Source organism: Monodelphis domestica, chromosome 6 (genome assembly GCF_027887165.1).
Source record: "Monodelphis domestica isolate mMonDom1 chromosome 6, mMonDom1.pri, whole genome shotgun sequence".
NCBI classification, from domain to species: Eukaryota; Metazoa; Chordata; class Mammalia; order Didelphimorphia; family Didelphidae; genus Monodelphis; species Monodelphis domestica.
In genome coordinates, this window is record NC_077232.1 from 100,102,852 (window position 1) to 100,391,209 (window position 288,358).

The following is a 288,358-nucleotide window of genomic DNA, read 5'->3' on the forward strand; positions in this document are numbered from 1 at the left end:
GAGGGGTAAGCTAGGAAATTCTGGAGGAGAAAGCCCCACCTATAAGCTGGAAGAGTGGGAAACAAAGACTCTTAATGGTGAAATGACTTATCAAAGGCCATACTGCTATTAAGAAATAGATTTGAATCTCAATCTTGTAAATCCAGTGTTTCTTCCATTATGCTGCTTCCCCTCAAAATGGCTCTTAGGAAGAATGACCAAAAAAAGGAGGCATATATGTTAAAGACTACATTCTCTTCAGAAAACCGGAACATATGCTCTGCTTTAATCCTACTATACTCCTTTCAAAGAACACAGAAGAATGACTTAGTATTTGCACCTGCCCATTTTTCAGCACCCTAAAATGTAGTTCACCTAGGCCAAGTGATTTGAACTCATCAAGGATAGCTATTTCCCTAGTCATTTTGGGTTGCAATTGCCTAATAGCCATTTTTATTCTATCTTTTCAAAGATTTCCAAATGTCAATTTTTTTCTTGGCAGAAAAAATAAAGATTAAATAAAATTTAAATATCCATGAATTCTCCCCCCAGCCCTCATTAGCTATCATTCTCACATCTGGCTGGAGATGTGAAACTCTGTCCTATTTAAATTCTCCTCTTTTCCATAAAAGGGGGGGGGGGAGTGAAAGCCAGAAAAGAAAAAAAATTGTTATCCTTAGATTTCCTTCCTACTGCTCTCTCGATTCTTTCAGAAACATGCCATGCTTTTATCCTTATCCTCCCATGTTTCCCTTTGCTTCCATCTTCTGTAAATATTCGAAAATCTAAGTTGATTGATGTCCCATATTTATTTCTTTTTGACTAGTCCCTTTTCTTTCTCATCAGAATTATTTCTTTCACTGTCTTTATAATTTCATTATTTAGATTTCATCCCTTTTTCTTTGATTGCCCTGTAGAATTTTGTTCATGAGGCCCTCCCTACCTGTTGTTCCTCTGAACAATTTGAAATCTGATCTCTCAAAATATTAGGTCAATGTCAGATTTGGATTTCCTATACTCATAGAAGATGTAGTAAACCCAGAGGATGCCAGTAGTCCTACTTCAGCAGCCAGTGTGTTGGTGAGAATCAGGTCCAAGAAAGAAGTTCATGATCTTTTGAAAGACATAACTGTCATTAAAGCAAGTCAAGAAAGTATAAATTGGGCAGGTAGAGAGAGTACTGGAGGAAGTCTAAGCAACAAGATCCCCATCACAACTATGTTCTACACCAGACTTAGAATCTCTTTTTGCCTAATTCTTCATCTATTTCCCTTTTCTGTCCAGGTGGTCTGGTGTATACTTGAATGATAATATTGGTTCTGTTTTTCTTACATTGATCCCCATTGAAAATCCAAATGTTCTCTCCCACCACTTACTAATAATAAGTACAATAACAGTATTTACCTAGCACCTTAAGTTTTGTTGAGCTCTTTGCATCATCTCTTTTCATCACAACAACCTTCTGAAATAGGTGCTCCATTTTGCAGATGAGGAAATAGAGTCTGAGATAGTTTAAATGTCTTACTCAGGGCTACACAGCTAGTAAGTGACTAAAGTAGAATTTGAAACCAGGTTATTCCTAACTCCAAATTCAGTCCTTTATCTCCTGTGCCACTTAGACGTCATGACATCATTTACTGAATTTCCTCACATTCATTGCTATCTATATCTTCTGAACATAAAATTGTATTCTACCATAGGAGGAATCAGTTCACCCCTTGCCCCCAATCCATCACCTTTTTAAAAACCCTTACTTTCTGCCTTAGTAATAACTTAAGGCAGAAGACCAATGGCTAGCAAATGGGGTTAAATGACTTGCCTATGGTCACACAGCTAGAAAGCATCTGAAACCATATTTAAACCCAGATCCTTCTGACTACAGGCCAGGTGCTCTATCCACTGTACCGGCTAGCTGAACCCTGTGTTTTCCTTTTTTTTCTTCACCCATCACATTATATCTCTCCTGTTCCTTTGGAATGAAAAAATACTTTCTGCATCAAATTCTAGTCATGGGTCTCATTCCATCAAGTTTCATTAGTGCCTATAAAGCCATATTTGCCTCCTTATGTTAGGATCTCAAGTTCAACCTTGTTTATAAGCCATACTTTATGCATTGGTGTAGTTCATGAGTTTTATTGCTGACTGCTTTCTTTCATTATTTCCTATGAGAGTTGGGGTCTCTCTTACTCTTGTTCTTCCATTGCAGTTACTCTTTGTGGTATTTAGCTTTTGACCGTCTTGATCGTAGTCCAAAATTTATACCTTCATGGAATTGAAATGCCATCTATCCTAACTCCCTGGTTTTAGAAATGAAGAAACTGAGACCTAGAAGGAGAGGAAGAAATTTACCCACCATGAAAAATGCAGTGAGAGAGCCAGGATTTGAGACCAAACCCCCTAACTTTGCCCCAAGTACCCTTTTTGCACCATTCCACACTGCCTCTCCCTCCCTAATTACCTTTGGAAATTTACCAGTTAATCAAAGCCCTTCCCTAAATGTCATTCCTGGGGCTGATGGACCCTCCATGGACACAGAAAACAGATCTTCAGCTGTATAAAAGCCTACACAAACCTGAACACAGTCACTGAGTCAAGGAAATGGTTAAGTCATTTTATGTGTGCCTAAGGTTTTATTTTGGGATATCTCTGTGGGAAAGGACGTTTGGGATTAATTGAGCTTTCTGGGTATCTGCACATGAGCTCAATAGTTTTATATATAGAATAAGAGCACCTGATCACAGCACCTGCAAAGAGAAACTACTCATTTAACATCCTGAACTCAAACCAAAGAAAAAAACGCAGGGTTAAAGAGTGGGAGGCTGAAGGAGTTGGATCAGCTGGAGGCCAGTGTAACTAGAGGGCCAGGCTCTCCGTCTGTCTACCCCCTGCCAGCTAAAAGAATATACTTCTCCTAAGATGCTGGGATATAACCACACTAGGGTATGTGGAGATATTGAGCCTTTTAGGGATCCCAAGGCCCCATTTGGAAGCTATCTCAGGCTTCCTATTATTTGCATTTTGCTTACCCCATAATTATTGCTGAAGTCCTATGTGTACAACATTCCTATCTGTGGTTCCTGCTTGGATTCGGTCAGTCTCTCTCATGTCCAAAATGCCCTACTCATAGGCCTTTGTGAAGTGGTAGCAAAATCCTTTCAGGTCCACCATTTTGAATGCCACATAAAGAATTTCACTCCAAGAATGAGAATTTACAAAGGTACAAATAAATATATGGACAGGCTTCACCAGTACACGACTCATTCTACTCTAAGAATGCTGCTTAGAATTCCCTTAGATCTATTACATAATTTTGTTGCATCCTTAATTCTAATTTGTTAGATTGGAAAAAAACGCTGGATGGAGAGTCAAAACGGCTTTGGTTCTAATTGAGGCTATAACTTGGTACTTGGGTAACCCTTCTAAAACTCTATTTTCTGACCTACCTCTCCAGATTTATAGAGACTACATCAAATGAGACAATGCATACAATGTATTCTACAGCCAGAGCTGTTCTTTAAACATCATCTGTCACTGTAGCATCACACTGTGACAAGAGCACCACATCTGGAGGCAGGAGAAATGTTCAATCCCACTTGGGTACTACTTAGCTCTATGACTGAGGGTAACTCACTTTCCCCCCATAGAGCCCCAGTTTCTTCATCTGCAAAATGAGAATAATAATATTGAATTCACACTTACTGCTTTGCAAACTTCAAAGTACTGTGGTAAGGACTTCCCACCAAGTAAATATTTACATATTAATTAATTAATTAATATGTAAATATTTATATTTATAGCTGCGATCTTGGTGGTGGCAAAAATTTGGAAAATGAGGGGATGCTCTTCAATTGGGGAATGGCTAAACAAACTGTGGTATATATTGGTGATGGAATATTATTGTGCTAAAAGGAATAATAAACTGGAGGAATTCCATGGAGACTGGAATGACCTCCAGGAATTGATGCAGAGTGAGAGGAAAAGAACCAGGAGAACAATGTACACAGTGAATGACACATTATGCCACTGCAAAGAGAACTGCTATAAATATTTTTGTACAGTTCTTTTTCCTTATTATCTCTTTGTGGTATAAACTCAGCAGTGGTATGGCTGGATCAAAGGACAGACAGTCTTTTTAATTTTAATTTTATTTAGTCAATTTATAACATTATTTCTTGCTTACAAAATCACATTATTTCCCGCCCTCCCCTAACCCCACCCTCCCCATAGGCGATTCCACTGGATTTTACATGTGTCCTTGATCAGAACCTATTTCCAATGTTGTTGGTGTTTGCATTAGGATATTCATTTAGAGTCTCCATCCCCAATCATATCCCCTCGACCCATGTATTTAAGCAATTGTTTTCCTTCGGTGTTTTTACTCCCACCATTTTTCCTCTGGATGTGGATAGTGTTCTTTCTCATAGATCCCTCTGGTTTTTTCAGATCACTGCATTGCCACTAATAGAGAAGTCCATTACATTCAACTGTGCCACAGTGTATCAGTCTCTATGTACAATGTTCTCCTGGTTCTGCTCCTCTCGCTCTGCATCAATTTCTGGAGGTTGTTCCAGTCTCCATGGAATTCCTCCACTTTATTATTCCTTTTAGCACAATAGTATTCCATCACCAACAGATACCACAATTTGTTCAGCCATTCTCCAATTGAAGGAAATCCCCTCATTTTCCTATTTTTTGCCACCACAAAGAGCACAGCTATGAATATTCTTGTACAAGTCTTTTTCCTTATTATCTCTTTGGGGTACAAACCCAGCAGTGCTATCGCTGGATCAAAGGGCAGACTATGCCCTTTGGGCATAGTTGCAAATTGCCCTCCAGAATGGTTGGATCAGTTCACAACTCCACCAGCAATGCATTAATGTCCTGACTTTGCCACATCCCCTCCAGCATTCATTACTTTGCTGTCATGTTAGCTAATCTGCTAGCTATGAGGTGGTACCTCAGAGTTGTTTTAATTTGCATTTCCCTGATTATAAGAGATTTAGAGCACTTTTTCATGTGTTTATTAATAGTTTTTATTTCTTTAACTGAAAATTGTCTTTCATGCCCCTTGCCCATTTATCAAGTGGAGAATGGCTTGATTTTTTCTACAATGGATATAGCTCTTTATAAATATGAGTAATTAGACCTTTGTCAGAGGTTTTTGTTATGAAGATTGTTTCCCAATTTGTTGCTTCCCTCCTGATTTTGGTTACATTGGTTTTGTTTCTACCAAAAATATTTTAATTTGATGTAATAAAAATAATTTATTTTACATTTTGTGATTTTTTTTCTAACTCTTGCTTGGTCTTAAAGTCTTTCCTTTCCCAAAGATTTGAAATGTATACTGTTCTATGTTCACCTAATTTACTTATAGTTTCCTTATTTATATTCAAGTCATTCACCCATTCTGAGTTTATCTTGGTGTAGGGTGTGAGATATTGATCCAAACCTAATCTCTCCCATACTATCTTCCAACTTTCCCAGCAGTTTTTATCAAATAGTGTATTTTGGTCCCAAAAGCTGGTATCTTTGGGCTTATCATAGACTGTCTTGTTGAGGTCACTTACCCCAAGTCTATTCCACTGATCCTCTTTTCTGTCTCTTAGCCAGTACCAAATTGTTTTGATGACCACTGCTTTGTAGTATAGTTTGAGATCTGGGACTGCAAGGCCACCTTCCTTTACATTTTTTTTCATGATTTCCCTAGATACCCTTGATCTTTTGCTCTTCCAAATGAACTTTGTTATGGTTTTTTTCTAATTCAGTAAAAGTTTTTTAGTAGTTCAATGGGTATGGCACTAAATAAGTAAATTAATTGGGTAGAATCATCATTTTTATTATGTTAGCTCATCCTATCCATGAGCAATTGATGTTTTTTCAATTGTTTAGATCTAGTTTTAATTGTGTGGAGAGTGTTTTGTAGTTTTGTTCATATAGTTCCTCTGTTTGTCTCCACAGATAGATTCATGAGTATTTTATATTGTCAAGGGTGATTTTTAAATGGAATTTCACTTTCTAATTCTTGCTGCTGAGATGTTTTGGAAATATATTGAAATGTTGATGACTTAAATGAGTTTATTTTGTATCCTGCAACTTTGCTAAAGTTGTTGATTATTTCTACTAGCTTTTTAGTTGATTCTCTAGGATTCTTTAATTACACCATCAAATCATCTGCAAAGAGTGCTTGCTTGGTCTTCTCGTTGCCTATTTTAATACTTTCAATTTCTTTTTCTTCTCCAATTGCTACTGCTAGTGTTTCTAGTACAATATTAAATAATAGAGGTAATAATGGGCATCCTTGTTTCCCTTCTGATCTCATTGGGAAGGCTTCAAGTTTGTCCCCATTGCAGATGATGCTTGCTGATGGTTTTATGTATATATTATTATTTTTAGGAAAGGCTATTCTATTCCTATGCTTTCTGATGTTTTCAATAGGAATAGGTGTATTTTATCAAAGGCTTTTTTCTGCATCTATTGAGATAATCATGTGATTTTTGTCAGTTTGCTTGTTAATATCGTCAATTATGTGAATGGTTTTCCTAATATTGAACCATCCTAGCATTCTTGGTATAAATCCTACCTGGACATAATGAATAACCCTCGTGATAACTTGCTGGAGGGTTTTTGCTAGTATCCTATTTAAGATTTTTGTATCTATGTTCATTAATGAGATTTGTCTGTAGTTTTCTTTCTCTGTTTTTGACCTGCCTGGCTTTGGAATCAGTACCATATTTGTGTTAATTTGATAGAACCCCCTCTTTGCTTATTATATCAAATAGTTTGTATAACATTGGGATTAGTTGTTCTTTGAATGTTTGATAGAATTCATTTGTGAATCCATCTGGTCCTGGGGATTTTTTCTTAGGGACTTCTTTTAGGGTTTGTTCAATTCCTTTTTCTGATATGGGGTTGTTTAGGTAGTCTATTTCTTCCTCTATTAGTCTAGGCAATTTATATTTTTGTAAATATTCATCCATATCACCTAAATTGCCATATCATATTTATTGCCATATAATTGGGCATAATGATTTTTAATGTCTTAATTTCCTCTTCATTAGAGGTGAGGTCTTCCTTTTCATCTTGGATACTATCAATTTGGTTTTGTTCTTTCCTTTTTTTAATTAGATTGACCAGTACTTTGTCTATTTTATTTGTTTTTTCAAAGTACCAGTTTCTAGTCTTATTTATTAAATCAATAGTTCTTTGACTTTAAATTTTATTAATTTCTCCTTTGATTTTTAGGATCTCTAATTTATTCATCTGAGGATTTTTAATTTGTTCACTTTCTAGTTGTTTTTTTTTTTAATTTGCATGCCCAATTCATTGACCTCTGCCCTCCCTAACTGTTAGTAGATGAACTCAAGGATATAAATTTCCCCCTGAGTACTGCTTTGACTGCATCCCATAGATTTTGAAAGGATGTCTCATCATTGTCATTTTCTTCAATGAAATTATTGTTTCTATGAAGTGTTCTATGAAGAACACTTTAACGGATTTTGGAGAATTGTATTGTTTAATTTCCAATTAATTTTTTATTTGCCTTTTCATGTATCCTGTAAAGATTAAAATTTAGGGGAGATGGGGAGACTGAGGCATCTGAGGCAGAAATTAGTTTCTCTCTGCAAGGAGTATTATATTTTTTAGAGGTTTATTAAAGGTTAAAGATTAAGAATATACAAGTAAGAAACATGTGCCTAGGCCAGAGGCCTAGACAAAATAACCTCACATCATGGAAGAGGCGCCTCTGCTCCAAAACGGAAGTCCAAAAGACCCCTTCCAAAGCCTTTTCCTCAGTTTCAATCCCTTCTCGATCTCGGCCCAGGTGAGATTACAAGGCATTCTGGGGAAGTGGAGCAAAGGCTCATGGGGATTGTAGTCCTGTATTCGAGTCTATTTTTTACATTCCCCCGTGTGATCATTTGCAAAAAAATTAATTTTTTTCCAAAGGATCATGAAAACAAAATCAACTTAAAAGATTACAATAGTGTGAGGATAAGAGAAAAAAGAATAAAACCAATAATTTCTGAACACATTGACAAAAAGCCGTTAGGGGGCAGTCCCCTTTGGCATAAAAGTATACATACAAATAAATGTTCAATCAACCACACCCAAAGTTCAATTTTGTGCAACTTGTGGTCTGGAGGCTTCTTCATGGTGGCTTCTCCAACAGTTCAGTTCTGGATTCAGAGAGGTAGCATCTTCTTTACCTAAAATTCTTCTCAAAAGGAATTTAAACTTGCAATTTAAATAATGATTTTTTTTTTACATTCCCCCGTGTTGTGGGTGATTGAAAGATTCAGAATCAGTTAGGGATGCATGGCTGAGGTATGAGGTATATGAATCAATTGGCAAGAGATATTAAAAAGACATCAGAAAATCCAAAAGAAAAGAAAAATTTCTGGATGAAAATATAGACTATCAAAGTCTTATATGTAAAAATTCCAAGTAGAAGAAAAATAAATCTATAACAGGTCCTTCAATCAGGGCCCAATCAAAATGATCTAAGTAATGATGCATTTACCCAATCAGTGCCAGGACTACAGAAAGGTACCACACTATGAGAGGCAGAAAAGGGGACCAGATTATAGAAGCCAAGTAGGAGCCAAGGTTTTTGGGGATACTCATCTGTGAGTATCTTCAGAGTGAGTGTAGATACAAGGAAAGCCTATGTCTTAACACATGTTAAACATAGTAACCTCGAATCTTCACACTAGGTTCAAGACCTTTGTATTGGCCTAGAAGTGCATCAATCCATCCTAGATTGGCCTTTCTTTGGCCCTATGAAACGGCTCTTGTGTGTATCTCTTGTCCTGGAATCAGACAGAATCATTAAGCAAAGTCCCATAATTTATTTAAATAATTAGTGGCATCATTTTTATAGTCACAAGCTTTTTAGGGCATGCATTAGCAAATGTATCTTAAACTTGTAGCACTGAAAATCAAAAGGTTAAAGAAAATCTTAATACTGGTGACATGTGCTTCAAATATAAAAAGGAGAGAAAAAATAATAAAAAAACTGAAAAAGTATATTGCACATGCAAGAAATATATATTAATAAAAGAGCTTTTAAAAATTCAAAAATATAGCTTATAACCATTGACACTCTGTGTCAGTTAAGAAAATATAAAATGCAAGGCTTTCTCACCAAAAAATGAGATCCATTTCCTCTTTGTATCTGGCCATGATCACTGTGAGTAGAAGGCAAATGAATTGAACAAGGTTAACAATTTTTCATTTTTAAAAATACAGTAGTACAAATATGTAGATATCAAAATCCCCAAAATTCTCAATAGCCCAATTAATACAATAGCAAACAAACACACTTTCATATTTCACATAAGTTGCTGTATGACATTTTTAAAACCTATGAATTGATGGACATTTGTCACAATTTTTACAAACATAGCAATCCTTCAACTTTGGTATTTAAACATATTTTTTAAACAAAGTAAAACTCATCTTGGGTTAAGAACATAATCAAGAAATCTATATATCATTCTGGTAGAAGTAAAATAGTGAGCTGAAGAGCATAAATAAAGGGGTGCTCCTTTTACTTGGAGGCTTATAGGGATACAAATGCCCTGAGATTAACTGCCCAACTTCCATTCACATGTGGGAAGGTTGGGGGTTATAAAATACATTTCACTTCAGCTACTAGAATGGGCCTTACCTCGTGGTAGGGGCAGGCAAAAATAACCAGACTGTTAAAAAAAAATTCCAAAAATCATATTTAAAAAACCCTTAAAATCAAATCATTTGAGGTATTTAGCACATTAAAATCCCAAAGGTTGTTAATACAATTATAACCAGTTCTGAAGTCCATCTATCCTCAGCAAAATAGAAAAAGGCTGTTTTTTCATATATGGGCTTATTCACAATAATATTTGTTCAATAGTTACAGGGGAAAAACAACAGAATTTTAAAACTCAGTACATTCAAAATAAATTCAATCAACCTTCAGTTCACAGAATAATATTGAATCCAGTAATATATGAACTTAAAATCACAAAGTTATATCTTAAACAAAACAATGCAATAGAATACAGAGATTTTTTTATAAACCATTGGAGTCTGAAATGCCTTAGAATATAGCCTTTAGTCTCTTCAAAGTTCCTAGGGTTTTTTTTTTGTTTGTTTGTTTGTTTTTAATTATCCATTTAAATGTCTATTGTCCGAAGGTAGAGTAGTAAAGGCTAGGCTATGGGGTTCAAGTGATCCGTCCAGGGCCCCATAGCTGGGAAGCGTTGGAGGCCAGATTTTAACTAGAGACCTCCCTTCTCTGGGCCTGGCTTCCAGTTCGCTGGGCCACCCATTTTCCTCCCCAAAGTTAAAGTTGAATCTTTTGGCTGAGTCTGCTCCCTGACAGGCAGGCAAAATCAATGAAATTGCCAGAAGAGTCAAAAATCCTTTTAAACAGCCCATTGCTGTTAAGTTTCTGTTTGAAAAGATCTATTTCTTCTCTCTAGTCTTTTCTGTCTTTCCCCTCTCTGATACCCCTGTGGCCAATACCCCCAGCCACGTGGAGGCTTAGCCTAAGGGAAAATTACCCGGTCTCCTTTCCCTCTAGTCTCTCCCCTCCGCCCACGTGGCCAATACTGTTACCAGCTGGTCGCAATGAGTCCTGAGAGATCTGCTCCAAGGATCTGGGTGATGAGCCGGCTGGGTCAGGCTCCTGGGTCTGGGGCGCAGAAATAGGCAGGCAGCGGGCCGGTGAAAGGCCAGGAGCAGGAGCGGCTGCGGGGGTGGGCAAGGCCGGGACCAGGTACCAGGTGAGGACGATCAGGGCTGCAGGTTGCAGGCAGGAAGCAGCGGGGCAGGTCCGGAGCCTGTAGCAGCTTTGCGAGGGTAGAAAACCTTGGCCAGAGAGATATGGCTCAAAAAAAAATTTTTTTTTCTAGGTACTAGATATTAAAACTGAATTTAAGATCAGAAAAGAAATCAGAAGACTGAAAGTTCTTTTTTCCATTAGGTCGCCAACTGTAAAGATTAAAATTTAGGGGAGATGGGGAGACTGAGGCATCTGAGGCAGAAATTAGTTTCTCTCTGCAAGGAGTACTATATTTTTTAGAGGTTTATTAAAGGTTAAAGATTAAGAATATACAAGTAAGAAACATGTGCCTAGGCCAGAGGCCTAGACAAAATAACCTCACATCATGGAAGAGGCGCCTCTGCTCCAAAACGGAAGTCCAAAAGACCCCTTCCAAAGCCTTTTCCTCAGTTTCAATCCCTTCTCAATCTCGGCCCAGGTGAGATTACAAGGCATTCTGGGGAAGTGGAGCAAAGGCTCATGGGGATTGTAGTCCTGTATTCGAGTCTATTTTTTACAATCCTTACCAATTATTTTCATTGCATTGTGGTCTGAGAAGGTTGCATTTATTATTTCTGGTCTTTTGAACTTGTTTGCAATGTTTTTATGCCCTAGTACATAGTATATTTTTGTGAATGTACCATGTGCTGCTGAAAAGGTGAATTCCTTTTTGTCCCTATTCATTTTTCTCCACCTATCTACTATTTCTTCTAAATTTCATTCACTTCTCTTACCTCTTTTATTATTTTTTTTGGTTTGATTTATCTAGTTCTAATAGAGAAAGGTTCAGGTCTCCCACTGGTATAGTTTTCCTATCTCTTTCATCCTTGAGCTCCACTAGTTTCTCCTTTAGAAATTTGGATGCTTTGTCATTTGGTGCATACATGTTGAGTACTGATATTTCTTCATTGTCTATTCTGTCTTTTATCAGGATCTATTTACCTTCCCCATCTCTTTTGACTAGATCTATTTTTACTTTGACTTTGTCAGTTATCATAATTGCAACTCCTGCCTTCTTTTTATCAGTTGATGCCCAATAGATTTGGCTCCATTCTCTTACTTTTACAATATATGTCTACTTTCCTCATTTGTGTTTCTTGTAGATAGCACATGGTAGGATTTTGGTTTCTAATCCACTCTGCTATTTGCTTGCATTTTATGGGTGAGTTCATTCCATTCATACCAGCTGTGTATTTCCCAGCATTTTGATTTCCACTCCTATGTCTGCCCTTTCTTCTTTCACTATTTCCTTCTACACCAGTGTTTTGTTTTTAATAGGTCCTCCTAATTCCCACCCTTATTTTACTTCCCTTTATACTCTCCCTCCCTTCTTATTCCCCTCTTATTTTCATTACAGTCTTTTTAAACTACCCCCATCTTCTCCCTCCTTTTTATTGCTTCCTTCCCCACCAGTTCATATGTTACCTTTCTACTTCCCTATAGGGCTCGAATCAATTCTCTGCCCCAATGGATTGGATTGTTCTTCCCTCTTTGAGTTCATTTCAATGCACATAATAATTGAGTATTTCCTATCTCCAACCTCTTTATCCTTCCAGTGTATTGATGTTCTCCCCCCTCCCACCATGTGCTTTTTTGTGACATATAAATTTACTCCTCTTGTTTTTTTTCCATTTCTCTTAATATTAACCTCTTTTAATCTCTCGTTGTGTGTATATATATATATATGCATATATATTTATTCAAACATATATCAATTACATATTTATGTCTTGGTATTTCATCTTAGTTTGTCACTGTTCCCTCTAAGTATAATTCTTCTAACTACCCAGATGATAACAATTTTTAAGAGTTACCAATATCCTCTTTTCTTGTAGGGATACATTTCATTTTAACTTATTGGGTCCCTTAAGAAAAGTTTGTTTTTTGTTTTTGCTCCCCCCCCCCTTTCTTAAATTACCTTTTGATGATTCTCTTGAGTTTTATGTTTGGGCATCAAATTTTCTGTTCAGGTCTGGTCTTTATAAATGCTTGGAATTCTTTTATTTTATTCAATGACCACACTTTCCCCTATAAGAATATAGTCAGTTTTGCTAGGTAGTTGACTCTTGGTTAAAGACCTAGTTCCCTTGCCTTCTGAAATATCATGTTTGGAGCCCCGAGCCTGGCACAGCTTTGTCTGTAAGTTACTACTTCCAGACTAGTACCCTTGCCTGCCCAGAGATTCTAGCCACTGCTGGAGGCTTAGTACTGTGAGTGGGGTAGAGGTCCTGGGACCTTCTTTCTTCCTTCCCTTTACACTTGAGTGTTCCCAAATTCATGATTTTGGGGGTCGTGCCTTTTAAGTTGAGTCCAGCAGGAGGCTTCCTTAGCTCTGTCCTTTTGTTAGATTTGGTTTTCAGTCCTCTAGGAGCATTTGGTTTTTAATTGATGAGGAAGGGTTTTCGGAGATCTGAATTTTCGCTGCCTCTAAGCTGCCTTCTTGACTCCACCTCTCCAGGCAGTCTTTTAAAGCCCTTTGGGCATAGTTCCAAATGCAAAGCACTTTAAATTTCTTCTCCTTTAGGATTTCTCATAGAAATTACCCCCATACCCCCATTTTACAGTTGAGAATACTAAGAATAAAAGTGGTTAAGTGACTTGCCATGAGTGCAAAACTACTAAATATTAGTGCTAAGATTTAAGTCCATGACTCTTCTGACTCCTGCATTAGCCCCTATTTCACACTGTTTCCCATTAATAAATACTTTGATGATTTTCCAATCCCAATAATATCAGCTGAGAAAGTAATTACCCCTTTAAATGCAGTCTGGGAGAGATTATTCATTTGCTTCCTGTCCACAACCACAAAAGATATTTTTACATTGGGTTTCCCCTTTGCTGGAGAGTCCCATGGCACTGTGAGGACCTGGCACCAGCCTGTCCTTTGGGACTTAGCCTGAGAGAGCATCATGAGTTGAATATCAAAGGCCCATTCCCTTCCCACTTGTATCCTATGGAGTAACTAAGAGATAGGCTCAGCTCCATTTTCCCTTGTTTGGCTTGTTTACATGCTACATCAGAGAGAGAGAGAGAGAACAGATGTGATTGATTAGCCAGTAATCAATCAGATGGCAGGGAACACACAGTACAATCAACTCAATAGCAGCATAAGTATTTGAGTACTGCAGCAGTAGCAGCCTTTTCTAACTCCCTAAGTCAAGCACTGCACTCACTCGACATTGTTGATATCGCCTCTTTTGTGACAAGAGATGCAATGGGCTGAGCTATAGCAAACTTCTCATGGGTTTGGGACACACAGACCTTTTAAACTGCAAGGAATCATAGTGCTCCTTCAGGATGCATCTTTCATTCTACAGCTAAAGAAACTGAAGTCCATACAGGGGTAATGTCTTGTCCAGGGTTCTGCATGTCAGGGTCCTAGAACTACTAATTTATAGAAAGAGTATGTTAACTTTGAATGTGTGTTCCCAAGAGAAATGGGGGCAAAGGGGAGGGAACTAGGTAAAATGGTGGATAGAGTACCAAGCCTGAAGCCATAAAGACTCATGTTCCTGAGTTGAGTTCAAATGTGGCCTGGGACACTAGCTGGGTGACCTTGGACAAGTCATTTAACTGTTTGGCTCAGTTTCAGTGTTTTGCCACTTCTGTGAGCTAGAGAAGGAAGTGGCAAACTACTCCAGTATCTTTGCCAATCAAACCTAAAATGGGTTAAGAGTCATGACGCATGACTAAACAAAAAATAAACAGCAATGAAAGAGAAATGAGAAGACTCATAAGATGGAATTGCCTACAGATGATCCTATACACTGTGCTCAACACCTTGGGCAGTTTGCTGGAAGATCCGATACATAGGAAGCCCCCTAGGAACATATAAACTAAGAAAATCCTCCTGGTAACCAGTCTCCCCATAGCTTCACCATTCTATTAAAAATGTGTTCCTACAGGTGCTCTTACTTTCTTTCTTTCCTTCCTTCTTACACAATAAAATTGGGTTCACAACCACGGTAAAAAAAAAAAAGGAATACCAGCCAAGAGACCTGAATGATTTCTGGTTGTATTGGTTGACTGTGGGGAAGATGAGAATAGAAAAAAACATTGATATCTTTATTAGGGTTACTGCTGCTGACCTGGGTCCTAAGATGAATTTCCCTGCTTTCCTGATGGGGGTACTGATGAAAAATAGAAGAGCTTCAAGATGAATATAGCAAACGTCATTATTTCCAAGTTTATCAAGGTCGTTTGAAGGCAATCAATTATGCAGTTCATAGCCCAAGCAACCATCTATACCCTTCTCTATTGTTGGACATGCCAAAGATACATATATCTAATAGCCAAAGCTTTTAATTAAAGCATTAAACAACATAAATAACAAGCAGAGGCATCACGTAACAAAATCATTATTGGAACATAGACAAATGGAAGTAATCTCCCATACTTCCATAGGACCTCTCATCTGATTCTTGTTTAAATCCTGTGATTTCCCAACAAAGTAGGAGAGTATTAACTTTAGAACTCATACCCCTAGGATCAAATATAAACCCAAATTCAATCCTAGGGAGCTTTTCTTCAAACCCAGGGGACCAGATTTTTCTTGTACGCTCTGGATCATGGCTCCTACCCAGTAATTTCAGAAGAAAATCTCTAAAACAAGACTTAGGCATGGATCATCTTAAGCATTCCCCCTAAAAGAGATTGACAGATTGAAAGAAAGCTACTCAAAATAAAGATGAGATTTTGGTATAGGAAAACTACCTCTTCCCTAATAAAGACTTAAAGAGCAAAGAGTCAAAAATGCACATTGATAAATACTTAAAAGCATGAAACAGTAATCCATTACTCTTATACTCAAGAAATAAAGAAAACTGTAGAACTGCTCAATAGATATTTTAACTTCACTTTGTATCTCACAAATCTAGATATGATTGTTTAGTTCTCTCAGACATAGAATCCTTTGGGTAGTGATGTTCTGCTCTGAGGAATTGTGGCAATCACCTCCTGCTGTTGCGACCAGCTCCTAACCTCTCCAACTTGAAAGGTTATTGACAGGCCTGGAAATGTCCATTTATTTGTTTGGTGACCTTGGCCCAAGGAAAGAAACACAATACAGAAGAGTCAGCCAGGCGTTTGACATCCGGTCTGAGCCTCACCTAAGCAAATGTGTTATTGCCTTGTGAATCTTCTTGTCATTACTGCCAGAGTGAGGAAGAAAGAAAAGAAATCTTCTTCCTCCTCACTGGAAATCCAAGGGAGAACTACCTATGGGTTTGTCCTAATTGCAACCATTGAAAGAATCTGGAAGTCAACTCTATTTTCTACTGGAGTTAATTCTTCCTGCCTCATTTGTCAATAGGGCAGTTAGTTGGCACAGTGTGAGAGAGCACCAGACCTGGAGTCAGGACTCCTAGGTTCAAATTTGGCCTCTGACACTTCCTAACTGTGTGATTCTGAACAAGTCACTTAACCCTGTTTGCCTAGCCTTTGTCCTTCTGTCTTAAGAGTTGTTACTGAGAAAGTAATGGTTTAAAAAAATGTATTGCTCCCAGTCAGAGAGAAACAGGAAAACCAATCAGGAGCTGCTAATTGTGCAAGGGCCAGAGCACATGTATCTCCCCATGGACTCAAAGTGTGCGTGCCCAGCCCCATCATCCCTGAAGAGTAGGATCTCATCTGCCTTATAAAACTCCTTTCCTGGAAATTTCAGAACAGGCTAAAAGATGGCTAAAACTTTTAACTTCATACCTAGAATCAAAAGGGTCTAGCTATTATCCCAATGTTTGGAGATCTCATGACTATCTCATTCCATATGAATCTCTTCTGTCTTCTCTACCAGCTGTAGAATCAGTCTTGACTCTCATATGTCTACTCCCATCATAGCTATTTTCTTTTCCTTTCCTCACTTGCACTTTTCTGGTTTTTAACCTTCTTCCTCAAAGAGAATTCTTCACCAATCAGTCTTTGGTATTAGTTTCCTTTCCCCAACTCAGTTCCCACCAGTTTGCAGGATGCCCACTAGATAGCTGAATGCTAACCCCTGCATCACTAGATCTTCTAGAAGTATTCTAGAACCTTAAGTCAATCTAATATTTTGATCCACCATCATCTACTTTACCACCATTCTCCAAGATCCTCTGGACCTTGCCCTCTGCCCTCCCACTTTCTCTGCCTTAGTACAACCTGGCTTTTCCATTTGCTTTAACTGAGCAGTAACATGAAATCACCTATATGTGTTTGTTGCCTCCCCCAGTGAGTGTCGAGTTCCTTGAAAGCATGTTCTCCATTTTCTATTTGTTTCCCCAGCCTTTAGCATAGTGCTTTGCCAGTAGTAAGACATGAATAATTTTCCTTTTTCATTCCATTTCCATTCTCTCTTTGTGATGAAATGTACAGCCTTCTCAAAAATACAGTCCAGTGAATTTCTCCCAATGAGCAATGCTCTCTCAGCTCCAAGTATTGTGGGAAAATGAAGTCCTAAAGTCATGCTCACTACATAGACTGGCATGATTTGATTTGAAAAGAGGTTACCAGGAAGAACCATCATTGGTTGCTAATATAACTCCTCGGGGAAAAAAACAAAACAAAACAAAACAAAAACAACTGTCTCTCTGCCTTGCAAATAGGCAAGCTAATTTTCTTAGAGAAAGTTCCTCAAATATATTTTCTATCAGCTTTTACATGAAACAGTAACCCATTATTCCTATTATCCTCTCCCGGGAGGTAGGGATGACTTTATAGGACAGCTCAAAGCTTTTTTCCCCCATGCACATTGGACCTATAGTCTACTTTAAGAGATATTTTCCTTGAGGTCACCAGGCTTCCCTTTTAAAAATGCACATACCACAGGGAGAGTCCATATGTTAAGACATATCAGTCATTCATATCTTACTGCAACTACAATCCATGCATAATCTCTCCTCCTCACTCCAAGCTGAGAGCCTTCTACTGAATGTATGCTAATGTATGAAGACATTCTTGAAGTTTGGGGCAAGGTTTGGGTGATAGAAATGGGACTCTGGGAAGTAAGGGAGATGGAAGGCAAGCATACGTTACCTAAACTAGTGGGATAAAGGAGAGAGGAAATTCCAGGAGGTCAAAACTGAGGTATGAAAGGAGAAATCAAGGGTACTAGAATTAGAAGTCAGCATCCAAGAGAACCAGGGTGTAGTGCTAAAACTGCTACCTTAATTAGACATAGGTAAGGCTGTCGGGAAGTCCTATCTCCATCTGGGCTTTAGTTTCTTCCTTTATAAAATGAAGGAATTAGATGAAAAGATCTCTAAGCTTGCCCATTTTTTTTTATGAAAACAGTTTACAATTTTTGTCTTGGGATGGTCCTGTCTCTCTTCCATAAGCATAGAGACAATTCCACAAGTGTTGAAAACAAAAACACCCCATACCCAAACTAAATTCTAGTTTAGTGGGTCCCGCCTGCGGGAGTACTAATGCTTCCCAGAGCATCCATTTGGACAACAGAATGCTGACTCCTACAAGCTTCTACTGGGAATCTGGGAGTCATTCGGCATCCCTCATTAGCATTAGAGAGCCATATGGTGGCTATTAGAACATAAACATTACATATAATACATTAGCCCCTGAAAACAATTTAATTAACATCAAGGTCCAGCTGAAACCAACCAAATAAAGGAGATGCTGAGCAAAGGTGAATAGTCTGCATCTCCCTTTTAACCTGCTTGGCTTATAAAGACTGTAATAATCTGGGGCATAAGCAGGCTAGAATTTTTACATACATCATCATGTCATGGGTGGATTCCATCTGATTGAATTAGGATGAAGGAATGACTTGCTTATTTGTGTTTCCCTTAGGATTATGTGGGATTTATTGGTTGGGTTGGATTTTTGCCCTTCTTGTTACAAAGTGAATTGGAAAAAGAAGTCAATGGAACAAACCTAGGGCTACTGATGGAGACAATACAACACCCTGGAACGGTGAATATATGGGACATGGGAAAAGCTGCACAATCTTTAAAACAATGTCTTATTAATGTTCTTTTTTCTTTTTCTTTTTTTTAAATATCATTGTCATTTCCCAGGAACCCTCCTCTTCTGCTGATGGCCTTCTTTTGTAATAATTAAGTCCATTCAGGCAAAACAAATCAGAAGTCTGGTGCCGTAGTAAGGAAGATCTGAGTTCAAATCTGGATTCAGTTACTTACTAGTTGTGGGACCCTGTACAAGTCATTGAACCTCTGTCTCTTCTTTCCTCATCTGTAAAAGGGGGATAATAGCACTTACCTCCAATTGTTTGTTTGAATATCAAATGAAATCATAATTGTAAAGTGCTTAACACAGTGCCTGGTACATAATAAGCACTATATAAATCTTAGCTATAATGATGACAATGTCCAAAAACATGCTTTATTTTGTATTTGTTGTTTATCACACTTTTCCTCAAATGGAGAAGAAATCACCACATTCTGTTTCACATATTCTCTTTTACTGCACTGGGATAAAATACAGAAGTTAGAGAAATACAAATACCATTTAGATTTACAGTACAGACTCCTTAATATAGATACACACCTGAGTTCTTTAGAAGTTCTTTGCAAAAAATTAATGTGAATAAAAATTAGAGATAACATAATGTAGTGGAATGAATATTGGACTTGGAATCTCAAGATTTGAATTCTAGTACTAATTTTGTCACTATCTCCATCACTTTGGGTAAGTCAGTTTGGGCCCAAGTTTGATCCTCTGTAAAATGAGGGAGTTGGAATAGCTAATATCAAAAGGTCTCTTACAACTAAAAAAATCATATGATCTTGTGTTGCTTCATCAAGGGGTCATTGTAATCAAACATCATTTATCCCATTTCCCAATTCATATTATTATACACTTTCAGAGTTTTAAAGGTCCTCGAATGTCCACTTAGTTCAACTCATGCCTAAAAACAAATTCCCAGAACAATACCTCTATCATATAGTGATATAACCATTACTTGAAGACCATCAGTGAAAGAGAACCCATTGCCTCTCAAGGGAGCCTACTCCACTTTGAAATAACCCTAATTGTTGTGAAATTTTCCCTTAAATTTATTTAAATTATGTTCTTTTCCAAAATCTGTCCATTGCATCTAGTTGTCTTCTGAGAATAGTCAGAGCAAGACAAAGCCCTCTTCAACTTAAAAGTCCTGTGACTATTTGAAAGCCACTTCCATACCTCTCTGGTGGTCTTCCCAAGTTTCCTTTTCTCCAAGCAAACAATCCTCAGTTCCTTTGAGTGAACCTCGTTGCATGAGTAAGACCCTTCATTGACCTGTTTGCCCTCCTCTTGATATTCTCCAGCTTAGCAATGTCCTTCCTGAACTGAAGTATGCAAAACTAAACACAATTCTCCAAATGTGCTTTCTCCAAAACTGAACAGCAATGAATTTTCACCTTTTTTATTCTTGAAAAGTTTACCTGTCTTGCTACAAACTCAAGACTGAATTAGTATTTACATATGTCCAATCATCATGTTTACTCATATTGAACTATCTGCCAAAATCCTCATATAATTAATAATGATATTAATTATTATTATTATTCATGTACATAGTACTTTAAGGTTAGCAAAGCACCTTACAAATATTGCCTCACTTACTCTTCATAACCACTCTGGGAGGTAGATGCTATCATTATCCCCATTTTAGTGGTGAGGAAACAAACAGATAGAAGAGTTCTTTTCCAGAGGAACTCCTGTCTAGACACCCAACCTGAGGGTAAAACTTTCCATTTATTCCTATTACATTTCACCTTGTTAGATTTAGCCTAATGGTCTGACATTTCAAGATCCTCTTAGAACATGATTCTGACACATAGTGTTAGCTTTGTGTCATCTGAAAATGCCACTGAGGGTTGGGGCAGGCAGGGGGAGCAGGGCCAGACCTCTGATTTCAGTTGCTCTATAATAATTCCAGATAAGGAAGTTCGTCTTCCAATGCAAATTGGCACTTTCTCTATAACTTAAGTCTCAGTAAATTGCCTGAGCAGCATAAGGTTTGAACTTGCCCAGGGTTACTCAGCCAAACAATAAATACATACACAACATAGTAAATGCTTATTGCTGACTGATAATCAGTATGGATAAGAGGAAGTTCTAGAACCCAAGTCTCTCTGATTCTAAGGCTAGCTCTCTATTACATCATGTTGCCTCTCTAACTCATGCCTTTCATGCCATTATCTAAATCACTGACAAAAATTATTCAGTATTTACCAAAAAGGGATCAATTGGGAAATGTTGAAGCAAATTGTAATGGAATATTTTTATGCTATAAGAAATGAGCAGGATGGTGTCAGAAAAAAAAACATAGCAAGGCTTATATGAATTGATGCAAAGTAAAATGAAAAGAACCAAGAAATCATTGCAAACAGTAAAAGAGCAATGCTGTAATGGTGATCAGTTGTGGAAGACTTGGCTACTCTGATTAGTATGGTGAGCCAAGACAAAAAATGCCATTCACCTGCAGAGAGAGAACTGATGGACACTGAATTCTAATCAGTCTTCCTTCCTTCCTTCCTTCCTTCCTTCCTTCCTTTCTTCCTTCCTCCTTTCCTTATTTCCTTCTTTCCTTCTTTCTTTCTTTCCTTCTTTCTTTCTCTCTTTTTCTTTTCATTCTTTCTTTCTCTCTTTCTTTCTTTTCATTCATTCTTTCTTTCTCTTTTTTGTGATACTAGTATAGAAATACGTTTTGCATGCATGTGTAAATGACATTGTTTGCCTTTGTGTGCAAGAGATGGGAGAGAGGAAAAGAATCTTGAACTCAAAATTTAAAAAGAAAAGAATGTTTAAAAATAATAAAATTTTAAACAAGAAAAATAAATAAATCATTGACAAAAATATTAAATGGCACAAGATAATAGGCAATTCTACTGGAAACCTACTTCCAAAATCACATTGAACCATTAATGGGTCCTATGCCAGTCCAGTCAATCAACCAATTCTAAATCCATCAAATCATGCTGTCATCTAGCCTATAACTGTCCATTCCCCAGCCCCTACAGAATCGGCCTGAGAAATTTCATCAAATGCTTTGCTAAAACCATTTAATCACATAATACCTGACATCCTGACTTACCTATCTTATATCTGTGTATGGACTTTGTCTCCATTACTATTTTATAAGTGCCTGCAAAGACAGGATTAACATTGCATTTCATCTCCTCATCAGTACCTAGCACAAGACTACACATAGTGGGTATTCAATAAATAACTCACTGAATAAATGAGTCTGAAAACTTCAAAAGCTACATTTTCAATGTTTTCCTTCTCTCAGAGTCCAAAAGAAAAAAACCCATAAAGTCTCCCAATTTTCTTCAGATTTCAAAGGAAGGGGGTAGTGAAGAAAAGGATTCATCCAGCCAAGTTTTAGTTCAGAATACTTTACATAATCAGTTGGAAACCCTTTGTTAGCAGACCAGATGGCTGCTGTACCCCAAAAGGAAATTAAAAATGCAGGCAAAGGCAGTTGGAGAGAGGAATTAAACATCCTTTCTAAATAAAAATGACTTGCTTGAGAACTGCCCTCTAGGTGTGGTTAAGATCTACCACTGGTCTCCTAGCAACCCAGCACTCTGTCCTTTGAAGGAGCATTTTAGTACTTCAGCCTTAGATTTCTTCCATGGACACACAAGGGGAAACCACCTACCAGCAATGTTATGGGACTACTGAGCTTTTAGGGGTGGTCCAGTGTTTAAACCAGTGAGGTCTGAGGGCCAGGAGTCCAGGAGAACAAGACAATCTGCCTCTACTTTTCTTCCAATACCAATAATCCAATATACCAATAATCAGGAAGGGGAGTAGAGAACATGGGGGAGCAATGAGGGGGATTGGCCTCATCACTTCTGAGTGCATGTCAAACAACCAACAGAATATGGTGGTCCTGGGGACTCTGGTCAAGTCCTAGGTCTAAATATACCCCTCTTAATGTTTACTTGAGTCTTTACTGACACACTGGACATCTCTAGGATTGGAACTGCCTCTTCTACTTCAGACCTTAGCCAAAATGGATAGTTTGATAATCCGAAGTCAGAGTTAACTATGACAATTGAAGTCAATTTAATTCAACAAGCATTGTTTGGGCTCCTACCTTCTGCAAAGTACTGAAGATACCAAGTTAGGGAAAAACATGGTTCATGACTTTGCTGTGGGTATTAGGGAATCTTTCACATGCTTGGGGTAGAGTAGACTGCTCCCTAACTCACCAGTGTGGTTGAGTCTTATTCGTTATCATCAATCTGATTTGGGGCATATAAGACATACAAGTCAAAAAGACTAGCACCTCTGGTGTAAAGGCTTTGCTGAGCCCCTTTCATGACTGCTCATCCACTTTTGGAGTTCACCTTTCATCCAACTCGCACCTGTGGCTCCAAGAATCTGTAGCATCTGCAGTAGCCACATCTATCTATCTATTTATCTATCTAGCTATCTTTCTAGCTATCTATCTACCTTTCTTCTGTCTTTCCTTCTACCTATTTATCTAGCTTTCCTTCTAGCTTTCTAGTTATCTAGCTATCTTTCTACTATCTATCTACCTTTCTTCTGTCTTTCCTTCTACCAATTTATCTAGCTTTCCTTCTTTCTTTCTAGCTATGTAGCTACCTTTCTTCTATCTTTCCTTCTACCTATTTAGCTTTCCTTCTAGCTTTCTAGCTATCTATCTTTCTAGTTATCTATCTACCTTTTCTTCTGTCTTTCCTTCTACCTATTTATCTACCTTTCCTTCTATCTTTCTAGCTATTTTAGCTATCTATTGATCTTGCCTTCTAGTTCTCTAGATATATATCTATATCTAGACAGATATAGCTATATACTAACTACTATTTATATAAAAATTTAAGGTTTGCGCAAAATACCTCACATTTCAACTCATTTTGCCTTCACCACAATCTTGAGAGGTTGGCACAATTATTTCCTCCATTTTATAAATAAATACAGCAAGGCAGAGGCTAAGTTACTTGCCATGGTTACACAGCTAGTAAGTCTGAGTAATGATACGTCTAAGCTCTCTTCTGACTTCTAGGGCTAGCACCAGACTTAACAGCATTCTTCATTCTTTCAGCATCTATTTGTAGGATATGGTTTCTAGACCCTCTCCTCACCCCTCCAATGACTTTATTCTCATTTGTGAATCTGATTAGGATCACCTCTATATGTATTTTTTGTGTGCCCACTTTATGCCCAAGCAATCAAAGAAAGAAACAGTTCTATGCAAGTGATGGCTCAGGACTATTCTAAGAGGCAGAACTGCAAGAGCACCAAGCTCTGGAAACAGTTGCCATGGACACAATACAAGTACAGGCTTCAGGTACACACAAGAGTACATAGACATTGTGCCACATTCATTACTCTGTCTGGCCAAAGCTAGAAACATGGCAAATAACCACAATTGGTGCCATCATTGGGAGGGAGAATGGTATAGTTAAAAAAATATATCAAACTGCATTTAAATCAGGAGATCCTGGATTTGATTCCTGACTCTGCCGCATATGAGCTGTGAGAGTTTAGGGAAGTCATCCAGCCTCTCTAAACCTCAGCTTCCTCATCTGCAGATTGGAGATAATAATACTTGTATTCCTCTTAGGTCTTTTCTCCTGGGCTCCATTTGGGGATGTAGGCTATCTGGCCTCTCAAAAGCCACACTCATGGGAAAACCAGCTCTGGCAAATCCCTCCAATTCAACAAATTCAATTCATCCAATAATTATTAACCGTTTTTATGTGAGAACCCTTTCTGGGTTCTAGGAATATAAAATGAAAACAAAACAAAACTACTGCCCTCAAGAAGTTAACAACATGTAAATAGAGAAGTATGTTTAAATCACTTCAGAAAAGAGAGAACACTAACAATCATGGAGATCTGAGAAAGGCATCCTGTAGGAGGTAGCATTTTGGCAGAGGAGTCTGTTATCTAAGGACCACTCTACCTAAATTCAGAGAGCATGATTGCCAGCTTGGCCACAGGGTGAAGAATTATGCAGCCACAGCAACTCAGCAAGCCTATCTCTTTGGTTTGCAATGCATAGTTTTGAAGAGAATAACCACCCACACTGGCAAAATCATAAATTCTTATAGGGGTGAAGACTCAATTCCTTACCCCAACCCACCTGCCGTCAGATCATATGCAGTAATGACATAATATATGTAAATGCCTTGAAACTCTAAAGCACAATACAGATGTAAGTTATTAGTATTATCCTCGACAGTAATTGGTCTATATGTTCTATCCCAGGTGGATGAAGCACATATTTTTCATTTATTATTGATAGACCATCTCCCTTTCGCCATTTCAGTGTGGATTAGCTAAACTGGGTTAAAAAGCATGGAATTCCCTTAAGAATGAACTCTTGGTCCCCTGTGGAGGATGGCATTTTTATTTATAACTTTAATTATGCTTATTGTAACCACCACCATTGGGCTTAAGGGGGAAAAAAAGGCAGTCACGTCCTTGAAAAATTGGTTTACGATGGAAATTAAAAGTGACCTTCTGTGAACATAATGCTTGATTGTATAGGCCAGCTTAAACCTAGGAAAACAATTATAGCAAGAAGATGAGTACTTTCCTAGACTCCCATATCCAGAAATGCTTTTCCTAAAAAATAAAAATAACTTCCATTTATGAAGTGTTTTAACATTGGCAAACTGCCATGCTGCATACATTAATGCACACTGGAAACTCATAACAACCCTGTAAGGCAACTACAACTGGTTTTTATCCTCATTTTGCAGATGAAGAGACTGAGGCAGGCAAAGATCAAGAGCCTGGCCCATGTCACACATCTGGTAGGTATCAGAGATGAAATTTAAACTCAAGTATTTCTGACTAAAAGTCCAATGCTCTCTCCACTATGCCATATGCAAAACCACTTTAGGTAGGAAGTACTATTATGATCCCCATCTTGCAGATGAGGAGAATGAGGCAGAGGTTAAGCAACTTGCCCAGAGTCACCCAGATAGCAAGTACTCATTGGAGTTAAACTAAGCATAAAAGTGTACCGAGGCTAGATTTGGACTCCAGGTCTGATGATGATCCACTAAACCACCCAACTCAGCTGTTCCTGGACATAAAGCTCTGTAGAAAAACAAATGCATTTGGACATGTGGGCATCAAAATCAGCCCCAGATTTCTTCTAGCCTATCATCTCTTAAATGTTTTTAGAAAATAAATGTTTTACATACTTGTAACACTTTTTTTCTTTTGAGGAAAGAAAATAAATGCTTATTATATGAAAGAAAAGAAATTTTAAGTAACAAATAAGAAGACCTGAATTCCAGGCCTGGGTAATCTCTTGGGTGGCCTTAGGCCAATTACCTCATTTCTCTGAACCTCTGCTTCTTACTTTATAAAATGGGAGGGTTGCATTCTACTATCTGTAAGGTCATGTCTAGTTCTGACATTCGAAGTTCTATACTCCTCAATTTCCTTCTAATTCTGGCTTTCTTTGTTCTGTGTTCTATGGTTTCACCCAGTTCTAAGATTCCATAAAATCTGTAGAGGGGATGATTCACAACTGTCCAACAGAATGGAAAATTGCACTTCTCAGTTCTGGGCACTTTTTGGCTTTAAGCTGCCAGAAATTAATGTGTGCGTGAGAGAGAGAGAGAGAGAGAGAGAGAGAGAGAGAGAGAGAGAGAGAGAGAGAGAGAGAGAACCCCTTCGTATGAAGAGAAATGGAAGGCTCTTCCCAGAGCTCCAAATTCAAAGTGCTTTCTAGTAAATTTTAGAAAGGTGAGAGAAGGTGCAGCAAAATTCCAAAACTGGACTCATTCATATTCTTCCTATTCAACACCCTTTTGTGGCTTTTGCAATATTCTGATTGCTAATTTGGGATGTTTCTTTGAAACTGTTTGGAAATATAGCTCTAGACTTTCAAGTCGTGACTGCAAGCCCCGAATGTACCTAAACCTAGGTTGTTAGAGGCAACTATGTGGTGCTGTGGATGGAGTATGGGGCCTGGAGGCAGAAATCTGTCAGTACAAATATGACCTCAGATCCTTTTCCTCAGCAGGTCACCACACCTCTGTCTGCCTCAGTTTCTTCCACTCTAAAATGGAAATAAAAATAACACATACCTCTCAGGGTTTTTTTTTATAAGGTTCAAATGAGATTAATATCTGTGAAACCTTTAGCTCAATTCCTGGAGCGTGGTAGGAGCTTAAGGATTGTTTCCTTCTATAGAGCTGATAGGGCTTTTAGTGTCTAATCCCAATTCATTATTTTAAAGATGAGACAATCAAAACTGCCTCTTTTGGGTGGGTGGGGGGTCTGTGGTGGGATCTATGAGCCTGGATTTTGCATTGGGATTGCAGCATTCCACTTCACTCTAGACACTTGAGCATTACAGAGATTAGAAACATCTCTTAGTTGGCAAAGGGAGCTCTCCTCCTCCATAACATGTCATATCTATAGCCTCAGTTTCCCCTGGACACCTTGTGCATGATGACCCCCAGAACAAAGAGAATCTCTGTTAAGCCTTGATGAGCTTCGAGTGGGACCTCTGGAAGCATCAAAAAGGGATAATGTAGATTCAGGGTTCTAGGACTATCTTATTTTGTTATTCTTCTGTAGAATTTGACCCAGCAACAGAGTGCTATGGATCAATTAAACACTGCAGCCCTGAAATTACCTTTCTCATAATAAACCCTGCCGCATTTAGGCAGAATGAGAAAAATGACTTTTGTTCAATATACATTGTTTGTTCTCTGAATATTCCACATACAACTTCATTATTGTGATGTAGGAACTATACCTGCATCAGTTTTGTCTACTTCGTACCACCCTCATCTTGTTTTTCTACATACTCAAAAAGTTATAAGCTTTTATTATTTACAGTGGGGAAGTAATGGGCTTTCTCTCAATAAATATAAGCAAAGCAAAGATGCCCTGTTTAAAATTAAATTAAAAAAAACCTTTACCTTTCTGTCTTAGTAAGATATAAAGGCAAGGGCTAGGTAATTGGGGTTAAGTGACTTGCCCAAGGTGACACAGCTAGGAAGTATCTAAGGCCAGACTGAAACCCAGGATCTCCTAACTCCAAGCCTGGCTCTATATCCACTGTGCTACCTAGTTTCCTTTTGGATATCCTCTTTTCCCATTGTTATGTAATGTAGTTCTAGAAATGTTAGTAATGGCAACAAGAGAAAGGAATTAAAGTCATAAACATGGGAAAAATAGAAACAAAACTGCCCCTGTTTTCTGGTGACATGATCTTTTACTTCAGGAAGGCTGGAGAATCAACAAAGAAACTAATTAAGACAATAGCTTCAGCAAAGCTGTAGTGTATAAAATGAACCCACAAAAATTCAACAGCATCTTTATATGGTAACAAAATCCAGGAGAAAATAATAAAAAGGAAAGTCCTATTCAAAATATCTAGTAAAAAAAATCCCTATAAAATGCCTAGGAGTCAAGACCACACAGATAAGAAAATGCCAGATCCAAGTCTAGGAGCAGAGTCTTCCTTTGTTGTTTGGTTGTGTCCCACTCATGACCCCATTTGAGGTTTTCTTGGCAAAGATACTAGCCATTTCCTTCTCCATCTCACTTTTACAGATGAGGAACAGAGGCAAATAGAATTAAGTAACTTGCCCAGGACACATAGCTAATAATGGATTGAGGCCAGATTTGAACTCAGGAAAATGAGTCTTTCCAACAGGCCCATTGTTCTATGCATCACTGTGCTGCCTTACTGCCCTTCCTGATCCTATTCCTACTCTTCCTACTTCTTAGTCCAACATACTTTCCACCATACCATCATACCTCTACCCTTTACAAAGGAAGGAAGCCTGACCTATAGGCAGAGCTCACCTGGAAGGTCCTACCACTTCCCCAAGTATTTTTACAGTTCTGCCACAGTGCAAGAAATTCTGTGAAATTTCTACCATTCAATTTACTGATTTAGATAAAGGTGGCATCTCTAGAACATCCTTATTAAAATGTATGTGTGACCTGGAAATTACTTATATTAACACCAATTCCTGAGTTACCATTTAGACTTTTAAAAATCAGCTACCCAAGTAGATGGGGCTAGGCAATTATCTCTGTGATATATATATATGGAGGGGGAGGGAGAGAGAGACAGAGAGACAGAGAGACAGAGAGACAGAGACAGAGAGACAGAGAGACAGAGACAGAGAGACAGAGAAAGAGAGAGACAGAGAGAGAGAGAGAGAGAGAGAGAGAGAGAGAGAGAGAGACAGAGAGAGAGAGAGAGAGAGAGAGAGAGAGAGAGAGAGAGACTTCAGTGTATCACAAGCTCAATATGAGATGTCTGTGTGATGTGGCAGCCAAAAATCTAACATGATGTTTGGCCAGTCTTAGAAAGGCACAATGCTCAGGAAGAGGGGGGTGAGAGCCCTTTGTCAGACCACATCCAGAATACCATGGTCAGAGATGCGAATTGAAAAATGAAGCACGTCGGGAGGAAGGCAACCAAGAGGGTGAGAGAACTGGCTATCGTGCAATATGAAGCCTAGTCAGAGGAATTGGGGAGATCTAGGAGGCTGGAGAAGAAACAACTGGGACAACATGACAGCTGTCTATAAGTATTTAAAGGGCTGTCATGTGCAAGAGGGGTTAGACTTGTTGGCTTGACCTCCAGACGGCAGAAAAAGGAGCAACATGTGGAAATTTCAGAGAGGGAGATTCAGTTCTGTGTAAGGAAAAACTTTCTTGGAATTAGTGCTATCCCAAAGCAGAACAGGTTCTGTTGGAAAGCCCTATGTTGTAGAATATGGCAGACTGGATCCAGGCTGAGGGACACACTGGTCTAGATGGTCTCTAAGGTCCCTTCCAACTCAGAAAATCCGTAATACTAAATAAATAGGAACTGACTAGATTAGCTAGCCACATCACCTACCTCTGGGAATGAGACAAGGGGGCTCATTCATTATGAATGAAGGGGTGGATTTGGGAAAGGTCCAGAGAATGGATCCTGCAATCCTGGTAAAAGCAAAAATGCACTGTAGAAAGAAGGGGCCACAGAAAACCTTTGTACATTACAGTTCTGCCTGTCAGGAAAACAAAGGCAGATTCCTCTCCTCTAAACCTCATGACAAGGGACTGCACATAAACAAATTATGGTACCTGTCTGTAATGGAATATTACTAAGCTGGAAGAGACAATGAATATGGAGAATTTACAGAAGCATAGGAAAACTTCTCTGAATTATTGCAAAGCGACATAAACAGAACCGAGAAAATAATATACATGGTGATAACATCAATCAATAACAACGAAGAAAGGAAAAAGAACAGTATATTTATAATAGCCCTGGCTTGGCTTGGAAGAAGTGGTTTAAGAACATACTTCTATTCCTTCTTTTCAGAGGATGGGTAAAGATTATTGTAGAAAATATCAGATTTTGTGCATTTCTTACTTGGTTTTGCTGAGCTCTTTTTTGCCCTCTTTTTCATTCTTTGTCTTCAGGAATGGATCTCTGGTTGGGAAGGGGAGATATGGTAGAGTAATGAAGGTGATGGATTAACAAAAGATTAAATAAAGACAATGATAGCCAACTCCCTGAGCAGAAAATACTATATATATAAGGTAAAAAATGGCTTGAATATTCAAAAAGACAGGGACCTATAGCAGCAGTTTGACTTGTCTAAGCCCCATTACAAGTTTATAGAAGAGTCAAGATTAGAAATCAGGGAGGAGAATGTGATTCCTACCCTGCTCAGAACTCCAAGTCATCATTTGAAAAAAATGGGAAATTTCCTAGGGTTCATATTGGTAAAGGCTGCAAATAAGAACTACATTACTGTAGCTAAAATAGTAGTTGGTAAACAAACTAATATCTCTGACATATTCTCTGACATATGACATAATTCAGATTATATACGCTAACTGACTTTTGTTACTTCTGTATGTGTAGGAGGACCTCACCTTGTTTGAGATCTTTAAATATTTCCTTTTTCCTTTTCATCCTAAGAACAAAACCTCCAAGGAAGTTAAAGCTGGAAGAAATATGAGATATCTAGTTCAGCCTGAGTAAACTGAGACAAAAAGAGAAGAGATTTGCCTACAGATACATAGCTAGTTACCTGCAAAATCAGGACCAGAATATAATTTTTCTGAGTCCTAATCCACTTCTCTTTAAAATATATCCTGTTGTTTTCTAAGAAGGAGAGTAGTCCTAGAAATAAGAGAGAGGGAAGTTGGCCTGGAGGAGACAAGGGGATAGAAGATCCTCTTTATCAAAATTTCCTCTCCCAGTGGAATTAACTTGCAATAAAAAGTTCCCATTTTATATACAAATAACTACTGAGAGATTAAGCCTCATTAATACTTTAATGTAAATTATTTTCATTAGACATCTTGATGGGATACAGAGCATTAAGGTAAATAGAAACTGCATTGAAAAAGAAAGGAGAAGCAGCTAGATGGCTCAGTGGATAGAGAGCTAGACCCTGGAGATGGGAGATTCTAGGTTCAAATCTGGCCTCAAACATTTCCTATAAGCTGTGAGACGCTAGGCAAGTCACTTAACCCCAAATGCCAAGCCCTTACTGCTGCTCTGCCTTGGAACTAATACACAGTATTGATTCTAAGGTGGAAGGTAAAGGTTAAAAAGAAAAAAAAGAAGGAGCAATAGGGAAACTAGAGTAGAATGGGAGGACTTTGGACAATCAAAGAACTGCAGCACCAAAATGTCTGAGGACACAAAGCAAAGGAAGCAGGAGATAAGAGTTTCAGAAAGGGAGATGAGAAGGCAAAGACAAGCTTTTCTATTTTGCAGTTTTACCCAGAATCTTGATCATTATCAACTACCTGTGGAATTTATTACCTTTTATAGATGGTTCAAATTCTGAAATAAGATATCAGGACTAGTTTGAAAGGGGACTAACTTCCAAATTTCCCCAATTTAGTTCAGTTTCCCAAGCTATTTTACCCTTGATAGTTGTAGCAGTCCACCCCTAGCTATGGGCAAGGGAAACAGTTGGTATGTACAGATTGTCTTAGAAGAGAGCATGCTCAGTCTTGAGCATGCTCAGTATTGCAGGTGGCTGGGAGAGCCTCTGACCCTTGACCCCAGCTTCCCCCAGGTTAGGCGGGAACACAGGTTTCTTTGTGCTCACCTGATTAAGAGAAACCACACCTATACCTTGTCATTAACCAATGATGATCATCCCTGTGTACTGTGTATATTTGTATATCAAAGAGATTAAATAGGCCTCAGCCAGTTCTGCCTTTCTCTCTTCTGCTCTTCCTCCCTTCCAGCTCGCACTGATGCCTGTCCTTGCTGGAGCCTGGCCTTTGGCCAGGCTCCATCTTTAATCTTTCTCTATCATCTCTCCAACCTGTGTGGTATTGAATCTGGATATCTGGACTGGTAAAAGCCTTTGGAAGGGTCCTTTGATCAGAGCTTGGCTGTGGCTCATTGGTAATTAATAAAGACTCATTCCTGCCACCTCATATCTCTAATTCGACTCCGTCATCCCCCTCATGGTATCTAAAACTTCTATCCTTTCTCTATCTTCCTACCTTAAAGCTTCTCTCTCCACTCTGAGGAAGCTTTAATAGTTTGATGTGAAGTCTCTTTATCTATTCATCCATCTCCCCAGATTGGGAGCAGGAGAGATGAAGACGAAGAAGATTAAGAAGATTAAAAGAAATGGACATGGGCTCTCCCTTCCCTTACCTTTCCTTCATTCTCCTTCTCTATTTTTGATTGATCCCTCAACTGATTGAATCTTGCCTCATCTCACCCAGACTGGAAGTACAGTGGCAACGAATGATAGATCATAATACTGGCCAGAACAAAAGCTTGGAATCACTCCAGTTCCTACCTGGACCAATTTGCCCATCCTTGGGCAGCCTGACAGGTCTTCCCATTCCCTCTCTACTTCCAGGAGTTTACCCTATCAAGAAGAGATTTAGTGGTGCTGTAGCTAAGAACTTTCAAACTCTACCAGCTTCCATCTCCCCCAGTAGCAGGTATTACAAACCTGCACTACCAGGCTGCCCTTCTTTTTTATTAATCACCAGATTCATCTGTTTTTTATCTTTGTACAGAAAAAGACTCTTTTCTCATCTCTTTCTCCTAACATTCCTGACCTTCTCTAGGTCCCAGCTGAAATCTAATTTTCCTCAAAAAAGTCTTTCCTGTCAGTGTTGTTACTGTTGAGTCTCTTCAGTAGTATCCAACTCTTCATGACCCCATTTTGGAGTTTCTTGGCAAAGATACCGAAATGGTTGACCATTTTCTTCTCCACCTCTCATTTTAAAGATGAAGAAACTGAGGGAAACAGGGTGAAGTGACCTGCCCAAGACCATGCAACTAATTAGTGTCTGAAGTTACATTAATTAGAACTGTTTTTTTAATCTATTTAGGTTTTGAGTTTTGCTTAAATTTTATTGCATTTCTTTCTACCTCCATGCTTAGCCCAATGCCTACTATAGACTATGATTGATTACCTCTTTATCCTAATTTCTAACCCAAGAGAAATACATCACCTCCCTTTGGGCAAGATCATCAATTATGTTGTCATTTAGTCACTTTTCAGTTGTGGCAACTCTTTGTGACCCCTTTTGGAGTTTCCTTGGCAAAGACACTGTAGTGGTTTGCCATTTTCTTCAACAGCTTATTTTATATATGGGGAAACCAAGGCAAACAGGGTTCACTGACTTTTCCAGAATCACGCAGATTGTGTCTGAGGTCAGATTTGGACTCAGGAGATAGTCTTCCTGACTCCACTCTGGTATTCTATCCACTGAGCAACCTTGCTGTTTTATCAGGTATATCATGTCTCTTATAGTCTCCTCACAATGAGCTTCAAAATATAAGAACTGTGTGTTTTCTATATTTAAGAAAGGTAACTATTTGCAAGATAGAATTCATTTACACAGACAATTCTCATGACTCTTTTACATTTCCTTTAAAAAAATCTATTCTTAAAAAAAAAGACAATTAAAAAAAATAAATGCCCCCAAAGATGGAAATGAAATTGCAGCTATGTGCTACAAAATTCAACTGAGGATAAAAGTGAGAAAACCAGCTCCAACTGGCTTCATCTGGTCAAGGTCAGTCCAGTGTCAACAGAATTACTTGTCCCTAGATGTCAAAAAATGAAATTAAGGGGCAGTTGGGTAGCTCAGTAGATTGAGAGCCAGGCCTAGAGATAGGAGGTCCTAGGTTCAAATCTAGCCTCAGACACTTCCCACCTGTGTGACCCTGGACAAGTCACTTGACCCCCATTGCCTAGCCCTTACCACTCTTCTGCCTTGGAGCCAATACACAGTATTGACTCCAAGATAGAAGGTAAGGGTTTTAATTTTAAAAAATGAAATTAGATCAAAATTAGTGGTCACACAAGACTGTAATAGTACTAAAACCTAATCACTATTTTTCTTTCTTATCTAGCATTTCAGCATCTTAGCCATAAAGGTAAATGGTGCCTTTTGATTAGCAGCTCTGCATTCCCCTAAGTTTAGACCAAAAATGGAATTGAATTGAGTTTAGCAGAGCTTGCTAGGAAATTCATGCTAATTCCTAATGACCAATGCATTCTTTCTAAATACTCACAAACTATCTGTTTTAAAAGCTGTTCTCAATGTTTGTCAGAGATGCATCTCAAGTTTACCAGGTTGCAGTTTCCAAACTCTATTTTTTTCTCCATTTTGGAAATCAGCACATTTGGTAGAGTTAATATAGTTCTTTGTAACCCCAGCCAGGGCCTAACACAAATTTTGCACATGGTGAAGTTTCCATAAATCCTGGTGGATGTTGCCTTACAATGATGATGAGAAGAAGAAAATAACCTTTATGGAAATGTTTTGTACATAGCTGTTTGCTAATCAACAAAAATTAAGCTATAGAGGTTGCAAGAAAGGTAAGGGAATATAAGGTGACTTTACATGGATTTCCAAGGCTATGCAAGTTCTTCCAGCTTTCCCTCTATGTATCTCCTTCTTTGTAGGACTAATTTATAAGAAAGACACTAAGTCTGATTTATACAACAGAAGCAGGGTCAATGACCTACTTCTTAGGGACATTGAGAGGATTAATCAATTGACACTTAAAAAAAAAAGATTGATGGGTAAAAAATACTCCCAAACTCTTTCTTTAGGATTTGCCCTTATTTTCTTCCTTTCCCACTTAATATCTTTTGAAATTACTTCACCAAGACTCCAGTTCCTTTTTTAGCTGATGGCTTAGAATCAGGAATATTGTACAGTATCCAAGACCCTGAAATCTAATAAAACAGAGCAAGCTTTTTTTCCCCTCTTCACAGGAACATAGGGAAGTTAATCTGGTGGAATGCTATGGGCAACTGACAAGGTGTGCTCCCTTTTTGTTTTTGTAAGAATTTCCTATAGTGGGTGACACTGATATTGGTTTTTAATTGAAGGCCTGGGCTCTGGCTGCACAGACTGAGAATGGAAGGGAGAACTGACTGACTCTGGAAAGCCAAAGAGAAACCACTGAAATATAGGTAGGAGTAAGCCCAGATTTATCCTTCTCCCTAAGGTGACTCCATTATCATTGTAAACAGTCATTAGTGGAAAACCTACTAGGTACCACTGGAGAAAGGAGGGTAGGACTCAAAATGCTGCATTTTCATAGAATTGGGAGATTTAGAACTAGAGGAGAATTAAAATTTCTTATTCCTGTTTACTATCTTAGAGAGGAAGAAGTGATGGAAAGGAGGGAAAGAATTTGAAACTCAACATTTTTTAAATGAATGTTAAAAAATGTTTTTAAATATAATTGGGGAAAAGTAAAATATCATTTAAAAATAATAAAATATTTTAATTCTGTTAAATTTGTTTAAAAGAATGTTTTTTTAAAAAGCCTTATTCTTCTCTATTTTATAAATAGGGGTATTGAGGCCTATGGTAGAGAAAGGATTTGTCGAAAGGCATATGATTAATAAGTAGCAGTATCAAGAGTTGAATACAAATCTGTTCATTCAAAATCCAGTTTTTCTTCCCCACTCTACTGCCCTTTCTTTTAAGGAAAAATCTTTCTTTTTACCCTACGTTGTTAGCCAGTTACCTGTGCTCCCAAAGGATAAGAGTTCTATTATTATTTGGTCATTCCAGTCATATCTGACTCTTAGTGACCCCATTTGGGATTTTCTTGGCAAAAATACTAGAGTAATTTGCCATTTCCTTCTCCAGCTCATTTTACAGATGTGGAAACTGAAGCAAACAGGCTAAGTGACTTGCCCACAGTCATATAGTTACTAAGTGTCAGAGGCTACATTTAAGCTCAAGTCTTCTTGACTCCAGATCTGACATTCTCACCATTGCACACCTGCCTTAAAGAATGAAATATTATTCCTTCAAAAAATCCAAATCAGCATTCCAGTTTGGTATCTTAGAATACTGAATTACAGACAAGGGGGTGAGGCTAGAGAAGAAAAGTGAGAAGAAAAATTATTGTATAATATGGGTTATGGAGTAAATTTCCTATCCTTCCATCATCCTTCATGAAAGAAAGTCTGCAGCTCTTTGATTCCTAGATGCTTCCCCTCCTACAGGGTGCTTATAAAGCCTCAATTTCTTTTGGGATAAGGGAAGGGGGAATTACAAATTTGAATTCACTATCTAGGCAAGCTAAGATTATTCAAGGATACCCAGGCATGCTTTGGAATGGGGGTTCTTACCCTTTTTTATGTTGTGGATCTCTTAGAAAGTATGTTATAGTGTATCAACCCCCTTTCACAATAATATTTTAAATGCATAAAATTAAAAAATAGGATTCTAAAGGAAAAAAATTATACTGCAATATAGTTAATGACATATCAAAAGCACATGTTCAGGGACCCCAGATTAAGGAATTTTTCATTGGATTAACTTAAAATTCTCAAAATAGTTCCATTCGCAAATTCATTGTGTTAGAGTTTCTATACTAGGTGGCCTGGGATATACTTGGTGTGAAGATTGGATTTAGCTATCTCCTGATTGTAACAATGAAGGTACTTAGCTCTTACTTTATAGTGAAGATAGAATTTTAAGCTACAATCTATTTTTAGATCTTAACTACAAAAAGGTGTTAAGTAACTACAAAAGGTGAATTAACCACAAAAAGGTGTTAAGTAACTACAAAAGGTAAACTACAAAAAGGTGTTAAGTAACCCAAAAAGATATAATCTAACCAAAGAAGGTGAGAACTAAAGAACGGGCAGTCCTGGAGAAAAGTATCTGCTGTGATTGGTAGACTTGAAAATTTAGAGGAGGTGACACAAGAGAAAAAGGTCTTTAAATAGAGGGGAAAAAGACTGGAGAGGGATTTCAGATTCAGACATTCAGATGAGTTCAGAAACAGTCACTTGGGCTTGGAGTAAGGATCAGTCACTCAGAGCTGAAGGGAAGATGGACATTCAGAGGTTCGGCGATTCGGACATTTGGGCATGCAGAGATTTGGGCACTGACTGGGAAGAGCGACTGGCTTCTTTTAGGCTTCTTTTAGATTGTTACCATTGGTGAGTGAAAAGCTGGACTTAGTGACTCTGTCTTTCTGGAGGCACGAAGCCTCCAGGTAAGGCCCATCTTCTTGAGATTCTCTTCCCCTGGCTGGGGCTTAGAGATTCCAACTGGTATCAGAAGAAGCCAGAATTTTCTCTCTCTCATTCCTTAATATCTTCCTTCTATTGTAAATATTCTAAATAAACTACCATAAATTCCATTTACTTTAGCAATTCATTTGGGGATTTAGAAATTAAATCCCTGATGACCACATACTTAATATATTATCAGTCTAACCATGATTAATTTTAACATTGGGAAAATCACTCTAAAACTAAGTAACTTCTCCACTCCACCAACACACACACACACACATATGTACAACTCTGTGTGTGTGTGTCTCTGAATCTCAGATTTGCTCCTCAACATCTGTGACCTTAAGCAAATCTTTGAAATTTTCTGGCTTTCAGTTTAGATGATGGTGTTGGATGAGATGGTCCCTGGAACATATTTCCTAGCTCTAACAGTCCATGGTTCCATAATTCTATTAAGCACTTGATGATGACAAGATTCCTGTCTTCATTAAGTCTTTTCTCATCCAGCCTAAACATCTTTCAACAGCTCATCAGATGACATGGCTTCAAGTTTTCTCACCATTTTGGTCACCCTTATTCATATAGACATATTCCAGTTTCTTATGTCATGCTACCCAGACCTGAACCCAATTCTGGGGCCTTAACATTCCAGTCCAAGTTCAGAAGGTCTTCTCATGTTTTCACTGTGACTAAAAGATAGCATAAAAAATTCAGCTTGTAGTCATTTAATCATCAGCCTTATTTGTTAGTACCTTTTGACTCCCTGATCAGGAACTTATCAGTAAAAACTAGAAGTGTGTAACAGCACACTCATTCAGATTGCTTTCTTTGTTAAAATGTATTCAGGGTATTTTCTTGAAGGCCCACCTACCATCATTCCAGCATCTACCCCTTTAGGCATGTGGGATGGTCATTCAGAAGGAACCTTGATGTGGTATTGGAGGACCAAGCTTTGTATCTTAGTTCTGCCATTTACCACCTTGTGACTCTGAAAAAAATTATTTGAATTGCTCATTTGCTTCAAGCTATAAAATGAAGAGATTGGAAAAGGTGGCCTCTAAGGACTTTTTAACTTTGAAGCTACAATTTAATGACTCTATGAGCTCAGAGCTGTGGAAATCTTTACTGGGGGTTCATTGTTTTGTTTTGACAAAGAAAACACCAAAATGAAACAAGAATTACACAAGATAAAAAGGCTTGTATGGCTTGCCATCTACCCTGATAGGGAATGAGTACTTCCATGAATGAGGAGATAAATCCATGGAAGTGCCACAGAAGAATCATAGATTAAGAGCCAAAAAAGACTTTGTTGTTGGTAGTCCTTTTTCAGTCGTGTTTGATCACATTTGGGGTTTTCTTGGCAAAGGTATTAGAGTGGTTTGCCATTTCCTTCTCCAGCTCATTTAATAGATGAGGAAATTAAAGCAAAAATCATTATGCCCAGTTGCAGAGCAAGTAAGTTTCTGAGACTGGCTTTGAACTCAAGAAGATGAATCTTTCTGACCCCAGACTGGGTACTCTATCCACTATGCCACATAACATGACTGCCCCAAAAAGAGCTAGAGGTCATCTAATGCATCCCCTTCACAAAATGAAGTGATCAAGGTAACAAGATGATTAATAACAAAGGTAAAATGAGAACTGGACATCTGTCTCTAAAGCTAGCTTACTTTCCACAATAGCACTACCATCATCATCATCCTACCAAGGGAACTCTTCTTCGTGTCATTTCTATAAGCCACAAGCACTCAGGTCTTGAGCAAAGAAGTGTACAATGAGTAGCCATTATAAGTTTGTGCTTCAGTTTGTTTTTGCATTTTACTCACTATTTTATAATCCACCATGTGAGGAAGCCTGACTTCTTCAGCTGCTAAGTTAATTTAAAATAAAGTAATTCAAAATTTTCAAAATTGCCAAGGGCCTTTTTTTCTTGCTCCTTTTTCTTCACATTAGACTCACAAAAAAACCAGCTTTTTTCAAGAAAATAATACTGATAGGAATAGGAATCTGACAGATTTACACAGGATAGTGAAGAGTACTGGATTTGGTGTCAGAGGGCTTGGATCCAAATATTGCTTCTACTCACTATTCATACTACAACAGGAAAGTTTTACCTCAGGTATTTTTCAGTACCTCAGTGTTATCATCTGGAAAATGTAGGGCTTGCACTAGTTGACCTAGAAGATCCTTTCCAACTGCTAATATGTGGTTCTAGGGTCTTGGGTTTTTTGGTTCACTTTCTATTTGTTCTTTTCCGGTGTTTAAAAAAATTCTATTTTAAAATTAAGAAGCACAGAAACATAATCCAGTCCATGGTCACCATTTTTAAAGCATCTGAGATAACAAAATGAAAATCCTGAAAATTTCCTTCTAGTGTCTAATATTAGAAGAGTTAATAGAGTACAATCAAAACTGAGGATTTGATATCTCTTATCCTTGGAAACAAATTACTCTAAAATGATTCTATAAAAGTCCCCACAACCTAATCTGGGTCTTATTAGGGAAATCAATAAAATGGGAGTATTAACCAAATAGTCCCCAGTATTAAGCTAATAAATGTGAAAGGGGTGGAATTCCCCATAAAAAAAATCTCCAGAAAGAATAAATAGGTGGAACCAGGAGAGATGAGAAATCTGTCTTCTCTCTCTTTTTCTTTCTTTCTTTCTCTCTTTCTCTGTCTATGTTTTTGTCTCTCTCTCTCTCACACACACACACACACACACACACACACACACATCTCAAGGCTTAAATATGGAACCTTGGTGGAAGGAGAAAAGGTGAAACTTTTTTTAGATCCTGTATTATCAGCTGAGCAGGAAGATTGCCAAAGGAATAGAATCAAAGGTTACTAAAACTGTAAGAGACTTCAGAGGCCATTTATCCAACTCCCATATTATATTGGAAATAGAAAAGGGGTGATAGATTCAAGAGATGTTTCAGAAGTGAGCAAGGTTGATTAGATGGAGGACTGAGAGATAAAATGAAGTCAAACATAATTCTACAGTAGTCTGGCTATATGGGAGGATGCTGATGGCAGCCACGAACAAAAATAAAGACAACAGAAGAAGCTAGTATTGAAAGATCACATGTTAGATCTGGGAAGAAGGGGTTAAGTGGAACCTCTAAATGGAGATGACCAGCAAGTAGACGAAAAGATAGACCCTGTTTTAAAGGAGCTTATATTCTAATGGGTAAAAACAACAAGTAAAAGGAAGCTGAAAAGGGGTGGGGGGATGATATCCTAAGTCAAGGCAAAGAGAAAGTTCTGAGTGTAGCCTGGAGAAGAATGGAAAATGGCTATCCTTGGCACCCTCTTTAAATAGAGGAACTATCTAATTAGGAGGAGAAGCTGCAGGATCTGAGGGTACCTGTAATGTGTGGATACCAGAGCTGGAATGAGACCTCAGGATACAGAGCAGGGGGGTGTTAGAAGAAGTCTAGAATGTAGCCTAACGTGGAATTAGAGCCCAGTGGTGGAATCTGAAGATAAGTTTTGGAATCCAGTATCCACCACTAGCTTCAATGTCCTCATCCATAAAATGGGAAATATAATGCTAGCACTATTTAACTTGTTCTACTTTGGGAATCAAATGAGATAACATGTGAAAGTGCTCTGTGACTACAATATATCCTACAAAAGTCACCTATTCTTATTGTGGCAGATCTTCAAAAGTGGACACTGATAGGTAACAAACATTTGTTGTTTGTTATCCAATTGTTATGATCTAAATAATAATACAATTCCATTGCTACACTTGCCTTCCAAAACTACTAAATGTGTCACAGGATCATAGATGCAGAGCTTGAAGGGAACTTTATCTAAACTAATATTTTTATTTTACAGTCAAGGAAACTGAGACCCAGTAAGTTAAGTGATTTGCTCAAGATCACACAGGTCATATCAGAGATAGGATATGACCTGGGGCTCTCTGACTTGAGAATCAGACTTTTTTTTTCCCCCAGTCACATGATGGTTCCCTATTATCTACTGAAACCGGTCTAAAGGTCTCTCACTGGTTCCAAGGCCCTCCATCTTCTGGTCGCAGACTCCTTATATGTATCCATTTGCCACTATTTCCCAACATGCACCTCTATCATAGTTGAACTTTTCTCCTCCTGCCCATCTCTCAGCAACACGCTTAGTATTGCTTCTGTGTTTTTGCTCTCCTTCCCAGTCTACCCTACCCAATCCCTATTTTATCTATCTTTTAAGACCTCTGTCCTCTCTAAAATCTGACTCCAGCCTATCCAACTCTCCATGCTCTGAATTTCTAAATGAACATTTACCTTTCAGTCCTGCACAATGATGTCTATAAGCATCTTTTACCATTGGTAATAAGGCCATTGCTTCTCTACAATTAGAACATAAGTTCATGCAAGTAAGAACTATGTCCAATCCAAAATAGAATCTAGTATAACACCTTGCGCCTACTTCAGTACTCAATGGTCAATTTTAGTGCTCATGTCAATTCATTTTTTTTCAGAAATAGGGAAGCAAAACAGGGACAATGTCCTGACACCTTTAGGAAACACAAGCTTGTATACTCCTCTGCAAAATGGAGGTACTGGTGAGAATACTTAGAGGAGATAACAGTCTGGTGGGAAAGTTCAAATGATATAACATATTTAAAGAAACTTATAACAAGAAAGTAATATGTAAATGAGTAATTACTAGGAGCAATAATTAGAAGAAACATCAAATATTCAAAAGTATCTTTTCCACAAGAAAAGTATATGAATGTTGGCTTTTTAAATTTCAGATATCTTGGCTGAATAAAATGGAACCCGATTTCAGTGTACGCATCTCAAAATGCCTTTGGCTGTTGTGGATGGATGGAGGAAGGACAAAGGTGACCTTTGTGGCAGAGGTTCAGAGCCAAAGGTCCTACCTTAAGTTTTATTCTTGGCCATCGCTTAGCTCTCATTTGAATCCCTTTAGCCCCATAACTGCTTTCATTAAGCCCCAAAGACTCTAACTTGCTAAGAGTTATGTTATTTTAATCACAATTAAATAATGTGGGTTGGAAGAGGATCCGAACTGAAGACTATAATCCTCGAATTGAAAGTTAACAGCAATTTCTGCTGCTCAAGTACCTGAGCAAAGTAGTAAGGAAATAATTAAGAGGTAAAAATGTCCAAGGGCAACATTTAAATAACTTCCGAAATGAAGAACAATAATGGCTTCAAAGAGAATTATGGAGAGGGCACGGTAGTGAATGGAGGACTTGAGAGTCAGGCAGACATAGGTGCCCATCCTGCCTCTGAAACTTACTAGCTACATGATTCTGGGTAAGTCATTCAATGTCTCTTGTCCTCTTTCCACATCTGTAAAATATAGCTAAAGTGGCACTGCAGAGAGAATGCTGAACCTAGAGGCTGGAAAACCTCAAAGTAAATCTGGACTCAAGCACTTACTAGCTTCACAGCCCTGGGCAAGTCACTTAGCCTTTATTTACTTAAGTTTTCTCATCTGTAAAATGGGAATAAAAATAGCATCAAGCCATTCCTCAATTGATGGACATCCTCTCAATAGGATTGCTGTGAAGATCAAATAAAATAATGTATCTGAATAGGCTTTCTATATACTTCTCAAATAAAACAAAAAAAAGTTGTCCAATAGATGTAGGAATGTGCTAATATAAATACACAGACATATGAATATATGTATAAGTACATATGGATAGCTGACTTGGAGTCAAGAAGACTCCTTTTTCTGAGTTCAAATCTGGCCTCAGACATTTCCTAGCTGTGTGACCCTGAGCAAGTCACTTGATCTTATTTGCCTCAGTTTCCTCATCTGTAAAATGAATTATAAAAGGAAATGGCAAATCACTTCAATATCTTTGCCAAAAAGAAATCAAATGGGGTCACTAGAAAACAATTCCCTCATTTTATAGAGGAAGAATCCAAGAATCTGAGTGGCAAAAAAGGGACAGGTTTAAGATTATACAGTTAGTTAGAGGTAGAGCTGGGGAAAAGAGGTTCTGAAGAAGAAGAAAAAAAAATTCCCTGCAAATCCAGCTTCTCTTGTGTCCTTCTTTGGGCACATAGAAATGTTACAGGATGCAAAGAACTGAAAGCACTCTAAGAACTTAAGATCCTTTAAGAGAAGAACTGTACATCATTGTGTTATTAATGACACTTTACTTATAGTCAGAAATCCCTGAGTTTTATAGACTAGTATACCTGTCAGATCTATAGGAAAGAAAAGAAAAGAGACCACGAACTTGTACATAAGGATATCTACAAGCTAGATAGCAACTTAGTTTTAAAATATAATCTTATATGTATTTTCTTGTATTTTTATTTATTTTGTTAAAAATTTCCAAATTACATTTTAAAAAATAAATCTGTTGGGGGGGGCAGCTGGGTGGCTCATTGGATTGTGAGCCAGACCTAGAGATGGGAGGTCCTGGGTTCAAATTTGACCTTAGACACTTCCCAGCTGGGTGACCCTGGGCAAGTCACTTAACCCCCACTGCCTAGCCTTTACCACTCTTCTGCCTTGGAACCAAACCACAGTATTAATTCTAAGACAGAAATTAAGGGTTTTAATTTAAAAAAAATTAATAATCTGTTTTTGGCTACATTAAAATTCCCAGATTTCTCCCTCCCTCCTCACAGTAGAGAATGCATCACTTGACAAAGAAATATATGTATATATAAACTATATCTTTCATATTTCTATTTATCGGTTCTTACACTGGAGGTAGACATACACAAGCTAGTCTTCAAATGTTAATTCTGTAGCTGGATATAATGTTCTCTTGGTTCTACTTGTCCTGCTTTTCATAATTTCATGGAAGTCTTCCATCTGTATCCAGGCTTCATCAGTTCCCTCTAAGGCAGGGAATTATCTTTTTTCATGAGGAATCCCTTGGAGTTCTCTTGGATCCTTACGTTGCCGATAATAATCTTTACCTGCTAGTTTTTGTTTTTGTTATTAAGCTGCTCATCAGGAGTATTCCATCACAATCATACGCTACAACATGTTCAAGCCATTCCCCAATTGATGGACATCCTCTCAATTTCTAGTTCTTTACCACCACAATGACAGCTGCTGTAAATAAATATTTTAGAACCTACAGGGTTTTCTTTTTTTCCTTTCTTCCTGATCTTAGGATATAGACCCAACAGGGGTATTGTTAGGTCTGCGGGTATACATAGTTTTATAACTCTCTGAGCATTGCCCAGTTACACTTCAACCAAGTTTGGATCTCACTTGGGAGTGTCTCGGGTCACATGCAGAAAACGGGTCACAAGCCTGATACTTCTGGTCTAGATGACTCAGTCCCATGAAAATCTAATCAAGTCCTTTAGGAGGATAAGAAATGTTGGGCTGATCCAAAAACTCCTTAACTAGATTGCTTCAGTTCTAAAGTCATATGAAAGTGTGACACATAAACATGAGAAAGCAAGACCCAATGTAGGACTTCTGGTGAGGCAGACTAGTAAAAAGGCTAGCAGCAGAAAATATGGGCTTGAGCCTGCAATCTTATGTTTTCTGGTTTTGCGAGTCTGGGCAAATTATTCTCAATTCTCTGAGCCTCCATTTCCTTACATGAGCATGATAACACCCAACCCACCGCACAGGCCTAGAGTGAAGAAAATGTTTTGAGGATGATAATGCAAAAGAGAAATGAAAGCTGCTATTGAATTAATCTACTCACTATTTTTTACAAGTTTGATCAATCAATCAACAAATACTTACAAAGTACATATTATGTGTTAGGCACCATGTCTGGTGCAAGGGACAGAAACAGAAAATGAAATTCATGCCTTCAAGAAGCTTACATTGTAGGGGCAGCTGGGTGGCTCGGTGGATTGAGAGCCAGGCCCAGAGATGGGAGGTCCTGGGTTCAAATGTGGCCTTAGACATTTCCCCTCTGTCACTTAACCCCCATTGCTTGGCCCTTACCACTCTTTTGCCTTGGAACCAATACCCAGTATTGATTCTAAGGTGGAAGGTAAGAGTTTAAAAAAAAAAAAGAAGCTTAAATTGTATTAATTCATTAATTGGTCAATCCACAAATAAATGTGCTTGTTTTTCTGTATGTTTATATATATATATATATGTAAGTCTCTATATGAATATATGCAGAATAATAAGGCAATTTGGAGGAGTGCACAGAGAGGCAGAAGGTTTGGCAAAAAGCTTCCTGTAGAGCTTGAGCTAAGTATGAGAAGAATTGCAAAATAAGTAAGAGATTCCATCTGTAGAAGAGAGGTGGTAATATATCTCAGCATTGGGAAGAACCAATGAATGGCATGCAGGAGGAAGATGAACTGGCATGTGTGAAGACCATCATGAAGGAAAATTTTGATAGACTGTAGAATGAGGAAAAGAGAGTAATATTGGAGGCTAGAAAGTTCTATGGGGACAGTCTGTAAAGAAAGACTTTAAAAGGTAAACTAAGAAATGTGTTGTTTGTTTGGGGGGATTTTTTTTTACTAGGAGCAGTATAGAATTACTAGATTTTCTTGAGTACTGAGGCGACAATCAGATCTCCGTTAATGAAAAATCACTGTGGCCCCAGAATGGAGGAGAGATTTGAAGGAGGTGTGGGGCTTGAGGGAGGGAGCCTAATTAAGAAGCCATTGTATAGTCCAGGGGAAAGCTAATAGAGACCTGAATTAAAGTGATGGGTACAACATTAAAACGTCACAGAAGTAGAAATGTGTAAGGATTTGGCAACTGATAGAATATGTGGGATCAATGAGAGTGAAAAGAATATTCTCAGATGTAGGCAAGACAAGAAGCATAAAGGACTTAAATAATAATATTATAATAATAATATAGTAATATAAATGGGATGAAGACCAACTAATCATAAGATCACATATTTAGAATTAGAAGAGACTTAGATACCACCTAGTTCAATCCCCTCATTTTAAAAAGGACAAAACTAAGGCCTAAAAGGGCAAAGTGGCCCATCCAAGGTCAGTCAGTAAATGGAAATTTAGGGCTTGAATATTGGGCTTTTGATTCCAACTCCAATGATTTTTCCACATTAAAAAGAGTCATTTTTCCTCATACCTGACTCTTCATAACATCATTTGTAATTTTTCTTGGCAAAGATACTGGAGGGGTTAGCTATTTCCTTCCTTAGCTCATTGGACAGATGAGGAAACTGAGAGAAATAGGGCTAAGAGACTAGTCCAGAGTCACATAGATCAGCCTGTCTAATTTCAACTGTGGCACTCTATCCACTGTCATCTAGCTGCCCCTTTGCATTAAAAACAAGCTCCTTTTCACAGACATAGGATGAGATTCCTAAGAGTATTATAAATGAAATCTTATGGACAAAATTATAAATGAAATCTTGGCAGTGTTGCCCCCAACGAGTCTCTGATTTTTTATCTGTCAAATTATTTCTAAAATCACTTCTAGTTCTAATATTGTGTATTATTTTCAGGAACCTAAGCAATACAATGTTTAGGAAATTCTTTCTGTCTTTCTTTTATTTTCCTATAATGCTCAATTAAAATAGCTAACCAGCTACCATTTTGTACCCTGTTCTTAATTCTAGGCATTCTTCAACCTTTTTTGGATGCAATATTACTTTTAATAATAAAACTGTTTTGTGATCATTTCTCAATGTCATGGAGCCTCAGTTTCCTCACCTGGAAAATTAAGAAGACTAGGATAAATGCTCTCTATGCAGAAAGTAATCAAGCATTTTAAAAATGACTACTCTGTGCCTGGCCCAATGCTAAGCAATTTACAAAGATTTTCTCAGTTGATCTTTGCAATAACCCTGAGGGATAGGTGCTGTTATCATCCCAATCTAACAGCTGAAGAAAGGCAGAAGCAGATCAGATGTAAATTACTTTCCAGCCAGAAAGTGCTTGAGGCCAGACTTAGTCTCAATTCTTCCTAACCCCAGGCCGAGCATACTATTTACTGGGCTACCTGGCTGCCTTTCAGTCCTTTCAGTTCTAAATACATGACTCTACACTCCATCACATGAATTCTGATTCTATGATCATTAGAATGGAGGAGAAGGAATTACAGAGCCTATAAGGAAGACATTGGTATTTGGGATGGGACTGGTAGAGTACCCACAAGAACTGAAGAGAGAGAGCCGTAGATGTGGGTTCCATAGCGATAGCCAATTGGCAGGCCCAACCAATTAAGGATTCAAAGAAGATTGTATATGATGATCATTCTAGAACAAGACTTCCATTGGTAGAAAGGGCAGGTGAGAGCAATTAGTTCCAATAGCCATGGAGACCATGGAAGTGGGCCCTGTGGAATGCATAGAGCTTGGTTAGTCATCGAAGAAACCAAGGTCATCCATTGCCTCCCAAATCATTGCCAGTCATTTTGATCTCTGTCTTGCCACTGGATGACTTGAATGAGAGATGTCTTGGATGACTCTGGAAGAGAGAACAAAGCCAATGATTTTTATGCAATTCTGACTCACTTAAATCCAACTTATGCATGAATTAAAAGACATCACCAGTGATATCATTAGAGCCTTTTTAGATAGAGTATGTGGGACAACAACCAACTAGATGGCTGAAATAGCCTCCTTATTGAGCTTGCTCCTCCAGTGTCTCTCCCTTCTGATTTATCCTTCATAAAAATAAAATTTAAAAACCTCACATAAAGACATACTCACTTCCATGTATCCTATTCTTTTTTTTTCAAACTGCTTATATCCATACTTTTTTGGCCACCCAGCTTTTGCTCAGGTAGTTTCCTATGCTTGGGAATGCCTTCTCAATCCTGTTCCCTATCCTTTAAAGTCCAACTGAAATGGCCCTCTTTCCAGGAAACCTACCTCATGCCCCATATTGCCCTTTGGTTCATAACCCTAAAGTGCATTTATTTAATAACTCATGTTCTAGGATTTTGTGTTTAGAACCTTTTCCTTCCAATAAGCCCATTAAGACCTTCTGGGCAAGTGTCTCATCTTATCTAAACTTTAGTTCTCTCCTACTATGCAGTTAGTCAACCAATAAATATTTATTAAGCACCTGCTATGTGCCAGCTCTGAGGATATGGAGAGAGATACATGTCAGTCTTTGCTCTCAAAATGCTTACAATGTTATGGGAGAGAGAACAGGCAAACAACTTTGGGCGAATTATAACTGCACTCAGGATAAATAATCAACAAAGGGAAATATTGGTATGGAACAGAAAGGCTTCCTCTATACAGTAGAAGCTTAAAAATCTTTTTAGTATAGTTGCTAATGAACCATCTTGTCCTATTCTCTCAAATGTGATGGCACTTGCTAATCTTTCTGCAATATCTGTCTAAAAATTCTGGGTATATGCCTTTAGACAAAAATAAAGGTCTTTAGAGCATTGAAGATCTCAGACTAACATTGATAAATGAGGTTGAAAATCTCAGTGAATACTAGAAGTAAAGTAGATGGCCATATATTATGGGATGGCTAAGCAAATTCTGGTACATGTTTAGTAGAATATTATTGCGTAGTAAGAAATGGCCAATATGATGAATACAGAGAAACACAGAAAGAGCTACATGGAACGAAGCAGAATGAAGAGAGCAAAACCAGAAAAGTATGCACAGTGACTACAACGTATAAAGAAAGAACAATCAAAATATTAAAAATGAATGTTGTAAGATCATAAAGAACAATTTGGGGTCTAAAAATATGAGAATAAAAAAGAGAGGATAGGCTTATAGGTATAAAATGCTATGTTAAGGGTTTTTTTTCAGTGTATTGATTGCTTTTATTTTTTTCTTTTATCCTTAAAAAATTCTTCTTATAAAGGATGGCTCTCTGGGAGGGAAGAATATAGGGGGAAATCTAGGAGACATAAAAAAGAAAAGATGTCAATGAGAAACATTTTTTAAGAAATCTTGATGACCTTTGAGAGTTGAGACTTAACCTTAGAAAATGACCCTAAGACTAAAACAGGAAAGTTATGTTTCCTGTACCATAATAGGCCTTACTGATGGGGAGGGAAAAGGGGCTTCCTCTCAGTTGGCACCTTTCTCAAGATGGCAATATTCCCAAAAGCTAATAGAGCTAAAAAGTTTGGACAGTTTTTAGGTTTCGGTCTTTTGCCTCCAAAAATGACTTACACTCAACATTTTGTGAAGTTTTACATAGAGTAATGTTTGCCATGAAACAAGACAACAGTATGAAATATGATGTGAAAAGTAACATCTGGATTTTAGTCAAGCTTTAGAAGCATAAAATAAAGTTGTGTTTTATGGTAGCTAGTTCCATAGCAGTCCCAGTTATTGGATGTCACTTTTTCATATTTACTTTTAATAACACTCATAAAATTATCCATCAGCAATAGGGAATGCTTTATAAACAGTCGTGGGAAAGCCAAAAGTTTAATTTATACTCATTTTTTTCTGAACTTAAAAAAAAACCTCATCAACAAATAAAATTTTAACATCTGTATCTAGCCTATTAAAGACCCAAACAAATGCCAAAGAAGTTGGTTCTTCAAGAACACCCTAAATAAGAACTAAATGGCCTTGATTGGTTTTTAGACTACTGGGATTACAAAGGATCTGAGAATCTGTAAATGGTCAGAGGGAAAGAGACCATCAAGGCCATTCTTGATTATAGAGAGGAGAAAACTGAAGGTCAGAGAAGTTCTGATTTGTTCACAGTCATAAGGGGACAGTTTGGATTTGAACCCAGATTTTCTGATTGCATTCTTGTACTCTTTCTGGATCTCAGGTTGCCTCATTCTATAATATCAGAGATTTTCAAAATAGCCATAATAATAAAGAGAAATGAACACACTTTTTCTGTGCCATCTATTTCTCTAATTGGGGGAATAATATCACTGATGGGAATAGAAAAAAAAACAGACTGCATGCTAGAAATCATTTCAAAGCATCTATGAGACGTTTGCAAGAGGCAAAACCAAAAAATCACATGATCTCGTATTAAGAATATTAATTTTACCTGGGTCATGTAGAAACAGCGATACTTTCTTTAATGAAATGCTCTTAAACTAATTTCTATTTGTATGCGAATGACATCATCAGGTTTAGCACATTCAGACAATCACGAACACACTTCCCCCATATCTGCTGAATAAAAAAGGGAAAGGGCTGTTGATTTATTACACATAAACAAAATGAATAAGATAACATTTTATTAGTTGGAAACCATTATAAAAACAGCAATAAAGAGAGGGAACACAAGTGGTCTACACCCTTATCAATAAATCCTCTGTATTTTAGGGCTCTGGCGCATGTTGTAATAATACAAGAAATAATTAAAAGGCCTGAATTACAGAATTGTATCATTATATCAGGAAACAGCATTCGAACAATAAGCCATGCGTCAGAATGATGGTATGTTATCACTACTCTCGTTGGTGGGGGGATGGAAGTGACACAGAGAGAGGAAAGAAAAGTAGAGAATTTGATTTGGCTTTTGAATCTACAGCACGTAGGGCAGAGCTTTTGCAAATAGTAGGTGCTTAATGAATGTTTATTGAATTGGATTGGTTTGCTTTAGCAAATTTCTCAAGAAGCCACATTTGCATTATGTCAAACTGTAAATATGCCAACCTAAGCCAAATCACATTTTTTTCCCCTATAAAATCAGGCTTAAAAAAACCAACATTCTATTTCAAGAAACAAAGAGTAGAATGTAATTCCTTAGTCCATTTTGATGGATACAGAGATGACTGTGAGCTTTGTTAACTTTTTCTAAAAGATGCTCTGAGATTCACCCTCCTTGCCCTGGAAGACTCGCCATATAGGATATAGAGTTGGGAGTGGCTCTAGAGATTCCCTTATCCAACACTATTTTATAAACAAGGAAATTGAAGATTGGAGAAGTGAAATGACTCACCTAAATTCACATATAGTAGAGTCAGGATTTGAATACAGATCTTTGGACTCCAAATGCAATACTTTTTTCTATTCCTATGTTGATTCTGATTCAGTTTAGTTCACCAAACTTGCATCAAATATCTATTATGGGAAGGACTTAGGCCAGATGCTAGGGGATATAACAATGAAAAACAGCATAGTTCCTGCCCGTAAGGACTTTACAATCTAATGGGGGGAATACAACATATTCACTCATAAGTATGATACGTATTCATGTGACAATTAGGTTCCGAGAGACTAAGTTCCTTGTATGAAAAACAATTTATTGATTAGGCTAGCAATAATTAATAAATTAATTGGCTATTTATCTCTCTTGGTGATCAGAGACAAAGGCATTGGGCATCTTGAGCCATTAAGCACAATTTTGGAACTCATTATTCAGCCCTTTCCTACATATCTCTAATTGGTGAATATCTAAAGAGGTGGAAGACTGAATTTTTTACTATCTCTCCTCTCTGACTCCTTCATAGTGGTAGGTAGAGTCATACCTGATCATAAGATTCTAATAGCCCACTTAACCCCCACTGCCTAACCAATACACAGAATTGATTCTAAGGGAAGGGAAGGGTTTTTTAAAAGGCCCTAGTAGCCCTTGGTGATCTAGATAGGGAGACAAGTTGGGTCTACTTAAGGTTAGGATACCATGGCTCATTTCAATGGGGGCCCCAAAGAAACTGACCTGCTGCCCAACCACCTACTTGGCTCAAGCCAGTTATTGTTTATCAAACAAAATGGATCTCATGATCTCTATCCCAGGTTAGAAAATGCTCTGAGGCAATGATTGTAAGAGAATATCAGGAGAAAGGAATGAAGTGAGAGGCTTAGAGAACATACCAAGTCTCAATTGGAAAATTATACAGATGGAGGCAATGAAGTAGCTGTGAGATCCTGGGTTCAATTCTGGTTTCAGATATTTCCTAGCTGTATGACCCTGAGAAAATCACTTAACTCCTATTGCCTAGCCCTTACCACTCATCTGCCTTGGAACCAACACACAATATTTATTTTAATATGGAAAAGGAAGGGAAGGGAACGGAACGGAACGGAAGGGAAGGGAAGGGAAGGGAAGGGAGGGAGAGGGGAAGGGGAAAGGGGAGGGAAGGGAAGGGAAGGGAAGGGAAGGGAAGGGAAGGGAAGGGAAGGGAAGGGAAGGGAAGGGAAAGGGGAAGGAAAGGGGAAGGAAAGGGGAGGGGAAGGGGCAGGGAAGGGAAAGGGGAGGGGAAGGGGCAGGGCAGGGAAGAGAAGGGAAGAGAAGGGAAGGGAAGGGAAGGGAAGGGAGAAGGGAAGGGAAGGGAAGGGAAGGGAAGGGAAGGGAAGGGAAGGGAAGGGAAGGGAGGGGAAGGGAAGGGAAGGAAAGGAAGGGAAGGGAAGGGAAGGGAAGGGAAGGGAAGGGAAGGGAAGGGAAGGGAAGGGAAGGGAAGGGAAGGGAAGGGAAGAAGGGAAGAAGGGAAGAAGGAAAGAAAGAGAAACAAAGGAAGGAAGGAAATTTAAAAGCATCACTTAAAAATAGAAATACTACAATATTAGAGGTAAAGTACAGAGTGGCCTCAAGACAGTCTAGATTTAAGTCTGGCCTCACAGTGACACACACTGACTATAGAGCCTAGAAAGGTCACTTAATCTGTTAGTGCCCCCAGGTAGCTCTCTAAGATAATGTAGAACAGGCATCTATCTACATTAGCGGGGGTCTTCACCAAGAGTTCCTTATACCCCTGAAGTAAAAGCTGTCCTCCACCACCCCAAAAAAAGTTAGAGTAGGATGGCAAAAACTTATTTAAAATGCCAAAAGAAAATTGGAGTTGGGGGTGGGGAATGTAGGAGGAGGGAAAGGAGGCCAAGTATAGCTCACAAATCCCAATCAGTTACCTGAAACACATAACAAATGCTTTAAATGCTAAAATCCTTTTTTTTTTAATGCATCTATTTCTAAAGTTTTCCATTTACCAAACAGCAGTAGTCAGTTTTTAGAAAGTAAACTGTATAATTTATTTTTCTGGTCAACCCTTCCCTTCCCCCTTTCCTGGTCAGTTCAATCTGAGTTGCTGCCTCAGCCTTGCTTTATAGGAGAAGCACACATTTTCTCCTGGGAGTTGGTTCATGCAAAACACTCCCTGCTGAGAGAGTGGAAATTTACCCAGAAGACATTTTTCCAGCAGCAAGACTCCGGAGGAAACCTGATCAGAATTTTTAAAAGATGTGTCTTGATTTTCCTCCATAATTCCTTCAAAGTTTCTCAAGGGGTAAAAAATAAAAAATAAATAAACCAAATATTTAAGGTTCCTTACACCTGGTCACGATAGATGCGATGAGATATGGCCTAATTTAGGAACAAAGCTGAAAAGGAGCAGATGATTTCCAATAGCTTTTGAGCTACTATATCTTCTGAGCTGATTTTGCTCTTCAGTTCGATCCTTGAGATTTTAGTTTATAGTCACTCTGAAATCATTCAATTGATCAATTCATCACCTTTTTTTAAAAACTACTGCTATGATCTCAATAAGTTACATTCAGCCAAGTAGCTATTATTTTGCAACATTTTTATAAACTCGGACATATCTTTACTCGCCTTACATCCATAGTTCGAGTGCAATCGATTTGCTGTTGAAGTAACACGAGTTTCTAAAAGGTATATGCAGCACAAGAAAGTTTCCCTGATTATTTCTTGCTGGGACTTCTTGTCGAAAACTCTTGAAAAGAGTTGAGATTGTATGTTTGTGGTATTTTTGGAGAGTGAAGTTAATGAGCATGCCAAAGTCCGAATCTCAACCCATCCCAGGACCTTTCTTTTTCCTCAGTCAGAAGTTCAAATTTTTGTGCCAAAAGATGGGAAGATATTAAAGATACACTGACAGGAACTACCACTTTCAAGAGAATTATGCAAAACTGATGTGAAGCAGCTGGCTGAGAAGGTCATCATCAAAGATACCTGGATGATAGCCCAGGGACAGGGGCTCAAACCCCTGTTACATGTCATTCCTTACTCTTTTTTATGAGAACATGAAGTTATAGCTTTTTAAAAATCCATTTTAGAGACACATTTTACCAAATAGAATGTTAGTTCCACAATGTGTGCTGTTATATAAAGACCCTGTTAAAATTTCAAAGTTTGCAAACTAAGGGAATGAGTGAGTGGTTCATTTAATTTATTTTAATCAGTTAGATCAGGGTAAAAAAATGCAATTCTATTGAAAGAAAACCTTTGCAGAAGGAGAGAGCAATTATGTTTTGCACACAGAGAACGCCTTAAAAAAAGACCACATGTTCAGCATAAAAAAAGCTTAGTAATGTCAATCATTTTGAATCCAAGTTCTTTTCACGCAGTCCTTAAACAATGTAAAAATCACCCAATACAAGAGTTGAACCTACAAAATTGCTTTTGGAAACTCTACACCCACCTGGTGTGAAGCTCTCTCCAAAGGTGCTTGTTTTTCAATGTGAAAACGCTTTGTATTTACTTACACTAATTTAAGAAATACCACCAGACATCATCTGTGGGACAACTCACCCAACAGATCCCCTGAGAAATTTAGACACAATAAATGAGAGTAATGGGATTTCCCCCACTCATTAACAGCCTATTGGGCAAAAAGAATCGTTTAACAATTTAAAAGTAGGTAACTAAACCAAAGTGCCAACTGGCAGCTTAATTAGAATAATAATAATAGGTTATATTTGTATGGCTTTGTTTCACTGAAAACAACGTACATACTTTTCTTATTGGCATTTTTCATATTTGATCTTCCCAGGAATCTCATGATACAAGCACTATTATTTTACCCATTTGATAGATAAGGAAATTGAGGCTCAGAATGATTATAATGCATTTGTACTGGCATAAGTAATTTTGTAAATGGAGCTAGAAGCCCATACCATTCATGTCATTATTAGGAGACACATGAAAAGATTTTGAAAAAGTAACACTCCTGGACTGCTACCCTGAGGGAAGGAAGGGAGGGATGGGGAGAGAGATGGAGAGACACAGAGAGAGAGAGACAGAGACAGAGACAGAGACAGAGGGACAGAGACAGAGACAGAGGGACAGAGAGAGAGAGAGAGAGAGAGAGAGAGAGAGAGAGAGAGAGAGAGAGAGAGAGAGAGAGAGAGAGAGAGAGAGAACACATAAGGATTTGGCTTGGTAGGTTTTTCCTCTCTTTGAGAAGCTTTCAGAAGAATTCAGCGTCAGTTAATATATTTCAAATGTTTAAATAATTTTGTTTCCTTCCCTTCTGATAGCAAAAAAAAAATAAATTTGAGTTAAAGTAATACTGAAACTCATATCTAGTGGTTTAAATCTTGTTCATATAAGTCTGATTAACCCCAACTTTGGTTAAAGATGGTGATGGAGACAGCTGGTGACAGGTAACTCCCTTGAGTTGTTGATGTCAGTTTCCATCTAGATAACAGGAATTCCTACATATATAGTCAGATCAAGATCTTTTTTTTCCTGTGCTATAACATAAGAACTCATGTAAATTCCATATCACAATAAATTCAACCAACAGGTTGAACTTTGAATAAGAACTTTAAGCCTCTCAGAAATGAGCTACTGAAAAGTATATTATTTGATATCATAACACAGGTTGAACCTTTCCCTGCCCCTACCCCTAACTTAAGAATGGATTTCATGCTGAAAATAAATGTATTTGCTAGGTTAGTTGCTTGGAACTGGGAAAACCTATTTCCGCACAGAAATCGCATTATAAGTGATGGTTAGGGTCCCAGGGTAGACCACAAAAAGCCGTTTAGCCTAGAACGTAGTTGAGGTATAGCAGTCCTTCTCTACTAGTACCATTTGCACTGTATGTAACCACCATTTATAACATTCTTTTTGTGAGAAAATACATTCTAAATTCTAACAAAGGATACTAAGAACTCCTTACTCAGGGGTTCTTTGTCTACAGGAGTGTATTTTTCTATTGGTAATTTCTAGAGACGGAACGTTTATTGTTCTTCCACCAATACACATCTGATAGCAATTCACAAATGCTGATGCCACCACACTCTTAATGTACTCAACATTTCATCTGATGGAATGCCGTTTATAAAGAATAGAAAGATCAGGAAGGCCTGAATTCTAAATACAATTGCCCCTTTCTTTACTTTCAGTTTCAGAGTATCAAGAAACCTACATCCTGAATGAAAAGAAGGAAAATTAATGCAAGGTTTCTAACAAAATAGCATATCAAAAGAATCTCAGGGGTGTCTCTACAAGCAAGATTGATCGTGTAAAATATCAAGCTATTTTTGGAAATACAAAAACAATACTATTTTTATGCCATGGTCAAAGTGTCAAATCAAAAACTTTAGAGGAGAAAGTACTTTGGAGATTGAGTAATTATCTCCCTTATCTGAAGAGATTCACAGAACTGAAGTGACCAATGCAAAATCACAGCTAGTCAGGAGTAGAGATGGAACTAGAAGCCCAAATATCTTGGTTCCCAGATTAGTAATCTTTTCACCATGCTCTGGATACTCAAAACTAAAATGATGGGAAATTAGAGATCCCTGTTTGTTTTGTTTTTGATTTTTGGGTTTTTTGTTTGTTTGTTTGCATTTCATCACATCCAAAAGTTCATCATAGTGTATTGGAAAAAGCAAAAACTTTGTAGTTCAATTTTTTTTTTCAAATCTGTTATTTATTGTGTATCCTCAAGCAAATCACTTTACCTTTCTGAAACTTAGTCTACAAAAATGTAGAGATTAAATTAAATATCTCCAGTGGTCTCCTATCTCCAAATCTTAGGGTGCTAAATAGAAATGACAGATGGAAAAGACCATAGAAATCATTTAATTCAACCCTCTCATTATTTAAATGGGGAAACTGAGGTCCAAAGAAAGTGTCTTGTGACTGTGGCTTGCCAAGGTCACCCAGGGAGTTAATTTATCATAGATAATACATTTGAAATGTTGGAACTCCATAGTGGTTTGCTGATTTTGTAATTTCACCCGCAATGAATTTCAGACTGTTTTTTTCTTCCTCTCTTAACAGTTTTTGAATTTTCATTTCTCTGTAAGATATGAATATATTATACTAAGAGATATTATATAAATGAGACCATTATTCACAATGAGAACCTTCTCTACTAACAGCATCACTATTTGTAGAGTATAAGACTAAATAAATGTCTCCCATGAGTGACTAAATGCAAAATAAAAAGTAACCACTCAACTTTAATAGTTTAAAAAATGCTATTAAACATAATGGCTCCTTGACATTCAAGCAGCACTCACTATGTTTTAAGTGATCTTCATTTTAAAAGAACTATTTTATTTACATTTTAAATATTGATGGCAATTCAATCTATGCATCTAAAAATTATAGGCAAAAGTATTTCTTTTAACCAACTGGGGTCAGAGTAGGAAAAAAATCCTCTCACCAGGTATAGTATCATCCTGAAAAACTGATAGAGTTATCTGATTGAACTGCAAATATTTTCTTCTATTAGACAGGCAAATACCCAAATGGAGCTGTGATCTGCTCCAACATTCCTAGAAAACAATCTGGAATTACATGAGAAAAACAATTTGGAATGACATGAGAAAATTACTTTTCATATCCTTTGATCCAATGATCTGGCTTTCATAGCACATATCCCAACAGGATAAGAAAACAGAAAGTATGTGTACCAAAATATTCATAGCAACAATTTTTGTTATAATAAAAATAGGAAATCAAAAGGGTATTAATATTATTATTCAGTTGGAAAATGGTTTAATAAACTGAGATATGTGAATATAATGTTATTATACTGTAAGAAATGATGACTATGAGGAATTCAAAGACACTTTAGAGGGTCTGTTTCCCAAAGAGGTAATTTAAAAAGGAGGGAAGGACCTACTTATACAAAAATATTTATAGTTGCTCTTTTTGTGGTGGCAAAGAATTGGAAATTGAGGAGGTGTCTATCAATTGAGGAATGGCTGAATAAATTGTGGTACATGTTGGTGATGGAATAATATTGTGCTATAAGAAATGATAAGCAAGATAATTTCAGAAAAAGCTTGAAAGATTTGCAGGAACTGATGCAGAATGAAATAAGCAGAACTGGGGAATATTGTATACAATAACAGCAATATTGGTTGTTGATTGACTGCAAAAACTTGCCTACTCTCAGCAATGCAATGATCTGGGACAATCCCAAAAGATTTATGATATGAAATGCTATCTAGTGTCTTTCACATCAGTGTATTTTTTGTTTTATTTGAATTTTTGCTTATGTGTGACTTTGCTATTACAACAGTGACCAATATGGAAGTATGTTTTGCATGACAATAAAAAATAAAATTAGAAAATTAGAAAAAGGAAATATTGGAAAACTTGAATGAATGGAGCATTTTATTATGTGCTTACTGAGTGCCAGGCATAATAAGAACCAAAGCAGAGCTAAAAAAAAGAACCAGGAAAACAACAAATACAAATAATGATATAATGGAACAGAAAACAATACTAAAAGACATCAAAATTCAGATTAAATGCAAGGACTAATCTTGTTTTCTTGAGGTTGAAAGAGGAAAAACGAATTTCTCCTCTTTGTAGAGTAGTATTAGAATATGAGTAAAGAACATTGTATATACTGCTCAGTGTTATTGCTATTCTGTTCAAGCTTGCTTAACTATTTTTCCTTGTTACCAGAGTGTACTTCAAGTGGAATGGGAAGCGAAGAGAAGATAAAACAAAACAAAACAAAACAGCAATAATGAAATACTTAGGGAAAAAGATACTCAGCTGCTTACAAGATGGTGCCAAGAAGGAAGATGACCACAATTGATTAAGTGATCGACAAATCCACCAAAAACCCACAACTAAATTAATACCTTATACCATAACATTTATAAAAGTATGAACTGTGACCTGCTGCCCAAGCATACATTTCTCATATTTTCTGAGTTATGGCATGGTAGAAATTCAAGAAAATGAAGACCACGGCCAGACTACATACGTTTATCCCATCTGGGACATATAACAAGACCTACCATAACACTACCTGTAAAGAATGTTCCACTTATACTCCTGACAAGATGGGTTTATTTTCATCTCACTATTCCCCCAGAAACCATCAGTGTTATACTGAATTGCCAAAGATATCACAACCTACTTATTGAATGGTTTCATCAGTGTCACCCATGAGCCATCCTTGATGTTAAGTGGCAAGGCAGTATCACCAACCTCAAAGTCCATCAGCCAAAAGGTGGTGTTTACTCTAATGCTATTCCATCAGAGGTGACATGCACCCAGAGGAACAATTTAAAAGCTATCAAAACTGTCAGATGAATGGAAGTGGGAAGACAGGAAGTACTAGCAACCAAAGAAACATTAAGTGTACCCGCTAAAACCTCACTTTGATCTGTGGTATGTCTATGGAATGCCAAGAGGTAAGAAGTGGAAGACAGTCCACCATGGTACGACCTGGTCAGAGATGGAGTAACCAAGTCTTTAGCAAAGTCTCTCATGTAAACGATGCCAGAGGTGGCAGAGCTACCAACAGAGATGGGCATTGCCATGGCACAAGCCCACAGAGAGCTCCGTTTGTACACACTGTATTTCAGAAAGAAGTGATTAGCTTTTGTCGTCATGCTTGTCTACTGCCACCATCTTTGAAGACAATAAGACTTTCCATTTGGTAAGTCAAAATGTTTTACATTCAAAAATGTTCTCAAAGGAGAATGTCACTGTCAGGGGGAAAGGAAATAAAGTGTTAATAACAGAAGTGAATCAAGAAAACCTTGAAGCACCAAACTGAAGTATAACATAGAGGAAAACTGTAGCCTATGACTAGACCAAGTATATCAGTAGCCACAACTGATGTTAGTTATGAACCTGTCTTCCTAGAAGATATCAATACTGCCACAAAGGTTCCCAGAATCCACAAATCACCATTCAGAAACCAATCTCTACCAGGTTTGACAAATACTGCCATACCTAAGCAATAATGATGGAGACACGGGGCATTTTCTGGGGATGAATGACAAGCTAGAAGGAGTTGATAGGCCACCTGAGGGGCAGTGGAGGGCCATTAAGCTTGGCCAGTCATTAATCTCCAGGAATGCCCTGAGCCAAGGTCATTATTGCTATTATAAGCTGAAAAGGGAAAGAAAAAAAAATCCCACTTTTTTAATAGGTGATACAGTTTCAATTGGCACATATTGAACATTTCTAGAGACTTAATTAAGCAATCAGATTGCATGAATGGTCTCAACATCCCAAGCATTTTATAGAGTTCTTTAATGACTATGTATAGTATTATTCTGGATACTTTATGGACCATATCAAGTGAAGTTTCCCATAGTCCCAACAATAGATTGAACCTTTCTGGTGTTATTCTAGTTTAATGATTATTTTTCAGCAGGTTGGGAGAGAAAAGGGTATTTCTCCCTAAAATACAGAAATAAGACTCTAGAAAAAAATAATCTAAAGGAAAAATTTTAAACATGATTTGCTGATACTGATTTCTCATTCTACTTTTTCTTTGGGGGCGTTTCTTCCATAACTATTTGTGGTCATAAAAAGCAGCATGCTGGCCTTAGGCTAACTACTTGAATTCTGTGGACTAGAGTTTTCTAAACTAAAAAAATACAGCAGTCTAATTAAATGATCTCTGGGGTCTCGTTTGTCCCCAAAATTTTAATTCTACATATTTAATGGAAAAAATAATAAAATTTTATCAGAGAAGTTCAGTTGCATACATGTGATCTCTCTTGAATAGGTGGGGAGGCACCATGTTTACCATGAAGACTGCACAGGATTTAAGAGTCATCCATGCCTAGAACTGTCTACCTCCTAACCTTTGACTCTTGAAATCCCCTGCTACCTTCAGTGCTCAAATGACATCTCCAATAAAAAGACATTTTTTTCAATTCCCTTAGTTGTTAGGAATCCCCCAATTATTATTTATTATATATATTTTAATTTTATTAATGGATCATAAGTACTTTGAGGGCAGGGATTATTTTATAACAGTATTTATATCAGAAACATTGAGCAAAAAGCCTAGCATATAATAGATATTTAACAAAAACTTCTTGAATTAAATTAATTTGAAAAATATCATTCAAAGTTTGGCAGGATAAGTCCTTTGATACTTGTATAATTGAATTATTTGGTTAAAAATGAATTACTCAAACAATAGATTTTTTTTTACATTTTGGACAGAACTAAGTCTAAACTATTAATAAAGATATATAGAATATAATAAACATAATTTAAAACTTAACTTTTTTTCTTAAAGAAAAAAGTATCATCACACCGCCTTAACAGAATAATGACCTCAGAGCATTGTGCTTAGTGTTATCAACACCTAATCTAAATGACCCTAATTTACTGAACATCTTTGGAGTTCTTATGCCCTTTAAAAAATATTTTTGTCCTTCCTTTTGCCATGCCTTTATGTTTTGTCACTATTTCTATACTTTGATGACATAGACCCCATCATTGTCATGACATAGCCAATCAAATCATCAAACTTATAAGAATTGTGTATAAATTAAAATTGTTCATCCTTCATTTTGAAGAGAACCAAAGACATCCCAGGGTAATTCCATGACATCAAGACATAAATTAAATGAAATCTGAATTAAAAACCTTAAAGACTTTGGCCTCTTAGAGGCTTTTTTCTTAATTCCAGTTTCTTTTATTATTTTTGCTAAAAGCTGAGATAAGTGCCTGAAGCATCTCAGTTTCTTAACTTGTTAAATGGGATAATAATATGTATGGAACTTACCTCCCACAAATATGTCCAAATTATACAAGGTTCTAATAGAAGTGTTACCATAATTCATTTTCAAGATGTCAAATTAAACTTTTATTAATGAGGAAGTCATCTAGTTGTATAACCAGTTAAACAATATAACATAAATGTCACTAAAAATCTTATAATATATATGCATATATAAGCCCAAAATTATATTTAAAGAACATTCATAGGAGCCTCTTAACTTTCCTCCTAACCCTGCTCGCTCTTCCTTCTTTCTTCACTTTTCAGTGTCACTACAATTTACCTAGCCCCAGTGAATTTGTAATCTTGGGGTTACCTTTGACTCTTCTCTCTCTGTCACTGTTCATATTCAATCAATTACTGGGATCTGTCACTTCCATCTCCATAATATCTAATTGATCTCCTCCTATCTTTTTCCCCTCCTACCCTCATAAAGTGTTTGTATCACTTTCCTAAAACTACCAAAATACCTCCCACATAATGCTTTATTCCTCTACTGTGTTCCCCATTCAAATCTATTATTCATAACTTTGGGGCTAAAGTAGGGGGTTGGAATTCATTCCTTGCACAGATCTGGTCATGATCCTCCTCTCCTCAAAAATCTTCAATGGCACCTTATTGAATTCAGTTCATGACCTTTTCTCAGGCAAGGTTCTCCTCAAGTCTATTACCATCCTACCATCCTTGTCTTGTTTTATATTACATCTCTAAAAGGTCCCTGAACTATGGCAGCCAAATGAATTTAGATACTAATATTTATCCCCTATCCCCCAGAGGCAGTCACTTTGTATCCTTGATCCTCAAGTTCCTAAGATGTAAAAGGGAGTATTTAAACTAAATGGTTTTTTAAATCCTTTTAGTTCTAAAAATCAATAATCCTAAATTATTGAAGGTATTTGGTCAATAATTATATGACTTTGGACAAGTCATTTTCTGTCCTTGGGCCTAAGTTTTCCCATCTGTAAAATGGCCAGATAATCCCTGAAGTCCTTACCATTTTTTTTTACTTTTTGTGTTCTATGATTCAAGGGTATGGTATAGAATGGTATATGGTAGATAGAATGACAAACTTGGAGTCTGGAGACATGACTTTAAATTGTACCTCTGTCATTGGCTAAGTAGTCATTCAAGAGCAAGTCTTTTAATGAATCTGGATCTCAATTTCTTGACTTGTTAAATGGAGAAAATAATACTTACAGGACCTAACACCCATGAATATGTCAAAATTATACAAAAACAATACTACTACTACTAATAATGATAGCTACACTGCACATAGAGCTTTAAGGTTTGCAAGAGCTTTATAGATATTATCTTACTTTATCCTCACAACAATCCTAGAAGGTAGGTGCTATTATTAGACTTATTTTAGCGATGAGAAAAATGAAGCAGTGACTTGCCCAGGATCCCGGTTAGTAAATGGCTGAGGCTGAGCTCAAACCTTTCTGACCCCAAGCCAGTGAACTATCCATTACAACACCATGCTGCCTCCGTGACTGCGTAAATGATGGAGTTAATTTTGTTCAGTTACCTCCTGAACGTGAATGTTAGGTGAGGTATAAAACAAGGAGACGTATATTGGGCAAAAGTTATCTATCAAAAGATAAATCCAAGTTGAACAAAAACTCACTAATATACTATGAAATAAATCCTCCTATTGGAAGGCAATATTTGGGCTTATAATACAAGTCCAGGAACATTGTGGGGATTCCACTAAGAGATCTTTGTTTGTCCTGACAATCACCATAGGAAAAACCAAATGGATGATGGATGGCTATTGTTCATCTGATGATGTGAAGCTGGATGGACAACCATAAGGCTTGTGCAGAGATATGTGTGTATAAATGTAAACATGCACCTCCATATATACATGGGCACAAGGATATATATATAGATAGATATCTATGTCTATGTAATACATATAATATATACTTAATATTGTGACATATCTACGGAGATAGACATCCTAAAGTTCTACATAGGTATGCAGATATGAGTACATAGGTGGATACAGATGATATAGATATAGAGATGTATTTGAATAGTTAATGAGTTAGACCTAGAACTAATCAGAAGAGGGTGAAACTATATGGTCTCTAAGAAAGAACAGAGTTCTTTGAATGGCACCATACTTTGCTTGGGAACAAAAACCCATCTTTTTAATACCAACATTCTTCTGTTGTCATTGAGTGGTTAACAGTTTGAGAGTATTATAATTGATGAAGAATAGCTAGCAAGCATCACTCAAAAGCAATGAATATGTGGGGGGGGTTGGTGTATGGAGGTGGCAATACAGTATAAATAAGGAATGATGAAGGAAAAGAAGAAAGGATGCCATAAAGATACTTATTATTGAAAAATAAAGCAGAACTATTTCCCCCCAAGGCCTGAGTGAGAGATAATTGCTAAATATAGCATGTGCTCCACTAGTCCTCAGAGTCAAAAGAAAGTAAGATTACTTTGGGTACATTAGGTAGACTCCCTGTGGCAAATTTATGGAATAAAATGAACAAAAGTCATAAAAGATAGACGTGGTTATTGGAAAAAATACTCACATCAATGAGATAGTCAATGAGACAATTGGAATAATGACATATGGGAGTAGGATCTATGGCCAAATCAATGATTCTTTAAAATCGATATTAACCATCTGTTCCCCTTCACAAACATATCTTCAACTTCCCACTAAAAGTATTATGATAATGATGATTCCTAATCTTTTGCAAAAGGAGCTTGCAAAATTAATCCTATTGAACAAATAGATCATTTAGAGTAGTAAAGGTTGCTTCCAGAAATAATAGTTTTATGAAGATGTTCCGTTCCCTCTGCAAATTAAAAATGTAGTCTCGTTTCTTCCTTTACATGCTTAACAGAAGAATACTAAAGTAACTTATTAATAGCATCATTATTTTAGAATGGGCAGCATATATGAAACTTGGATCATAATGTACAGAAATAGATCCTCATCTTCTCTTGCCTCAATGTAATATTCTTAATGGAATAATCTATTCAGAATGAAAACTTGGCTCTTATGAAATTCTCCTTTTCCCCTGAAACAGGAAAAAGAGACAACAAAGTAAAGCCCTTTTAATGTGGCGCCATTTACAGGAATGATCTCACAGCCCCACCAGAGAAGTGTATTTAAACTTTTCAGTGATTGGTTGGATTAGATGTTACTTGCGTAATGCACATGGCTGTTGACATTTCAAACCAATAGGCATTTTGTTTTTAAATTTTTTGGAAGGGGAACTTATAAATATTTATTCTAAAGGGTCAGCAATGCAAGCTGTCTGTTGGCTAAGTAGTTTTACTATTATGCAGCAGGGTAAACTAGGTTTTTGGTTGTTGGGTTTTTTTGGATGGATTATTTGTGTCTTTAAATAAGGAAAGTTTAAACTAAAAAAACTTTGGGATGATCAGCTGAATTTCAGAACAGGCTCCCTATTTTCAAGAAATTGCAGTATTTCATTGCCCAGTGGACTACAACTGGATCAGTTATCTAGGGTTCCAAAGGATTATATTTGTAATGTGACCCAAAGGCTGTAGATCCATCCATGTGTCTCTAAGGTGTCATCACAGACTAAAATAAAATATGACAGAGAATTAATCAAAATCAGGTGAATAAACCAAGATGAAAAGGGGACAAGTAATTGACCAAGTCATGTAGCTATCAAATAAGATTTTAATTTTGGTTTGTTAGTTCCAAGATTAACACTCTTTCCATTATATTATAGTATATATTTATGTATTATTATATACTTATATATATGTTTATGTATACACACACACACACACACACACACACATATATATATATATATGGAGAGAGAGAGAGAGAGAGAGAGAGAGAGAGAGAGAGAGAGAGAGAGAAAGAGAGAGAGAGTCTACCTTGCCAGAAGGCAAACTTTTTTTACTTTGTATCCCAAGTATTTGTTTAGTATGGTAGCAGGCATGTAGTTGGCACTTAGTAAATGTTTATTGATTGATATTGGCACTTAGTAAGTGTTTATTGATTACCTCTCAATTAGAGAATGATACAAGATGGTAAGTATTCCTAGGGCTCCTGATCTAGCATTAGGATCATAGATTTAGAGCTGGAAGGAACCTCAAGAATTACCTATTCCAAGTTCATTTCACAGGTGAGAAACTGAGCTCATAGAAGTTAGATATCTTATATAAAGCCATAGAAGGAGTAAATGATAGAAGCACAATTTGCATTTGATTCCTCCATCTCAAAGAACAAAGTTCTTCTCACTATGCCATGATCCCTCTACAGAGTGATGTGTCATAGACACATAAAGTGACAAAGGAGAGAATCTACTCAATGTACTGGTAATCTTCCTTTCTTCTAACTCTTTAGAACATGTGCTCTATCCATTGGTTATCTTTTGCTTAGACCAAGTGGGTAGCTTGTTTCTTGTTAACATAGCCTCAGAGGAAGAGGAGATTGGTGAGAATTAGAGTAACCAAAGATAGCTTTATGAAAAAGGAAAATTTGAATAGGATCTTGAATAGATAGTGTACCTGGGTATGTCCTCTGGAGAAAACTGTCCTCCTTCTATTTCTTGAGCCAGATGTGAAATTTTCTGGACACATTAAAACATTGACAAAGCATAAATGTGCCTATTCCTAGGTAACTATTACCCCATTGTCACCACACTAATGAAATACATCATTGGTTCCTTTGCCAGGGATATATGTGTGTGTGAGTATGTGTAAATATATGTGTGTGTATATATATATGAGCTTGGAATTTTAAGAGCTACTACTTTTATAGATTCCAGGTGTGGGAGAGAGGGGCAGAAAAATTCAGCAAGAAAGCTACACACACACATATATACACCTCCATGCTGATGCAGTCAAGAAAGAGATTTTTGTCCAAGCAGAGGAATTCCTGGACTGACTCTTTTAGACATATCAGATAAGAACTGGAGAATCAGATTGTTCTCTGATGGTTTGCTAAAGAGATCTGTAGAGAGGATCTTATAGGGAGTCCAATGCATGTCTATTTCTATATCCATAGTCCAACAGATACCTGGTATACCTTGCCAAATAACTGACCCTGTCCAGGCCATTTTACATACTGTTCAGAAGAGAGAAAAGAAAAAAGGGAGACTCTACCTAAGGCACATTTAGGCAACAGAGAAGGGGAGATGGGAAGCTGTTCCAAGTCTGCGGAACACCCTGAGTCAGGACAGGGTAAAGAATAATGAGCATGGTATGCTCCTGGTGTTATAAGGACTAAAGAGGATGGTTTTTAGAGTTAGTGGGAAACAAAATCCTTTTAATCATGGTTTATTAAGCTTTAGCTAGTCCCTTTTAATGCTGGTGCCTTCTCTATGAAGTTATCTTTAACTTATCTTGTACATAGCATGTTTGTACATAGTTGTTTTCAGGTTGTCTTCCTCTCCAATAAATGTGAGCTCCTAGAAGTAGGGATTATTTTGGGCTTTTAATGCATCTCCAAAATTTAGCACATACTACATTGCACATTATATTTCCAGAGTAAATGTCTGTGCTTGTTGACTACTAACTGACTTAATGACCTACTATGTGCAAAACACTATGTTGGACTATTAAGCATGACCCTTACCCTTAGGGAATTTGCACACAAGAAATCTACTAGTAGAGTAATCAAAGAAGAAGAGTTCAAATCCTTAAAGTCCTTGAGGTCAAACAGAGGAGTTGAGATTTTAGCATTTCCTTTCAAAGCTTGAGAAATGTATGCATTTCTTTTGTTCATTAAATCAAAATAAAAAATTGTGAGTTCTTTGTATTCAGACAGGAGCTGAATAAACATCCTCTTATGAAAAAAAAATCTCTGGATTGGGATGACAGATTACCTCAAATCTTTTCCAGCTCTGAGATTATATTTAAAATAATAATATATGATGACTTAGCCTATTAAATATCTCTTGTGAACTTCAAGTAACTCTACATAGCAGTTTAAAACTAAATTTTATTTCTATAATAAATGCATTGTATATATTTGTCACTAAACAAATACTGAAAGAATGGATAGATGAATGAAATTAGAAATATATATAGTATACTAGAAAGAACTATACCAAGAGTAAGAAAATCTGGGCTTAAATGCTGGCTCCACCTTTTATTAGCTATGTGACCTTAGACAAGACAATTTGGCTTCCCTGAGACTTCTCTGAGACTCAGTTTTCACATCTGAAAAGTATAACTAACCATCAACTGGGGAGATGGCTAAACAAATTATGCTACCTGAACATGATGAAATATTTCTTTTCAATGAAAAATGACAGATAAAAGAACATTTGGAAACCCAGGAAGATGTACATGAATTGATACAATGAAATTGATTGAGAAAACTATATACGTGAATACAACAATGTTAATGGAAATAACAAAGAAATGAATTTTAAACTTGGCATAATTTTGACCATTAAGCTTAGTTCCAGAGAAGTAATTTTTTAAATCACCTTCCTCCCTTCCTTGCCAAGGTGGATGACTATGGATGTGCAACACTGTATACACTTTCTGATCTTGTTGATGTGTTCACTTGTTTTACTAAATTGGACTTTTTTGCTCTTTCTTTTTAAATCTTTATTATCAGGAATTGAGAGCACCCTTTGGAGGCATGAGGGGGGAAATATATATATATTATATATATACATATGTGTATATATATATATACACACAGAAACAAATGTAATACAAAAACAAAAGGTATCCATAAAAAATGTAATTAAAATTAAAATGCTATTAAGGAATCACTATCTTAATTGCCTCTTGGGGAATTTGTGAAAGTAAAAGAAACACAGTATAGAAAAGATGTTGATATCTCTAAAGTATCATCATCATCATCATCATCATCATTTCTGGGGTGGCCGCTCCTTTTACCATTTTGACAGTTTTAATGCAAAGCTGATGGTCCTGAGCAAGCTCAGGTAAACATGAACTACTCTGAAGCTCTTCTCCTCTCCCTCTCCCACAAACCCAAGGCCAATCTCCCAGCTATTCAAGCAGCAATCCCCAAACCACCACATCATCTAATTGAAATATTGATTCTGAGGCTAGAGCTACAACTTAAAATTCCAGAAGAGAGAATGACTCACAAAACACATGAATACACCCACACACATGCCCCATGAACACACACACACACACACACACACACACACATCCTCCTTTTTGCAAAAGAATACCACAAAGCATGTAGTTTCTCCTTACCATAAAGCGTTCTGGAGCTTATGTTTCAATTAGTCACTTTAAAAAAATAGAAGAGAAAAAAAAAATTTAAACCATCTTAGCTATAACAAGCATTGCCAGAAAAAGCTCCAGTCGATGTTTTATTGCTTGAAGTGGTTTTCAGGATTAACCATTTGAAAATGGACAGGGAATTTTTAAGAAAGCAGTTTACTTTTTAATTACCAGTAGGAAAAGGGTTTAGGGGAGGGAATGGGAGGGGAGACTGCTGCCATGTTTCCAATTATCTTATCTACCTAAAAAGGCTTGTAAGACTACAGATAGGACACTATTGTTTCTGTCAGTTTTTATTATTTTTTTAAAAAATTATTTAAACAAGTACCCAATTTACATGGAGATATTTTCACAACCTCGACTTTTGTCCTCTTTATATTTTCATTCATTGGGTGAGAGCAACAAACTCCCCTGACACTATTATCTCCTATGAATACTAATTATGTCACCACAACAGTGAGTCTACTAATCTTCTAGAAATAATGTGAGAATTACTGGGATGAGATAGGAGCAGAATGGAATTAGAAATATATTTTGTGCATTTGTCAAAACCAGTGGTTTTCCTACGAGTGGTAATACATTTAAGTGCACATCCAAAAATTCCTTCATAAAAGGACAAATTATGGCAACAGAGATAAATTATTCCTCTTAATGCCATACTTTCAACACAGACCAATTGCTGCAGCAGAACCAGCATTCTGTATGCTTAGAGATAGTGAGTTCTATTATACATGTTAGAAATTTAGTTCATAATAATGGGAAATTTTATCCCAGAACCCCGTAACCTCCAGATTAGACCTGTTTTTGATTGTGCTTAATGGACCTGGCCCATAGGTGAGTCTGAATGGGGTTGGGGAAGGGAATCTGGACACTAAAAATTCAGTGATGGTTATCTAGCTACCCAAAGAATATATCTATCATTGGACTTTTCTCATCCTATTCTATATATTATAGAATGTTAGGGCTAGGCTGGGCAATAGTTCTTCCATTTAAGTTGAGGAAAATAAGAGCCATACAAAGGAAGTGATTTGCCCAAGGTCACACAACTAAAGACTGACAGAACCAAGGCAAAAAGAGTCCAGTTATCTCAACACTCATTCCAGCAACTACAACTACATTGTCAAGTCTTAAACTTAGTTCAGTTTCATACTTAAAACCTCCTTCCTCTATCTGCCCTTTGATCTAGCCACGCCACTGCTGGATTTGTACCCCAAAGAGATAAAAGTTAGACTTAAAAATATTTATAGCCATGCTTTTGGTAGTGGCAAAAAATTGGAAAATGGGAGGATGGTCTTCGATTGGGGAATGGCTGAACAAACTGTGATCTCTGTTGGTGATGGAATACTATTGTGCTCAAAGGAATGATAAACTGGAGGAATTCCATGTAAACTGGGACAACCTCCAGGAACTGATGCAAAGTGAAAGGAGCAGAACCAGGAGAACATTGTACACAGAGACTGATAGACTGTGGTATAATCGAATGTAATAAACTTCTCTACTAGCAGCAATGCAATGATCCAGGACAATTCTGAGGGACTTATGAGAAAAAACACTATCCACATCCATAGGAAGAACTGTGGGAGGAGAAACACAGAAGAAAAACAACTGCTTGATCACATGGGTTGATGGGGATATGATTGGGGATGTAGATTCCAAATGATCACTCTATTGCAAACATTAATAATATGGAAATAGGTCTTGATCAATGACACATGTAAAATCCAGTGGAATTGTTCATTGGCTATGGGAGGGGGGAGCAAGGAGGGGAGGGAAAGAACATGAATCATGTAACCATGCGAAAATATTCTAAATTAATTAAATATTTTTTTTAAAACTTCCTTGGTTAATGCCTTCTCACTGTGATCTTTCCTTGTTTCTCTTTGACTATAGTCAAAATTGTACTTTGTTAAATGTTGCCTTGTAGTATATTCATTACTGGTAGAATCATAGACCTTTTTACAAGCTAGAAGCAACTTTAGAGAATGTCCAGTGAGAAAATGTTCTTAGTGTTTTTTCACTAGTTCAAGATGATAGTTAATAAAAATCATATTACCTTAGACTTTTTTAAAAAATAAAGTCCTTCTTGAGGTCTTCTTCACATCTATCCAAACCAGAATGGAAAATTGGTTTATATTGTCTTCAACAATACTGAACTTCTGGAAAGGGTCTCTGCCTGGAGAACTGAGCAGAGTTCACAGAATTGAACAATCACGGAATCTGAATTAGGCAGGAACCTCAAGAGTACACCTAGTTCAACCCATATCTGAACAACAATTCTCCTTATAATATTCCCAATAAATGTTCATCCAGTTTTCACTTGAGTTTTTAAATAAAAGAAAACCCCTATTCCCTTCCAAAGTAGCCTTTTCCAAAGGAAGTTTAGGAATGGAAATGTGTTAACTCTTTTGGGGGGCTACTGATTACTGTGCCCTTTAGCCCTAAGGAGTCCTCTCTGGTTAGAATATCCCTCCCTGCCCGTGACTTTCATATCTTGAGAATGAGCAGCCACACTGTTCCCTGTACCTGTTGCTTACCTTCAGGTCTGCTCTCCCTTCACACCTGTGCCCCATCAAGTGCCCTTCCAACCTTTCAGCCCCCCTCCCATTTTGTCTTCCCCTATTAAAATGCAAGTTTTCTGAGAGCAGAAATAGGGTCCTCAGTACTTACCAAAGTGCCTTACATAAAGTATGCACTTAATAAAAGATCTCTCCGTTTCTCTTCTCATACACCTCTCCCCATGACAATGACAAACACCTATGATGAAAAAGTAGTTACCTGTTTTCATTCACCTGATACTAATCATCAAAGGGTCACTGAACAAGCTATCACTGTTGTTTCATCTTTAAAAGATTATTTCATGACTTCATCATATGAAGGGGAGACGTCTTGCTAGAGCCTTTAAGGCGGCATTTTGCTCTACTGTAGCAAATGCTTTTTAAAAAAATAGTCAGTGAATAATCAGCACCATGGGATCTTGTATTCTCTATACCTCTCAGTCAACTGAGTGATTGTAAAGCTGAATTTTATGGTGGGAAACTTGCCTGATAACCTTCTCATGACTTTATCAAGGATGCCCTTGGCGAACCAACAGATTTTGAGGGGGGTAGTGTTTTTGGGATCTGTGATTTCATCAGTTTTGGAAACTTCCCAGTAAGGAAAGCATCTCTACCAATGCTGATAAAGCAGCCTTTCTGTAACTTATAGTCTTTGAGAGTTTTATGCTTTGAACCTAGGTCATGCTGACCTCAAGGCCAACTTGCTATCTTGTCCTCCATGCTGCCTCTCCCCATAAATAGATCATTCTCATAAAAATGTTTTATACATGGGGAAGTAGGCATATGGGTCAGTAGCTATTGATCTTCTCTCAATCATAGGGGCTTTTTTTCTATTGAAGTTGAGGGTCAACTAAACAGCAACCAAGAGGCACAGGGTTGGCATGAGTGAGCAGGCTGAGAGACATTACACATGAATAATTTAATCAGGGGAAGCATGGAAACAGATGTCATCAGAAAAATGTCTGAGCAGGAAAAATATGAACCATTCACACAGCAGGCTCAAGGAGTAACTGATAGGCAGCCTTCCTGTGCCATTGGTATTCACGCAATGTCAAGAGGGCAGAGGAAAGGTCATGAGAAGGATGGGTAGTGGGTAGGTGTGGGATGGATAGGAATGGGTAGGTTGTGACTCGCCTTGTTAAAGGGATGGTGCACAAAGACAAAATAACAGATCACTTTGGATTATTGAGCAGTCAGAGGGATTAGGTAATCCATTTAAAAACATGAGTTCTACTTTCTCAAAGCAACTCGCCTTCCTACCATGGATGAGCCTCGACTCAGAGAGAGAATCAGGCTTATTGGAACCCAGATCCAGAACTTTTTTAAAGGACTTTCAGAATCTAGCTTCAGTGATGTAGTATGGAATGATAAGAAGCACCCAGGATATGAATTCGGGACACCCAGGCTCTGCCTCTGTGGGTCACTAAGTAACTACGTGACTCTGACCAAGTCACTTCATGCTGCTGCCTCAGTTTCTTCTTCTATCAAAAGAGGGCAATGGTCTCCTACGTGTCTTGCAGCTTTGATGTTCTATAGTAAAATTACTAAAGCCCTCTTGACTCTAATATGCTTTCTTCTATTTTATGGGGTCCTTTGCAACTCTATCCTGCCACCAGTCTGTCTTCTGTCCTAACCCCTGGTGGCAGTTGTTTGTCTTTTGTTTTCTAAAAGGACTGATGACTCTCTAGTGAGCTGGATAGAAGTGAGACAGAGTTGCATGGATGTGTGCTTCACCCTCTCTTCCAGAGTCATCCATGTCTAGGAGCAAGACAAACGTCAGGACAGCTAGAGATGGACCAGGATGCAGTGGATGACACTGGCATCGTCTAAGCTCTGAGTGCTTCATAGTGCCTGCTTTCAGCCATTTTCACGGCTGTTGGAACAAATTGTTCTCATTCACCTCCTCCATGAGGTGAGTCTTTGCATGCTCCCCCTAACTCACCACTGTGCATGCTTCTTGAATCCACTGGTAAGAGTGAGGTGAAAGGTGGACGCCAAAAGTCAAAGACAGCCCTGAAAAGGGCTTGACAAGCCCTTACAGGAGAGGGGCTAATCTTCCCTATATACCTTCTAGGACATAGGGGCTATTTTTTTAGTAGTTTTTATTTTATATTTAATTTATATTTTTATGTTTAATTCTTAGAGTCCTTAACCACTTACTTAAATTATTCATCTTCTTGAATACTTATAAGCACTACAAACTAATAAGTTACCTAATGTCTTACTGAATGCATTTATAAAACAATTATAATAACATTTATGTAGTGCTTTAAGATCGAAGTGCTATTCCTATGTTATCTTGTTTGATCATTGCAACAACCCTGGTGAGCTAGGTGCTATCATTATCCTTATTTTATAGATGAAGAAACTGAGGCAGATTGAGATTAAGTCATTAAATTCAGGTCTTCCTGACTCCAAGTCCATTATGATACTTTAAAATCTATGTCTTTAGAGGGCAGCTGGGTAGCTCAATGGATTGAGAGCCAGGCCTAGAGATGGGAGGTCCTGGGTTCAAATATGGCCTCAGACACTTGCCTGGGTAAGTCACTTAACCCCCCCTTGCCTAGCCCTTACCACTTTTCTGCCTTGGAACCAATACACAGTACTGATCCCAAGACAGAAGGTAAAGGTTTAAAAAAACTATGTCTTTAAAAAGAATTTACTTTGGACTAAGAGCATTGAAACTCAAAATTATGAAAAGCCAGCTACATGAGTGATTCTTTCAATAGCACATAATACTTGGGTGTACAGCAAAGCCACCATCAGTATGAATAGCTTGTAAATTATACCAAACACATCAAAAACAATTCAAATCAAACCAACTAAATATTTGCCAAAAGCCAAAACTTAAACTAGCAAGTGTAGACCCTGGCAAAAGTAATGCTAAATGTCAGGGTAAGCAGTTTAAAACAGTTCCAAACAGAGAATATAAATGGTATTGGCAGACAAGTTTATAATTCATGATGTGAAAACAACACAAGAAGTAATTAAAATGAATTCAGTTGAGCAGGAGGGGTTATTAATTTACTATAGTAGTATGTACTGTGGAAGGAATCTTTGTGTTAAAGTTTTTGCACCTTCTAAGTTTCTGTGCCCTGAGGAAAAGCCCTGATTGTCCAACCTAGTTATGGTTCTGTCATGAACTTTCTAAGTACAAAACTCTAAGCAAGCTGTTAATATAAATACACATATAAAAGGAACAGTCCTCACCCTCAAGAGGCTAATAATCTACTCAGAAATATAAGGCTTGAAAAATTAAATATAAGAATGAATTCAGTCCTGAAAAAAAAAAATAGAAAAGATGAATGATATTACAGAAGTTGTCTTTCCAGAGGAAAGAGATCATTGTGGACCTGAGAGGACTGGGGAGACTCCTTGGAAGAATAGGGGTTTAAACAATGGGGACTAATTAGGCATAATTAGGATTGTTAAATAATTTTTTAAAAGGAAACAAAAGAGAAACGCTTCTAGACGGTCTTAAATTCACCTTTAAAAAAATCCAGGATAGAAAAGGGAATATTTACCTTATATAGAGAGAACAGAATGAATCCTGCAGAGAGAAAATATAGATCACATGTCCTTCTCCTATGATCTCCCATGATCTCCGGATGAAATAATGTCTCCCCATTGTCTCCTGTTCCTTGTGATAGGAGAGCAGTCTAGTGGTGTGGGAAGGTTATTATTTTTCTGAGAAATTTTTTTTCTTGATGTCTGACATGAAAAAAAAAAAAGATTGTTGCATTGTCAGGTGTGGTTTGTAAATGAGGCTTTGGAACCACTTCCTCTCTCTTATCTTGCTCCCCTGCCCCCACCAAAACTTTAATTTTGTATTAGATTTCAAAGTAAAAATATGATTCCATCTGTAAAAATTCACTTTAGACTCTTATTTCAGGCACATCCATTCTGGAAAGTAAGGCGCCCTTCAGTTTTATTTCACAAGGTTCAAATTGCTTTTCTCTTTCACACTCATAAATTAGATCATGATCATTATTTTATATTTATTCTAAACCACAACATGTTAGTAAAGAACCTAAGACTATCACAGGCCCCACTTGGAAGGCATGGTGAGGATATCCTATGAAAACTATTCAGAATGCCAACAGAATACTTACGAAAATTCTGCTCAAACTCAAACTCAATCCTTCTTCAAAATGACTTAGAATAAAAACTGACTATTATCGGCATTAATATCACTAAGAGATATATGGGCAAATGAAAGATTAAAAACTTAAATTTGGTTTTAATATTAGCTAATATTAATAGCTAATGATATATAATAATAAAATAATATGTTGATTTTATTTGAATTGGTGTCGTGTTTGGTAAAATTTATAAGCTATTCACAGTGACTGTGGCTATGCTACAGATCACAGTATTAGGTACTATTAGAATGGAATAATTAATAATAACTAAAATTTATATAGAACTTTAAGGCTTTCTAAACACTTTAACAATATCATCACATTTTATCCTCACAATCCTAGAAGGTAAGTGCTATTATCCTTATTGAAACTGAAGGAGACATTAAATAATTTGGCCAGCGTTCCATAGCTAGTAAATGTATTCAGCAAGATTTTAACTCCAGTCTTCCCAATTCCAGAATCGGCACTCTGTATACTATACCACCTAGTTGTTTGAGCTTAGATCATTCCCCTTCCACAGGTCTCAGTTGCCTTCTCTGGAAAATGAGAGGTTCAGACTTGATCAAGGGTTCTTAACTTATGTTATGCCATAGACATCTTTGGAAGTCTGGCAATGCCTATGAACCCCTTTTCAGAAGAAGGTTTAAAAATTCATAATTGAAGGAAATGCTACATTTTATTTATGAATTAGTTAAAATAAAGAAGTCCTTTTTGTTCTCATCCAGGTTCATGAATGCCCTGAAATCTATTCATGAAGCCTTTAGGAGTCATTAGAACCTAACTTAATCCTGGGCTGGATGACCTTTATGGTGACTTTTAGCTTTAACATTCCATTTTTCAGATTATAGACACAGGAAAAGCATCATTCATCATGATGTTTAAAAAACAGAAAAACAAGAAAATACCTATTTCTTTTTTGAATTAGGTTGCATACCACAATCAATCAACTAGTCTACATTTTTTTTGAGTACCTAGCGTGTGGTCAGCCCTGTGCTAGGCACTGGGAAGGACACAAAAGAAGTGTCAGACCCGGTAGCTATATTCAGGCAGCTGATGTTGCTGTAGAATGGAAAATAACCTGCACAGCAATCAGAAACCCAGTAAGTCCTGAGGCACTCAGGGTAAATGCTGTAGGAATTCAGAAGCGGGAGACATCCATGTGGGCTAGGAAGATTTTATAAAAAAGGTGGTACTTGAGCTGGGCCTTGAAAAATCATAATAGCTTCCCCTTATACAGAGCTTTATGGTCACAAAGCATTTTCCCTTTCAAATGAGATAATGATATATACAAAATGCTTGGTAAACGACTATATAAATGCGAGCTATTGTTGTGATTCCACATTTGTTATCTCGTTTGCTCCTTGGAACAAATGTGTGATGTCGGCGCAATTATTATTAACTCCCATTATACAGATGAGAAACTAAGCCTCAGAGGGGTGAAGCATTACTGTCAGAGTGAGGGCCTGAACCCAATTCTGCTGACTCGAAGTCAAGTGCTCTTTCCATTATGCCACACTGATGGGTAGGATTTAGATGAGCAGATTAGCTCTGTGATCTGCCATGGCCATCCATCAATTAAAGGCCACAATTTCTGCTGTCCCAATTTTCTAGATGGTTCCCCTGGCCCACAATCAATGTCTATCCCCTGAGAACTCTTATCTCAAGTGCTTATTGTCTAAACCACTCATTGGACACTTGGCATATGCTAAGTGCATTATTAGTGCTCACAGAGGACATTTACCCTTTTTGCCTCACACCTACTAAGTATTAAATAAATGCTGTATTGATTGAATGATTTATCTGGATTAAATCTCAGAAAGTTCCCATTTATTCAGACCTCCTCCTTGACCAAGACCCGGCACAAAACTGCATGATTCTGACTGTTTGGAAAGGACTTAGATCCCCAATAGATAAAAGGTCAAAGAATAGAAAGTTTCCCTAAGAAATATAAATGATTAAGGACCATATGAAAGGTGGCCCCAGGACACCAATAAGAGAAACACAAATTTATGCAACTCTTAAGGTTTTGTCTCATACCCACCAAGTTAACCAAGATGTTAAGACGTGGAAACAGTCAATGTCATAAAGGCAATGAGAAGCCAAGTCTACAAGTACACTCTAACTTGATCTAACCATTCTGCAAATGATTTGGAATCGTGCAAGAAAAGCCACTAAACTGCTTATACCCTTGATCCAGAGATCTCATTATTGTGCAAATAGCCTAAAGGTGTCAATGACTGAGAAATCTGTACAAACAAGATATCCATCACAGTACTCTTTGTGATCTCAAAAACCAAGAAAAAAGCATAAGCTCAGCAATTGAAGAAAGGCACAGAAAAATTACGGCACATGGGTGTAATGGAATTATTCATGGAAGCATAAGAGACTATAAAAGTGTGTAATTCAAAGAAGTATGTTAAGACTTATGAAGAAAACCAAGAAAGCCATATGCAAAATTATCCCAGAAACATAAATGATAACTCTAAAAACCAATCTTGGCTCTGGAAAATTGGGCAGTTGGATGGCTCAGTGGATTGAAAGTCAGACCTGAAGATGAAAGGTCCTAGATTCAAATCAGATACTGCCTAACTGTGTGACTTTGGGCAAGTCACTTAATCCCCATTGCTCAGTCCTTACTGATCTTCTGGCTTAGCACCATATTGATTGTAAGGCAGGAGGTAAGGGCTTAAAAGAAAAAATGAAAGAAAGTAAATATACCCCATTTCTCTTGGTAGAGAAGTGGGAACAATAGATATAGAATGTGTTATATACCGTCGAACTATGGTCATTGTGTCATTTGATTCTGCTTACTTATTTTTCTTTGTACAAGGAAGAGATCAGTGACTGAGTGATGGGATAGAGTGAGGGGAAATGATATGTATAAAAATAAAAGGCAATGATAAGCCTTTTCTTTAAAAGGTTTAGTAAAACATCTAGAATCATACTATCAGATGATACCTCCGAGATTATCTAGCCTGGCCTCTTACCTACTGCAGGAATCTCCTTGACAACATTTCTGATAGATGGCATTGCAGCCTGTCCAAGCGAGGAAAAGACTAACTCTCTCATAAGGCACCCCATTCTATTGCTGGACAGTTTCAATTGCTTTTTAAAATTTGTTTCTTATTTTATCAAGCCAAAATCTGTCCTCTAGAGCTTCACAAAATGTCTAATCTCTTTTTTTTTGTGACAGCTTTTCCAATACTTGAAAGTAGCTATCAGCTCTTTCCCCACGTCTTCTCCAAGCAAAATATCCCATTTTTTTTTCTACTATTCTCATATGACTTGATGCAGAGGTCCTTCACCATCCTGGACTTTAGGTCCTACAAGAAATAATGCTCAGGGAGAACAGAAGGGAGAGATGAGACCAAGATATACTCAGCAGATTGGGAAAATAAAAGTCTTGCTCTGCTGGGGAGAAACAGGAAGGAAAGTTCCCAAGGGTAATGGTTCAAGGAGGAAAAAGTTTGAATCCTTCAGGTAGTGATAATAATAGTCAATATACCACTGGTTCAAAATCTAGGGACAAGACTAGAAATGATATATATATCTATATAGTGTAAAATAAAGATCTCACTTCTACCCAAATGCATGTTTGTTTATATACAATTTTTAAAACCCAAATGATTCTCTAATTGGTGGTCTTCAAAGTGAGCTGACAAGTTAAAGATTTTTAGCCCTATGAGGGAAATTGTGTGTGTGTAAAAAATATTATATATATATATATATATATGCATATATATAATGCAGGAACAGTCCTTAAGTTATTCCTATCCTTTGACTCAATGTTCCTGAAAAGCTCCTTTTAAAATTGAAAAGACCTCTTTACGCTACATTGCATTACACTTTGGTATTGTGTAATTATCCTAAAATCCAAGGTTTAAAATCTTTTGAAGAAATTTCAGGAAAAGAAACTCTCCAACACCCTGAATCAAGAAAGTGGATCTTTTTGGAGAAGGTGCCATAAGGATGCCTGTGAAAACTATGCACTGCATCAAAAGATCCAGGATGAACTATGGGATTTAATGAACTGAACTGAAGGGGGTTGAACATAGTTATTTTGAAGGTAAACTCTTAAGCCAAAGGGCAATGTCCCCTACTTGGCATTTTGTCAATGTGTCTATCAATCATTTTTTTGTTTTCTTTCCCTCATCCCCAAATTGTTATAATTTCCCAAGTGCAATATGCTATGCATCTCTAGTCAGAAGGATCTTTAGAGGTATAAGCTGGTTATGTGAAATGTTTCATTCGGGAAACTAGGCATGTAAATCAGGGAGATTTCAACAAACTTGTCTCCCAATAGAATTACAGGGGGGATTGTATAGATAGAATCTGCCCCTCCCCCCAGCTTTTCCCCACCAGGATGTCACATGAAAGCTCCAAACAGGTCGCAGGCGAAGAGACCTAGGAACATGACCCAGAAGTAAAGGTTATGGGTCCAGGTTCAAGAGAAAGGATAAAAGTGTGGGACAAGACATGCCGGGGGGTCACTATTCCTTTGGAGGAGGTGGGGAAGGACCATGGCTGAGAAAGGCAGCCATGTGGAGAAACACTTGGTCAAATTTAGGTTAGATTAGGCTTAAATCTCTATCTGCTTTCTCTATTTCAAGTGATTATTAATAAACTTTATGGAAAATAAGAACCTGCAGTTATTCATTTTTATCTAACTATTTAAATTTATTTAATCAATTAACTTTCCTTCTTATACTAACCAAGATCAACTCTGAGGGAATGGATGTTTTGATTTTCTTGGTGGTAAAAGCAGCAGAGAAGACAAATTGAATGTAGTGAGCAAAATTGGCCTTCCCATTTCTGCCACTTAGAATCCCTTGGTCCCTTCAAGATTCAGCTCAATTGTCAATTCCTATATAAAGTCTCTCTTGTTATCCTTTAGCTCTTAGTGTTCTCCCTCCCCTCACCCCTAAATTTGTGTTGTTCTTCTTCAGTCGTTTTAGTTGTGTCCAACTCTCTTGTGACCCTACTTAAGCAAAGATGATGGCATGGCTCGCCATTTCCTTCTCCAGCTTATTTTGCAGATGAGGAAACCAAGGCAAACAGGGTTAAGTGACTTGCCCAGGGTCACACAGCTATTAAATATCTGAGACCAGATATTAAATATCTGAGACCAGAAAGATGAGTCTTCTTGATTCCAGGCCCAGCATTCTTGCCCTTCTCCAAATTACTCTATTATTTTTGCATATAAATATATACAAAACTTATGTGTCTGAATATAATATTTCTTCTTAATTGATTTCTAAGTCTCTTGAGAGAAAGTACTATCTTATTTTCTCTTGTACCCAGTAACAATCATATAGGAGGTATTTAATGCTTCTAAAACTGGACTGAATTTAATTGGCACTTTAAGGACAAAGAAGTGATATGTGGAAAGCCCGTAGAAAACCCAGGTAGAAAGGGAAGTAGAAATGTCCCCAAAACCAACTTTGAACATTTGTCTTCGGTTGGTTCTGGCCAAGTACTTGGATCTGGAGCCTGACCTCAACTTTATATTAATAACTATGAATTTTCCAACTCCTAGGCTTGAAGTAAGGAGGGGTTGGACTAGACAATCCTAACGATAACTTCCAGCTTTGACTATGAGTCTATGAAATCCATATCAGATTCTTCAAAGCTAGAAATCTCTTTTTTTCCCTCACCAAGAATGATCTAGATGGTCTTTTGTTCTAGGAAAATCAGACTGAGAAGGAAAATCCCATTGACATCTCAGAACAGAATCTGCCTTTGTGCCATATAGTAGCTCAAATCCTTCTAAGGTGTAGAAATGTACCCTCTATGCTAGGATATGTCCTGGCCTAAAAGGAAGAGTAAATTAGTTTAATAAGAAACTATAAATTTTGGCTTAATTCCTGACTATTGTATCACCCTTCAAAGAGAGCTAATGAAGACCTGAGGTAGGCACCAGATGATGTGAGAACTTCAGCACAAGGCTAATAGATATTACATTAATCTGTCTTCCTTAGTCCATAACCACCACTAATATGGATGTGTGTGGATATGCAAGATAATCAAGATTTTGGCTGAGTGTCATATCTTAATATTTGAATCCCTCCAAATAAAAGACTAGAAATATTGTAGCAATATAAGAAAAACCTCAAGAGACCTCTTCTGGGTACCTCTGGCCCATATCACTCCCTAACATGCTTTCTGGCACGGAGCTACCATAAGAAGAAAAGTGTCTCGTAAATGTAGTTAGCTCTGCAGAATCGACGAAATGGGACACGTCTTGAGGGATTCTAAAATTTGGTCAGTGACTACGTTTTGATGCAAAATGAAAATGTTAATATCAGCAAACAGTTAAGAACACATAAAAGTTTCTCCTGACTTATTTATAAGAGCAAAAGCCCATGGATCACAATATGGGAAGATTCCAAAGAGAAATTGGGTTCTTATGGCTATCACCTTACTAGTCTCCCAAATCAAGGACTTCAGCGCCTATGTTATGGAGAAGACTATCTGATAGCAATAAGTCCTTTGGGGAATACTGAAAACTGAGACATCTGGATGTGAAGTAAAAAATGGTCCCACCTTCCCATTCTATAGCCAACTGTACTATTTCAAGGTCTTTTACATAATGCTTGGCTGGGTCTTTATTTACTATTTAGATGTTTTCAAATTTTTGGAAGTCTGTTATATAGAAGAAAATTATTTTTTCTTAAATCTAGAGGGCAGAATTAGATGAACATGGGGAAGTTATAGAGAAACAGATTGTGGTTTCCTCTCAAAAAGTTGTGCTCTCATATCCACTAATAATTCCTAATTATTAAGTTCCTAATCATTGGAGCTGCTCAGAAACCTTAGATATCAGGTTCCCCATAACTGGAGTTATTCATGCAGGGATTTATTTATTGAGGTAATAAAGATGCAATTCAACCTTCAGGCCAGGGAGTATCCTAGATGATTTCTTAAAGTCTCTTTGCTTCTAAGCAGGTTTATCATTTAGTTCCTGATCTGTACCAAGAGAAAACATGATAGTGTCCATTATGAAAACAAACACACTAAGTGTGTTGCATGATAGAGCTTCAGGGTGACTCTAGTAAGATAAAATTCAATAAGTATAAAAGATATTTCAATAATCTTTTTTCTTTTCATATATATATATATATATAACTTTTTTTTCCTTTTCTGTTCTAGGTAACAGAGAATGGAGTCTATAACTCACAAATCCCTTTTACAGAAAGGATTAAACTACATGATTTCTTAGATTTTTTTATTAATAGAATTTTATTTCCAAGTATCTCAACCCATCCCTCTCCTCCCCCACACTCTAGAAAGCATCATCTGGCAAACAGATATGTATATGTATCTTTTGTGTTTCCATTTTTCAATTCATTCTCTAGAGGTTTTCATCTCCCTAATCAACAGTGATTTTAGAGCATTTTTTCAAATGTCTGATTTCTTCATCCAAAAACAGTTCATTCATATATTTTGCCCATTTATTAATTGGAGGATAGCTCTTATTCCCATAAACTTGACAATTTCTCTGTTTTAGATATAAAATTCAAGAGACTGTCTTTGAACATTTTTCAGGATTTTGTTTTCCTTTTAATCTTGGCAACATTTATTGTACAAAGACTTTTTAATTTAAAATACTCAAAATTATACACTTTATATCTCACAATAACCTCGGATAGGTAATATGCTCTCGCTTTCTATTCTTCTAATTTGCTTATAATATCTTTTTATGCCTATATCTTATATCCATTCTGATCTAATTTTAGTGAATGATGTAAGATATTGGTCAATACCTAGTTTCTGCCAAACTACTTTCCAGTTATCCCAGAAATTTTTACCAGATTGTGACTTGTTATCCCAATAGCCTCAATTGAGACTTTTGTCAAATATAATCTTTTATTACTGTTTGTTGCACATCTGTTCTGTTCCACTGATCAGATAGCTTTGATAATTACTGTTTTTATTAAAGTTTTAAATCTGATACTGCTAAAACTACATCCGTTGTGTTTTTAAATTAATTCTTTTGATATTCTTAATTTTTAAATCTTCCAAATGAATTTTATTATAATTTTTTCCAGTTCAGTAAGATAATTTTTGGTAAATTGATTGGGATGGCATTGAATAAGTAGATTAGTTAGGGTAGGACTGTCATTTTAATTATTCTGGCTGTGCCTATCCATGAACAATTAAAATTTCTCCAATTATTTAGATCTGACATTATTAGTAAAAAATGTTTTATAATTATGTTCATGTGGTTCCTGGCTTTGTTTTGATATTTGTATTCCTAGGAAATTTATTCTGCCTGCAGTTATATTACATGGAGTACCCCTTTCTATCTCTTCCTATAGGTCTTTGTTAGTAATAATTGAAAATGCTGATGATTTTGTGAAAATTTATTTTATATTCTATTTTGCTAAAATTATTGATATTTGAAACATTTTAGCTGATCTCTAAGATTTTCCACATATAGCAGCATATTCTCTCCACAAAAAAGAAAGTTTGATTTCCTCTTTGCCAATTCTGATTCTATCAATTTCTTTTTTCTTCTTTTATTGCTATTGCTAGGATTTTTAATTCTATGTTAAATTATATGATTATGATAAGTATTTTTGTTTTACTCCTTATCTTATTGGGAAGGCTTCTAGCTTGTTCCCATTACAAATAATACTTGCTAGTGGTTTTAGGTAGATGCTTCATATTATTTTAAGAAAAACTCTATTTATACCTTTGCTTACTAGTGTTTTTAACAGAAATAAGTATAATATTTTATCAAAGATTTTTCTGCACTTATTGATATAATCATGTGATTTTTAATTAATTTTGTTATTAATATGATCAATTATGTTGATAGTTTCCCTAATATTAAATCATCCCTACATTCCTGGCATAAATTCTGTTTAGTCACAGAATAAAATCTTTGTGATATATTTTCTCCTAACTAGTATTTTATTTAGGATTTTTGCATCCATATTCATTAATGAAATTGGTCTATAATTTTCTTTCTCTGTTTTTACTCTTCCTGTTTTAGATATTAGTACCATTTTTGTTTCATAAAAACTGCTTGTGGGGACTTCCGGGTAAACATGACTGCAATCTAGATGTGACTCGCTTCCTCTCCCTGGCACCGAACGAAATAGACTACCTCAAAAGAGCATAAAAATCACCTTTGGAAGAATGGAGGGACTCTCCAGTACCCCACAGAAATGAAGGTACGTGGGGTTTGAACATTTCCACATTATAAGGAGGAGGAAAAGCTTGCACAAAAAGGTGAACTGAACCGTCCTCCCTCCCCCCCTCCCCCCGCCAAACAAGAGTAAGCTATCAGAGCACTCACTGGGACAGTGAGTGAGTGAGGAGCATCTCTGTCTGGGGGGGGGGGGGGCGGAGCACACCAGGGTCCTTGGGATCTAAAGACTGCAAGGAAACAACCTCTCAGGCAGTTTCACCGGAGAATCCTGCCCTGAGCCCAGGGGGCTGCGGAGCTGAACTCCGGGGCGGTTGCGCTGAGCACCTGGGCGGAGCTGAACACCTGGGTGGGCCACGCTAAACACCTGGGTGGTTGGGTTGAACACAGGGGCCTGTGCTCTAAGAAACCTCAGAGGCTGGGAAGAACTAGTCTGAGGCAACCTAAATTCAGAGAAAACCCGCCCATATCACCCAGACCCCAGACCAAAAAGGAAAGTGGAATAAAACCACCAAAGGGATGGCTCACATGGCGCAAAATCAAGCCTCCAAGAAGAAAGGAGGGAAAAAAGTGACTATTGAAAACTTTTATGGTGGGAGTACCCAAGGAAAAGAAGAGAATGAGGATGAAATCCAAACAAAATCAGAACATGCCTCCCAAAATGGAAACTATCCACAAGCTCTGGAAGATCTCAAACGGGAGCTTACCCAAAAGATGGAAACCTTTTGAAAAAAAATGGAAGAAAAAAATAAGCAGTCTGATAGACAAGACTTCACAATTTGAGAAAGAGCTGGAAGCATCTAATAGAAGGGCAAACAAAGCTGAAAAGCAAACCCAGTCCCTAACGACCAGAATTAAGCAACTGAAAGACAGTGAGCATGCCCAAAAGATGGAAAACTTTTGGAAAGAAAAATGGGAGAAAAAGATCAGCAGTCTGATAGACAAGACTTCACAATTGGAGAAAGAGCTGGAAGCATCTAATAGAAGGGCAGACAAAGCTGAAAAGCAAAACCAGTCCCTAATGACCAGAATTAAGCAAATGGAAGACAGCGCGATTACAAAACAGCAAGAATCAATAAAGCAAAGCCAAAACATGAATGAATTAATGAATTAGAAGAAAACGTAAAATATCTCACTGAAAAGGTCACAGACTTGGAAAACAGAGGAAGAAGAGACAACCTCAGAATTATTGGTCTCCTCGAAAAACCAGAGATAAATAAAAACCTCGATGCTATTCTACAGGAGATTATAGAAGAAAATTGCCCAAATTTTCTGGAGCAAGGGGGCAAAATAGAAATAGAAAGGGTTCATAGAACACCCTCTATACTAAATCCCCAAAAGACAACCCCCAGGAATGTAATTGCCAAATTCAAGAGCTTCCAAGAAAAGGAGAAAATCCTACAAGAAGCCAAGAAGAGGAGCTTCAGATATAGGGGGGCTCCCATAAGGATCACACAGGACTTAGCGGCTAACACACTAAGAGACCGCAAAGCATGGAACACGATATTTAGAAAGGCAAGAGAGCTGAGTCTCCAACCAAGAATCAACTACCCAGCAAAACTGACTATATGCTTCCAGGGGAAAGTATGGGCATTCAACAAAATAGAAGATTTCCAAGCATTTGCTAAGAAAAGACCAGAACTTAGTGGAAATTTTGATATCCAATCACAGAAAGCAAGAGAAACATGAAAAGGTAAATATGAAAGAAAGGGAAAAGGATATAAATCTTATCTTTTTCTTTAAGTCAAACTCTCTTCTATAAGGACTACATTTACATGAAATTATATATATTAATATGTGGGGAAAATGTATTGTGTAACTCTCAAAAATTGTATGCATCATAAGAGTAGTTAGAAGAATCATGCATAGGGAAAGAATGGAGCATCAAGAAGATTTGGTGAAGGAGGGGAAAAGAAAGAAAAAGGGAGGGGGGAATTGTCGATAATACTAACATTTACTTCAAGAAACGGGGGTGGGGACTAAATAGAATAATCTTTCCCATAAAAAGATACACATGGGAAGGGGAGGGGAAGAACTCTCATATGAGGAGAGGAAGAGAGCATGAAGTGGAATTACTTAAACCTTACTCTCAGTGAAATCAAATCTGAGAGGGAAGAACATCTAGATCCAGTGGGATCCTGAATTCTATCTTATCCAACAGGGTAAGAAAGAAAGGAAAATCAATGAGGGGGAGGAGGAGGGGAGTATAAAAAGGGAGGGAAGGAGAGGGGGGAGGGGAAAGGAGCATAAAAAGGGAGGGGATAGAAAGGGAAGCATATCAAGGGAGGGGACTAAGGGGACTGACCTAAAGTAAATCACTGATTCAAAAGGATATAGCTAAAGAAGAAAGGTCAGAACTAGGGGAAGATATCAAAATGCCAGGGAATCCACAAGTGACAATCATAACTTTGAACGTGAATGGGATGAACTCATCCAGAAAACATAGATGAATAGCAAATTGGATTAGAACCCAAAACCCTACCATTTGTTGTCTTCAAGAAACACATATGAGGTGGGTTGATACTCACATGGTTAGAATTAAAGGTTGGAGTAAGACCTTTTGGGCCTCAACCGATAGAAAGAAGGCAGGAGTTGCAATCATGATATCTGACAAAGCCAAAGCAAAAATAGACCTGATCAAAAGGGATAGGGAAGGTAATTATATTCTGTTAAAAGGGAGTATAGACAATGAGGAAATATCACTAATCAACATGTATGCACCAAATGGTATAGCATCCAAATTTCTAATGGAGAAACTAGGAGAATTGAAGGAGGAAATAGACAGTAAAACCATATTAGTGGGAGACTTGAACCAACAACTATCAAATTTAGGTAAATCAAATAAAAAAATAAATAAGAAAGAGGAAAAAGAGGTGAATGAAATCTTAGAAAAATTAGAGTTAATAGACATATGGCGAAAAATAAATAGGGACAAAAAGGAATATACCTTCTTCTCAGCATTACATGGCACATTCACAAAAATAGATCATACACTAGGTCACAGAAACATGGCACTCAAATGCAGAAAAGCAGAAATAATAAATGTAACCTTTTCAGATCATAAAGCAATAAAAATATTGATCAGTAAGGTAATGGAGAGCCAAATAAAAAATTAATTGGAAATTAAATAATATGATACTCCAAAATCGGTTAGTTAGAGAAGAAATCATAGAAACAATTAATAATTTCATTGAGGAAAATGACAATGGTGAGACATCCTTTCAAACCTTATAGGATGCAGCCAAAGCAGTACTTAGAGGAAAATTCATATCCATGAGTGCATATATTAATAAATTAGGGAGGGCAGAGATCAATGAATTGGAAATGCAAATCAAAAAACTTGAGAACAAACAAATTAAAAAACCCCAGAAGAAAACCAAACTAGAGATCCTAAAAATTAAGGGAGAAATTAATAAAATCAAAAGTGATAGAACTATTGAGCTAATAAATAAGACTAGAAGCTGGTACTTTGAAAAAACAGAGAAAATAGACAAAGTACTGGTCAATCTAATTAAAAAAAGGAAAGAAGAAAGGCAAATTAACAGTATCAAGGATGAAAAGTGGGACCTCACCTCCAACGAAGAGGAAATTAAGGCAATCATTAAAAACTACTTTGCCCAACTATATGGCAATAAATATACCAACCTAGGTGATATGGATGAATATTTACAAAAATATAAATTGCCTAGACAACAGAAGAAGAAATAGATTTCGTAAATAATCCCATATCAGAAAAAGAAATCCAACAGGTCATCAAAGAACTTCCTAAGAAAAAATCCCCAGGGCTTTATGGATTCACCAGTGAATTCTATCAAACATTCAAAGAACAACTAACCCAATACTATACAAACTATCTGGCATAATAAGCAAAGAGGGAGTTCTACCAAATTCCTTTTACGACACAAACATGGTACTAATTCCAAAGCCAGGCAGATCAAAAACAGAGAAAGAAAATTATAGACCAATCTCCCTAATGAATATAGATGCAAAAATTTTAAATAGGATACTAGCAAAAAGACTCCAAGTGATCAGAAGAGTCATTCACCATGATCAAGTAGGATTTATACCAGGGATACAGGGCTGGTTCAATATTAGGAAAAACATCCACATAATTGACCACATCAACAAGCAAACCAACAAAAATCACATGATTATTTCAATAGACGCAGAAGAAGCCTTTGATAAAATACAACACCCATTCCTATTAAAAACACTAGAAAGCATAGGAATAGAAGGGTCGTTCCTAAAAATAATAAACAGTATATATCTAAAACCATCAACTAACATCATCTGCAATGGGGATAAACTAGATGCATTCCCAATAAGATCAGGAGTGAAACAAGGATGCCCATTATCACCTCTATTATTCGACATTGTACTAGAAACACTAGCAGTAGCAATTAGAGAAGAAAAAGAAATTGAAGGCATCAAAATAGTCAAGGAGGAGAACAAGTTATCACTCTTTGTGGATGACATGATGGTCTACTTAAAGAATCCCAGAGATTCAACCAAAAAGCTGATCGAAATAAGCAACAACTTTAGCAAAGTTGCAGGATACAAAATAAACCCACATAAGTCATCAGCATTTCTATATATTTTCAACACATCTCAGCAGCAAGAACTAGAAAGAGAAATCCCATTCAAAATTACCTTAGACAAAAAAGAAATACTTAGTAATCTATCTCCTGAGACAAACACAGGAACTTTATGAACACAACTACAAAACACTCTCCACACAACTAAAACTAGACTTGAACAATTGGAAAAACATTAATTGCTCATGGGTAGGACTAGCCAATATAATAAAAATGACCATCCTACCCAAACTCATCTATCTATTTAGTGCCATACCCATGGAACTTCCAAAAATATTTTTTTTCTGATCTAGAAAAAACCATAACAAAGTTCATTTGGAAGAATAAAGGATCAAGGATATCCAGGGAAATAATGAAAAAAAAATACAAAGGAAGGGGGCCTTGCAGTCCCAGATCTCAGACTATTATAAAGCAGCAGTCATCAAAACAATTTGGTACTGGCTAAGAGTCAGAAAGGAGGATCAGTGGGATAGACTCAGGGTAAGTGACCTCAGCAAGACAGTATATGACAAACCCAAAGATCCCAGCTTTGGGAACAAAAATCCACTATTTCATAAAAACTGCTGGGAAAATTAGAGGACAGTGTGGGAAAGATTAGGTTTAGATCAACACCTCACACCCTACACCAAGATAAATTCAAAATGGGTGAATGACTTGAACATAAAGAAGGAAACTATAAGAAAATTAGGCGAACACAGAATAGTATACATGTCAGACCTTTGGGAAGGGAGAGGCTTTAAAACCAAGCAAGACTTAGAGTCACAAAATGCAAAATAAATAATCTGGAATACATCAAATTAAAAAGTTTTTGTACAAACAAAACCAATGTAACTAAAATCAGAAGGGAAGCAAAAAATTGGGAAACAATCTTCATAAAAACCTCTGACAAAGTTTTAATTACTCTAATTTACAAAGAGCTAAATCAATTGTACAAAACATCAAGCCATTCTCCAATTGATAAATAGGCAAGGGACATGAACAGGCAGTTCTCAGCCAAAGAAATCAAAACTATTAATAAGCACATGAAAAAGTGTTCTACATCTCTTATAATCAGAGAGATGCAAATCAAAACATCTCTGAAGTATCACCTCACACCTAGCAGAATGGCTAATATGACAGCTATGGAAAGTAATGAATGCTGGAGGGGATGTGGCAAAGTAGGGACATTAATGCATTGCTGGTGGAGTTGTGAATTGATCCAACCATTCTGGAAGACTATTTGGAACTATGCCCAAAGGGCGCTAAAAGACTGTCTGTCCTTTGATCCAGCCATAGTACTGCTGGGTTTGTACCCCAAAGAGACAATAAGTAAAAAGACTTGTACAGGAATATTCATAGCTCCACTCTTTGTGGTGGCCAAAAAATTGGAAAATGATGGGATGCTCTTCAATTAGGGAATGGCTGAACAAATTTTGGTATCTGTTGGTGATGGAATAATATTGTGCTAAAAGGAATAATAAAGTAGAGGAATTCCATGGAGACTGGAACAACCTCCAAGAAGTGATGCAGAGTGAAAGGAGCAGAACCAGGAAAACATTGTATACAGAGACTGATACACTGTGGTACAATAGAAGGTAATGGACTTCTCCATTAGTGTCAATGAAATGTCCCTGAACAATCTGCAGCGATCTAAAAAACACTATCCATAAGAAGAGGATATACTATGGGAGTAAAAACACCGAGGAAAAGCAACTGCTTGACTATGGGGGTGAGGGGATACGACTGAGGAGAGACTTTAAATGAACACTCTAATACAAATAACAACATGGAAATGGGTTCGAACCAAGAACACATGTGATACCCAGTGGAATCGTGCATTGGCTACTATGGGAGAGGTGGTGGGAAGGGGGGGGGAGGAAAAGAAAATGATCTTTGTTTCCAATGAATAATGTTTGGAAAAGACCAAATAAAATAATGTTTAAGGTGAAAAAAAACTGCTTGGTAAAACTCCTTTATCTATAATTTCAAATAATTTGATATTGGATTTAGTTGATCTTTAAATGTTTGGTAAAATTTACTCATGAATCCATGTGATCCTGATGCTTTTTTTTTTAGGAAGTTCACTTATTATCTATTCAAATAATTTTTCCAAAATAGGTTCACTTAGACATTCTATTTCCTCCTCTGATAGGCTAGGTATTTTCTGTTTTTGTAAGTATTCTTTTATTGATATATAATTGAGCAAAACAATTTCTAATATATGCTTTAGATTTGGTATTCTTCTCTTTCTTTTTAATCAGATTAATCAATGGGTTATCAATGTTGTTGATTTTTCCATAAAACCAAATCCCACATTTGTTCATTAATTAAATGGTTTTTACATTTAATTTTATTGATCTCTTCTTTAATTTTTAGGATTTCTAATTTGGCATTTAGTGGGAGATTTTTAATTTGTTCCTTTTTTTCTAAATTGCATTTCTAAATTGATCTTTTCTTTCTCTATTTTATTAGACTCTTAGAGATTCAAATTTCCCTCTACTGATTTTGCAGCATCCCACAGGTTTTGGCAAGTTGCCTCATTATTATTTTTGTCTTTAAAAAAATTATTGTTTCTATAACTTCTTAACCCACTCATTCTTTAAGATTATTAATCATCAATTTTTACTTCATGCTTCCATAGTTCCTTTTGAAATGCAATTTTTATTGCCTTACAATCTGAAAAGGCTATATTTAATAGTTCTACATTTAACTATAATGGTTTTTGTGCCCTAATATATGGTCAGTTATATTCCTTTCTATTCCCATTCAATTCTCTCCAGATAGCTATCATTTTTAACTTATCTAAGAGTCTAGACATTTCCTTTACTTCTGTCTTATTTATTTTTTGGTTAGTTTTATCTAGGTCTGAGAGGGGGAAGTTGAAGTGCCCCATTATTGTTGTTCTATTATCTATTTCCATTTGTAAATCATTTAGCTTTTCTTTTTAAAATTTTGGATCCTATAATATTTGGTGCATATAGGGTTAATATTGATAATGCTAGACTATTTGAAAAACCTACTAATTATTTCCCTCCTTTAAATATCTTCCTACTTCAACCCATTCTTTTAGCTACCAATCCATCTTTTTTTTTAAAGTAGCAAGCTTTAGTGATCCCCTAACTCTTCCAGAATCAAATAAAAGTTCCTATTTGGTATTCAAAGCCCTTCACACTCTGATCCCTTATTACCTTTCCATTCTTCTTATACTTTCCTCTTCCCAATCCTCCCTACATCAAGCACTCTACAATCCAACAATTCTGGCCTACATCTCTCATGTAAAAATGGAGATTTGAATCCAAGACTCCAGTCCCCAGAAGTCCTTGTTCACTTCCCACAATGCTTTGTAATCGCACTGAATTCTCACCTGGGCGAGAACACAAATTATTATTTAAAGGAGTTCTCTGACTACTAAGCGTCTCTCTTTCCTACTTCCACTTTGGAGCAGATGGGTCTCTCATGATGTGCGTGAAATTGAATTGGGCCTCTCGGCCCACCTAGCACATGCCTTTCTTACTTGTATTTTCTTAAATTCTCAACTTTTAATGAACCTCTAAAAAATATAATACTCCTTGCAGAAACTAATTTCTACCTGCCTCAGTTTCACCCCAAATTTTAACTCTTATACTCATCTCTGTTCTTTTAGACACTAGCAGTCCTCAGTATCCAGAATACTCTGACCCCCATCCCTCTTTCTCAGTTTCCCTTACTTCTTCAAAATTCAACTCAAATCCCACCATCTTCAGGAGTCTGTTCCCTCCTCATCAGAGTAATGCATTTCTCTCTCCTATTGCATCCCACTACTTTAGATATCTCATGTATATACCAAGTTATTTACATGTAGTTTCTCACATAAAATATAAGTTCCTTAAAAGGATATGTATATACATATATGTATGTATATATATATATATGAGAGAGTAGGCATATAAGAAGTATTTATATATGTGTATATAAACATACATGTATACATAAGCACATATCTATATATATATATATATATATGCATGTATTTTTACTTTCTTTATTTTCTTATTACTTAGTCCAGTGCCTTAAGAAAACACTTAATAAATACTTTTGAACTCTTTGATTAGAAATACCCAAAAGTCACTTATAGTCAAGTATAGTGAATCAGATAGAGAATATTATTGTTAGTTACACAGAGTGATACAATAAATAAGAATGGCTTTTTCATGGGGTTCATAAATTCACTCAGATTTTAATAAAATTATATATATATGTATATATATATACATATATCCCTATTCAAATCTGTTGTTGTAGTCACTTCAGTCATGTAAGACTCTTCATGAGGTTTAATAATTCTTTGGGTATGAATTCCAATAAGATTTTCTTGGCAAAAATAATGTAATGGCTTGTCATTTCCCTTTCTAACACATTTTATAAATGAAGAAACTGAGGCAAATAGGGTTAAGTGACTTATCCAAGGTCACATAGTAAGTGTCTCAAACCAGATTTGAACAAAAAAGATGAATCTCCCTGACTCCAGGCCCAGCACTCTCTATTCAATGTGTCACTTATCTAGCTGGCTGCAAATTTAGCAAATGCCAAAGTCTCTAGGAGGAGCTTGCTCCATAGACCTCAGACCTACAACTGTTTACTCACCTGCTAATTGCCCCTGCCTCAAGTTTGACCTATTCCTTGTGGGAGCCTTTATGATTGGGTTTCTATTCCATAACTCTACTAAAATAGCTATCTATCAAGTCTTCAAAACCCTCCAGATAACCAAAAGCCTTTTTCAGTTCCCTGATCTTCTCTACCCAACAAAGGTACCAGCTCCTCCATGAAACCTTCCTCAATCCTCCAAGCTGGAAAAGATATCTCTTTCTTCAAGTCTTTCATATTACTTTCTTTGGGTGATGTCTCTTCTTTACACTTATTCTATACTAATTTGTACATTGATAACTCAGTACCATTAATTTGGTTACTTTGTTCAATTCTACACATAGCCATGAACTCATACCTTCTCATTCTATATAATTCTTGTCCTTGTTCTCATATAAATCCTTCATGGGACAGTGGAATGAGGTCCATCCTCTGTTTTGGAGACCTTTCTCTAGATTTCTTGATATTACCTGATTACTAGAAAGTTTACAGGCTGCCCTTCAATTATCTCTCTCTGTCATTACATGCAACAATGTGGTTTTTTTTCCCTGATCATATATTTCTTTGATGATTTGAATTCTTCATAATTTGTAATCATACAGCACCAATAGAATAAAAATCTCTGGGCCTTTCATTCAAGAAGTTTGAAGATAGCCCTACACAATTTCTCAAAGACAATACATCTTACTCTTTTTTTTCTTGTTCATTTCAGGGTCCAGTTCATTTTCCATGATCCATATCTACTATAGTTTTTTTAGATAGCTAATGGATCAATCCTATGGGTTCCAGGTTGTTCATCCTACTGCATATAATAACATGGATAATTGGCATATGATTCTTCCATTTACTTTGGTTTTTCCATATTTATAAAGGTCTCTCTGTTTCTGTGCTATTGGGGGGGTATTTTTTTTCTTTGTGTATAGTTAATTATCTCATTTAGGAGACTTTCGTGTTTTCATTGATATTAGGATTCTTTAGGTATGAATTCCATTTTCCCTACTAAATTAAGGTATATAAGGAAAAATCTGTCTTCATTGTTGTATTTCCAAAGTCTATAACAATCTCTTAAACATAATAGATGCTTAGTAACTATTTGCAAGACCTAAATAGTCCCCATAATATTTGACATTATATATTATATATATTATTATATGCCTCCTACCTTGCATTGTCCTCTCCTGACTTAAAGAAGAGATACGCAGTTATGAGAAGATTCAGAGGAAAGACATATAGGATTCATAGTTTAAAGTTCTTCAAAGAAAGTTGGCCCAGGAAGAATGAGAAATGCTCAAAAATGAAATCATGAAGACACAAAGGGAAATAATTCCAATGAGGGGAAAAATGTGATTTAGGTAAAGAGGAAGATGTGGTTGCAAAGGGAACTCATCAACCAACTTAGATTTTAGAAAGGAATTAACAGAAGATGAAAGAAAGATCAAATAACAGAAGAGGACTCTAAGAGATCCAGTTATAAAAATAGTGTCAGGAATGCTGTTGTGTATAATAAGCTGAGGCTGGTAAAAGAAGCTAAAGGCAACAAAAGGGGTCTTTTTAGTTATATTGGGAGAATAAAAAAGGATCAAAAAAGACTAGGACCTTTGTTTGGGGTGAATGAGGTGATGACAACTAGCAAGAGAGAAAAGGTAGAGATAGTCAAATCATAGAGTTTTTTCCTGTTTTCTCTGAAAATGAAAATGGCCTTTACCCTAGAAATGACAGATGAAAAAGTGACTAACAGGGTGTTTATATCCAATATAAATATAAAGGTAGAAATGGCAACCTTTGATGAATTCAAGTCACCTGGCCCAGATGAACTATATTCTCAGGTCCTAAAAGAACTGACAAATATATTTCTGAGCTACTGTGAAAAATATTAGAAAGATCATGAAAAATACAACAGATACCATAAGAATAAAAAAGAAAGCAAACATTGTCCCATTTTCAAGAAAGGGAAAAGTATTATAGGCCAGTGAGCTTCACTGCAATTATTGGAAAAATTCCACAAAGAATCATTAAATATATCATTGCTGAATTACTAGGAAGAATAGTGGTGATTTCAAAGAACTAACATAGTATTATCAAGAACAAATTATGCTCAATTCATCTCACTTACTTTTTTGACAGGATGAATGAATTAACCAATGATGGGGAAGGATATAAATATACTTAACTAAATTTTAGCAAAACTTGTTTTTTTTCCCAGGCTTTCAGGTAGACCAATAATTCTCAAATTGTCTCTCCTAGATCTGTTTGCTAGGTCAGTTGTCTTTTCAATGAGATTTTCATGTTTCCTTCTATTTTGTCAGTCTTTCGACTTTGCTTTATTAATTCTTGCTGTCTTGTGAGATCATTAGCTTCTACTTGCCCAATTCTAATCTTTAAAGACTGGTTTTCAGCTATCATCTTCGGACATTCCTATTCAGTTTGATCTATGCTGCTTTTCATGGCTTCCAGCAGGTCAATTCTAGTCTTCAATTTGCTTATTACTTCATTTGATCTCTGTGCCTCTTTTTCCATGTGGATGATTTTGTCTTTTAAGCTGTTTTCTTCTTTAATTACTTTCTTTTTTCCCACTTTTTTCCATTTTTCTTCTATCTTTCTTAATTGTTTCTTCTAGAGTTCCTCAGGAGCTTGTGACCAATTTCCATTTGGGGGGGGGGAGAGTTTGGATGTAGTTGCTTGTTTGTCTCTCTTTTCTGTTGTTTTTGTATTTTGCTCTTTTTTCTGGATAGAAATTATCTTTTCTCTGGATAGAAATTATCCAGGGCCAAAAAGGTTTTTTTGCTGCTTATTTCTTTTGCTACTTGTGGATTGTAGTTCCTGTATTTTGGTGGACATTGCTTTCTTAGCTTCTTAGCACATCTTTGCCTTGGTTGTATCCTCCAGAGAGTTCTTTGTGTAGTGTACTTTAAAGCATTTTGCCCTGAGGCTATTTTCCAGTCCCAGTTGCTTCTGCTTTGGCCAGCCCTACTTTTGCCCAATCTCCATGCTTTGCTGCCCAAGTTCCGCACTCTTCAGCTTCAGCTCCCAAGTCTCACTGCCAAGGCTTTGCACTGCCCTCAGTGGTAAGTCTCAGCCAGCCACAGAGAATTTAGAGATTGCCCCAGCCCTCACTCTGACTCTGGTGTGTGGGGGGGGGGGGGGAGGGGGTTATCAGCTCTCTCTTTGATAAGTGTAGTTTTGCCCCCTTATAGCATGGAAATCCCTAAATACTACCTCCTTTAAGGCTGAATCTGATGGGAGAATCCTTTGCTTGTCTGATTTTGATTTCTGTCCTTTTGTGACCCTTTGTATTGAATCAATTGGAAGGAGATTTAGCAAGTTCCTGCTACTCTGCAGCCATCTTAGCTCCCAATTCTAGCAAAACTTTTGATAAAGTATCGAATACTATTCTTGAGAATGTTTACTCAAAGGTGATGATACAATTGGAAGAATTCAGAGCTGGAGAAAAAAATAGAATTCAAGATGGGGAAGGTCTTGAGTTCATGACATATAAGAATCAGTTGAAGGAACTTGGCATGTTTAACATGAATAAAGAAAGATTCAGGGGTGTGATAACTGTATTTGGACAGCTTTATGTGAGATTAGACTTATTCTATTTGGCTCAATGGGCAAAACTAGTTGAAGTGAATGGAAATTGTAAAGAGGAAAATTCAAGTTTTATGTCAGGAAAAAAATCTCAACTAGGGCTAATCAAAAGAGGAATGACTTGCTTAGAGAGGTGGTAGAGTTCAACCTCTTGCAGAGGTCTTCAACTTGAGATTGATCAACCTCTTTTTTTCAGGCAGGTTACAGTGGGGGACGCCTTCATCTACAGTTTGGACTAGATGGATATTGTGTTCCCTTCCAACTCTCAAATTCTGTGATTTTGTGACTCTGATGCTCTACCCTGCTACTTTGACTACTTCTTTGTCTCTTAGGATTTCCCTTCTTCTTTTCTTGCTTAAATCTCCACCTTTGCCCCTTTTCTCTCTTTTTACTCTTTCCCTTTGATAATCTCATTTGCTTCCTGAGATTTTAACTTTCATTTCATAATGAGTGATTTCCAACACTCATTCCTATATTTCCATTTACCTGTATGCCATCTTCATCTGTAAATACTACCAGCTCCCCACCAACTCAACTCATTCAAAAGGGTACTTTTGAATGTACTCCCCATACTCCCTACATTCCAAGACCCAGAGCTACGTAAGTGACAGTAGCATAATCATTCATCAGTCAACTACTTGAGAAGGAAGTATTTTATTTTTTGTACTTCAGTGCTGATCACCATTCCCCTAAAATAGTCAATAGGGGATCAATAAATGCTTATTATCTGATCAGTCACCTAAGCCCCCAAACTCATATTAATGTTTGGTTCCTTCCTCATCCTTATTCCTCATAAACAGAAAAGCATAAAGTACTCTTGATTCTACTATGGATGTGAAATAATGGAATGCTACATAATCATCAAGATTAGATCAAACGAGAAAAAGCAATAGGCTAACAGCTTAAGCCATCAAGTCTGAAACCCCAAAACCTCCCTTCCTTCAAGAGAATATTTCTAAAGTAGTAAGATTCACAGGAAATGTGTCTGGGACTTCAGAAGCCCACCCAATCAGTTAAAACATTTACTAGTGGATAAAGCATGGTGATAAAATTCTAAAAGTTACATTTCCTCATAAATAGCCACCAAACTTTCTTCCCAAAACTGTTTTTCCCCCTCCTCATTCTTCTTCAGTTTATGGAGATAGCAGCTCCACATGAACTGGCAATATTAAACTCCCATTCTCCTCTGGAGGCTTTTGATCCTTGCAAACAGTTATTTCATCACAATTTAAGCATGATAAATTGCCATTATTTATGCTCATAAGCATGAAACTCTCCAAATGTTTTCCATAGCACCTGCCCTGAAGTTGGCCTGGTTAATCTTGAAAACTTTTCCTAGATCAAGGAAACTCAAGGTAGCAAATTTAAGTTTTGTATCCAGACAAGAACACTCAAATTTTGCTATAACTCTTTTCATCATAAATCTAGTCAAAGGTAGTGTTATCGTGGACTCTATCCAACAATAACAACAGTAGGATTTTATACTTGTCAAAGTAACCCTGTGAGGTTGGCTGTCTATCTATTATCTCTATTTACAGAGGGGGGAAACTTTAGGATCAGAGAATTTAAGTAATTTTCCCAAGGTCTAACACTGAGTAAACAGAAGAGTTGAGAATATAACCCAGGACTTCTGCCTCTAAGTCTAATTCATTTTCTAATTTAAGTGAGTGTAATTGAAAATTTAATTGAGAGTTCATACGGTTTAGTGGGGGAAAGTGTGAAGCCTCAAATCAGGAGAGATCTAGGTCCAAATTTGACCTCTGACAACTACTAGCTATTGGAAGGTCATGATCTTCCCGCATCTCAATTTCCTCATCTGAGAAGTAGAAATAATCAGTCCTCAGGTTCCTACCTCATAGAACTGGTAGAAGGATGAGAAGAAACAATGTATATAAAGTTGCTTCCTTAATGCTCACATAAATTATAGCAAATATTATTAGTTACAACTTTACCCACAATTTCTCATCAGACCATTGGCTCTCCAACTTTATGTTGTGGGGATCTCTTATCCTTTTAAAAATTGAGGAATCCTCCAAACTATACTTGGCCTTAAAAGCTTCACATAGATGGAGGAGAACAGTAATACTGAAGTGATTAATGGCAATTCTTAAGACTTAAACCAAGGTCTTTTAATTTTAAACTTACATGAATCTTTCACTTCTCCACTGTTACCATCATTCGTGATTTTCAGGCAGTCATGTCTTTTTGTGACCCCTTTTGGAGTTCTCTTAGAAAATCATGGGAGTGGTTTGTCATTTCCATCTCTAGCTCATTTTCTTCATCACTCACAGGAAAGAAACTGAGGCAAACATGTTAAATCACTTGCCCAGAATCACACAGCTAGGAAGAAGCTGAGGTCAAATTTGAATTTAGGTCTTCCTAACTTCAGGCTTGACGCTCTATCCACTCTAACCACTGTGTTTCCTATTGGTTTACTTGATCCCACTGTTTTCAGCTAAAGATTGGTTTTCAACAACAAGAGTGATGCTTACCATCCTGGCCTTCTCTCTGATATCTGAAGTCACCAAATCATAGATGAGCAATGTATCACAAGTGGTCTGAATTTGGGAAATGTTCAACAAAGGGATGTTCAGGTATTATGGAACTAATGAGCCCAACATGGAGCAGAATGAGAATTCTGATTAATTCCATTTAAAAGACAAGTAGCTATTCAGTTTTGTTTCTTTTTATTAATGATCTCTGGTGAGAAACAAAACTCAAAATTTCCTGATTCTATCACATGTTGGGATAAATCAGATTATTGTGAAATTTTCCTTAAATCAAAAATAAATTTGACTCTACAGATTCCATCCATTTTTTCTAATTCTCTTTTAGAGTCAAACAAAACCCAGTGAAACTTGCTTTTTGGTGAAAACTACTAAGATATCTGAGATAGCCATAACGTTCCTCACTAAGTCGTGTCTTCCCTTCTTCTGGGGAGATATGCCTTAATCCTTCAACTGATTCTTAGAAGCAGCTAAATGGAATAATAGTTAGAGAAGGTTGGACCTGGAGTCAGGAAGAACTGGGGTCAAACTCAGTCACAAACATATAGTAGCTGTGTGACTCTGGGCAAGTCTTTTAACTTCTGCCTGCCTCACTTTCCTTATCTGTAAAATAGGATTAATAGAAGTTCCTATCTCCAAGAATTGTTTGTCACAAGATAAAATGAAGTCAAATTTTTATAAAGCACTTGAAAATCCAGAAGCATTGTATTCAGGAGAAATATTCACAAATTCAAATACCTCCACCCTCCTGTTTGCCCTTCTTTGGGTATTCTCCAGCTTACCAAGACACAACCTTAAAAATGTGGCACCCAGAACTAAAAATAATAACACAGATGAGGTCTAACTAGGGCAGAGTACAAAGGAACTATGCCATCTCAATGCAGCCTCAACTCACATTAACCAAAATCTTCTACATAAGAATTATTCTAGTCAAGGTCCCCATCTTCCCAAATCCTTAAAACACACCCAAATATTAGCACTTTTTATTTGCATGTTTAACATTTATATAGAGACTTATGCTTTTCAAAATATAACAACCTTCATATCTCATTATCTTTAACATCTATACAGCCTCAGGAATCTATGAGATGAGTCAGTCTAGTCGTATTAGCCCCATCTTATAGAGGAGGCAAGAGGAGTCCATGAGGTTTTGACTCCCTTGAAGTCACCACAACAATGAAATAGTATAATTAGAATTAGAACCCAGAATTCCTGATCCTTTAGACTTTTTCTACCACACAACAAAGACTCTGATGTTGATTCTCCTAGACAAGGCTTGATAGTCACTTCAATGTTCATACCAATTCATTCTCCATCAAATCAAGAGCTTTCTACTACATTTCCACTATGTGAGCAGCATTGTACTGGATATTGGGGAATTCAAAGGAATCTAAGACAGAGTCCTTGCCCTGATGGATCTTATAACCAAATGGGGAAATAAGCTATACACAGAAAAGTAATTCTTAATAATTCATTTATTCATTCAACAAGCATTTTAGGTGCCTACAATGTACTGGACACATATGAGAGGCATCATGGTATGGAATCAGAAAGAACTGGGTTCAAGTTCTGCATCTGATATTTTCTGCCTGTGTGACCCTGGGTCACATTTAATTTAATTTCTCAAGGGAGAACTCGGACAGCCAAGATATTAAAGAGTCTTGAGACCATGTCATATGAAGCCTACTTGAAGGAATTGGGAGTGCTTAGGCTGGAGAAGATTCATGGAGAATGCCAGCGGCTGTAACATGGCAGAGGGATTTGATTTACTCTCTGGCCCCAGAGGGTATAATCAGGAGTGAGCAAAGTCTAAAAAGATATATTTAGGCTTCATTTCAGGAAAGCTTCTTAACAGCTGGATCTCTATAAAAAGTAGACTGAAATGGGGAAAGGGGGAAGCAAGGTAACCCAATGGACAGAGAGCCAGGCCTAGAGATGGGAGATCCTGAATTCAAATCCGGCCTCAGACCCTTCCTAGCTATGTGACCCTGGGCAAGTTACTTAATTCCCATCAATTAGCCCTTACAGCTCTTCTGCTTCAGAACTGATATACAGTATTGATTCTAAAATGGAAGGTAAGAGTTTTAAAAAATGTTAACTAGGCTGTCTTGGGAAGTAGGAAATTTCCCCACATGTACAGCATTCAAACCAACACTGGATGACCATTGGTCTAGGGTGTTTTATAGTAAAGACTCCTTTTTCAATTGTGGTTTAACTAGATGACTGTTGAGGGACATTCCAGTTTTAAAACCCTGTGATTTTTAAAAATTGCATTCCTTATTTACAATTTCATAATTAAGTTTACCAAGGGTACAAGTGGTTCTGTGGAATCAGTATGGTGTAGTGGAAAGAATTTAAACTCATGTTCTCCATTTGCCTATGTGACCTTGGGGGGGGGGGAATCACTCTTGGCCTCAGTTTCCCCATTTGGAAAAATGAGAGTATTAGACTAAGTGGCCTCTATATATTGGAGAGAGTATTAGCTTTGGATTCAAAGGTTTGAATTCTACCTCTGACACATAACTTGGATGACTTTGAGAAAGTCACTCAATCCCTCTCTGTTTCAATGTCTTCATCTATAAAATGATGGAGCTATGGGGGCAGGTAGATGCTCAATGCATTGAGATCCAGGTCTAGAAATGAGAGGTCCTGGGTACAAATCTGACTTCAGACACTTCCTAGCTGTGTGAACCTGGGCAAGTCATTTAACATCCATTGCCTAGCCTTGGAATCAATACATAGTATTGATTCTAAGATGGAAGTCAATGGCTTGGTTTTTTAAATAATAGATCTAGATAGATGGTTTCCTCAAACTCTAGATCTATGATCCTCTCCTGAAAATAAAGGCTTGGGAGAACCCTCCTATGCTACCCATTTTGATTAGCGACACTGTCACTTCAACAAAGTCATCTTTGGAGCCTATGATCTCCTAGGAAAGGATGACTCAGGAGGACCTTCCTAATGGCTAACCACCAAATTAGCAGAAGACAGTGGTGAAGATGACCGACGGAGACCCCAAGAGGCCAGAACTTTAGCGTTATAGGCTCTTTTCAATGACTAGTTGGCTCTATAACATCCTTTAGTGGTACCTCCCTCCCTATTTGGGTCTAAAGCAAACTGCCCCATTTAATTTAACTTCTTCTCATTTAGTTTTTAATATTTTATCTCTACAGACTTCTGGTTGCAAACCTAGAAGTTAGTAATATTTCACACTTGACCAGTAATGCAAAATTCCAAAATGCTTTCACATACATGATCTCATTGACCTCACAAACTTTCAAGGTAGATAATATAAGTACTATTATTCTAGTATGATTTGCCTAAGCAGCTAAGGGCTGCCACACTGGACTTAGAATCAGGAAGACTTGAGATCAAATCTTGCCTCACACAATTAGCTGGGCCTGGGCAAGTCATTTAATTTTGCGTTTCCTCATCTGTGAAATGTAGATAAGAGGAGTACCAATTTCACAGGGCTTTTGTAAGGATCAAATGAGACACTATTTATAGGTCTTAAAGTGGTATATATGTGTGTGTGTGTGTGTGTGTGTGTGTATAATTACATATATGTATACATATATAATAAAATATAATTTAATGTGCATATATAACATTTTATTTAATATGTACATATAATAAAATAAAATTTTAAAATAGCTAATATATGTAATATACTAGCTATTTTGAAATTTTATTTCTACTTTACAGATGAGGAAACTAAGATTCAGAATTTAACTTAAGCAGAGTCACACAATAAGTAAATGAGTTTGGAATCTAGGGCTTAGGGTTTGTTCTACTCACAGGCTCTTAAGAATGCTACGTTTTAGAATTTGCATTTTATCATATTAAGGACATCATACATGGAGGACACTCAGATTCATAGAATGTGGGAGCTGAAATGGACCTTCATGATCATCTAGTCTTATCCCATTTTACAAATGAGAAAACTGAGGCTCACCAAGAACTTGGCCAAGATTACTTCTATAGCTAGTGGTAAAAGAGAATCTAAAACAGATCTATTATATCATAATGCAAAAGGAAAATCAGGGGGCTATAAGTGATGGTAAAACTTTTAGAGACTATGTGCCATGTCCTGCCCCCCTCCAAACTGAATTCCACCCCCTCACCACCACCACCTTACCCCAGACAGGGGAGGGAGAAGGGAGAGTTCAATTCTCTGCTCAGGGGATGGAATAAGCACTTCCATTGGCTGCTGAACAGAGGGGCAGAAAGGTGTAGTGGAGAGGGGGAGGAACATGACCTCAGAACTCTGTTCTAAAATGGAGTAAGTGCTTCCATTGGCTGCTGGACAGAGGGGCGGGGAAGTGTAGTGGAGAGAGGGAAGGGAGCAACTCCACCTGAGTCCCTCTGCCTTTCTGGTAACTAATTCTGGCTGGTGGTGGCACATGAGTCCACAGAGAAGTATCTGTGTATCATCTTTGGCACGTGTTCCAGAGGTTCACCATCGTGGATCTATAATATTATATCTCTTGATAATTAAAATGTGTCTTTCTTGTGTCTTCCAATAGAAAAGCTTGGCTGACACCAGTGTACCTAATGAAACAAAGTGAGAGATGCAAATGGAAGCTCTACATTTTGGACTGTGTTAACCATATTTTGTGTCTTTAGGGATATTTCAGTTTAAAGGGCATTTTAAGACAATCATTGATGTAGTAATTATTTTTATTGGCTAAAACTTATTGTAAAGATTAGTATGAATAATTCAGTAATGATTAGTATTGATGCAGTATTAACTAACCTCTCAGGCATAATGATCCAAAAACAGTTTAAAACGCATGCCAGTGGGTTGGCCTTCTGACCTAATCAAGTCTCATTCTTATCTCTTTTGGGTGATCCCAAGTTTTTTCTTACAGAATGGTTTTTCTGTGGTTTCTAATTATGTTCTACAAAATCTATGGTTCTTAGAACCATGGATAATAACAATGAGCATTGCCAAATGTCTCTCATGTCTGTCCCATAATTTCCCCACTGCTAGACCATAAAAATTGCCCATTTCCACCTTAATAATAATAATAATAGCTAGAATTTATATAACATCTACTATAGGTCAGGCACCGAGCTGAGCACTTTACAAATATTTCATTTAATCCTCATAACAACTCTGGAAAACAATTGCTCTTATTATTACCCTTTTAATTATTAGGAAACAGGCTGAGAGAAATTAGGTGACTTGCCCAGAGTCACACAGCCAATAAGTATAAGGGGCAGAATTTGAACTCAGGTCTTCATGATGCCAGGTCCAATACTTTATCCATTGTGCCACTTTCATGAAACCCTAAAAATAATCAAAATTAAATAAGTTTATAATTACTTATATAGGGCTTCTATAGTCAGAAACTTCTAAGGGGAATACTTTCGTGATGTTTTTAAAGTGGGAGCCAGACAGTTTCTGCTATCGGGATTGAAAATCAGAAAAACTTTAGTTAAAATCCTGGCTCAAACATGTCATAACTATGTAACACTGGATGAGTCATTAAATTTCTCTCAGCCTCAGTTTCCTTATTTGCAAATTTGTAATAATAATAACACCTATCTCACAAAGCTGTGAAGATAAAATAAGATCATATTTATAAAATGTTTTGAAAAACTTAAAGCATTATATGGATATTTATTATTATTTTCATAAACTGAAAGCCAAGAAACCAGACCCTCAGTCTAGGTTCTGCCACTAACTTGATATGCAATCTTAAGAAAGTTACTAAAAAAGAAGGGAGTTAGGTGGATTGAGAGTCAGGATCAGAGACTGGAGGTCCTGGGTTCAAATCTCCACTCAGACACTTCCTAGCTGTCTGACTTCAGGCAAGTCATTTGACCCCCATTGCCTATTCCTTACCACTCTTCTGCCTTGGACCCAATACAAAGTATTGATTCCAAGAAGGAAGAAGAGAGAAAGAGAGAGAGAAAGAGAGAGAGAATGAAAGGAAGGAAGGAAGGAAGGAAGGAAGGAAGGAAGGAAGGAAGGAAGGAAGGAAGGAAGGAAGGAAGGAAGAAAGAAAGAAAGAAAGAAAGAAAGAAAGAAAGAAAGAAAGAAAGAAAGAAAGAAAGAAAGAAAGAAAGAAAGAAAGAAAGAAAGAAAGAAAGAAAGAAAGAAAGAAAGAAAGAAAGAAAGAAAGAAAGAAAGAAAGAAAGAAAGAAAGAAAGAAAGAAAGAAAGAAAGAAAGAAAGAAAGAAAGAAAGAAAGAAAGAGAGGGAGAAAGAGAGGGAGAAAGACAAAGAAAGAAAAAGGAAGGAAGGAAGGAAAGAAGGAAGGAAGGAAGGAAGGAAGGAAGGAAGGAAGGAAGGAAGGAAGGAAGGAAGGAAGGAAGGAAGGAAGGAAGGAAGGAAGGAAGGAAGGAAGGAATTATCAAGCTCTATGGGCTTTAGTATTTGTCTATAAAATGAGGGTGTTAAATTGGTACAATAAAATAGCATTTGATTTGGAGTCACAAGGTCTAGGCTCAAATGCCTCATTTATGTCTTATTATCTATATAAGTTCGGGCAAGTCACTTAACTTCGGTTTCTCTACCTGTCAAATGACAATGTTGAGTAAAGTCGGGCCCCTCTAGCTCTAAATTGCTAATCCTAAATAATTTTCCAAGTTCCCATTTGGTTCTAATACACAGCTATCCCTTCCACATTTCAACTGAACCCATCACAGTTTTGATATATTGCCAGTCAGCATAAGAAATTAAATGAGAATTTGGGGTGAGTTTTGTGGAAACCACAAACATATGAAGGCCAACTGATGACACAGAAAAAAAAAAGTTTAGAAATGATATAGTCTATTACCAAATAGTTGATTCAAATTTTACAATAAGGAACTGTTAATAACCCATAAAAGAAAAAGACAGAATTCAAACTTTTCTGGTATGAAGGGAGGACCAAAAAAATTTCCAGAGAATTTTAAGATTCGGGGGGGGGGGGGGTGCTGTGTCCCTACCACCCACAATATGAAAGGAATACTTGTACAATGTTTAATGCTTAAGGTCTCTTTTAGCTCTATGCTCTATGATTTCAAGTTCTAAGTTTGTTCTTTATTTTTAATTTCCTTTAAATTTCTAAATTCCTCTTAGGTTTAAGTTGTGTTAAGATATTGAGTTCATTCCATACCATTCTGTGTGCCAAGATCTCTTCTCATTCTAACATTATATAACTCTAAGAATTCTGATCCACTATAAGTAATAATTATCTTCATCATATATTCAGGAGCTTGATGATATAGTGTAGGGGAAACAGGATTGGATTTAAAATCAAAGAACTTGGATTGAAATCCTGACTTCTAACATATTCTCTGTGAGGCTGGGGAGGTCATTTAATCTATCTATTCCCCACTTTACCCAATTTTAAAATGAGATGCTTAGACAACATAAATGCTAGTATTCCTTCAAAATCTATATGCTATGTTCTTACTTGTCCAAATATAAGCCATTATTATTATATATGGGCTGCACCACTAAAACAAAATATCTGCTGAACAGAATGAAAAGAATATATATGCATGTTTTCATCAAAAAATAATTCCAATTATGGGTCACATCCAGAATTCATCCAAACCAGATTTCAAGAGATGGGGTGGAAGAAGAAACTTGAAATGTGTGTGTGTGTGTGTGTGTGTGTGTGTGTGTGTGTGTGTGTGTGTAGATTAAAAAAATACTAGCAAGTCATAAATAAAAAAATAGCTTTGAATCGGGAAGTCCTGGATTCGAATTTCATCTCTTACACATACTGGCTACATGGGTCTGAGTAACTCACTTAATTTTTCAATATCACAGGCAACCTTATAAGACTAGAATTTACAGAACAGGAGCTGACCTGTTTTGCTAGATGGAGTTTTCCCCTCAGAAGTTCCCTAAACTAATGAAATAACAGGAAAGTTCCCCACAAAAATTCGAATCATTCTAGTACTTCAAATGTGTAAATTGTTCTGATGATTCTAAGTTCCATGAGAGTAGGTACTTTGTCACAGAGTTATTTTGAATCTCTCATGTTTAAAGCCTTCCTTAGGTGTTCTGTAGATGTTTATAAAAAAAAATCACTACTATCAACTATACATTTCATCACATTTTTCAAAATTCCCACAAGCTATATCATTTTCAAACAGAGAAGGAAATGGCAAATCACTCAAGTGTCCTCGAAAACCTCATGGACAGTATGGTCCATGGGGTCACAAAGAGTCAGCCACAATTAAATAACAACTTCATTTTCAATAATTATAGCCAAAAGCAACTTCCCTACTATTTAATCTATTTTATTCAATAACTCATTTCCCATAAACTTTTTAATGTACTGACCTCTTCAGGAGTTGGTAATCGGCAAACTAATCAGAAAAATTTTCTACATCTCCTTGGTCATTATCCTTTTAAGAATTAAATGTTAATTAATTAAGAAAAATAATGTTAAGAATGTTAAAAAAGCCAGTTTCTGAATAATTATGACAAATTCCAGTCCCAGAGAACTAAAGATTAAACACACTTCCATCTCAATTGAGAAGTGGGTGACTACAGGTATGGCTCATGGAACATACTGCCATTCATGATTGCTTTGTTAATTTTGTTCTACCACAAGTTATAAGAAAGGGTTTACCAGAGTCAATAAGAATCTATTATGCATCTACCAGGGGCAGAGAAGTAGTACACTGAATAGAGCACTAGGACCAGAAGTTGGGAGGGCATGAATTCAAATATGACCTTCGACACTTCCCAGCTGTGACCCTAGACAAGTCACTTAAACCCTGATTGCTTAGTCTTTACTGCTCTTTTGTCTTAGGACTGATACTAAAGCAGAAGATGAGTTGTTTTGTTTTCCTTTTAAACCTACTTTGTGCCAGGACTATGCTAAACAAAAGGACCGTGATATAGAAACAAAAGATATCAATTTTTAAAATTTATGCTATCTAAAAACATAGAAAGTATTTTTCTTTAAAAATTCTGTCCTTGAATTGATCCTCTTCAAGAGTACAGAAAAGATTGAGGGAATTTCCTTGTTGCCCTGGGTCTGCTGAAAATAATTCACTCCACACTATGAATGAAAAAGAAGTACATTATACTTGAACTAAATTAATCTATATGAATTAGACTGATATTTAAATTGTTTTCTTTATGTGAATTTCATTATGGTTACCCAAAACATCATGCTGTGCTCGGGTGTTAAGTGATTCAGGAATAGAGTAGAAATGCCAAAATTAATAGCACAGCTGTGCACCAAACAGAATCTGTATTTTGACTCCATTAGGCTTTTCATTTCTGGGGAAAAAAGTACTACCAGAAAAAGTCTGTAGTCTGGGAGAAGCAAAAGTGAGGGAGTACTCATCAGACTCAGGATAAAGGCAGGGCAGGACTTTAGAATCAGAAAATTATAGACCCTCTAGCTGAACTTCTTGGATTTTCAGATGAAGAGACAGATCTGGAAAGATGAGGCAGGTTCCCCAAAGTAATGCAATAAATTAGAATGATTCTAAATTAGAACTTCTGACTCCATGACAGCATGAAACCTTTCTACTATGAGACTCTGAGCAATCTACCAGCCCTACATAGTCCATGGAGGTGCTGGAAGGAAAGTACTTTGTAAAGCATTATGTAAATGGGAATTATTGATTATAATCGCTAACTTCTAGGTCGTGCTTTGTAGGTTTAGCAAGCTCTTCAAAAATATGACCTCACCCTCCTGAAATCAAACTTGAAGATCATACAAAGGGTGATGAGATACGTGATGAGTACTCGTAGACTGAAACAAATAATGAACAAGGAATTGCATGGGAGAAGTTCCATAAAGGATGTCATATGTCATCAAAGAGCTGTGCAAATAGGAAAACAATGTGAGCCAGTCACATCACAAGAGGAAAGGATAACGGATATACAGGTCTTGCGCTCCATTGGCAAGCAGACAATGACCCCATTCCTCAACCCCTATTTTGATGAGTTGAAGATGGTGGGAGAGGGGTACAAATAACACTTACACAGGATAGAAAAAAGTAGATGGGCTGAAATCTTCACTAGTGGGAAATATTCATGGTGGTGAGGTCCAGGAATATAAGCATTGAACAACTGACTTCCTGGGGGTGGGAAATGGGATATATGTATGGCAAAACGTTAAGTTTAATATGAATTATTAACATTTTCTCCATCACTTTTCAACACTTCATATTTCTTCTACAGCTTCTCTGCTCAAAAGATGGTTTCTTTTCAGGGGTTGATTCTGATTCAAATGTCATTAGGTTTTAATTTCTATCTAAATAAGTCATTTATATAACTTCATTGAGGGAAATGACAATGGTGAGACATCCTTTCAAAACCTATGGGATGCAGCCAAAGCAGTACTCAGGGGGAAATTTATATCCTTGAGTTCATATATAAACAAATTAAGAAGGGCAGAGGTCAATGAATTGGGCATGCAAATAAAAAAACTAGAAAGTGAACAAATTAAAAATCCTCAGATCAAGACTAAATTAGAGATCCTAAAAATCAAAGGAGAAATTAATAAAATTGAAAGTCAAAGAACTATTGATTTAATAAATAAGACTAGAAGCTGGTACTTTGAAAAAACAAATAAAATTGATAAAGTACTAGTCAGTCTAATTAAAAAAAGGAAAGAAAAAAACCAAATTGACAGTATCCAAGATGAAAAGGGAGACCTCACCTCTAGTGAAGAGGAAATCAAGGCAATCATTAAAAACTACTATGCCCAATTATATGGCAAAAAATATGGCAATCTAAGTGATATGGATGAATACTTACAAAAATATAAATTGCCTAGACTTAAGAAGAAGAAATAAATTACCTAAACAACCCCATATCAGAAAAAGAAATTGAACAAGCCATCAAAGAACTCCCTAAGAAAAAATCCCCAGGTCCAGACGGATTCACAAATTAATTTTATCAAACATTCAAAGAACAGCTAACCCCAATACTATACAAACTATTTGACAGAATAAGCCAAGAAGGGGTTCTACCAAATTCTTTTTACAACACCAACATGGTACTGATCCCAAAGCCAGGCAGGTTAAAAACAGAGAAAGAAAACCATAGGCCAATCTCCCTAATGAATATAGATGCAAAAATCTTAAATAGGATACTAGCAAAAAGACTCCAGCAAGTCATCACAAGGGTTATCCACTACAATCAGGTAGGATTCATTCAAGGAATACAAGGAAGGTTCAATATTAGGAAAACCATCCAAATAATTGACCATATTAATAAGATCAGGAGTCAAACAAGGATGCCCATTATCACCTTTATTATTTAATATTGTACTAGAAACACTAGCAGTAGCAATTAGAGAAAAAAAAGAAATTGAAGGTATTAAAATTGGCAATGAGGAAACCAAGCTGTCACTCTTTGCAGATGATATGATGATTTACTTAAAGAATCCCAGGGAATCAACCAAAAAGCTAATCGAAATAATCAACAACTTTAGCAAAGTTGCAGGATACAAAATAAACCCGCATAAGTCATCAGCATTTCTATATATCTCCAACCCAGTTCAGCAGCAAGAATTAGAAAGAGAAATTCCATTTAAAGTCACCCAAAACAATATAAAATACATAGGAATCTATCTGCCAAGACAAACACAGGAACTATATGAACACAACTACAAAACACTCTCCACACAATTAAAACTAGATCTAAACAATTGGAAAAACATTGATTGCTCATGGGTGGGACGAGCTAACATAATAATACCCAAACTTATCTATCTATTTAGTGCCATACCCATTGAACTACCAAAAAACTATTTTACTGAATTAGAGAAAACCATAACAAAGTTCATTTGGAAGAATAAAGGATCAAGGATATCCAGGGAAATAATGAAAAAAAAATACAAAGGAAGGTGGCCTTGCAGTCCCAGATCTCAAACTATATTACAAAGCAGAGGTCATCAAAATAATTTGGTACTGGCTAAGAGACAGGAAGGAGGATCAGTGGAATAGATTTGGGGTAAATGACCTCAGTAAGACAGTCTTTGACAAACCCAAAGACCCCAGCTTTTGGGACAAAAATCCAGTATTTGATAAAAACTGCTGTGAAAATTGGAAGAAAGTGTGGGAAAGATTAGGTTTAGATCAACACCTCACACCCTACACCAAGATAAATTCAAAATGGGTGAATGACTTGAACATAAAGAAGGAAACTATAAGTAAATTAGGTGAACACAGAATACTATACATGTCAGAACTTTGGGAAGGGAAAGATTTTAAAACCAAGCAACACTTAGAAAGAGTCACAAAATGCAAAATAAATAATTTTGACTACATCAAATTAAAAAGGTTTTGTACAAACAAAACCAATGTAACTAAAATTAGAAGGAAAGCAAAAAACTGGGAAACAATCTTCATAACAAAAACCTCTGACAAAGGTCTAATTACTCAAATCTATAAAGAGCTAAACCAGTTGTACAAAAAATCAAGCATTCTCCAATTGAAAAATGGGCAAGGGACATGAATAGGCAATTTTCAGTCAAAGAAATCAAGACTATTAGTAAGCACATGAAAAAGTGTTCTAGATCTCTTATAATCAGAGAGATGCAAATCAAAACAACTTTGAGGTATCACCTCACACCTAGCAGATTGTTCAACATGACAGCAAAGGAAAGTAATGAATGCTGGAGGGGATGAGGCAAAGTCTGGACATTAATGCATTGCTGGTGGAGTTGTGAATTGATCCAACCATTCTGGAGGGCAATTTGGAACTATGCCCAAAGGGTGATAAAAGACTGTCTGCCCTTTGATCCAGCCTTAGCAGTGCTGGGCTTGTACCCCAAAGAGATAATAAGGAAAAAGACTTGTGCAAGAATATTCATAGCTGTGCTCTTTGTGGTAGCCAAAAATTGGAAAAGAGGGGATGCCCATCAATTGGGGAATGGCTGAACAAATTGTGGTATATGTTGGTGATGGAATACTATTGTGCTAAAAGGAATAATAAAGTGGAGGAATTCCATGGGGACTGGAACAACCTCCAGGAAGTGATGCAGAGTGAGAGGAGCAGAACCAGGAGAACATTGTACACAGAGACTGACACATTGTGGCACAAGAGAATGTAACGGACTTCTCCAGTAATGGCTTTACAATGTCCCTGAACAACCTGCAGCAATCTACGAGGAAAAAAAAAAACTATCCTCAAGCAGAGGACAAACTGAGGGAGTAAAAACACCGAGGAAAAGCAACCGCTTGACTACAGGGATTGAGGGGACATGATCAAGGAGAGATGCTAAATGAGCACCCTAATGCAAATACCAACAACAAGGAAATGGGTTCAGAGCAAGGACACATGTGATACCCAGACGAATTGCGCATTGGCTAGGGAAGGGGTTGAGGGGTTTGGGGGGAGGAAAAGAAAATGATCTGTTTCCAATGAATAATGTATGAAAATGACCAAATATAATAATGTTTAAAAAAATAAAATAAATAAGTCATTTATTAGTCTAGACAGTAAGCAAAGCAATATATCAAACTTATTATTAGTCCATGTTTATTTCTAATGTGTACATCAAAATTTCTTGAAAATTTAACAGTTGGCTCTTGTAAGTTGGTTTGAGTCATCTATACCATACTTTTGGGATCACAGATTCACTGAAATCTCAAAGTATTATTATTAAAGGGACCAAGGTGAGCTTTGATCAGATAATGGATAGAATTTCTGAAATAATTTAAGGCTTCCAAAGTGCTTTACATTTGTTATCTCTGATCCTAACAAGTCCCTTGTGAAGCAGGTGCTATAATTTTTCTATTTTATAGATTAAGGAACTGAGATGTGACAAGGTTATTACATTATTTGTCCAGGGTCATACAGCTATTAAGTATCGGAGGAAGAATTGGAATTCAGATCTTCTGTGATCTCTCCACTATACTGTCTAGATCAGATAAATAAAAGTTATAGATTTCTACTGTAAATGGAAACCATTTTAATCATTGATTAAAGTCCTGGGGTAAATAATATTTTAGGGATCCCCAAAAGGCTCAAGAGTATCAATAATAAATATAAATTTATTACCAGAAGCCTACACCAGTGTGAAGCAAATACCAGTGAAAAACATTCTTCCTAGCCTCATCTTTATGCACATCATGCCAATGCCAATGCAGTTACATACATTCATTCAATGTGGATTTATTAAATAAAGATTTAGAGAAGACTTGGATTCTTAACTTTAAGGAACTTGAGTCTAGTGGAAAAATAAGATGCCAACCCAGATAACACTGATGTGCACAGAGAACTACAAAATAAATCCTCACTTTCCTGCTTGTTGAAAAAAAAATAAAAAAAGCAAAAGCTGCCCAAAGGCAGTGGTGATCTTCCTTTGACAGAGGGTCCCTGAGGGTTTGAGAGAGTGTTTCCATGGCTATGAATCTGTTCAAATTCCAAATATGACTCTAACTGGACTTGAGAGATAGAAGTTAAAACCTAAAGGCATTTGAATCAGAATCAATCCCTGAAAGAAACTATGTTTTAAATCAGAGTAGCTTTAGCAGAAATGTGAAGTGTTGAAAAGAGAACTGGTTTTGAAATCAGAATGACAAAATCTGAGAGAAGTAAAGTAAAGGAGAGAAGTAAAAAAAAAAAAGACAAGATTACATCTTGTCAAAACCACAAATAAGTAGGTATCCCAAATACATAACTTCCAACAAATGTTCATTCCTCCTTTTCCTAAGGAGTTCCAGTGGTAGGAAGCCCCCTACTTCCTGGGATAACCAAGTCTACCTGGGTACAGATCTAATTTGTTGGGAACTTTTTTCCTTATATCCAACCAAAATCTGCCTCTCAGCAACCACTAAAAAAGGATTTATTGGAAGGTGGAACCAAGATGGTAGAGTAAAGGAAGCACCACAGCCAGGTTCTTCCAATATTCCCCTGTAAACAACTTGAAAATAATAATCAAACCAAATTCTGGAGCAGCAGAGCTAACAAAAGATCGGGTTAAGACATTTTTCAAACCCAAGACAACTTAAGAAGTAAAAAGGAGAGATCTGTGACAATAGGGTTGGGGCACATGCTGCAATCACCAGCTTAGGTTTTGAAGCTGGCAACAGTAACTTCTTTAAGCGCTCTCAAAGGAGAGATGATGAGGGAATCTGACAACAAATCAGAAAGAGAAGATCCCTGTGTTAGCACTGAGAAAGGATTCAATGCTTTTGGCATTGGCAGCTCCATTGCTGAAAAATATATCCATGACACAATTACCAAGGGAAAAGGAGTGCTTTTAGTCACAAGGGAGCAGGGGCCCCAATGAGCAGTATAGTTTGCAGTTTCAAGGGAGCCTTGACCAGTTTCTCCCAGGTCACATAACTTTGGAAGTACCAAGAATTTCCAAACCCCCAGAACTAGCTCTAAAAATAGCAGTATGAAAAAGCACAAAGTTTAGAATGAAAGGACTTTAAAAGAATACCTGCCCTTTGATCCAGCCATGTCACTGCTGGGTTTATACCCCAAAGAGATAATAAGGAAAAAGACTTGTACAAAAATATTTATAGCTGCACTCTTGGTGGTGGCAAAAATTTGGAAAATGAGAGGATGCCCATCGATTGAGGAATGGCTGAACAAATTGTGGTATCTTTTGGTGATGGAATACTGTTGTGCTAAAAGGAATAATGAACTGGAGGAATTCCAGGTGAACTGGGATGACTTCTAAGAATTGACGCAGAGTGAAAGGAGCAGAACCAGAAGAACATTGTACCCAGAGACAGATGTACTATGGCACAAACAAATGTAATGGACTTCTCTACAATGCAATGATCCACGACAATTCTGAAGGACTTATGAGAAAGAAGGCTATCCACGTCCAGAGAAAGAACTGTGGGAGTAGAAACACAAAAGAAAAACATTTGCTTGATCATATAGGTTGATGGCGATATGAATGGGGATGCAGATGAAAATGATAACTCTAGTACAAATATTAATAATATAGAAATAGGTCTTGATCAATGATACATATAAAACCCAGTGAAATTGCTTGTTGGCTATGGGAGGGGGGAATGATGAGGGGAGGGAAAGAACATGAATCATTTAACTAGGGAAAAATATTCTTTTTAATTAATTATTTTTTTAAAAGCTTAGGATGGTCCCACCACCACCAATCACCTTCACCCTAAGAACAGAGCCCAGCTTTAATAGAAATTTCAAAATAAGAAATAGTGTAAAAAAAAACTGAGCAAACAGAAAAAAAAAGAATGTGGTCCCAAAAATCTACTATGATCATAAACTCAGGAAAAGACAATAATGTCAAAACAGCTAGAAGTAAAGACTCAAAGAGAAAAAAAATTAATTTGGATGTAAGTCTAACCAATAAAAATTCTTTGAAGAACATTTGTTTAAATCAAATAAGAATAGAAGAGGAAAAAATGGAAAAGGGAATGAGAGTAATACAAGAAAAATATGAAAATACAATTAATAGCTTGGTAAAAGAGTCATTAAAAAGATTAAATAAAACAAAACCTTAAAAAACAGAATTGTTCACATAGAAAAAGAGGTAAAACATTTCACTGATAGAAATAACTTTTTAAAAAGAAGAATTGGATAAATTTGGGGGTAAAGGTACAAAATCTCACTGAAAAAATTAATTCTCTAAAAATTAGAATTCGACAAATGAAAACTGACTCCATGTAATTTCAAGAAAAGATAAAATAAAGTTGAAGGAATAAAAAAATAGAGGAAAATGTGAAACAGATCAGAAAAACAACTGACCATGATAGTAGATTTAGGAGAGAGGACTTAAGAATTATTGGACCACACAAAAGCCCTCATCAAAGAAAGAGCTTAGATATCATAGTCTAAGAAATTTTAAAGGGAAACTCTCCCAATATCCTAGAAATAGAGGCCAAAATAGAAATTGAAAGAATTTACCAATCATCTCCTGAAAGAGATGCCAAAATGAACAGTCCTAGAAATATTATGGCTAAATTCCAAAGCTCCCAGGTCAAATAGATACTACTCCAAACAATCAGAAACCATTTGAATACCAAAAAGCTACAGTCAGGATCACATAATATTTATCAGTGAACACATTAACAGAACAATGGACTCAGAATATTATATTCCAGAAGCAAATGAACTAAAATTACAACTAAAATTAAGCTACTCAACTAAACTGAGTATAATCCTTCAGAGGGAAAATGAAGATTGAATAAAATAAAGGATTTTCAAGCACTCCTAATGAAAAGACCAAAAATAAATAGAAATTTTACTGTCAAATACAAGACTCAAAAGAAATATCAAAGGTAAACATGAAAGAAAAATAAGAGATTTAGTAAGATTAAAATGTTTATATAGGAAGATGATATATGCAACTGCTAAGAGTTTTATTATTATAAAGGCAGTTAAAGGAATTCTACATAAACCAAGAGCACAATTGTGATTCAATTATGCTGGGATGATCTAAAAAAAAAAACAACAACATAGCTGGACAAGAAAGAGGAATACCCTGGGGGTGGGGGAGAGGGAAAGGAGAAGAATAATAGTGGAAATTGTCTCACATAAAAGGGGTCTGAAAAGGTCTTTTACAATGGAGGGAGAAATGGGGTGGGGCTGGCAATGCTTGTACATTTTCACTCTTATCTGAATTAGTTCAAAGAGGAAGGGAAATATGCATGCATATGCATATGTATAGATGTATGTATATGTGTGTGTATACATATACACTCAGTTGTGAACAAAAATCTATCTTTCCCAATAGGAAAGCAGGAAAATGAATGGACAATAGAAAGGTGGAAAGAGGTAAAAAATGAAGAGGGCAGATAAGGAGGGCAGTAGTCAGAAGCAAAACAGACTTTTGAGGACTGACAAGGTAAAAAGAGAGAAAGAAGAATAAAGAGAAGAAAATAGGATGGAAGGAAAGGTACAATCTGTAATTATAACTGTGGATATGAATGGGATAAATTCACCCATAAAATGGAAGCAGTTAGTAGGATACTTTAGAAACTAGAATCTAACAGTAAGGCTTAATATTAATTTCTTAATAAGAAATTATTAATAAAAAAACATATGAAACAGATAAACATGAATGTTATTAATCTAAAGGGCTGGAGCAGAATTTAATATGCTTCAGCTGAATCTCAGACAAGCAAAAAGCAAAAATAAACCTAATTAAAAGAGATAAGCAGAGAAACTATATCTTTCTAAAAGGCTCAATAGAAAATGAAGTAATATAAATATTAATATATACACCAAATGGTAAAATATCCAAATTCTTACAGAAAAAGCTAAATGAGTTACAGGAGGAAATAGTAAAATTATATTGAGGTCTCTCCCACCTGCTGGACCTCATCTTCCCTGCCTCAAACTAGATAAATCTTACAATAATAAAAAAAAGATGTCAAGGATATAAACAATCTTAGGGAAGCTAGCTATAATAATCCTCCAGAGAAAATTAAATAGAAATAAAAAGGAATATAGCATTTTCTCAGTTGTACATGGCATTTTCCAAAAACTGACCATGTAGTAGGACATGAAATTGTCAAAATAAATGCAAAAACCAGAAATTTTGAATACACTCATTACAGATCATAATTTAATAAAAATTATAGTCAATAAAGGTCATGAGAGCATAGACTAAGAACTAATAAGAAATGAAATAATCTAATCCTAAAAAAGAAATCAGAAGAAATCATAGAAACAATCAATACTTTCATTAAGGAGAATAACAGTGAGAGAATACACCCATATTTGTAAGATGCATCCAAACCAATACTTAGGGAAAATTTATACCTTTAAATTGTATCCTGCAACTTTGCTAAAGTTGTTGATTATTTTGACTAACTTTTTAGTTGATTCTCAGGATTCCTTAAGTCACTGCCTATTTTAATACCTTCAATTTCTTTTTCTTCTCTAATTGCTACTGCTAGTGTTTCTAGTACAATGTTAAATAATAGAGTTGATAATGGGTATCCTTGTTTCACTCCTGATCTTATTGGGAATGCTTCTACTTTGTCCCCATTACAGATGTTTGCTGATGTTTTAGATATATACTGTTTATTGTTATTGTTCTATTCCTATACTGTCTAGTGTTTTCAGTAGGAATGGGTGTTTTTTGAGTATTTTGTCAAAGGCTTTTTCTGTATCTATTGAGATAATCATTTAATTTCTGTTGGTTTGCTTGTTGTTATGGTCAATTATGTGGATGGTTTTCCTAATATTGAACCATCCTTGCATTCTTGGTATAAATCCCACCTGATCTAGTATTCTATTTAAGACTTTTGCATATATGGTTATTAGGGATATTGGTCTATAGTTTTCTTTCTCTGTTTTTGACCTACCTAGCTTTGGAATCGGTACCATATTTGTGTCATAAAAGGAATTTGGTAGAACTCCTTCTTTGCTTATTCTGTCAAATAGTTTGTATAGAATTGGGATTAGTTGTTCTTTGAATGTTTGATAGAAATCATTTGTGAATCTATCTGGTCCTGGGATTTTTTCCAAGGGAGTTCTTTGATTAGTTGTTCAATTTCTTTTTCTGATATGGAATTATTTAGTTATTCTATTTATTCTTCAGTTAATCTAGGCAATTTAGATTTTTGTAAATATTCAATGACATATTTATTGCCATATAACTGAGCATAATAGTTTTTAGTGATTGCTTTAATTTCCTCTTCATTAAAGGTGAGGTCTCCCTTTTCATCTTGGATACTGTTACTGTGGTTTTCTTCTTTCCTTTTTTTAAATTAGATTGACCAGTACTTTGTCTATTTTATTTGTTTTTTCAAAGTACTGCTTTTAGTCTTATTTATTAATTCAATAGTTCTTTTACTTTTGATTTTATTAATTTATCCTTTAATTTTTAGAATCTCTAATTAAGTTTTCATCCGAGGATTTTTAATTTGTTCATTTTCTAGGTTTTTTATTTAATTTGCATGCCCAATTAATTTACATCTGTCCTCCCTAATTTGCTAATATATGAACTCAAGGATATAAATTCCCCCCCACCCCAAGTACTGCTTTGGCTATAAGTCTTGAAAGGATGTCTGATCGTTGTCATTTTCTTCAATGAAGTTATTAATTGTTTCTATGATTTGTTCTTTAACTAATCAATTTTGGAGAATCATATTATTTAATTTCCAATTAATTTTTGATTTGCCTCCCCATATACCCTTACTAATTATTATTTTTATTGCATTATGATCTGAAAAGGCTGCATTTATTATTTCTGCTACTTTTCACTTGTTTGCAATTTTTTTATGCCCTAGTACATGGTAAATCTTTGTGAATGTACCATGTGCTGCTGAAAAGAAGGTGTATTCCTTTTTATCCCTATTTATTTTTCTCCACATATCTACTAACTCTAATTTTTCTAATACTTCATTCACATTTCTTACCTCTTTATTATTTATTTTTTGGTTGGATTTATCTAGATCTGATAGAGGAAGGTTCAGGTCTCCCATTAGTATAGTTTTACTATCTATTTCATCCTTGAGCTCCACTAGTTTCTCCTTTAAAAATCTGAATGCCATACCATTTGTTGAATACGTGTTGAGTATTGACATTTCCTCATTGTCTATACTACCTTTTATCAGGATGTAATTACCTTCCCTGTCTCTTTTCTTTAACACCTACCTTCTATCTTGGAGCCAACTGGCTCCAAGGCAGAAGAGTGGTAAGGGCTAGGCAATGGGGGTCAAGTGACTTGCCCAGGGTCACACAGCTAGGAAGTGTCTGAGGCCAGATTTGAACCTAGGACCTCCCATCTCTAGGCTTGGCTCTCAATCCACTGAGCTACCCAGCTTCCCCCTCCCTATCTCTTTTAACTAGATCTATTTTTACTTTGGCTTTGTCATATATCATGATTGTGACTCCTGCCTTCTTTTTCTCAGTTGATGCCCAAGAGATTTTGCTCCATCTGCTTACCTTTACCCTATGTGTGTCTACCTTCCTCGTGTGTTTCTTATAGACAATATATGGTAGGATTTTGATTTCTAATCCACGCTGCTATTTGCTTCTGTTTTCTGGGTGAGTTCATTCCATTCACATTCAGAGTTATGATTACTAGATATGTATTTCCCAACATTTTGATTTCCACTCCTAGTCCTGCCCTTTCTTCTTTCACTATTTCCTTCTATGCCAGTGTTTTGTTTTTAATTAGTCCCCCTATTTCCCAACCTTACTTTGCTTCCCTTCACCCCCCTTCTTATTCCTCTCTTATTTTTCTTTAGGTTATTTTTAATCTACCTTCCGTTCTCCCTCCCTTGTATTACTTCCCTCCCCACTGTTTCTTACTCTTCTACTTCTCTGTAGGGCTGTAGGGTGCAAATCAATTCTCTGCCACAATGGATCTGATTGATCTACCCTCTTTGAGTCAATTTCAATGCATGTAGGAATTAAGTATTTCCTTTACCTTTCTCTTTACCTTTCCAATGTATTGGTGTTCTCCCCCACTCCTGCCATGCACTTCTTTATGAAATACAAGTTTACCCCATTTTGTCTCCTTTACCATTTCTCTTAGTATTAACTTCTTTTTTATCTATCTATCTATCTATCTATCTATCTATCTATATCTATCTATATCTATATCTATATCTATATATATCTTGGCATTTCATCCTATGCAGTTTGTCACTGTTCCCTCTAAGTATAATTCTTCTAGCAACACAGATGATAATAACAATTTTTAAGAGTGACCAATATCTTCTTTTCTTAAATGGATACAAATCTTTTTAACTTACCAGGTCCCTTGAAAAAAATTGTTTTGTTTTGTTTTTCTCCTTTCTTAATTACCTTTTGGTGATTCGCTGGAGTTCTGTGTTTGGGCATCAAATTTTCTGTTTAAGTCAGGTCTTTTCTTTATGAATGGTTGGAAGTCTTCTATTTCATTAAATGACCAAACTCTTCCCTGCAAGAATATAGTCAGTTTTTCTGGGTAGTTGACTCTCGGTTGTAGATCCAGTTTCCTTGCTTTCTGGAATATCATATTCCATGCTTTTCGGTCCTTCAATGTAGATGCAGCCAGATCTTGTGGTATCCTAACTGTGATTCCATGGTATATGAATGACTTCTTAGCAGCTTGTAGTATTTTTTCCTTGGTCTGGTAGTTCTTGAATTTGGCTATAATATTCCTGGGTGTTGTCAATTGAGGTTTAAGTACAGGAGATGATCTATGGATTCTTTCAATCTCCACTTTTACCTTTTGCTCTATAATATTAGGGCATTTTTCTTGGATAATTTCCTGTAGAATGACATCCAGAATTTTTCTTTTGTTATGGTATTCCAATAGTCTGGTAATTCTTATACTGTGTCTCCTGGATCTGTTTTCCAGTCCAATGGTTTTGTCAATGAGGTGTTTCACATTTTCCTCAAATTTTTCATTCTTTTGATTTTGTTTTATAGATTCTTGCTGCTTTTTAGAGTCATTTGCTTCTACTTTTTGGATTCTAGTTTTTAAAGACTGGATTTCATCCCTTGCTTTTTGGTCATCCTTCTCCTTCTGGTCTGATTTTCTTTGGAGTTCATCTTTCATCTTCTTTGCCTTATCTTTCATCTCCTTTGCCTCATTTTCAAGCTGGTTAAGTTTGGCTTTCAAGACACTATTTTCTGTTTCAGATGACTTATTTTGCTTTTTAAGTTCTTTCCCCAGTTGTTTTCAGCCTTTCTTAATTGCTTTTTGAATTGTATTTTGAGTTCTTCCAAAGCCTGTGTCCAATTCATAGGAGTTTCTATGTTTTGGCTTAGTGTTCCTTGATCCTCCTCTGTTCCATTTTCTCTTCATTCATTGCCTGGATAGAAGCTGTCGATTGTAATTTCTTTTTTTTTTCATTTGTTTACTCATATTCTTTTCCCCTTATTTCCCCCCTGTAGTTGCCTGTAGTCTTGTTCCTCTCATTATGTGCTGGATCTGTGGATTTGGGCTGTTCTGTCCTGAAGGGGCTTCTTCTCTGCTCTGCTTATTGATCAGGTTAGACTTTTGGTATTGATGAGACCGGAGGTCAGATCTTCCCCAGCTGGCAGCAGAATCTGAAAAGCAACTGGGCTTCCCACCCTGTTATCAAGGTTGTAGCCTGCAGTAGTTGAAGTCTTTAACCTTGGAGCTAAATCAGCAAGGCTGTCAGAGCAGTCTGTGCGGGTGGGGGTTTGGAGCTTGAGCTTTCCAGGCTCTCTGAAGGCTTCTTATCTGTCCTATTGATAAGATTGAGACTGGGTGGAGTTGATCTGCAAACTGGATGTACACTTTGGCTGATACCTTGAGAAAGGGGGGGGGGGAGATGGAGGGTCTTGGCTGTGACTAGGCTGCCTTCTCTGTGCTTCTCCTCCAGCTGCCTCCCTGCCACCTGTGTTCAATGCTCTGAGCCTGGTACAGTTGTGCCAGCAAGGTACTCCCTCCAGACTAGCTCGCTTTCCTGCCTAGAGACTCCAGCTGCTACTGGAGGCTCAGCTGTGTAGGTAGGGGAGGGGTCCTGGGCTTTCTTCTTTCTTTCCCTTAAACTGAAGTGTTTTAGAATTCAGGCTTTGGGGGGCGGGTGGCATACCTTTTCTCCTCTGTCCTGTTGTTAGATTTGGTTTTCAGTCCCCTTGAAGCATTGTGTTTTTGATTGGTGAGGAAGGGTTTTGTGGAGGTCTGAACTTTTGCTGCCTTTAAGCCACCATCTTGACTCCATCTCTCATACCTTTAAATTGATACTTCAATAAAAGAGAAAAAGAACAAATTAGTGATCTGAGCATGCAACTTTAAAAAAGCTAGGAGGAAAACAAATTAAAATTTCCAATTAACCACTAAACTGGAAATACTGAAAATCAAAGGAGAGAGTAAAAACATTGAAAGAAAAAAATTATTCAGATAATAAAAATAGGAGCTGGTTTTATGCAAAAATGAAATAAAATATATAAACCAATTGTTAATTTGGGGGGAAAAGAAAGGAAGAAAATCAAATTACCAGCATCAAAAATCAAAAGGATGAGTGCAGCAACAGTGAAGATGAAATAAAGCAATTATTAGGACCTATTTCCCCAATTATGTGCCAGTAAAATTGACAATCTAAATGAAATTGATATTTATAAAAATATACATTGTTCAGATTTATATAAGAAATGTAATTCTTATTATTCTTAACTATTCTACAAAAAGAAATTGAAGATATGAATGAGTTCCCTAAGAAAAAAACAAGTTGTGACTTACAGATGTGGTGGAATACTACTATACAGTAAGAAATGACAAGCAGGTTAATTTTTAAAAGACATGGTAAGACCTACCTAAAAATTATGAAGAGTGAAATGAGCAGAACCAAGAGAACATTATATATAGCAACAAAAATATTGTTTGAACAATGACTTGTATATGTCTACCTCTAGAGAAAAAACTTTAACATAGAAATAAGCATGACATTTTTTATATTATATATACATATGTACACACACATATCTTTTTGTCAAATGATTCATTCTCTAATGTCGGGATGGGAAGGTAGGAAGGAGTTAACCTAGGTATTTTAATGTAATAAATTAATGAATTACTTTTTAAAACACAGATAGAATTACAAGAGAATTCTACCAAACATTTAAGGAACAATTAATTCTAATACTTTATAAACTATGTGGGGAAAAAATAGGTAATGAAGTAGTCCTACCAAATTCCTTTTATGATATAAATATGGTTTTGATGCCTTTCTTAAGGAGAACAAATACATATAGCATCCACAAAATATATTACTGAATAAATACAAAATTAATGTAAATTAATTAGAGAAAGGGGGCACTAACTATTGAGAGGACCAGGAAAGTTTAGAAAAGATGGCATATATTGAAGGAAGAGCAAAGTTTTGAGAAGGGAACAAATTCCACATATGAAAAGTGGTTAGTGCCAAGTCTCAGAGACAGAAAATGTCATTCATGCCATGTGTAAGGAACAGAAAGAAAGCCAGTTTGGCTAGAATATAGAGCATAAAAAGAGGAATAATCATTGTTGACAAGCATTAATTAAGTGCTTACTATGTGCCAGGTATTGTGCTAAATGTTTGGAATTCAAATGAAGTAGAAAGAATCCGTGCTGGAGCTTACATTTTAAAGGAGTAAGACAACATATGAAAGGAACCTGGAAAAAAGAGGGGGATTTGATGGAAGGAACTCAACCCATTCCCTTGAGTCTAAGAGGAAGTCTTTAGTCTGTCCAATCAGAAGGAGAGGCCAATAGAACCAAAGGTTCTTCCTATGTGTGAATTCCTGGGCTGGAGTGAGGTTCAGGATAAAGATCTAGGGCATAGTAAAGGAAATCTGAAGTGAAGCTCATAGAGGAATGAGGCTGGATGAGTAATATGAATGAGACTGGAAATATAGTTTGCCCTAAGTTATGAAGAGTTTAAAAACCAGAGGAATTTATATTTGATCCTAGAGGCAACAGGGAACTGCTGGAATTTATTGAGTAGGAGAATGACATGGTCTGATTTGAACTTGAAGAAAAATCGTTTTGGCAGCAGTATGGAGGATGGATTGTAGTGGGAACAAAATCGAGGCAGGAATGCTAATTAGGGAATCACTTGCAATAGTCCAGGTGAGGGCAGATGAGGGCTTGAAATAAGGTGGTGACTGTATGAGTAGAGAAAATGGGTTGAAAATGAGAGATTTTATGGAAGTAGGAACAAGATTTGCCAACTGATTTGTATATGGGAATGGGGGTGGGAGAAGGGGGAGGAGAAAGGATAATACCAAGGTTAATGTATGCAAGAGAATAAATAGTTGGGGGTACCTTTTTTAGAAATAGGGAAGTTTGGAAGAAGGCTGTATTTGATGTGGAAGGGGATAATAAGCTGTTTTGCAAGTCCACTTGGAAATGTCTTCAGGGCAGCCGGTTAGAGGGAAGAAGTTACTTGTCTTGTTTAAGGTCACAGTGGTATTAGAGCCAGAATTCATCCCCAGCTCTCCTAACTCCAAATCCAGTGCTCCCTCCACTATGACATTTTACATGCTCTGGCCATTCATCATGCCCGGGCAAGGATGCTCACCTTGACTCCTGCCATGTAAAACCCACGTCTGGAATTGTATCTGTAGAGTTTTTCTGCTAAGACACTCCTGCCTAAACTCACTCATAAAGGCATGACTAATGATTCCGAAGTCACTGGGAGCCAGTTGGATAGCGATGACAAATATTCCTTCCACTCCCTAGTCCTAGTTCCCTTGTCAGGGGCACAATGAACCACTCCCCCTTAAGCAGCTCGTAATTGTGTTGCTGCACGCTCACTCTTCTCCCCAGGTTTCATAAATTCTGGAAGTCTCAGGGTGACTGCACCTTATTGGCTGTGTTTGGGTGGTAACTGCACCGATAGTGTTGAAATCTCATTCCTTCCAAACCTAAAGAAGATTGAAGACCAAGGGCTAAAAAAGCCACTAATCAAATGAGTTATTTTTGTCGTTTCCCCAGCCGTACCGCCGCCACCCGAAGCAGCAATTGAAGTGGTAGGAAAGAACAACATTCCAGCTACCAAAGCGTTCGGGGGGGTCACATTCATCTCTCTCCAGGATTATTTGGAGAAAGTGAGGAACAGCTCCGAGTGATCGCTCAAATTCACAAATTTCAGCGAGAACACTTGATCCAGATAGGAATAACCGGAATTTGAACCTTCCTCTCGAGTCATTTCTTTCTCCACCCAAAATGGCTTAAAGAGTGTTTAGAGAAGAAATAAACTGTGCCCAAAAGAGGGAACGTAAGCCAGACTCCACCCTGGGCAGCCTCTAACTCGCCCCCCACTCACCCCTTCACAAATCAGCAAGTAACAGGGCTTGTGTCCTCCCCGCTAACCAGGACGTTGTTTATTAAAGTGGGTACAGCTGAATTGTGGTTTTGCTCGCCTCCATCAATCCAGCACGGCACTGCACAGGGGCCGCCTTTGGGTAGCTTTTTTTTTTCCCCCTCCCCTTCATAAAATGCCATAACACGACCCTGCTGCTCCACCTGGTCAGCCATCCAGAAACTCCATGCATCACTAAATCCTCCCTCGGTCAGAAAGCTCAGGTTTGGAACTGGTGGATGTCTGCAGTAAGGGCGATCAGGAGGCTAGAGAGGCGGTGTGGGGAGAGGCAGTGAGCACCTTTCATATGTCTGCAGTTTAGGGAGAAGGTCTTTCACAAAGAACCATGGAGCGATTCTGATGGCTCTCCAAAAAATCCTGAGATGCTGAGTTAAAAAATGATTTTTGTCCCCCTTATCTCCTAGGAGCCAAGTCTTCTGTCTCTATAAATCAGAGGATCTGGACTCCGGAGCTTGAAGCCTTGGAGAGTATCTAATCCAAATCAGATTTTACAGAGGAGGAAACTGAGGCACAGAGAAGTTCAATGACTTGTACAAGGTCACCCAGAAAATGAGTGGCAGCATGGCGATTTGAAAACAGGACCTCTGATTCTGATTCTTGGGTACCTTATACTATGTTATACTAAAAGACTTGCTGTAACCTTGATTTCCAATGCCAGTAAGAAGTATACTAGTGTATTAGTACTAATAAAACAAATCTTTGCAAAGAGATCTTTGGATGGTAGCAATGAAGGGAAGGAAAGATTTTCTTATAGTAGGCTGCAAATTTCAAACTAACCATCTGATGAGAAACTCCCACCTATGTACCAAGAAGGCAAATATACATTTGCTGAAGGTGATGAATAATCTCATCACTTTGGTTTCAGAGAGAAGTGGTGTTTGAAGTATAAGGCTTTCTTTCAGTAGCCAACTACATATAATCCAGCTATGGCTGGCAACTAATTTGCTTCTTTTTTATATGGTTCAGGGCACGGTATAGGATTTCTCATAATGCTTGGGATTAATAGTCCTAGAATTTTCCCTAAAGCTCTACCAAGAAGACCATGTATTAATATAGGTCTTAGGATGTGTGACTCAAAGATGAAGACAAAGAAGGAATGGAGGCGACTGAGAAAACTTCCCTCTTTGTCTTGGCCAGCCTCTGGATGTAGGAATAATGGAATAAAATGGAATAAAAACTAGCAGGTATAAACAGAAATTTACACTGAAAGATAGAGATGAAAGAGAGATAGAAAGAGAAATAGTTAAATGATAGAGGGCTCATTAAGTGTTTGTTTGTTGTTTTTTTTTTGCACAAGCTTAGACACTGGCTAGTTGTATGAACCTGGGCAAGTCACTTAACCACACTTGCCTCAGTATCCTCATCTGTAAAATGAGTTGTAGAAAGAAATGCCAAACTAGTATCTTAGCCAAGAAACTCTCAAATGGAGTCATAGTCAGACACTACTGAAAAAATGGCTCAAGAAGAACAACAAAATGTGCAAGGGATTGTGCTAAGCAGGGGAAATAAAAAGAGCAGCAACTACAATAATCCCTATCTTCAAAGCACGTACATTCTAATGAGAAGACAACACATAAAGAGAAACTAGAAAAGCTAAATGAGTGAATGAAGGGCAAAAAAAGCAGGTAAAGTGGCAGATGAAGAGGAGTGTTCCAGCAACAAACCAGTTATGATGTATTTCTGGGCCCTTCCTTAAATAGAGGGTGATGGAAAAAGTCACTCATGAGGAGAGGAGAATCCCAGCATGGAGGGCTTTTAGACTCCAGTCAAGTCAGACTCTGGAGATGCTACAGAATAGAATCAAGTTCCTTATACACAGTAAAAAGTGATGAGCCAAGAATCCCAGCCTCAGCATCCAATCATGGAGGTTTCCTGAGAAGAAAAGGCTTTCCCTCTCCATATGCCAATGGGAGTTGGGAGGTTTGCATTAAATATCAAAACAATGTATATTTTCACTCTAAAATGGGAGTCAGAGTGAGGTTCCACCCCATAAGAATGGGCAGAATTGGGTCGGCTGTCATTTCTAAAATACACATATCCATTGCTTATACTTTTATTGCTCCCTTTAAACCTAATTTAATAAAACTGTGTTCTAATTAAATGAATCTTTGGGAAGAGGTCTTTGGATGGTACCAATGAAGGAATGGAAAGATTTCCTTACAGTAGGATGCAGATTTCAAACTAACCATCTGATTGGATAATCTACGCACAAACCCTAAATCAATAAGAAAAAAGTGGCATCATCTGCTAAGGAGTTAGAGCTAAGACCAAAATGGCAGCCAATATGCTGAGAGCCAGAGAAAGCATATTGCTCACTCCCAGAGAATGCTCTAATGCTGGGTGGTGTATATGACAGATGAACCTTAAGCATGTAGACTTCTCTCTACTGACTACATTACTGGTTTCAGTTTCCTCTACACTTAGGAATTCTTGTCATAGCTCTAAGGCTGAAAAGAAATTCAAGAGGCTATTTAGTTCAAATCCATCATTTTACAGATGAGTAAACTGAGACCTAGGATGATTAAATATCAGCGTAAAATGTGATGCCAAATGAGAAGAGTTTTGCACACATTAAAGCATTACGTAAATGCTAACTATTATTAAATAATTTGCCCATTATATCATACAGGCATATCAGAGGTGAGATTCAAAGATCTCATCTTTTTTTGAGATGAGAAGGAATGATGATCAATGAATAAGTAGGGTTCACAAAATGAAAGTTCTATATATGACTTTTGCTCCAGTGAATCCAACTTATAATTATCAGATACCTAACAATTCAAATGACATAGAGTGCAGGAAAATTTTGGCTGGGTCAGGTGTCCCAAATATTATAACAACTCTGATTATGAGGTTATTTATATGACAATCATAATTCTCATTTATATAGTGTTTTACCATCACAAAATGCTTTATATTCCTTCATTTTATTCCATGTATTTCTCCTAATCTTGTCTCCATAGTATCCCCTCTGTTCTGCCTCTCAAAAACTAGAAGATCTCTTATAAAATTGGGAAGTTATCGAGGTTTGTCTTTGTTCTACCCCTCTTCCTCTCGACAGTCCCAGCCCTCCTATATTTGTATCCACACACACAGGGCATTTCTCTCCATTAGTTTCCTCATCCCCACTCCCAACAATCTGATAGACAAAACAAAGGTTCAAGCTATAGTTCTTCCCATTTTAATAATGAACTCAAAGGAATGAATCTTGAAGTGGAGAGTTTCAAGCACTGGTAAAAGGTAGAAGTGGGGAGATAACTTGAGACAGCTAAGATGACTTCCCAGGAATCTTCAGACAATATTTCACAGGTGGCCATCTACTCTACCCACTTGCTAGGCTGGCCTCAAATGCCTTCTTCCCTGGGAACTGTAGGACAGATGAAACTGGTGGAATTAAGGGAAAGAAAGGGACGGATCAGAAGAACTTTCCAGAAGCAAACAATACAGACTAAAGTAGCGCCCACAAAGTTGGGGCTGTAGAGAGGAAAATCACGTAAATATTCATCGAAGACCTACGATGGTCAAGGTAGTCTTGAAGACACTGAGAAGGTGGCTATTTAAAAGGAGAATACATAAAGGGGTAGATGGGAGAGCCCTGGAGACAAAGTTTGCTCAGAGTCAGCCCTGGTAGGACATGAAGAGCAGTGAAGCATTAGCAGCCATACTGAAAACCCAAAGGATAACTGATCTGACAGGCTATGAATCCCACACTGGGATCTTCTGATACAAATACCCTGAAAAGAGGCACAGACACACTCTCATTTGTAACCCAGATCCTTCTAACCCAGAACAGACGGGCAGTCCCTGCTCCTTCCCATCCTCAAAGACCTATTCTTCACTCGCTGACATGGCTGGTTATCTGCTCGTTTGCCAGCTCAGTGATGCTGGTCTAACCAAAGCTACGAAGGGAAGGCAAACAATGCATCCAGCCTGAGCACCGCATGGGTATGCCTCAGAGTCTGCCTTGGGGCCATCTGCTAGAAGCCACTCTTTCCAGGAATTCATTTGTCATAAAGCACTTCGCCATAAAAAGAAATTGGATTTGAACCGGACCTGTGACATTTATGCTTCCCTTTTCCGCGCTTAGCTTTCCTCATCTGTAAAAATGGCAACGTTGCAAGGTTGTGATGAAGGGAAACTCTGTAAACGTTTAAGTGATAGATGAATGTTTTTATTATAATAATTATTTCATTTAATCCTCAGGCTAATGCTATGGGGCAGGTGTTATCATCCCCATGTTACAGATGAGGAAACTGAAGGATAGAGTTTAAGGATGTGGCTCAGGCAAGTACAATAATGGCGGTAAGACTCCTACTCAAGACTTCTGATTTTGACTCCAGAGTTCTCTCTACTAATGGCTTCCATGAGGATGAAAGAACATGGGTCTTAGAACTAGGTTAAGTCTCAGCCAGGATACTTGGAAGCTGTGACATCATAGGAGACAATACAGAATGGAAAGATTATCATCAGGAACCCTGAGACTCAAAGCTCTGACTCAGACTGAGTGATCCTAGAAAAGTCACTTCAGAACTCACTTTCTTCATCTATAAAATGGAGATAATGAAATTTACCCTGTCTAATTTTATTACTACTATACACAGTTGTCTTGGACATTGTCTGTAATGTAGGACAGAAAAGTCCTAAATACATTTTAAAGGACTCTACAGATTAGTTAGGACAGCTAGGGGAAGTCATGGATAAAGCATTGGGCTTGGAATCAGGATGACTCATCTTCGTGGGTTTAATCCAGACTCAGGCACTCACTTTGTGACCCTGGGCAAGTCACTTAACCCCATTTGCCTCCATTTCCTCACATGTAAAATGATCTGGAGAGGGAAATGGCAAACAATTCCAGTATCTTTTCCAAGAAAACCCCAAAATGGGATAACAAAGAACCCAATATGATTGAAACAGATCAAGGCATTCATTACTAATTATCAGTATGGTTTATTTTGAATATGGGTTCAAATAATAGATTCAAAATTGAAGTCTAAGCATTGTTACAATTAAAATTATCTCAAGAAACTGAGTTTAGGTAATATTGTCAATTTATTGATAAGATTAGCATTACAAGTAATAAAGTGATAGGTCAGCACCCTTTTTAAATGGCCAAAGACCCTGAAACTCCAGCTAGTAGTTCTATAAATATGTTTTGGAAGCTCATTATTCAGTCCCTCCCTTGAACATCCCAAGACATCTCCAACTGGTAAATAACTAGGAGGTGATCCATCAAACTATCCATCTCTCTTCATTCACACAGGAGTCATGTAGGCAGAAAGAGAATCTTGTCTCACTTTTCTATTAACCAAATTTTAATAAAAGGAAGAAACTCATTGGGATGCCTAAAGACACAGAAAACATAAAAAGCAGTCTCTGACCCAGAACCCAGAAACAAGAATACACAAAAATTCTCTCTAATCCACAACCCTTAGATAGAAATTAATATAGTATATGAAAAATAAATTCTCATAATATACTGAAGGAAACCACTCAGGCAGAAAAATCACCAAATAGCAAGTCCCTAGACCCTAAGCTAGGACCTTGGAAAACATTTATAGTCCAGCCTCCTAAGTGACTTTTTCAAGCTTACACACATAACAAAGATGATGTTTGAACCCTCGTTTTCCAATCCCACAGGCAGAGCTATTGCCATCAAACCACTCTGACTCTTGAGCCCCTTTTGTCCCACAAGGAACATCTTTGTCACAGTGTGTCTCCTGATGGCTTGGCAAGCCATAGAGATCTGAATTGAGAGGCAAGTAAAGGTCTGATAACTTTGCCGATACGACACAAATTCTAGCTATATTCTAGCAGGCTCAACCTGGCTCCTGAGTGTGCCTTCATCACGTGTCTGTCATCTTGGGCTGGAGAACTGAGCTGGCTACCCTGGTGAGCTATTTTTAATCCACCTGAATTGTGTTCAAGTACAGTTCAGATGTGATTATTGAAAACAATTGCAGAAAGGCTTTCTTTCCCAATCATACAATAATAATCACTGGTGAAGATCTAGGAAGCAAGAGGAAAATAAAATGGTGAAGAGAAAATAATACAATGTATGTTTATATGTGTGTTTTCTGTGTATGTGCATATATGTGTATATGAGTATGTATATGTCTGCATGTGTGTGGTATCATTTCAGATTTTTATCTTTATTCTTCTCCTGACTGGCTCCATTGTCTGTGGGGAGAAAAGGGAGATTTGACCATCCTGGCCCTTCAAAGACACTAAAATAAAGACCACTTTACTAGAAAGTCAACATGAAAACAGAAAGTACCAGAACTAAGTTAGTCAGTCCACCCACAGGCATTTATTAACCACTTAGTATATGCCAGGCACTGGCATACCAAGAAAAGCAAACATCCCTTGCCTTTGGGAGTCCCTTTCAAATCAGAGAGACAACATGTAAATGAGTAGGTACATACAAGATCTCTACGAAGTAGATGAAAGATCGCCTGAGAGAAGAAGGCACCAGCAGCTGAGGAACCAGGGGGAAACCTCGTGCAGGAGGTGAAACTTGAGCTCAGTCTTGAAGGAAGCCAGGGAAACTAAGAGGTGGAGATGAGGAAGCAGAGCATCCCAGCCATGGGACACCATCAAGTGTGAAAGCATGGACATGAGAGATGGAGAACAATAAATGGGTCATTATAGACCACACAAACAGAGTGTTTGAAGGGGAATAAAACTCAAGGCTGGAAAGATGGGAAGAGCTTTCACTGCCAGACTGGAGGTAAAAGGAAGCTGCTGAAGCTCAAAGGGCAGGGAGTAAATTGGGTTAGACCTACACATTGGGAAGATCATTTTGGCAGAGGACAGATTGAATTAGAGAAAGGATTGAGGCAAGGAGACCACCAAGAAAGCTATTGTAGTATTGCAGCTGAGAGGGGAGGAGGACCAGAGCTAGGGTGGTGACCATGTGAGTGGAGAGAGAAAAGAAATATATTTTGAGAGGATGTTTTGATGATAGAAACAACAAGATGGGCCAAAAGATTGGTCATGGAGGGTGAGCGAGATGAAAGCTAGAGATCGATCAACGCTGGGGTTATGGACTTGAGTGGCTGGGTAGATGGTGATTACCTCAGTAATAATAGAGAAAGAGGGGATGACTTGGTGGGGAAAGGAAAGATAATTATCTTTCTATTTTAGAAATGGTAAGTTTGATATGTCTTGAAGACCATATAGTCCAGCAGCATAGCATATCACAAAACTCTTTTGTTATAGGACACTGGAGAGCTTGAAATACATTGAATATCATAAATGCTGATCCAAGGAACTGCATAAAAGGATCTATATGTTGTCCATTTTAGAAAGAGCTTTGTTTTTGCAGAAACAGGGCTTTCTAAACCAGGATACATAATGTTTAGGGAAGAATCAGGGGCCATTGCCATCCAGCTGCCTTATGGAAGATGGGAATCCTATACAGCTTTAGCTTCTATACTGAGATGGGGGGTGGGATAACCTACTTCTGATCTATAGAAAGGGGTCTCTGTTAACTACTCAGTGAATGGAGTTTTGGACGGAGAGATGAGAAAAGTTGTTCCACTGACCAGATTGGGGCTCCTCTGACATCTTTTTCAACCCTTTGTGATTCTCTTATGCTGTTCCATGAGTTGAAGAGACTAACCACTCCACTTCCCTCTTGAAAACCACTAAGGGGTTTTCACACTCAAACTTCTTTAAATACTCCACACTGGCTTGCCAGCTCCAGGAGGGGAGAGGGAAGGAAAAGAGGGAGACATTTTGGATCATATAAGTTCAGAAAAATTATATGGAAATTTGTTATTACATATAATTGGTAAAATAAAATATCTTTATGATAAATAAATACTTCATTCACTGGCTTTCTGGGGATGGGACAGAAAAGGAAGGAACAGGAAAGAGGAAGGAGAGAAAAGAGGTATATTCATAAATGAAATTGATCCACATACTAAAGATGTCCATAAAAATTAAAATAAATGTTCCACTCACCACTTCTACAGCGAATGCTGCTTCAACTGTAGTGATGTGACTAGTGCTTGCATCAAGAGCTAATGTCACTAGTGAATTTCTTCCAGAGATTTTTTTTAAAAAAAAAAACAAATTAAGTGGGCAGCTGGGTAGCACAGTTGATTGAGAGCCCTATCTGTACTGATAATAAGGAATTTCTGTATCAGGAGTTTTTTATACAGAGGAAATCATAGCTGCAACAATGGTCACTAGTAGTCCAGTGGATAAAGGTCCAGACCCAGAGTTAAGGTGACCTTTCAGGGTCAAATCCAGCTTCAGGCACTTACTAGCTTTGTGACCTTATGCAAGTCACTTAACCTCAGTTTGCCCTAGTTTCCTTGACTATAAAATGGGGATAATAATAGCACCTACCTCTCACAGGGCTGTTGGGAAGGATTAAGTGAGAGAATATTTGTAATGCATTAGCACACTACCTAGCCCATAGTAACTATTTAATAAATGTTTGTTCCATTTCTCCTCTTCCCTTCTTTAAAAAGAAAAAGAAAAATACCCAAAATACTTGTACTAACTCACTTAAGATTTTTGTAAAGATACTATGAGAAAGTATTTTTCAAAGCATTCTGTAATTATAAAAGGTCATGTCTGTATGAGTTTTTATTGCTATATCAGCCCACAGTTAAAAGGTGAATGATTCATTTGAGACGATACAGGCAGTAAAAAAAAAAAAATAATCCTTTGGATGTATTGCTTGGAAAGCTGTGAATCTTTGTCTATGGCCAAGTGTGGTGGTTGCCCACCAGTCACCACCGTGAATAAGGTACTTGTCTTTTTTGTCAACAAGAATGCTGGAGCAATGGAATGGTACCATTTTATATCTCAGAAGGCAGACAGAAGGAATTGCACTATTGGCAACCCCTATTATAATGGAGAAATATTATAAGGATATTTCAATAGCCATCCAGAGTAGACACCATGTGTACCATATGGCTACTGACTGCTTCCAACAAAGAAAGAAAAAAATTCCACAAGGAATGGGATGCAATGCCACAGAACACGAAACAGATCCACTCAGAGGATGCATGAATAGGGACTCCATTTATTAGCCTGGTCCTCTGGAGATATCTGCTAATAATCCAATCTATGTGTAGTTTACAGTGAAAAAGTCTTTTTCATGTGTGGAGCTCCAGAGAAGTAAATAGAACTTCCTGATAATTAAGCAACAAGGAAGTTTCCTTCTCACCATCAACATTGCATGCTGTCACAAAAAAAAAATAATATTCTGTTTTAAAAATTGATCGTCTGGGTAGGTATGTAAAGAAAGCCTATTGTACCTCTAAAGGTTAGATTAGTGCCTAGCTTATATTAGGTGCCTAATAAATGCTTATTGACTGACCAAATGACAAAACACTGTTGCTATCTAATACATGCTTTATTCCATGCCAATGGAAAACTACCACTATGCTGAAAAAAAGGGAGATTCATTTCAGTCCATGTTTGGGAGCTGAGATTATATATTGCTTTAACCAAAGTTTCAGTGCTGTTGTTTTTGAAAACATGGTTTCCCATACACTATTGTGATTATTTCTTGTTTGTCTGTCTACTTTGTTTGCTCTGCATATTTTCTTCCCTTGAAAACTTGACCTTACATGTCCTGACTAACACAGAGCAAAGAAAATAAACTGCTGGGGGTCTCTAGATGGGGAGAGACCTCGGGATTTCTCTCATGAGCCACCATGAAGCCAAGAGCTCATGATCTCCTATGCTATAGTCTCTTTTATGTCTTTTCTTTCCTCGATTTTTTTTAGGTGAAAGGGATCAGCAATGGCTATGACTTTGTGAGTCTTGAAGTTCAAGAAATTGAACCATCAGAAACATTTGCCAGAAATCAAATGGCAAAAAGAAAAATTGGGAGCAATCTGCTTGATTCAGCCTAATAGTAACAGAATTGCAAATCCATTCCTGCATCTCAGACATGCTATATTTGGAAGTTAACTTGATGAGGCAAAGGCTATGTAAAAACTCCATTAAATCTGAGTCCATTGGATGCTCAGGTGTTGAAGAGAAAATGCTTAGAACTTTGATTCTTGCTGAACTTTGGCAGTACATATCCCTTTATAAAAACTAAAATTCTTAAAAATTGCATCCTTTGAAACTTATCTATTATGGAATGCCTTGTCCTTTGATGTAATATATTTCATTACTCCTATTTTATATCAACCTTTGTCATAGATAATTGATATGAATTTTCCCCTTTCAGAAATCTTATTATAGCTTCATGGTCTTTTCTAGTCTTTTCAACTTATCTGTTTTTTTTTATTTTTAACGAGGAGAAAATAGATTTGATACTTAATTATTTACAATGTAGTTTGAGATGCATTAATGAGATCTCTTCATTTCTATTCTTTTCACTTTTTAATTCTTAAGTTTTTGTTCATTTCAGTAAATTCTGTTATTAATTTGAGTCTATAAAAATTACTTGGTAGCTTGGGTTTGCACTAAATTTATAAATTAATTTAGCTAGTTTCATCATTTTTATAATATGGGAACAACCCAACCAGGAACAATGAATATATTTCTAATAAAAATTTCATTTATTTCTCTAAAAAGTGTTTTGTAGTTTTATTTAATTAAATCCTGAGAACTTCTCTATAAGTTTACTTCCAGACATTTTCTGCTCATCCTAATTATTTTGAATGGAATTTCCTTTCTGACTTCTGCTAGACTTAATAATATTAAAAAAATCTAATGATTTGTGGATTTGGGGAAATGTATTTCCTATTCCTCACTCATAAGGTATCCCCTTCTACTAAGGTATACTTCCTTACCTGGACTTTTGAAATCTTACCTATACTTCATGGTGAAATTAAAAGTCACCTAAAAACCTTTCTTTTTTTTCCAATTGGAAATGACCTTTCCTTACTCTAAGCATCATGTTTTGTATTTTCCTTAAGACTTTATTACTTTCCTCTGACCTAGCTATTATAATGCATGATATTGCACATCTATGTATCACATCTCCTGTGATAGTTTAAAAACTATTATATCAAAGGGATCTTATCCCCTCCCACTCCTGGAGGGTCAACCCAGCTCGTCAATATTCCCCACATATCAGAATTCGCATCAGTGAAAGTCCAAATGTCAATAAAAAGAAAGTAGGTGGGGCATATCTGGTTTTCTTGGACAGACACGGAGCTAGAGAGACATATGAGGGAAAGAAAGATTAACGGAGGTTAGAAAAACGTGGTCAGAGGACTTAGAGTAAGAAAGAGATTTTAAACTATGCTGATCTGCCCTTCCTATTAATAAACTTTATAAAATTAATAACTGGGTAGATATATTAATTTAATTGTTACATTATGTAGGAGGAAGGATCACATATGATTTATCTTTGCATCTCTTCCATATCCTGGAACATCTGGTTTTTCACATGGTAGATATTTGGTTAGTAAATATATGAACAGCCATCATAATCAGTATCAATTGCTAAAATTATTTCCTTGAAATAGCTCAATGAAGTCATTGTATTCCCATTTTGCAGATGAAGAAGCCAAGCTAAAAAGAGTCAGAGCAGGATTAAAAATTAGGCCTTCAAAAATCCAAAAGCAGTACTCTGTCTTTAAGAAATATTTATGGTACATCAACAAAGTACATGGTACTGATGAAACTAGTTCAATTGCATCATTGATGACAAAGCTGCCATCTTTATCATTCTAGGTGTTTGCTGGAGAAATTATCTTATATTTTTGGTCCTAGAGTTTCTACATTAAATGATAGTTGAATTGTTCATCACACTGTTGAATTCTGACTCTTATACTAGCTAGTTGTGTGACCACAGGTAAATCACCTCAATTCTCTGAGGCTAAGGAAAAATCTATTTCTGTAAAATGAAAAAGATAGTACTTGTACTAATTACCCCATACGGTAATTGTAAGGAAAGCATTTGGCAAACATTAAGACACAGTAGATGCATAGACTACTTTATCTAAAACACAATAAAGATATAGCTGTTATTGTTGCTTTGCAGGAAAATCTTTGCTTGATTATAAAGGAAAGAATGGATGTGACCTGCTAATGTTCAATATTTCCTATGGAAAGTTATGGACCTTGACTCTACTTCTTCCATACATTCTGGCACTGAGGGTTTTGTTTTTGTTTTTGCCTTTCACCAAGCCCTGTCATATTTGTTCTTCCATGCCTTCTGTCAAGAGTTTAGCACTGAGAGGCTGAACATTCCCAAATTACCTCTGCTTTTTAGCCTGACTGTAAAAGAAAGATGCTCCAGTTAGATTCGGATATGTGGGCTCTAAAGCAAGCACCAGAGGTTATTTATTGTTTTAATTTGGCTTCGTCTTTATACAGAATCCATTTAGTATCATGGGACTTTAATAGAAGGCCATCCTACACAGTGCAATTATTACCATCGTGCCTGAGAACCATTAGAAAAATAAAATGTGCAACAGGCAAATGCTGGCCTATAAACAGATCTCAACAGACTCAACAGCACACATACACACACAACAGCAAAACCCCACACCTAGAACCACTCTCAGGATTACTCAGATGAGGAACTAGAGAGGCAGAAAAGACTTCCATCTTCTCCCTGGAGTCTCTACCAGCCTGTCAGCATTGAGAAACACAGGCCTTGAAAGAGTAGGTTTTTCAAGTGGAAAGAGTTCTGTTTGCTAAGCATGACTTATATTTAGTCCAAAGAAAAGCAGTACTGTGAAAGAGACCTTGTAACCAAGGAGTAATGTTTGAAATTGACCAAATAAAAAAAATTATGTCAAAAAAAAAAAACAGTAGACCTTAGATGACTATTATATTTGAATCATTCTATGAGCAAAATGGGGCACATGCCCTTACAGCCTGTGAAAGAACTAGACTACTGTAGCCTTGGGGGAAAGGATTACCCATATGAGTAGTACTTCATCACATATCTATATTTTCCAAGGGAAGTTCTAGATGTTGATGAAGAAGTAGCTAGAGAGCTACCTTAGTAAATCCAAATGCCAGTAACATTCCTAAATTTTCTTTTTTTTCCCCATCAAATGTCAGCTTCTTAAGGCAAATTATCATTTAATGTCATTTTATCTCTAGCACCAAAGAGAGTTCCTATCCTATAGTGAAAATAACAAATATTTGTTGATTGATCACTTTGATTGGGACAAGCTCAAGCATCTTTGGAGTGTTTGCTGAGCTCTGAAGAATGGGCTCCATTCTTCCTATAGAAGAGGAAGAACTACTAGCAAGACACAAAGATTATCTGTAACTCAGTATTTCATAGCCACTTCCTAAGAGGTTAACATCAATCATAGTTTTTGAGATATTCGATTTGAATATTGCATGACCTTTAAGGAACAGAAATATTTTCTGAGGAAAGAAAAACAACACTAGTTTTAGGAGTTCTTCACTGTATACCTAGAACATGGTGGGATGGGTAGCAAACCATACATACTCTTCACCTCTAGTGGCTGCTTCCATTCTAAGAAAGATTTAATTTCTTTGAAATTTATGAATGAAAATGAAAATTTTAATTCTTTGAAAACAAAAAGGACCCAAGGAACCTAATATGGAATGAGAGTAACAGAGTGAGAAAAAACCACTGTGTTTAGAATTAGATGTGGATTCAGATACCAAATGAGTATGAGTACTTTCTACCTTTGTCATCTTAAACAAATCATTTAGATTTAACTACTCTGCTTCAATGTTTTTTCTTCTTCTATAAAAGGAAGTGGTTGGACTAGATGATCCCTAAGTTCTTTGCCTGTGTTTTTATAAATATTTGATCTAATGCTCTTGAGATAGTAGCTAGTCATTTAAGGCACAAGTATTTGCTGGCAGAGAAAAGCTATTGATCTAAACTGCTGATTGACACATGCCAATTTCACCAAGATGTATTTGTCATGTAAATGGGTTACCATCTTAGGGGAAGAGATTAATAAAAATTGACCCTAAGAAAAAGAAGCACTCACAGTATGGCCACTTTCAAAATATTATCATGAATTAGGTAAATTTCTGGAATTAAGTAGAATTTTTGTCAGAGTTCTATGGAAAATCTATGCCATCATCACACAGTCCCTCGGGGATCTTACTCATGGTTATCTTGTTGAAAGGATACCAATAAGCTTAAAGAGGAGATAAAAAATAGCAAAGAGAATGTGCCAGTTCTGACTCATATTGTGTGATCATGAGCAAGTCACCTGATCTCTTGCTTTCAATTTTCTCATCAAATATTATTTGCACTGCCTATCTCATTGGTTTGTTGTGAGGAAAGCACTTCATGAACGTTAAAGTACTTGTAAACATGAATTATTATTGCCTCTTTGGCAAGGTTCACAGGATAACTAAATTCAAAATGAAAAAGAGTAAGCACCTACTACATGCAAAGCACTGTGCTTGTCACCAGGGGATACAAAGATAAAAATGAACTTGTCCCTGCCCTCAAGAAACTCACATTTTACTGACAATTCTTTTACATTACAGTACAATGTATAAATAAATATGGGATCATTTAAAGAGGGATTCTAAGGACTGAGGGGAAGGTGATAGCTTCTGAGTAGAGCTTTAAAGAAAGCCAGGGATTCAAAGACAAGCTTTGAACTACTGGGTTCCATGCAACTTCACCTTCACCCTAACCACTCCTATAAAGTCCCATCTGACTTTAAGGGTGATAACCAAATCCATTGCTTTTTAAAGGATGTCTTAATCAATCTCTGTGATTTCCTATCACAATCCTGTTGACTTCTGAATTTAAAACATTTTCCCTAGCCGGCACTTTCCTTTATGTGGAACTCGCTCCCACAACAAATAAGCTCCAGATTCTGTATATATAAATATATATATATAGGTACATATATATCCAGGTATATATATATACCTGGAATTTAGCATGCCTAACTTGAGAACATCTTCAAATCAAATCAAGGTTCTGGGCAGGAGTTCGTCAATCAGAGGAATGTGGCAAAGGGGCAGAGGCATCCCTAGGGTGAGAAAGCTATAGGCGTAGAAATAGAAAAATTGTAAAATAATCCTCTTCAAATATATGAAGGATTATCAAGTAGAAGAGGGAATAGGTATGGTTTGCTACCTAAACCACCATGCCCCATGTATGCAGTGAAGAATTTCCTAAACTAGTGCTGGTTTTCTTTTCTCAGAAGATCTATTCCTTAGATGTCACACAATCTTCAAAGGACATTTTGGTCCCCAAATTTAGAACTAAGACCAACAGACAAAATTGCAAAAAGGAAAATTCCTGCTTAACATAAGATTTTCTAATATGAGCCATTAAAAAATATAGGGGTAGTTCAGGAGATAGTGAGCTCCCTAGACATTAGAAGTATTCAAGCAGAGATTTGAGAGCTACTTGTCAACAATGTTGAACAGGAAATTTAGAGGGGGTTGGCTTTTGAGCTACCTTCCAATTCAGAGATTCTAATGATGCTAGGGAAACTACAGATACTCTGATCGCCTCAAAGGCTCAAAGGTCAGTAGCAAAGAAATAGCTGTCTCATATTCTGACTCAGAGTTGCCAAGTTGAGGGGGAAGCATTCACCATTCTGATATCTGAAAGCTCAAAGAGGAAAGAGCACCATTAGAACATACTTTAAATAAGAATTTCTAGTTCTAAAGCCCTCAGATCTCACTCCTGATATGAAGATGGGTTTCTGCTGCAAGATCAAGTTTGGCTTCAAAGGAACAAACTGACAAACTACAGTAGAAAAAAGACATGAAGAATATGCATTATCTACTGGGGACCATTTAATAACTTTCGGAGTCCTACTGTTCAAGTTCATTCAGATTAGCTCTCATTTTCACAGTAAAGAAAAAAGCATTTGCTTATCAAAATATGTACCACATAGTAGCTGGCAAGACCAAAAGAGAAGTACAAAAAGTGGAGAAGGAGGAAGGAGAGGGGAAGGGAAGGGAAGGGAAGGGAAGGGAAGGGAAGGGAAGGGAAGGGAAGGGAAGGGAAGGGAAGGGAAGGGAAGGGAAGGGAAGGGAAGGGAAGGGAAGGGAAGGGAAGGGAAGGGAAGGGAAGGGAAGGGAAGGGAAGGGAAGGGAAGGGAAGGGAAGGGAAGGGAAGGGAAGGGGGAAGGGAAGGGAAGGGAAGGGAAGGGAAGGGAAGGGGGGTGAGAGACAGAGAGAGAGAGAGAGAGAGAGAGAGAGAGAGAGAGAGAGAGAGAGAGAGAGAGAGAGAGAGAGAGTGGAGGGGGTGAGGGGAAGGAGAGACACAAGGAGAGGAGGCAGATGAAGACTAAGAAAAGAGAGAGAGAAGAGAAAGATCTTCATTCTGTTGTAGCAATAAAGGTTTCCTTCTCCAGCGATAATCAACTCTGCATAATTAAAATAGCTCAGACTGCTGAACTAATTTTCGAACTGGAGGTTTCTTCCTGTAGCAACACTTACACACAAAGTTTCTACTGTGAATGAATTTAATCGTGAGTCTAATTACAATTTTAATGAATATCTCGAGCACTGCATGTAAACTTGCACTCTGCGGCATCGCTATCTGTGAGGGTAGTTGGAGGTCTTTTTACATTTCATATAAAGGATTGCTTCTGCAAAATGTTTATCTTAAACAGCAGATATCCTTTTTTCTCTTTTAAAGGGAAAGCACGATGTAAAATAAATATCAAATGTGTTCAGATTTTTTTTAAGCCTTCTCTTTTTAGACACTTGACCTTTATGTTCATTTGAACTGCTATTTTGTATACAGGGTTTGCAACTACAACTTGCTGTGATAGCAGCAATAGTTGGTGACTGAGGGAGTATTGTTTATTTGATATATTTTCAGATCCTCATGTTTGTTTGTTTTTACAAGCATTTTTATATCACCTACTTTGTGCCAAGTACTCTGCTTGGCACTTTTTAGAAATATTCTCTCATTTGATTCTCAGAAACAACACTGAGAGGTAAGTATTATTATTATTCCCATTTTATAGATGAAAAAACTGAGGCAAACTTGCCCATGATCATACAGCTAATAAGTGTCTGAGGTGAGACTTGAAATCAGGTCTTCCTAATTCCAAACCTAGGGCTTTATCTACTGAACCATCTAGTGTCCTCCAGGTTTTTGCTAGAACATCATACAATCATAGAACCTAGTTCTAGAACAACCTTAGCAATTATCAAGTCCAACTCCTTCATTTTACAGAGGAGTAAACTAACCCCCATGAATTAAGTGATTTGCCCAAGGTCACACAACAAGTAACTAATATAGCTGGGATTCAAGCCCAAGTTTCCTGACTCCTTAGCCTATATTGTTCCAACATACTTCGTGACATTGCCACTACTCCGATGCTAACAGAAAACTCAAATACATTTTATAAGTAGGTCAGGAAGGAGAAATACTGTCATCCCTTAAGGAGAAATTAAAAATGAGGATGAAAACAGGGGAAAGTAAATGATTACTCATGGATTAAAAGACATTACTTCTAAAATGATTCATATACAAAGAGTCAGATGAATATGAATCCTCATGATGGGATGACAAAAAAAGAATGCATGTGAGGTAGTAATATGGTACAGTGTAAGAAGTGATGAATCTGAAGTCAGAATAGCTGAGTTTAGGAGGCAGAGTCAATATGGTGGCCTAGAAGGAGCAGAAGTTCAGACCTCTGAATACCCTTCCTTAAAGATCACAAACTGAATACTCCCAGGGGACTGAAAATCAAACTATCAACAAGACAGAGCCAAGGAACCCTCCTGCTGGACTCAATTCAAAAGGTATGCCCCCAAAAGCCGGAATCTGAGAACACTCGGGTTTAAGGGGAAGGCAGAAGGAAGGTCCCAGGACCCCTCCAAGCCACCCCTACCTAGAGCGCTAAGCCCCAAGCAGCAGCAGGAACCTTGACGCAGGCAAAGGCACTGGTCTGGAGGGTGTACCTTGTGGGCAGGGCTGTGCCAAGCTCAGAGCATCTGAACACAGATGGCGAGGAAGGAGCTAGAGAGGGAGAATAGAGCTAAGCAGCCTGGTCAGAGCCATGGAGATCCTCCATATTGCTCCAGGCTTCCAGAAGGTTTTGGCCTCAGAGCACCCCCAGCAAAACCCAGCTGAACTTAATCCCATCAAAAGTCTTAAGAACTCAGGGAAACAAAGGCTCCGATACCCCTCCCTCAGGGACTGCTGGGCTTTAATCCAATCAAAAACCTCCAGAGGACAGGGAAGCTCAAACTCCAACAACCCTCCCCCACAGACTGCACTGAGAGATCCTCTGTCAAAGCTACAAGAGGGGAGACTAACAGAAGCCGACAAAACCAAAAAAATGAGAGGAGCAAGGGCACAGACAAATACAGGGAGCAAAGAAGGGTAAATGTGAGCAATCAACAGAAAAAGAAGAAAGAAATTATAATAGACAGCTTCTATTAAGCAAATGGAACACAGGGGGAGAGATCCACAACTGATAAATCAGAAATCCCAACAAATTGGATACAGGCTTTAGAAGAACTCAAAATGCAATTCAAAACACAATTAAGAGAGGCTGAAGACAATAGGGAAAGGAACTTAAAAATGAAGATAAGTCATCTGGAAACCAAGACACTTGAACTAAAATGAAAAAATAGTGTCTTGAAAGCCAAAATCAAACAGCTGGAAAATGAGGCAAAGGAGATGAAAGATGACTCAAAGAAGATGAAAGATGAGGCAAAGGAGATGAAAGATGAGGTAAAGAGGATGAAAGATGACCTCCAAAGAAAATCAGACCAGAAGGAGAAGGATGACCAAAAAGCCAGGGATGAAATCCAGTCTTCAAGAACCACAATACAACAACTAGAATAAGTGACCTCACAAGGCAACAGGACATTATAAAACAAAACCAAAAGAATGAAAAAATTGAGGAAAACATGAAGCATCTCATTCACAAAACAGAGGATTTAGAAAATTGTTCAAGGAGAGACAATTTAAGAATCATTGGTCTACCAAAAGACCATGACAAAAGAAAAGGCCTGGACATTATACTAAAGGAAATTATTCAGGAGAACAGTCCCAATATCCTAGAACAAGAGGGGAAAGTGGAGATTGAAAGAATCCACAGATCACCCCCAGTATTTAATCCCCAACTGACAACACCAAGAAATGTTATAGTAAAATTCAAAAACTATCATCCCAAAGAAAAGATATTACAAGCTGTCAAGAAGTCCTTCAGATACCATGGAACCACAGTGAGGATAATGCAGGATCTGGCTGCATCCACACTGAATGACCAAAAGGCATGGAATATGATATTCTGGAAAGCAAGGAAACTAGGTCTACAACCAAGAATCAACTACCCACGAAACTGACTATATTCTTACAGGAGAAAGTATGGTCACTCAACAAAATAGAAGAATTCCAAGAATTTGTAAAGAAAAGACCAGACCTGAAAAGAAAATTTGATGCTCAAGCACAGAACTCAAGAGAATCATCAAAAGGTAATTTAAAAAAGAGGGAAAAAAGAAAAACAAAACAAAACAAAAAAAACAAACAAACAAAAAACACCCTTTTTTTAAGAGACCCAATAAGTTAAAATATTATGTATCCCTATAAGAAAAGAAGTCACTGGTAACTCTTAAAAACTGTTGTTATCACCTGGGTAGCTAGAAGAATTACACTTAGAGGGAATAGTGACAAACTGTATAGGATGAAAGGACAAGACATAAATAGGTATATAGATATATGCATGCATAAATACATATACGTGTGTGTATATAAATATATATATATATATACAACTAGAGCTAAAAAAAGAGGTTAATACTAAAAGAAATGGGAAAATAAACAAATGGGGGTAAATTTATATGTCACAAAGAAGCTCGTGATGGGAGCGGGGAGAACATCAATACACTAGAAGGGTAAAGAGATTGTAGATAGGAAATACTCAACTCTTACATGCATTGAAATTCAATCCATTGGGGCAGAAAATAGATTTGTGCCCTATAGGGGAGTTGAAGGATAACAAATGGACTGGTGGGGAGAGAAGCAGTTCAAGGGAGGGAGAGGGTGTGGGGGTAGTTTTAGAAAGACTACAGGGAAAATAAGGGGGGATAAGAAGGAAGGGGTGTAGAAAGGGAAGCAAAATAAGGGTGGGAACTAGGGGGACTGATTAAAAAGAAACATTGGTGTAGAAGGAAATAGTGAAAGAAGAAAAGGAAGGTCCAGGAGTAGAAATCAAAATGCTGGGAAGTACACAGAATAGTATACTCGTCAGAACTTTGGGAAAGGAAAGACTTTAAAACCAAGCAAGACATAGAGTCACAAAATGTAAAATCAATAATTTTGATTACATCAAATTTAAAAGGTTTTGTAAAAACATAACTAATGCATCCAAAATTAGAAGGGAAGCAATAAATTGGGAAACAATTTTCTTTACAAAAACCTCTGACAAAGGTTTAATTACTCAAATTTACAAGAGCTACATCAATTGTACAAAAAATCAAGCCATTCTCCAATTGATAAATGGGCAAGGGACATGAACAGGCAGTTCTCAGCCAAAGAAATCAAAACCATTAATAAGTACATGAAAAAAAGTATTCTAAATCTCTTAAAATCAGCGAAATGCAATTCAAAACAACTCTGAGGTACCCCCTCACACGTAGCAGATTGGCTAACATGACAGCAAAGGAAAGTAGTGAATGCTGGAGAGGATGTGGCAAAGTTTGATCATTAATTCATTGCTGATGGAGTTGTGAACTGATCCAACCATTCTGGAGGGCAATTTGGAACTATGCCCAAAGCACAATAAAAGACTGTCTACCCTTTTATCCAGCCATAGCACGGCTGGGTTTGTACCCCAAAGAGATAATAAGGAAAAAGATAATGTACCAAAATATTCATAGCTGTGCTCTTTGTGGTGGCAAAAAAATTGGAAAATGAGGGAATGCCCTTCAATTGGGGAATGGCTGAACAAATTGTGGTATATGTTAGTGATGGAATACTATTGTGCTCAAAGGAATCATAAAGTGGAGGAATTCCATGGGAACTGGAAGAACCTCCAGGAATTGATGCAGAGTGAGAGGAGCAGAACCAGGAGAACATTGTACACAGAGACTGATACACTGTGGTACAATCGAATGTAATGACTTCTCCATTATTGGCAATGTAATGACCCTGAACAATTCGGAGGAACCTACGAGAAAAGTCACTATCCACATCCAGAGGAAACACAGTGGGAGTAAAAACACAGAAGAAAAACAACTGTTTGAATACATGGATTGAAGGGTTATCGCTGGGGATGTAGACTCTAAATGAACATCCTAGTGCAAACAACAACATGGAAATAGGTCCTGATCAAGGACACAAGTAATACCCAATGAAATTGTGTGTTGGCTATGGGAAGGGTGGGTGGAAGGGAGGGAGGGAAATAATGTGATTACTGTAACCAAGGAATAATGTTCTAAATTGACTAAATAAACTAATACAAATGGGAGAAAAAAGAAGAGCTGAGTTTAAATCCCACCTCTAACACTAACTACCTCTGCCACCTTAGACAAGTCACTTGGAAAAAGTGCCTCTCTGAGCTTCAGTTTTTATTGATTTTTTTTGTATTTGTATAAATTTGTATGAAATGAATGTTTAATGTAAAATGAATATTAGATTAAATGATCTCAAGATCCCTTCTATCTCTAAATCTGTGTTCTTGAATGGTATGGACTTTCAATGCAAAGGAAGCAAGGTGGATCACAAAGGGATCTTAAATAATACACCCAATACCAGGTAAAAGAGAGTTCAGATCATAGCCTGCTTGATGAATTCTCAACAAGAGCTTTAGTGGTACAAATGAATATGGATGGGACCTATCATTCCATTGGTATAAGGAATTCTGGGAGGAGGATGCAGTTAGGCACATTCCCTGAAATTTTCAGTCTTAGAAAGTTGCTTTTAGTGGAGATGTCAAACCCAGAGGCTTGTGAGCGGGCTGATGCTGACAGAATCAGGTTAAATTGAAATTGGGAAATATTTAACAACCTAAACAAAAATACAATACAACATGGATAATATTGATATGTGGTTTTCTAAGTCAATAAGCAGCCAGGCATCCTTATGGATGATTTACTGATTTCTGTTTCTATGTGAGTTTGACAGCACTGGCCAAGAGGATGGAAAGGTTAAATCAGCTTGCCCATGGGCACAAGGTGTTAGAATCAAGACTTGCACCTGTCCTACTGACCCCAATGCCAGCTCATTATTCGTGCAGCTTCTCATGCCTCAACTCCTCAAATTTCTTTTATCAATTTACCTTGAGTTCCTGCTTATTCCTATGGAATTTTACCTTGAATCACTGTTGTTTGTGAACATGTGTCCCCCACCAGCAGCTATTGAAGGATAAGCTCCTACAGGTCTGGAATGCTGTCATTTTTCGTCATTTAGTATCCCTGCTACCAACCAAAATTACTTGTATGTAATAGGAATTTAATAAATGTTTCCTGAACTGATTGAATTTTTTGTGGAGTTTGGGATTTTTTTTTCCTTTTAAAAATATTTTCTCAGAAGAGAGATAGTAGCACAGAAGTTAGTCACACATTCCTCCCAAATAGTTGTCTGGGAACTTTCCTCTGTGAGTGGGCTTTATTTCTTCTATTCAACTTAATCTTGAAATGGTCTCCAGAGTTGAGTTTGAAACTTAAAAAAAATGTAATCTGAACCAATAGGAAATATGTAATAGCAATAATACTTCATTGTAATATAAATATGTTGTGTCTATTTTTATATGTGAGGAAACCGAGGCTTGAGAGAAGCCATGACAGCAAAGAAAGAGCAGAGCCAGATATTGAACCCAATCTTGACACCAAGGTTAGTGTGACACTTTGCAAACAGCTGATGATATTTTGTGACTCTAGCCTTGTACATCTGTACAAATAATTACAGTATGATTTTTCAGTGTCCTTAAATTTTCCACAAAGGGCACCATTCTAGATCTCCTGAATTTTTTAGAAGTAAAAATTGATATATTTTAATAGATATTTGCCTTAGTTATTCCAGACTTCTACCCCATATATCTATGCCATGTAATATATATGTATAATATATGTATATCAAAATATACATATAATTCTTTTTGTACTATAAATGAACTCATAGAGTAGCATATATTTAAATGTTTATGTGCTGACTTGAGGGTCAGAACTATTATTTGTCTTGTCTTTGTATCCCCAGTGCCTAATATGGTACCTTGAAGTAGTTAATAAATGATGGGATTGGCTTTGAAATTTAATTCTTAAGTGTGCACTAGGATAGTGATGACATTACTTCATCAAGTAGTCTCTCTTGGTATTGTTGTAAATTCTCTTTAAGACCAGAGTTTGAATCTCAGTCCTGACACTTCCTAGCCATTTCTTCTAATATTTTTCCAATTACCAGGCAGTAGGTACTCAGCCAATCACTGCTTCCTACTTGTTGACAATACCAAAGAGCCATCCCATATTGTCCCGCCCGAGTCACATAAGCCATCCCACTATAACTTCTAGAGTCCCAATGGGTCTACCAGTAGATCTCAAGGCCTTTCCAATCAGGAAATCAATCACTGGAGCCCAATCAGGGCTCCAGTATCCCTAGCACTATCTCCCTCCTCACCACTATTCATAGTCACTGCCTCTTCTGCCAGAAATGTATTCCGTTCATAAATGTCAGGTTATCTTTTATGCTTTTAGCATCCCTAGCCATAGATCAAAGGACGAAAAATCCAGGATAGGTCATCATCACCAAAGGCCTGGGACCCCTTCTTTGTATTTAAAAAAAAAGAGTCTTGATTCAGTCCTGGAAGCTCAACAATGAGTCAAACCTGAATGGTTTGGGCTCTCCAAATTGTCCTATTCTCCACTCTCTCCAAATTTTTCTATTGCCAGCCAATTGTAAAAGGTTTACAGTCAGCTTCTCTCCCCAACCCCCTGTCCATGGAGGACATTTAGATAGATTGGAAACAGTGAAAGACCTCATATTGATCCCCTGGGAATCTGCTTAATACTTTACCTAAATAGAAATTGCTCCTCTTTGCAGCTGCCTCATTCTGCACGGAGTCACTGGGCACTTTATCAACTGCCACATGCCTATATCTTCAGAACAGCAAGATTTTTACTGGAGTCATGGAACTCTCAACACAAAGGATCCTTGATTCCCTCCTCCTTTCTTCAGCAGGCATGATAGATATCATTAGACACCTTCTACTGCCCAAGGATGGTTTTTCTTAAAGAATTTGATCATGTTCTAATTAAAGGGTGTCATATTGTCATTGAAAACATGTGGAACTTGAAATCAGGAGACCCAAGAGTTCAAACTCCAGTCTGGGGACCAAAGACAAAGCATTTAAACACTCAGTGCCCCAGGCGACTCTCTAGATCATAAGTTTCTGATACATTCCAGCTTTCCTATAAGTATCCATAAAAACTGATTGGGACAAAAACAGAGCTGTTAGTAAACTGTCTCATATATCTATTTTGCCTCTCCCTCATATAAGTTAATAATATCCTGGGGGACAGATCGCCTTAATATCTGTTGAATTTATATCTATTTCTACACTTTGCACTAAAGTCAATTAACAAGTCAACAAGAATTTACTAAGTGCCAACTATGGGGCAGGCACTGTGCTAAATCCTAGAGATACAAAGAAAGACAAAAAACTATCATTATTCTCAAAACCTCACAGAGTAATGGAAGATGCAGCATGCGAAATGAGATAAAGACAGGATAAATTGGAGATGATGACTGAGGGGAAGGCACTAAGATTAAGCACTAGGAAATGCTTGCAATTTAGCTGAGACTGTCTTCTTTTGCTGCTGTTCAGTCATTTAAGTCATGTCTGAGACTGTTCATGACCCCATTTGGGGTTTTCTTGGCAAAGATATTGGAGTGATTTGCTATTTCATTCTCTAGCTCATTTTACAGGTGAGGAAACTGAGGCAAACAGGGTAAAGAGACTTGTCCAAGATCGCACAGCTAGTAAGTGTCTATAGCCTGTTTTAAACTTAGATCTTCCTGACTCTAGGCTCAGCATTTCATCCACTGGGACACCTCACTGCCCAAGCATTCTCTGTACATATAGAAAACACTTGATGATTAAGTTCTGGCATTTAAAACGGCCACCACCCACCTCTCTCTCCTCTTCTTTGCAAAGGTAAGAGGCTATAGGTATAAAAAACTGTATCTATCAGACCTTTTCCAAGTGAGTATTAATTTTGCTGAGATACTTGATTTTTTCTCTTTATTTTTCTTTTTTATAAGAGATGGTTCTCTGGGAGGGGAGGGTTGAGAGCTACATTAGGAAATGTAGGTAACATAAAAAGGAAATCTAGTATCAAAATATATTGTTAATTGACAACCAACCTCAGCATAAGAAATCCAGGATATAGCGATAAATAAATACCAGCTGGTGATGACAATGTGGATGGAGGAAAATTATACTTAAGTCTACCCTGGAAGATGGCAAAGACTTTCCCTGAGAAGCTTCCATTAGGTTTAAACAGTCTGCAGTTCAAGTGAAAAACCCAAATGGCAGAAAGCATCAGCAACCAATTTGTTTCAGGAAGATATGCTGCATGTTTTAGGGGTTGGTAAAGAGGAGCTTATAGAGGAAGTGGGAACAAAGAAGAGACCTAATGAAGCTGTTCAAGGATCAGAAAGATTTGGAAAGAATAAATAAAGCAATCTAAAAAAATGATTTGACCTTAGCCAGCAAATGAAAAAAAAATTTAGATGAGATTTTATTTTTAATCAAAATCATATATTCTTAAAGTAGAAATATTTTTCAGTAACTCTGGAAAGGCTGCTCTTTTCAAATCTTTGCTTTTTTTCCCCAGAAGTGTCAAGTAACAATAACTATTATAATATCTATCATTTACATAGCACCTATCCTTTATCTCATTTGATTCTCACGACAGTCCTTTCAGGTAGATACTATTATTGTCCCCATCTTACGGATGAGGAATTTGAAGCAAACAGAGGTTAAGTTAAACACAGCTAGGAAGCATCTGAGCCTGGTCTTCTTGAGTCCAAATCACCCAGGGAGTCACAATATTGACTCTAGTTTTCCCAATTCCAAGCCGAGCACTTCTGACACTATACAATCTAGTTTCCAGTATAGCTTACATTCGTGTAGTGATTAAAAGTTTGCAAAGCACCTTTTAAACTAATATTATCTCAGTTATCCTCAAGATAAGTTGATGCTATTGTGATCCCCATTTTATGGTCAAGAACACTGAGGGAGGGAAAAGCTAAATGGCTTGCCAAGGGTCCTCCAACAACTAAGAAGCCAAGTCATATATATTTCAAAAACAGTCCCCCTTTCCATACTGCCAAGCTGCCTCTGTGGAGGAAGGCATATGGACAAACAGTGGAGAGCCTTAATTTACTACAGCTGGGACTTAGAGGAGGCAGAGAAATCTGTGGAGAAGAATTTTCACAAATCAGCAGACCCAGCTGATATTCATCTTTGGGTCTTGGGGGATTTAGCTAACTTACTAGGCAACAAAAAGCCAAGGAATACTAGGAAAGTTGTGCTCTGAGATGCCTTGGAAGAGCCTCCCCTCTTGTTTCTAAAGAACTTGGTTTTAAGGAGAATTCCATCAGCTTGAAATCCAGAGCTTAATTGTTCAGATCTGGGTGCATCCCTCACTTAGCTTGAGCCATAAAGTGATTTGGCTCAATAGGAAATCATTGAGTCAACTCCTAGACTCAGTGTAATGAAGTTCCCCAGAATTTGAACATCTGTGAAACGTATGCAGCTAGAGGGTACAGTGGATGGAGTATTGTACCCGGAATCAGGAAACATCCTGTGTCAGACACTTCTTTGATGTATATTTTGGGGCAAATCACTTACACTCTTAACCTCAGTTTCCTCATCTGTAAAATGGGGATGATAATATTAGTATCCAACTCCCAGGATTGTTATGATGATCACAAAATACCATAAAATTCCTTGTACATAATGAAGTCCTTATTTTTTCATGGAAAGTTCTAGTTAACTTGTCATGGCATATTTGGGGGCAAGGGAAGAGTGTTGGGATTCAAATCAGAGTGCCTCAGAATCCTGGACCTGCTTTTTGTTACTGTATAACACTGAGAAGATCACTTTGTCCCGCTGAGCAAAAGCCCAATCCCATCTTTTTACAGATAAGGAAACTGAGGTCCAAGAAAGATGCAGTAATTTATTCACAATCTCAGAGCCATTCAATGCCAGAGACAGAATTTGAACACAGGGTCTCTGACTGTAACCCCAATTCTTTTTTTCCACTGTACCACAATCCCAAGTCTAGTATAGAGCCTTAATTATAGTAATACAGAGTATAGTAAAACATAAATGATAAATGTTCATGAAATGGTTCAAGAGCAATATGCAGTTATAACCCTGTTCTGCCATTTCCTTGGACAACTCACTTATCTCTGGGCATTAGTTTCTGTAAAATAAAGGGATGCAAGTAGATCAGAGTGGGTAATATGGAACACTCCAGTTTGAGAACCAGATTAAATGTCATTGAGAAATATTTGCCAAAACAAATAAAAATACAATAGATTATAGATAATGTTACTATGCAGTTTTCTCATTCAATATGCAGGCTACAGAGATCCTTAGTGCATATAGTTTAGTAACTCTATTTCTATTTGTGTTAAACAATACTGGAATAAGTTATCTCTAAGGCACTTGCAGATTCTAATAGTCTATAAGCCTGTTGAACTTATTAGCAAATAGAGCTGTTAAGATTGGGGAAAAGTTGTTAAATGATGATTTAAGGTTTGCAGAGCTCTTGGACCTCATAACAGCCCTGTGAGGTGAAATGTCATTAGCATCTTCAGTTCAAAGATGACTCATGATTGATCACATGGTTCAATGGGGATATGATTGGGGATTCTGACTCCAAATGATCACTCTATTGCAAATATTAATAATAATATGGAAATAGGTTATGAACAATGATACATATAAAACCCAGTGGAATTGCTCACTGGCTCTGGGAGGGAGAGGGGAAAGGGGAGGGAAAGAATATGAATCATGTGACCATGGGGAAATATTAATTGTTAAAAGAAAATAAATAAAAAATAAAGATGACTCAAATGAGGTTGAGCATGGTTAAGGTTCTCCCCATCCTTCATAGTGTTTAAGGAGAGGCCAGATGAGCACTTGCTTTAGGGGAAAATATATCTTGGACATTAGCTAACGGATTGCACTAAACAATTCTCTAAAAGATATATAAAATTTCTCATCTGCCAGAATCCCCCTGTTGAAACCCAGAACATTGGAGTAAAGGATAAAGTAAGTGTACATTAGATTAGGGATGAGTTTGCCAGCAGGAGATGCAACTGGAGACAAACGCTGAATGAAGCACACAGCTCAGAGCTCCCTTCCAACTGTGCTGCCAACAGAAGTTCTCTTCTGTTCTCTTTTTCCTGTATCCTGGTCAAAATGTGACCCAGAAACTAGAGTGGGGGAAATGGTCAGATCAAGGAGATGACCACGGTCACCTAGTCATGTGGCCTCTTCTTGGGAAACAGACTAAATCAGAAACAAAGTTTAAAAAAGAGAGAGAGGGAAGGAAAATGTTCATTTCTTTGGAAGAATATGACTGCACAGAATCGATTCGGAAGGAATTCACCCAGTGAAAAATACAGCTAGAGCCAAATCTTACATAACTTCTTCCAGTCTTTTCGAAGCTTTTAGTTTCTCTGCTATTGGTAAACTAGCATGGAAAATTCATTTCATGCTTGTCTACTCTGGTAAGACCCCAGAATGAATTGAATTGTTACAAAAAGGTAAAAATTAGGAATGCCAAAAGTCATTTGATGCATCTAATTAAGAGCAGTCATCTCAGAAGATTTGCATGTGGTTCTGACTTTCCTTACCTGCAATCTTGTCTTCTTATTTTTTTTGGTCTGTCAGAGAAAGAACTGGGAGAAAGCCTCATACTAATAATAATTCCCTGAACCTTAGAAAGGTAAAAGTCCAATCTGGAATGAATTCTTTTCCTTTTGCTGGGATTTGGGACTCACCTGGCTCTTAGAGATACCTAAAACACCGACAGTAGTAGTATGCATGGAAATGTATAATACACACACACATATGAGCTATGCAAGTATATGTAGCTATATGTGTGTGTGTGTGTGTATAAGGTCTCTTTAAATATAGAAATATAGATTTGTATAGAGACAGTGCTTTTTAGTTTCATTAACAGCTTCACTATCACTTTCTTAAACCAAGACAACAAAATAATAAAATAAGCCCTGATTTCATATCATTTGCCTATTTCAAAGCTCTAAATGTTACACTGGAAATTAAACAATCAGGTAAGCCCGCCCAAGCTGACTCCAGCATAGCATAGTCTTGAGTATCACAGGAAGCTCTTAGGAGGGGGGCAGGAGGGGAGGCATTCCCGCTGGGGGGCGGAAGATCCACATGAAAAGGCAACTGATTAGTTGGGAGCCAATGTTACTGAATTGCTGAGTTAGTGGAGCCAGAAAAAAGAGGAAGGAGCCAGATTGTGATGGGCTTTTAAAATCCAAAAAAGGATTTCCTATTTGATCCTGGAGGTACTAGGGAGCCACTAGAGATGTTATGCTCATATCTGTATATTAGGAAGATTACTTTGCAAGTCAAATTGAGGAATGGACTAATGTGAGGGGAGACTTGAGATAGCAGTTGTCCAAGTATAAGGTGATAAGAGACTGAACCAATGGGGCAGGTGTGTAAGAGGGAGAAAAAGGAGCTATATAGGAGGAGAGATGCTAGGAAAGTGGAAGCAACACAGTAATATGGAATTAGTGGAGTCAAGGTAATAGGTAGGTTGTAAGCCTAGGTATCTGGGAAAATGATGGTGTCATCAGTCATAATAGAAAGTTAAAGAAAAAGGAGGACTTGAGGAAAAGATAATGAATTCATTTTGAGCCATATTGATTATTGATTACAGGACATTCATATGGAGGGCTTCACAAAAAAAAAGTGATTACCATTAATGCAAAGCTAGGAATTTTAGTTGCAGGCACTCTATGTATGTGTGTATATTATTTTTTTTATTTTTATCTTTTTTATATTCTTTGTTTTTATACCACATTTATTTTCAAATATGTATATATATATATATATATACATCTCTTTCCTACTCAATAAATCACCCTTTGTTTGTAACAAAGACTAAAAAAATGCAGTTTAGCAAAATCAACCAAATCACGAATTCTGTATGGAAGTATATGAAATATTCAATCCCCAAATTCTCCTACTTTGGCAAAGGAAAGAGGAAGATGCATTTTTTCAATTCTTCCCTGGAGCCAAAGGATTATGATTCTATGGCATTAAAATTTTTTCGTTTTTATAGTCAATTTCTATGTAGTTTTCCTGGCTCAACTGACTTTATTTGCATCAATTCATATGTCTTCCCATGCTTCTCTGAAATCTTCATAATTGGCCTATCTAATAGCATAATAAAAATCTACTATATTCATGTACCATAATTTTTTAGCCATTTCTCAACTGTAAGATATCTATTTTTGTTGATTGCCACAAAAAAGAGTTGTTATGAATATTTTGAAGAATATATATATATTTGATTTTATCTGTTTCCCCATTGTTTAGCACATGGTAAGAGCTTAATCCATACGCTATCTAATCTATCTCTAAGCCTAGTAGTGGTATGGATATTTTAGTCATTTTTAGTATAATTCCAAATTCCTTTCCAGATTAGTAGGACCAATTCACATTTCCACCAATGATTTATTAGTGATTAATAGGTTGTACTTTAACTTTTAAAAGAAGACGTGTGACTTAAAACTAAGGACATGAAGGGGCAAGGATACATCCACAGCAAAGTCATGGTAGAGGCAAGAATGAGACCGATTCCTTCATAATTTCAATTTAGTAGAATTAAGTTCAAGTCTCAAAAAAAGGGAGAAAAAGGATTTATGATTTTTGTAAGAGACACCATTCAGTCCCTATACCTAACTTATAACAGGCTCATTCTCTCCTTCTTGCTTCAACAGGACCCTGGACCCTATTCCACGCAACACATTTGCTCAGTGATGGAAAAGACCAGATATTTTATAGGGAAGATAGGACATGATCCTGAAATGTAGAAGTTGTTTTCCGCCTACACTATGGCCGGTAGGGACGCCTATCTTTCCAAACTCATTTACTATTTCTCCTCCATAAGTGTTCAGCCTTTCATGCAGACCAGCCTGTTTTCTGTTACCTGCATAAAGCATCCCATTTCCTTTTTCCAACCACTGCATGGGCAATCTCTCATACCTGGAACATTCTCCTTCACTTTCACTCCTCTCTTCACTCAAGCTTTCATACAGGACCATTCAGGATCCTCTCAACTGTCAGTGTGCCTAACTTCCTCCTCCCAAGTTATTTCATGTTTTCTTAGTATATATTTTATATTTACTGGACTGTGAACAAGTTGTCTCCCCCAGGAAACGATAAACTTCTTAAGGCAGGGACTGATCTTTTTGTTGTTGTTGTTGTTGCTTTTTACCCACAGAACCCAGAAAAGTACTTGGCATGCAGTAGATACATCAATAAATTAATACAAAATTAATAAATGCTTGTTGTTGGACTGGGATTTTATAGGAGAAAGACACTGAGAAAATCTGAGGGAAATGGAGGAGTGAGAGGAGGGGCATTTTAGAGCAGGGATAGTTTGTTACGAAGAAGGTTCATTGTACTCCAGTCCTAACTTGGAGATTTTCTAGCCTAATTCAGGTCTCCCTCAAAGATTTTACCCTGTAGGAGGTAGAGTAAAGCAGTGTAGCAGTCCAGATAGGTGCAACACAGTAACAGAAAAGATATGTGCATTAGTATATTAAATGCATTAAAAACAAAGTGCTATGTTAGGAGGAGATTACCAACCAAGGGATCAGGGAACACTTCATGGAGGAGGTGGCGTTTGAGTTGGGTTTTAAAGGATTTGCACTAAGACACAAATGACTGGTGACTGCTTAAAGGATAACCTCTCCTAGAGGATTTCCATTTGGAAAAGGATCAAAGCTTTAGGCTAGAAGGATGGGGCTCTGATACTAGGATTTATGACTTCAGCCAGGGGTTGGAGAGGTCTTCAGGGGTGGAGGCCTGGAGGATCTCCTGGTGGGTATGCAATTCCTCCACACAGACAGATGCCTTTTCATTGCTCAGAAGAGCAGAACTGTCCCCAGGGGACAAGGCAAAGCTGAAAAGGAGCACAATGAATAAATTTGCCCCAACAAAAGCTCCCCCTTTTTCTAGTCATGGTCAACAACAAATAAACAAACAAACAAAAACCCCAGAAATATAATGAAGGAGCTTCCCCCCTTCCTTGGATCTTTTCCTTCCAAGCAGATTCTGTATTGCCAGGAAGTGGAGCTTGTGCCTAATGAAAAGGAACACATTTTCCTGGTGCTGAATTTTCTGTGTCTAAAAATGGACTCGGCCCCTAAGCATAAGGCCAAGGAACTCCTGCTGCTAGAAAACCACTGTGACACACAAACACTCTCCCCAGGCTCTACACAGGGATTTGGTAATAATAGGGCCCCAGAAATTGGATAGGGCACAACATGACTGGCTAGCACAGCTGTCAATAAGCAACCGGACATACATTTAATGGGTTATTATACTGTTGCTAGCTAGTCTAATGCTGATTGACAGCTCAGCCGACCAGTGATAGAGAAAAAAAGAATTCTGGAGGGTGCTGGATTTCGTTTTTGGCTTCTTTCCCATAGATTCATCACAAAAACCAATGTAGCCATAGGAAAATGAGCATTAAATGTGGAGACAAGATACTTGGGTTCTAATCCTGGCTTTTCTACTCTCTAACTGCCCTATCTTGGAGAGATCCCTTCTCTTCATCAAGTCCCAGAGTTTTTGTTTTGGATTTGTTGTCATATTTAAAGTGGGGTGAATTTTATACTTCACAGAGCTGTCATGAAAACCTTGTGGTGAGCCTTAAAGAAGATTGAGGCAGGGGGCAGAGGAGAGGGAAGGAAGGAGAGCAAGACTGGGAAAGACATAGAGACAGAGATGAAGGCGAGGGAGGGAGAAAGAGAGAATAGTAAGTTCTAGGGAAGGGGAAAGACACAGACAGACAGACAGAGAGAAGATAGATGGCACATAATTTAATTTGAACTTCACAATAATGATGTGAAAGAGGTAGTAGTAAAAGGATTAATATTTCATTTTTACAGATGAGAAAACTGAGGTCTGAGAAGGTTAGGTGACTAGATCACTGTTGAAACTATTATCAAAGTCTAGACTTGAACTCAATTCTAGACAATCAAAATCAGTGCATTTTTCTCTATAAGAGGGTATGTGTACGAAAATTGGACTTTAAACTGAGTTCTGAACTCAGGGTAAATATCCCTACAAAAGCCCTCCCAAAATTATGTAGCTGTGACTTTTAATCTACCCCTGTGTAAGCTGTCCTTACAAGAGCAAAGAAAGTACATACAACATATTGAAAGTCATTTTCACACAGTGCCTGACATTTAATATTCATTGGATGAATGAATAAATGAATGAACAAATGAATGAATGAATCACCAAAATAATCTTAACAACAGAAAATTCATGACTGATTTGGTTTTGACAAAAACAATATCATAATGTGCACACATAAACACTTTTCATTTTTTGTCACTGGTTTTTTGCTGGGATTTAGGCAATGGGGAGAGGGAGGTCAAGGGAAGCTGGGGCAGAGGACAAAGAAAAGGGTTCAATGAGAAAAGATGAAGGTTCCCAAACAAAAAAGAAAGACAGATTACAATACCTCTTTGCTGCTCGTAGGTTTCTATTATAGGCCACCACTTACCTCTTGGAGCTTAGGCTTTTTTTTTTTTTGGCAGTTAAACTCAATGGAGTACATCAAATATGCATCTACCAGTGCAGCAGGATGGTGAAGCTGGCAGCAGCCCTAAATAAGGCTAGCTTGTAGAGAACACATTATGTCAGCATTCCCTGGAATTCTGATTTTCCTTCAGGTCGGAAAAGGACATTGATTGGTTCATTACCATTGACAGCGCTGTCCTGGTGCTGACACTGGAGTACATGTCTTCAACTTCAAGAATGAACATGCGTTTGGATTCTAAAACCATAGACTACAGACCCAGAAACAGAATATTCTCTGAGGAAAGAGCCTGCCCTGGTTTTCTATATCAGTTCAATTTGTTGTTGTTCAATCATTTCAGTTGTGTCCAACTCTTCACAACCCCATTTGGAGATTTCTTGGCAAAGATACTGGAGTGGTTTATCATTTCCTTCTCCAATTCCTTTTACAAATGAGGAAACTAAGGCTATCAGGGTTGAGTGACTTTCCCAGGGTCACACAGTTGGCAAGTATCAGAGGCTAGATCTGAACTCAGGTCTTCCTGACTCTATCCACTATGCCATCTAGCTGCCTTTAATAATCACCTATTGAGAGACAACTACATGTTAGACACCAGGGATACAAAGAAAGGGAAGGGGAAAGTATTTACTAAATACCTAAAAAGCATTTATTAAATATCACAGTGCAAACAAAAATGAAATAATCCTTATTCTTAAGGAGCTTACATTTACTTGTGCAGCGGTGCCCAAATTTTTTTTATTATATACCAGACCAGTAAAAAGATTTTGAGTGTGCAACCCCAAATACACACACACACAAAAACACACATCCGGTATATGTGTATATGTAGGGGGGGAGGGAGATAAGGAGGGGGAGACAGAGACAGAGACAGAGACAGAGACAGACAGAGAGAGAGGGGGAGAGAGAGAGAGAATGAGAGAGAGAGAGAGAGAGAGAGAGAGAGAGAGAGAGAGAGAGAGAGAGAGAGAGGGAGAGAGGGAGGGAGGAAAGGAGAAAGAGAGAGTTTATATGGTATAGATAATTTCCTTCTTATGTGTAAGTACGTATATTTCCTTTTTATAGATTATGTGAATTGCTATGTTAATAACTATGTGTATTAGAAGATTTATATTAAACAAACATTTAAAAGGATGAAATATATGTGAAGTATTATTTGATCTTACAGTTAAAGAGGAGTTACTAGAGTTTACTGAGCAATAAGAGGGTACCATGGCCAAACCTGTTTTTTGTTTTTTTGGTTTTTTTTTAGAAAAAATCCCTTCTGCAGTATTATGGAAGATAAATTGGATATAGGAGTGATTTGAAAGAAGAAAAACAATTAGGAAGCTACTGTAATAGCCCAGGCAAGAGCTCATGGTTGCCTAAATGAGAGTGGCCATCTTGAGTGGAAATAGGGGATAGATATGAGAGATGTTCTGAAGGTAGAATCAAGGGGACTTGGCAACTCTTTTGATAAGTGAAATGAAGAAGGATGGCTAGATAAATTTGATATTGAGGTTGTGAAACTGAGTAACTGGAAGGAGAGCAGTTCCTTCTCCCCAAAATGTAGAAACTTAAAAGAAAGATGAGTTGGGGGGATAGATTGTTAATGAGGTCTGGGATGCAGATCACAGTTCATTCTTCCCTGCTCAATCTGTGTAACTCATTCTGTCCCATTGAAAATAAAAAGAAGAGAGCAGGGCTCATACTCACTGCCCAGGAGAGCAGTCTGCAAGGAGCATTTACTGCATCCATAAGGTGATTTGAGGAGGTGGGGAAATGGAAGAAGGCAGAATGTGAAGACTATGGTGGTAAGGTAGCAGAATTAGCCTGTAGCTGCTGGTATAGCTGCCTGGGTTATGATTAAGTTGTAATAGCTCTCAAAGGTCAGCACCCAGAACAGAAGAAAGGTTAGAAGCTTTCCTAGGCAGGGAAAGCTAATGGCAAGAGAGGGCAGAATGAGGGAATGTTGATCAATAATGAATAAAGGGGTGAGGCTGCTGTCTAGACAATCCCAAAGATTTATGGCCTCAGGAATGATGGGATACAACCACTCTTCCCATACCATAGTATGTGAGGGGGTGCAGAACCCACATTTTGGAGACTTCTCTCCTAGGGAAAAACAACATATATAGATAAGTATATACAAAATGCATACAGAGTAAATATAAAGTTGTATTGGGGAAATTGAGAATATTAACAAATGGGGAGATCAAAGAAGGCTTCCTATAAGAGGAAGCATTTGTCCTGGGCTTGGAAGGAAGTTAGGGATTTGACAAGGCTGCTATGGAGAGGAGGAGAACACTCTAGGTACAGAGGAGAACCTGTCCAAAAGCCCAGAGGCAGGAATGGAATGTGTTGTACAGGGCTCAGTCGATTCATTCAATGTCCATCTTCACTTAAATAATTCTTCTTAGGCTACATAAAAAAGTTTACAATGACAATCTAAACAAGAGTTCAATAGTGGGAGAATAAAGGAAAGAAGGCAAGGTAAGATTTTTTATACAAGCTTTCGACAAAGCCATGCTTCCTCAATCTTTTCCCCAAGCTTTATCCAGAGAGAGTCCTCTTGGTTTGCCATTTTATTCCATTTTTTCAACACATTAGAAAACTAGCTGGCTGGGCATACTTACCACAAGCTACTAGCAGTTGTGGCACTTGGAATGGCACTTACAGTAAAGCCACCACTGCAGCAGCTGTCCGTGGCTGCTTTGATCAAGACTACCCAGAGCTGAGACCAGATTAGGAACTAGCAGGACTCTGGAAAGTGGCACTGCTGGTAAATTAAGTCCGGAGCAGAGCTGGATTCCAGGGTTCTTGGACTAGTAGCTCAAAAAGACTATATCATCTAATGAAATGAAAGAAAGATGAACTCCCCTCCTGCCATTTTTTTCTTGACCTCATTGATTAAATCCCCCAACCTCTGAAAAGAAGTCCCAGACCTGTAAATAAACCCTGGCCCTAATCCAATCAACACTGAAGAAAGCAGAGAGCGTGTCAGTAGGTTTGTTTGCAATATTTTTTTTTCCCATTTTGAGAAATGATCAAGAGATTTAGAAGAAAAGTCAATAGGACAAAGCTCTTTCTAATACTTGTAATTTCTTTATATTCTAACATTTACTTACTTTGCTATGCTTTAATGAATCATGTGACCACCAAAAAGTCAATAGCCTAAGTTTAAGAATGAGATTAACCAACAAGATGCTAATTCTCTGAGACAGAGACTGGAACAGAGAAAGATTTCCTCTTTCAGTCATTCCAAAATATATATTCAATCACTGAAGCCAGAGCCAATGGCACTGGTCCCACGAGCCCTGGAGAATGAGGAAGTAGGATAAGAGTTGGTAGCCTGTCCACCCTCTGGTGAGCAAGGGAAATACTGAGGCCTTTGAAAGCATAGCCAGAAGCAGCCACTGAGCTGGAGGCTTGAGGATTGCACCATATGTTGGCCAGAATAGATTTTATATACCCTTGGTAGTCAGTCAGCCAGTTCATTAACTAATTGATTAATTAATTGGCAGTCTGCTCCAGTGTGGCGTACAGAAAGCAAGGGAACAACCAAGTTTGACTAGTTAGTTAGAGCTTCTGCTGTTCTACCAAGTATATGTGAGGCTAGCCCACACCCCTCTCCCAATTCTGTAGTGCTTTTAATTTTTTTAAGTACTTTCAGATCTCTGAAATCACTCAGCACACACAAGTCTCTGAGGTTGGTAAGATTTTCATTTCAGAGGTGTAGTACTGAGGAAGTTAGAGAAAGTGTTCATCTTGAGTTCTGCCTCTGACATTTATTTTCAGAGTGATCTGGGTAAGTCACTTCACCTAACTGTGTTTCATGAAACTCTCTGAAACTAAATTACAGAAAGGTTTATAAAATGCACCATTAGAGAAAGCTTCCATACCTAGAATTCTCTTTCAAGGAAACAGGTCAGGGTACAAACCAAAAGCAAAGAACCAAACAAAAAGCATGATCTCCATGTAACACAAGAGAAAACTGAGCTATAAAAGCTAAACAGTGTGCTTGTGGCCACCCAGCTAAGAGGTGTGATGGGTCAGGTTTCCTACTCCAAATCACATGAGCTTTCAATTACCAATTCTGCTTCTCAAAAAAAAGTGGGGGGAAGACATTTAAGGGAACAGCTCTTACATTTTCTGTATTGCTGTGCCTTGGTATTTTATACGCTTTAACTTGGGTTTTTTAGCTTGGTACTTGGCCAACTGGGAAGAGAGTCCAATTGAGTAAAATCAATCAACACAAATAAAGCTAAAATCATCCAGCTTCTTGTATAGCCCAAAGATTTTAATCACAGCAACCTTTTTGATTCTCAAACACACATTATAATTGCTGAGAATTTTGTTTTCATAAGATCATAGATTTAGAGCTGAAGATCAATCAGATAGTCAATAAACATTTATTAAGCTCCTACTATGTGCTAGACACTACATTAAATGTTAGGGATCCACGAAGGGCAGAAGACTGCTTTCAAAGAGCTCATTCTAACAGAGGAAATGATATGCAAAGAACAATGTGGTGGCAAGCTATATATAGGATGAATTGGAGGTAATCAATAGAAGGAAGAGGCTAGCACTAAAGGGCATTGGGAAAGGAGGGAACCTTAATGCCATTAACCTAACAGCAGCACGCTGAATTAGATAAACTGTTAGATATAGTGTCAGAAAAACCTGCATTCAGATTATACCTCAGTCATTTCCTAGCTTTCTCTCTCTCTCTCTCTCTCTGTCTCTGTCTGTCTCTGTCTGTCTCTGTCTCTCTGTCTGTCTATCTGTCTGTCTCTCTCTTTCTCTCTCTCTCTCTCTCTCTCTCTCTCTCTCTCTCTCTCTGTCTCTTACTCTGTCTCTCTCCCTCTCTCTCTCATTTATATATGTCCAGAAGACATTTCAGGAAAGGTATAACACCATTTCAATTCCAAATAGTCATTCAGTTACAGAAAAATTCCTGCCAAGAGAGCCTTCCAATGTTTGCTGCCTGTATACTGGAATTGGAGTCAGGAAGACATGGTTTCAAATTCTACCTAAGTTAACCTACTACTTCTCAGGCCCTAATCACATCATTTAGAACTCTGGATCTTAGTTTGGCAAACAATGGAATTGGGTAAAATGACCTCTAGGGTCCCTTCTAGTTTTAAATCTATGATCCTATGATTCTTTATTTTATAGATGAGGAAACCGAGTCCCATAGAGGTTAAGTGACCTTCCCCAGATTACACAGAAAGTAAGTGGTAGATCTAACATTCAAAAAAATGTATTAGAGGCATCAAATAAATCCAAAGAGAGTCCTGTACATGTGTATGTGTTCATGAAATGAGCAAATGACATATTTAGGAAAGGCATGATACTACTGCAATTTTAACTGGTCATTCAGCTATAGGAAAAATGCAGCCAAGATGGTCTTCACAAGTTCACTGTCTGTATCTTGGGAAGCACATTGCAAGGACCACAAAGACATGTCATATGGAACTCAAGGAGGCCCATAAATCAGAGCTCCTGTCGTCCATGCAGAAACTGCTTCTTCTGAATGGTAATCAGGGAAGATTGGAGCAGAAACCAGAAACTGTGCTGCAAATCCTGCTTAGCAAAGCAAACTGCTGGATGAGGGTAAGAATAGGAGGAGGCCACTGCAGAGAGATAGAAAGAGAAGTCATCGCAGTCCCCATTATAAGTTCCCACAGTCAAGCACCATATTTGATGAGAAATTCTGCTCCTTTTCAATGAGGAGATAAATATATGTATTTCGAGTGCTTTCCCCAAATGAAACCATGAGCTTATGATTAACCCCCCCATTCTCTTGACTTTGGATTTTGTAAGCAGATGGTGTATATCTTGGATATTTTATTTAGGCTATGTGGGAACACATTTTATGATAAAAACCAGAACATTCTTGTTCTTCACTTTCCATTTCAGGCCAGACTTACTTACAGCCCCGTTCTGTTTTCTTTTATAACCAATCATTCAGACCTTTATTTTCACTGACAAGTCTAATCATTTTATTCATGTTATATCAAATCAAGAGGAAGCTATGAAAAGTATGACCAGCATTTATTTGGCTTGTCTTGGCTGACATTCCCCTCCTTTTTCATTTCAAGATGGTGGAGTGATTCTAAACAGCAGTCTTGTGAGGAAACTGGCATAGTCTTGTACCTTACCTAATAAAGGCAAAGTTTTCCCTGCCCTGTAGCCATGGTACATTCACTAATATGTAAAAAATCAAGTTATCTTATCACTTCCAAATATTTCAAGAAAATCAGAAGCTTAATGAATCACCAATTTTAGTCTGAAAAGAAACCTTAGTAACCATTAAATACAACCTACACTCAATAAAGACTCTCCACTATACATATGTCATATAAGCAAAAGGTGCTCAAGCAAAGTCCATTTGGCAGACTCTGATGAGGGAAAATCCACTTTCTCCCAAGGTCACCCATTCCACTTTTGGTTTGGGATTTTTTTTTTACTTTTAAGATTTTTTTATGTTTTATTGATTTTTAAAAAATATTGCAAACATATTTATTTCTATTATATAAGAGGTTTCATAACAAAATAATTAAACATAACTAATAATACAGTAACCTCATCTGAAAGTGCATGTGACAGTCTACATCTCTAGTGCCCCTCCCACTCGCCTTTTTTTAATGAATAGAAATCTACTTTTACTCCTCCTACCACTTTCCACTAAAAGAAAAAGAAAAATGAAAGACAAATTCCTTGGAACAAACCTATACAGTCAAGCAAATCAAATTACCTCATTGATTTCACATACATATATATATATATATGTAATTCTACATCCTAAATCTATCATTTTTGTCAGAGGGTAGAGAAAATATATTTCTTCACTGATCCTTTGGAATCATTGAGGGTCATAGTTGTTTGTCATTATAGTGTTGTTAGTATATAGATTGTTCTCCTGGTTCCAATAATTTTTTCTTCATCAATTTATAAAAGTCTTCCATACTGGTTATTTATATAATATTTATGTTCTAAATTATTCTTCTGGTTCTGCTTACTTTATTCTGCATAAGTTCAAATATCTTCCCATGTCTCTTTGAAATCCTTTTTCCTCATTTCTTTTAACACAATAGCATTCCCTTACATTCATATATACAATTTACTCAGTCATTTCTATTCCAATTTTGGACTGCTCTAGTTCTTTTGAATATTTTTTTTTCTAATTCAAGACTAAAGTTTGCCCCTTGCTAACTTCTACTCTTTGTTTCTCATTCCATCCTCAGGGATTCAACAATATGCTTAATTCCTCTTCCACATGAAAACCCTAGAAATATTTTTTTAAAACAACAGGATATCACTGTGACTTTTTTCTTTGTCAGGCTAAACATCTCTAGTTTCTCCCACCAATACTCATATAACTTTGTCAAGCATTATTTTCTAGAGGAAGGCCTTCATAATCTCTACTTACTAGCTTGTATTTCATTTGGATTTATTATCCATGTGTGTTCTCTATGCTTGTATATGTACATATCATCTCCCCGACAGAAAATGACTTCTATAAGAATAAAAATTATTTTTTTAATTTTATCTCCAGCACCTAAGACCATATCAAACACATAGTAGACATTTTAGAACTTCTGGTTGACAATTTGAAACTCTGCCCAGAATGTTATTAAACTAAACTCTGACCCAGCAAAACAATTTTTAGGTCTATATCCTCTAGAAGAAAGATAAAAGGGGGAAAGGGCCCATATGTACAAAAGTATTTATAGCAGCTCTTTCTGTGGTAGAAAGGAACTCAAAACCAAGGTGAGCATACCCATCAATTGGGAATTAACACTGAAAAATTTGAGTATCTATATCCAACTCTAAAAATAGAAAGTTGGGGCAACTGGGGGTCTTGGAAAATGGCAATAACTAAAACAGAACAGGAAAACAGCAGATTTTACTGAGACTACATATGAATGAGAAATGAACACAATTGTTCAGAGAAAACCTTTGAATATTTCTGTAAACTGATGTAGAATGAAGAACCACAGCAACTTATACAATAATAGCATCATGATAAAGATGAATAATGTTCAAAGATTTAAAAACTCTGACCAACAAAATGCCCAACCACAATTCCAAGATAAATATATTACCCGTCTCCTTGACAGAGAAGTAGATAATAGTAGTCTAGCAACTAATGCACAGGATGAGAACACATTTTTTAACATAGCCACAATTGGTTTTGCTTCACTATGTTTTTTTGTTGCAAGCATTTTATTTTGGGTTTTTTTTTTTTTAGTGTGTGGGTGAAGGGAGTGGGAGATGGTCAAAGAAAAATAAGTACTTGATAATTGGAGGAAAGTAAATGCTTATTGATTGACGTGATATGGGCTCAAGACTTCACCATTTGGGGGTAGATTTTTATATAAAACCTACAGATTTGTATGTCCTTCTTAAAATTCATAGTCAAAACAACACAGTACTCCAAATGAGGTCTGACCAGGTCTGACCTCCTTACTCCTGGAAGTTATTCCTTTCAATATAGCTCAAGATCACAATGAGTTTTGTTTTGTTTGTTTTTAGCTTCCTGACAAATAACGTCTACACAAAAGACCTCCTTCAATGTTTCACTAGAGTATGGAAGTAACTCCATGACTCTCAAAAGTATGCATGGATATAATGCATGTCCTGGCAGGTCCTGCCATGATGAATTATGGACTTGGTAAAGATCTATATATCTGCCATCTAAATAGCTAAATTCAAAGGTATTCATCCCCAAAAGAGCCAAGCAGTAGAAATTTGATCTGAGGGGATATAACCAAAACTTGTTAAGTGGAACCAGCTCTTCCAGAGGAATGACCCATAGTCTCATGACTCGAGGAATCACGCTATAGACATGGTTATACCACAGGCATCAACATCTCTTGGAATTTTATCCAGAACTTCAAATCCAAATTACAAAAATTCCCAATTTCTAAAAACGACCTCCTAACCATTCATCTCTCCCACTTTCTTACTAGCACTAGATCAATTCTTTTCTTTCAGTGTCCTATGATCCCTTTACTTTTTTTCTATTCTTCTTCTTCATTCTGGGCTACTTTTGCCACAGTTCTCAGCTTTGACTTTATGGTTGGCCATTTTAATGATCTCACTGGCAACTACTCTAAAATCCCTTACCCTGCTGGTCTTTCCCAATTTGTGACCTGTGAATCCTTTGTCCCTAGGTAATCCCATCTTTCTCATAAATTTCTCTATTCCAATTTCAAAGTTAAGCCTTGCTAAGTGAATCACAGAACTGAGCTAATCCTCCCACAACATATTTGTTACATAATCTGAGCTGAGTCCTTGTTACTTGGTGATTCCTCTTCTATACATTTATCAGTTCTGCATTTTACTTCTTATAGTAAGTATTCCAAATATTTTCTTCACTCTTCTCCTTTTACTCCTCTATCAACTACATTCTGGACTCCAGAATTTACATCAAATATCTTGGGACCCAGCATCCTTCATCCTTGAGAAGAATGAGCCCATCACTCATTTTTTCCACCTCTCTTCTGGTGACAAAAGAGCTTATCATTTCTTGCTTGGTTCCCTCTTACCAAATAGGAGAATGATCAAGGAATATTCCTTTTATACTAAACCCATTATTGTACCCCTTTAACTATAAATATTTGAAGCATAGGATATATTCAAGCCCAATACCTAACCTGGAAGACTGGAAAAGAAATTGACTAAACATAATGGTCTTAACTTCTTTTCCCCAGTAAAATTAATGGCAGTGATGCTGCTGATACAGAACACCTTCTACTATCTCCTCTGGAGATAAAGAGGTCAAAATACCGATATCTATCCAAATCCGGCCTTCTTTGTATTAAGATGACAACCACACACATACCCCACACACATCTGTATGTACCTTACATAGAGAATCCATCCTTAGTAATAGAATCCCACTAAAAATTCTTGGTCCTTCTCTTCCAAGAATTTTCCCTTTCTTTTTGACTTTGAAAAAGCCTTAGAACTTTAGGGGTGGTTCCAAGGTTATACCATCTTTTGTCTCAGGTGTTGCTCACTGTGTTTTGATTTTTGGGGGGGAAGGGGGGAAGGAGGGGTGGTTGAGGGATTTTTTTGCTGAAAGGTGGTATTACTATATGAATAGCCCTAAGTGCAAGCCTTCACCCTTATATGGCCTAATGGCCCCAAGGCTTTTAGTTATAAGTGACCTAGCTCCTCAGGCTTTTAATTTTTAAAAGGCCATTAGTCTAGGCAGTTGGTTTTTTAAACTTGTCTGGCATAAAATTCTAAATATGAATGTTCTTTGTTTTGTTGGGGGGGGGTTTGAGTGGCAGGAAAAAAAGTTTTTTTTTTCTTTTTTAAGAGCAATTTTGAAGGAAAGTTTTTCACTTCAATCTTTAAAATGGTAGTGGGTTTGTATTTCCCTTCTTAAAGTCACTTGGCTTCAGTTTTCTGTGAAGGATTTTCTAATGTTGAAGGGTTTAGAAACACTAACTCCTGGAATTCACCTGTCCAGCAGGACAACTGTGAATGTTTTGGTTTTTTCTTTGTCTTCCTTAGTCTCATATATTTTCCTTTGGCTACTTTTCCTTAGAAGGGAATCTTCCCATTCTTGAATTTGTTTTACATTTTTCTATTTCTACACTGAAGAGATTTTATTTGGGGACACAACTAATTTCTTTTTCCAGTTGTATCCTGGAATTTTCTCCCCAGATTATTCCAGGGGAGCCATACTTATCTTTTCCTTTTTATTAAAGAATGTTTTTAATTTATTTTTTCTCAAGTACATATACAAGCAATTTTAACATGAGATTTTTAATAGTCTTTGAGTTCCAAATTCTCTCTCTTCCTTCTTCTACGATATAGATTATATATGCTTAATCATATAAAACATATTTCTTCATTAGCAATGTTGCTAAATGTAACCCAAAACAATAAAGAGAGAGAGAGAGAGCAGGAATTGGGGGGGGAGAAGAGGGAGGGAGAGAGAGAAGGGAGGAAGATAGAGGGGGAGAGAGATAGAGGGAGGGAGGGAGGGAGGGAAAAGAAGAAAGGAGAGAGAAACAAGAAAAATAAAGTTTAAAAAGTATAAATTGATCTGTATTCAGACTTCATCAGTTCTTTTTCAGTAGGTGGAAAGTATTTTCCTTTGTAAGTACTTTGGATTTGTCTTGAGAAAAGCTGTCATTCACTTTTGATCATCTTATAATATTGCTATTACTATGAACAATGTTCTTCTTCTGCTCACTTCACTTTGCTTCACTTCCTCTATGTCTTCCCAGGTTTTTCTGAAACCAGGCTGCTCATCATTTCTTTTTTCCCTTCTTTAGATTATTTATTTATTTTTGCTTTTTAAAATTTCTTTTCAATTGCATGTAGAAACTATTTTTAACTATTGGTTTTTGACATTTTACAATTCAGTAATTGTATCTCTTCCTCCCTCCTTACTCCACCTCCCCAAGGTGGTAAATGGTCTGACATCTGATATGGTTATACCAGTGCTTTCATGCAATACATATTTCCATATTGCTCATGCTGTGACAAGAGACACATATCACACATACATAAAAATCTCATGAAGGAAATAAAGTAGAAGATGACAAGCTTTGATCTGCAATCAGATTCCAACAGTTCTTTCTTTGGCTGTGGATAGCATTTTTAATCATGAGTCCCTTATGGATATCTTGGAGATTTGCCTGGCTAATAATAGTTTAGTTCTTTACAGTTGACCATCTTACAATATTTCTGTTACTCTATACAATATTCTTATGCCCAAAGGGCTATAAAATTGTGCATATCCTTTGATCCTGTAATACCACTGCTGTGTCCCAAAGAGAGAATAAAAAAGGGGAAAGGACCTAGTGTACAGAAATATTTATAGCAGCTCTTTTCATGGTGGCAAAGAATTAGAAATTGTCCATCAATTGAGAATTGGATAAATAAATTACAGTATGTGAAGTGATGGAATATTATTTTGCTATAATAAATGAGGAGGCAGAGTCAAGATGGTGGCTTAGAAGCAGCAAAAGTTCAGACCTCTAAAAACCCTTCCCTACCGATCACAAACTGAATGCTCCTAGGGGGCTGAAATTCAAACTTAACAACAGGACAGAGGCAGGGAACCCTCCTTATGGACTCAAATCAAAAGTCAGAATCCGAGAACACTCGGGTCTAAGGGGAAGGTAGAAGGAAGGTCCCAGGACTCCTCCCCCCCAACCCAGAGTGCTGAGCCCCCAGCGGCAGCGGGAACCTCTGGGCGGGCAAAGGTGCTGGTTTGGAGGGTCTACCTTCTGAGCAGCAGGGCACCTGGCTCAGAGTGTCCAGCACAGGCAGCGGGGAGGAAGCCAGGGAAAGACCAGGGAGCCTACAGCCCCGTGGCTGGGTCTTTCCATCTGGCTTCAGTCACACTGGAGGTTTTTGCCTCAGGGCACATCCAGACCAACCCAGTTGAACCTAATCCCATCAGGATTTCTCAGACCCCAGGGAGGCCAGGACTCCTCCCCCCACACCCCTAGAGTACAGGGCCTCCGACAAGGACAGGAACCTCGGGGCAGGCAAAGTCACTGGGGTACCTTGCCAACAGCGGAGAAGCAGCTGGATAGAACTGAAGAGAGCCTGGGCAGCACCAGCCTTCCAGAAGTCTTTGGCCTCAGAGCACATACAGCCCAACCCAGTTGAACTTAATCTGATCAAAAGCCTCCAGAGGACAGGGAAGATAACATTCCTCCCCTAGAGACTGTACCACTATTTGATAAAAACTGCTGGGAAAATTGGAAGACAGTGTGGGAGAGATTAGGTTTGTATCAACACCTCACACCCTACACCAAGATAAATTCAGAATGGGTGAATGACTTGAACATAAAGAAGGAAACTATATGTAAAATAGGCTAACACAGAATAGTATACATGTCAGACCTTTGGGAAGGAAAAGATTTTAAAACCAAGCAAGACTTAGAAAGAGACACAAAATGTAAAATAAATAATTTTGACTACATCAAATGAAAAAGGTTTTGTACAAACAAAACCAATGTCACTAAAATCAGAAGGAAAGCAACAAATTGGGAAAGAATCTTCATAAAAACCTCTGACAAAGGTTTAATTACTCAAATTTACAAAGAGCTACATCAATTGTACAAAAATCAAGCCATTCTCCAATTCATAAATGGGCAAGGGACATGAATAGGCAATTTTCAGATAAAGAAATCAAAACTATTAATAAGCACATGAAAAAGTGTTCTAAATCTCTTATAAATCAGAGAGATGCAAATCAAAACATCTCTGAGGTATTACCTCACACCTAGCAGATTGGCTAACATGACAGCAAAGAAAAGTAATAAATGCTGGAGGGGATGTGGCAAAGTCGGGACATTAATTCATTGCTGTTGGAGTTGTGAATTGATCCAACCATTCTGGAGAGCAATTTGGAACTATGCCCAAAGGGTGATAAAAGACTGTCTGCCCTTTGATCCAGCCATAGCACTGCTAGGTTTGTACCCCAAAGAGACAATAAGTAAAAAGACATGTACAAGAATATTCATAGCTGCGCTTTTTGTGGTGGCCAAAAATTGGAAAATGATGGGATGCCCTTCAATTGGGGAATGGCTGAACAAATTGTGGTATATGTTGGTGATGGAAATCTATTGTGCTCAAAGGAATAATGAACTGGAGGAATTCCATGGGGACTGGAACAACCTCTAGGAAGTGATGCAGAGTGAAAGGAGCAGAACCAGGAAAACATTGTACACAGAGAATGATACACTATGGTATAATTGAACGTAATGGACTTCTCCACTAGTGTCAATGTCCCTGAACAATCTGCAGGGATCTAAAAAACACTATCCACAAGCAGAGGATAAACTATGGGAGTAAAAACACCGCGGAAAAGCAACTGCTTGACTACAGGGGTTGAGGGGATATGACTGAGGAGAGACTCTAAATGAACACTCTAATGCAAATACCAACAACATGGAAATGGGTTCAAATCAAGGACACATGTGATACCCAGTGGAATTGCGCTTCAGCTATGGGAGAGGTGGGGGGGGGGGAGGAAATGAAAATGATCTTTGTTTCCAATGAATAATGTTTGGAAATGACCAAATAAAATAATGTTCAAAAAAAGAAATAATAAATGAAATGATTTAAGAAAAAACTGGAAAGATACACATGAAGTGATGCAAAGTGAAATAATCAGAACCAACAGAACATTGTACAGTACTTAGTAACAGCAATATTGTTCGATAATCAACTGTGGAAACTTGGCTACTTTCAGCAATGCAATGATCTGGGACAGTTCCAAAAGATTTATGATAGGGAATGCTATCCACCTCCAGAGAAAGAATTATTGAGTCAGATGAACACAGATCCAAACATTCTTTCATATCAGTTTATTTAAGGTTTTATTTTGGAGTTTTGGTTTTGTATGAGTATTTTCTTACAACAGTGGCCAATATGGAAGTGAGTTTTGCATTATAATACATGTAGGGCTCAGATCTAATTGCTTACCATCTCCAAGTAGAGGGAGGAGAGAGAGAGAAGGAGATGATTTGGATCATATAATTTTGGAAAACATGTTGAAAATTATTAAGATAATATACAGTGTTCTTTGGGTTCTGCTCATTTCACTTTGCATCAGCAGTTCATGTAAATCTTTCCAAGTTTTCTGAAATCATCCTGTTCATCATTTCTTATAGTATAATAGTACTCCATTACAACCATGTACCACAATTTGTTCAGCCATTCCCCAACTGATGGATACTCTTTCAGTTTCCAATTCTTCACCACTACAAGAAAAGCTGCTAATTTTTTAAAGTATGTCTTTTTTCCTCATCTCTGATCCCGTTAGGATACAGACCCAATCATGGTATTGCTGCGTCAAAGGATATGCATAATTTATGGCCCTTTGAGCATAGTTCTATCTTCCTCTCTAGAACAGTTACATCAATTCACATATATGCACCAATAGTATGCTAATGTTCCAATTTTCCCACATCCTCTCCAGCATTTATCATTTTTCTTTTTGAGTCAGTACCTCAGAGTTGTTTTAATTTGCAATTCTCTAATCAATAGTAACTTGGAACATTTTTTCATAGTTTTAATTTCTTCCTCTGAGAACTGCCTCCTTATTTATCACCTACCTATTTTCATTTTTCCTTTTTATATTTCATTTGTTTTCTGGAAGTGTAAAGAATATAACCAAACTGACTAGGCTTTATAACCTACTGGATGTTAGGGAAAAAATGTTGCTTTATTATTTGTCTACTATTGAATTTCATTGATGTTCTATGTGTTTATAACTAAGTTTGAATAGCTGCTATATGTGGGATTTGCTGTAGGTTGATACATAAAAAAGTCATTGATAATTTTTTCATAATTGAAATTCATTCCTATTGCTCTGATATTTTATTACTTAAGCATAGCGTACTACTTCTATAGCTTATGGCTTGCTATAACACCATATTTATTGTTTGCATTAATATGTATTTATTGATGTGGACATGTCTAGAGTAACGTCTAAGAAAGATGGGAACTAATGCCATTGAATTGCCTACTCTCTCATTATAATTGAAAAACATAGAGATCTCCTAATATTAGGAGTATACCCATACCTAAAGAAAAAGGTCATTTCAGGGATACTGTGGGACTTGCAAGAGGGTACAATTGTAACTTTAAAGCAGAGAAGATAACTCATAGTCTTGCTAGTCCTCTCTGAGAATGATGGAGATACACCTGAAGAATTGATGGTAGAAGTTACTCTTGAGAATTCTGTACTAGTCCAACTTCTGAAGATGAGTCACTTGAAAAGGAAGATCCTTACTAACCAAAGAAGGCATTCCTACCGAGAAATTAATGGTACCATGTGGCACACCAAGAAAAGCCTGCCAACTTCACTCAAAGTAGATATTCACCTACAAATATTGAGTCAGAGAAATGCACTCAGGGTACCTGAGAATGTAAGTTTGCTCAGCTTACACAGTAAGTAAGCAGAAGTATGCATGATTCATAACTTTGATCTGCCCAAGGTTATCTTCTCTTTGCAAATGCATAAACCCTTGTTGAAGTTACCTCAGGTGAGAGTTACTTAAGAGCCTACAATAGTTTTCTGCTAATGAAATGAGTTCAGTTTCTGCTGGCCTGGGACCCCCTTATCAAGTTGGGGGAGGGGGAGGTTCAGAAACAAAGAAAAGGAAGAATATATAGCAGAAGTACAGAGACAATCAGGGAAGAGAGGGCACTGTATCCTGTTCTCCTTGGGCACATAGAGGACCAAAGAAATGAAGGACATGAAAGCCTGACAGAAGAAAACCTCACATAAGACCACCTCCAAATTGGGCAATCACTTAGAGTAAGGAAACCTGAAATTCAGCAAGAAAACAGGGGTGTTTTCACTGCATGAGTAAGATATGGGACATTCTCAAGGGGCAACTGACAGAATCTAGGTCACTATTTCCCCAAAGATTTCCCAAAGAAAGACCTTGAAGGGTTCTTCTATTTCTCATTTGAAGGAGCCATCTCAAAGAAATACCAGTTAATGTCACCAACACAGAATCCAGAAGCCTTTCTGCATCAGCCAAAGTGTTGGTACCATAGAAGAATGGTAAGAGATGGCTATGTTTAGAGTACAAGAGAACAATTCATTTGAACAAGAGAATCTAATATACCTTGCTATGATAGGCTCAAGATGTCCTGTATTGTCTGCTAAGCAACTAATGGTTTTAAGTCTTTAACTTGTATAGTGGATAACATCAGAATATTTTATCTAAGGAAGCCAAGAAAAAGATTATTTTAATCTACCCATCTGGATTTTGCTCCAAGACATCTTGGGGGGACAGATGACTTCCCAATTGCTGATGGGAGGAAGTAATTGTAGATCTGAACTACCCAATGTTAGTGTACGTTAATGATATGAAAATAAATCTTTCCAGGACTTGCTCAACTCTCTTAACTATGTACTAATTAGTATATGCTGCTTTAGACCCAATAAGCAAACCATTTCTTCCTCACAAAGATGCCAGCCTGGAAGATTTGGGAGCTGTCCCACCCCAAGAGATTAATGGTGACCAGAGGACAATGTTATACACCAAAAGATTTTGGACTGACTGTGAAACTTGTTCTTATGTCACGAAGATTGAGTTCTTGGTTTTGAAAGAAGCAACAACAAAGTTCAAAGACTCTGAATAGTAAACAAAACTTCAAGAACTGGCAACAATCCACTGACACAGTTCCATTAGTACCAAACTGGATGCTGCTTAACAGAGATGGGTAATGGCACTGGCCAACTATAACTTAGCATTCTCCTAAATGAGAGAATTCCTTCTCTTAATCCATGTTGGTACCTTCAATGAAATTTAAAGAGTTTTAAGAGTTGTCTAAATCAATGGTATCACATGTAAAACCCAGTGGAATTGCCCATTGGCTATGGGAAGGGGGTGGAGGGAGGGGAGGGAAAGAACATGAATCCTATAAGCATAGAAAAATATTCTAAATTAATTAATTAAATTAAATTTTTCAAAAAATAGAAAATAGATCAGTGGTATCAAACTCAAATAGAAATGGGGGCACCCATCTGTACATAAGGATCCCTGTATGTTATATATGGACTAGTACAAAATTCTCAAGAGTAAGGAAAGATATATATATATATATATATATATATATATGTTTACATACACACGTATACAAATCTATTTGTAGGATGATTGTTTTCTTGGTTTTATTCTATCCTTATCCTGGTTTCACTTGTATTTGGTAGGTACTTCCCAATTACATTTTACACCCTTTCCTTGTGTCTTAGTATCAGTTCAAGGCAGAAAAATTACAAAGGCTAGGCATTTAGTGTTAAATGATTTGCCCAGGGTCACACAGAAAGATCTAAACACAGATCCTCCCAATTCCAGGCCTGGTACTCAATCCATCGAGCCACCTAGCTGGTTTAGGTCCCATTTCAGGGTGATGGGGGCTGCATGGCCCCATGTTTGACATCTTTGACCTAGAGCACACAGAGCCAGTATGTATGTGTTGGAAATGGGACTTTAACCCAGGCCACCATGATATATAGGCTCTTTTCTATCTGCTACACCATATTCCTCATTCACTATTAGACTCCTTATAAAAATTATCTTTACTTAATGCCTCCATTTCCTTACTAACCACTCTCTACAAGCCCTTGAATTCAAATTTCTACCACTATCATTCCATTGACAAAACCTCAAAAATCATCTCCTGATGGTCAAGTTCAATGGCCTCTTTTCAGTTGTCATTCTTCTTTACCTCTCTGCATCATTAGATCCTATTAATGAGTACCTAATATTTAATCCTTTTCAATTAGCTTCAAAGGCACAATATGCTCCTGGTTTCCTTCTACCTTTCTAACTACCCTTTCTCTGTCTTTACCAGCTTTCCATTCTATTCCAAACAAATGCCTCGGTGTGATTATTCCTCAAAGGTTTGGTGTCCTTGTTCATGCTATGCTTTTTTGCCTTAACTGCTCAGCCATTACCTCCAAAAATGTAAACTCATAGCCTCACTCAAATACTACCTCTTCCATGGAATTTCCCCTGATCACTTGGTTCATAACAGCCTTCTCTTTGAAGCTTTAAATAATACTCTATTCTGCACTATTTTGATATACCAATTAGATCATATTGTATATTATAATTAACTTTGTATTTTGCCTCTACTAGACAATTAGCATCACAAGGGCAAATCTTATTTAAACCCTGCACTTTAATGGTACTCTACAAATAGCAGGATTAAATAAATGGTTGCCAAATCAGAATTGATGGCAACCATGCCATATTACTGACTCATACTGAACTTATTGTCCACTCAAGTCCTAGGTTTTTTTTTTTTCAGATGAAATGCAATTGAGCCAGATTATCCCTGTCTTCTATCTGGCAAGTTGAACCTTCAATTCACTAGAAGAAGCACCTTTTGGACTTGAAAAGGCAGAAGCTTTTGAAGAATTCAATTCTTGATAAAAAGTTCTCCTTCTCTGTGGCCAGCAAAACCATTCTATACAAGAGAAAAGATAGGAGTGTCTCCCCAACACCATTCTTTCACAATCCATCAGTTTCTATTTGGGACAAAATCATGGAAAAGTTTGGTAAAGCCATTGGCCTCCAATTAATGGCCCGCTTACAGGTGCGTCCACTCTGTTCTCTGTTTCATTATAGCATAGGAATCGCCACCACACTCAGAGACCCACTAAGCCAAGTATGTTGGAATAAACAAACACAAGCTAAACTACACCCCCATGACCTTCACTATTACAACTTCTCAGCATCCGTTTAGCATACAACAAATTAGCAGCTCCCATATGCTTTGCCTGTGTCTGTGTGTCTGTCACATGTGCCAGCTTCTAAGAACACATGGTAAATGCTAACTGAACACCCAACGTTTTGGGCACAGTGAACAGAGGGGAAAAATCATACAGTGATTTAAATGTCACAGTGATCTATTTTACTGTGACATATGAAGAATTCTCATACTCCATCCACAAACAATTCACCTAGCTTTGCAGGATGGGCCCCATGGAAGGTGGAATAGAGAATAAAAAAGGCTGCCCATTGAAACTTTGCTTTCAAAATAAGGTAGTCACCTATCTGCAACCATATTATCCCATCCTACCAAAGAATTGTAAAAAGGGAGATTCTCAAGGGTTCTTCAAGGTTACTTAGTCTACCTCATTTTATGGGTAAGGAAACGAAGACTCTAAGATCTTGACTTATAAGATAATTTCTTTTTCTAAATCTATCATCTATGATCCTATCTAAACTTATCATTTCAAAAGAAGAAAAGCAAGCCATTATATTAAAAAAAAAGCAATGGCAAACACTAATGAGCCCATGGAGGTTGGGAAAGTCACTCCATTGCTTCAGTCTTCATTTTCTTCACCTTTACAATAAGAGTGCAGGCTAGATGATCTCTGAGGTGACTTCCAGCTCCACACCAATCAAATGAGTTAAAACTAAGAGAGAAACCTTTAACTAGGAAAAAATATTTTCAGCAAGTTTCTGATTTCTAATATCTAAGATATATAGTGAATTAATTCAAATATATAATTGCCCATTAAACCAATAGTCAAATGATATTAACAGGACATTCTCCAAAGAGGAAAAGCAAGCTAACAACTATAAGATGCTTCAAACTACTAATGAACTCAGAGAGGTTAGAGAAGGCAATTCATTTCTTCATCCTTCAGTTTTCTCAAACATAAAATGAAAAACTAAATGATCTCTTCTCTTCTAAACAGTGAGTTCAGACTAATCAGTGCATAAAAGATGAAACTCTTACAAGTGAAGTAATATGGTACACAAAGCCTATTGGTCCACAAGACCAGGATGCAAGTCTCAATTCTGCCATTAACATCCTTTTTGAATTAGAGCAAATCATATAGAATCATAGGATGTCAATCTGGAAGATACCTCAGAGATCATTTATTCTTTATAATAGCTTTCCCATGCTCCCCCATTTAATAATGTTTTCCTAGGGACACACCTTCTAATTTCTTTCTTCACCAAAAGATATTCATCTTTGGTGACTTCTAGAGTGTTTGAAGTACTCTGCTTTACAGAAAAAAAAACTGTGATATATAATGATTGCTAGAATTTTTGCAATAGTGTAATGTTTGCAAAGGTTTTTACATATGTCATCTCATTGATCCTCACAATAGTCTTTTGAAATAGTTGTAAAAGTGAAGGTCAGTCCATCAACAGACAATTATTGTATACTTATTATGTGCTTGGCACTATTTTAGGTGATAGGGATACAAATAGGAAGACTGAAACAATCTCTACTCACAAGAATCTTACTTTCTAATGGGAGCTATGACAGTCATATAAAAAATATCTACAGCATAAACATAAGGTGAATAAATACAAACATATGCAAAGGATTTATATAAGCTTTTTTGGAAGGGAAAATGTTTAGCAACCAGCCATTCAGGAGAAAAATATACTCATGGCACAATTTTCAGTTTGAACTGAATTAATAACATTTTCTCCATTACTTTCTTAAGTTTAGACAATCAACAACAACAAAAATATCTGATTTGTAGCAGTTATTATGAGGTACAAATGCTTCTACTGAAATTTTGACAACTGACTCTCCCAACTCCAACAGACCCCTGGAATATGGTCACTAGCAGTCAGAGGGGGCAAAGTTTCAAAAAAAAAAGGAGTCATGCAGAAAAAGATGGGAATTATCTAAGATAGATGGAAGGAAGGAGTACATTCCAAACATATGGGATTTCCAGTTCAAAGACAAAGATGGAGTGTTATATGTGAGGAATAGAGAGAAGGCTACTTTGGCTGGATAGCAGAGATTAGGAGTAGGACTAATGTCCAATAAGGCTGGAAAACAGATATGTGCCAAGTTTTGGTAGGACTTTAACATGTAAACAGATGTTTATATTTGTTTCTAGAGATATTGGAGGGAGATATTGGAATTTAATGAATAGGAAAATAACATAAGACCTAACTTTGGGGGAAATTACTTTAGGATTTATCTGGATGATGTACTGGAGAGATGATCTTGCTTGTGGGAGAAAAGGAGGTTTGTTTTTAATATGCCCATTTTGAGGAAACAATAAAGACAACAAAGTAGAGATTTTGGAATTTGGAAATAATGGTTTGGTGCATAGCTAAGAATGAGAAATATCCACTACTCAGGAACACAGCTAACACCATGTAAGATCAGTCACAAGTCTTTCCTTTTGTGTGAATATTATTGTTCTTTATTAAATAACAAAACAGAAAGGAAGGGCTGGACCTGAAAACAGAGCTCATCCATGAGATATAGAGGAGAGTCTGCCATGTCCTCATGCATTTGTTTCAACTGAGAAGAGCAAGAGGATTTTGTGAAATGGGATTTGGAGGATAAACCATTTTTCCTAGATGTCAGATTTCTGAATACTAGGGCAGTTCCAGAGAGTAGATCAACAGAAGGGAAAAAATGAGGATGGGATTTGGTAGCTTGTAGAAAATGGCAATTGGAAGGCCACACTTCTGGATGAGAATTTAAGAGTTTAAACTTGCAGAGTAAGTAGGGCCCCTGTATCCATTGATTTGGCATCCATTAATTCAGTTAATCACATTTAAAAATAGATTTTAAGTGAGATGGGAGTTACTCAAAGTCCTCAGCCTCACTCTCTTTTCCAGTGTTATTAAAGTCCAATAGAAAGACAAAAGTCAATATGCCTGGTGAAGGTTCAGAATATAGTGGATGACCTTAGAGCCTTGGATGTCTGACTGAGCTCTAAGTACTCTGCAGCACCTGCTTCAGTTGCCATCACTGCTGTTGGCACAAATTGATCCCATCCACCCATTCCACCAGAAGAAGTTTTCACATGCTTACTTCTCTTACCAACTTCACATCCCTAACTCGCTGATATGTTTGTGCCCATTGGTTACCTTCACCTTGATTTAGCCCATCTGTTGAAATGATTTGCTGGGGAGTAGCCCCTATGCATGCTATAGTTTTTTCAAGTCACAGATGAAAGGTGTCAAGTGAACACCAAAAATGGGGCTCGATAAAACATAACGCCAAAAGTGCTAGTCCTCCTTGATCACCCCAAGAGAGAGAGTAGAGTACTATAAAATAATATACACTGTACTTTATTATTACTATATTTAATGTTGGTAATGTCTTACTGTATGATTAATTTATCAATTAAACTTTATTATACATATTCAGGTGTTTACTAACATCTGCAGTTTCAGCTATGAGTGGTAGGTCTTTTTTTTTTAACCCTTATCTTCAGTCTTAGAATCAATACTGTTTACTGGTTCCAAGGTAGAAGAGCAGTAAGGGCCAGGCCAATGGGGGTTAAGTGACCTGCCCAGGGTCACATAGCTAGGAAGTATCTGAGGTCAGACTTGAATCCAGGCCCTCACATCTCTAGATCTAGCTCTCAATCTATTGAGTCACCTGGCTGCCCTGTGATCTTGAAACATATCCCTCCAAGGATATGGGGGTCCTACTGCACTTTAAAGTCACAAAGTACTTTGCATTCATTGTTTCACTGGATACTCACAACACTGTGAGGTAGTAAATAAAAGCATCATTATCCCCAGTTGGCAGTAAGGAAACAGATAAAAGAGCACCTGACTAATAAATGGCAAACTCCTGACACCAAGCCTTCCTATTCCATTATTATTTTCCACTACACAATGGCTGCCTTTATTAAGTTACCCTTAAGCCCAGTTTACAATGGTTTTAACAGAATAGTATATAATGGGAAAAGTATTGGATTCAGAATCAGAGGACCTAGATTTGATTCCTGGTTCTGTTACACTGGACCTCAGTTTCCCTCATCTGTCATATGAGTGGCAGAAGGAGAGGAGAACGAGATAACCTCCAAAGCCCCTTTTAGCTCTAAATCTACTATTTTTCAATTATTTTATCATTAAAACTAAAGAGCAAAGAACTAAGCCAGAGAACTCTGAGGCTGCCGTTGTGTTAAATTGAAAGTATAGTATGTGTGAACATTTTCTTGATGGCACCAGAGTCAGAAAAATCATAAACTATAACGTGAGTCCATATACATAAAAATCAAGATTTTTGTGAGCATTTCATGTCATTTCCAAGATGTGGAACCTTTCTGGCTAGGAAGCTGGATCAAAAGGCCTGTATCTGTCAGGATGCTGCCATATAATTTTCCTCACCCACAACTAGCTCTCTCTTTTTAGTGAATTCTTCTCACATCCTAGAGTATATCGCGATTTCGCTGCAGAGTAACACATGGCAACACTGAGAATAATAACTTGAACAATTAACAGTTTTTCCATGTCTTAAGAAGAGGTAATTTTTCTGTAAAGGAAAGCAAGGTTTAGGAATGGGCGTGGGACAGGCAAAGGGAGGGAGGGCACAGAAGGATTTATCCTGATCTGGCCTTTAAGCCAAAGCGGCCCCTTGGATCAATAGGCATCATTAGCAAGAGTCCCCTGAAGGAAGCCTCCTGTCACAAGGCTGACATTTAATCCGTCTCCGATGGGCCCATGTGCACGTGTGAGGAAGTCAAATCTAAAGGTTGGAGGGTCGAGAACAAGAGGAGGGAGGAGCAAGATCGAACAGGACCCTCTGCATACAAGGGTGATAATTACAGGCACAATATTTCAAAGGCAATCGCAGTGTCCTAACCAACCAAAAAAGATCCGCTCTCAATCGACTGCTAGTTCATATTTAACTTTCATTCTGAAATATATCAAAATGACTTCTCCGATAGTGTTCTTTTATCGTTTGTTTTTCAATGCAGATCTAGGGGGGAATGTTGCACATGGAATCGGTTTGTTATTTTGAGAATGTAGTGAAGGAGTTGCCTTCTCATTGCAGCTATGCCTTCCACCTGCCTTAGGTAGTGGTTACATAGCAAAACATCCTACTGTGTTTAAAATAACCTTTGTATTTTAACTTAGAGTAGATTGGGAAACCATAATGAAACCAGATCCTCATTCATAAACTCGTTCACCAAATTTCCACTCTCTTCAGCATACAGAACGCTGAGCTAAGGGCCCAAGGAAATGCAAAGAGAAGATTCTGTTCCTGCCTTCCTTGAGCTAAAGGTCTAATGAGGTTAGACACTAACACAAATAACCTGGAAATTTGTTATTACCTATTAGCCACTGAATCACGCTCATATTTGTATTAATTCTGCTGGAGGCAAATTTGATATCGAAATAATGGCAAAGGATTCCACATTTCAATAACTCTATTTGACTGGCTGTTCTGCTTCTTGTGGGTCATGACATCTTGGGTAGGAAATCGATCATTTACTCTCTTTTAGCCTCAATTTCTTTGTCAAATGGAGGAAATTATAGTGAAGACAATCACACATGGATTCTCCTTTTGGCAGAATAGATTGAAAGCCCATTCTATCCCTCTTTACCTAATGCATAGTTCACAGAGTGGTCCTGGGGATCAAAGCAAATCAAGCATGCAATAGAGCAGATAAGTGTTTACATAAGTATAAATAAATTATTATGAATGGATCAATTAACAAACATTTGTTAAGTGCTTACTATGAGACAAGCACTGTTCTAGGGGCCTGGGATACAAAGGGGAAAATGAGAGTCCCTGCCCTTAAGGCACTTACATTCTACATAGAAAGAAAACTACAAACATACTTCCTTATTCTTTGTTTTATGGCCTGGGTGTCCTATGTAGAAGCCAGTGGGATAGTAGGAGTTGCCCACAAATACTCCTCCTCCAGATGTTCTTGTTTGTGAATGACATTTTGTTGATTGCATTAAGTCCCAGAATATGAAGCAGACCCTTTCAATGAGATCTAAAACCACTCAAAAGAGACTGGCTTAACAACAACCAGGAAAAGCCAAGGGGATAAAGAATGCCTGTTGTCTAGATTATGACATGCAGTTGTATGGGCAACCCATTGAGCTATCCCATTAGTACATGTATCCTGGATAAATTCTAAACATGGTGAATTAACTAGATTCAGAATTGGCTAGGAAGAAGAGAGTGGTCTGGATCCCATTTGGAAAATCATACAACACTTTCAGAAAACCCAAGTAGCTTCTTGTCACAAAAACCCATCTTTTTATAATCAACTTCTTTCCAATGATGCCATGTAGTATAGGAGCTCACAACTTCTCTGACTTAGTTTCCTCATTTGTAAAATGGAGATAATAATAGCAGCTACCTCATAAAATTGTTGTGAAGATTAAAGAGATAATATGTGTAAAAGTGATCCATCAATAGTAATTACTATTATGACTATGACTTGTAGTGATCACAATCTCCCAAGGATCAAAGTAAAGAACAATAGACAGATTATGATGGGTATAGCATATTTGCAACTATGACTTGCCTGCAAGAAATTATGTAAAAGATATCCCAAAAATGCATGGTGGAGAAAAGGAGGCAGGCTGGTCTTGTAATGAGAGCAAAAAGATATCCATCTGTCATCCTTTGCTCTCATTACAAACAGAGGAATGCCTCAAGCTTTTGGATAGCATCCCTATGGAAGATTTATGGGAAGACATGTGCAAGAATTGCAAAAGATGAGAAGGTGTGGATCTATATCATCTATATATATATATATATATATATATATATGCATCTATATCAATGAAATCCACTAAAATTTAAGAAATAGTTCACTTTGCAATACAAAAACCTCACTGGAAATTAAACTTTTATAATTCATATTTTTCCACTGATATTTTTTCCTTAAGTTAAAAATTCATTCCTATTAGAAAATAAAAACAAATTTGGTCCAGGACCTCATCATCATACTTCAGAATGCAACAAATCACATATTAATAAGGAATTGATGGTTTCCCTTTTTGTTTAAAAAAAGTATAGAGTATTATTAAAATAGAAAATAATATACTTCAACTGAATTATCACATCATGAAAAGCATGAGAGAGCAATTAACCACATGAAAACCTCACTCAGAAGAGAAGTCAGCATAACTCTGGTCTATTTTAGCTTCTATACAATGGGATTTCACTACTGAATGGATTGTGTCAGTCTTCATCTTTGTTTTCCCAGCACCTACTGCATTGCCTGGCATACAGAAGGAATGTAATAAATACTACTGACTGATTGAATTGCTAGGTATGCTTTGTGAGTAGGCAACCTAAACAATAAGGCTGTTCTTAGAATAGAAGCAATACAAGGACACTCTCAAGGTTTCTCTAAAGAACTTTGGTATCAATTGTGAGAAGGAGAAGATACGAGCACAAGTCCATCTAGCATGATGTGCTTGCATCAAAGAAGCTACTCTGCTCTAAGAATAAAGCAGAATTTCAGTACCTCAAAAGAAATAGGAGACACGCAAATTTAGAGACATCTCTACCCCAACCTGAGCCCAACTCATTGTAGAGCCTCCCATATTCGTAATGGTTGGACACAATATACATCAACACTGACATGATGCCATTTTGGTCTTTTTCAAGTATGAAAAGCAACAATCAACAATAACAATAATAAAACTAAGTGGTTGGCCTTTTTATTAGTACTCATTGCAATTATAATTCTGGATTGTCTAGATTCTATGAGGATCTGATTTATTTGTGGGAATAACACGAGCCCTTTCCTCTAGGAATTAGGCACTTAATATTTCCAGGCCTCAAAGTTATTTACTGATATGAAATGCTAGTGGCTCAAAAGACCTTGGAATAGTCAGGATGCTCAGGGAACTGGTATTTGGAGATAACAGAAGGGAGTCATACATGGAGTCTCCTTTTCACAAAGTGGATAAAAAGTATACTCTACTGTTCTTCCTTCTTTGCCTGCTCATTCTTACTTCCTGCCCTGCCTTTCAATACCTTTGCATTGATTATCCCTCAGGCCATGAATGCACTCTGTCCTAACATCTGCCTCTTCTAACTTCCTTTAAGACTCAAATGCCACCTTCAACATTAAGTCCTTTTGTGTCTCTCAGCTGTTAGCTAGTGCCTGCCCTCTCTCCCACAATCACTATTATATATACTCTTTGATCTATAGATTAGAATATAAGCTCTTGGAGAGCAGGAACTGTTCCATTCCCAAGTGCCAAGTACAGTGTCTGGCACCCAGTAAGCATTTCTATGCTTAATGCCATTTCCTTGCAAAAATCAATGCTCTGGGGCAAAGTGAAGGGACAGAGGACATATTCAAAAATGAGGACAGAAAAACAAAGGGGTTTTTTGTTTTTGTTTTGTTTTTTTTAACCACATTCCTCAGTTGAAACTTCTCTCTGTCACTTGTTATCTGCCCATATTCTCATTGGCTAGTCCAATATTGACATGCTCACTGAGAGGAATTTAAATGGTATTCCATGTGCTTCATCAAGGATCAGCCAGGGCTACCCATTGTCCTTCTCAGGGTCTTCACCCCCAAACCCATAGTTTCAAAAAATGGAAAGTCAAGGACCCTAACAAATAGCATGATTTCTTAAGGGTAGGCTTTGAATAAATACTGCTGAAAGAATTAATTGCCTGATGTCCCCACTGCCACTTACTATATGTGACTAATGGCAAATAATTTAACCTCTCTGATGACTTTGCTCATATAAAAGATAAAAGGGCTGGATTAGATGTTCCCTAAAATCTTCTGAGCTCCAAGGATCCTTTGAAGTCGGCTCTGACAACACTGAAATAAAAGAGTTCCACACTGAACTTGAGAAAAATCAGTAGTTAGTATCACTTAGTAGGCACTTATTGAATGTGTACTATGTAACAGCCCAGGAATTATGCTAGTTATTGAAAATACAAGTACAAAAAAATAAAATGATAACTTACCCAACAAGAGCTTTTATATTTTAGCAAGGAGGGGAGGGAAGAGGTCTACTATACTTTATTACTCTGATCCCTACCTATTGTCATTTCATCCTTGTGGTTTTAAGAAAAAGGAATATGAATACATTTGAAAGATCAATTAAAGCAATACATTTTATTTAACTACACTACCATTATTTTTGCTTATTACCATACATAGAGTTGCAAGAGTTCAGTATAATCTGACTTCCACCTAAAACTGAAATTAAGAAACAGCAATAGCACCGTTTTTGTTTCAGGTAATCTACATACAGCTGTCTGTTCATTCTTGTCTTGTTCCTCTTTGAATCCTGTGCTTTTTTTTCTTTCTTTTTAAATAAAAGGCTTCTTCAAATCTTTGGCTATTAAATAAAACTATTATAGAATCTTATTCCATAAGATCCAAAGACTCTGAATTCTTCTAATGTTTGGTACTAGTGAATTAGCAAAACTCCTGATTTTGGGGTCAGAGGATCTGAGTTACAATTCTAATGTAATATATGTCAAACCTGTGTGACCCTGGCCAAGTCACTTAACTTTCTCATAGCTGTCTTTGTGGTCTCTTCCTGCTCTAAAATTTATGAATCTTTGATTTGGATATCATGATCTCATGAGATGCCTTATAGGTTGACCACAATCTACCAGATCTTGAAACTCTTGGTGGTACTTACAAGTACCCTATTTCATTATTGACATCCCTTCATAATCAGTGTCTTCCTCCATTAGAGCCACTCATGGTAGGTGACTAGAAATTTTAATATGCCACAACTTAAGGTCATATAGAGATCATATGACTTTAGAGAAATAAAGACTTGCCCCCAAAATGAAAAGATAAATGGTATGAGAAAAGAGTCTGTACACTGAGACTAGAAGGGCAGTATGGTAATAGAAACATAACATCACTATGATAGAACTCCAAATTTAGTATTTTTTTTTATTCTAGAGGGAAGGAGAAAATGATTGGGAGACAAACCTCCAGCTGGCATGGAGGGTAAAAGGAACTGCTCCCACCCTGAATAATTAAAGTTCTTGCCAGAAAGGTTTATCAAAGCATAAGAAATCTGCTATTGGAAAAGGAAATGCCAAGACGGCGCAAACTCATCTTTTTCAAATGTCTTATCCCTTCTAATCTGGGATTGGGAAATAAGGAATATTGGCAGGAGAATAAAAAGAGGGATCCAAGCTCTGAACACAAAGTTCCTCAGGAGTATCTTGGGAAATAAAAAATGATATCAGATCTCAAATGAAACAAGAGACTAAACCAATACACAGGCAGCCTTAGAACTGATTAAACTTTATGGTTGCTACATTGGGCAGTCAAATAGATGGACTCAAATAATAACCCCAGGATAATATTTTAAAAGAAAATATAGGGAAGGAGACCTTGGGGAAGATCCAGAAATTCCTAAATAAGTGGCAGGGGCAGGATGAGAAACATTTTGAGGATGGAAGAAAAGGTCAAAAGTGAGGAAATGATAGAAGATAAGAGCTAGGAAGAGAGAGAATGATAGGACAGTATGGCTCTTCTGGTTTGCCCAAGGGTGCACAAGAAAATTTGATAACAATGATGGGTACAAGAACAGAAATGAAAAGCCAGCTGGAGAAAGTGACTCTAGTGACCCAGCCTTAAGGAAGCCTTGAAAATGGATGAAGGTAATGATTCTCTGAAATCTTCCATAAAAAAAAATAATAATAAAATCATGTACTAGCTACATTCTTTCAAAGTGCCTCTCAAAATCCCCTCAGGTCTAACCACTTCCATTTCAAATCCAGAAAGATGATGCCCTCCCAAACAAGTTCTAACATCTCACCATTACACAAGGTTGTATCCATTAAATTCTCAAGAAAAGTCAAATATAATTTAAGTAATGATAATGAGTTGATATGTGATTCTTGTGGACTAAGGGGGCAGTAAATGGAACACTTGTGGAAAGCAAAGTATATTTTAGTCAGTCAGTAAGCGTTTATATTTATTAGGTTCTTACCATGCACCAAGAACTGTGCTAAGTTTTAGGGATGCAAAGAAAGGCAAAAACAGTTCCTACCCTCAAAGAGCTCACATTCTAACTAATGGAAGAGAGAACTCACAAACAACTGGGTATCAAAAAGCTCTCCCCTATTTGAGATTTAGGATAAGTGAGACAGTATGGCTGAGAGAAAGGGGGCAATCTGCTGGAGAAGATGGGATGGAGTGGGATCATTTGTTCACATAGAGAGGTAAGACTTGACAAGAAGGGATAGCTCTTCTCAGACATTAAAGGATGTATGAGTTACAAACAGGTGTGCTTAGTATCTAGCTACTTTAAAAAGTTTCCTCTGATACACGAATTTTTTTTCTAAGAAAATATGGGCCCTCCTCTAGAATAAAATAAAGTATATCTCGTCTATATTGGCTATGACACTGAACATCTATTTGGGGAAAATCAGGTCTTAACAGGTCTAGATGAAAAAAAGTCACTTATTTTTTTAATACAGAAAACATTTTAATTCTGACATGATTAACTCATTTCACTCATCAGACTCAATTAGGCTAAGAGAAAATTTAGGACTCATCCAAAGACAAAGGTAGCAGAGCAAAACCCTAAACTCAAACATTCTGTCCCCCATCCAAGGTCAGGCTCTGACACTCTAGAAGAGTAACTCTAATAAGAACATAATCTTAACATTCTTCAAGAACTAGTTAGCAGATGAGGCAGGTGCTTCAGAGGGAGAAATCATAACGTGAGAAATAATCACACTGAAAAGAAATTCTGCCTCTACATCTTTACTCACAGTATGCCATGTTCCACTTGTCTACTGCCGTCGTACCCAATCATTAAACTAACTTCAAAACTACCTCTTTTATAAAATATCCTCAGATTCCCTTACTCCTCCCACAACTGGAAATCATTTTCTCTAACTCTGATTGGATAGGACTTTATAACCTATATCTCCCTTATACATTTAAATTTAATTTGGATTATATATCTTATCTATACGTGGCTTAACTGCTGATAGTTTGTAAATTACTTATGAGACAAAGAGTATGTCTCATTTAGTTCTATCTTCCCAGAAGTGGCACCATCCTTTATGCCGAGCTAGTGCTTAATAAATTTTTCTAATGGTGAATGAATGAATGAATGAATGAAATCCAAGCAGGGCAAGAAAGAACTAAGGAATGTGCCAAAGATACATCAGGTACTGGTTCTCAAAGAAACAACATTCTTTCCTCTTTATGCCCTGTTTGGTTATAATGAAGAACTCGGAGTATTTGCTGGCAACAGATGCTTGTAGGCTCTCAGTTTACTTATGAGGAAAGTGGTAGGTGTTGGTACAGATGGTACTGGTAAGTTTGGGCGAGATTGATAGGAAGTAAATGGACCAGATGGCATTTTCCCACCTACAGCTAACATCTATTCCCTATACTCAAAAATGTCCTACCACCTTCTTTTGCCCTATCTATATTCTATCATTCATCAAGACCCAACTGTAGCCATCCTCATCCTTGAAACCTTCCCAGCCCACCCTAGCCCCCAGTGATCTCTCTTTCCTATGCATTCCTGTAGCACTAATGTATTATCCATATGAAGCTTTGCCACATCTCTCATATTGGAGTCTTTGGTTATTTAATTTTTCCTCTATTAATGTTTTATTGCTCCATCTAGTCAAAAAGACAGGTGGACTTTACCAAATACCTCTTAAATCATAGCATTCTGCCTGGGCACCCAGTAGAGTTTCAAAAATATATGATTGATTTCTTCTGGTCTGCTGATTTTGGAAAACTATTAGTAAAGCAGACAACTACTTTGGGCCTTGTTGCCCTATTACTAAATAATGATAACAGCAATTATCATAGCCTAACTCTTGGGATGAATGAGATTTTTTAAATTATTTGGAAGAGAAATATATAATGCTGCCAATTATTATTTAAAGCTTTTGGGGCCCTCTTTTTTGGAACACTTAACACCATATGGTAACTAGTCACAAATTGGATCCTTGTAGACCAATGTTTTCCAAACTAATTTGGCCCCAGAATACTTTCAAGCCTTGAAATACATTGACAGAACTCATAAGTGCTGTTCTGGAGAACTGGATAGTTGGTGGAATACTGCCATTGAGAGCACGGTAGGGAGCGGGTAGGAGAGCTGAGTGGATCAGGAACATTTTGAAGAAAAAGAGTGGAAATTAAGGCTATCTTCATATCTAAAGTTTCTTGAATATGATAATTATTTTGATATATATAATTTAATATTAAATATTTTAGAAGGCAAAAAAAAAACTAGTTTTAATCATTTTATCCACAATCATCAGTTACAGAACTCAGTATATGTGGGCTCCACAAAACCAAACTAGATATAGGTTGGTGTAGACAATATCTACAATTGAGACAACTGGTGAGATGGAAAGAGCTCTGGACATTGTATTGAGAGTAATAGGAATTGATTCCTGATAAGACAATAACAAAATTGCCCAATTTGCTTCTCCTTCTGGGCTTCCTTTTTGTTTTCTCCTATGTATTTTCTTAGTACTTTCTTGGTGTTTTTTTCATTGATACAGAGAAACTGTAGACTAAGGGAAATCCCTTTACCATTGAAGGATGCCTTCTCTGTATCTTAAAGTCTTGGAGGGTTCCCTAGAGCCCTACAAGGTTAAGTGACTTATCCAGGGTCACGTAACAATAATGTGTTAGAAGAAGGACTACAATTTGGGTCTTCTTGGGTTTGAGGTCAGCATTCCATCCACTACACAAGACATGTGTAATTATATAACTACCAACAAGCAAAAAAAAAATGGCCATTTCTGAAGATGATCTTATTGTTTCTTACCCAGAGAATTTAACCAATAACAATGACCTGATTTCTATAACCACATCCAAAGAAGTTAAGCTATGGTTCAGAATATAGGTCCTTGTACTTGTTTTCTGAAGTGGGGTGATGGGAGTGGGAAGGGAGAGTGAGGATGGATCATCAATCTCCCCTAGAGCTGCTTCTGTTTCTGAATTATGGAAGAATTTGGAAATGTCTTCATGCTTTCATACATTTTGTTGAGCTTGCAATCTAATTGGAAGGAGAAAGCAAATCTCAGGTGCTAAACACCAAATTGCTTATTGGAACAGCTGCCACTCTGAGCTGAGTAAGCAGGACATTCAAGGATGGTACCTTCCCCTCACAGTGCTGCAGTCAAAGATTAAGGTTTTGGAAGGAAAAATAAACAAGGGGTGAAAAATCTAATCGTGAAATATAGAATAACAAAGCAAAAATCCTCTGCTATTCTTTGGAAGATCTCCTTACTGAGTCACAGACTAAAACACACATAGAAACTCATGAGAGGTGACTCTATGATGAGAGACCATATTAAGTAAGCTTCAAAGAATGCTTTTCCAAATACCCTTCCTGGGTAGGTTGGCTGACTTCCTCTGTTAGGGATAGATCATGCTTCCCAGCAACACTGAAGGGCTATGCTAAACAAAGTGTGGCTTAGCTAGTCTTTACTTAAATATTTGAATATGTGATCTCATTTATGTTGGTACTTACCCCAGGAAAGTAGACAACAACATACTCATGGCCTCTCAGATGTGTGATTCTTATCCATGTCCGTCCATAAACTCTGCTTAAGATATCTGCCCAACAGGTTGGGGATTTTCTTCAAGATCTCTTGATATGTGTCCATACCACTGAAGTAACTGGGCTGGCCATGTTATCCCTCTCTCCAAATATGTAGCCTACCTTCTCTTACAGGAATATCTCTCTCTCATAACATTCTCTTATGATAACCTATATAGTATATTCTAGTTTACAAAGGACATTCCTTGTAATCACCCTATGAAGTATATGGTATAATTATTGCCTTCCTCCCTTTACAGATAGAGAAATAGGAGCTTATTGAGTGGAAGTGATTTAGCTATGGTCATACAACTATTTACAGAGTCATAGTTAAAATTTAAGGCTCCTAACTCCAAATCTAGTGCTTTTTCCACTAAAGGATTACTTATTGAACATTTCTTATGTTCTTTGCTTTCTGGGGAATACTACAAAATAGAAGGAAAAGGCCCATGACTCCCTAAAAGCTTACACACTAATTGGGTAAATTAAGGCATTTAAGAGAACTAGAGAAAACAATACAAGGCTGAATACTATCAACTTTTAAGCAGTATAGTGAATCACAATTCCTACAAGAATTTAGTTAGTCAGTAAAACATTTTATCACGTACCTACTATGCCAGGCTCTATGTTGGTGATACAAAGAAAATAAAAGATAATTCCTGCTCTCAAAGAACTCACAATCTAAAGGTGGAGGCAACATACAAATAACTAAGTGTAGACAAACTACGTACAGAATAAAATTGGAAATGATCAACAGAGAAATGGCACTATAATTAAGAGGGATTGACTTCCTAAAAAGTGAGGAGGAAGGTTTTAGTAGGACAGGAAAAAAACAGGCATGGTGGAAGATGTAATAGTTACTGAAATCAAGAGAGAAATTTGAGCTGAATAGTTTTGAGAATGATCAGCTTAGATGGGCAGAGTCAAGATGTCAGTGATAGGGAAGCATTTGGGTCCATCTCACTGAGAACACCTCCTCCACAATGATCTAGAAAATAGGGACAGATTGATTTCTGCTCAGGAAACCAAAGAAAAGTCACAGAGAATCAGTTTTCCAATCCAGGGAAATTTGAGAGACAGACAAAGTGAGCTTCAGACACTAAGCATAGGGCCTGACTCAGGGAACATGGGTTACTGTATAAAGAGGTGGGAGATAGATTCTAATGCTCAGGAATGGAAAAGATGCTAAGACAGAGAACCAGGGCCCAAAGCACCAGGACAGAAAGAGATCCCGGGGAATCCCTGACCTAAAAATGGGTATGAGTACAATCTGGAAGCTCATCAAACCTGGGTCAAAGATCCAGAGGAGAGACTAATAGTGGCAAATGGGAATAATCTCTAACTGAAAACTAAGGAAAAAACAAGTTCTAGATACATAGCTATGTAACTCTGAGACCAAGATCAGAAAAGTAACTCAGGAGAGACTAATAGTGACAAATGGGAATAATCTCTAACTGAAAACTAAGGAAAAAACAAGTTCTAGATACATAGCTATGTAACTCTGAGACCAAGATCAGAAAAGTAACTCAGTTATATTTTAGCCCAACATGTAAGCCTATAGTGGAATAACCAGAAGTGCCAGACTGAAGAGGTGCCATTAATTCAGTCACTTCAAATCTGCAAAACCTCCTAGTGGTTTAATAGTGACTGAATCCAATAGTAATCAATTAAATTCAATCAAACACAAGCCAACAGATCTATACCTGGGTCAGGAACTTACAGAGATCAGACCAGAAAGGTAGTGAACAGACTTCACCCTATATCACACCATTGTGGAAGCTTTGAAAAATTGTAGGCCCCTATATTTATATGTTAAAGCAGCAGGACATAAAAGGATAAAAACTCAAGTCAGACATCACCCCAGCCCACTTCAGAAGTGATTAAAACCCACACTAGAATGAAGTGTAGATTCAAGAATCACATGGACGAATGAGCCAAAAAAAAAGCTATTATAGAAAAAAAAGTATTATAATGAGAAGGAAATTCAAAACACAAATACAGATGATAACGACTTTAAAACATCTACAAAAGAAAACTGCAAACTTGATATAAGCCAAACAAGAATTCTAGAATGTGAATCTTAAAAACTACTCAGACAGTACTTTAGAAGATTTGATTTAGCTATTTCCTTATTGTAACAATGGAGATACTTGGTCTAACAAGAATCAGGAATGTCTTGGAAACTTTACATTACTCCACCCACACTTAGACATACTTTAGGGGAAGATAAAGTTGTAAACTCCTGATTGAACAATGAAGGTACTTAACTCATACCTTATAGTGAAGCTAGAACTTTAAGCTAGGTCTATTTTTAGATTGAATACAAAAGGGTGTTAAGTACCTATAAAGGTTAAATTTTAATCACAAAAAGATCAAGTAACCCCCAAAAGGTAAGCTTAACAAAGAAGTGTGAAGTACTCAGAAGATATAATCTAACCAGAGAAGGTGAGAACTAAAGAGTGGTGAGAACCAAGAATGGGCAGTCCTGGAAAAAAGCGTCTACTGTGATTGGTAGGTGTGAAAATTTAGGGGAGGTGACATAAAAGAAAATTCCTTTAAAAGGAGGGGTAAAAAGTCAGTTCAGGCGATTCAATTCAGTTGGGAGTGGAGTTGTCTGAACTCAGTTCAGGAGATTGAGTTCAGTGGAGGACTGGAACCCAACTTAGAGACAGTCTCATGGTGAGTGATAAGACTGACTCCCTTTTCCCTTAGGCTCAGGGAGTCCACTTTGGCCAAGGCCTTTAACTACTGCCTGACTCAGCCCGAGTCAGAGCAGTTTAAATTAATTCTCTCTCTCTCTCTCTCTCTCTCTCTCTCTCTCTCTCTCTCTCTCTCTCTCTCTCTCAATTAAATCTCCATAATTCCCAACTGACTTGGGTATTTTATTATTTGGGAATCATCCCTGGCAACCAATTATTTAAATTTAAGTTAAAACACCAAAATTATCTTTACAAAGAAGAGTCCAAGAAAAAAGCAGTAATATCATTATTTTTTAAACCCTTACCTTCCATCTTGGAGTCAATACTGTATATTGGCTCCAAGGCAGAAGTGTGGTAAAGGCTAGGCAATGGGGATTAAGTGGCTTGCCCAGGGTCATACAGCTGAGAAGTGTCTGGCCAGATTTGAACCTAGGACCTCCCGTCTCTAGGTCTGGCTCTCAATCCACTGAGATACCCAGCTGCCCCCCAGTAATATTATTTTAAGACTAAATGAGACCATAAAAGAGGCAGTAAATGGATAAAGAAATGAGAGCACTAGAAGAGATTTAACAGGTTGGTAAAAAAGATGGAAAATCTTGAAGAAAATAATTTCTTGAAAATGAGAACTGACCAAATAGAAATGAATGACTCCATGAGACATCAAAATTTAATGGTAAAGCAAAGCCAAAATAATAAAAAAAATAATAATAAAAGAACATGTGGAATGTCTCAAAGGCAAAATTTGATTTGAAAAATAGATTAGGGTAAGATGATAAAAAAAATCACTGGACTATGAGAATATCCTAAACAACAACAATAGATCCTAGAAATCATATTTTAAAATTGCACAATTGCCTTAGAATAAAAGGGCAAAACAGAAATTAAAAGAATTCATTGGTCAAGTTCTGAAAGAAATCCCCAAAATGAAAACTCCCAGGAATTTTGTAATCAAAATCTAAAATCTTGGGTCCAGAAAAATATACTGCAAACAGTAATAAAGAAAGATTTGGTGTACAATCAGTATCACACAAGATTTAATGGCCACAAGTATAAAGAATTGTATAACTTGAAATATAATTTTCTAGAAGGCAAAGGATTTAGAATTGTAACCAAAAATAACTTACCTGGCAAATTGCATATAATCCTCTATGGTGGGGGAATGGATCTTTAGTAAAGATTCCTAAGGAAAAGACAAGAGTTCAAAATAGTTTAGAAAACTTCAATTTCAAACACAGCACTCATAAGAAATATAAAAATGTAAATCTTATTGAAAAATCATAAGAGACTAAATAAGATTAAGCTGCTTATATATTTATATGAAGAAAAGATATATAAAACTCCTGAGAACTTTATCATCACAGATATCTTAGAGGGAGGCTTAGAGGGCTTGGGTGTGATTTTGTTGTATTTGAATAATATAAAAAATAATGGAAGAGAAATGTAATGGGAGAAAGAGGAGAAGAGTAGGGGAAATTATATCACAGAAATGGAGCATGTAAGAATTTATACAATAAAATGAGCAGAGTAGAGATACTTCAAACTCACTATCATCTGAACTTGTTAAGGAAGGGGAAATACACAACAGTTGAGTATAGAAGTTCATCTAACTCAATAAAGAAGCAGGAAGGAAAAAGATTAAGGAAAATAGGAGAATAAAGGGGAATTGAATAAAAGCAAACATAGATTAAAGGATAGAGTTGCCAGATGCAAAACAAACTGTTAAAGAGATGAAATGGGGAAAAGAGAAAGAAAACTATAAGAGAGTAGGATTTAAATACACAATTAGCAATTATAATTGTGAATGTGAATGGCACAAACTTACCTATAAAATAGAAAAGGGTAGCAAAATGAATTAGAAACCAGAATCCAATAATATGCTGTTTACAAGAAACACACTTAAAACAAAAAGAAAAATATAGAATATAATAGGCTGAAACAGAAATGATTATGCTTCAATTGAAGTAGAAAAGGGAGGAATGGGTAGCAATCATGACCTTAGTCAAAGCAAAAGCAAAAATAGACCTAATTAAAAGAGATCAACAGGGAAACTATATTTTGCTAAAAAATGCTGTAGATAATGAATATCCATACTGAAATATATAAACCAAATGGCATAGAATATAAATTCATAAAGAAAAAATTAAATGAGTTAAAGAAGAAAATATACTATATTATATAATATAGTATATATAATATACTATATTATATAATATACTATATATAATATACTATAATAGCAGAAATTTTAATTTACCATTCCCAGCCTAGATAAATATAACTTTAAAATAAGAAAGAAGTTAAGGGAGTGAATAAATTTTTAGAGAAGTTAGATATGATAGATCTCTGGAGAATATTTAATGGAAATAGGAAAAGTATACTTTATTCTGGGCTAGGCATAATACCTTCATCAAAAACTGCCATGTGTTAGAACCTAGAAACTTCACAAACAAATACAGAGAAGCAGAAATATCAAATGCATCTTTTTCTGACCATAATACAATAAAATTACATTCCACAAAGGGCCCTTGAAACATAGATTAAAAATAATTGGAAACTAAATTTAATTGTAAAAAATAGGTGAATTAAAAATAAGTCATAGAAACAATAATGTCAATAAAGATAAAAACAACAATAAACAACAAACCAAAATTTGTGAGATGTAGCCAAAGTTGTACTTTTAGAAAAATGTCTGTTTTATTCATCAATAAAAGAGAAAAAGAACAGACAATAAAGTGGAAATGCTACTAAAAACTTTAGAAAACAAAAAAAATTTTAGAAATCAAATATCAATATGAATATCAAAATAATTCCACAAATATTATCTAGGTTAACAAAACAAGAAATAGTATTTGTTATCCTATCTTAGAAAAAGAAAATTAACAAGCCATAAATTAACTACCCCAAAGGAAAAAAACTAACACAGGTGGATTTACAAATTAATTTTATTAAATATTTTAAAATTTTTTATTCTTATTTTTAGTTCTAAACCCTCTCCCTACCTTCCCCATGCATCAAGAAGAAATTTGATACTCATTCTGCATGTGATCTACTAAACATTTAAAGAACATTTAATTCTAATACTAAATAAACATTTTGGAAAAGATAGGTAAGGAAAGGTCTATTCACTTTACTTTGTATCATTTCTTGCCAGGCTTTCCTGAAACCATTCCCTATATAATCTCTTACAGCACATATTCCAAAAGAAAAAATTACAGGACTTGAAGACTAACTCAAAAGAGGGAAATAAGGAAAACCAAGAGCTTAAGACATTGTCATTACCAGGGTAAGATTGGAAAAGAAACTAATTTAAAACTGAAGATGAACTTAAGATATATTCAGGGAGGAAAGTACATCTAAGATGGCAAGCAAATGTAAATATGAAAACTGAGTTCAGGGGAGATATTGAGTCTAGATATTATATTGAGGAAAGATAAGATAAATTCCTTCAAATCTTAGAAGATATTGTGATATGGGAAAAGATAAGAACAAACAAGCTTGAAGATTCAAAGGAGCAGATGAGTATAATGTAAGGAAATATTCCCTATCACTTAGAGAACTAATCAAGAGTATAAGTTTCTTGAAGATACCCATTCAGAGCTGTTAAAAACTAGTGGGCTCTCCCTCAGAGATCTTCAATCAAAATCTAGAAAAGTTCTATGGATAATATACTAAAGAGAGCATTCTTGTCTGGGCACCAGTTAGACTAGATAAGACTCTGAGGTCTTTTCCAGCTCCAAGTTCTAGTGACTGTGTGAAAAATAGTCAAACTTCTAAGAAGGAGTGAGTTCCTTAAGAGAAATGTAGAGAAAGTAAGAAACAAGTAAAAGTATTAGCTTAATATAAAGAGGAGAAAGAGGATTCAGTGGCAGCTCTTTGAACACTACAAAATACTATGAAAATCAAGGAAGACTAACTAAATGAAGATATATTCATTGTTCATGTCCAAGTCATATTAATATGATAAAAGAAGTATACTACCTAAATTAATTGGTACATTCAATAACATACCAATCAAACATCTAAGAGACTTCTTTATAGAATCAGAAAAAGCAAGGTCAATTCATCTTGAAAAAGAAAAGGTCAAAAATCTCAAAGGCAATAATGGAGTAAAATGAAATATGTCTAGTAGTGCTATATCTCCAACTTTTATTTAAAGTAAAATCATTAAATCTTTTTGGTGCTGGTCTTTTTAATAGAAAAGTTAATCAATAAAGAATTCTTTGATAGAATGTTGTTCTATTTCTTTTTCACATCCTCAGTACCTAAAAATGTCTTTGTCCATAGGAAGTAGTTAATGAATACTTGTTGAATTGAAGTAACTTTTGAATTGAGGCAAAACATTTGTGACTGGAAAAGTAGGAAAAGGAGAGAGCACAATAGTCTGGAAGCCAAGAATTCTACAATGAAAAAGTAGAATGCTATAAAGAGCATTTTGTATATTATATATTGTTATATAAATGTCAACTGTTATTACAAATCTGACAAAAAGGGATTGTTTCTGAGCCTGTAGTGGCTAAGATACTATGTCCCTTTTCAGTTAAGGAGCCCCTCTACTCTGGACCCAGACTGAACTTAGTACTGGGAAAGCCTAGCTTTAATTAGGAGTGATCTCGGTTTCCTTTTCTCATGCTCTTCAGACATACTACAGAGATACATTATTTAAAACTTCAGTTTGGGTTCATGCCCAGGTCTCCCCAAAGGGGGAGTAAAAAGTATTCTCATTTGCAGAATAAGTCAGGTATGGGAGGGGTATTTTGTTAAAGAAACCACTTATGATTTAAAGTAAGACATCCTTCCAGCATTGGACCACCACATGATCAGAAGCAGCCTGGAAATCCATCATCCCCAAAAGGTACAAGTAGTGAGTCACAGTATCCCATGAGTCCCCATAAGTTTTCAGGGAAGCCCTGAGTAAATGCTCCATTGAATGGTCCCTGTAGGCCTATTTAATCTCTATTACACAAACAAGTTCACTGAAAGAAGCACATCACTTTAGATTTCATTGTCAGGTATGTACATTTAAGAGGCTTACAATTCCTTCTTCCCAACACACTTGCCACATGGGAAAGATTCCTCAGTATAATGCTCTATTTGTCCCCTTTATACTTTTATTCACCTTTCGTATAATTTATCAAAAAAAAAAGGTAACAGAACAAGAATTGATCAGTCTCCCTATTTTAATTTAGCAAGACAGGTCATAATGGCTTTGTTCCTTGGCCAGACATGCCAGAAAGCTATTTCCACATATTAATGTGACTTGACTTGGATAGTCATAATTACTCTGACAAGATAAAGAGAATTAGTTAAAACTTAATTAAAACCACATGGCTAACAAGTATGGCTGTGTGTGTGTGTGAGAGAAAGTGTGTGTGTGTTATTTAGGGACTCAGATTCTTTGTTTTGGGTTTTGCTTACTAGCAAAGGAGGTTCTGCCTAGTTATATCACAAGGGCACCAATTAATGAAGTAAGTTAACACAGGTCATAACTTGCCAGATCAGAAGCAAAACTCAAAAGGAAATGAAATTAGCAGCACTGACACCTGTCCACCAAAGCCTAACTAAAAAAACAAGAACAGGCTCCCCAGTGACACAAAAAAGATGGCAAACCATATAAACTAATGGATATAATGGAATATGTTTTATCAGTATTCCATTCCTAAAGAACTAAGCCTCCATGGACTCTTCAATAAAGTATAGACTTCTCTGTTTGGCATTTAAAGTCCTTCAAGTCAAGTTAACTTAACAAGCATTTAGTAAGCACCTATTATGCAATAGGTACTCTGATAAGTTGTGAAATACAGAGAAAGACAAAATGTAGCTCCTCTTCTAAAGAAGTTCACATTTTAAAGAGGAGGACAACACACAAAAACTATGTCCATACCAGATATTCTCTAATCTATTTTTCCATACTGATTTTATATGGCTTCCCTCTGTGCTCTTTGGAACCAACTGGAACTTACTGTTTCTAACATACAGCATTCCATCCTCCACCTCTGTGCCTTCACACATGTTGTCCTCCATATATGGCATACTTTCCCTTGCAAAGATCTACCACCAACCCCAAAAGTCCTGGTTCCCCTCTTCTATTGTGTATTCCTTTTTGGTCTTATACACTCTGTTAGTGCTCCTCATGCCCCTTAAAATTAGATTATATTTTCTCTGTATATATTTTGTTTCCAATGAACCCTATCCCCCTGGTAAAATATGATATACACAGCCCCAAGATCAGATACTATTTCATTTGTATTCTTGCATCCTCCATAAGTAACACAATGCTTTGCACATAATATAGCCTTTAAAGGTCTAAGAGGTGCCTTATAAGGGAACCTTCTAAGAAAAATTATGTTCTACCAAGTCAAATGCTTTTTTAGGATAGACAAATATGGTGCCATTATGTGTCTTCTGTACTTTTGAGTGAACATAAGGACTATTAAATCATAGTGTTTAAAAAATGTCTGTTGGGTTATAATGAATTCCTGCTTAACCCTGGCATTAGAAAAAGAATGAATATATTCATCTTTACAAATAAAGATGAAGAATTTTCTTCAAATGACACCGATAGCTTATAACAGCCTCTCTAATTTCAGTCATTTTTACACAATGGTGACCATCAATGAAGTGTCCATAAAGATGATTGTTAAAATAGTCAACTCTACAGGGGTTCTCAAGATAATCAATGAAACTGGTTCACTAACCATGATGATTAATGAGCAGAAATTTGTAGTCCCCTCCTGTGTACAATGGAAAGAAGAATGTGGTGAAAACTTCACAAGTGATCACGATAGGTGTAGAGTATGCAGAAGGCTGAGACTCTCTGATGATGTTGAGGCAGTCCATTGAGAAAAGAGATATTCAGTAGACCTGTAGCGAGGATGATATACAACGGGTTAACCATTCAAGTAATAGACTAAGTCCCCCAGGATTATAACAGCCAATCAGAAGGTCAAAAATTGGGTGGGATGAGCCAACATTTAAAAAGGACTAGATTTTAGTAATCTTTAGATGATCCAATATAGAAAGAGCCACTCATCCATCTTGCATCTGCTAACTTGCCTGGTTTCATCTCCATAGAACAAGATGCACTGCCCAAGAGTCACTTCCAAATTCACAACCTGCAAACTCAAACTTTAATTGACTCCACCTTTCTCAGCGTCTCTCCCTTCTGATTTGAGGTTTGGAGGGCGAGGTATCAAAGTTCTCCCAAAGCCTTCCTTTATAGAGAGTAAAATTTAGACTCTTGGCTCACTCCACTCTGTATCTGCTGCTCTACCTGGTTTTCAACTCCACAAGAGATTCTTCTACATCGAATACTCTTTAGTTTCACCTCTCTTTCATCTCTGTCCCTTTATGTTTGTTGTCTCACTCTTTACATTGTCAGCTCCTTAAGGGAAGGAACTATCTTTGTTTTCATTAATTTTAGTCCCAGCATTTAGTATAGTGCCTTGAATACAGTCAGAAATTAATGTTTATTTGATTGGATTAGATTTAGAAAGAGAATTTGTATTCAAATGCTGAATATCAATATGACCATAGTTTCCTCAAAAGTTAATGAAGTATCTATGAGTTATAGAGGTAGTATGATGTAGTAGATAAAGAGTACTAGGTTTGAAGTCAGGAAAACTTGGGTTTCAAACTCCACTTCTTACAACTATTAGCTAATGTCATCCTGAACAAGTTATTTAACTTCAGGCAATGTCCAAGAACTATCTACTGTTGTAGATGAGCTGGGTTGTAATCTGTTTTGTTGGAGGGATTCTCTACACTGGGATTCAATGATACTGGTTGGCAGCTCATAAAAAATGAAGGTTGAGGTTGTTAGATTAAATGACTCCTATGGTCCTTTTATCTCCAAGCCCTTTGGCTCTCTGGTGTATTCAATAATTAACTATTATATTGATTATCAAGGTTCTTTCCTTCTAGACTTCAGGCCATTTGGGTTTTTATTATTGCCTCTACCAAAATGATCATAGCAAAGTCCTTTGACAAGATGGAACCTAAACTATTTAAAGTCACTTCTTGTTGGACAATTCTGAGCCCATTTCCAATAACTCTTAATTTTAAATCCTATTATAATAATACAGTGAACTACTAAAATTAGGAATTGGGCTGGCCTGGGTTATTTTCATCACAACAAAGTTCATTATTATAAATGGCTTGATAAAATACATTTTTCTAGCCTGAATTCCCTTTGTTGTGGATTGTCTCAATGAATATTATCATCTGCATAACTAATAGACTTTCATTTGCATGTAATATGTAAAATTGGTTGAGATATATTCTTCATATTCATCTTATTCATTTATATTCTTCAAGGACATAGATAGAAGATGAGAATATGGTTATCAACAATTAGCCATGTAGAAAAAAATATTGGAAATAGTGACTGAGAGAAGTCACGCAGCAGAACGACTAGCTAGGCCGAGACATAATGTTCAGTCAATTGTTAATTAAACAGAAAAAAGTTCAACTCAGTTTATTGGGAAAAGCATCTACTCAATGTAGAAACTATATTTAATAAAGAACTTTTATGGACAGTTAGTGAGACCAAAGGGAGAAAGTGAAATTTATAGTTCCATAATTGTGAATTATGTTCACTCATATGCCTCTTTGAGAAGCTTTTTTAGGTGTGTAACTCCCTTACAGATATCTGATAAAGGATCATTAAGAGAATGTGAATCAGATTTATGTGTGAATTATCATGTCTTTATTGTTTTTGTATTTGTTTTAATATGTAAATCCCTATGGTGTCATTATTATTTCTTTTGTCTTATTGCTAAATAAATGGTTTACCTTCTGCCAATGACTGGATAAATTACATTTTACCCCAATAATACAAAAATGCTGGTGCCCATATTTTTCCTCTGATAAGTGACACTGATCTCCTTTCTGTTCTCCACACAAATATTGCATATTCAAACTCTACATTTTCAATGAATTTCTCCCATCCTTGGAATGCCTTCCCTCCTCATCTCTATCTCCTGATTTCCTTGACTTCAAGTTTAAGTTAAAATCTCACCTTTTGCAAGACGTTCCAATTCCCCTTAATACTAGTGCCATCCCTCTGAGAATATCTCTAATTATATACAGATAATATAGTGTATTTAAATCATCTGTATATTATATACACATATACATCTTGTTTGTACATACTTATTTGCAAGCTTTCCTAGCATTAGACTTGGAGTTCCTTGAGGACAGAGCCTGTTTTTGTATTTCTTTGTTTCTCTAATACTAACTGTAGTACCTGTCACACAGAAAGCATTTAATGAGTTCTCATTGACTTGAAATAACTAAAAGTTTTCAAATTCTCCATCTATATATCACCGAAGCATACTGTTTTCTCTTCACTCTAGTATTCTACAATATATCGCATTTAAATGAGCAGCTACTATCTCAGAACTCTAAGTCAGTCTTAACTTTAGTGGCTACTTCTCTTAGAACTCTAAACAGATACCAACTCCAGACCAGTGAATTGGTAAGACAAATTGTTGCTGGACTAGATGGCCACTGACTGATGTCCCTTTCTCTTCTAAAATTCTCTGACAGCCAGATTGTCTGTGACAACCACAGAGTCTCAGAGGAAAAAGGATAACAGTAGCCATCTGGTCTAATGCTTATCTGAACAGAGTTCTCTCTTAAAGCATATGTAACATATCGAGCTTTTACGTGGAACATTTCTAGGGAGGGAGAATCCACTACTCCCTGAGATGGACCTTTCTACTTGTGCATAAGTGGCACAGAATGCTGGGCTTGAAGTCAGGAACACTAATCTTCCAAATCCAAATCCAGACTCAGACACTTACTAGCTGTGTGACTGTAGGCAAGTCACTAATCCTGCTCACCTCAGTTTCTCATCTGAAAAGTGAGCTGAACAAGAAAATGATAAATCACTCCAGTATCTTGACCAAGAAAACTCTAAAATGAGATCATGAAGAGTCAAGAATGACTGAAATGACTAAACAACAAAATATTATTAAAGAGAAGCACATAAATCATCAGCATTTCTGTATATTGCTAACAAAATCCAGTAGGAAGAGAAAGAAAAAGAAACTTCATTTAAAATAACTGCAGATGATATAAAATACTTGGGAGTCTATATGCTAAGAAAAATGCAGGAATTATAGGAATGCAATTACTAAACACTTTTGACACAAATAACGTCAGCTCTAAACTACTGAAAAAATATTGCTTATGGATAGGCCAAAACAATATGATAAAAATGACAATTCTACCTAAATTAATTTACTTATTCATTACTATACCAATCAAATTACCCAAAAAAACTGTATAAAGGTAGAAAAATAATGAAATTTATCTGGAAGAACAAAAAAACAAGAATCTCAAGGGAATCAATAAAAGAAAATGGAAAGTACCTAGCACTATCAGATCTCAGATTGTATTACAGAGCAGTAATTCTAAACAATCTAGTACTGGCTAAGAAATAAAGTGGTGAGTCAATGGAATAGATTAGGCACACAACAGATGGTATTATATGACCATAGTAAATTAGTATTTGATAAATCCAAAACTCCAAGCTTTTGAAACAAGAACTCACTATGTGACAAAAAAAAAATTGCTGTGAAAACTGAAAAGCAGTTTGGCAGAAACTAGGTATAGATCACCATTCACACCATATACCAAGATAAGGTCAAAATAAGTATATAATTTAGACATAAAGAGTGATAACATAAGCAAATGAGGGGAGCATGAAATATTTTGCCTATCAGATCTATGGTGAAAGGAAAAATTTTGAACCAATAAGAGATGAACAGCAGTATATGATATACAGTGGAGAATTTTGATTACATTAAATTTTAAAAAGGTAAAACCAGCCTAGCTTAGAAAAAAAATCAAAAAACTGAGGGAGAGAGTTCAGAGCAAATTTCTCTGACTGAGACTTTATTTCTAAAAATACATAGAGAACTGGGTCAAATTTATAATGTCATTCCTCAATTGCTCTGTGTCAAAGGATATAAAAAGGGAATTTTTAGAAGAAGAAATAAAAACTATAGTCACATGAAAAAAGGTTCTAAATCACTATTGATTAGAGAAATGCAAATTAAAACAACTCTGAAGTACCACTTCACACTTATCATATTGGTTAATATGACAGAAAAGGAAAATGACAAATGTTGGAGAGGATGTGGAAAAATCGAGGCACTAATGCACTGTTGGTGGAGCTATAGAATGACATAACCATTCTGGAGAGCAATTTGGAACTATGCCCAAAGGACTATATAACTGTGCTTATTCTTTGCCAGAAAAACTACTTCTAGGTCTATGTCTCAACAAGATCAAAGAAAAGGTAAAAGGACCTATGAGTTCAGAATTAGTTATAACTTTTGTAGTGGCAAAGAATTGGAAATTGAAGGAATGTCCACCATTTGGGGGATGGCTGAACAAGTTATGGCATATGACTGTGATGTATTACTATTGTGCAATAAGAAATGATGATAAAAAACCTAGGAAGACATAGAAACTGATGCATGGCAAAATGAGCAGAACCAGAAGAACACTGCACACAGTAACAGCAATGATTAACTGTGTATAACTCATTATTCTCAGCAATACAGACAATTCTAAAGGAATTATGATGAAAAGTGCTATATACCTCCAAAAAAAGAACTTATAAAGTCTGATTTCAGGTCAAAGCATACTTTTCTTATATTCTTTATTTTATGGGGTTGTCTGTTTTCTTTTGCAACATGCTAATAGAAAAATATTTATGTTTTGTGTGAGTGTGAATGTATAAGTTAGAGTAAATTCCTTGCCTTCTCAAGGAGAAAGAGGGCAAGAAGGAAAGAATTTGGAATTCAAAAACTTTTTAAATGAATATTTTAAAATGTTTTAATATATAATTGATAAAAATTAAAAAATTAACCAAAATGTTTAAGAAATTTTTTAAAAGTTATTACCGGGAGGGATACAATTGCTGCCTCCAAATAGTTGGAAGAAAAATAATATAGAATTGGGATTAATGTTGCTCTGGTTAACACTACAGAGCAGAATTATAACCAATGAGTAAGAATTACAAAGGACCAGCTTTTAACGGGATATAAGGGAAAACATCCTAACACTCAAAGCTGCCCAAAAGTAGAATGGGCTAACTGAGGAGGGAGGGATTTCTACATTATTGAAGGTCTTTAAGCAAAGGTTGAGTAACTACCTATCACAAATATTACATAGAGCATTTCTGTGTTAGATGAGAGTCATACCTGATAATTTCTCTTCGAAATCTACTATTCTATTTGATTACATGATTCTAACTCAAGTCTCATGTCTCTGATCCATATCAGACAATTATTAAGTCACCAAATTGGTTTTTCCCCCAGACCTCATTACCTCCACAGTCAATACTGTGGGCTTACCTCACCCCTGCATCTCCAATTGCATTTAGAAAAATCAGAATTACATAGACTGCAGGAAGAAGGGAAATTCCCAAATTAAAATTGCTAGAAAAGTTTCCCTTTTCTGGAAAAAAAATCATTGTTTTCAAAGATCTGTAATAAGGTTACACATCTAAAATCCTGGCAATCCACAACCTGCTTAAAAAAAAAAAACAACCCTGCACAAAACAAGCCTATGTGAAGAGAGACTACTATTTCTTTCAAGATGCAAATCTGCTGGGTAATTTGTCTTACACACAAAAACATTAACCTTTGGAATCCAGTGTCTCTGTTAATAAAGTAATATTCTGCTTACACCATCGGCCATCTCATGGCATCCTGTTGGAGTGTAATGCAGTAACATCCCATTTGTCAGTGAGGTCAACTCCTTAGGCACTACATAATTTGGAAATGTGAAAGATCCCAAATTATCTTTTCCTAAGGTGACAAATCAGGTATAGAACTCACAAGCCCAGACATTTTGCACACTGAAATAAACAAAATGCAACTGAATTAAGGGCATCAATCTCTTCACAGTTTAGCAAAAACAAGTTTATTTCTTATCCTGAAAACAATTCCTTAGACTTGATTCTGGAGACCAATTCATTAATCTTATTGTGTCAGAGAGAAGATTAGGTACAATTGCTAATCTATCCAGCAAGAATAAAGTATGGCCATGACCCAGAATTGCACGAAGGATACATTTATTCTTACTTATGCTCTTATTTAAAATGCAGAGTGAATATTCTTCACTCTTGAAATCAGATCATCCTGCTGCTGTTTTATCCAAAGGCAATGCAATAGCAAGCAGATCACATTTTCACAGTTCCACAATCAACTAAAAAATGCAGAAAATACATGATTCCACTGCGTTTGCTGCTTGTTGATCATAAAAAAAAGCATATGACTTGGTAGAGCAAAATATAGTCTTATAGGCTTTCCAACAAATGTCTTTCATGTTGATGTTAAGATCATACACGATTCCTTGACAGTTGCAATTACAGATAACTCTGTTTGAGCAAGGCATAAACGAGAGAACTATCCCCACCAAAGCCTTCATCACCCTCATAGAATATGTCCAACATATGAAAGTCCAAATGGAAGTTACTTCACTTTGGGAAGGTCCTCCAGATGCTAGTTTGCAGATGACAATGCATTGATTTCATCAAGTTCCCAGTATACTACAGTGCCCCCTCACTGAAATCAATGCCCACTTGAAAGGAGACCAAACATTCCACAAAAGAAAAAACTAATTAAAGATGCCTAACATCCAGATTATGATAAAAGTGCGGAAACCTATGACTTCATTGCGAGAGGGTAGTAATTTCAAACTCAAATAAAGGGATCCCTGTGCACTCTGACTTAGAAAGGCACAAATATGATCTATGTTACATACCATATTTTCATTTATTTGTTAAGCATTTCCCAATTTGATTTTCATCTGACTTGACCGAGTTCTTTTGCAAAGAGCGTTTGACACCTCTAGTGTGGGGAATTCCCTCTGCCAATACAGATTAACAAAGCCTGTATAATCAAAGTCTTGGAGAACTGTCTGGATCATTCTTAGAAGGTAATTGCTTTGTCCCTGGTCACACAGCTAGCATGAGCCAGAGACAGGATTTGAAGCCAGGGCTTCACAATTTCCAGGCTGGCACTGTCCATTCTACTACTTTGGACTCAAAGAACACCATCCCCCACCTAAAAAACTCTGCCTTTCACAGTCCTCTTTAATCTTTGCACCTTCCCTCTGAAATCACCTCCAACTTATTATGTCTATACCCTGTTTGTACATAGCTCTTTGCATGTTGTCTCCTCACCTTCCACTGTGAACTCCTTGAGCCTAGGGAATGTTATTGCATCTCTTTGTATAGCCAGCACCTAATAAAGAACCAGCACATAACAAATACTTTAAGTACTAGTTGGATGACTCTCCAATGAGTTGGCCTAACAGTCTACATATCACATACAGGCACTGAAAATTAAAAATAAGGAGAGAGAGAACTGAATAGGAGGAAGAGAAAAGACTAGACTGAATTTTGGGAACACGTGCACTATTTTTAGCAATTTCAAATTGCTCGCTGCCCCATTTCCTCCCATTACACCTCTTTTAAAAAAGCCTTCATTTTAGGCAGCATTATTTTTCTGGAGATGTGATATGGCTGTGAATCAAAGATCGTCACCATCTCCAAAGAATCAAAATTACAGATAAACTAAAGAAAACATGGGGTGGGGGGGGGGGAGGGATTGGAGGTAATTCCAATGGCTGTATTTACATCTCAGCACAAATTGGGGCACAAATCGGGACTTGATTAAGTAGTTTTGTTGATTGTCTAGACTTAAGAAAGTGAAGAAATCAATGTTAATAATTCAGTTTAAACTTAAAAGCTGACATGAATACATTTTTTTCAAAGTGCTGGTTTGTTAAACATTTACCAGCACAACTGTGGCTGTAACATTTCCAGCTCTGCCTGGCACAGAAGAAATTCTGTTAAAGAGCTCACCTAAGACATGTATGCCCCCCCCCCAAAAAAAGAGAGAGATGGACTAGTTACACAGTGAGGGTGAACGATAACAGATGGACAGCCTGAGGGCTACATTAGTACCATGTAAAGTTTTGAAATTTGGTTGGATTTGAGTTTGGGTTTTAGGGAGGGAGAGTTGGGGAGGGGGGTCATTGCTTTGTTTTTCAAGACCTGGAGGAAAGCCTATAACACTTATGGTAGGTCCTTTAAGGAAAAAGATTTATTGAAGGGGCCAAACAAGAATCTCATAGAATAAAGTATGACCAATGGGTCATTATGCAGATAGTTAGAGGGAATGATCATCCTGACTATCAAAGAAGCCAGTGGCATCTGTAGCAAATCGTGTCTGTGTGTGTGTGTGTGTGTGTGTATGTGTGTGTGTGTGTGTGTTTTACTTTTAAAAAAAAACAGGATGACTATGTAAAATATATGCAATAAAAATATTGTTTCTATGTTATTCTACAGGGTGAAGCTATGTTTCACAGTGAAGAGGAAGCTAACCTGTGTCAGAGGAAACCTCAATTCACATTCAGTGTCTCTTAATAAATTCTTGTTGAATTATTGAACCAGGGCCTCTCAGTGTCTCAAACAACTCTCTAAAACATTAAGTTGCAGAGAGGGTACCCATAGAATATAGAGAGTTTAAGGTTTACAAAGCATTTTATATAGGTTAACTCATTTGATCCTCGCATCAGTCCTGGGAGGTCAATATTTTCACTTTACAAATGGAGAATATGAGACCCAGGGAGCTTAAATGATTTGCCCAGAGTCACATAGCTAGGAGGTATCTGAGGCCAAATTTGAAATCATATTTTCTTGATTCCACGTCCCATGCTCGACCTTCTATGCTACCTGGCAACCTATGCCAATGAGAATCACAAAAATTCCATTCCAGGAGTTCCTTGTACTAGTAAATCACAGAGGTAGCCCCTCCAAAAAAATAATAAATCATGCTTTAGACTCTCAGATATGAGTCAATACTCCTCTTGCAAAAGAATTAACATGTCCCTTTATTTTGGATGATATCTCATGTTTGTTTTTTGGTTAGGACCCAGAAACATACCTCTATATATTAATGATAACAACTCACATTTGAATAGCAATTTGGCATTTTTCCTCATAAAATCCTGTGAAATAGGTGTAAAAATGTCATTATCCCCATTGTCAGGTGAAGAAATGCATTCAAATTCTCTGAGTGCCTTCCCATTCTCACTCAGGTAAGTGAGTGTATCAGAGCTGGTACTCAAACTCCAGGTTCATGACTTCAGATCTGATCCTGGTTTAGAAATGTGGGTTTCAACTAGGACATTAGGAAATCTGAACATAACATGGGTTTAAAAATCACCTAATAAGTTTAAAGCAATAAAGGAACTTGGGAAATATTCATAGCACAAAATTTGTTTCACTCTGCAAGGAGACACAGGTAAGATGTCCAACAAATTCAAATCATTTTGTTAAAATATTTAAACACCTACAATGTATAAAGCTTTTTTCTACTTTAAATTCAAGTACACTACAAATCTAATGACTCTTTAGAACCTTAAAAAGAATTTATTTTTCAGTAATTTCATTCTATGTTTTACTATAACTTTTTTTGCTAACTCCAATTTTCTAAAAATAAATAAGAAACTCAGCACACTTGTTAGATAAGGTGTTCAAGAGATGGAAAAGGTTCAGAATGTAGACAAAACAGTTTCAGGAGGGAAGGAGAAGGCAAAATGCAGGTGAAAATGAAAATGCCATGTTATTCAGGAAAATCAATGCAAGGGGAATGACTTCTGGGCCATGTCTATGTGGCTAACTTAGATGAAACAATTTGTATACTAATTTTACAAGTAGCAGCATCCAAAATGAATTTCCATTACAACCAATTATGAGGCAAAATGTCAAATATCCAAGTGCTACTATTAAACAATGAGATATAGTCCCATAAAGACTCAATTCTTTAATTTTTAAACAATGCAAACCCAATCAAAATATTCTTTTAGATGGGTTTTCAGCTGAACTATATTCATATTTCTGAACTAGGCAGATCATAGTGTGGACAGTTTCAAATAATACCTCTTAACTGTCAAACTTCATCACGAGTTTGAAACATTGCACCCAAATCAAAAAGCTTAATTTTATAACACCAGTAGTCCCTCCCACAGAGACTGTGGGCACCATTACTATACCTTTAAGATAGCATGGAATCTTGGCGTGACAATTTAACTGTCACTCTATGGAAGAGTATGAAGAGACCATGTTTTTTAACTGTCATTCCAGAGAGAATGTTTTAACTGATGTCTGAAGATAAGATGGGGGTGGGGGGGGGAAGGACTAAGAGAACTAGAGAACTTATTCTTGAGAGAAGTGAATATAACTCTTACCTTTTAGGGAAAAAAACATAAAAAGAATTCTTGAGAAGATGCTTTAATCAGTATCCTAAGGGAATTGAATGGCAAAACTGTGTGAGAAGTTAACAGTTGTATTGATGGTTAAAGATAACTTTGGCTGTGATCTTTTACAAAAGAAAAAAATAGATAATTTCAGTAGGTGCAATTAAAAACCTTTCTGCATTAACAAAATTACAGCAATTAGAATAAGAAAGATGTTACTAGATTAGAAAAATATCTTTACAACAAATATATCTGATAAGGATCTGATATCCAAAATATGTGGTGAACTGCATAAACATACAACTCCATTATGTGACACAGATATAGAAAATTTTCCATTGGATGAATGGACAAAAGATCTAAAAATAGTTCTCAGAATAAGAATATCCAATTATTAATCACAATAAGGAAGAGTATTCCAAATAATTAATAAAAGAAATACAAAGTAATTTTGAAGTTTCACCTTATACCCAACAAACTGGGAAAGATGACAAAAACAGATTTGAATAGTCAATGTAGGAGTGACTGTAGAAAAAGATATACATTAATATACTGGATTCTTTTTATTTTCACTTTTCCCTCTGTTTCTAAGAGATCTGGCCTGTATTCTTTTAATGATTTCTTAAGGTGTGATACCTGAGGTATTTTTTTGATCATAACTTTCAGGAGGTCCAACAATTCTTAAATCATCATTCCCAGATCTGTTTTTCAAGTCAGTTGTTTTTGCTATGACATGTCTTTTCCTTTTCCTGTTTCTTATTGTATCATGGGTTAAATTCTATTTGGTCCATTTTAGTTTTCAACAATTCTATTATTTTTTGATATCAAGGAGATTAAATCAGTCAATACATAAAGACATTAATTCAGACTCCTTGGAAGGACAAATACTGAAACTATAGTTTAAATATTTTGGATACCTAATGAGAAAATAAGGCTTACCAAACAAGACCCTGTTGTTGTGAACAATTGAAAGGAGGATGAGATGGATAGATGGTGTTATAAAAGGAACAAATGTGAGCTTGGACAGACTCCAGGAGATAGCAAAGGATAGAAGGGCCCAACATGCTACAGTCCATGGGGTCACAAAGAGTAGGGCCTAACTGAATAAATGAATAGCAACTAAGTTTGAAGGTTTATTGTATGGGAAAGGGATTCAACCAAAATACAGAATTAGGAGCAAGGATTAGAATAGCAACAACTTCTTGTATTTCTATTAGCACTATAAGGTTCACAAAACATCTTGGTAAGCCATAGCCTGGGACAATAGATACTATTAATATTATCCCCATTGTATTGAAAAAGAAATTCAATATCAGAGAATCTATGTGACTTACCCTGGGTTGCATAACTAATGTTTCATAGCCGAAAAGTTTTATGGAGTCAAATTTGGTTCAATTCAAAGAAAAACTTCCTAATAACTAATAACTGTCCAAAAGCATACTGGATCAACTTGAGAAATAGTATTCACTTGCCTCTGAAGGGCTTCAAAGGGAAATTATAGAACTTCTAGTAAGGATAGTGAAGAGGGCAATCCTGCTCAGATAAAAGTTTGACTATACCACACAATTATAGTATTTATAACTGGAATGAACTTTAAAGATCATCTAATTCAACCATTTCATTATATAAATGAGGAGACTGAGGCATAAGAGATTTTAGGTGACTTGGATAAGGACATATGAGTAGCAAGTAGATGACTTGTGATTTGAATCTAAATTATTTGACTTCAAAGCATGTGTTTCCTTCCACTATGGCACATAGTCTTCAAATATACTTTCAACTTTGAGATTATTTGATAATCAGCATGAAACATGTCACCCATTGACTTTGAGTCTTTAACTTCTCTTACTTTCAAGCACCCCCATAATCTGGACTTGTTAATATCTCTTGAACTTCTCTCTCAACTACCACACAATGGGTAGTTCCTTCCACTCAAATCAGAATTAAAAGATATTAATGATTGAAAGGGGAAATTGGGAAAAACATAGGGGCAAAAAATGAATTTTTAAAGATTTCTTGTCTAAAATAAGGGTTGGAAAAAATGGAAAAACAAAATTCTCCCCCCTTATTTTTCCTTTCTTTTCCCCCAAGCTGTCATATCTCTAAATATACCAAATGTGATCATTTTTTCTGAGCAAGCCAAGTTATACACAGTATATTTGTATGTTCCTAAATTAGCAGCATGCCTTAAAGGATGTTTTTTCAAAGAGTATTGCTTCTATTTCTTCCATATTCCCCCAAATTTCTGTCTTTCCTTCCAAACTATATTTGTCTTCATGGTTTCAAATTGCTGGAATTTTTACATTTCTAATCAGAATTATTATCTCACTGTCTTACTAATATAGAATGCTCTTTCCCACCTCCATGACTTTGCCCACATTCATCTTCTACTCTCTTGTCTGAGGATGCCCTTTCTCTACTTCTTGTCCATTTATTCTTCAAATGTTACATGTTTCATAATCCCGTACTCTTTAAACCATCATTGATTCCCTTCCTCATCTAAACTCCTAGAACTTGAACCATCTCTAACTACACAACATTAACTACTGTGCCTTCTGGTTATCACCACAATTAATGACAATTCGCATTTATCTAGCATTTATCTATTTAAAGTTTACAAAATGCATCCTTCATAAGTATCTGAGTTAGACAAGACTGGTACTATTATAATCCATTTTATGGATAAGGAAATAGAAGCTAAAAAAAAGTTAAATTGTTTATGTTGGGAACTAGTATTCAATCCCAGGTCTTTGGACTCTGAGTTCAGCACACTTTTCACTACTGAAACTTCCATTAGTATGTTACATTAAAAATTGTACAGTACTATACTCCTTCTTTTGTTTAATGTTAGTCATGTTTCACCCTCTAGAATGTAAGCCCCTTGAGGAATTTCTTCTCTATTACTTTCATGGTGCTGGGCATAGAGTAGGCACTAAATAAATCAATATATCACTAATTTACATATACAGATATATCATCACCACCATCTATAGGATCTTTAAATGATGAAGACTAAGGTCCCATGGTTCTATTATTGGACATTGTATCTGTAGCTTATAGCCAAAATTAGTCTGTGTTTTGTTTAAAAAAGCTGATATGAGATTATATTTCCCTTTACAGGGCACGTTCAATCTTGAGAAGTACTGACTAGTAGGGATAACTGACATATGTACTCATAAATTTCACATGATAAAGAATAGCATAAAAAGTTTTACTTTCAGAAAGAAAGAGAAACTTTGGGTACATGTAATAAAATTTGTGCCTTAAAATTTACAAACCAAAATGTCAAAAGCAAGATTGTTTTTAAATGACAAAACCCAAGATGTACTGAGAAGATTGTATAAGAAATAGCAGAAAGTAGAGACATCTGGCAAATAGAAGCATGGATATTCATTTATTCTTTTACCATAATAAAATGGAGATAAGGAAGAGGAAGATAGTACCATAGTTGAATGAATTCTTGTTAGTTTTAGATTCCTTTAAGTCAAAAAATTTGCTCTTATACTCCCTATAATTGGATAGAGTTGTATTGATATACATTTAACAATCGGCTCCCCCCCAAAATAGAAGCACAACACATTTCAACTTTAGTATGAATTATTATTAAAATTTTCCCCACTTTCTTAAGCCTAGAAAATCAACAAAATAATAAATCAAGTCCCTAGTTTATAGTGTTTACCAATTTCCAAGATGTAAAACTTAACACTAAAAATTTAACAATGGGCTCACACAAGCTGGCACAAGCAGGTTCCAAAACACCATTGCCTGGTCACATATAGTAGATGCTCAATAAAAGCCTATTCAACATCTAAGGCTTAGTTAGCACTTTAAATCAACCTAATTAAATATATACATTTTCCTCCTTCCACCAATAACTCAGTAACAAAAGCTTCATTTCACTGTGAAGGCTTTAATGTAATTTGCAGAGCCATAATTAGCGATTTTAATACCTGGGAAAAGCTTCACAACATGCACCTGAGGCAAGTAAGGTAAAATATGCCTTCCAATTAACTGTTTAAAACAAATTCTGATTGGGGGACATGGAGGGACAGACCACAGATTACCGCCTCCTCATAAAACATGAAGATATTAAGGCCAATGATAGGAGGGGGTTAAAGGTTAAGAAAACCTCTTTTCAGTCATCAATCAGCCTTTATTAAGCACCTACTATGTGCTAGGAACTGATTTATACACTTTACAAATATTATCTCATTTGATCCTCACAACAAGTCTGGGAGGTACATGCTATTATTATTCCCATTTTACAGTTGAGGAAACTGAGACAGGGACTAAGTCTTTTGCCCAGAGTCATATAGCTAGTGCCTAAGACCAGATTTGAACTCATATTTTTCTGACTCCAAACCTAGTGCCTTATCCACAGTCCCACTTAGCTGCCTGAAGCTAGAACAATGGATTAAAACCTGGTTGTGAAAGGTTAAAAGTTTTTATTTATATTAGAAGTAATAAGGAATATCATTATTAAGAAGGAAAGTGATGGGGCCAGACCAAGGTTTCATGAACATCACTTTGGTCCTGACTCATTACATAAGAACTTATTAAGCAATAACCAAAGTATAGAATATTAAAAGTCAGTTGTTGGGGTTGGTTGGGGGGGTCTATAAAACATAGTCCACGTGTGCCATTATGGTGATGTAGTCCAATAGGGAGGAAAGACACAAATGTAAGTACCTGTAACAGACAACATGGCAGAGGTACATTGGGGAGGTATCCAACAAGCTACTACATGAGATTTGAATAGGTGGCATCATCTGGACCTAGGGAAACCAAGGGAAATTTCAAAATAAGATGGGAACTTGTGCAAGAAATTTGGTAGTATAAATTTTAAAATTCTGCCCAAGTCTTGTTTTCTTAAAGGATTTTAACATTCATAGTCCTGACTAGAATAACAAATACCACCAAAATGATCTAAATCTATTTAAAATTCAAGCACTGTTCTGCTTGTGCTCAGTCGCAAGTAAAGGCGTAAGAAGTTTGGATCCACACTCATTTTCACCCAATTTGGTCCCAGGCTTTTGTTGATAAACAGTATGAAAAATCGAACAATGATCACTATTAGCCATATGGTTTGGCAAAAATACAAAATAACTAGGGGCTGGCTTGTATGGCAGAAAAAACATCAGTTTTGGAGTCAGAGGATCTAGATATGAATCTATAAATTCCATAATAATGCTTCTATTATTACTCTATATTGTTGTGAAGAAAATGCTTTATACACTATAGGAATCATCCCACTAATGTGAACAATTATAAGAAAAATCATAGCAAAAAACATAGTTAGTTGGATGGTAAACAATTATGTCATTCAGAGAGAAAGGGATTCAATTGATCAATGTTTCCTAGGCAATTTTGAAACTTTAACCAGCATCAAGTGAAAATTATTGTTCTTAGGCTCTAGAGGCCTTAGAAATCATAGATCTTAACTCTTTACTTTTCAAATGGAGAGTGAACCAAGAAAGTTAAATGTCTTGCACGAATTCACAAAACAATAACTCCCATTTATATAATACTTTAAGGTTTACAAAGCCCAATAATCCCCTGTGATAATTAATTGTAAGTGCTGATATTTCCATTTTATAGATGATGAAACCAAGTCTCAAAAGGTTGTCTAGTGCCTGATATCCCATCCCATAGCTAGTAAGTACTAGAGTCCAGACTTGAATTCAAGTCTTCTTATTCTAAGGCTAGAAATTGCCTCCCCATCAAAAGTCAGTCACTAAAACCAAAAACCATCTTGTCCCCAGACTTCAATGACTCTAGAAAAGAAAATGAGGCTGATGACTTGGGGCAGCTCTGTCTCCTCTAAATCCAATTTACTCATGAGTGAGACATCATTCTGTGATGTCAGTGGTCCTCTTTGAAATGAAGGACAAAGGACAGCTATGGGCCAGGTATTGTGCTAAATGCTGGAGATATGAAGAAAGAGAACAAAACAGTCCCTGCCCTCATGGAGCTCAGAAACTAAGAAGAGAGACAACAATTAAAAAACAATGTACAAGCAAAGTATTTGTAGGAATAAATGGGAAATATTCAACATAGGAAAGGCAATGGAATTAAGAGGAATTGGGAAATTCTTCCAGTAGAAAGAGAAAGAGGGAAAACAGTCCATGCTCAAGAGATAACCAACAAAAATGCCCAGAGCTGGGGCACAGCTAGATGGCTCAGTGGATAGAGAACGAGGGCCAGAGACAGAAGGTCCTGGGTTCAAATTTGACCTCAAGATACTTTCTAACTGTGTGACCCTGGACAAGTTAAGTCACTTAATCCCCCATGCCTCCTAACCCTTACCACTATTCTACCTTAAAATTGATTCTAAGATGGAAAGGAAACCGTCAAATCTTGCTCCAAATCTTATTAGAATTTTGAAGTAACTCATTCTAATGTGCACACATCTTTGTGATTTCGGTGACTACTAAGGGGCTACAATACCCAATGTGAGAAATGAAATCTTTCCTTCTCTATTGTGAGAAAGTGGCAAAGCTTATGCAAGAAGAAGACTACATTCCATTTACTACTGTGCATCATATTCTTTATGCAAAGTTAGGGCAAAAGGTTAATATGTAACATCTCCTATAGAGCAATCAGGCTGCAAAATGAAGAAATGTCATGATTCCAATCCCACTGTACAATGTCCAGTGATGCAAAACAGTGTTAGAGGTGTTCTTTTCTTTCTCAAGACCACAAGGGAAAACTGACTTTTTTTAAGTCTACAACTATAAAAGTATTCTTTCTTCCTTGAAATTACTTTGTATATTGTGCATGTTCTGTACCTCTCAGTAAACTGTAAGCTCATTGCAGGCAAGAACTGTTGTATTTTTCTTTTGTTTGTATCCCCAGAGTTAAGCAAAAATGCCTTGCATCTAAAGAGGCACAGAATAAGTGGGTTGGGTTTAATTGAATTGAAAATTAAGAATTTTGACTCAAGAAGATGATAATAAGGAAATAAAGATTAATTGACCTGAATTGTCCAAAATGATCATTTGTATTAGACAGATGCCACATGTCCCTAGTTATCTCTCTTTTTGACTGTATAGGCACAATTTTAAAACCTAGATTTAAACCCTGAAGAAAAAAAAGGCAATCAAGGCAACATCCTCTTGGACTGGGTATTTTCTGGTCCTGGAAGCAGTCACTGAATCTTTCATAACATATCATATTTTTGCAATCTCATACTCAGAAAAGGGAACTTAACTTTCTATTTTCTGTTGCATTTCCCCCTGCATTTTTAAAGGACTGAAAGTAAACATCTAAAGGACAAGAAAACAATTCACTGATCGATATTGCCTATGCTTCTATTACTTTGTAAGGAAAACTTTGATCCAAGGCTATATTTCAGAAACTGCTACTTTAAATGATAATAAAATGTGTTTAAAAGCAATTAATAAGCAATTTTATCTAAGAAGTATGTGATTTTTGTGCAAAGGGGAAAAAAAGACTCCAGGCTTTGCCTCATCTCCTAGAAGCATCCCATATTCTTAGATGTGACGTTGCCTTGGTAACCACAACTTGGTGACCTCGTTATTTCAACCTAATCCTGCTTTGAAATTATAGTTGCTCCACCCTTTTGCCTGGCTAGCCTGATAACATAATCATTGTAAATGAGGATGGAAAAAAAACAGCAGGATATGGTCCCCCCAGTGACACTGGACTAGTCTCACCTTATCATGAAAATAGACGAACAATTAAGCTGCATAAATCTAAAACCCAGAAAGTCGATTTTCTTATTTTTTTATAGTTTGTTATGCTGATTTTCAAAATCCAATAGCAAAATCAATGTGGTGGGGTGTTTTTAATATTACTGTATGAAAGTGGAAGTTTCCTGTCTTGTGACCAACAAGAAAAATAGAGAGAACCCAGCCTGCCAAAGGTAGTATCCTTAATTATGCATTTGTTTAAAGCAATGGCTGAAGAAAAATTTCAAATAGAAATAGGAAGCAAAATCTAACTTGTTTGGCACATCAGATTGAAATTATCTAGGTTCAGGTTTGCCCAGATGAACTTGCACTGGTCACAGCCCTTTGTGTGCCTCAGGAAATTAGCTGTTGCCATCATGCACCTCTTTTTTTCCCCTCACATATATTTAGTCTTCTCTTACTAAATATATGGTAGATCTGGTTAAAAAGACATTCTACTGGTTAATTTTCTCTAACTGAATAGGTGTGCTTCAAAATCTTTGGAGAGAGGCAAAGGACACAACTGACCTAAAAATGAGGAGACTTAACATTCTTCTTCTTGTTTAACACTGACACCCCACTTAACATTACTTACCTATGACCCTAGCCAAGTTCCTTTGCTTCTCTGTGCCTTAGTTCCCTCATCTGCAAAAGAAAGATGCTGGAGTAAATGATTTCCAAGGTTCCCTCCAGCCCTAAACCTGTGAACCTAGGAGCTGTTATAATAAATGGAGCAAGATTCTGGTCTTACTCCCCTAGAACAAGGCCAGCTACATTGTCCCCTCAGAGTCCTCAGGGCATCCTTGAGAGGCTCATGGGTGACTATCTTAAATGCTATCTGTTCAAGCTCCCATTCTGGTCTGCTCCCCTCACTGTTAACTACAAGTGATTGATTAGGATCTCAGATCCATTTAACCATTAGGCATGATTTAGCTTATACAAAAGTAGAAGAAAAGAAAGAACAAGCATTTATCAAGTGCCTACTATGTGCCGCGGATTGCACTAAGCTCTTGACATATATTATCTCATTTAATCCTTACAACAACCCCGTGAGGTGGGTGCTAAAGTATACTTATGGCAAAGATAAGAGAACTTCTAAGCATTTACTTACATCATGGGGGGGGGGTACAGTCTTTCCTATACTACTTCAGTCTCTGGATATGGTGCACTCAGACTTAACATGGTTTCTACATAGCATTCACCCCACCAAGTTCACTTCCAAATGTGTCCTCACTGATGGATGGATGGATGGATGGATGGATGGATGGATGGATGGATGGGTCACATCTCTGCTATGTTTAGTCTGGGTCAAGCAAGACCCTCAGGATCTCACTCTTCCCTATCTGGCTTCTAGTCATTTCCAGCATAGACACCAGCTAATGGACCTCCAGTGGCTTACCATTCTGACCTTTCAAAGACCTCATCTTCAGTCTTGGCCCAAATACAGAACCAAGTTGACTCACAGAGACAGAAGCAATAGCAAAGCCTCACACTAGCAGCTTCATGCTGGCTCTGGCTCTAAGTGAGAAAACCCAAGGCACTTCCCCCCACCCCAGAAACCCAAAGCAGCTCATGTTTATCTCATGATAGCCAGGCCAAAAAGAGTCATAGAAAATGACTGGTTTTGCCCCAATTACAAACCCAAAATCAATTTAAAAGGTTCCTATTTACCACATAGTTGTCCAAATCAGAATCAATTAGAGAATATATCCAGGGCTCCATAGTCCACATAGAGAGTCCACCAGGGGTGGGATATGTCGGTCCCTTTTTGCAAAATAGCTGTTTTTATTGATATAGCACTTGACATTCATTGTCTCAATTGAGCCTCAAGTTAGACACTACCCATATTATTATCATCATTTTACAAAGACTGGTGACCTGCCCATAATCATAGTTTATAAGTGTCAGAGGTGGGATGTGAACTTAAGTCTCTTAGATTCCAATTTGATCCACTATACCGTGCATTGTAGTTAGGATTTCAAGGTGGCATTATGGAAAATGGGGAGTGAATTTCCAGTGTAGAAAAGTAGACAATCTATCTTTTGATTTGTGTTTGTATAACTTCTAGAAGAGCCTTGTGGTGTTTTGTTATTTTACCTCTAACTGATAAGACCCTCTATGTCTCATCTCAAGATTGCTATCAATTAATCAACAAGGCTTTATTAAGTACTTATTGTATGATAATATGCTACATGTTGGGAATACAGAGAAAAAGTGAAAACAGTGCCTGTCCTCAAAGAGCTTACATTCTAAAGAGTGACACAGTATGTACTTATAAAGGATGTCCCAAAAGTCTTAGTATAAAGTTATTTAAGCTATTTAAGTTTATAACTGCAGATATTTGGGACACCTGTAAAAGTATACACAGGATACACAGGTATACACAGTAGCCAGAGATAAAGAAGGCTCCAAAGGGCTGTGGGGACCAAGAAAGCCTCCTGCAGAAATTGATGTTTGAGCTGAGTATTGAAGAAAGCCAAGGATGCTAAGAGAAGGAAGTGAGGATGAAGAAGATTGTAGACCAAGAATATTCAAGAAAATGGTCCAGAGACCAGAGACAGAATGGCATGTATAGAAGTTTGGGCTAGAATGACTAGACCACTGAGTATATAAAGGAGGGGATAATGTGTAAGAAGACTGAGAGGTTGTGAAAAGCTCTAAATGTGAAAGTTTATGTTTGATTCAAAAGGAAATAGAGAACCATTGGAATTTATTAAGTGTGTGTGTGTGTGTGTGTGTGTGTGTGTGTGTGTGTGTGTGTGTGTGTAGGGTAATAACAGATGCAAACTTTAGGAAAAATCACTTTGGAATTTGGGTCTGAAGTACAGTGGTGGCTGGGTAGTGGAAAGAATGGGCATAAAGAAATATATGAAGAAAGAAATTATAAGCTTTGGCAATTGATTAGGTATGTGAGGTGCTTAAGTATTAAGACTGAGGATGATCTGAGTTTCTAATCTGGAACACTGGAAGGAATGTGGTACATTCAATAGCAATTGGAAATTTTAGAAAAGTGAAAAATTGGAGGTAAAAGATCTTGAGTTTTGCTTTTAATTTATTCAGGTTAAAATTCCAAAGGAATATCCATGTCAAAATAACCAATAGACAGTTTGTGATTCAAGAATAGAACTCAGGAGAGAAACTAGTCTGGCTTATAAAGCTTATAAAGATCTGATAGATAACAGCACAAAGATAATGATTTAATTTATTAGTACTGATGAGATTGCCAGGTAAGAGAATATATAGAGAAGACCTGGGATAGAGCCAAAAATGAATAATATCTAAATGGGTTTTGAGTGATAATACATGTATAACCTAGTGGAATTCCTTGTCAGCTCTGGGAGGGGGGAGGGAAGAAGAGAGGGAGAGAACATAAATTGTAACCATGGAAAAATATTTTTAGAAAAATAATTTAATAGTTAAGGAGCATGACACAGATGGAGATACAGTTAAAGAGACTGAGGAGAGGTAGAATAGATAAGAGAAGAATCAGGAGAGAGGAGGAATAGAGAAAAGAAAAAATATACCCAGAGAGGAGATAGTATCCTGGAGGAAAAATTCAACAGTGAAATGGGGATTGAGAAAAATGACTTTACTGTTTGCCAGCAGCTATTGTCAGCTCACTGTATGGTACCATCAAGATTGGTGTTTCAAATGTGTGCCCGGATTTGGAATTATGCCCAAAGGACTTTAAAAGAGTACATGCCCTTTGATCTACCAATGGCACTATTAGATGTGTACCCCAAAGAGCTTTAAAAATATGGGCATAGTCCTGTTTGAACAAAATTACTTATAGCTGTGCTTTTTGTATTGGCAAAAAATTGGAAAATGAGGGGATACCCTCTGATTGGGAAATGGCAGTATCTGTTGATGATGGAATACTATTGTGCTGAAAGGAATAATGAACTGTTTGGTTTCTATAAGAACTGGAAAGATCTACATGAACTGATGCAGAGTGAAATAAGCAGAACCAGGAGAACATTATACACAGTAACTGAAACACTGTAGGACAATCAAATGTGATAGACTTTGCTACTAATAATAATACAATGATCTAGAACAATTACAAGGGACTTATGAGAAAGAATGCTATCCGCAGCTAGGGAAAGAATGGTTGGAGGAGAAATGCAGAAGAAAACATAATTTTGGTTTTAAAAGATTACTCTATTACAAAAATAAATAATATCTAAATGGGTTTTGAGTGATAATACATGTATAACCCAGTGGAATTCCTTGTCAGTTCTGGGAGAGGGGAGGGAAGAAAGAAGGGAGGGAGAGAACATGAATTGTAACCATGGAAAAATAATTTTTAAAAATTGTATTTAAAAATAAATTAATTTCATTAATTTTTTAAATCAAATGTATGCCTGGCATCAAGTGGACTCTTCATAAGTATTGCTACCATCTGACCCAGAACATTCCATAGACCATATAGTCAATCATAGACCTATGTTTAAATGAACACATTTCAATGAAAAGAACATAGAACAACTATGGTCAAACCCATTTGGCACTGCTTTGTTAGTGATATTGCTTAAGAAATCTGGTAGGATTTCAGCTTACACTTATTTTGTACTTTCTACCTAGAAGGTTAAAAATGTTATATGAAAGAACTCATAGAACCTTGTCCCCATCCTCATTGACCTTTCACTGCTTCCATATTAGCAATAAATGTGTCCCCATGGCATACCATTCCTATTCCTGAGCTGCTCTGCTGGCTTGAAAAATTGGCAAAACCATGCTAATAACATCCACTGCAAATTTTTCCTTCTTAACTACAACCTTGCCAAGAGTGTTGCTTGATAATCCTTTGGTTCGGGTATTAATTCTTCCATTCCACATAATAGCTATTGCAGTCTTTTTTTTTTGGTACCTGTCTCAATTATCCCATATCCTTCTTTGTGTTAGTCCCAGAATCAATAATTTAGAGTTGGAAGAGATTGTAAATACCCTATATTCTGACTTTTTTTTTAATTACTGTATTTTGCTTTTACCTTACAAACATTTTCAGATTTCCTCTACTTTGTGAGATATTTCTTGTAATAAAGTTAAGAAAAACTGCTAAATCTACCAGCACTTCTCTGTAAGGAGTAACATCTCCTCTATGGAATTCATAAATGGTCATTGTACTGTGACTATACACTGTATGGATCATAGATGGTCATTATACTGTAAGAAATATAGGGTTCAAAGTTGTTTGTTTTTGCAATGTTGTTGGCATATAAATTGTTCTCATGGTTCTGCTCATTTCATTCATCAATTTATAAAATTCCTCAAAATTGCCCATTTTCATAATATTGAGGTTATAACATAAATTCTTCTTCTGGTTTTGCTTACTTCCTTCTGCAACAGTTTATATGAGTCCCTCCACTTTTCAAAATAATCATTTTTAATTTCTTTCAGCATAATGGTATTCGATTACATTCATATACCCCAAGTCTTTCCACCATTCTTCAGTTGATAAATATCCCATCCATTTTTTTACCACACAAAGAGAGCTGAAATAAATATTTTTGTGTTTTAAGAAATTTTCCATCTTTGATATCTTTTGGATATATACCTAGTGGAGATAAATGGTCTCATTAACAAGCCTCAAGGGAAAAAACCTAGGATATATATATATATATATATATATATATATATATGTGTGTGTGTGTGTGTGTGTGTGTGTGTGTGTATCCATATTTAAAAAACTTCTCTAAATCACCATTAGATAAATGCAAATTAAAACAATTCTGAAAATCTTTCTTATATCCATTAGAATAGTAAAAGTGTTTTGTTTTGTTTTTTTTTAAGAAAAATTTAAAAGTTGAAGGGGTTGTGGGGAAATAGGCATACTGATACCCTGTTGGTATACTGTGAATAGGTACCACCATTTTGGAAAGCAATTTGGAAATATTTGGAAAGTTACTAACAGTCCATGCCCTTTGACCTAGCACACTCATTTAACATAAAAGGAAAGAAAGGAAACTGAGACCAAGAGAGATAAAACAACTCACCCATGGTCACACATTAAGTTAAAAGTGGTAGGGCAGGGATTTGAAACTATCACCTATGCCTCCAGAGGTCCAACATTCTTTCCAGCGTACCACAATGGTTCTCCTAGGCAATGATCTCTCTTTTAAAGAAAAATCAATTTAACATGCTTTTCCTCACCTTCAAGACTTCTCTGTATCTAATCTCTCCTCCTTCCCTACTATTTTGAGGTTAGGATTTCCTTGAGCTCTTGATCCATTCCTTCTAGACATTATCAATCCTTCCTTCTAAAATGGTTCCTTCAATTGTGAGAGTAGAAACACAGAAGAAAAACAAATGAGTTATCATTTGTTAATATGGATATTATGATTTGGGATTTTGGTTTTAAAGGACTGTTCTATTGAAAAAAATGAATACTATGGAAATCGGTATAAGTGATAACATTTGTATAACCCAATGAAAGTACTTATTGGATCCAGGAACTGGGAGGGAAGAGGGAAGGGAAAAAAATGAAATATGTAAACACGGAAAAATATTTTTAAAGTAAAATTTTTTCCAAAATAGGAAGAAAATAAACAAAAAATAAAATAGTTCCTTCAAATTTGCCTACAGTCATGCTTCCTTCTCAAATTACCACCTACCTTCTCCAAGTTTTCCATTGTCTAATTTTTTTTCTAATCAAAAGTCTACTTTATACATACTGCCTTTCCTTCCTCCCCACTCACTAATTCGTTAACTGATTACAGTCTTGCTCTTACTACCACCACTCTATTGAAACAAATCCTTTGGTTATCATGAATGTTATCCTAATCAATCACTGCAGCCTTTGGCCTTTTCTCACTCCTCATTCCCCTTGGCCTTTCCAAAGCAACTATGACCTCTCCTTCTTAATCCTTTCCTCCTTTGAGTTTCATCCACTTTCTAAGTCTATCACTCCATCCACCATGCCATACTGTCTCTCGCTAGAGAAAGCTACCTGAAAGACATATGCTTTAAGTAAAGTTGTGAAGAAAGCAATTACTAGAAACTGATTAATAGAAGAGGAGACAAAGCAGACCAAGTAAAAGAAATGGAATTTATGAAGTCTTGAGAGTAAAAGAATCATGCCAGATATACAGTTAGGGAAGATAGTAAGAGAATGAGGAGGAGGGTCAGAGGAGGAAGAAATTAACTTAGAAAGAATGAAGATTCGCAAAGTAGTCGAGTACAATGATGAAAACATGAAATCCATGGCGAGCTATAGAGGCAGGTGAATTACTGTAAAAATTTAATATTGAATTGGGAAGCTTTTTGAGAAATGGTTCCCACTTGGGCTCCCAATAACAGTTTGATTTTTAAAAGTGCAAAACCATCCACCACCAACCCCACCCCCACCCCCCAGACTATGAAACTGGACTGGATCCTCCCTTCTTTGGTCTACATATAAAAACTGGCAGAGTGGAGACTTGCTCTCTTAATTCATAATAACTTCATTAGGACTTGATTAGGCAGGGGAAGAAGAGAGGCTCTTGGCACCCTCCTGAGATCCCACTGCTTCTTGTAGTGAGAGAGGAGTTGAGGCCTCTGGGGCTGCTCCCTAGATGACTGTTCTCTAATCAGAGATGTCCTGGGAAGGAACTGAGAGATGATGTCAGAAGGGGTATATATTGGCTTGGGAGACAGGAAGCCAGCCTTTTATTTTGGCCAGCCTAGTCCTCCTGCCTAGCTGCTGATTTTACTCTCACTTGGGCCTCTTCTTTCTCTCTCTCTCTCTCTCTCTTTAGCTGGCCCAGCCCGGCTGGATACCTGTGGTATCTGTTTGGACCATGAGGCAGGCCACTGGCTACTTAGATTTACTTGAGCATCAGATTAATAAATTGTTAAACTATAAATAAACCAATAAATTGTTAAACTAAAAGTATAGCCTCCAGGGAATTTCACTAGTGACATGCCTGATGAAAGACTATGGTGTCTGCAGAGCAGTCCAGAGACTTCTCAGGGTTGTAATAGTTAAACAAAAATATTTTTAATTGTTTTGAAGAGTATAAAGCATTGGAACAGCTAGGTATTCCAATTGATTTTCAATGCCAGGCATGGAGTCAGGAGGATCTGAATTCAAATTTGGCCTCACATACCTCCTAGCTCTGTGATCCTTGGCAAGTCATTTGATCCCAATTGCCTAACCCTTGTCCCTCTTCGATCTTAGAACTGATACAAAGAGTAGTAAGAGTTTTTCTAAAAAGTATAAAGCTTTACAAGATACTATCTCATAAGAGAGGTAAGTTCTTAAGTCAGTGAAACAATGAGCTCAGTGTTTGGAGATTTTTGGCAGCTGTTTATAGACGTGGTTTGAACAAGATTAAAATCAGGGAGCAGCAAAAAAGGCTGGCACAACAGCTCAGGGGAGAGAGGTCTTCAGAGTCTGTGGATACCTGTAAATTTAGAAAGAAAACTTTAGGTGATCTGAGTCAATCGGGAAAATGAGGAGGGGAGGGAAAGGAGAAAAATAAGCTGAAAATCAATCAAAGGTTTTAAATGTCAAAAGAAGTATGATACAACCCTGTCATACAATCAAATACTTGTGCTTGGCACTGGACTGTGTTTTGGGGGGAAAGGGAAAGGCATAAAAGAAAGAGGAGAAATGGTCCTTGGGCTCAGAGATTCTCCTTGAGGTCATGACCCAAACTGAGGTCTTAACCCAAGTCCTTGACATCATAACTTTTCTGGGCCTCAGTTTCCTCATCTGTAATACAATGGGATTGGACTAAATGCTCTCTTAAGGTCCTTTCCAGCTCTAAATCTATGATCCTATGAATTATACACAGTTTTTCAAATTGTTTCAAGAACAAAATATCTATGTCTAAACAGTCAGCAGCTTCTCCTGGCCTTAATTAAACAAGGAGAAGGATCTAACAAGCCCTCACTTGCTCAAACACCCTAGGAGTGGAGTTTAGAAAAGGGAAAGACACAGAGCTGTAACTGTCTGTCCTTGTACCCAAAACCAGCCCCCAATGTGTCCTCCATAAGTGCACAGATGGAGCAAAGGAATGGCAGAGTTCCCAAGATATCTTGGTAGGAATTGATGCGGGTTCAATCTAGCCTTGAGAAAGCTGCCACCTATTAGTTTCCTAGTTTAACTTGCTCCTCAGGCACTATATTCTGTTATTTTCTTTGCTTCTGAAGAATTTAAGTGCTTCCAGGGGAACAGAGCTCCAGTCTTGCCAACCTAGTTATGGCTATGGGGAGAAGTCTCAGAGACCTGACCTGGATTTTGAAGAATTAGCACTAGGTTTGGATAAGTAGAGAAGACACCAGGCTTTGGGTTGGTGGCATTTAAATGCTAGTTTGTGAGCCACAGAGAACATGAAGAGCTTAAATGTAAATGGTAAGAATCTACCCAGCTAATCTCCCTATGAGCTTCATTAGATTTTTAGAGGAAGCTCAATCTCAGATCGCCATGATTCATATAGATTTTCCCTTAAAAATAAATATTGGACAAAATAAGGGAAATAATGCCATTTCCCCTTAACCAAAAACAAAATAAAACTCTCTACAAAAATAATTACAAGAAGCAACAAAGAATATCAGTGGTCCATAATTATCTAACTTGGATGAGAGAGAAGTGAGGGATGAGGAAACCCTTGGCCAATCCCCATCAAGCAAAGCTGGGTTCATATACCCCAAGGAGAGCTGCAATTTGTTGTCAATTATACTTTTTTAAATTATTAAGGGAGGAGGAGGAGGAGGGGCAAGAGTATGTACAGAATTAGTAGTCATTTTTATTCCAAAGGGGACAGCAAGCATTAGAAATCTGTCTCTATTAAGATATTTTTCTTAAGCTCTGCAGAATTTCTCCAGCACAGACAAAGAATAGTAGGAAAGGATGTTTACAGCTTACTGCTTCAGTCACAAGGGTTTCAGCTTCTCCCCCATACATACACCCCATATCCAAAGGTCAGAGTTCATGAGCAAAGATAGGCAGAAGGCTCACTCTAGAACACTTTCTCGATTATGCTGTTTTGCTATTACTGCTGCTGCTGCTGAAGACATCCTGCCTGCATTGGCAGATAGGACTTTCCTTTTAATTTCCTTTTATTTTTAATGACCCCTTCCTTCCTTGAAAGCCCTCTGGCTTCTTTCCCCCATCACCTATTATCAGAAAAATAGTGGACCAAAATTCCACCAGGAATCAAGAAAAAAGAAACCTTTCGCTATATTATAGGGAGACTAAGGAGAATACTGTGCTCCTTCCTTTCTTTTATTACCCTGAATTTTCCAAAGCAGTATTTGGGAGAACCTATACTTTCTGATGTCAATTTTTTTTCTATTCCAAATAGCTGAGTTTTAATGGGATCTCATTCTCCACGGGAAAGAACTACCAAGCCACAGCCTAGATGGACAAGAAGGAGATGAATTCTAAAATTGGAGCTCCCAGTTTACTTTCTCTCAGTCCTATGACTCAATCCAGAGCACCTTCACTGATGCCTGAGTCTAGTCACTATCTGCTAAGGATGTGATAGTCTTCTGGCAGATTTAGTTGGGGGCTTAATAATGGGGGGGGCATTTTTTGTCAACAAGCACCAGAATCTATTAGACAAAGTATTTGGATTCCCCCCTCCCCTTTTTTAAAGTAGATTTTCTCTTAGATCATTAGTGACCCCAAGTGGCCAGAATATAAATAGTGGAAATTTCCTCTGCAGAAAGAAAATTGGGAAAAAAAATTTATTTAATTCAATTCAAAAAATGTTTAGTACCTACTATGTTCAGAGCACTGAGCTCAGTGCTGAGAAAACAAAGAAAAATGACAGTTCCTGACTTAAAAGGAATTTACACCCAATTAAGGGAAGCAAAATATATCAGGACCATAGACACAATTGAAAGGTACCATACTGATCATGTAGCTCAATCCTTTCATTTTATAGGTGAGGAAACTGGGATTCAAAGGGTCAAAGTGACTCTCCCAAGATCACTTAGTCAGTCAGTAAACATTTATTAAACACTTACTATGCGCCAGGTACTTTGTTAAGTGCTGGGGATGCAAAGAAAAGCAAAAGATTGTCTCTGCTCTCAAGGAGCTCTCAATTTAATGGGGGGGAGGGGGGTTGAGGAAAATGCAAACATTTATGTGCAAACAAGATGGATATCAGAATTTGAACATGTCTTTTGATTCTAGAGTTTTCACTCTTTCCACTTCCTTACCCTACTTGTGCATGCTAATTCTCCATCCATGCACCAAATCCACGGTACCTAACTCTCTGAGAGATTCTTTTCCACTTATTTTAGGAATCTGTTGAAGATAGACAGCCATCTTAAGGATTATTTCCTCGGGGGACAAAAGTCTTTTTCTTCCCCAAGTCTCAAAAAGTATAGCAACCTGATACAAGATTCTGAAATTACATCAAAGTCAATGGAGGAAACCTTCCTCCTTAAAAATAACTAACTCTATGCCCACCAAATTTTTAAAAACTATTTAGGTTGTGAGCTCCTCAAGAGTAGGGACCGTCTGTTAGCATTCTTTGTATCATCGGTGCTTAATTCAGTGCCTGGCACATAGTAGACTGTTAATAAATACTGATGGACTGACTAGTTGGACAGGTACTTCTTCTATCAGCAGTAGAGTGGGGAGAAAAGCAACTAAACAGGAGTCAAAGGAGTTGCCTTCAAATCCTGATTCTGTTATATGCTTACTACCTGTGGGACCCTAGACAAGTCTCTCTGGCCCTCAGGCTCTCCATCTATAAAATGGAATGAAGGACCTCTAAGGTCTGTTTTGGTTCTAATAGTAAGATCATTTACAGGTTGTCATTCCTACTATACGGCAAGCACTGTTTCAGATACTATGGAACACAGACAAAATGATCTCCTGTCAAAGAGTTTACATTGTGATGTGATAGTCAAAAAAGATATACATAGAATAAATACAAAATGAAGCAGGGAAGAGTCTCAGAATTTTGTCAAGATCATTCACTAGTCATAGCAAACACTTACCAAAAGGTGACTCTACACAAGGACATCACCAGGTGGTCAATTGTGAAATCAGATTGATTATATATTTTGTAGCCAAAAGTGGATAAGCTCTCTCTATATTGTAGGTTAAAAGCAGACCTGGAGCTGACTACAGCTCAGATTATGAGTTGCTTATTGAAAAATCCAGATTTAAATTGAAGAAAGTAGGGAGAAACCATCAGACCATATAGGCATAACCTAAATGACATCCCCTATGAATAAGTGGAAGTGAGGAAAAGATTTAAAGGATTAGGTAGACAGAGTGCCTGAAGAACTTTGGACAGAGGTTCACAATATTATATAGGAGGCAGCAACAAGAAAAATCCCAAAGAAAAAGAAGAGCAAGAAAGTAAAAAGGCAATCTGATGAGGCTTTATAAATAGTTGAGGAAAGAAGGAAAGGGACAGGAAAAAGAGCAAGGTATACCCAGCAGAATGCAGAATTCCAGAGAATAGCAAGGAGAGAGAATATTTTTCTCAGATAAGCAATGCAAAGAAATAGAGGAAAATCATAGAATGAGAAAGACAAAATATCTCTTCAAGAAAATTAGAAGGGATGCTTCATGCAAAAAATGGGCATTATTAAAGACAAAAATACCAGAGACTTGACAGAGCAGAAGAGATAAAGAAGAGGTGGCAAGAATATACAGAATAACTGCACAAGAAAGATCTAAACATCACCAAATAACCATGATGATATGGTTACTGATCATCCTAAAGAATGAAGTCATATGGGTCTTTTAAAGCATTGCTAGTAGAGGTAGCAAGGAAACTAGGCTAGAGGAGATGACAGAATTCCAATTGAACTATTTTTAAACCTATAAGATGATTCTGTTAAAGTGCTATATTGAATATACCCACAAATTTGGAAAACTCAAAAGTGACTACTAAAAGATCAGTCTATCCCAATCCTAAAGACGGGCAATGCCAAAGAATGTTCACATTACCAAACAACTGCACTCATTTCACATGCCAGCAAGATTATAATACTTGAGATTCCACAAGCTAGGATTCAGTGATATATGAACAGAGAATTATCACAAGTGGAGGCTGGTTTTTGTAGAGGCAGAGAAACTAGAGTCCAAATTGCCAACATTCACTGGATTATGGAGAAAGCAAGGGAGATGCAGAAAAACATCTACTTCTGCTTCATTGACTGCACTAAAAACTTTAACTGTATGGATCACAACAAAATGTAGCAAATCCTCAAAAGATGGGTGTACCAGATTATCTCACTTATCTCCTGAGGAATCTATATATGGGTCAAGAGGCAAGTTAGAATCGAATGTGTAACAACATGTCAGTTTAAGATTGGGAAGGGAGTACAAGAAAGCTATATAGTGTGACCTTATTTATTTAACTGATATGCACAGTACATCTTGCAAACCGCCAGCTAGATGAATCAAAAGCTAGAATTAAGATTGCTGGGAGAAATATCAACACCCTCAGATATTCAGACAGTACCACTCTGAGGGCAAAAAGCAAAAAAGAATTAAGAAGCCTCTTGATGAAGGTGAAAAAGGAGAATGTAAAAACTGGCTTCAAGCTTAACATTATTTTAAGATCATGGCAGCTGGTGCCATCATGTCTTGGCAAATAGAGAATAAATGGAAACAGTGTCAGATTTTATATTCCTGGACTCAAAGATCACTGCAGTCAATGACTACAGCCATGAAATTAAGACACTTGCTCCTCGGAAGGAAAACTGTGGCAAATTTGGACAGCATACTAAAAAGCAGAGACATTAATGGCACTTAATGGCAAAGGTTCTTATAGTCAAAGCTCAGGTTTTTCCAAGAGTAATATATGGCTGTGAGAGTTGTATTCTACGGAAATTTGGGTGCTGCAGAGTTAATACTTTTGGATTGTGGTGCTGAAGAAGATTTTTGAGAGTCCCTTGGAAAGCAAGGACAATGAGTCAGTCAATGCTTAAAGAACTGAATTCCAAGCTATTCATTCGAATGACAAATCTTGAAGGTGAAGTTTAAATATATTGGCCACATAATGAGAAGACTTTGGGAATAGAACAGAATGAGAAGACTCATTGGGAAAGACCTGAATGTTGAGAAAGATAGAAAGCAAAAGGAGACCACAGAGAGTGAGATGGATAGTGTCATGGATGCAAAAAACATGAGTTTGGATAAGTTTCAGGAGATAGTGGAGGAAAAATCAGCCAGCATGCCTATGATCCATGCAAGGGGTCACCAAGAGCTAGATGCTACTAAACAAATGAACGACAAAGAGAATAAACCCAAAATAATTAAGTACAAGATAGTTTGAATGGTAGAACACCAGCAGTTTTAGAGATGAGGAATAGTTTCAATTAGAAGGCGGTTCTCAAGGTGCATCTTGAAGAAAGAGATGATTCCAACAAGTGAAAATAAAAAGGGAGTGCTGTCCAGGTACACTGAGAGATATTGTCCAGTTTGCCTAGAAACGAAGTTTGGGGCACAATTGTGAAGTTTCAAAAGCTCAATAGAGGTGTTTACATTTTATATTTCCTAGAGGAAACCAGCATTCACTGGAGATTATGGGGTAGGGTGGAGACACAGTCAAACCTATTCTTAAGAAAAATCACTTTTCACAGGTGTCTGAGCCTGTCTAGCCCTTTTCCATATAAAGTTGGCTTCACTGTCTTCTATTTTATATAAGTTTCTCCCTCTGTTAATTGTGATATCCTATATGGCTGTTGGAAGAGAGAAGAGAAACAACACAATCTGTTTCAATGATCTGGGTGATGCTACTGACTGCCTCTCTATATCGAAAGAAGGCATAAGACAATTTTCAGCTGAATTTGAAATATAAGGCATCAGAACCACATCTAATTCCAAAATCCTGCATAGCTCATTAAATTAATGAGGCCCCCTTATTCATACCCATCCCCTTCTCACCCAGAAAAAATCGCTGAGCACCCATCAAAATGATTGAAATTGCACCATAGGAAGTAATAGGATTTAGAGGCGGAAAGGACCACTGACTTACCTAAGGTCACAACATACTAAATTGCAAAGCAATATTTATTGCCCTTTTCTAGAATAATCTTCCCCTTGTTCTTGGTGTCTCCAGTTTTTTTCTGTCTTGAGTTTCCTTATTGAATTGCAAATTAAGTTCGATTGACAATTTAAGCTATCTCCTCAGATGGTTAGCTGGAGCTAAATGGAAAGCACTGGGAAGCTGAAGCAGGAGATATCATACAAAGTTAAGAGGAGAGGAGAGGAAGGGAGGGGATGAAAAAAGCCAGAAGTACAAAAAACTTTTGTCAGCATCACAATTTTCCTTAGGGTTAGGTCTACCTAGAATCCAGTAGAAAGGGTAGGACTAGAGGCAGGAGTGAGGCACAGAAGGAAATGATCCTCTACTCCACTGACTCCTGGGTATATGAATATATTCAGTGGAGGTAGCTGCTATTGCTGATAATTGAGAACAATTAAAATCACACAGTTTAAAATTTGGCTACATGATTCTTACCTCGTACTTTGAACATTTTTCCTGTAGTTTAGACACAATTCTACAGAATTCTTTAATTCTATCTGTTTTAACATATCACAAGCTGGTGTTGCTAGATGGTTTTTGTTTTTTTTTTCTGTGAACTTATATAAAACGTGTGCAAAAAAGTAGCCTCAGTTGTGTTTTATGTTGTTTTCTTTGGGGGAGATACTTAAAGCGCCACATTATTGAAGATGTAACCGGTATAATAGAAAGTCAGGAAACCTGAGTTCTAGACCTGACTGACACAGCTCTGTGAGCAATAAGTAAATCACAAACTCTCGAAGTCTGTTCTTCAAGGGCATCTAGGTAGCACAGAGGTCAGAATGCCAGTCTTAGAGAGAAGGAAGGTCCTGAATTCAAATCTGGCCTCAGACAATTCCTAGCTCTGTGACTCTGGGCAAGTCTTTTAACCCTAACTGTCTAGTTCTTGTCGCTCTTCAGTCTTAAGATTGCTACTAAGATAGAAGGCAAGGGTTTATGAAAAGAAAAAAGAGAATCTGTTCTTCATTTATATTTTGTTATAAAAGGTTCATAGCATTTAAATGCTGAAGAGACCTTAGAAATCAATTTAGAATAAATCCCCTAATGCTACGAATGAAGAAACTAAGGCTAGGTGACCTTTGTATTGGTAAGTGCCACCTGTAGGTGCTGAGAATCGCCTCCTAATTTTAGGTGCTACTGATACAGCCAAATCTCTAATCCAAATAATGGATTGTCTCCATTTGTTACTTGTGTTGCATACTAAAACCACAAGGATGACCTTTCTTTGAGGAAATTCCTTTCCTAAGCAGAGGAAACCTTTGTATTAAATAGTTTGTCATGACCTTTTCTGTTTGCATGATAAGAATTTAGTTGTTGGGGGCAGGGGGCTTAAGGATAAGGTCAAGGTCAAGGTCGGGGCAGGGGGCTTAAGGATAAGGTCAAGGTCAAGGTCGGGGGCAGGGGGGCTTAAGGATAAGGTCAAGGTCAAGGTCGGGGGCAGGGGGCTTGAGGATAAGGTCAAGGTCAAGGTCGCTTTAACCTTGACGTTTGCTATAGATTCAAAGGTGCTTCTACCTTTGTAGCTTTTGCAAGAAGCCTAACTGGAATTCCCTCTTCCCCTCCCCAAACTCTGAGAAAATGAATGCTTTCTTCCAAGGTCATTTTCAGGATAATTGCTAGCACCTGCACTGGACAAGCAGTCCAATCTGAGATAATCATTCTCCAAGGTTGTTACATAATACATGTCCTCCTTCGACAAATTATGGGAAACTGTCTGGTAAAGACTTCCCATCCAGGCAACAGCTAGCCACCTAGGTCTGAGATGGTCTCTGACCCACAATCAAATAAGAATCCCCTCTACAACATACCCTGAGATTGGATAACCATCCAATCCTTCCTTGAAGTCCTTCACTGAGGGACAATCTACTGCCTCCTAAGAAAGCTCATTCCAGTTTTAGACAGTTAATATGATGTTAGGAATAGATGACATTAAGCCTAAAATTCCCTGCCTCCTTGTGATTTCAATCCTTTGTTCCTACTCTTTCTTCTGAGAAAGGAACAGAAACGAGCCTAATACCTCTTCTAGATGATAGCCTTCAATGCTTTAAGACGCTTATCTCCCTTGAGTTTTCTCTTGTCCAGGCTAAAGGTCCCAAGCTCTGGCCAGGCCTTATACAAGCGGGAACTTGAGATAAGTCTTGCCTGTTCTTCTTTGGATACTCTCCAGCTTATCTATGCCTTTCCTCTCTAACATGTGGCATCCAGAACTTAATGTTGTTGAGCAAAGTTTGTTAAACTAAATCACAGGCTGAAGAAACATTAATATTATTCTTACACACATTGAGAGTATTTGTGGGCTCATACTCTATGCAGAGCATGGATGCCAAGGGCATGGATTTTGCTGTGGAAGAATAACAATTAATGGCTGCCATAAAGACCAACCATGAAGTTTGAGACCTTTGGCTATATGTACCAATGGAACAAAATCACAAAAACAATACATTGGACCTGATGATGATGAAAATTTCCCAATATAATTGTACATTCCAAGCATTATTTTACATATAGTTGTCAATTTTTGGAAATGTGTTTAAAATTATTGTGAAATTTATTCACAAAGCAGGGAAAACAATCCTTTGTCAAACCTTATGCCCTCAGTTTTTGTTTCAAAAACATAGTCAATGGGCCTATAGAGCCTAGCCCCAAGCTGACTCAAGTAAAAACTGGTCAGTTGATTGAAACCCTAAAATAAAAAAATGTTTTAAATAGTTACCCAATATCGTTCATACGTAAATAGTGAAACTAAAGTACCAGTTGCATTCAGGAATAGTTTATGAAGCAATTGAAGTTAATTCTCCAATTCTGACACCTTCCTGAGACATCACCAGATGGGCTAATTATTCAGCACACAAACAACATGCATACTCTAACCCCAGGAATTCCAGCTCTAGCTGTGTTAGCAGAAACAACAACAAACTCTTTCTCAGTACCCTCAAAGAGACATGCAGCAACTGAACATGAGACGTCAAAGGCAAATTGAATTCTTCCTGGGGAACAAACCATGAACTTTATTTTTAATGTTACCCACACCTATTAGCAGAGCTTTTGTTGTATGTGCTTAAGGGTTTTCCTGGTTTGCAATTTTTTTAAATTGTTTTACCTAGTAACAAGAAACTAATGAAGGTATCGAAAGGGGCTTATTCTCCCTTTATTCCTGCTGCTACCACCCTTATTTAGGCCCTTATCCTGCCTGGATCACAACAATAGATATCTAACTGGACTGCCAGTGCCTGGCATCTGGACAATTAGCCCTGCAATCTATCCTTCTTGTTACTGTCAAATTAATCCTTCCATAAAGAGGTTTGATATCACTGATATACTAACTCTTTAGTAGCTCCCTCTACTTAGTTTTGCAGGAGTTCTAGGCAAATTTTCAGTTTTTAACATTTTTAAAGGACTTTTTATACAAACTGCTTTTCTAGTACAGTTATGAAAGCTTAAAATTATTTTAAGCTATCAAAGCTTAAAAGTGCATTGAAACTTTTGGGATACCCCATACCACCTTCCTTCCTATTTGTGAACTGGTATTTGATTTTGTCCTTTACTCCAAATGGAAAATTTCATACTTATCCCTATTAAATTCCATCTTGTTAGCTTTTCAGTCCAGTACTCCAGTTTCTTGAGATTGTTTTAGGCCTCCATTCTGTTATCCAATTTATTAACTATCCTTCTCAGTTTTGTGTGGACCACAAATTTAACAAGCATATTAGCTACATCTTCATCCAAGTCGTTAGGAATAATATTGAACATCCCAGGGCTAAGGACAGAACCCTGGGCCTTGATCATTTCAAGCTTGGAAAAAAAGCGATAAAATTTTTTCTATCTTCCTACTTTATGAGATATATTTTAGTACATAAAGGAGTGAATGCACTTAAGTGGACCACCTTATATCCAGTTACAAAGATCAGAGCCCCTCTATGCCTTTGAAGACAGTTTTCATGAGTTCTAAGGATTGAAACTACCACCTTGGGTGACTAGTCTTCCAGTAGTGAAGCTCTCTAGATATAACTCAGCCACTCCTTGGATAATAGAAAACACTGGAACAATGCCCAGTCTTTCCAACTTGGTAGAAGCTGGAAAAGTGTATACTTTGCTCAGGAACCTAAGAACAGCTCCACCCCTTAATGACATGGAAGAAGATACTACAAAGAATCATAGAATCTCAAGGTTCTTCAAGACCATCTACTCTGATCCATACCTGAACAAGAATTCCTTCTACCACAGCTCAACATAGAGGCTTCCAGTCATTGATTGAAGGTGTACTGTTAGAAGAATCCCACTACTTCTCAGGGCAGTTCATTCTACTTTGGATAGCTTGATCACAGGACCCCCAAATTTGAGAATTAGAAGACAAATTCAACACATTCATGAAAGGAATTACCACTAGAAAATATTCAACAGAAGGTCATCTAATCATAAGGAAATTTTTTTTCCTGATATCAAACCTAAATTTTCCTGTTTGCAACTTGGGTCCATTGGTCTTAATTCTTCCCTCTGGGGTGAAACAAAACCACTCAAGTTCTTCTCTTCCCCTAGATAGCTCTTCTAATACTTAAGAAAAGTCTTTATAGTTCCAACCATCTTTTGTTTAGGTTAAACATACTCAGTTCTTTCAATAAGTTCCTATATGGCATGGTCTCTAGGGCCTTCACCATCCTGCTTGCCCTCCTCTGGATTCTCACATGCCTATGAATGTACAACATTTTGTGCCAGAAGGTTCACTAACTCTACTATTGACTCTTGATTGACACACTTCACTATGTGGACTTCTCTATTAAATAGTTAGAGATTATCAAAGTGTGGTCCATGACCCCTGAAGAGTCCCCAAAACCCTTTCAGGGAGACCATGAAGTCAAAACTATTTTCATAATAATATAATACTAAGCCATTATTTGCCTATTAAAATACTCCTTCCTTTTCCATACTCGTGTCTTGGTAAGGCCACATTTCTTCATATACTTCAACCAAAACAACATATCACAACAGATTAAATGCAGAAACCAAAAGGAGAATCCAGCTGTCTTCTATTAAGCTAGACATTAAAGAGATTTTCAAAAATATGAAAAACAATGCCACTCTCCTGAGTGATTTTTTTTGTTTTGGACAAGTTATTTTTTTATTAAAAGCATATTAGTTATATAAACATATAATCAGTTTATTGTTTAATAAATAAACATTTAACATTTTTTGGTTTTATTTTCTAATATGACAAATATTAGCATAGTCCACATAAGCAAAATCTCTTTGTGGGATCCTCAATCGTTTTTAAGACTGAAAGGGGGCCCTGAGACCAAAAAGTTTGAGAACTACTGGACCAGATGGTCACTAAGACTCTTTATAACCCTCCCTTCTCTTTATTGTCATGGCTACTCTTGTTAGCATTCTTAAAAGGTAACCACCCAGGAATGAACATAGTACACTAGATGGGACCTGAGCAAAAGAATCATCTCCCTAATTGTGGACCTCTACCTTCTATTAGGCAGCCTAAGATCACATCTGCTGTTTTGACTGTCCTCTCACAGTCTACTTGGGGTCAGCTTATATGACCCTAGTCAAACCATTTATTATCTTTGAACCTCATGGTTCCTCATTTGTAAAATGGGAATAAAACTTACACCTACTTCACAAATGAGATAATATTTATGAAGTACTTTACAACCTTAAAATTCTATGAAAATGTAAGCTATTGTTTTTATAGAATAACAGAATTTCAGAGTTTATTTTTATTTGAATAAATGTAAAATGTCTTATCTGATTGGAAGAGAATTGAACTCCCATGAGTTTACTTCAAGTTTCTTTCCAAAGTAGTTTCTCAACCTGTTGCTTCTCAAGACCTTCTTGGTTACTAGTGTGATGATAAAGTCTGTAAAAAGACAAAAAATAAATCCTCAGTTTAAAATATTTTTAATAGAAACAAAACTTGCCATCTGCAGGGAATGGTACTCTATTTGTACTTTACAGAGAGCATCCTCCATGACTCAGGGGAACACCTATATGGCAAGGACATATCTCTCTGTTTTATTCCGGTTTTGATGTTGAAAATCAAAAGATCTTTGAATAAGGTGGTCTGTGGCATCTGGAATCTTGTATGATCTTAATGTTTGTATAAGAGAAACATTAGATTCCTTGAAGTGTCTGAGTAAGCCTCAACCATAAAAAAGAAAACAATCCAGAAATTTGAATAGTGACTCTTTGTTTTCTTTCTAAGAGGAAAAATACTGGGCATGGTGATGCTAAATGTGGAATCAGAGTAAATCTTTCAAATTTCAGATTGGCTACCTATGTGACTTCAGGGAAATTGTTTTACCTCTCTGGGCCTTAGTTTCCTTATCTGTAAAATGAAGGGGCTAGCCAGGGTGGCCTATAGAGCTCCTTACATCTCTAGATCTTTGATTCCATTCCAAATTATGAAGTGACGAAGTTGGTCTTCATCTTCCTAGGAACATAGAACTTTAAAGAGGATCTCTGGAGATCATGGAATATGATCTGTAAGAAAACTAAGACCTAACACAGGGAAGTTATTCTTCCAAGTTCACTCGCATCACATGAATCCAGATTTGCCTCCTATGCCTCCCACCCCTTCTTTAGGTAGGGACCCTTCCCTCATGAGTCTTATCACCATGAGGTACTTTGTGCCTTCCTAACCTTGCTCCCACCCCACCTAAGCCTGATTTCAGAAAAGCCTCCAGTAAGAGCATCCCTGAGTAAATAAACTTCATTCACATTAAAATATAAATGGCCGGCAGGACTAAATGCATCAATTTTTCCTATGCCCCTGCAAAATTTTGAATTCTATATAAAAGCTATAGAGTCTTAAGCCAAAGGCATAATTCTCATGAGAGAAGCTCAGATATCGGAGCTGCAATATATGGGGGAAGGGTACTTTGCTCAGATTGAATCCTTCCACTCTTTACCATCAGGGTGACTTTGCAAGTCATTTCCTTCCTAGGCTCAGTTTCCTCAGCTATAAAGTGAGCAAATTGATATGATCTCTAAGGTCCTTTCCAGCTCTGATCATAGACAGTTGACTATCAACTCCACCTAAGCAAAAGGCTAGTCCTGGCATGGGCTCTCCCCAACACCCCGCGCAGCATCTGTCCTGGTACCTTGTTTGTTCATTCAGCCCTGTCGATGCTTGGTGACCCTCTGGACCACGGCACTCCAGACCCTCAATGAGGGGTTCATCTTGTAATGTCATGCATTTTAATGCCATCCAGGGGTTTTCTTGGCAGAGAGCCTGGAGTGGTTTGACATTTCCTTCTTCTGGGGATCACCTTTTGTCAGAACTCTCCACTCTATGTCTGTCTTGGGGTAACCCTGCAGAGCACAGCTCCTAATTTCACTGGGCTATGCCAGCCTCTCCACAGCAGCAAGGCACTGATCCAAGAGGGGACTGGCACACAGCAGGTGTTTAATAAATAGTTGTTGATTGATTAGTTACTAACAAATATTCCACACCTGAACCATGTAGTTCTAAGACACGGACACATGAGCTTCTTTTTTTTTTTTTAACTCTTACCTTCCATCTTAGAACGAATATGAAGTATTGGTTCCAAGGCAGAAGAGCAGTAAGGGACAAACAATAGGGGGTTGGTGACTTGCCCAGGGTCACATAGCTAGGAAGAATCTGAAGCTAGGTTAAGACCTAGGATCTCCTGTCTCTAGACCTGCCTCTGAATCCACTGAGCCACCTCACTGCCCCAACACGTGAAACTTTTCTTTCCAACGACCCTTCTATTTTATTCTATTTCTATTTCATCCCAACCTCTATAGAAGGGTCTGCATCCAAATCCTTACTCTTTCAAAAAGAGGAATTAGCTAATATGGAAAAAGCCCTGAATTAGAAGACATAGGAGGATAGACTTAAGAGCCAGATGGGGACCGAGTCTAATCCTCTCATTTTAAGAATAAGGAAAATGAGTCCCAGAGAAGTTAAAACTTACCAAGGTTCACATGGCTAATAAGCCGCTTTGCAAACTTTAAAGTGCTATAGAAATTCAAGTTGTCATCACTGTTGTGGTTATTATTATCCAAGGCAGGATTTTAACGACGGCACTCTATCACCAGCTTTGTAATTGACTTTGGCTACCACTGGGTCAGCCATTTCCTTTCTTGGGTCTTGCTCTAAAACAAGGAGTTTTGACAATCTGATCTCTAAGGTCCCTTGTAGCTTTGAATTGTAGGAACCTATCTTCTCTTTGGTTATAAAAGCGAGTCCAACTCTAATGATGCTGGGAACATCGATCCCATCTCTGGTCCTGTTTCCTCATCTGTAAAATGTAAACCCCAGGGATTTGGACTAACCAATACCTTACAGTCCAAACCTAAAACAATACATCTCCTTATCTAGATTCTGAGTCCCTAGCCTTGAAATAAAGATGTGTAGGACAAAGCAGGAGTTTTTTGTTGTGATGATTGATGGAAACCTGGATTCCAAACATGACTTTGAATTGTAAAGTTTTTCAAAAGTGGCGTGGTTCCAGGATAATACATTTTAAATGAGAGCAACAATCTGTGGGCACAAGACAGGCACTCACGTTCTTTACAGACATCACCATGGATAGCCATTACAGTGATTGCAAAAGGAGAGCAGGTGCCTGCTAGGTTGAAACAGAAACTGTTTCTCATTTTTAACACTTATTTTTTTTACCCCAGCTTTGAAATCACACACTCTAAGTTATCAATCATCCAGAAGGGATTTCTCTCATTTACTGCTCAAACTGAAACTTGGCATTAGCTGAATCAGGATTAGGGTTTGCTGACCTCCACATATGGTATCTTTCTTTATAATTAGTAAAAATGGAAGGTCAATATCTACTCCCACAATAATTTATATATTTGCTAATTGCTGCAGATTAGAGCTAGAATGAGGAGGTTGTCTTCAAATTCTCCATTTGGCAAGGGCAGAGTGAAAGGGGGGCAGAGAAGGGAGGGTACTATAGTTGTTTTTAGAAGCAGTAAAGTTGTGCTAGAAAACAATTCTAGAATTATGGGTGTATAGCAGTACACTGACTATCACCCAGCTTATATCTATCAATAACAATAATATGTGCTCAAAACAGGGAGTGGAGGGGATTAAATGAAATATATACAGCATGGGCTGTGCTTAATTAGCTACAATAATCAAGGGAAGCAGTATTGTAGTTAATTGAAAACTGCAAATAATCTAAAAACCAATGCTCTCTTGCCACCTATATTCAGCCATTCATCTCAACCCAGAATACGTGAAGAGAGAGAAAGGAAAACAAAGGGAGAATGAAGAGTGGGAGATCATACTGGGGAGATGGGGTGGCAATAGCATACAGGGTGGGTAGGGAGAAAAGCACAGAAAACTTACCCTAAAGTCAGTCTTAGAAATGGTAGTTACCAGATGAGTACCACTGAGGTACTTTACAAGAATGGGGTCAAACTTGAATAGAAATGGAAACCACTAAACTGTGGCCCTGCTGTCCATATATTGACTTAGAAAACCACAAAGTAACATTATCTATATTGTATTATATTTTTCTTTCTTTTGCTAAATTTTTCCTAATTTATACTTTATACTGATTCAGATTGTACTGAGGAGAGTTCAGGGATCGTGTTTGATATCTTTGCTTTATAAGACAGTTCAACTGAATAAAAAAATGTTCATTTTGACCAAAGGAGAATTATCCCCCTTGAATATTCCCTTCAAGTAATCTCCATTTTTTTCTTTTTGACTCTATGCAAAAAGGAAAATACTCTATAGAGCTGAATAATTATTTATTTTTGTCTTAATTTGGATTTCTTAAAATATTCTTTAATTTTTACATTGCCTTCACTTCTAATTACATACTTCCCTCTTTTCTCACCAAGAAAACCATTTCTCATGACAAAGAAGAAAAAGAAGAGTCCAGAAAAACTAGCCAACACATCAACTGTGTTGTGCAGTATCCTCTGCTTCCTCAGAGAAGAAAGAGAACAAGAGCTAGGTAGCACAGTGGATAGAACTAAAGGCCTGGAGTCAGAAGGACCTGGGTTCAAATCTCACCTCAGACACTTCCTTGGGCAAGCCATGTAACCACCATTGCCTAGCCCTTGTTATTCATCTGTCTTAGAATTTATACTAAGACAAAAGGGGAGGAGGGAGAAGGAGATGAATTTCCTTATCACATCGGAATAACAATGTTCAGTTGTTTTGTGTGTGTGTAGTTCTTTTTGTTTGCACTGGAGCATTGAATAGTGCTTCCCCCATTTTAACTACTTTTCTCTGAATCAGTTCAGATGTCTTCCCATATTTCTCTGAATTCTTTTTATCTGTTCTGGCTTTCTAGGCTGACAAAATCTAGCCAAATAGATCTCAAAAGGCTAGAATAGTAAGACCTATGTGGCAAGATGAAATAGAGTAGAAATAAATATAAAGTTCTAAAGCTGGGTTCAAAAAATTAACTGCACAAGTGCAGAAGAAGAGAAACATGACTAGATTACAGTTTATGTTAAAAAAAAAAAACCTCAACTCTAAATATGGATCAATAGTCCAACATGGTGGTCAATATATGAGTATAATCGGAGGATACATTAAGAAAGGAATATACATTCTTTCCTGTGCAATTTAACTGGTATAACACTAGAAAAGATATTCCCATTATGCCTAATTCATTGCTAGTCTCACCACATCAAGAGTATTATCTTCAATTTTTTGGAATCACATTTTAGAATAGACATCAACAAACTAGCACATATCCAAAAGAGGACAATTCAGATGGTCAATGGCCTTCAGACCAGGCCATAAGAGGATCAGTTGAACAAACTGAGGAGACTCAACCTAGAGAAGACTTGGGAAGCTGGTGGCGAAGAAAAGACACCCATACTAGCAATTAAATTATTTTAATTATTTAAGTTCATTATTTAAATAATTTAATTTATTAAATAATTTAACTGATTAAATAATTAAATTGACTAAATTTAATTATTTAAATAAATTACTTTAATTATTTAAAAGGTTGTCATATGGTGCATTAAGATAAATCATTCTTCAGTTGGTAAATGGTCAAAGGATATAAACAGGCAGTTTTCAAATGAAGAAATCAAATCTTTCTTTAGGCATATAAAAAAATCTCTTAATCACTAATAATTATAGAAATCCAAATTTATACAACTGAATTACTACCTCCCATCTCTCAGATTGTCTATTATGATAGAAAAGAAAAATGATGAATGTTGGAGGGGATGTGGGAAAACTGGGACACTACTGCAGCATTGGTAGAATTATGAACTGATCCATTATGGACAGCAATTTGGAACTATGACCAAAGGGCTTTAAAACTATGCATACCTTTTGACCCAGAAATACCACTACTAGGTCTATGTCCCAAAGGTTTTTAAAAAGGTAGGGGTGGGGGAGAAGATCTATTTGTACAAAAATATGTATAATGCAGATCTCTTTGCAGTAGCAAAGAATTGGAAACTGAAAGAATTGGAAACTGAAGGAATATCCATCGATTGTGAAAGGGCTGAATAAGTTGTGGCATATGATTGTAACAGAATATTAGTGTGCTATAAGGAAAGACAAATAGGATGTTTTCACAAAAGCCTGAAAAAACTTATATAAACGGATGCAAAGTAAAGTGAGCAGAACCAGGCAGAAGTACATTGTACACAGTAACAGCAACATTGTATGATGGACAACTGCGAGCTGTGTTATATGGAATTTCTTAATTTCATTTATCTTTTTAGAAGCAGAAGTTTTAGATCAGAGGGAGTTATTAATATCATGCTGTCTCCTTTAAGAAACAGAGCAGACAGATCTTGCTTCTGGATCTCTAAGAGGCCTATGATAAAAAAGAGAATTCTGTGAGTTCTGGGCTCCAGTCTCTCTGACTTCCTTGGGAGCAGGTTGCTGGATCATTCTCTCAGACAAGAAGATTTGTTAGCTATTTGAGGAACCTTTGAGAAGTTTGATTAACACATAGGAAACTGAGGAAGAGTGTGTTTCACTGAGAGCTTTTTCTGGAAGAGAAAAGAAGCTGTCAGAGGGAATTCTGTCCTCTCTCTCTGACTTGGAAGGAGGGCCTGTGTCAGTCTCTGCCAAGAGATTCTGAGTTATCTGACAGTTGGCTTCAGAGCTTTTGGTTTTTCATAGATTACTTTGAGGAGTTCGTTATAAATTTAAGGTTCATCATTTAGCATAGGTTAGTAAGATAGATTTAATCTTAGTTTAGTGAGAATAATTTAAGGAGGCCTACTCTGTAGGCAAGAAGAAGCTGCAAAGAAAGCAGTTAGTTTTGGAGAGTTTTATTTAGAGATTTTAGTATAAGGTTAAGAGAGTTCCTATTATATTCCTAACTCCTAGTTTCTATCCTTCTATTTCCTCTCCCTACCACATCTCATAGAACAAATAAATAAGGGTTGTATCCAACTGATTCTGGCCTTCCATCCACAGCCTACAAATTAGTTTAACCCCTGATAGCTTTAGCTTATTATGACAGCTTTGCATTATCAATAGCACATCAATACCTATCATCAATATAGTCATAACAGCTAGCTATTCTCAGCAATGCAGTGATCCAAGACAAACTCAAAGATTCATGATGAAAAATATCATCCATCTCCATATAATGAACTTATGGAGACTTAATGCAGATAAAACATACTATACTTCACTTTTTTCATTTTTTTGTTTGCTCAAGATCACAAAAGACTAATATGGAAAAATGTTTTAAGTAATTGCTCATGTAAAATCAGTATAAGATTGCTTAGTCATCTCAGGGACAGAGGGGAAAAATTTAGAACCCAAAATCTTTGAACAGAATGTTAAAAATTGTTTTGCATTATAATTGGGTAAAATAAAATATTATTTTTAAAAGGCTATCATGTGGAAGAGGGATGAGATTTGTTCGGCTTAAGCCCAAGGGATAGAATCCTCCTTCTGTCCAGATAAATTAAGAATTTTACTAAAAGAAATTGTATAGAGTTAGATTTTGGTTGGATGTAAGGAAAGATTTCCTTAATAATTAGAGCTATTAAAAAAAGAAATTAGCTGCCACTAGGTATTCTCTCATTAGTGATCTTCAAGCGAATTTGGATGATTCTTCATCAATAAAGTTGTAGAGGAGATTCTGGCTCAGGAACTGGCCTTTGAACTACTCTGCCCATCTCTGGAATTCTGTGATTTTGTCAAGTATCTGAGCCAGAGTTTGACCATTTGGCATGCTGTGTAGTGGGGTAGAGAGTAGGAGGCTATGGACATAAGGTCAGACCTTCTTCAGTATCCAATGGACTAGATAATTCTTGGGGTCCTTTACCCCTCTGACATTTGGTGGTTCTGTGAACACTGTGAAGGAGGCACATAATGTCAGGGCAAGAACTGAATTCAAATTCTTCCTCTGACACATTCGAACTGTATGATGAGGCAAATCACTTCACATTGTCCTAGGACTATGGAGCTGATAGTGAGCTGGATCCACATAGCACCCAAACATAGCACCCAAACAAGGATATTCAAAATATATGTTCCTCTCCCCCTTCTCTGTGGGTCTGTTCTTCCAGACCTAGAAGATAGCATTGTGCTTTCCTAGCTGAGAACATTTGAATCCATGAAGTCAGAGAAGACACAGAAATGAACATCTAAAGTTCTCATGATAGAACTCAGTTTGGGTATGAGTGAGATTTCTTAAGATGGGTTTCATCTTTTGACATTTATGGGTCCTCTACCACTCAAGGCAGTTGTGTATCTAATGAATCTCACCTCAGTACATCATAACACAAAATGTTTTCTTCAGGGCACTTCTGAGATGCCCCCTTCAAAGCCTACTATATGTTTCTTATAACTCATGCTTGTTATATTAAATATGTTAACTGTTCCCTTCCTTTTATTAATGACTGACTCTACTGGGGCTCACAAAAATTACTCTTTGCTCCCAAAGGTTAAAAAGAAATTATCTTAATTTTGGAGACAGATATATTGCTCCAAAACCCTGGTATACTCTTCTTTTCTTCTTTTACTTCACTTTCTTTTTTCTCTGCTTCTCCTTTTCTGATCTCCCTGGTAGCTCTGCACTGAACAAATGGCTGATTACATAAGGCCAATAAAGCAGTGACTCTACTGCAACAATGTCTTTTTGCTTCTTTTTATTTAAGTTGTTTTTCAAATCTGTAAGAAAGATTGTGCAGTGTCTTAGGTCTCAGCATGATTATACTACTAGACTATAAGTTTCTTGACAGTAGGGTTCATATTTATACTCTCGTGCACTCTTTTTGTTCTGTTGTTTTTTCAGTTGCATCTGACTCTTTTGTGACCCCATTGGGGGTTTTCTAGGCAGACACTGGAGAAGTTTGACATATCCTTTTCTACTTCATTTTACAGATGAGGAAACTGAGGCAAACAGGGTTCAGTAACTTGCCCAGGGTCAAACAGCTAGAAAGTGAGGTCATATTTAACTTTGGGAGGATGGGTTCTCTTGACTTCAGGCCCAGCATTCTATCTATTTTGCCTAGTTGCCCCACTTATAGGAGACACGTATAGAATGTTTTAGATTATTTACAGTAAAAGCAACATTTATCTACTACATTAAGGTTCATAAAACACTGTTCTCTCAACAATCTTTTTAGACAAGGAATACATCATTTTGCCTCTTTTGCTTTCTGGTGTATGGAGTGCTTTAGGAGGACTAACGTCTCTGGTGGAAGGGCTTGCAGAGCCCTTTTCAGGGCTGCTTATCCACCTTCAGTGTTTTTCTTTCACCCAACTCTCACCTGGGGCTCCCAAGAAGCTATAGCCTGCCCAGTGGCCACAACCCAGTAAAACCATCTGGGCAGACGGATAACCCAGATTGAAGGGAACCGACAGGCCTCAAAGAAACTCATCATTGATTTAGGGGGGATGTCTACTCCAACCATGTGAAGACTTTCCCCAGTGGAATGAACATATGAAACAATTTGTTCCAATGGCCATGAAGGTACCTGAAGCAAGCACTGTGGAGTGCTTAGAGTTTGGTCAGAGATCAAAGATACCAAAGTCATCCACTGCATCCTAGACCATCGCCAAGCATCCTGACTTTTGTCTTGCTACTGTGCTTCCTTGACTCTGGAAATGAGACTGGTGATATTGCACAGCTGGGCCTCACTGAAATCTCATTTACACCAGAGGCAAGACATGATTCCCTAATGTCATTAGGGGCAAATTTCACAAACAAAAAAAAAAAGGAGGGCAGTGCCTGTAGTGACTGGAGGGTCAGCTTGGGAATCAGGGGGGTTGGGGGGAGGGCCTGGGTTCAAGTTTTGCCTATGTGAGTCCACTGGGCAATCACTGAACCTCTCAGTACCCCCAGGCAATTCTTTAAGACTACAATTTACAGATGAATTACCATCTGCATTAGTGGAAGGAGTTTCCACACTGTGAATTCACTCAACAAAATCACATATCTAGACAAAAACAGTATCAAATGAGAAAAATGATGTTTTATCTAGCTAAGCAGGGAGATAATACAGTGGATAAAACACTGGATTTAGAATCAAGAACATTGAAATTTAAATCCAGCCTCAGGCACTTATTAGCTATGGGATCCTGAGCAAGTCATTTCATCTTTCCAGCTACATTTTCCTCATCTATAAAATGAGGAGGTTGGATAGGATAGACTCAAAGGTCAGATCCAGAATTCAAACCCAGGTCATCTAAGTTTTCCTGAACTCCAGTTTCCTTTTCTCTAAAATGGGAATAATAAACTCCATTCCCACAGGGATGTTGTAAAGGTTGAATAAGATAATGGATGTGCAAACAGTGAACATATGTAAAGTTTTATTTTGTGTCTGGAATGTTGGCAACTGGATCAGTACCATCTGCATACTTTAAAAGACATTTCAGATAATTAAAATGCTTTAGTCATGTGGTTCCAAGTAAAATATTCACTTAATTTTTGAATTATGCCTTACAGTTTCCATTGAAAAAATAAGAAGAAAAACAGTGTCCATTCCACCCCATCTTGTCTTGGGAATTTCCTACCAAAATAAAAACACAGTCATTTTTTTCTGTAAGAATTCTCTTTGTGCACACTTTTACCACTTCTGTTAAAAAAAAAAAAACAGGCAGCTTCCTTATCTTGGCTGAGAAGGATGGACCATTTCCTGATTGGTGTTGCCACAGCACTCATCATTAACAAATGGTCATTATTTTCAAGTGTCCATTTCCAAGTAGAGAACAGTTTCATCTTTACTAAACAAGTCACTATTGAGTCACAGCATCATCCTCCTTTGACCTTGTCTTCTCAAGGGAACAATGCCTCTAGTTTCTCTGGGAATGTCCTTGGTCATTTCATTTCTCTCTCTTCTGTCCCTGGCTTTCTCCTCAGAGGATTCAGGCACACCCATTAATACCTAAAACTCTACCCATCAGACATCAGCTGCAGGGGGTCAGCTCTCTAGCTCCAGGCTAACCAGGTCTAGAGGACTAAATGGATTGAGAGGGATTAGGAGGGAATAGACAGGAGAAATTCTGTGTCCTGCCTAGAGATGATAGCCCAAGAATTTAGGGTCGTTATTTCTAATTAAAAAAAAAAACTACTCAGGTAATTTCTCTGTCAGTTTCCAGGTGCCCATATTTTAAATACCATCTTGAAATGCTGGCATTTAAATCATTCTCAACAAACTTTGATAGAGACAGACAGACATATAGGGATGGATAGATAGATAGATAGATAGATGGATGGATAATTGACTAATAGATGGATGGAAAGCATTTGTCTTACATAAAACCTTTAATTCTCAGACTTAATATGTGAATTGTTCTATCAGCTACTCTTGGGGGAGGGGGTTCTTGTGTGTGAGTTAAATCTTCAACAGGGGAAAATCTTTGTTTCAGAACCCTAACTGAATATTTTTGTAATTTGAAGATTCTATAACAGATCTAATTGTTATGCTGTCTTCAAAAGGCTTAATAAAATATATTGAGGGAGAATTTTTTTTCATTTATAAAGAGACATCAGTTGCTGAAGAGAGTGGGGTTAATAGTAAATTTGTTTCTACTCTTTCATATGACTATACCCCCTGTTAACTAACACTCTGGAGGCTCAGTTGTGTGCTATAATGTCTTATTAAGGAAAATATTAAAGAAAATAAAGTAGTGTAAAATCTAAAAAATATATATAGATTGATTGGATTGATGGATAGATGGATAGATGGAGGGAGGAATGGATGATTGGATAGATGGATATTTACATAAGTAAAATTTATATTGTGTAATATGGAGAGATGCTAGCTAGGCATGAGTATGATAGCAGACTGAAATCAATAATAGGAAACTGGAGTCCATTAATAACAGCAATAGCAACAATATTTTAACCCTTTCATTCCATCTGCATACTAGTTCCAAGGCAGAAGAGATGTAAGGCCTAGGCAATGGCAGTTAAGTGACTTACTCAGGATCACACAGCTAGGAAGTGACAGGACCTCCTATCTCTAGACCTGGATCTCAATACACCAAGCCACTTAGCTGCCCCAACAATGATTTATTAACTTAATACTATGCATGGAGGACAGAGTCCAGAAAAGGTAAGGAAAATCATATTTATGAGGGCCTAAATAGAATCCAAGTTTGTGTCATTTACAATGACCACCAAGCTATAGAAGATGAAGAAGTAGTGCCAGCTGCTATAAATTTCTCTGTCCTTTTACATTCAAAGGGTTTTAGAACCTTAAAGACTCAGGAGATCACTTAGTTGAACCTTTCTGCTTTACATATAGAGGGTAACTACAAATCTACCATTCCTCTGGGGCATATTCCAGCCCTGGAAGCAATGGGTTGGTCCCTCATCCTTTGCTTTTGGAGAGCTTTCCTAAAGCAATGTTAGGGAAATGTGAATGACTTCTAGAAGTTGGAAGGACAAGAATAAAGATTAAGGATCGCTTCTCTACTCTCAACAGGAGGCAGTTAGGTAGAGGAGAAAGCCTGGAGTCAAAAAGATCTTTGGTCACACAGATAACTTAATCTCTCTTGGGTTCAGTTTCCTCAGCTATAAAAAGGGGATGATAAAGAGCACCAATATCATTGGATTATTGTGAAGGATCAAAGAATAACATGCAAAGTGTTGGGCCAATTTTAAAGTGCTATATAAATGCTAACTACTATTATAATTATAGTTATTATCAACTCTCGGCTGGAGGTGCTGGCCTACTACCTAGACATCAGTGGAGAAAAGCAACAACCCCTTCCCTAAACTTATGTGAGCTATAGAGACAAAGACTTGCTTAGAGGTAGGAGACAGGTCACCATCTCTCAGTTCCTGCAGAAACTAAACAAAAGAAGGTCTGAGACTACTAAAAGTGTGCTTTTTTTTAAGTTTTAAAATGTGCCACTGGAGAAGGGTTTCATCCAAGTCCCATTACTGGTGAGTTGGTCCCCTTTGAAAATGGATGAGCTCCATCTTTTAGAAGAGAGCTAAAGAGTAGGAAATGTGATGAAGATCTAAGCAGTTGAATGAACTGGAGTCCACCTGGAGAAGGTGTAGAGAGAGGCAAGGCAAAGCCAAGAAGCCAAGCAGTGGGGGCTAACAATGGCATCCAAGACAGTCTCCAAAATGGACAGGAAGCAAGAAAAATCATGCTGATCACAGAGAAGAGTTCTGATGCAGTGGAACCAGCTCTGACCACCTCTACTAAAACCCTATCCATGTCAGTACTCTAAGTTACAAAGATCACCCAGGGTCATGGCAAAGGGATGTTCCATGGAGGTGAGTTCAAGTGTAAAGCCTATCTAATTAAGTCACAAAGTCTTTACTTTTTTCTTTTTAAGAGCATTGTGAATCTGTGTGCCTTTAAGGAGAGCTGGAAGGTACCCATCAAGAGTGCCAGACATGGGCATTTCCAATGGGGATTAATTAACCAAGAAACTGAGATTTCTCCAAACTATACTGGGGTTGTTGAGTTAGAGAAAATCTCTAATAACAAGGCTTCAATATAGAAAAAGGAACCCTGGCCCAGAGAGGGGGATGATTTTGCCTTTGGTCATATGGCTAGTGAGGAACTGAGTTATGGCTCAAAGTCAGGTACTCTGACTCTGCACACTATTTTCAGTGCTATTTATTTACTCCAATTAAGAGAATCTATTTTGTACCACAGAATATCTGAAGAAGAGTCCTTAGAGAATTTCTTGCATAACTTCCTCATTTTATGAGTAAGGAAATGGAAGCCCAGAGAGTTAAATGAATTTTTCACAGCCACACATGTTAGATAGTAATCAACTGAGGATTGGAATCCAGATTTATTGACCATGACACTATCATTTAAATTATTTCACAAGATGAATTCTGTCTCTGATGCCAACAGAAACTAGAGGCGAGAAGAATGGCAGGGGTCTCCATGAATACTGCACGTTTCTCCGACCACACACAGAATCATATCACTAAACCACAGGTTTAGAAGGATCTGAGAGTTTATTCCTCTGCCCTCAGGTTGACACTTGGCCAGTTGAATCTAGTAGGCTGGTTTGTCTTTAAGAAAGCAGACATTCTTCACAGTCTGTTTCTGTAATCATTTCAAAAGAATCAAGTCAGTAACAAGAAGTTCTCTCAGATCTAGCCCCATTGGCCATAGCCCGTTCTTGTTTCTGCATAAATCCTGCCCACCCTTCAAGGCCCAGTTCAAATGCCACTTCCTTCCAAGGAGGACTTCTCTTCCTCTGAATGATCTCTCTTTTATCACATTCCCCCTTGCATTAAAATTATTTATGTTCATATCTTACTGTTCCCCCACTAAACAGTAAGTTTGCTGAAACTCGAACTGCTCGAATTTGGGAAGGAGGAGGGAGAAGTTGAGAAAAACTTGAAAAAGACATAGAAATAGGGATGGAGTAGAGAACAGTGCAAATTATCTGAACCCTGCTAATAATAACTCTTCTGTTCTTAAACATGGTTGAATATAGTTTTCTGCTTTCTAAAAGGAACTCTATCATCCTACCCTATCTTTATAAAAATAAGTCCTTTTTCTATGCCTTCTATGCCTATGTCTTCACATTAATTGTTTGCTCTTATCTCCCACAATCATTTCTCTTTATTAATAATGAGCAAAGAACTACCATCTAATGAAGCTCTATCTTAAACCAACCAAAAGTGAAAGGATTACTCAGTTGCTTGGGCTCAAGCCACAGTCTTAATATAGTTCAGTATCAAGTTATCTTCCAAATTTAAAAAAAAAAAAAAGCAGTACTACATTGACCATTCACAGTGAACTCTCGGTCTTTTTCTTCCAACTTGAGTTGAACAAGTATTCTTCCCATCACATCAGTACCGTTTGATCTCTCTCTCTAAATGTATTACTATATCTAATATTTCTTAATCCTGTCTTATCGATGGATAAATTCTCTAATCTTTCTGAGAGCCCTTACAACCAATTTTATCATGTAAAGAGAAGGGCTTCGTGCAGTTAGAAAGGCCAGTGGAATGAACTGCCAGGCTCTCCACTCAGATATGAGAATCAGCTTTAGAAATGAAGATATAATATTAGAAAGCCCCTGGAAAACAACTTGAACTGGTGCTAACTCTCTAAGAATTAGCAACATGTAACCTGTGCAAGGAATTCAGCCATTAGGGCATTTATTCAGGTATTTAATTTCTTATTATAGAAACAATTCTTATTACTACCCAGTGAGCTAAAAGGAAAAATAAAAATCCTTGCCCAAAGGAAAAAACCACAACAAAAGCCCAAAAAGAGTCATTAAGCATTTATATAAGCACATTGCATTTTCAAAGTGTCTGAAAACAGGTAATTAGTTGATTCTTGAATTAGATTTTTTTCATTCTAAGAATAAATGTTAACAGTTAACCTGATCCTGAATTTCTTACTCAAACACTATAAGAAGCCTTTATTACCATCACCCAAAATCCATTAATTGTTTAAAAAGCAATTAAATGAAAAGTTTTATAGTCCACTAAGACACTTCACATCATTCTCACTGATTATAGTGGTGTCTAACAGAGGTAAAATGAGTACCGAGGCAGAAACGCCTTACTGTAGTGCCAATCATATGCAACAGGGGACAGATTATTTGTATCATTTCATGCATATGCTTTGCCTTATAACTTGTCAGTGAAATGGGGCATTCTCATTCATTGCATCTTTTGGAATCTGGCTCTTCGGTAGTCCCCAAGCACTTTGGCACATGGCACTTATTATCCTCACGAGAGCCTATTTTGTAGCCAAGGTAATTGAGACCCAATGTCAAACAGAAAATAAATAGCAGAGCTGAGATTTGAAGTGACGACTCCTTAGCACCAAATAACAATTTTTCTTTACTTTTGAGTACTTTCTTGCTTTTTTTCATCACTAAGCTCCTCCACAGAAAAAGGGAAGTACCTTAAAAGAAACTGTACCTTGTATCCTGTAACATAACAAAAACTTATTGTATAGAAAGGTGTGTTCTCAATGCAAACCAGTGTAATATTTATTGGGAAAGGAAATAGGAAGATTGGAAAACAGGGGATAAATGGGGAAGTTTGTTTGCATACTTGTATCCTTGGGTCTTGCCCATAATCTATGTTTTCTCATTTTTTCAAATATTTATTAAGCATTTATCTCATACAAAGGACTGTGTTGAGTTCTGATGGAGAGAAATACAACACTAGCCCTGCTAGTTTATGTAGTTTATGACTAAGTAGTTTATGGTGTAATATCAAGCATGCAAGTAATTGTAATATGAAATGGAAAACAGATATGTGAAAAGGACAAACTAAGTTCTATAATGATTCATAGGAGAAAGGGACTATTTCCAGATAAGAAAACAGAGAAAGAGTTAAAAAAAAAAGGTAAGATTTTGACAGGCTTAAAGAGAAGAGAGATGTCTGCCAGGTGTAGGTAAAAGTGTGAACAAGGAGAAGATGGAGGAGGTGAAGACTGGATAGAATGATGATGGATCATGATTAATGATATGGTACCCCAAATAATTCCCATCAAATTTCACAAAGATCCTAAGAATTATTCTTTTAACCCTCACCTTCTGTCTTAGAATCACTACTAAGTATTGGTTCCAAGGCAGAAGAGCAGTCAGAGCTAGACAAGTGGGGTTAAGAGACTTGACCATGGTCACACAGCTAGGAACTGTCTGTGGCTTGTCTTGAAACCAAAACCTCTCGTCTCCAGGATTGGCTTTCTATCCACTGAACCACTGAGGATTATTTAAGTGTACAATACGAGACTATTACATTCATGACACTGACCAAAAGGAGACTTTTCTTAATCCCAATAAAAAGAGATGATTCCCAAACTAAAGCAGATAGCCAAGTCTCACTTTACATTGGCAAAGCCCAAAGTGAACTCTTTTATAATCAACAGCCAGATGTGTGTTAGCTACACCATCTGTTCCATTCATGTTGCAAAAGAAACTACATAAAAGTCAACTCTTACCCCATCATGTCTACAATTATGCAGAAACAGAATAGACAGATAAGTAATGAGGATAATAATAAAGCAAATAGCAATGCATTAGGCATAGATGACTTCTGAAATCTATTGCAATTCATAATTCTAAGAGTGCTAACATTTCTTTGTTTTGAAAGGGCATCAATACAGATGTCCAGGGGTAGAAGTTCAGTTACTTTGGACTTTGGAATTGAATCTGCACTTAGAAGACACACATCCAAAGATTTGGAAGCTTGAAATCACTTCCTTACTAGGGTGGTTATTCCATGGGTTTTTATTTCTCCCCTTTAATATCCTTCCTATTCACCTTTCCCATGACCTCATTTTGCTTCTAACCCCCTATTACTATTCTTCTCCTATTGCTATGTGCTTTATTTTTGGCCCCTCTTGATAAATAATCTGGTGTCCAGCTGCATTCAGACAGGCAAGTAAACCTTGGAGATGCTTCATTTGACATTTCTTTGAAATGCTATTTAAAATTTCCCCCTGCACTACTATCCCCATCTGACCCTTCAAAATGTATTCTCCCAATTCATTTTATTTCCATTTAGGGACCTAGGTGCCATAGGGAATAGAGTCTGGGATTTAGAGTCAGGAAGGTCTAAATTCAAATCCCATCTTGAACACTCACTGCTTATATGACCTTGGACAAGTCATTTAACTTCTCTCAGGCTCAGTTTATGTTGATAATAAAATAGCACCTCCCTGGAAGGACTGTCATGAGAAACAAACAAGAAGTCATGCGTAATCACTTTGCAATCCTTAAAGTACTATATAAATGCTAGCAATGAGGATGATGATGATGATGAAAATGTTCACTACCACCAACTCGGGTGGAGAAAACATCTAGTTCCATGAGTTTGTCAATATCTTTCATAAAATGTGTTTTATTAGAACTAAACAAGGTAGAGCATGCATTCAGTAATTTTCCCCTCTCAAGGCAGGTATCATTTAGTACAATTCCCTCCTTTTACAGATGAAGAAACTAGAACTGAGAGATGACATGACTTGACTGAGGGTCACCTTGTGAGTTCTTACAAGAAGTTGAGCTTGACATTCCAATCCAGTGTTCTTCCTAATGTACTATATTAATTGTCTCTTAGTTAAGGAGAAAATGCAAAAATTCTCTCTCTGATGAATTCTTGGAGTTTGAGTTTCAAAAACAGCAACATCCTCTTGTTAATACAATCTCATAAATTCTTAAATCCCAACAACTTTTATTTCAACAGATACAAACTCAAGTTATATTAATGTTTGTAATAAGATCTACCATTTAAAGCCATAATTTCATAATGTTTATCATTGTTTATTCAGGGATCTTAGCCAAGAAAAATCCAGCACAGATCTCTGCCTAAATGATTTTAGAGCCAATAATTACACCCCAACTTCCAAATGACATAAAATTCACAAATTATGATCTTCCAAAGCAGAGAGCTTTGCCACTGGATTACTGATTCTATTCTGTCAGATAAACTTCCTAAAAAATTTTTTGTTTTTAAAGATCTGGATCATCTATGAAGGCACTATAGGAGGCTACTGGGTGAGTCAGTGGATCAAGAGTCTACTTTTTACATTCTGGATTTTGTTGTCAAATCTGAACTTCCAACTGTGTGACCCTGAGCAAGTGACTAAAGCCCCTTGCCTAGCCCTTACCACTCTTCCTTCTTGGAATCAATACAATTCCTGATTCTAAGATGGAAGGTAAGGGTTTATTATTTTAAAAAATTATAAAGGTATTATATTATACCTAGATATTTCCTTCTAAACATGCCTTCATGAACTCAAAGTATAAAAGCACTAATGCTATTGGGCAATTATGCAATTAAACAATCCCCAAACCCTCCAGGACATTCAGACATCTTTCCAGGACTTGAAGTCAGTTTTCATGAGGTTTATGTACATACAGGATTAGTTATTTCATCAAGACAAGAAGGCTCCAGCATAGGAACTCTATCCATCAAGCCCCTTGAACTGTCAATGATTTAATAGTCATCTAAATAGTTGCTTATGTCCCATAGAAATTAAGTGACTTATCCAATATTACACAGATAGTAATAGAGTAGCAGGATTGAAAATCTAGATGTTCTAGAATACAATCTCTGCACTTTTATCCACTACATTTTATATACATTCAGCGGCAATGTCTATATGACTATAGATTAATAATTTACTTGTCATGTCTACATACTAATGTGCAACACAATAATTTTCATTGAGTATAAGCAACCTTGCATGGTACAGTGGGAAAGGCAATGGACTTGTCAGAGAGTCCATGTTTGAATCCTGGTATTAATATACATTTTTGGATGTTATCAATATGAACATTTGTTTTGCTTGACTATGCATATTGTTTTTATTGTTATTCCAAATATTTACAAATCCAAACAAAACAAGTATTTCCATATGGAAATTTAAAAAAGATATTACACAAACGAAATCTCCTACATGCTTAATTTACTTTTCTTCATATCTTCATAATCAATCCTATCCACAAGTGTCCCAACCTCTCCCCACATCACACAGGACATTGCCACGGAGGCCAACATGTTGTTGTATGTGTAATAAATTAAGTCTTTGGTGTATTATTATTCTGTTCTCCTTCTGTAGGTAACATTCTCAGTTTATTCTTCCAGTATTAGTTCTGTGGCTGTATTGGCTTCCTGGTGCTATTTATTTCCCTGTTCATTATTTCATAGTTCTTCCAGGTTTTTTTTAATCAGTTTGTTCATCATTTCTTATGACATAGTAGTATTTCACCATAATCAGAGACCATGATTTGTTTAACCATTCCCCAATTAATGGGCATCCACTCAGTTTCCAATTCTTTGTCACCAGTGGGTAGAGAGGTGGAAGGAAAAAATGCTAAATTCTTTTTAAATGGGAAAAAAATAAAACAAATCCTGGCTCAATCCCCACCTGTATGACTTTGAACAAGTCATTTTACATATTTGACCTCAATTTCTTCATCTGAAAAAAAAGAGCAGGATAGACTCTGAGACCTTTCCAGAACATGCTTAAGAAATGTTGAAATGTATTCAATCTGAAAACCAGAAGCAAATCCTATAGAAGTCAGATAACTACAAATGTTGTGCCCAAGTTCTCAAATACTCTGATAAAGAATTTAGTACAGTCTCTCATCTGGAACATAAAGTGGATATATACTAAAAAATATGAAGACTCTGAAGTCAATAAGCAAATTCTTGAGCGACATAGAATAAATTATATCTATCTTGATGAAATTAAAATGGAGTACAATTTTGGGATTGAATAAAAGATCTGAGTTCCTGAAAGTGTTTGGGGTCCAAACACATATTTCACTGTACCTGCTTCACTTCAAACAAAGATCTTGATGAGCTTATCATGAAAGGATATTAACCAGGAAAGAGTCAAGATGGTGGAATAAAGGCAGGGACTCACCTGAGAGCTATCACATTCCCCTCTAAACTTTAAAATAACACCTTAAGACAAAACCTAGAGGGGCATAACCAACAAAAAGACAGGGTGAAACAATTTTCTAGCCCAAAACAACTTCAAAAATCAAGAGTATAGATTTGTCTCACTGGGGTGAGAATGGAGTCCAGCACAGGCCATGTGCTTGCAAGCCAATAGCAGGCCTTGGAGATGACTGAATTGGCAGCAGTGGCTTCTGAAGCTCTCTGCCCACAGAAGGTAAGAGAGTTGGACAACTAATCAAGAGATTAAAGAGGACTCTGCTGGCACTTAGTGTAGGACTCTGTTGTGCTTTGCTCATATGTTGCTCTAGGTTAGCAAGGAGGAGCACTAGCACACTAAAGTATGTGGCCCATAATGGAGCAAGGACTCTGATCATAGTTGCAGGGTGGCAAAAAATGCTTGTAATCAAACACAGACCAGAGTGCAGACCAAGAAAGCAGTAACCAAACCTGTCCTTAGATCTTAGCACCTTGGAAGAACTGAAACATTAAAGATCCCTCACCCAAACTAGCTCTGAAAACAGAAACATAAAAACTCTGAAGCATGGAACAGTTCCCCCTTAATCCCAGGAAAAGAGTCCAATTTTAGCATAAAGTTAAAAGCCAAAAATAGAGTGAAAAATGAAACAAAAAAGAACCTGACCATAGAAAGTTAACTGTGGTGACAGGAAAGATTAAAACAAAAACTCAGAAGACAGCAAAGTCAAAACAGCTACACTCAAAGTTTTAAAGGAAAATTAGAATTGGTCTCAGACCCAAAAGACTTCCTGAAAGAGCTCAAAAAGAACTTATAAAATCAAATAAGAGAGGTAGAGGGAAAAAATGAGGAAATAAATGAGAGTAATGCAAGAAAACCATGAAAAAGTCAATAGTTTAGAGAGGTACAAAAAATACTGAAAACACTTTAAAAAAACCAATACCTTCCATATTAGAACCAATACTGTGTATTGGTTCCAAGGAGAAGAGTGGTAAGGGCTACATAATGGGGGTAAAGTTACCCCCATCTCTAGGCCTGACTCTCAATCTAATAGGCCACCCAGATGCCCCTGAAAATAACACTTTAAGAAAAAAATACAAAATGGACCAAATTGTAAAAGGGGTCCCAAAATCAGAATTAGCCACAAAATTCACTGAAGAAAAGAATTTCCTTAAAAGTCAAATTGGTTAAACAGAAAAGAGGTACAAAAGCTCACTGAAAAGAATTCCTTAAAAATTAGAATTGGGCAAGTGGAAGCTAATGACTCCATCAGATGTCAAACAATAAACCAAAATCAAAAGAATGAAAAAAAGGAAGAAAATGTGAAATATCACATTGGAAAAACAACTACCCTAGAAAATAGATCAAGGAAAGATCAAGAGTTATTGAACAACTTGAAAACGATGATCCATAAAAAGTCTAGAAATCATCTTACAAGAAATTATCAATGAAAATTGTACTAATATCCTAGAACCAGAGGGTAAAATATAAACAAAAGAATCTACCAATCACTTCCTGAAAGGGATCCCAAAAAGAAAACTGACAGGAATATTAAAATTCCATTGTTCCAAGGTTAAAGAGAAAACATTGTGAATAGCCAAAAAACTATTCAAAGAGCTACAATCATAATTACATAGGACTTAGCTTCCATATTATTAGTTCAGAGTGCTTGGAATATATTCTGGAGGGCAAATGAATTATGATTACACCCAAGAATCATCTAACCAGCAAATCTTGGTATAATCCTTCAGGGAAGAAAAAAATGTGTATCTAAATACAAAGCTTTCAAGTATTCTTGATGAAAAGCCCAAAACTGAATAGAAAATTTGACTTTCTAATACAAGACTCAAGAGAAGCATAAAAAAGTAAATAATAAAGAGAAATAAGGGATTAAATAAAATTAAATGGTTACATTCCTACATTGAAAGGTGATACTTATAACTTCTAAGAACTTTATCATTATGTCAGAAGTAAACCTAGACAGAGGTCATGTGTATAAACTATGATGGATGATGCCTAAAAAATTAAAAGGTGATAAAGTAGGAACCACTAGTAAAAAGAAAAGTGAGAATGTGATGAATTGCCTCACATAAAAGAGAAATGAACTTTTATAGTGAAGAGGAAGATGGTAAGAGTATGGTAGACAATACTTGAACCTTAATCTCACTGAAATTAGCTCAAAGATGGAATAACAAATTCAGTTGGGTATAGAAAATTATCTTACCCTACAAGGAAGGGAGATAAAGAAGGAAGCAAGATAAGAGGAGAGGATGATAGAAAGGAGTGTGGATAAGAAAAGGTGGTACTCGGAAGCAAAACATTTTTGAACAGGGTCAGGGTGGAAGGAGAGAAAGAGGATAAACGGGGAAAATATAAGAAAATACACAGTAATCCTAAGTATGGGGGAGATTTATGTCATTTGTCTGATTAAGGTCCAATTTTTCAAATATATAGATAACTGAGTCAAATTTTTAAAATATATGTCATTCCCCAATCAATAGTCAAAAGAATATGAACAGGCAATTTTCAAAAGATACCAAAATGATCTGTAGTCACACAAAAAAAGCTCTAAACCATTGATTAGAGAAATACAAATTGAAACAACTCTGAGGTATCTAATACCGAGCAGATTGACTAATATATAAAAGAGGAAAAAGACAAATATTGGAAAGAATATGGGAAAATTGAAACACTAAACCATAGCTGGTAGAGCTATGAATTTATTTCAACCATACTGAAGAACTATGCCCAAAAGGCTATAAGGCTATAAAACTGTATACTCTGACCCATCAATTCTACTATGAAAGAAAGAAGGAAAGAAAGAAGAGAGGGAGGGAGGGAAGGAAGGAAGGAAGGAAGGAAGGAAGGAAGGAAGGAAGGAAGGAAGGAAGGAAGGAAGGAAGGAGAATCTATCTACAAAAATATAATGGTGTGGGTGTGTGTGGGTGTGTATGGTGGCAAAAAATTGGAAACTGAAGAATTGTTTAAGAAATGGCCAAATAAGTTAATGGTATGTGATTGTGATGGGATAGTATTATGCTATAAGCAATATAAAGACTTACATAGGCTGATGCAAAGTGAATAGAACAAGACCAAAAGAACAGTATACACAGTAACACAATATACACAATATTGAAAATGATTGACTGTGAATAACTTGGCTATTCTTAGCTATATACTGATCCATGAAAATTCCAAAAGACAATGAAAAATGCAATTCACCTCCAGATAAAGAATTGATGGCTTCTCAATGTAGATCAAAGAATACTTTTTAAATTTTTTTTGATGAGGGGTCTATGTTTTTGTTCACATGAGTAAATATGGAAATATACCACACATGTATAACCTATATCAAATTGTCTTCTCAATAAGGGTGGGGGAATAAAAGGAACAGAATTTGGAACTCAAAAGGTTTTTAAATGAATGTTAAAAATTGTTTTAACATGTAATCGGGAAAATAAAATATTAAATATCTAAAAAGAGAGGACACTAGCTGTTCACGTGAGTATTAAGGTAAATTTGCATTTCACAAAAGAAATCAATAGCCTGGAAAATGTATTGTTCCTTATATTGCAGAGTGCTCCATCTATCTCAATATTGAAATACTAATCATTTCTTAGATCATCTGTGCAAAATAGCCTTGTACATATGATATCTATAATAAAAGCTTTCATTAGCACCTCTTAACTAATTTGACATTTATAATAGTCTAAAATATGGCCTTAGCAAGTAAGCCTGCACTACTATAATCAAAGGAGAATTTCTCATATAAAAGCTGTCTCTAATCTGCAGACAGAAAGTTCTTGCAATGGGTTTGTTAGATTATAAGAAACATAGACTTTACAATATTTTCAAATCAGTTCAGTCCTATGAGACCATTACTCTCCAGCAGATTCATGAATGTAGAAAGCAAATTCTGTGAAGAGTCCCCTGAGACAGTATACATGTACCTGTCAAAATCTATAAGAGGAAGGTAGCACAGTGTAAAGAGCTTGAGATTTTTTTCATCAGAAGACCTGGATTCAAATTCTGATCAACTACTGATGACTTGTGGAACCTTAGGCTGTTGGTTCAAGTTCTTGAAGCCTCGGTTTCTTCATCTATAAAATTAGGCTGTTGTAGGCAACTGCTAAAGTCCCTTCTAAGCTCTTAGTCCATGATCTCATTCATTGGAAAAATGGCTCCCATCCCTAGACTGACTGTAAGGGGACTTGATGTTCATATGACTCAAATACCCAGAATGGTATTAAATTTGTGGGGGGCACTAATGAGTGCTTCAAGCACAAGACAAAATAGACTAGTCTGGGGATATTTGCCATTAGCTGTCTTTGGATAGAGTAGCACACAGGATTGGGACACTAGATAGTAAGAACCTGCCTGGCTCCATCTGCCTGGCTCATTTGCTTTTCTTCCTCCATCACACTGCTGAACATTAGCACATTCTGTCCCGTACATTCTGTAGCTCCTTATACCATGTATCATTGCATGAGAGAAGTTGAGGGGTGAGGAGTACATGTGGCCATGTTTACCATCTGCAAAATGCCACGTGTCCCAGTTGTCTGGCATTCATTCCTGACACCTTCCAGGGAGGCTTGATAACAGCAGAACCCTTGGAAGCCTCCTCCCCAGAGCCATCTGGCATTAATCCCTTGGCTACAGCTCTAATTCTACTCTGTTGTTTTCCAGCTACCACAACTGTTGAAGCTGCTATTTCTATATCTACTAGTATCTCACAGAGACACTCTCATGAAAGAGTTCCCCTTTGCTGGTTAAAAGATGATGTTAGCTAGAGGGAAGGATGGAGACAGAATATTTAAATATGTGTGTATGTGCTCAGCACACGGTAATATTTCCACTTGTTTCTTTTTAGTTTCTCATACAGACTTCCCAGAGCTGTATGTTGCCATGATTCCTAGAAAAGCTTTGCATCAATAATATCAACTCATAGAATTTTTACCCCTCATCTATTTGCTGAGACCCAATATAACCACACCTGTCAGGTGCATGGGACTGCCTGAAATTCTCTCTGAGGCTTGCAAAGAGAGATGACTGTCTTCAAGAAATAAAAGCAACATTACACTGAAAACAAAGGGCTTTAAAGGCAGTGTGGATTCTCCCAGGATCATCGGTCTAGAGCCAGAACAAACCTCAGGGGCTATCTAGTTCAAATGCCCATTTTAAAGATGGGGAAAACAAGACCCAGATGAACTGAGGCCACACAGATGGTAAATGGCAAAGGTGGGATTCAAGCCTGGATCCAATGATCCATTGAGAATTCCACTTCTAATGTTATTTGATGTTCTTTGGAGACCTAAGAAACTAAAAAAAAAAAATTAAGCATACTATCCTACCCTCCATCATAATGTAATTTTATAATAAAATATTTAAGTAAATAAGATGGCAGAAATGATATAACATAATTCTAAACAAAACATTATATTGGTAACTAATAGACTAGTTCAAGATATGCAAAGGAGGGAACAAATTCATTCCCCAGTCTAGGTCTTGAAAAATATTTCTGTGTCCACTCCAAAAGCTTCTGTGGTCATTGAAAAGCGGCAGCAGGTAGAAATTTAGGCATTTTGCTCTAAGATTCCAGTGTCCCCAAGCCCAATTCATGTCAAGCCTAACCAACCTCATCTGCCTTCTCAGGCTAGGAATTAATGAGAAAAATATTTTCATTGGTTGGGGGAGATGATTAAAAATTGTCCAAAACTTCTCAAGTTTTCTGGATCTTGTAGATTCCTCCTCTTTGAAATGACAAATGAAATCCTTGAATGAAATCAAAATTCAAAATAAAACTTCAGAGGCATTAAACAGAGCTGACAAAAAGGAAATTTCATCAAAGCAACCTCAGGACAAAACTGACAAGTTTCGCATAAGCCTAAATGAAAGCCAGAAGATTTCATTTTCTGAAGCCAAGATTCTGGTTTATGTCAGGACATCACTGAGGTTCTGCCCAGAGTGAGGTGAAAGCCTCTAAAAGCATCTACTTTATAAATTGGTATAAAGAGATTAATCAAGTCCTAGCTTAAGGGGAGTGGGGTCCAGGTGACAATTGTGAACTTCACAGGCGATTTAAAAAAGACCCCAGGATTATGGACCAGTCATCACCTGCTACCTGAACATGACCCATCTCCATCTAACAGCAGGAAAGCCAATGATCCCCATAGGAGCTATGGCTATACTTTGTATAATAGAGATCCTAGCCACCTGGCAAGTGAAGAGCCCTAGAATATTTAGTTAAGTCACTTGATTTGCCCCGGGAATGCAACAGGGCCAATAAATCACCTCACTTGGGAACACGGACCCTTTGAGGTCCATAGCCTGGGGCCAAATTGTGAAAGAGGAAATGTATCTTGCAACATCGTTCCCGCACCTTTTTCTCACTCGCATGGCAGTTCCTCCCTTCTCACATTCGCTATCTATCAGACAGCAGAATGCCCAACCCCTGCTAAGGAAGAGAAGGATACATTTTGACATATTGGGCAATAAAACAAACACTTTTGTACAAGTTGCTTTGGGAGACCACGGTTGCACAGTCTGATGGGAGAGGAAAGGGGCAGCAGCAACAGCAGTACAGAGGACAGTTCCACTTTGGGTGAAGTCCCAACAGAAAACGTGTTAGCCTTTTTAGTTGTGCCCACACAGCCCAACAATGAGGTTCATTTCAAGAACACTAATTGCCACAAGGACTAGGGTTCTCACAGGGATGAAACCGGCACCATGGTTCAGTGTTAGCAACAACTTTGACAAAAGTATTAGAACTTCTTCCTTGAAATGAAACCTGGTGGGAATGACGCTGATCAAATAAATTAGAGCAAGGACTTCCGGTCAAGATGGTGGCTTAGAGAAAGCTAAAGTTTATCTCCTGAAACCCTTCCTTACCGATCTCAAACTGAATGCTCCTAGGGCACCGAAATTCAAAACGATCAACAGCATAGACCCGGGAGTCCTCCTCCTGGACCTGGACCTGGATCAAAAGGTACGCCCCCCCCCCAAAAGCCAGAACCTGAGACCACTTGGACCTAAGGGGTAGGCAGAAGGAAGATCCTAGGACCCATCCCCCCCAGAGCGCTGAGTCCGAGTCCGAGGCAGCAGAGGCAACCTCAGAGCCCCACGGCCTGCTATTCTGAAGGCCGCTTCCTAACCCAGTGGAGGGGGCACCCAGACAGCAAGGAAAAAGAGAGGGACGGGGGAGCTCGTAACCCCCTGGGAGGAGCCCTCGGAGCTCTGGGAAGCCGCGGCCCCTCCCCCTCGGAGAGCAGGGGCTTCTGAAACAACAACAACCCTCAGGACTGGCAAAAGGGCCTCGGGAGCCGGCTATTCTGAAGGCCACATCCTGAAAACAACCTGACCCAGTCGAGGGGGCACCCAGACAGCAGGGAAACAGAGAAACGGGGGGATATTGTAACCCCCTGGCTGGAACCTTCCATCCGAATCTCAGTTCAACCCAGGGAAAGCTAATCTTCTTATCAGGAGCCCTCGCCCAGAGCTCCAGGAAGCCACGGCCCCTCCCCCCTCAAGAGAGCAGGGTCTTCAGAAACAACAGCAACCCACAGGGCTGACAAAAGGACCCCAGGGCCGGCTATTCTGAAGGCCACACCTTGAAAACAACCTGACCCAGGCGAGGGGGCACCCAGACAGCAGGGAAACAGAGAGAGAGGGGGGAGCTTGTAACCCCCTGGCTGGATCCTTCCATGGGAATCTCATGAAAAAAATCCCTGCCTCAAGGCATACTAAATTCAACCCAGGGAAAGCTAATCTCCTTAGGAGCCCTTGGAGCTCCCGGAAGCCGGGGCCCCTCCCCCAACAGAGTGCAAGCACTGGCCAGCTAAGGCACAGGAACAAGGGCCAAGATAGGCTTAGAGTGTGTAAGTAAGGAGAAGAGGGCAGTAACAGGGACACACCAGCAACTCCTGGCTTCCCGGGAACACAGAACAACAACTGTATAGAACGGACAATCTGCCTAGGGCTAAAACCTCTGAACACCAGACAGAGATAAGAAAAGCTAATCCTCCCCCACCCTCCCCCCACTCAGATAGAGATGGCAAACTCCACAGAAGCACAAAAGTCCCAAAATTCAAATAAATTAGAGCAAAATATCTTGGTGAGAAAAGTTGTACCCAAGGCATGGATTGGCCTTGACTGGATGCTGATTCAGAGTCAAAGGTCCTCTGACAGCAGAGGCCACAGTATTCCTTCCACTGTACCATTTTGCATTTTTATGCAAGATGCAATTGGAAAGATGATATGCTGCTTATGACAGGACTATGAGTTCTGCCTCCTGTCTTCCCTCTCTTTCATCATCTAACTTTGACTTCTTGTCACCGGAAAACTTCTATTAGCTATAATATTTCAATAATACTTTTGATTCCATGTGATTTGATTACTATGCTTTATTCACATGCTTAAAACCACACAAATAACACTCATTTTGAATCTCCCAGCTTTACCCATCTCATAGTATATTAAGGGTCATTTTTATCTTAAATAGATTTCTCTATTGTCTCTGCTGGCATTGTATTATTGTGTACCTCCACAGAGTCAGTGATTAGGGTACATCTTATCAACATATAACATGTTAGTTCCAGCTACTCTGTTTTTACTCTCTGGATTTTGTTGTCAAATCAAAAGATAATGGAAGAAATAAATCATTTACCCTCATTCTTGGCCTAACAGATTTCTTGGATTGCATGGAGGCAGCAGCATGATAATGTAATGGAGAGAACTTGGCAGGCCAAGCCTAGAATGCCAGCCTAGGAGGGCATGATGACAAGGAGCCACAGTGACTGTTTGTCAATCAGAGCCTTTGCTCAGCTTTCGCAAGTGGCTTTCATGAAATGCAAATCAGAGGCCTGACATCTGCCTGAGGAACCAGGGAGTCCTGTCTCTCTTTCAGTGGAACAAAAGCTGTATAATCAAAGGAGGTTTGAAAGCCAAGTCAGTAAACTTACTTTAATCAAAGGCAGGTCAAAAATCTACCAGGGTTAAAAGACACCCTCTCAAAATTTCCCATCCTATAAATCAACATAATGCAAAGATACAATTGTAGGAGACTGTGGAAGAGAAACAGCAAAAACACAAAAACACAGCAGCAGAATTTCATTTTTTAAGAATACTAAATGCTTTCATAAAAAAAAAAGACATTAAATTTCCATAAAAGTATAAGTAAAAATCCTAAATCAGCTGATATGGGCAGGATCCAATTCCTGTGTTTAGCTGAGTTTTATATTATATCAATATAAGTAGCATAATTGTAAAATAATGAACAGATCTGCTGGCTAGTTTGGTAGATTTTTACATTGCCTGTCATCTTGGTTTATGTCTACAAATCCCTTTGGTTATCAGTGATTCACTCACTCATTTGGAACAAGCTGAAAAGGGAAGGAGGGAAAGAATATCTGATTGAGTTTTAAAGTCTAATTATACCTCCTTGAAATGAAGGCTGTGGAAAGGAGGGAGGGAGGAAAGAGAGAGGCAGGGAGGGAAGGAAAAAGGTATTGCTGCTTTATTCTTTTCACATACCTACTTTAACATGAAGTAAGCATTTACAAAATGTGACCAAATAGATATACTACTTAAATGAACAGATAAGAATGAATGGTTATTGGCACATTGCTATCTTTCAAATAGGGTGCTGTCATATGTAGTAGATTTTAAAGGACTGTAAAATTTATTTTGATCAACATCCTCCCTGTGGCATTTCTTTATACTCAGTTGTATCTTTGTTTAGATCAAAAATACCTCCTCAAAAAAATTGTGTACTCCTCTTCTTAATGTTTTCCTGAATGCCAGTAAACTGTTTATCTCCATATTTCTACTTATTTGTTTAAAATATATTACACTTCATGAATCTATGATTTCATTGATAAGATATTCCCTCAGCCAGTATAGATGACAGCTCCCTTATGCATCCTAGAAGAAAAATTTCATGAGTTTCTGTAACCAAAAAATTAAGCATTGTGTATGTATAACATACAATAAAAAACCCCAATTTTCCACACTGGAAAAACCAAGTGGATGAGGAATGCCTTTTGCCTCTTGACTGTTACATGGATAAACAGTTGTATGGATAATTCATAAAGCATCATTATAAAGACACTGAAATAGCCCCAGAATTGGACAGTGAGCTGACTGATTATTGAAAACTAGTGTAGTGTTTTTAAAGACCCCAATATTCTCCTAGAAACAAAGGTACATCTTTTTAGCAAAGACATCTTTCAAGAGATGCTAAATACTATAGCTAAAAGTCATGGAAAACCATGACCTCTAAAGACTTGGATCAAAATCCCAGTTCTGCCACTGTGCCACCAATGTAAATTTAGGCAAGACATTTGGCCTCTCTGAGTATCAGTTTCTTCTATTATAAAAAGAGAAAGACAGACCAGATGAACTCTAAGTCCCTTTCAGGTATAAATCTAAGGTACCCTATGAATTAAAGTTGAGTCCCCTAAAGGGTAATGGAGAGAGAAGCATGTTGGGCATAAGTCAACCACAACATATAACCCAGGAAAATTCTGCAGGAGAAGGGGTATAAGGAAATTCATCAGAGAGCTGTATAAACTGAAAAGGAGATGGTAGAACAATCATGAATTAAGAAGATATAATCTATACACAGCATGCACACTCCTTCAGCATTTATGCAATGGTAGACACCCTAAGGAGGATTTAAAGGAGTCATAAATCACAGTTATGCAGGACGAGAAGGCATGGTTGAATTTTGAACTTCACTGTAGGAGAGAGTACCCCCACATCAGTGAGATGACAGATTCATCAAAGTGATTGATTTATTGATAGGCTCTAGATGACAGAAGTAGTTCATGTTTGATCATCAACTAGTTAGTCAGTGATTGCCTAGGTGGTAAGAGGATCCTAAATACTCAATAACTTGTTCCATCAGTTTAATTTCAGAAAATAATACAAGGTTTTCTTGATCATAATCAGTTTAGTAAATCTCACAAACTCAGGTATGTAGATTACTTAACTTTCTTGATCACAATGTCCTCATGATTGTTAGGAGGGGGTCACAGTCCAGGCTACCCACTCCCATGCTTACCCAAGGGACCAAAGGGTGGAAGAGCCAAACATTGCATGTTTGTGAGTAATAAAATGCCTGACTTTTGACCCCTGAGTGCTTGTGTTCATCCCTGGTATATCATTCACAATCTCAATAGACACTGAGTTTCAAGCCTGGAATATTTTGTACAACATTCCAAATTGGTGGAATGATCATTCCAGATCATGTGCATGGGAGAGAAGTAAAGTTGTTATAAGGGCTTTGAAGAAAGATTTCTTTATTTGTTTTTTTTTTTTCAGAGAGAGACAGAGATCTGAAAAGATCTGTGGAGAGAAAGTTAAGACTTTGAGAAGGAGCAGCCATGTAGAAGAGCCCATGCATTAACATGTACCTGATTTCTAGTTTGCCTCTCTATAGAATTGGAGGAATTTCCCGTTAGGCATGATCAAGAGTTCTCTCTTGGCTCACACCTAGTAGATTGGCTAACATGACCGCAAAGGAAAGTAATGAATGTTGGAGGGGATGTGGCAAAATTTGGACATTAATATATTGCTGGTGGAGTTGTGAATTGATCCAATCATTCTGGAGGGCAATTTGGAACTATGACCAAAGGGCACTAAAAGACTGTCTGCCCTTTGATCCAGCCATAGCATTGCTGGGCTTGTGCCCCAAAGAGATAATAAGGAAAAAGACTTGTACAAGAATACTCATAGCTGAGCTCTTTGTGGTGACAAAAAATTGGAAAATGAGGGGATGCTCTTCAATTGGGGAATGGCTAAACAAATTGTGTTATCTGTTGGTGATGGAATACTGTTATGCTAAAAGAAATAATGAACTGGAAGAATTCCACATGGACTGGAACAACCTCCAGGAATTGATGCAGAGTGAAAGGAGCAGAACCAGGAGAACTTTATACCCAGAGATGGATATACTGTGGCACAATGGAATATAATGGACTTCTTTACTAGCAACAATGCAATAATTCAGGGCAATTCTGAGGGACCTATGAGAAAGAGCCCTATCCACATCCAGAGAAAGAACTGTGAAAGTAGAAACACAGAAGAAAAACAGCTGCTTGATCACATGAATTGATTGAGGATATGATTGCAGATGTAGACTCTAAATGATCACTCTAGTGCAAATATTAATAATACGGAAATAGGGTTTGATCAATGACATGTAAAACCCAGTGGAACTGTTCATTGGCTATGGGAGTGGGGTAGGAAGGAAGAGAGGGAAAGAACATGAATCATGTAACCATGGAAGAATATTCTGAATCAATTAATTAAATAAAATTTTTAAATTAAAAATAAGAATTCTTTATTGGGTGAACTAAGGTATCTCCCTCCTAGTGGGAGAGGTCATTCACTTTGTGTGTTTTATGGTATATTTTAAAATCCATTACCTTTCATTTCTATTTACTATTTTCTTGGACAGATGTTTACTCACTATTCACTATCTGAGATGGTCTTTTGTGTAACTAGAATTTGGTGGCAAAGAGTCAAGCCTATGGGTTTAAACTAGGGTCACTTCCTCCATTTAAATGATCATCAAAGTGACTTCAACCTAAAAAATGTACTACTAAATAAGCACTTTTTAAGTGATCGATATAATTCTAGGCTTATACCACCTCCCAGAGAAGAAGATAGAACTAGTTCTCATGATATCCTCAAGTCAGTAATTTTAATCTCCTATGAGAGGTGAGGGGCAGATTCCAGCAATAAATCTATGGCTTGCACAGAACCACATTTAGACAATCTACATGGATAATATATTCTAAGGGTATCAGACACCATTATATATGTACACAGCCAAACTCCTGTAGAGAAATCTCTTCAAATTTAGCTGAGTTTGTTCTTGGACAATAGATATACAACCTGATGAAACATATACTTAAAGTCTTTCCTTAATGAGAGAACCTGACATAACTTGTACAATGGCATAGCTTTCAAGGACCCAGGGTCCAGACTTCTACCTGCGAAGATGACAAGCACTCCCACTGGGGAGAAGGAGAAGATTCCTAGAGAGCAGGAGCCTGTGCAGGCAGCCCAAAGCAAGAAAGGGAAATATGTTCCCCTAAGTCTTCAAGATGGAGCACGTCGAAGAGGAGAGTCTATGTAGTCCAAAAGGAAAGTAGATGACAATGCTACCATCTGAGTCACTAAACTCTCAGAAGATACTCAAGAGACTGATTTGCAGGAGCTGTTTCAGTCATTTGGATCCATCTCCAGAATCTACCTGGCCCAGGACAAGACCACTAGCCAGTCCAAGGGCTTTTCCTTCATTAGCTTCTACTGGCAGGAGGATGCTGCTTGTGCCATTACTGGTGTGTCTGGATTTGGCTATGACCATCTCATTCTCAATGTGGAATGGGCCAAACCTTCAACCAACTAAGATTATCATGTTTTCTACCTACTACACAGATGCCTGGATTGGAAAAGGACCTGACTCTGAGGGAGGGGGCTGGAATGGAAGCCCCCTACTGGCCAAAGGCAATAAATATTCACACCTTCCCCCCCCCCAAAAAAAGAGGAACACCCTGAGCCCACTCAAACCCAAACAATAAAAAGCAGCCTCAAAACAAATTTTGAAATGGCAGAACCAGCAAAAAAATCTTATCATCTTAGAAATTTTTCTTAGACTCAAAAATCAAATGCAGAACTCCCATCATTCTTAAATGTTCTGGGCATGCAAAGGGCGCTAAAAGACTGTCTGCCCTTTGATCCAGCCATAGCACTGCTGGGTTTGTACCCCAAAGAGACAATAAGTAAAAAGACTTGTACAAGAATATTCATAGCTGTGCTCTTTGTGGTGGCAAAAAATTGGAAAATGAGGGGATGCCCTTCAATTGGGGAATAGCTGATCAAATTGTGGTATATATTGGTGATGGAATACTATTATGCTCAAAGGAATAATAAAGTGGAGGAATTCCATGGGGACTGGAACAACCTCCTGGAACTGAAGCAGAGTAAGAGGAGCAGAACCAGGAAAACATTGTACACAGAGACTGATACACTCTGGTACAATCGAATGTAATGGACCTCTCCATTAGTGTCAATGCAATGTCGCTAAACAACTTGGAGGAATCTATGAGAAAAAACATTATCCACATTCAGAGGAAAAACTGTGGGAGTAGAAACACAGAAGGAAAACAACTGCTTGATCACATGGGTCGATGGGATATGGCTGGGGATGTAGACTTGAAATGAACATCCTAATGCAAACACCAACAACATGGAAATAGGTTCTGATCAAGGACACATGTAATACCCAATGAAATGGTGTGTCAGCTGTGGAAAGCATTGGGGGAGGGGAGGGAGGCAAATAATGTTCTAAATTGACTAAATAATTTAATTTAAAAAAATGTTCTGGGCATGGAATCTTTGAGTCTACAATGAACTTCCTTCTTTCTTCAAGGCCTAGAGATCTGGATTTTTGGAAAGAGAAGATAAACTAGAAAAGTTTCCACAAAAATGGCAGGCAAATTGAAGGACTCTGGCTCTTGGATCAAATTAGGCCTTTCTTGCCCTTCAGTTTCTCTGACTACTGGCCCAGCAATTCTGAGCTACTGTTAATGCCTTAAATAAAAATAAGTAAATGCCTTAAATAAAAATAAAAAACAGCAGCTCCTGTCTGTTAGTTCAGCCTATGGAATATTTTATATAATTGGTCTCTCTTCCATTTATGAACTCCTAAAATACAAAATAAAGTCCAAAAACTCATGGATCTCAGTTTATACTCAAACCCATCCAACTCAATGTGTCTTGGAGATTATCTAGAACACAGAAAAACCATAGTTTTCCCAAGGATACACAACTAGTAAGTATCAGAGGCAGGACTTGAATGAAAGTTTGTGAACTGAGATTGGACTACAGAGCCACTAAAGTCCCTTCCAGCTCTAAGCCTATGATATTATGATGCCTAACCCACTGGGCATTATTCCATATTCTTTATCAATCAATCAATTAATAAGCATTTATTAATAAATTACTATGGACCAGGTAACGTGCTAGACACTAGGGATATGAGCATAAAGAATGAAGCAATATCTACTTGAAATGAGCTTATATTCCAATGGAAAGGACAAGTCCATACCTAAATCTAAATGGGCTAAATGTAAAGTTAACAAATGCAACTATATACAAAGTAGTCTGTCTACTTTTAATACTCTCAATACTCAAATGGATTTGTGATTTCATCATTTTAAGAGCTCCTTCCAATGACTCAAGCCAATGAAATACCCATTCTTGCTTCTGAGACTTGCCTGTAAAATCACTGTTGATAATTTCCCAAAAATGTCCCACAGGGAAAATTCCCCCAAGAGGTTGACACATATTGCTAGAGTCTTCCCTTGCATTGTGCTGACATTGCAAGAGTACCTGCCAAGGGAGTTCTGGTTAACTGATATGATTCAGCTCCTCCAGAAATATGCACGCACAACTGGCCATTGGACAAGGATCTCAGCAATCAAATTAGTTCATCACTGGTCTAAAAAAAAACTATAATTCTCCATACTCTCTGCTTCCTTTCCCACCTCTGCAGAAGGGAAAGAGGGATGTTCAAGTGTGAACACCATTTTTATTTATCTTTGTTTTCTGGGTTGCCATAGCCAAAAATATTTATCACTGCCAAGGGATCAGACTACCAGTAATATGTCTCCCCTGAGTCAGCTAAGTTCATTCTTGGAAAATAGACTCAATCTGTACAAACAATATATAACATTGTTTTTAATAGATACTATACATATTTGGGGAAGTCAAGAGAAAGCTCAAGTCCTGATGCTAATACAGATTGCTATGTGAACCTGGGCAAAGCACCCCAATCTCTCTGTAACTCTCTAAAATTGTAAATTGTCATCAAGGTATTAGTTTGAATTGGTGAAAGGAACTGCCTATGCTGATGAAATCACAGGTGCAATTCCCACCTAAAAGTCACAAATTATATGGTATTATAAAATGCTATAACTGTATATTTAATCATCCAAGTATGATATGGTATAATAGCATATTTAATTAGTCTATATGAAATAATATGCTATAATAGCATATTTAATGTCTATATATAATACTGTGTTAAAAGAACACATTTAATCTCATGGTCTATACACACTAGGCTAGTGTATATAAAATTCATGTTTTACATTTACATTTACATCACAACATCTCGTTAAATAAATAGCAACTGTTGTGAAAATAAGGTCTATACTCTGCTCACTGGGCTCCTTGATGCACAAATTCAGACAGGAAACTTTTCCATCATTGTACTCTTCCTACCCATTTATTTTTAAAAGATTTATTCTAAATCATGAAAAGCTATGTTATGAATGAACAAACATTCCCTAGAACTGAACTGAGACTCCCAGTCTCATTTCACTGGCAAGACTGCATGGCTGAAGCACTTAAGTACCTAAAGTCAAGAATTTGATCTTTAGCCTTCACCAGCAAGCCAGCTTGATTATGCGGCCTAGGGCAAGCAATTCATCTTCCCAATGTTTCTTTTCCTTATATATGAGGATAGTATGAGCAGCCAGCGGAAGTCTGGATCACTACCAATTTTAATCATTAATTCCGTTTTCAAAGAACTTTGAAAAATGTAAATCATATTATCACCCAAAATGAAGATGGCCATTTTCAAAATAGCTACACCAAAAGGTGCCAATTGAAAGTAACATTCTTCTTGGAGAGTTTTGGGGGTTTTTTAAGCAACTTTTAAAAAAGAAGAAAAAACTTAAATGCTTTTTGAAAGAGATTCATGAGACACAACAAGAAAGATTTGTGGGTCACAGTTACCATAAAAGAAAAACTTCTAGTATGTCCCGCAGAGTTCAAGAGAGATAAAAAATAAAACAAAGAGAAAGAAATTCTAAGTAAACATCTTTCACTTTATTTCCTGTTGCTTTTATTCAGCAATCACTGAGTGACCTGGTAAACCTTGTTTTAATAGCTTTGCAGTTACAAAACCCAACAAAGAGAATTCTAAGAAGCATTTAACAAGATTCATTTGCTCTTCCTTATTATTGATGCAGCCTTCACTGTCTCAGAAAGACAATCAGTCCTTCACACTTTTGTAAAATACTCGATTACCTACATTACCTTATTTTTCTTATTTCTCTACCCTTACTAATGATGACATAAAACGTAAAAGATACATTTACATCACTTAATTTAAAACAGATTAGAATTCCAAGTGATTTTAAATATAGTACACTTTGTGATAGGAAAAAAATAAGGTTCAAGGGTAAAAAGGGCATCGCAACCCTCTCTCCCCACACACACCCCAAAAGGATAAAACGATATCACATCGAGGGAGAATTCTCCACAAAAAAAAAAAAAGCCTTTTTTCTTTGTTCTTTTTACAGTTAATTTCAGTATATTTAAGTTGAAAATTTCTTGGCCCCAGAGTGCATTCATTCCTTATTCAGACATATTGAAACACTTTTCAGTGAACTTTAACATTGAAATTAGCATCAGGAAGTATTTGGCCCCAAGATATTTGCATGATTCAACTACCAGAGTTTAGCATTACAGAATTCATGTATTCCTATAAGGTGGCCTATAAAGACCACCACTGGGGAAAGGATACTAAACTCCATGATTTCCTCTAGTATGGTAAGTCCTATATTCAGCCCAGACCTATACTCCTATCAAGACAGGATCATAGATATAGAGCTAAAATGTAATTCAAAGGCTTAGTTCAACCTTATAGTTTTTTAAATGAGGGAACTGAGTCTCAGAAGTTAAATGACTTATCCAAATTCACCTAACTGGTAAGCATCAGAGATGGGATTTGAACCCATGTCTGACATTCTAGAGCCAGAACTCTTTCCACTATACCATGCTGAGAAAAAAGTAGAATGAATATCCACTCTTCATCATAGAGAGAAAGGACTGGAACTTCTCACACACAGTAAATATGTTTATTAGTTTTACTTATCCACTCTTTTTTTCTTCTTTCTTTTTAAATCTCGGCAAAGAATGGCTTATCAGTTAGAAGAGGGAGGGAGTTAAAAAAGAAAGTGAAGGTACTATAAAAGTCAAAAACATCAAGAAAAAAAAGAAAAAAATGTAATTCAATGTTAACTCTCTGTTGATGTTAACTTTTAAGAAACAGATTTTCCAGGCTTCCAGACTTATGGTGAGAGGGGATTTCCTAGGGTTTCATTTGTCCTCATCCAAATCCTATCTGTCTAACCATCTCCATAAACCCACTTAAAGGGAAAAGGACCTATCTGTACAAAAATATTTATAGCAGCTCTTTCTATGATGGCAAGGAATTGGAAAATGAGGGGAAGTCTATTAATTGAGTAATAGCTAACTAAACAAGTTATATGTTGAGTAAATTGAGTAAAAGCTAAACAAGGTATATGATGGTGAGGGAATACAATTATACTATAAGAAATGAGCAAGACGCTGTTGGAAAAACTTACATGAACTGACGCCAAGTGAAGTGAGTAGAACAAATAGAACATGGCACACAGTAACTGCAATATTGTATGATGATCAACTGTGAATGACAGATATTATCAGCAATACAATGAACCAAGGCAACTTCAAAGGGCTTACAATAGAAAATAAAAATTCTATCTACCACTAAGGAAAGAACTGATGGCATCTGAATACACATTACTGTATACCACTTTTTTTACTTCTTTTTCTTTCTGATATGTGTCTTCTGACATAATATAACGAATATGGAATGCGTTTGCATGATAGCATCTGGATAACCAATATCAAACTGCTTGCTATCTCAGTGAAGGGAGAGAGAAGAGAACGAAAGTATTTGGAACTCAAAATGTTACAAAATGAATGTTTAAAATTGTTTTTATATGTAATTGGGGAAAAATAAACAACACTGAAACCACTTGGTAACTCTAAATGAACTTCTGACAATCACCATCTCTAAAATTTGGAACTAGTTCCACACCACTTTATGAAAATTTTTATTAATATGTGAAACTGTAAATCTAATGTTATTCTAACTAACTTCACTTACTTTTATCTTAATATAACCTATTTATTTACATAAATATTACAATTTACAAAGTGTTTTTCTAACAATGATTTTGTGAGTTAGTATTGAAAACATAAAAAAGGAAATGGAAGAAACAGAACAGTTAAGTGATTTGCTCACTTAATTAACATTAGGTTATTAACATTAAGGCAAAACTCAAATCCAAATCTTTTTGACTCCATCTGCAAGATTATTTTGGTTTTGCTTCTCCTCTCTTCTCTACTGGACCATAAACTCCTTACAGAAATCATACTACCTTATGAATTCTTCCTGTATCCTCCAGGGACCCTAGCAAGGTAGATGCTCTATAAATATTTCTATATTTGATGATTCACACAGTAATCTTCTTTCACCTCTTAAGAGGTTATGAACTTTCTATACGCCTACTTGACATTCTTCCTTTTGAAAATATAATTTCATCCCTAAAACATTAATAGGAAAGACAACAACCACTAGTCCCAAAATGTTTTAAATCCATTGTCTTACTTGGCCCTTGCAACAACTTTGGAAGAAAGGGAGGGCTGGCAGTATTGTCCTCATTTTACAATGGAAAAAAACTGGAATTCAGAGCTGTCCAAGGTCACAGAAATAGTACATCAATCAATCAATAGGCATTTATTTATTAAGCACCTACTGTGTACCAGGCACTGTGCTAAGCAGTAAAGATACCAAGAATGAAGCAATACCTATGCTCCAGGAGCCCAAGAGAGCTCAAATATATCATGAGAAATAAGTACATACACATCTAAGTCCTCCTCTGAAAAGTTATTCATAGGAGGACAAATGTCTGACATCTCCCCTCCCCTTAAAAGTCTTCCTGTCAAACTCCATCAGGTCCCCTCTTCTAAGCTGACTCTTAATGTTTTTGGTATGAGCCTTCAATAGCCATTTTCCTATAGAAAACCTGCCATTATGGAAATATTCTTCTCCTTCTGGTAGAAAAAAAAGCAATTTCAGCTTCTATGAGCACATGTTTCAAAGGCCTGGAAAGCAGGATGTCAGAGTACTTCATGAATGTTACTTTGACTAAACCTTTTCTACAGTTCCTTGTTAGAGGATTCCCAACAGGAAGTTTCTACTTTCCCCATTGATGCTTCAGTAACTGATTAAGCTCACAGCAGGAAAGTCCTTTGTCTTGGTAGAATAGAAGGCTGGGACATTGGAGATTAAATACCCTGGATCAGCACCCTCCGGGTTATCATCCTGTCTGTTTTCCTAAATGCAGATATTCTATATACATCAGTTTAGGCTTCTCTGTAATAATAAATTATTGTCTTGGTGAACTCATTCCAAAGTTACTTGCGACTTCATAACCAGTGACTTGTATTTGATACCCCTTTCCAGAAAAGCATGCTCATACAGAAGGAAGATGTTAAAATAATCTCAAACAACCTCTCAATTTGACTAAAAAGTATTCTCCTCTGTAAAATGAAGGGTTTGCAAGAGAACAGTTTATGCAATCACAACTATGTTGTAAAGTAAATTTAAAAAAAAAGCCTTGAGAACCCTGATCAACATAATGACCATCCACAATTCCAAAGGACTCGTGGTGAAACATACTTTGCACCTCCAGATAGAGAACTGATTGATTCAGAATGCAGATTGAAGAATATTTTCTTTTCTTTTTTTGGCAGTGAAGGTGGGCAGGGCTAATACAAGAATTTATTTTTCATAAGGGTACATATCTGTAATGGTTTTGTTTTTCTTGGCTTCTCAGGGAAAAAGAGGAGGGAGGGAAAGAATTCACTGCTGAAAATAACATCAAGTTTAATATAAAAAAATAAAATGAGAACTTTGAATTCTAATATCTTTAAGACCCCTTCTATCTTTAACAGTCCATCGTCAACTCAATCACTCAGGTTCTCTCATTGTGAGATCAGCTCTTTCCAGAAAAATCTTTGGTTTCAACAGGCACAAGTGACATAAAAGTCCCAATGTAAGATGGCTCATTAATACTCACTAACCTCCCACTTGTCTATTTTAATGTTTTGTGCATTAACTTTCTCCTCTGATTTCACACTTATTTGGCAATACACATTAGAACCCTCACCATTTTTAATCATGTCTCTGGAGTATCATAACAAATTTTGTTCTGATGAGAGTGAGAAAAACAGACTTTCCAAAAAGATTACTGAAAAGAATACATTCTGAGATGCAGATTTGGGGGAGGGAGGAAACTTAATACACCCCCCTCCCCACCTCTCCAAAAGAGACAAAACAACATTCTCCTGCAGATTTAAAACCATCTTAGTTTCATATATAAACACACCCCACATAATTTGTATCTTTAATCAACACATCTAATTTTGCTAATGCACACTATGATTGGATGCCTGTCTGATAATGATGGTCTCTGAATGCTAATGGCTTTGTAAGGGTAGGTGCCCTCTGAACGTCACAAGAATTAACTAAATGTATTTGCATCTTAGATCTCTAGTGCAATGGTACAGCTTCAACTTTGAGCTGACATTGACATTTATAAAGCAAATCTAGTCTTCCGACAAAGAAGGTCCCAAACTAAACACAACAATGAAAGCTCCACAATATACTCATTTTAAAAGAAGGACTTCAGAGTGGGGCTAAATTAGAAACAAGAACTGACTGATTGAAACATTTTTCACTATTCTGTACTTTTAACTTATACAGAAAAGAAAAAAAAAACATTACAAAGCAAAGGAAGTGACTAATAAAGAGATTTCTTTTAGGTAGGGGTAGAGAAAAAAGGAGGGATCATATTTAAGAAATATTTAATCTGGTCATAAATATAAAATATTGGTCCTTGACCTAAAAGAAGGGAGAGAAAAATGTTTTCATAAACTGGTCCTAAATTTGGTTCAAATTCCATCTCTAATATTTGCTATCTGAATAACCTTAGGCGAATCATTTAACCTCCTTAGGACTCAGTTTTATCTTCTGTCAAAAGGGGTAAGACTAGATGACCTAAAGAGGAGTTACTTTCTAGCTCTAGTTTATGAACTTTTAATCTTGTACCACTTTTCTGTCATATTGGATTTTTTAACATCTCCCCTTTCTTGTCCTGTCTTTTCTCCATCTCTATGCCTTTGCTTGCAGTATAGGTTCTTCCAAATTATCTGTCTCTTGAAATTCTTGATTATCTGCCACACCAAATTGAAATTCCAATTCCTCCATCAAGTCACTCTGAAGCGCCAACTGAAAGTAATCTCTTTCTCCTCAAATTTATCCAGACACAAGCTGTAGGATGGTCTTCCTAGATTTTGTTGCATATCATTTGCTTTCATTCATTTTCTATCCCAACAAGCTTATTTGCTTTTCCCAGTACCTAGTTTCCACCTCCCATCTCTGTGCCTTTGCAAAGGTTTTACCTCACTCCCAGAATGTATCCCTGTTTACCTCCACCTCTTAGGATTCCTATGTTCCTTCAAAGTTCAAATCAAGTGGCACCTCCTACAGAAGAGCTTCCCTGATACCCACAGTCATTAGCATACTCTCCCCATCTTTGAAATCATCTTGTATATGTTTTCTATTCCTTCCTTGGATATATTTTTCCCACTCTTCCAATAAAATATAGGGACTATTTTGTTTTTATATTTTTAATGCAATTCCATTTCCACTTCTCTGGATGTGGGTAGCTTCTTTCTCATAAGTCCCTCATAATTGTCCTGGGTCATTGCATTGCTGCTAGTAGAGAAGTCCATTACATTTGATTATACCACAGTGTATTAGTCTCTGTGTACAATGTTCTCCTGGTTCTGCTCCTTTCACTCTGCATCACTTCCTGGAGGTTGTTCCAGTCTCCATGGAATTCCTCCACTTTATTATTCCTCTGAGCACAATAGTATTCCATCACCAACATATACCACAATTTGTTCAGCCATTCCCCAATTGAAGGACATCCCCTCATTTTCCAATTTTTTTGCTACCACAAAGAGCATGTCATTTGCCTTATTCTTAACTGAGCATGAGGACAGCAACTGACTTCATCTTTGTAATCCCAACATTTTTGAATACAGGATTTTGTTTACAGTGGGTTCTTAATAAAAGTTAAAAGGATACTAAACAATAAAAATGGGGAAAAGAACACATTTGTGTGTGTATGCATAAGTATATTCACTTAGACCAGGTTTGCTTTTATTCTGATTTAAATATTGTTATGCATAAATGAGAATAATAGCCGAGATGGCCTACTAATCAATTTCCACATGTCTCAAAACTTGGAGTGATCACTAACAGCCTGACAATTAGCCAACAAACATTTTAAAGCATTTTAAAGAACCTACTATGTTCCAGGCACTAGGCTAAGAGCCAATTGGATGATAAATCAGGATCTAAAAATATCTTGGTAGGTTCAAACATTTGTTTAAGAAGACAGAATTCAGTATGGAAACTATAGTCTTATACTTTGGTTAAAAAAAAAAACCCAACTTTACAAATACAAGAAAGGGCAGGAACAACTAAATTAGATAGATATTTATTTGCAAAAAAAGAAAGGGAAGGGGTTGAACTGAATATCACTATTGATATAGACACACATTCAGCCAGTGCAGAAAATAGCCTATCCATGTCTTCTTATCCTGTCAAATTCTCATCCATGTCTTTCTATAAACCCTCCATAATCTACCCAGGATCTTGGAAGCTTTTCTTGGTTCTTATTATAAGCACCTCTGCTATCCCTACCTCTTACTTCATAATTGAACCACCTCCTTTTTCAATCATGCATGACCAAGATGATGTGTTTCATTCAATTTAATTCAACAAAACATTTATTATATACTATTTGCTAGACACTGATAATACAAGCAATCACAACCAGGATAGTTATACAATGACAACAACAACTTTGTAAAGACAAATAACTTTGAAAGAGCTGAGAACTGTGACCAACACAATGACCGACTATGATTCCACAGTACCAGTGATGAAGTTTTATACAATTTCTGACAGACAGGTGATGGATTTCAAATGCAAAATGAAACATTTTTTAAACATGGTCAATGCTGGGATTTTTTTTTCTTTTTTTAATTTTTTAATTAATTTTTTAAATTTTATTTAATTGATTAATTTAGAGCATTTTTCTAGGAATACAAAAATCATGTTCTTTCCCTCCCCTTCCCTAACCCCCTCCCATATCCGACGCACAATTCCACTGGGTTTTATATGTGTCTTTGGTCAAGACTTATTTTCATATTATTGATAGTTGCAATAGAGTGATCATTAATCTACATCCCTAGTCATATCCCCATCAACTCATGTGATCAAGCAGTTGTTTTTCTTCTGTGTTTCTACTCCCACAAATTTTCCTCTAAATGTGGATAGTGTTTTTTCTCACAAGTCCTTCAGAAATGTCCTGGATCATTGCATTGCTGCTAGTAGAGAAGTCCATTACAGTATCAGTCTCTGTGTACAATGTTCTCCTGGTTCTGCTCCTTTCACTATTGTGCTCAAAGAAACAACGAACTGGAGGAATTCCATGTGAACTGGAACAACCTCCAGGAATTGATGAAGAATGAAGGGATTTTTCTTTCTTAATTACAAATATGACTAGCTAACATTTCTATTGTGCTTTTGGGTTTACAAAGTGCTTTATAAATATCACATTTTATCCTCACAAAATCCCTTAGAGATATATACTATTATTTTTTCTCTTTTATAGATGAGGAAACTGAGGCAGATTGAGGATGAGTGATTTGCCCAGAGTGACATAGCTAGTCAAAGGCTAGATTTTACTTCTGGTCTTCCTAACTCCAAATTCAGCATTCTATCCACTGTACCATTTAGCCTTTATTCCAGAGTCAGGTCGATTATGTCTCTCCATCAGAGTTCTAGGTGTTAAATGTCTTAGATATGATCTGGTGTAGTTAAATAGAGGAAAGATTGAAACTCGGGTCCTTTTCACTATTGCTTCTAATTATAGACAGATCCTTTGGTTTTTCCATCCAATAATATAACCCAGGATTTTTTCAACTGTCTTAGTATTTTGCTTCTTAAAAAAATATATATCTTTGAGATTCATCCCTATGTGCCTTTAAATAAAATAAACATTAATTAAAAGAGTTGTGGGAAAGTCTTGTTATCATGAACCTTGCAAGATTCTATGGCCAACAAAGAGAAAAATCAAGGCAAATACCTAGAAATTATAAACAAAACCAATAATAAGTAAAATCATTGAAATCTTTAAAAATACAATCAACTCAAGTAGACATGGGCTTTTGGAATCTTAACACTGAAACACTGGGAGGAACTTTTAGAGGTCATCTGTTACAATCCAGTTCATTTATTCTAGGCCAGGCAAAGGTAATACAAGCTGAATTTTTGAAAATCACAGAATTTCAGTTGAAAGATGACTCATAGGCCATCTCCTTAAACCCACAGCTGAATGTCTTGTACAACATGGCATCATCCACCATGATCACATAGGATTTATACCAGGAATGCAGGGCTGGTTCAATATTAGGAAAACCATCCACATAATTGACCATATCAACAAGCAAACCAACAAAAATCA

General features: G+C 37.0%; 1 long non-coding RNA gene across 5 annotated transcripts; it reads right to left on the reverse strand.

Moving 5' to 3' along the window:
- Positions 1–46,010: 46,010 nt before the first annotated feature.
- LOC103106374 (uncharacterized) lies at positions 46,011–214,047 on the reverse strand. Of its 5 annotated transcripts, XR_008912839.1 has the most exons (9): positions 211,290–214,047; positions 203,782–203,947; positions 198,211–198,266; positions 121,874–123,769; positions 75,123–75,309; positions 71,711–71,797; positions 71,097–71,224; positions 50,158–50,285; positions 46,011–47,628 (listed from the first exon to the last, which is right to left on the reverse strand). It is a non-coding gene; the product is annotated as an uncharacterized LOC103106374 (long non-coding RNA). The 5 variants fall into 5 exon arrangements; XR_008912840.1 differs by having other exon boundaries at positions 123,619–123,769; positions 203,782–214,047; XR_008912838.1 differs by having other exon boundaries at positions 50,158–50,282; positions 203,782–214,047.
- Between the last annotated feature and the right edge of the window lie 74,311 nt (positions 214,048–288,358).